Genomic DNA, 288358 nt, shown 5'->3' with positions numbered 1-288358 from the left:
TTTGTTCACAGTGGCGAAATTTAATAGGTCTGGGACGGGTAACTCGAGTACTCGGATCGGGTGGGTCCTGAGTTAGAACCGGATACTCACAGGACTACCCGGACCCGTGGTTAGTCACGAGATATATTGTTTAATGACAAAAGCTCACTATAGCTCAGTGGTTACACTACAAGTCGCTAATGTTCGCATTTCTTTCTGACGATGCAAACATTCCTTTTGACTTGTATATGTTTGAGTAAAGATAATTCCTTAAGTTAACTTCAGTGAACGCATGATCTGATTGTTTGACACATGTATCTAAATAGTCTTAGCCAGGGCTGCGGTAAAACAATTACCAATCAGACATTTTGTTCCCAACTCTTGAGACGTGCAGTGGGTACCCTGGTAGGGACGGGTAATTGGGGGTACCCGGGTAGTAAATTTGGACTCGTCCCAGCATTAGGCGAAAACCTCACTCACTCCATTATATTTTACAGAATTGGACTTCAAGTGAGTGTAAGGTTGGACATGTTCACTGTACCTGTAAGAAAGTCGAACACTGTTATATCCATGAGATCCAGGAGCCGACGACCAGAGTTGTAGGGAGGGCGACTCCTCACCTTGTCGCACAAATCATCGTAAACTTCCCAGTATGCTTTGCGGTGCTTGCTGTACGACCGTTTCCATGGGTTCCGCCATGTTTTTCTTGGTGCTATTTTTTCTGGCGGAAGGAATGTTGCGAGCGACGCCTCCGAGGTGTCTGGGTTGCCGCAGATGGCGTGGGTCGTGTCACAGTAGTAGGAACACGTGCCGTGGAAACACACGTTGCCCGCTGAAACAGAGCCATTGGTAAAGTCACATCTCACATCACATCAGGAACATCTTTCTTGGGAACTATTTTCTTGGACCCAAAAGAATATTTATACAGTAAATTACGGTTATAACGAACACGCTTATAACGAACTGGCGGATATAACGAATAGGTTTTTAGTTCCCTGCCATTTGCTGTATATATGCTGTAAATATGCTTATAACGAATTACGGTTATAACGAACAAGAATTTGTGGTCTCTTTGAGTTCGCTATAACCGTAATTTACTGTAGTATTGTGATCCACATTCACAAGAAATATGGTGGAACTCGGATAAGTCGAAATGAATTGATGGACAGGTCAGTTTAAAACGTGTCACCGTGTCACCGTACCCAGATGGTATGGATCGTTACTCATGGTATCAATCACTGGTTTGTCTGGTCCAGAGTCGATTGTTGTTGAGTGTGGCGTTAAACAACTTGAATTGGAGAAAAAGACCAACAGAGACTTTCAACTTCCAATCAAGGTCACGATTACTGATAGGTGGGGACATGTGATAGTCACGTGAATAATGAAACTAGTTCCAATATGGATTCTTTGACATTGATTTCACTGTAACAATCCCGGGGGGGGGGGGGGGGGGGGGGGGGGTGGGGGTGGGGTGGGGGGGTGGAGGGGGGGCTGAAATTTAAGACGTTAGGTACTAGTCCACCATATAGTATCGCGTAACAAAGTATGTTGTCCGATGTGATGGTCACGTGAACTCGTCAGTCTGGCATGGGCTCCTTCCAAGGCTGGCGAGGGTGAGTTATGGGCCTGAGTGGCATTATTCCAACAAACTGATTACCGCATTACAAGAATCTCACCTGGGGAATAGAAGAAGGTCTTGACCAGTTTGTGGTCAGCGAAGCGTTTGATGTCGTGGGTCATGTTGATCTTGCGACCGGCCGTCGGGGGCACTCGGTGAAAACCTAGCAGCCTGAAGCGACACAATCATATTTTAAATGAGCCACTTCGATATCAAGTTCATGCACCTGTAATAAGAGGGTCATCACTTTTCTCGTGTACTTCAGTCAGTTGATTTATGTGTCACGTGGTTTTGGTTAATATTCTTTCACATGCATCAGTCGACTTGCCTGAAAAAACAGCTTTGTTTAATTTATTTTATTTACTTCTATACCTGTTTCTTGTGTCAAAGGACAAACAATTTATCTTGTCAACATTTGCTTTGGGCGATATACGTTATGTCAACAATATTATTAACGTTTCTCTGCCTTCCATGTATCCAGTAGGCGATTATTGCTGTTGGTATACAATTGTGGAATGCCTTATTTATGATTAACCCGCGAAGATTCGGGTCAGAATAGGTCTTCACCAACCCATGCTTTCCGTAAAAGGTGACTATGCTTGTCGTAAGAGGCGACTAACGGGATCGGGTGGTCAGGCTCGCTGACTTGGTTGATGCATGTCATCGATCCCATTGCGTGGATCGATGCTCATGATGTCAATCACTGGGTTGTCTGGTCCAGACTCGGTCATTTACAGACCGCCGTCATATAGCTCGAATATTGTTGAGTGCGGCGTTAAACAACAAACAAACAAACAAACAACAAACAAATATGATTAACCTTGCAGATGCAACTACGGAAATAGTGAGTTGGATTACAACACCGCCACATGTACACCTTGGGCGGTGAGGTGAAATGGGGTTTATGTGATTCCCACTCCGACATAGTGGACTCCGATCCCACCAGTCCTTGTTTATCCCCAGGCAGGGTAACAACAATAACCATAATTTATCGTCTTTTGTATGTATGATGGTGCTGGGGGTTGTACACGATCTTCCGCTCTCCAGGCAGACGCTCTACCACAAGAGGTGAGGTGAAATGGGGTTTTACGTCGCGCCCAAGATTATTGCACTTATATAGCGACGTGCATGTACGTGTGTGTGTTTGTGTGGCTGCTTGTACTAGTCCGGACTGATGCCGATTTATAGTGCTAGCTCATGCTAGATACCATGCCGCAGTTTAACATGAATACCCCACTCAGACACAGTATACTGACTCCGAGCCGACCAGTCCTTGTAGCCCCTTAATGCCGAGCGCCAGACAGGATAACAACAAGTACCATCTTTTAACGTCTTTTGGTATGACGCGGTCGGGGATCGACCAGTAGACCACGGAGGCGGTGCTCTACCACTAGACAACGGAGGCAGTTGTACAAGTAGTAGTGGTAGTAGAAGTGACTTAAAGTAACTTATATGTTGAATAGCTTTTCTGAAGAAGTAAAATTCGAGGACTCTGGAACTGTGAGAGGCTTCAGACTTGTGACTTTCCACTGACTTGTTGATAAACGACATAAATGTCACCTGACAAAAACAATCACCTTGGCGAACACTGCTTGTAACAAATTACAATTTTCATCAAATACTGAACTGGTTTAGGTGACAGGTCACGTGTTAAGTCTGGACCATTATGCTGTCACTACAAAATGAACTATTAGTTCACTCAGAGTTTATTAGTTTATGATGGCAATCTGTCAATCACGTTGTGGACACACCTGTCTAAATTGAAGGCAGCTATCTCAGCGTTATGGCGCTCAAAGTCCACAAAGTAGAAATGGTCCGGAGGCGTCTCATATGTCCGTGGAAACCTGCATGGGACAAAAGTCAGATGTTAGTTCAGCTATAGGGGCTTGGACACGAGTCTGTCCATTTGTGTTGAACATACGTCACACCGATTGTCCTGATTGTGTCCTGTGTATAGCCCATGGGTCACAAATCGGGCGAATGTTCAGCCAGCAGCGAAGGTGAGGTTAAATGGGGTTTAACGCCGCGTCCAAGATTATTGCCCTTTTATAGCGACGTACATGCACGTGCATGTGTGTATGGTTGCTTGTAACAGTCCGGACTAATGACGATTTTTAGTGCTAGCTCACTGAGATATCATGCCGCAGTTCAACATGAATACCCCACTCAGATACAGTATATTTCACATGAAAACCCCACTCAGACACAGTATTCTGACTCCCAGTCGACCAGTCCTTGTTTTATCCCCTTAATACCGAGCGCAAGACAGGGTAACAACAAGTGCCATCTTTTAACGTCTTTTGGTATGACGCGGACGGGGCTCGAATCCCGGTCATTCCCTCTCCGGGCGGACGCTCTATCACTAGGCCACGGAGGCGGTCCTCAGCCAGCAGTGAATACCCGGGGCACCTTGGCTTGTGTATACTCCCCAGGGAGATGAATTTAAAATGAGAGCATTGACCAGGGTAATAATATAATGTAGCTCTGTGAGCACGGCGCATTACAGTAGTAGTAGTAGTAGTAGTAGTAGTAGTAGTAGTAGTAGTAGTTCACCTCTCTGTGTAGACACAGTTAGGTGTCCGACTCATGGGTGATTGTTTGAGATTGATTGTACCGTAGAGATCTATATATTACGAAAATTATCCTGAACCTTCATGCAAAAGAAAGTATACACTTCCAAATTGGATTTGACTAAAATCTTTACAAACGCCGATACAATGTGAACGTAAGGTCCAAATCACACCTATGTACCCGTTTCAAGTAAATCGCCATCGAATTCCCATTTCTTATTTGTTTCATTTTTAACCATAACAAAACATGGGCGTATACTTTCTTTTACCCGGCGGTTTCTAAGATGAGATAGCGTCCCTGGTCCTGACAAAGTCCTTTTAAGCACTTTAGTCGTAAATTGCCACTCCGCTTGTCTCCAACTGGTGATAACTCGACATCGTTTCGAGATTTTGCTGTCACGTGATTGCTTGGTAACATATTACATTACTGGACTGAAAACACGTGAAGATCTGGGTTAGAACTGGTCTTCATCAACCCATGGTTGTCGTAAGAGGCGTGATCAAGATCGCTGACTTGGTTAATGCATGTCATCGTATCCCAATTGCGTAGATATCTGTATAGTATGTCAATCACTAGATTGTCTGGTCCAGACTCGATTAGTTACCGACCGCCGTCATATAGCTGGAATATTGCTGAGTGCGGCATAAAACAACAAACAATCAAACAAACTGTAAATGAGGTGGATGAGTTTGATTAAGTCTTCAGAACAAATAATTACAAGTATGTGAGGACTCTATATGAGGAAGAGTGTTTCAGATAGTGAAAATCTTATAAGGCGATTATTTAGCTAGACATTTTCCAAGCAACTTCTTATTTCAAACAACCCAGTCACTGTTCACAAAATTCGGAGGTTTTATCGACAAATTAGTCTTATTCATAAGCCTAAAGAGGTGTCGTACAATATCTGTCCATGTCGCGCACACAATTTCACTAATGGGATTTTATGGCGCTTCTATAGTTTTCTCTCTGCTCACCTTCTTGGTTTGAATAACGCCTGTCCCTCGTCAGAGTAGGTCATGATCAGCTTCAGCTGGGTGCCACCCTCCTTTTGCTCTGTGGAGGAGAAATGCACAATATACACACTGTATGAAATACAAATGTACTAGAAATAATATCAATATGTATTGTTTACACTAACGTACATGGAAGGTTTCATCTCAGTCATATGGGACCCGTGAAGATTCCGGGGTAGAATAGGTCTTCAGCAACCCATGCTTTCCGTAAAAGGTGACTATGCTTGTCGTAAAAGGCGACTAACGGGATCGGGTGGTCAGGCTCGCTAACCTGGTTGATGCATGTCATCGATCCCAATTGCGTGGATAGATGCTCATAATATCATTCACTGGATTGTCCAGACTCGATTATTTACAGACCGCCGTCATATAGCTGGAATATTGCTGAGTGCGGCGTTAAACAACAAACCAACCAACCAACCAACCAGTCAGTCATATGGACTGTGATTGAATTACTGACTATGGAGATTTCTCCGTCTTGTACGATGATCTCGTTATCTATTGCTACAAGTAATTATCCAAAGAGATAAGGACGTGCCTTGTTTCACACTGGCCCAGACTGAACAGGCTAGTCGTAGAAGCAATGGGTGTACCCACGAGGCGCCGTTTTATATTCATTCCATATTTTAAGTTGTTCATTATTGATGTTATTATATCAGTAACTGTTATTGCCGGGTAATTTCGAGTTGTTATTAATATTAATTAACAATAAATGTCACAAATATTTGTTTATTTAACAAACCCGATTATATGTTATATGGATAAAATTGGTGACTTAAATACATGTAATTTGCGATCTCTAAAATGCAATGGCTTCCATATTTTGTATTCGAATTTGTGCTGCCACGAATCAATATTGATTATTTAATAATGCCCGAAAGGGAATCATCCTTCCCTCGACAGTGTATCTGCGTGTAGTTGAACCTAGTCTGTCCTTGGACAGAAACCCTCTCTTGTTGGGACTCCTGGGAAATGAAACTGCCGGGCAAAAGAAAGTATACACCCATGTTTAATGATTGTATACAATGATACAAATCAGCGGTAATTATTCGATGGTGATGTGTTTGCTACTGGTATCTTAATTGCATTTTGGACCTTAAGTTTGCAGTGTTTCGGCGACTGTTTTCAGTCTAGTTACGTTTGTTATTTTTGGTCAAATCCAATCTTTAGGTGTATACTTCTTTTGTCCGACACTGTATGTGGAATGTATTCAATAATTCCCATAATAAAACCATCTTTTCCTCGACAGTGTGGCTGCGTTTAGTTGAACCTAGGTTGTCGTTAGACAGAATTTCCAGAGGAAATGGAATAGAATTCACCGATGGAAAGAATGGTTGAGCGTCGATCGTACCTCAAGGATGGTCAACAAAAAGATCAACCTCGGAAAGATGGATGTATACTGTTCAGTTTTGCCAGGCCATCGTCCAATTGCTCTCAGTTGGTTCATGTTGGAGCAGTCTAGTGCTCTTAATTCACGCTATTCAACACTTTTCCCTGTCTGGTCAACAAATGTTACCTCACTGTCCCTGTACGTGTGTCTGCACCCAGATGCACAAACTGTGTCAATCGGTGGACACATGTGTCAAGATTCTGTCTCGTCCGCTCTTTCGAGAAATGCAACAGAACGCACCTGCGCCAGTCCAGCCACTGAAGCCATGAAGTGCGTCTGTATTTTCTGCATCACGAACAACCAGATTGAGTACGAGAGTAGATCATTTATTTGAAGACGCTCTCATTTGAACAAAAAAAAGCCGTAAGATGGATCTTTGAAAGGATATAATTTGAGGAGAGGAATTAGCTCTCGGTCGAAATAGAAAGTGCGCAGCTGGTTCAGAAAACCAGTTATCTCTTTGAGGGGGCTCGGTTACCAGCACGGCGACCAGATGACGGCATAAACACGACGACAATACACCTGATAGGGGCAGTGTGCTGAAGTGGGGTTCAAGAGTTGGGATGCGGTTAAGTTGTTATTCATTTATTTTGTATTTATTTGTTCTTAACGTTAAGTTTATTAAAATTTTATTCTAATTCGTCCGACAAGCAGAATTGCAAAATGAAACTATTCAAGACCAAAAACACTTTCAAATGTCCCCCGAGATGACACTTTAGAAATAGTTAGATGACACATGGTAGCCTTACAATTTAAAAAATAAATTCTTTAATATGATACGACACTGAGTGCAAGGTACTGGTTTTCATAATAAAAGAACCTGCTTCAGACGCAACTGGTATTGTTAAGGCGACTGAACCATGCAACAGTCTCCCGCCTGGCGGCAGACAAGCTCGGGGCATCCTTCTATTTAAAAAGAGATGTCGCTACACAAAACCTGTCCGCCTTCATGCCTCAGACAGTTTCATGTAGCCGCGCAAGGTGCGGAGACCCTCTGTGCCAACATTCTCTCATGTTGCATTCAATGTAACACTTCAAAAGCGAAATCCTTGGACAAATGCTTTGAAGTTTGGCGTAGAATGTTTTCAACATTTTCGAGGCGTCTACTAGATTTATCTTCTCAAGAGCAATATTTAATAATCAAAAGCACATTATGTACAAATTCAAATTGAAACGTGGCGTTTAGAGATTCAACTGTGATCTTAGGCTTGGTTCGACACAAACGTTTTTCGCACATACTTTGAGTGAGTGAGTATGATTTTAAGCCGCTTTATACAGATTTAGAATAAGAACCGAACTTCTTTTCGAGACAAACGTGTTGCGAGAAAGAGAACCCTGTGTGAATAAAAATGTAAAGAGGTGCAATTATAATGTGAATTATGTTATTTCAACACAAATGGGTTTCGAGAAAAGAAAATGGTAAAATATAAAAATTGTCTTTTATATCTAATAGAAATGAGCCTCGACAACCTCATCCTGTTTTGGACATGCCAGACAAGGGACTCGCATCGGACCTTTTGGATACTTTCCTAGAAAGCCAGAGAGAGTATTATGCCATCAGATGTAGCAGAGGTCCTTCGTTACCTAGACACGTTACAAGAAAGTCGACATGATCCAGATCAAAGTGATGGAGAAAGATGTAGGAGGAGACACTTCGTGATGGCGACTCCCTATCATCCTAAGTTAAGTCATCAGTTAAGTGAACATTTCAGAAAAAAATCAAGTGCCGGATAAACATCTTATTCACACGAAGACCGCCTCCGTGGTCTTGTGGGAGAGCGTCCGCCCGGAGAGCGGAAGGTCCGGGGTTCGATCCCCGGCCGCGTCATACCAAAAGACGTTAAAAGATGGTACTTGTTGTTACCCTGTCTGGCGCTCGGCATTAAGGGGCTAAAACAAGGACTGGTCGGCTCGGAGTCAGTATACTGTGTCTGAGTGGGGTATTCATGTTAAACTGCGGCATGGTATCTCAGTGAGCTAGCACTATAAATCGGCATTAGTCCGGACTAGTACAAGCAGCCACACAAACACACACACGTACATGCACGTCGCTATATAAGTGCAATAATCTTGGACGCGACGTTAAACCCCATTTCACCTCAGCTTATTCACACGATGATGTCACCAGTTCATCTTTAGTCGTGACGATGATTAAGCAAGAAAACATAAGTCATATCAAAGTTATTCATTTCTTGAAAACCACAATTCTTTATTCATGCCAAGAGTAGATGGTCACAAAAACAAGTTCTGGCAACTTTACCACGTGACTTCATGTCGGGACGTTAAAATGTCACCAAGTTTATCAGCCTACAGATGTTCTTCAGAAAGTCTCGTAAGTCTCGCAAAGCCGAGCGTTGATATGTGACATATTTAGTTCCCCTATTTCTTATACGTGTCACCTAGGGAAGAAAACACAAGAAAAATGTGCATACTCGCGTTGTATAACTTTAACATCACGGACATGTGACGACGAAACGAGAATTCTGAAATATTATGAAAAAATGATTTATGAAGAAAGAAATATCCTAATGCTGCTGTGAAAAACATGAATCGTAGTACATGTATAAATGTGAATTAATAAAACAGGATATGAAACTACGACAGCCGGCTATGGCTGGAATAAAACAGATGTCACTCACTTCCGGTCTTACATAAGCAATATCCGGTCTCGTTCCTGTACCTGCTTGTGCTGTACAGTAATTGTTTTCAGATAATGGATTGAATATTCAAATACATGTGTTGCTGATGATAACAAGATTTGACATTTCAGATAGCGGCAATATACATATGACGTGGCAAAGTGAGGCGATATAGTTTCCGTTGCTATTGCCAACATAGGGTGAGTTGATTAAGTGACGGCTCTGTCGATGATTTATGAAATATTCATAACAACCAAGTTCGGAATCCATATCAGAATATTTATTACACCATGCGGATTTGTAAAGTAAGGATTTTGTCTGGATGTCCCTTATTTGCCAGTTGAATTGACTACACTTTTAACTAATGGTTCAGTCTTAGTACAGTATGAGTTGAGATGTCTGGGGATGGGGCGGATATTGGGTTCAGTCTTGGTATGGAGCGGAGATTGGGTTTAGTCTTGGTGTGGAGCGGAGATTGGGTTCAGTCTCGTATGGAGCGGAGATTAGGTTCAGTTTTGGTGACGGGCGGAGATTGGGTTCAGTCTTATATGGAGCGGAGACTGGTTTCAGTCTTGGTGTGAAGCAGAGATTGGGTGAATTGTGTACAGCCTTGGTATGAAGCGGAGATTGGGTTCAGTCTTGTATGGAGCGGAGATTGGGTTCAGTCTTGTATGGAGCGGAGATTGGATTCAGTCTTGTATGGAGCGGAGATTGGGTTCATTCTTGGTGTGGAGCGGAGATTGGGTTTAGTCTTGTATGGAGCGGAGATTGGATTCAGTCTTGTATGGAGCGGAGATTGGGTTCAGTCTTTGTGTGGAGCGGAGATTGGGTTTAGTCTTGTATGGAGCGGAGATTGGGTTCAGTCTTGTATGGAGTGGAGATTGGTTTCAGTCTTGGTGTGGAGCGGAGATTGGGTGAATTGTGTACAACCTGGGTATGAAGCGGAGATTGGGTTCAGTCTTGGTGTGGAGCGGAGATTGGGTTTAGTCTTGGTGTGGAGCGGAGATTTGGTTCAGTCTTGTATGGAGCGGAGGTTGGGTTCAGTCTTGGTGTGGAGCAGAGATTGGGTTCAGTCGTGGTGTGGAGCGGAGATTGCGTTCAGTTTTGTATGGAGCGGAGATTGGGTTCAGTCTTGTATGGAGCGGAGATTGGGTTCAGTCTTGTATGGAGCGGAGATTGGGTTCAGTCTTGGTGTGAAGCAGAGATTGGGTGAATTGTGTACAGTCTGGGTATGATTGGTTGGTTTGTTGTTTTACGCCGCAATCAGCAATATCTGGGTATGAAGCGGAGACTGGTTTCCGTCTTGGTGTGAAGCAGAGATTGGGTGAATTGTGTACAATCTGGGTATGGAGCGGAGATGCCATACAGAGTGGAGCCAGGACTAAATAGAAAGAGACTGGGAAAATAGAAAACGACTTGTTCATTGTTGCACTGCAAGTCGCGGCTTGTTCCCAGCCTGTTATGTGATAGAGTCAGCTGAAAGGAACGCAATAATGGACACTGCAACGCCAAGTCGTCGAAACGATAAAGTTAGATACAATCTGACATTTTCTAACAATGGAGGGACCGTCATTATTGTAGCTGGAGATGTTAAAGATGAGGTCACGGGATTGCATGAACTACAAGTGCGCATGTCAGAACTGATTATTTTAGAACGTGCCACAAAGAATCAAAAATGGCATGTCGCGGGAGCGCAGAATGTCAAATGACGTCATTCGGACGGTTCAAACTACGACAGGGTGGCGTTCATCTTATTTTTTTAGTGATGGCCCAAACATACGGAGATGGCGTTATCAAAAATTGGTCGACATTGAAATGAGGGTGAGCTTGAACAGTATTTAAGTGATATATCGGTGCGTGAGCTTCTAGCTGGAGAACACCAAACTTACCCAAAAGGAAAACAACGAGCATGAATGTAATACTGAGAGACAAGCGGACTCTACAGCGAATTTAACCGCCTTTCACCAATGGATCCCCCCTGCCCGGGAAAACATAAAAGAAATGAGACAACTTGAAACCTTATTCCATCGGAAGAGATTGAGATTTCTACTGAACTGCTTCATCGGTTTCATACGCATATGCCAGATTAACTAAAGCAATATTTAAGAATATGGTCCTTAACTTTTTAACCGTTCATAGTTACTGTGCTGGTACGAAGAAATGTCAGACCAACAGATGTAGATGTTTCCAGGCTAAGCTGCTTTGTAACTCAAGGTGCCACTCAAGTCTGACATGTGCCAACAAAAACTAAATTGTTCTTGTTTGTTAAGTGTATATCCTATGTTTGATGTAGCATTGTTTTAATTACAGTGAAGACTAATTGTTAAGTGAAAGGTATTTGTTATCATGTCAAATAAATTTGTCTTCTCATATTTATTTTTTTATCCAGTTTGACAATATAAGAGCCTCAAAAGTAATTTCAGGGAATATGTCTAAAAAAATTGATGTTAAATCAGGGAATATGTATAATACCTGAAAATTTTAGGGATTATTTATATTCCTTAAGTGAAGCGACATTAAATATATTCCCTGAACATTTCAGGGATTATACATATTCCCTGATTATACATATTCCCTGTAATATATATATTTACTAACAAAGGATTTGAAAAGATATCATACACAAACCATGTTTTTCCCTTAACATTTATTTAAAAAATAAGTTAAAGGAACCTCTGTGTCCCAGTTTATCCGTACGTATTATCAATATGTATTGCAACTTATTTTAAAACTATCAAACAGGCACATTAAATCGTAACCAAATTATTAATGCACTCATGTGTACCATTTGGAAACTTGGAGTAGCGATCTCATTTCTTGTTTAAAGTATGACAAGGGTTTCAACAATCAAATGTCAATCTAATTCAAATATAATGATCCTGACACAACAATTAGCTTGTCTGCAGAGGAAACGTTAAGTTCAAATGAATCGACCACACAACTAAAAATAACGCAGTTTTTAACTCCCCCCCAAGTTCTCCCCGTGGTGTGAGAAGGCAAACAAATCCCTTCATATTTGGAGGCAACAAAACGCAAACAAAATTCACGGAGTATGAAATTGGCGGCAGTTCGCTTCTTGCCACGTCACAAAGGATAACGTACTCCCTCGTAGTTGATTCTTTGCGACGTTTTCAATATTGCGTTTCCTTTCACGGGTTTACTATTTGCGCTTTCGCTATGGAAACACTTCCAGGAACTCTTTTGTTGTGGAGGCTGTCATTGCCTGGAGTATTGTACCTTAACATTTGTCTGGTACGTCTGTTGTTAGGTTTGCAACGGTTTACATGTCATGGATTAACTTGAGTAGCGATGTCTGGGTATTCATGTCCCCTCAAGTTTGTCTCATAATCACACGTTTCTCGTCAGATCAAACGAATTTGGGTGCAATTTTACCATCAAATTTACAAATTTAGGAAATAACATATCAACTGGAGACTGATTTGAGAAAATATTACTCTCATTAACACAGTTGTCGGCAGTTAGAAGATTTGCATTCGTGCCAAGTTTCGCCTCGGTGATAGAGACGCGGACTGGGTGAACTCAGGGAATGTCAATGACAAAATTGAAAATATCCCAAACAAAATATAATTCAGTTTCAAATAAAATAAACTAACTACACAATGGTATGCTTCCAGTACAAATACGAAGAAATAATGTCACAAAAATATCCATGACGTCTTTAAGTCTAAATATGGTCATAATGTGTTCTCTTTGAGTGACCACTCCCTAAAGTACCAATGTAAAAACAGAATACTTAAAAAAATGTTGGACATTTATAAAAAAAAAAAAATGCGTATAAAAATGCTTCCTCATCATCGCTCACGATGTACACTCAGTTTCAAATATCTTTTTTCTTTCTTCTATAATGTGTTCATTTACCAGACAAAATTGTCACAATTCATTTATTCACTGGTATTCATTTCTCAAATATATAAAACGTCAAGGCCAGAAAAAATCAGTCTTGATATTCTTCCTTAACAGATTCCATTGGTCAAAGAATCAAAATAGGAGTGAATATAATATGAATGGATCACTGAAAATTAGTGATGACAGCAGATGTTCGCGAAAAGGGTAAGCATGTCCTGCCTACCGGTCATTCATTGATCAGTTTTATACCTTTCTATATTATTTATTCATTCATCTCATCATTTAGCAAACTATTTATCTTTTAAATATGAATTAATTTATTTGCCAAATAATACCACATGCAACGTAATCAGTCAAACTGCATGAAAACATCAAGAAGGTAAAGGCCGTTTTCGCAACAATCTAAGCCACATGTTCAGCATGTGAGCCAGGTTCGTGAAACGGGATCCCTCTCTCCAACAGCATGGGCCAGTGTTCTTATCTCATTAAGAATAGACACATTCTCATACTCATGAACCCTCTCAGCCGCAGCAGGCCCGGGCTTTTCTGTTCCGATGCACTCCCGAACCAACCGCGGCACTACCCATTATCTCAGTGAGAATCACGAATACAGACACGTCCGGGGTACATATTAGAACATTGTTCGGGTTAGGAAAACATTATAGACAAGATCGCGGGGCTTGGTATACAAATAAACAGGAGCAGTGATCTGAGCCATGTTACAAATTTGAAAGGAGAATTTTCCGAATTCTGTTCGGGAGATTCGATTTGAGACAGTATAGGTTAAAGGCATGTCGCTTTGATGTCCTCTGGTGTTAGTTTTTGATGACTACATTCTGACCGAAATCTAAAGAAAAATCCGTTTTTATCCTTTCTGAAGGGCTATTGATGCAGTGTCTGTTTATTTGTTGTTTAACACCGTACTCAGAAATATTCAGAGTCGTATCGAAGCAAGATTCGCAGAGTGAGTGAGTGAGTTAATATCATTTTAAGCTGCGTCAGCATCTGTATTACTTCATAACGATGGCCTTTATTTGTTTATTTGTGGTTTAACGCCCCACAATATTGCCGCTACATGACAGCGAATTGTATATAATCGAGTCTGGACCAGTAAATCCAGTGACTGATATTATGAGCAACTGTATTATGATGCCGTCTGGTAACTATGACACACAATCAACCAATTCACCATGCATGACTATCCGATCTTCTTAAGATCAGGGTGCGGTACGGTAGCCTAGTGTGAAGCCTATTTCTGGTGTCCCCCGCCGTGATATTGCTGGAGTATTGCTAAAAGCGGCGTAAATCCACACTCACCCTTAAGAACAGCATAGGTTACTAGGAACGAATTTTAACCCGGAATCCTCACGAGGGATATGAAATGACGTAATATAGTGAGTGTGTGGATGAGTGAGTTTAACGCCGCTTTGAACAGTATTCCAGTCATATCATGACGTGATAGTGTCCAGTGTGGTTGGTCGTTAGTTATTAGGAAAGATTTTAGCCTTGGTGTTTCAAGTGATATCTCTATCACATAACAGTCTGTGTCAGGCGTAACGTATTTCAGAGGTCTTTAACTGGGTTCACTACACTCACCCTCTGTTGGCAACGTACCTGGTTTTGGTTTGTTGTGTAACGCCGCACTCAGCAATATTCCAGCTGTATGTCTGTAAATAATCGAGTCTGGACCATACAATCCAGTGATTTACAACATGAGCATCGATCCACGCAATTGGGATCGATGACATGCATCGACCAAGTCAGCGAACCTGACCACCCGATCCCGTTAGTCGCCTCTTACGACAAGCATAGTCGCCTTTTTCGGCAAGCATGGGTTGCTGAAGACCTATTCTGACCCGGATCTTTGCGGGTTAATCATAAATAAGGCATTCCACAATTGTATACCAACAGCAATAATCGCCTACTGGATAGTACAACTGTATCGGGTGTTTTATACTCATTTTAAATATGGTATGAAGTACCACTTTAAAACTAACGCCACATCGATAGCAACCATGTCGGGACCGGATCGCGATCCATATCTTGTAAGATCGCGATACGAAGGTGCAACCAGATTCGTGGGGATGCTATTTTGTAAGCGCGTTTTATAAGTGTAAACCTCAAATTGTTTTGTACGTGTTTCCATACGACAGTGTCCAATATGTAATCAGTATTTGTATCAGTCGTCAGTCTCCAACTATTTTTCCATACCTATCAACGTGCCATACTTTGATTGCACGCCTGTCCACACTCGATAGTCAGATCCATGTACGTTTTAGCTGTGACCGACAGTGTGAAGTTTAATCAACGACATCAGAGTACTTACCAACATCGACGACGGGGAGCGTGGCGAGGTCCTTGAGCAGGTCGTCAATGTAGTGGTCGTCCTGGCTGTAGAGACCGTACTGGTGTATCCCCATGTGGAAGCGCTCCCAGTTCGTCACTCTGGAGGGGAGAAACAACGTTTATAATAAAAGAGAAAACAGTTTGCATTTATGAGGAAGCGAGTGAGTGAGTAAGTTGAGCTTCATTGGGTTTGATGCTGCGTTATCTTTAATAATGTTTATGTGGTAGGGAAGCCCAAGGTACGAGCAACTTTGTTACAGAGCTGACATACCAAGAGTCATAATCTGTGAGAATCCAGAATTCAAACCCGTAATCCATGGATCCTGGCACATCTAAGAGACGCAACTCTGCACTTTAGACTTGGTGCCATCCCTGCCTCCAACGCCTCTCTGAACAAATTTTCAGTTCATAATCGGGGCCAATCTGGGATTCGAACCCACGACCAGTAGGATCCTGGTACTGCTAAGGGACGCAACTTTATGATTTATGAACCAATTTTAGTTTTTTACCATGCACCTATTATACGCAATAAAATAAAATATAACAAAGGTAAATCATATTCATTTATCAATAGTTAAATGTATTACATTTATTCGTGTTTGACGAGCATGGGGTCGGTTATCACTTTAAAAGTAAATGGCATTCATACGTGTTTTCATGGGCATGCAAAATAATGTATCGAGTCAATGGTGATACAAAAATCTTCTATCTGTCAATCGAGTCCATGTTAATGTAAGATGATCAATAGCATCTGCCACTCAAGTCAATGAAAATGAAAAATCATGCCACGCGAATCTGCCAATGATTATTCAAATAAATAAAAGCGACAAAGTCCTTTCCATATTCATAAGTAATATTCTTTGTACGATTCCGACCATACCATAAGCAGGTGTTTATGAATCACTATAAAATACCGATGATACCAGGTGAACATCTAACCCGTCACAAACACATGCAAAGGAAAGCCAATTGTTTATCTGAAGATCCTGTCCCACCGGGGCACCCACCACAAACACAGACACTGATTATTCAAAGGAAGTAATGGAATCTGCCACTAGATTAAATGATTATGCAACATATTTCCACAAATCTGCAACTCGAGCCAACAACTGTTCAAAGGAGTTAATCGAAATTTGCTAATAGAGTCAATGAAAACGCAAAACAATACCACTGCTACTCTATCTGCTACTCGAGTAATTGATAAACGAAATATAATGAATCGTATCTGCTACTCAAGTAATTGAAAAAATGAAATACAATGCATCGTATCTGCTACTCGAGTAATTGAAAAATGAAACACAATGCAACAAATCTGCTTCTCGAGAAATTGAAAAATGAAACACAATGCATCAAATCTGCTTCTCCAGTAATTGAAAAATATGAAATACATTGCATCGTATCTGCTACTCGAGTAATTGAAAAATGATATACAACGCATCGTATCAGCTACTCTCGTAATTGAAAAATGAAATACAATGCATCCAATGTATTACTCGAGTAACTGAAAAACGAAATACTGAGCATCGAATCTGCCAACAAGAAGTGCAGCGCTAGCTATGCATACTTAGGAACAGAATTTCACATCGCACCTGAACTGCCTCATCACACAGTATTGTCAGGTAACGTGTCAAGATGTGGCAACTCATGTTACAATAGTGTTTTGTAATACCACAAATCAGCATGTCGGAATGCACCATGATGTTATTTAGTCCTCACCCATATAAGAGACAAGACAAATACACAAATCACACTTCTACCACGAAGACTCAATAATCAAACCTTCCTTTGGCTAATTGGGTTGGTAAAGAACACAGTTCTCTTCGCCATTTCAACATGTGAAATGTCTATCTATTCCACATTTCAATCACTCAAATTCCCTGTCTTCTGCAAGCAGTCTTTTCTTGATACACCCCAAACGAACACGTTTACAAGGAGACGTCGGCGAAATTAGGGTACTTAAAAATCAGAGATGGAACATGTAAAGTATTAAACTGTTTTCGAGTCAATCTTCATCAAATACATTGCCGACATCTTTCTCGAAATGGCGACAAAATAAGCCTGAGCGGCAAGCTCGAGTTTTTGCCTGGTATCTGCGCATGGGATAGAATTAGGGTAATACGCCGAGAAGATGAAGCACATGAGAAGATAATTACACAGGAGCCTCCACCTGTTAATTACATCATTATATACAGGAATGATCCTCGCAGACGAAGAGATTCATATTCATTTCATCATATCTGCTCGCCATGCTCGGATAGCCCACAGAATGACGACCTACCAGACTGTAGGCTGCAGAGGTCGCCGTGACATGCCATCAGAAAACATGAGGGCGGCACCACCCAATGTGGGAGTCTTATCGAAGAAGTCATTAGGAGCACTCTAAATGATATTCCATGACTGTTTTATTTTGAGTGAAGGGTGGGGCGTGGCAGTGTGTGACGTGGGGGTGTTGGTGAGGGTGAGGGTTGGGCGTGGTAGTGTGTGACGTGGGGGTGTTGGTGAGGGTGAGGGTTGGGCGTGGCGGTGTGTGACGTGGGGGTGTTAGTGAGGGTGAGGGTTGGGCGTGGCAGTGTGTGACGTGGGGGTGTTGGTGAGGGTTGGGCGTGGCAGTGTGTGACGTGGGGGTGTTTGTGAGGGTGAGGGTGGGGCGTGGCAGTGTGTGAGGTGGGGGTGTTGGTGAGGGTGAGGGTTGGGCGTGGCAGTGTGTGACGTGGGGCTGTTAGTGAGGGTGAGGGTTGGGCGTGGCGGTGTGTGACGTGGGGGTGTTAGTGAGGGTGAGTGTTGGGCGTGGCAGTGTGTGACGTGGGGGTGTTGGTGAGGGTGAGGGTTGGGCGTGGCAGTGTGTGACGTGGGGGTGTTGGTGAGGGTGAGGGTTGGGCGTGGCAGTGTGTGGGGGTGAGGGTTTGGCGTGGCGGAGTTTGATGTTGGGGTGTTGGTGAGGGTGAAAATTGGGGTTGGCGGTGTGTTATGTGGGGTTGAGGGTGAGGGTTGGGCGTGGCGGTGTGCGACGTGGAGGATGAGGTTGAGGTGAGGGTGAGGTGAGGGTTGGGCGTGGCGGTGTGTGATGTTGGTGAGGCTTGGGGTTGGCGGTGTGTGATTGGGGTTGAGGGTGAGGGTTTAGCGTGGCGGTGTGCGATGTGGAGGAGGAGGTTGAGGTGGGGGTGTGATGCGTGAGACAGAGGAGAAGGGTGTGGACAGTGACTATATAGATACCGTGAAAAGGTTAAATCGCAATCAGCTAAACAGCACACCGATGTAGGCTACTGATAATATACCACCTCAGATGAAAGGGACGTTGAGTGACTACACTACGTTTGGCAACGTTTCAAATCCATAATGTTCGACAGACATAACCACTGGGGAAACGAATACTTCTACATACAACCACCTCATGCTACTGCCAATTGTCATATCTACTCAAAAGATGTTAAAGAACACACGATTCCTTCAAATTACAATTGTTAATTTGTCATGGTATCTTTAACTTCCTTTGAGTAGTATATATACAACTATGCATCCTTAAGACCATCAACTGAATGATATTATTTGAACAGAGTACTTACTATCGCACAACAAGGACGTTTTTCATATACTAATCACAAGAGACCTACATCAACATTTATTATTGTCATACATACCCCCCAAAAAATTGCTGAAAGCTGGTATAAAAATGCACCTTGATAGACATCTTATACTTTTTTCAACCTTTCCATTAATGTTCACTTTAAAAGATCCCAACCACGCCCGTTTCACATAATAACACCGTACTATAATAAAAAGTACAGTTTGATCTCGTGTTACTCAGGATACGCCCTTGCTTAATGCATAAATCGTCCCGTCTAAATACCCTACTGGTCCAGGAGACAGACAATAGTCTACCCCACTGCTACCCAAAACAAACACAACCTCATTGTATATTACCACAACGCAAACACACGAAGAACGTGTCCTTTTAAACAGGCTGTACTACACCCATACAACTGCACGGAGCGGTTTTCATTAAAACTATTATCAGATATAAATGGACAAAGATAGGCATCGCTTCACATTCAAGAAATTCTAAGACACGTTCTCCCCCTGTTTGTTAGTTTGGGAGCGCTGTGGCCTTAAAAGGAATAACTCATGTCTAAAACATGAAAAACAGTGACACAGCATATCACCTTGAGTTACTCCACGCTGACCCATTTTCACATGGGTCATTTCTCTCAGGAATATGTGTGTGGTGGCAGGGTAAACGTTGCACGTAGAAATTGTAAGTGATAAAAAAATATGAATACATGTATATATAAAAACAACAACTGAGAGTTCACTAAGGACTATCTACACGAGCAGAATATTAAAAAAACAAATATTAAGAATGGGATATGCGAAGAAAATAGAAGAAAATCTGGAATAACTATTAACATGACAGGGGAATATCAAAATATATATTGAACTTAGCGTGTTTAGTTCAAGGTCGTTTATCTCGTACTATACACAACGTGCCTCGTTATAACATCACAACCTTAGTACATGTCAAACCCGGTACATATACTGGTATATAACACGTCCTTCAATGCCAACTTGTGATACGTCCTTGATAGGAATTATCCATCTATTGCAAGGCAATAATTGACTTTATAAAACGACTTTAATATTGCATGTAATCAGCCTACCGTTAAAATTACAAATTAGCTGTAACAAAGCAAGGCTTTGACCCAACAAAATTAGACTGGTACAGACAGTACACATTTCTTACACACTAATGATTGGGAAACTCACATGACATAACTGGCAACAAACATGTGTGTGACATCTAATTCCAGGTCCATGATTGGATACGCCTTCGCAAGTTAGATACTTTGTGAAACCATTCGATATAGAAATCTATGTTTGTTTGTTGTAATTTAGTAGTCTGCGTATTCCCGGAACTTGCTAAATAGGTGACTATATTTTGATTATTCTCTGACGTTGACATTCTATATATTTGATAGAGCATGATATTGGTGATTGTGCAGTGCAGATTGTCTCTGGGCTGCTTTTTATCATATTTTTATTAAGATAATTCAACATTAAAGGTTTTTTTCACAGGAAAACTGTTCAAAGCGGCGCTAAATCCACTAACTCACAGTTCCACAAAAAGATCGAAGCGCTGCGACTGTTTTAAGTCTATGTTAAAGAATGGGGTGCCGTTTGGAACGGTACCCTCGTCTTGGAGCCTTTACCTTGCAGCCTTTATGGTTTAACCCGATGTTTTAGTGCTTATTTCCGTTAAAATGTGTTTGAATCCTTGGATGGGTTTAATTCATTCGTCTCTTTGTGGCCGTCGAACAAAGAAGGGAGACAGTGTCAGGGCTGTTTGATTCAACGATTAAGATTTCTAAAATCGATACCTTTCTGGCAAGTTAAATAAGTGCTCGCTGTATTCATTGTGTTTCTAAACCACGATAAAACACTCATCCTGGAGCCCATGAGACTAATTTATGCACTATCATTTCAGACATTATTAATTATATCAATAAATTAATAAATTCAACGTAAAACGACACAAGTTTAATTTTAAAATCCATACAACAATCGTCAGCACTGCAACTCAAACATGTTCTGCCCTACAGATCAGTTCACGAAGTCCTTCTGTAACAATGAAAGCAGCTAACAATACCCGATACTATTGTCAACATACAATGTCAGCCACGTTAAACTCCACCCATGTGTATCAAACATAATTGAACATATGGTTGGTGAAGATCACTGTGTGTGACTGGATTGTTGTCAACGAAGATTAACTGTTACCGGTTAATGAAAGCAGTCCATGAGTATATAGGATCCGTGTCCATAAATATTGACTAATACAAAACAGGGCCCGTGTCTACGAAGATTACCTGATACAAAACAGGGTCCGTGTCTACGAAGATTGCCTAATTTACAACAGGGCCCGTGTCTACGAAGATTGCCTAATTCATAACAAGGTCCATGTCTACGAAGATGGCCTAACAAAAAACAGGGTCCGTGTCTACGAAGATTGACTAATACAAAACAGGGTCCGTGTCTACGAAGATGGCCTAACACAAAGCAGGGTCCGTGTCTACGAAGATTGACTAATACAGAACAGGGATCGTGTCAAAGAAGATGGCCTTATACAAAACAAGGGTCGTATCATCGCCATAGGGCCCGTATTAACGAAGATGGCCAACTACAAAAGCTGCACAGGTGAAGTTTAAACTATCGTTCTGGCACAGGGAAAGCTCAGGCGATCGTTCTGGCACAGGAAAAGCTGCACAGGTAAAGCTCAAACGATCGTTCAAGCACAGCTAAACACACTTGATCGTTTTGACAGCGGTAAACAAATGAGATGGGAATAAAACAGGTAAAACCGGTTCTGAGTGGTTCCACAAAGTAATCTTAGCGTTATGTCAGCCGAAGGTCAGTGTCGAAATATGTAACTACGAAGCAGGATCTTAATCGGCAGCGGAATGAGGAAACGGACCGCATAGTTTGTTTGTTGTTCAACAACACTCAATACGCAATATTCGAGCTACATGATGGCGGCCTGCAATCATCGAGTCTGGACCAGACAATACAGTGATTGATACTGTGAAGAACGATCCACACCGTCAGGATACGATGACACGGAATCAGCCACGTCACCGAACCTGACCACCCGATCCATTTCACCGCCTCTTTCTACCAGCATAAGTTGTTGGGGACCTCGTCTAACCTGGAATCCCCACAGACTACTTAGGAAAAGGAATAGGCAGGAAATCATTGCCACAAGTTGCATTTCACCATCCCTACTTATATATATGACAACCGCCCCCCTCCCCCTCAAACAACAGAAACAAACAGCTCTGTCAAACGCCACCCCCACCCCCATCTAATTCGCTACCTAATCCACGCATCACCAGACACGCCGGAGATGGACTTAGACTAATCTGTAATTTGGATAGAAACAAACAACATCATTCAAGCTGAAAAGGAGCCCCAGTGAGATAGGAGATTCAGGCCTGAACCTGTGGAAAATCTAGACTTACATCATTTAGGACTATAACATTACAGTAAGGGCTGGGCAGAGGGAAATAATATGGTTTAAGAAACTGTGAGACAGACTACGGTTTCCACTGCTGTGAGTTATAAAACATGTACGACACTGCAGTTCGTGGAGAAAAACGATGCTGCAAAGTGGATTCCCTGTCTGATCCCCTCGTTTCACGCAGATTCAAACAATTATATCTTGGTCTCTGAACATGGTTTCACAAAGTGCATTCATTTTCCCAATCATCTGCTTCACGTATTGCCAAACTTAGTTTAGGATGTCATTGTTGCAGTCGCGAATAAAAACGTATACCTACTCAAAATAGTGGATGCGAGTTAGTTGGGTTTAACGCAGTTGGAAAAGTATTGCAGTTATATCACGGCGTGTCAGCTTAATGTGGGAGGAAAGCCCGAAGTGATGCAGTTCTCAGACGTTTACCACTTTAGTAAAATCCACGAGAACTGGCATGGTGCTAAAAATGTAGAAATCGTGATTCAAATCATTGGTTCCTGGTCCACGTAAGGGACGCAACTCTGATGTGCGAATTTCGGTTCCTTGGACGACTGGGGCAGCCATGCTCCCCATAGTCGATGTAGGTACAACTAGAAATATTCATAGTTTTGTTTCCATGTTAGCGTCCGGGAAAAGGGAATATTCTCCACTTTTTCATTTCAACAAATCTCACTGGTTTTTACTTTGTTTGTAATACATTATAGGATAGCCGAAACTTTGTTCGTTAGAAAACATTTGTGGACCAACACAGTTAAAAAAGACTACGACGTTTATCTAACGCAATCACTACAATAATGAAGTTAAAGAACACATTTTTCCATAGCAAGACATTACAGTAAACTACGTTTTAACGAATACGCTTATACCGAACTGACGGATATGACGAACTGTTTTAGGGTGCCTTCCATGTCCTGTTTATAGTATGTGCCTACAACGAACTCGATTATAACGAACTAACATTAATGGTCCCTTTTAGTTCGCTATAACCGTAGATTACTGTATATGTTTTAAGGAGGGGTGATATAAAGTGTGTACGTATGTAAGCTCACTCGTGTAAAAATAATAACCAGTTCACTGAGCAACCTCGACCCTTATCTAACGCAATGACTACAATAATGAACCTAAAGAACACATTTTTTCCACAAGACTACAGTTAATCTGTCATGGACACCCGGGCGTTCTGTAACTTATTATGAGTAGTAGATGAATTGCCGGGTAAATTTAAGTAAAGACTTGAAAAATAGATTTGACCAGCAAACTACAAACGTTATCAAAACTTTCAAAACAGTTGCCGAAACACTGCACAATTAAGGTCCAAAACACAACTGGGATACCCGTATCAAATACGTCACACTCAAGTAATAATTTTTTGTTCGTCTCGTTTTCAGTCACTATCAATAAATTACATCCCACGTTATGAGACAGATGTGTTTAATACAAAATAGACACGATATACCAGTACATTAATTAAGCACTATCCATATATGTACCCATAACGAAACATCTGATAAAGCAATTAATGACAACCTGTTGTTGCGCGTGAGTCAGTTTTATTGTTTGTGTATTTTTATGTTGGGAAATTACATCTAAATTGTGTTTTTGCAACAACAGACTGCATTCATGTTGCCTACGCGACATAATAAATGTGCATGAATATCACATAGACGTTTTGCTTCACGAGATTAATGTGTGTACTCTATTAGACAGAGGTGGGTTTCAGGGATTAGTCACTGATTATTCGATCAGGTGGAAAGATACACTCACGGAACGAATAATTCAAACACTATTCAATGAATAATACACGTTATACCGGACTGGATATTACATACTGATGGCAAAATGAATTTAATGTATTATACAGTTTGGGCTGTTACCTGTTTATTGTGAATATAGCTATATATTTCCCCATATTCGCTGAATAAATTATGAATTAATGTGGAGATTATGTGAAAAAGTAACTAATGTGGACGAAAGTTACAAATCTGTTGGATATTTCTTCTGTTGGCGGGCTCTTATTTCAAATAATAGGAATAGATCACTGGGGGCACCAGGTGCTCAGGAAAAGGGTGAGACATGACACTTAAATAGACACGCGTTATGGCAGAGATGTACAACAGTGTTACTGATGTTACATTTCGTACAGTTTTCACGATTACAAACAACCTGTAATCACAGAGGAGGCGACAAGCATTTGAATCTCACCAAAAATTACATTACAGTAAACTACGTTTATAACGAACACGCTTATACCGAACTGACGGATATAACGAACTGTGTGGGGGGCCCGTCCATTTCCTGTATATAGGCTGTATATGTGCCTATAACAAACTACGATTATAACGAACTAACATTAATGGTCCCTTTTAGTTCGTTATAACCGTAGATTACTGTATATGTTATAAGTGAGGTTGGTATAAAGTATGTACGTATGTAAGCTCACTCGTGTAAAAATAATAACCAGTTCACTGAGCAGCCTCGACCCTTGTTTAACGCCTACAGTGAGTGAGTGAGTGGGTGAGTGGGCGAGTGAGTGAGTATAGTTTTACGCCCCTTTAAGCAGTATTTCCGCAATATCACGGACACCAGAAATGTCAGGAGGTACTTACCGTACACTGATCTAAAGAGTGGCGAAGGGTGCTCACCCTCCTTTTCGAAGCACACAAAATATTTATTCGGACGTTTTATACGTGATCGTGTATATCAAGAATAAACGTATTACTAGAATATAAGTATCTCACTTAGTGACATGTTTTCAATAGAAATTTCACGACTACTCAATTGCCAAATCACAAAGATGCTCCCTCCTCTTCAACAACGCAGTATCCGCGCTTCCTTAAAGAGCTCTTAATACCCTTAGCCCCTTTTCACAGCTTCTGTGAACATTGATACTAAATTACTCAACTCTTGTTAAGGATAATCGTATTATTCCACGATACACAAAACTAATTAATCATATTTTTGGAAGCTATTGGGCCCGCTTCCAATCATAGTACAAATATACCCCATACTTAAGTTGGGTAGTATATTAACAAACTGCCAAACTTATCTTCCCGACAGAGGGCGTTGCGAGGTAGTGATAGACGCCGTTAGCTAACGATCTTGTAAAACACGTCCACTCTTTGAAGACGTGCCTTTGAACCTTGGATGACACATCAGCCTATAATAAATTACTTACATTAAGCTTCTTACTTGGACATGTAAGAATTGCAAGCGAAATCGTTCTAAAGGTCGGGTTTTTAAGTTGATTCGGTAAACAAGATGTGAGGAGGGATTGTAAATGATGAATATTAACCTCTGACCCTCGCATTTGCTTTTGGCATTTCTGGTCCAAACAAAAGCTAGACATGACTTAACATACGACCGTAATGACTTTGACCTTATTAAAACTGCGTTGCCGCCAACAGCTTTCTGCTAGTGGTATCCTGCATAAACACTCATTAATCGTTGTCGCTTTGGTGTTCCTAGTATTTGTTAAAAAATGACCTACATCCTTGTTTCTATTTGCCCAGTCCGCTTCCCCAACGCTTCTCTGTGCCCCATCGGGGTTATGTTTGCCCTGACGTCGACGCCGTGACGTCATACCCGCAGGGTCAACGTGACCGCGCCTATGTCAATTTGGTTCTTCGTGAAAATACCCGTATGTGTGTGTGTTGTTGTTTTTTTAGTGTGTTAGTGTTAGTGTATGTTAGTGTGTGTGTGTGTGTGTGTGTGTGTGTGTGTGTGTGTGTGTGTGTGTGTGTGTGTGTGTGTTAGTGTGTGTGCGTGTGTGTGTGTGTGTGTGATTATATATATTGTTATATCACGTTTGATTTTCAATTGAAAATAGGCGATCTTATATCCAAACATAAGCTGCACAGGCGCTTAGTCAGCACACAAAGAATACTTCTACAGGGTGTTTTTAATAAAAAAATAAAATGACTGACATTAAAAACAATATAATTCGCGAAATACACAACTGTAAACAGGTATCTTACACATCGTACCTTTGAAAATCAATAAATTTGCTTTTTAAGCACAGATGTAGATATCAAACATGGTAGGGGCTTTGTGGTGGCAAATTCATTTCTTACCCCAGTCTTCGTTGACCCAATATATTTGTACACAAAATTACCCAGCCAACAATTACCTTTTACAGTCTGTTGCAGGAATGAATGATTATTTAAAAGACAACAAATTTAACAACAAACTCGGTATACTTTCTTTTGCCCCTCAGTGGAAACCCCTTGTCCAATCATTGTCTCCAGCCCATACAAAAGACACGATTGACAATTCGAAGAACTGTCTGTATAGTACTCAAGGTAAATGTCGCAGATTAACTGTTAAATAGACAATATGAAAACATGGTTGACGATAAGTTGAAAATGAAGATAACATAATATATACGATGTCAATTGTAATGACTACATAACCATGACCAAGCGGTGTTTTATAATTATATATCACATGAGTCCATACTTCGCAGCCATTGTGATCATCCGATACCCCGCTCTTGGGTTTGGAAGACAGACTAGGATCTAGTCTATCCCGAAGCCCTTAGGCCTGGTTCAACAAAGCGATTGTTACAGCCTAGTTGAACATGAGCGCCAGCGCAGCATACCCAGTAGGCTAACATTTAGTCTCTGAAATCTTATAGTACACAATATCCTTTTTGACTCTAAAAATAAAAAAAATTCCCTATGTTGATGTCAGTGGAATAGAGCTAGCTTGAGCTGGCTAGACTTGCTTTTGTATGCGTTTCTAGATTATTATATTTTCATAAAATAAATCTATTCCACGGTCATGACCCAGGGAACCAGGCTGTATTACAACTGCCGTGACGCTATAATTTAGAGAAGGGAGTCTAAATAAAGATATATAGGCTTCATGATTATATATACAGTATGGTTGTTGTCGCAGTTTAACGCCAAGATCTTTTTTGAGTAGCGGGGCCGTGTGTTGAGAGTGTCATGCTTGTAACATGACGTATGATTTGATGCACTCGTTTTAACCCTTGCAGTCAATCCAGTTGTGTTCAGTCGCGCATGCATCCCGCTTCTGACGTTACCATTCAAGATCAAGTTGCCGCGAATACATTATCCGGTGTAGTCTGAAAAGGATTATTGCTTTTCAAAAGGGGACAGCATTACATTGCAGTGGATCTCGGGGGGAAAGGAAGAATTATTTTAATTCATTAAACAGTTGAATGTTATATTCAAGGCACGGTAGGACAGTGTATTTCGCGTCCGACGGAGCATGAATAGTATCGATAAACATAACGATCACTGAAGCCTCGTTTACTCGAAATACTAGGAATCCTGATAGATGTATCGAGATATCCGTAGTTCCATAGAAGCAGAGAGTCGATAGTTAATAATCTGACCCTTATACCGATAAGGAAAGTGTATGTAGCATGAAATTCAAAACACTTCGACTATGTATCAAGTAATCGCAATTCGATATAAGCGGAGTGTCTGTATTTAATCATTTCCCCTAATACCGATAAGGAAGATGCAAGTACCATAAAATTGTAATCTTAAATGATATACAGTAGACTACGGTTATAACGAACTCAAAGGGACCACTAATTTTAATTCGTTATAACCGTAGTTCGTTACAAGCATATGTACAACATCCATACAGAAAATGGACGGCACCAAGAAACAGTTCGTTATAAGCGTGTTCGTTATAAACGTAGTTTACTGTATAAACTGAGCGGAGTTCGAGTATACAGTGTATTTGAAACGGCCTCAGGTTAACGGTCATCCTCTTTTGTGATGGTGTTAATGAGAGTTTGACATTGTCATTGTGTTGGTTTAGATTATAAATGTTAGTTTATATGATTACAATAATTGTGTATGTATTTCGAAAAGTGTGGTCTTGGCTAATGAGACATAGCGATAAATAAATAAACACACTTGTCAGAACGTTTGAGAGTCTGTTTTGAACACTCAGTTCCACGTGCTACTCTTATCGAAGTCTGAACATGTACATATGTTTGACATGCAGAATTGTGACTGCTTCCGTGCATTGTCGGTTCAATGTCATCTTGAATTTCAACAATCAAATATGTTTGACATAAACATATAAAACTACAGCAACATCCGCTTCCTAAAGAAATTCTCTTCTCTTCAACAATACATCATGGCAGTCTCGCAGTGAATATCAAATTCTGTGAACATTCTGCGTTTGGTCACATTGAGAGGTCTTCTATGTTGCATAACAGTATTATCACACTTTAAACGGCAAAGTGTCAAGATTAACACATCCGCGAGATAATATAGTCCTGGTTTATCTATAGGTCAGGCGTGGTTGTAACAATCATTCCTTGTTTGGCGTTAATATCTAGGTCAGGGGTCAGTACCTAAAAAAATGTGTGTCATATAATCAAAAAGATAAGCATTCCCGAGACGATTTCGCTTCTCTCAAAAAGTTAACACAGAGTGACAGGCTGAAGGCTTTACCTTATTACATACACATTTCTCCTAAACTTCAAAGAAGCACGGGTGGAGATAAAGTCATGCGTTTCAGAAATCGATGGGCGTTGTGATGCTAATGGCATACAGTTGAATTACATCCAATTATACAAAACTGAGTGTTATTTGTAACGTCAGAGAGAATATAACAGGGTAAGGTCGACACCATTCGTCACCACTCGCCTCTTTCCGTAACCTGCAAGCTATTCGGCTTGTGCCGGAATAACACGAGTTGGTCACGAATGGGTCGACACAGGAAGGCTATTGTAAAGTACATACCCCCCACTGACAGTCCACTAAAACATCTGAGGTCTCTGAGGAGCACCCCTGAAGATCCAGGGTAGAATAGGTCTTCATCAACCCATGTTCGCCGTAAAAGGCGTCTAACGGGATCGGGTGGTCAGTCTCGCTGAATTGGTTGATGCATGTCATCGTATTCCAATTGCGTGGATCGATGCTCATGATATCAATCATTAGACTGTCTGGTCCAGACTAGATTATTTACAGACCGCCGTCATATAGCTGGAATATTGCTGAGTGCGGCCTTAAACAACAAAGAAACGAAAACACAAACACGTATCTGAGAGTCGTTTTTTAGCAGTGTATACGTCGTGGTTCTGCCAGCTAAATGAGTGGAGATAGATGCTAGGAGATAAGACGGAATGAAAGACGCTTGTATCTTTGTTACTCGGGGATACAATCATTCCTGATTTTAACACAGCTGAAAACAGCTCGCTTGTTACATTTCTCGTAACAATGACCTTGGTGGAGTTTTCAAAAATGATTTGCGTAACTGTAATAGAAGCAACGATTTTTTTAATGAGACTTTCTAATCCATATTGCTTTCTTTTCTATTTCATTTTTAATGTTACTTGTATATAATTGCATATTATCAAAGTAAGTATATTATCAATGTATTATTAGTAGCCGATTGTATGTCGGTGTCATTGTAACTTGAATGAATGTTGATATCACTATTAAGTCTTTGAAAGGCATTTAGAAGTGATACACATAAGGAAGAGAATTTATGGATACAAACGTCATTATTATGAGCTGGACATAATAAAGAAGGTGACATTCATAAATTCTCTTCCTGATATCACTATGAGTACCTCACTGTATTCAGTACTTGGGCCTTTTGGTACAAACGAAACACAGTTTAGATGCAAACAATATAAAAAACAACAACATTTCTTTGTGTTTTTTTAAACAAAAGCTGTTTTAAAATAATTGCATATTATCAAAGTAAGTATTTTATCAATGTATTACTAGTAGCCGATTCTATGTCGGTGTCATTGTAACTTGTACTTGAACGTACTTCAATCCGATTCTACTTGTGCCTGAACAGTCATCGATAACATTATCACCCGTACGTGAATATACGTCGATGACAATACCCGTACGTGAACATACGTCAGTGACATTACCAGCACGTGAACATACGTCGATGACAATACCCGTATGTGAATATACGTCGATGACAATACCCGTACGTGAACATACGTCAGTGACATTACCAGTACGTGAACATACGTCGATGACAATACCCGTACGTGAACATACGTCAGTGACATTACCAGTACGTGAACATACGTCGATGACAATACCCGTATGTGAACATACGTCAGTGACATTACCAGTACATGAACATACGTCGATGTCAATACCCGTACGTGAACATACGTCGATGAAAAACCCGTACGTGAATATACGTCGATGACAATACCCGTGCGTGAACGTACTTCAGTGACATTACCAGTACGTTAACATACGTTGATGACAATACCCGTACGTGAATATACGTCGATGACAATACCCGTACGTGAACATACCTCAGTGACATTACCAGTACGTGAACGTACGTCAGTGACATTACCAGTACGAGAATATACGTCGATGACATTACCCGTACGTGAACGTACGTCGATGACAATACCCGTACGTGAACATACGTCGATGACAATACCCGTACGAGAACATACGTCGATGACAATACCCTTACGTGAACATACGTCGATGACATTAGCCGTACGTGAACATACGTCGATGACATTACCCGTACGTGAACGTACGTCGATGACAATACCCGTACGTGAACGTACGTCGATGACATTACCCGTACGTGAACGTACATCGATGACATTACCCGTACGTGGAGCATACGTCGATGACATTACCCGTACGCGAATATCCCCATTCCTGTATATTGAATACATTAGGGTTTCAGATCAAAATTAGTGGTAGTGTATCGTGAAATGGTTGAAGTTCGAAATACTTTTTGGCCATTCGACAGTTTGCAGTATAACGAGAGATGCGTAGAATTGCACTGTAATGACGATTGTACACTTTGTGAGAGACTTATCCGTGATGACGAATGTATACAGACACCTGAAGATTCCGGGGTAGAATAGGTCTTCAGTAACCAATGCTTGTCGTAAAAGGCGACTATGCTTGTCGGGTGGGATCGGGTGGTCAGGCTCGCTGAATTGGTTGATACATGTCATAGACCCAAATTGCTTGGATCGATGCGCATGATGTCAATCACTGGATTGTCTGGTCCAGACTCGATTATTTTACAGACCGCCGTCATTTAGATGGAATATTGGTGAGTGCGGCGTTAAACAACAAACAAACCAAAACAAACCAAACCAACGATTGTATACTTTAAGCCTGAGGACGTTCAGTGTTTTGTTTGAAGCATTGAGTGATGTACTGTTAGTTAAACTATTCCATTTTGAGATCTGCAACAATCGGATCTATCCAGCATATCATCTCTTAACATATGTGGTGTGTTCGTCAATCCTGTAAAATTCATAAAAAGTCCTGTTTTATGTTTTTGCACAATATGCAGCTTTGATTGACAGCTGTTAGCACGTCTGGCAGTGTATCAGGTTTATGTTTTTTTTCAATTCATCGGGTACAGTGTACTTTTGGTATTTAAATGTAGTACCCGTGTCGCTGTGGATAGAGAACATCTGTTTCGAGGACACAGCCATGAAATATAGTGACACAGACATGAATTATAGTGACACAGAGGTGACAGTGACATTATATATTAGAGTATGCATTGGCTCTTAGTTGGCCGTTGGCCCCCGTGAAGATCCGGGTGAGAATTGGTCTTCAGCAGCCCATGCTTGGCGTGCGAGCCGACTAACTGGATCAATTGGTCAGGTTCGCTGAATTGGTTGATGATCGATGCTTATGATGTTAATCACTGGATTATGTGGTCCGGGCTCGATTATTTACAGACCGCCGTCACAAAGCCTGAATATTTCTCTCTCTGGCTTTTGATCAATTTATCAATTTCTTCAGTAACTTGACAACAAGGTTGGATACATCTCTCTCTCTCTCTCTCTCTCTCTCTCTCTCTCTCTCTCTCTCTCTCTCTCTCTCTCTCTCTCTCTCTCGTGGGCGTGACACAGTCTCGAGACTCCCTAAGCCGGACGTTGTCACAGTTAAGTTTGTGGTAATGTGTCCTGTCGTACTTAACACGTCACAAACAACCACGTGTACTCCCGAACGTGACACCTCAACCCGGGACAATGTCCGACAGTATTAACACGACCCAGAGGACCGGTACATGCTTGACAGTATCACGGCGACACAGCTAATCCCGGGCATGCTTGACAGTATCACGGCGACACAGGTGACCCCGGGACAATGTCCGACAGTATTAAGACGACCCAGTGGACCCGTACATGCTTGACAGTATCATGGCGACACAGGTGACCCCGGGCATGCTGGACAGTATCACGGCGACACATGGGTTCCCGAATTTGCTTGATAGTATCACAGCGACACCTTGGCTCCCGAATTTGCTTGATGGTATCACGGCGACAAATGGCTTCCCTATTGGGCTTGACAGTATTAATGGGATCCCGTACATGTCTGACAGATTCGCGAGCGAAACATATGACCGCGTAGACGATTGACAGCATCAATAGGGCCCGTACATGCTTGACAGAATGACGGCGACATAAGTGACGCCTTGCTTGACTGACAGGATCATGCGACACCTGGGATCCCTAATGCTTGTCATATTTTTGGAGGTCCCTCACCGTGTACATTGTTTTCATGACATTTCCGAAAGAACAAGCAGCAAAAGCACTATATATTTCTTATTATACAAGGTCCATTTTTCCCGGACCCTCCCCAAATATGTGCATAAATACCTTCCCCTGATTCCCTATGACCCACCCACCCCTATTATAAATTGCCAGACCCTTACCTGCTAGTAAGCATTGTCCTTCATGTCTTCATTTTATTAAGGATTGGTCTCATTGAAAAGAACTTATGGTCACATTCATCAAATCTGTTTGCGTCCCATCTCATGTGGGGCGGTCGGGTAGCCTAGTAGTTAAAGCGTTCGCTCGTCACGCTGAAGACCCGGGTTCGATTCTCGACATGGGTACAGTATGTGAGCCCATTTCCGGTGTCCCCCGCCGTGATATCCCTGATTTTTTTCTAAAAGCGGCGTAAAACCATACTCACTCACTCCCATCTCATGTGAACAGATGTGGAACACGTTATGCCGTACTTTGATATCAATCAACTATTGTGCTTTAAAGCAGTCCATACATACATTCATATTGTCATAGATATTTTATTAAGTATGTTATTTACTTATGCAGCACTGGCTACATTTAATACGAGTGATATCCCGTCTCATCTATTCTATAACAGCGTTTATGAAAATTCACGGTACGTGGCGATGGAAATGAGTATGATCATGTTTGAATAATAAATGTATGAAAAGGGTGCGTTCGTTCGTTTGATGAGCTTGCCTGTATGTTCTCCGGTTTTCGATACGCTCAATAGGTATGTACGTAAGGATGTACGGTCGTATTTAGCGTCACACAGAACGATAGACATACATAAGTCGTTTATCGCGGATGCATTGCATGAAAATGTTTCATTCGACGTGCACATGGATACCACTTCCCTTTAAACTGGTTATTAACCAAAAAGTGAAAATGGCAAATGCATCGTCAGCATCAACAAGACTGTTCCATAACTGGCCATTGCGAGGTAACATTCAGTGAAGCGACCAAATTACCTTCAAGCTCCTTAAATTATTCAGGTGAAATATACGACCCATTTAGTTGCCAGAATAATGTGTGAAGTGTATGGATGCAATGTGTGGAAAAGGATTAATGAACTAAAAAACGAGTTTACAGAGGGTATCTTTAAAGCTGATACAAAATATCTGATGTACCGGCGTCGAAAAATATATGAATAATTTTCCAATTTTCTCAGAAATAAATAAATAATATACAATTATACACAGCCACCACATAAGTGTCGTTACATTGGCCATCTGCTGTTTAAATGGGATACAAGCTGGCAGTGTACCGTTTGTCGGGGTAACATAATGGTCTTATTACCAAGTTTACGTAAGCTGTTGTGTTAGAGTATTATTTAAAATTATTTTAAACTATTAAGTATTATTGTTTCTATCCCTACATCGTTTTAGAATTTATCATAAAACATAATACAGAAACAAGTCATTTGGTTATGTGTGCTTAACTTTTGAAATTGTCCAAATGTTATTTAGCGTTTTAATTCCTCACAATACTATGGGGCATTTCTTTAACATGGCTGATACCGACTTGACGCTTTTCATCGGTGCAGTCTCGTAGTTTGACATCACTGGTACTGCAGAGAAGACAGCTCAATGGAACCGCCTATAGTTATTTTACATGGACATATGACATATACACGAGCTTCAAATAACAAAAGGATATTGAGATTTCTCATTCACTTACCCCTTGTAATTCTTGTAAACAGGTAGACCAAATCCTTTCCTCCTCGAGCTTTTCCGGTACATCCGCAAAAACTTAAAATATGGGACTTCATCGTGTGTAGAAAAGGGGAAGCTTTCGTTGTTTATTCTATTCAGAACACGTAGAAAATTATCCAGTTGTTGGTCGGAATAATTAGATTTGAACGTCCTTGGGTTCGAACTGACATTGTTGTTTTCTTGCACATGTTTTAAAGGTTTCTCTGGATCTCGCTCGTTTGCCTTCTGTTGGGGCATATAGTTGAGTCTATAGGGTTCGTGGTCGCCCACCCCAACACCCTCCCCCTCCGGACTAGTGTCACTGGTATAGTTGCTCTTGTTCAGTCTTTTCCGCCATGCAGGCAGGTGGGCCAAACCGGCAGAGTCCCCGAAGTCCTGTACGGGGTGGGGATGACTGCCCCCACCCCCCTCCGCGAGGGTGGCAGTGTTGGATAGTCTCAAAACAATCAAAGTGTTGAGACAGAGTACAAATGTACAGATGACACACACTATAACAGAAAGTTTCCGTCTACAACGAGGCATTGCTTGCTTCACATATCAACTCATGATGAATGGCTCTCTCCGTCTGTCTATATACCGACTCCACACCAGCAGTGGAGTGCAGCTAAACTCCTCACACCGCCACACTTCACACCGGACTGACAAGCACGGCGTATTCTCCGCTCAGGGTCAACCTACCAGAGTCACTCGAGTGGAGCTTCTCTACTCGCCTCAGTGGCTTGCTCTCTCTCTCATCAGGGTAACCGCTCGGCTCGCAGCGCTCCCAGAACTTCTCTGGATGTTGATCTGTGAAGGAAAAACGAAAGAGCGTGTTTGAAGACTTACTAGGTCAGTAGCTATGGTTAATGTTTACACAGTTAGCCGACCCCGCGAGCAAGCCTCACTGATAAATACAGACAACCAAGAGATAAACCGGTTTGTGTCAAACAACATCATATAATGCAAGATTAGGCCACTTGGGGGGATATAAAACATTTTTTGCACATTTAAGGTTCTACTTAAACTTATAACCGAGGAGAAACGTATTTGCTAGTTCGACAAGGAAGAACATAAACTACACCCACTTGAACCTGGGGTTGATTTGTAATGACATTTGAAACTCGAGTATCCCTTTGAAATACACAGCCGCATATTGCGTTTGTTTGATGGATTTATCAGTAAAGCCCATTCATAAATAAGTGTAATCAGGCGTATTTTTAGTTCACTAGAGTGTGAATATATATACATTGTAAATCATTATGTGTATACCAGCAAAAAACGTTTAGAAAGAAACCACGTGGTTTCTCGAAACGCTTTCACGGGAAATTCCGCGATCTCTTGGTACACAACAAATTTCAAATGATTACACTTTTACTTTCAACAACTGATTTGATTCTGACTTGGGTAAACTGATCCAAATATCCACCCTCCGGACTACAGGCGGGGGACTGATTAAAGTTAAGAGCTGATTTGGATTATTATTATTTTTATCTAAGTCAGTTAGGCCAGGAGTGACCTCTGATCGCTCTATTGATAAGGTATAATTACCACGTGAACCAGGGAATGTTTTAATGAAATGCGTGATGTATGATTTAGAATACAAGCAACAATATTTTCTCCTGCACTACAATTATTTTTTATGTATTTGTATTAAAATGTTTGGGGATTTTTTTTAATATGAATTATACAAACAAACTGGAATGCATCATAATAAACGTCTATTTACTCAAGTAAAACAGACACAACAGCTAAACAATGGAACGCTGTTGAAAGGTAATTTTAATTCTCTGTTTCTACAATGGTAAAAATAACATTGTTTGCCCTTTCAATATCCCTAGGCTTCAGTTCACGCTCAATATTTACTCAATTGGCTGGACATTGTTTATGTTTGATTGAATTTAGCATCTTGCGGATTGACGCAGGTTTTTTTATGAATTCAGAATCAAAAGAAAAATCATTTCAACAAGAAAACCTCATCGCCGTCATTACAACGCTAGAAAACAAAACTGTGTGATCTAGGATTTATGTATACGTAACACAGTTCGTGTTAATATTGGCTGACATGTTAATAGGTGAAATGATCTAAATTTATATACATAAAGGATCGTGTTTGTACCTCAACATTATTACCTTATGTCAAAACAATGACTATTCTTGGCCATTTACTTGCTGTGGTTTACAGCTATACAGTCGAAAAAAGTTAATTTTTAAAAAATTTAAAAATTAATTTTAACATACACACCCCATCCCGCTGGATCCTCATATGAAATCGCAAGTCCAATTTGAACAGATAAAATAACCCAATTAACCCATATACTGATGGGTTCAATACCTGTTACGTTGTTATAGACCTACCGATTATGTTCAAACTCGCACCCGGGTGAAGGTAGGCTTAGACAGTCCCGAAAACATTTGTGAATTTCAAAGATTACGAAGATTTAAATTACCTGTTATTACTTTCATATACACGAGGATATCTAATGGTCGTTGTTATACCCAAATACAAATTGGTATATCAAGGCAAGCCGATTTCTTCTTCATCATCCAAGATTCGTAAGTTAACGCAGGAAAACATCCGATTGTATATCCATATCGCTATATACATGCATCACGTTACATATCCACATCGCTATATACATACATTACGTGACACATTTCAGTGTACATAAATGGCTTCTCCACTCTAGTAACTACATCCTAATCCACCCAACTGTATAAACACTGTCTCATACCTGTAAATATGCGCGTCAGCCATACACTGTACATCACTTGTTTGATACACCGAACCGTCGCTCCTAATTGTAATACAGAACTTGTTCATCCATATGTCTCATCCTTACTTAATTCAGTGATCACACGAAATATTTCGATTGTTTCATTTCCGAGCTCACACGGTGTTTGAATACGGGGTAATGGCGGTCGCGAACTGCAGTTCAAAATATCTTCTTACAAATCGACAAATTTCAACAAAAACACGACTTGGAGGAAAAAACCCAGACGAAATAAAATTATATGGAGGATTTCAGCGGAGTCGTTCAAACTGCGCGAAGCATGACTGTCTGCATCGGTCGACCTTTCAGCCTGGTGGCCGAGCAACGAGAAGACGTGGGATAATTTTGTCGAGGGTCTGGAGTGAAAAGAACACTCACAATGGTTATTTAAGCGTTGATTATGGAAACTTTATGCTCGAGTGCCCCCCTAGAAAGAATCCGAGGAGAATTTTCAAAAGATACGAATTGACAAACTAATTACACTCAGCCGCCATCCAATCAGAAGCCGGATTAAGTCTGAAATCTGAATTCACGCCGTCTTTGTGCACGCTCTTCCTTTGGAATCGGAGGCTGCATCTTGGTCGGGATTCAGCTCAAACAGAAAGCAATTTCTGCCAGGTCGTGGTTTTAATTAACATCAGCTTGTACATCATGCCTGTCTAATACCAGATTTGAAAGAAATTACTACCATGTCAGTTCTTTAGCAAGGGGGGTAACCGGAGATCGGCTGTAACCTGATCTCCACGTAATCAGAGTAATCGCAGTGAAGGAGGTCGAAGTTGTGAGAGCTACTCCAACATCAAAAGAGTTATCTCCCATGATTCAGGCCTTCCCAAGCACTCTTTTACCCGCATAACCCGTCCTTTTAACCCGTCCTTCCTTTACGTACAACCTATCGAATATTTTTTTAAATATTAATATACTGTATACACTTATTGTAGATAGCGCCACACTCGAATGAACTCTTAATGGTAGACACACAAGATGTAGGTCACTAACGCAGGTGAGTAGGTGGTCTTCGTCGAGATGATTTAATTAAATATTAATGTGAACAGACGACACAGACGCTTAATTAGGGACCAATCATTTAATATTCGGGGGGTACTCCGCCAGAATGTCAAATGAACATGCTGTCGCCAACATTCCCGAATCAATAGGTGACCGTCTCCGTGGTCTAGTGGATAGAGTGTCTGCCAGGAGAGCGCAAGGTCGGTGCACCGTTCCTTTGGCCGCGTAATAACAATCTGAAGACGTTATATGACACTTGTTCTTATACTTAGTCTGAGTGGGGGTCCATATTTAAACCAGGGCACACTATTTCAGTGGGCTAGCACTATAAACCCGGTATAAGTCCGTACTACTAGTACAAGCGCGCGCGCACACACACACACACACACGCACGCACGCACGCGCGCGTCGTTATACAAGTGAAATAACCTCTCTCAGTACAATCCTCTTCTCCCCTTTGATTCCCAAGAATCTCAGGACGCGACAACCTATGTCCACTTGATGTAGTTATGCTACAAAACTGGTGTTCAATCACAAGTGTAACACACTTACAAAATTAAGACAAACACACTCTTGAACACTTACGCTTCTTAAAAAACCATAAACCACTTCCCTCAGAGTATAACAGATCAATACAATCTACACTAGCTATACTTGAGATATTTAATGTAATATTGAGTATGTGAATTAATTAGTCTCGTGCTGCAGTTACAGCAGCAGCCTAGTTGAGCGTGTAACGATTGATCTAGACTTGCACAAGTCTTTAAGGAAATGATTATTACTTTCAATCTTAATTCCTAGATTATACAAATAACAACAACACGTTTCCCTAATAATAGACTAGCGTACTGTCGGCGTATCTATTATTAGGATATAAATATAATACATCCATGGATTATCAGTCGGTACAGCCTTGGTGCAAGGATTGATGATGGTACTATCGATGCCAAGGCAAAATGTCAGTGGTTGAGATCGATGCCACACTACACTATCGATAGTTTCGGTAGACGCTAGACGATTTAATACTGACGACTATATTTGAAGTGGAGTGCGTGTGCTTATTCTGTCCGGAAACTCCAAAGAATTCAATATAATAATTCACTAGTACTGTTGTTGTTTTTTAAATTGAATTTACGTATTTGTCAAATAACAGTTACATGTAACACGTACTTGTAAACAGATACATCGATTCATAAAGATTCAAATTTGGCGTTAACGGAAATTGGTGCCAGGGACCAACCAAACATTGTCAGTCAATTCTTGAAGGTGGCACCATGGGACTAATGCAACTTGCTTCTCCCTGTATCATCTTATAATGCTTCTCACCTTTACAATGAACAGACCACCATAGGTAAAGCCATGCCACCAAGGCTTTTTATGTATTAATTGCAAACCATTGAATTATATCCATTGACACAATAATTGTAAAATCATTTTCCAAAATTAATAATCATCGGATGGGGATAAATATCTGGAAAAGTGGTATACTTAATAAACCAAAGCCTTACTCACCCAACACCAACGGCAGCTCGTTCAGAATAAATAACAGTATATAGTTGTGTCTTATAGATTGGTTCCAAGAGTAATTCCCCATAGTGGAACTCAACGGTTCAATACCCTGATCCAGGAAGTGAATGGAATCGATAATGGTATTGTCATAGCTATGGTGCATTCGCGTATCTCTGTTCTGTTCCGCTGGCGGAACAATGGAATCCTACAAGATATCGGGAGAATCTGCAAACTGTCTCAGATTAACAATAATGTGGCAGAGAAACAAAATTTCCGGGTTTTCAGAAACTGTAGATGAGAAATGACGTCACGCGGGTATAACAAAACAGTGGTTGTTTGTTCGCAGTTGTGCATCAATATAAGAATTTGTGTCGATTTGCAAGTTAGTTTGAATAGTCTAGGCTAGGAGGTCGAAATACCAGTGGTGGCTTCATCGACAACGACGCGAGGAGCCATTCGTGCTTTAGTATTTTATTGTGTGAACTATGCTGGCTGCTTGGTTATATCACGATAGACCTGTAATTCATTTGAGGGAGACCAAGAGGAAATTAGTACTGCGACAAGTGTTCATGTCCTTGGATCAGTTTGTCAATATCATCAGTAACTTAATAGCAAGGGTGGATACATTTCGCTTTGCAATTTCTCTCTCTCTCTCTCTCTCTCTCTCTCTTTATATTACAAGTATGTGATCATCTAAATTATCTAAAAAAACTTTTATGAAACGCACGTGCAGCACGCTGTCTCACGAAATGTACTTTCAACACTGCACTTATCGTAAGACAAATATGTACATCACGTGATCAAACAACGCGCTCTGATTGAACAAGATCTTGAGTTGTCCTCTTGACAACGATTACGGTTGTTTAATCAGAAGAACAATAATCATACAGAATTGCACCCCAGGGCTTGGTATTAAATCAGTTGACTTGGTAAAACCTTGAACTAAACATCTGTTTTAAAACTAGATACCGGTCTTTGAGAAATAACCAAAATGCTTCATCAAAGAAATATCCCGAAGTTTTAAAAACTAAACACTTCGCAACTACACACTCCTATATCAATACATGCTCCGGGCACAGCAGTGTGAGAGGTAATTTTCAACACGACCATCTGTTCGTCTTAGGGTGGGAGCTCAGAAACAACTGTGACGCGCGTGCATGTCAAAGTGGCCAGGAGAAACAAACAAACCCTCAAGCTCCGCGCACCGACAGGTGGGTCTGCTTGTGTATTTATCTAGGCAAACAGGGATTCGAATACACGTGTAGTGAGCTCTTAAGTAACCAAACGGACGCCATTGTGTGTAGGACCGAGTATGGCAAAGCAGCCTAACGGGAGTGCACATATAGGTAAGCTTACTCACTGCATTGCAGCGTTATTTGAAGAAACAACTACATTGCCAAGTACAAACTGGGGGATTATGTCGTATCTTTCTTATAAAGGGGAGATTAGCACAGTGTCCAAAACCAACAGCGTTTGAGGAATCACGAGATAGACTGGTTTCAGTCCCGGTTAAGATGAGGTGAGGTGAATTTGGGTTTAAACGTCGCGTCCAAGATTATTGCATTTACATAGCGACGTGCATGCACGTGTGTGTGGTTGCTTTTACTTGTCCGGACTGATGCTGTTTTATAGTGCTAGCTCACGAATACCCTACTCAGACACAGTATTCTGACTCCGAGCCGACCAGTCCTTGTTTTAACCCCTTAATGCCGAGTGCCAGAGAACAAGTGCCATCTTTTAACGTCTTTTGGTATGACGCGGCCGGGGATCGAACCCCGGACCTTCCGCTCTCCGGGCGGACGCTCTACCACTAGACCAAGTCGGTCCCGTTTAGGGGCGGTGGGGTAGCTTAGTAGTGAAAGCGTTCGCTCGCCGCGCCAAAGACCCGGGTTCGATTCCTAACATAAGTACAATGTGTGAAGCCTATTTCTTGTGTCCCCCCACCGTGATATTACCGGAATATTGCTAAAGGCGGCGTAAAACCATACTCATTCGCTCACACACTCACTCAGTCCAGGCCAACTAACAAAGTGTTAGCATTGTTACTTCAGATGGGTTATGACGGTGGGTTAGTCAGTGAACGAGGTTTTACCAACAGTCCAGTCATATTATGATGATGAATGCACGCATGCAGTCGTGGTTTTCACGTCACTCAAATACATACACAGCCGCTGACCAGATTTATTGGCGAGTCAGGAAGCCTTATTCCCTTCTCAACGTAAATATGTTGTTTCATCCTTATGGTCGTGATATTATAACGTTAATTCTTGCAAAACCTCAGTACTTCGTTGAGTAGGTTTGTGAACCAAACCTCTTACGACCTCATTGGGATTACGAGTTAAAACTGCGACTATGCTTGTCGTAAGAGGCGACTGACGGCATCGACTGACGGCACTTGGTTGATGTCATTGATCCCAATTGTGTAGATCGATGCTCATAGTGTCAATCACTGGATTGGTTGGTCCAGACTCGATTATTACGGACCGCCGTGATATAGCTGGAATATTGCTGAGTGCGGCGTTAAACAACAAAGCATCGACCAACCAACGAGTTAAAACTATGCTTGTCGTAAGAGGCGATTTAGTGGATCGGGTGGTCATGCGCGGTGACTTGGTTGAAAGCGTGTCGTCGTACCCCGACGGCGTGGACCGTTGCTCATAATATCAGTCACTGAATTGTCTTCCGATTGCATTACAACTGTCGACATAAAACTGTAATATTGCCGAGTGCAGCGGTAAACAACAAACAAACTCAGTGGTTTGCGTGTAATTTAACGAACCATATCAGATGATTATGAACGAAGGTAGACTCGCCCAGTCTAGACAACGAGATGTCGCTTGATGTGAAGCATACAAGACTGAAGCCTTTTGTTAAAAGATAACTCTTTACCTCGGAGCTGATTAGCCGGATACCCCCCAAACTCCTGGCAACTAATCACATTGTTTTCTTTGCTCAACAGGCTGATTTTCGCGCAAGTAAGAAATATCATTATCTGCAACAACAGGTTACGTTTGCTTTTGAATTACACAGCATTAGATTTAATCGAAAAACAAACACGGGAACTGACTTGGGTGATTGAGGTCTTTTCTAATCTGTGTTTTACTGGGCGTGTCGAGGACTCACGGCTGAGAGGGGCTGTCTGTGATGCCAACAGGGGAAATTCTCTGCCTCATTACCATGTACTTACATAGTAGGTATAAGATTGAGTTGTCGGCTGTGCTGATGGCGTTATAGGCTGCCGCGCTAAGATAAGAACACTGGTCTCTCTTGGCGGTAGAACACTTCGTAAATTGTCAGTTTATCGCGGAGGAATATGGTAATTACCCCACGAGATGTATATACAATGCACTAGGAAGTCTCCACGACGCCTGTTGCAAATCCTAGAGTATCTAGTGTATTATATTTCCATTCATACCCATCCAATACCCGTTCATCGCTAAAGCTTCTTTTCGGAAGTGACGTCACTATCTCCATCTCTAATCACCAACTTCGCACAGAATTTCTCTCGCTCATGACCTTGAAATCCACAACCAATCAAAATTACTCTTCAGAACGAGAGTATACACACTTAGAATCGCAGCCTAGTCCGAGCGAATCCTCGATATGTTTAGTCAAATCAGAATAAAAGAGCCGTTTGCTGGAAAAGATGTTTTTCTGAGTTACCAAATGGTAGAAGAAGTTATTTTGCAACCAGGCATCCCCAGTTGATGTCGGGATTTGGTGGTCAGGCTCGCTGACTTGGCTGAGGTACCATAACCCAGGGCCCACTTGCACAAAGCAATCTTAGCGCTAAGATGATCGTAACTCCCATACTTTAACATAGGCTTACAATAGTCGTAGCGCTAAGATCGCTTTGTGCAAGTGGGCCCAGGTGTGTAGATCGATGTTTTATGTGCACTGTAAAAGGAGTCCCAGTGAGATGGGAGGTTCAGAACCCGAGATTGATGTTAATGATATAGTCGAATGTTTATACAAGCCCATAAAAATCAGATTTTAGTGCTCGCTACCGCTACACAAAGGTTTGAGGACATACCATTACAGGTCGCTTCAGAATGTGCTTTCAATAGAACGTCGCTTACGAGATCGCGAAAGTGAATGTCTGAATGCGTTTTTTGATCATGTGACCTCGAAAAGGTTAACACGGGACATTCCGAACGACAATTACGATGAACATCTGAAACGGAAGAGACTTTTCATAGCCTGTCGGAAGTTACTGCCATAAAATTTCGGCCTTCAGGACTTTTTTTTTACCTTTCTGTAAAGACAAGGGCGAGTCGGGTAGGAACCAGTGACCGGTGGTAGCCATGGTATAAAGAGCTCCACGACCGGGTTATCGATGTGAGGAGCTTGACGGAACAAGCTAAGACCCAGACTGGGTACCAGACTATGAAGCGAACCCCCCAGCGAGATCGACTGTTAAGAGAGGAAATGCGGTATAAACCAGCTTTTCAAAGCAACCCAAAACAGTAGTCAACCCAAATCACTTCTTGGGTCAGCTGTCACGTTCGCGGCGAACGTTTGTTTACATCTGTTTTTAGCCGCACAATAAACAATGTTGACATCGTGCAGGTCAATAGCGGGTATTATTGTCAAGGTTTTTACGGTTGAACTGGTTCTGGCATTTCAGATCGCACTGATGGGGATTTCGGTAACAGCCTTAAGTGCGCAGTTTATTTATCAAGACGCATGTGTCGGTACAAAACAATACTTGTTGCTTTGATCTTGTTAAAAGTTGGGTCAATATATTTGTTTGTCCAATGCTATAAAACATACGTCGATAACCTCAGTTAGACCAATATGATTTTACTCCTGTGTAATCAGGGTTTATGTTTTCCCGATACCTGCGTTTTATGTTTAAGGGCAAACAATGTCTTATCACCAGGTTTGAGATTGATACAAACACAAAAATCGACAAATATTTATTGATTTTGGTAATAGTGGCGTCTAACTAATGGTAGCTCCAAAACATAATATATTATACCTTTTTCATGTACAACATATACGTGAAATTCGCTATGTGATATAATCAGGGAGCATTACATAGACTTCTCATTTAATAGGACCGTGTCCCTGGCCGCTTCATACTAAAAGACGTTAAAAGCTGGTACTTGTTGTTACCCCGCCTGACGCTCGCCATTAATAAGGGGCTAAAACAAGAACAAGGACTCTGAGTCAGTATACTGTGTCTGAGTTGGGTATTCATGTTAAATTGCGGCATGGTATCTCCGTGGGCTGGCACTATAAAATCGGCATCAGTCCGGGCAAGTATATACAAGCAGACACACACACGTGCATGCACGTCGCTTATGAGTGCAATAATATTGGACGCGATCCAAAAATTTATTATAATCCCCATTTCACCTCACCCCACCCCACCTTAATAATAGAAACTTGTAGGGCGTCAGTGGGCAGCCACAATGCATATACGTACAACTTGTTTACCTCCAATGTTAATTCCAATGTACGGTGGGTTGCGAGACGATCCATTCAGGTCATGAAGAATAAACATAGAATAACTGCATTCAGCTCCGTGGGCGGGAGGGTCCATTGAGGTAAATAACACACCTGTGCTAAATTTCAGGTGAGAAGAACGCTAGTTTACCTGATTAGTTCTCGGTGGCAGAAGGTTGTGTTTATTTGCTCCAATTCGCTTCCTACATAGTAAATGTGAAAACTGATGCGAGACGAAATTCTTTTCGTGGACATCGAGTTCCGCTGTGAGCGCTGATAATAGAATTTGGCCGTGGCATCTTGGTCCCCTCTGGTAGTAGGTTTAGAAATGATGCTTTCGTTATAATAATGGATCTGAACATTTGAATGCCTGCGTAACGCGGCACGCATGCCCTAAGGAGACTGGTTATGTTAGTCAATCATTTTGTTCACATTTGTCGGACAATGTGTTTCATGAATTATAGATTAGTTCCTTTGTTGATGAATCAGCAAGCCCTTTTCATTATGATAGTTGAGTTTCGATATGATCGGCGAATGTGCTTGTGTAATAGGTTCGGATCGGTTAATCCTACGCGCATCTCAACTAGTAGGAAACATCAATACCGCACGTTACCCACGAACACATAGTTATGACCGCTTCTTCTGCAGAGTCCACACATGGTGTACTAAATTATTCAACTTCTGCATTACTCAACGTCAGTATGAATTCTTTGTTCATGTGCATATGCGTAAGGGCATTCTGCATACGCTTGAGCGTCCATGTTGCGGTTGTACGGAGTAACAAGGTAGGTGGGTGGGTTTGGCTTAACATAGAGTTGAACAGTATTTTAGTGTTATATGACGGCGTGTCAGCTTGATGTGGGAGGAAGGTCTGTAATGGTGAAGGTTGTAGACGTTTACCTCTCTAGTTTGTTGTTTAACGCCGCACTCAGCAATATTCCAGCTATATGACTGGGGTCTGTAAATAATCGAGTCTGGACCACGCAATCCAGTGATTGACATCATGAGCATCGGCCCACGTAATTGGGACACGATGACATGCATCAACCAAGTCAGCGAGCCTGACCACCCGATCCCGTTGGTCACCTCTTACGGCAATCATGGGTTGCTGAAGACCTATGCTAATCCGGATCTTCACGGAGATTACTACTTCAGTGAAACCCACAAACAAGCACATGGTGCTGACAAACCAAGGATCATAATCTGAGATTCGGACAAGGATTTTAGTATTCTGGCATGCCCGATGGTGGATTACAATTTTATATTTTAGTTGTTGCTGAGTATTCAGGTGGAACGAACTATGGTCGTGTGCACTATGGATTGAATTAAAGGTGTTATCGGTAGGAATAGAACCCATGTGTGCCCGTTTTAAGCTGACACACAGAAAACCGAACTTAACCCCTTTTGTATCAAGACTTCCCAACCCTGCCTCAACTACAATCACAACACGAATATATGACGTATAACCAGAATTGTCGCCTTAAAGTAAATCAATTTTCAAAGTTCTAGGAATGATGTCATGTAATTGTTGTCAGTCACTGTCCACTAGAGCTTACATTGTTTTGTTTAACACCACCCCCATAATGACACACCACACCAGGCAATCCAGCAATTCAGAAATGATGACACGTGAAAATGACACACACACACACACACACACACACCCCACACCCCACCCGCTCCGTTTACTCGCCTCTTGCTACAATGCTTATGTTGCTGTGACCTATATCTTTACCCGGAGCCACTTATACAGCAAGTCGTGCCATCCCAGCCTGCCTAATGTTCTAAAGGCGCCGCCTACGAAGTGCAGAGTTGCGTCACTTTGTCTTGCCAGGATGCGTACCGGTTTGTTCGAATCCTAGATTCCTCTCGGTTATAATCCTTAGCCTGTCAGCACCTTGGCCTCGCGTCGCTTCAAGATGTCCCGCCACATTAAGCTGTCACGCTGTGATATAACGGTAATACTGCACAAAGCGGAGTTTAAACCCAACTCACTTACTCACTCACACACAGGTGATCGTTCATGCCACTGCTATACTGTGTAGTACTCTTTACACGTGACCTGGTGGTTCATATGTCGAGAGTTCTGAATCAAAAACTATATTTATTCCGTTCCTTCTGTTGGTTGGTGTGGTATTAAACTGCCGGGCAAAAGAAAGTTTTCACCCGTGTTTAATGGCGGCAAACGTGAAACAAACAAGAAATGGTTATTCGTTGGAGATGTATTTGATACGGGTAGCATAATTGTGTTTTGGATCTTCAGTTTACAGTGTTTCGGCGACTGTTTTCAGCCCAGTTACTGTTCGATAACGTTTGTTATTAATTGGTCAAATCTAATTTTCAAGTGTATACCTGCTTTTGCCCGGCAGTTTAGTTCACCGTCTAGTTCCTATGGGGTCAGTAGATCAAATTGCCCCTTACTGGTTCCAATCACATTATTTTCTCTGTGTACCGATCAATAGTCAAACAGTAACAGTGTTTGCAAAGCAATGAATTGCAATGTTTTTCGAGTACTCGTGGCGAAAATCGATTAGAAAACATAACGTTTGGTGTTATTGTCACACACAAACAAGAACACAGAACCAAGATGGCGTGTCAACTGGTGGCGTTGGTCAGTTGTAAACTTTTCCAAGGGCGTGTGTTCAGAGAAACTTCTCTCATAAGGCCGTCGCTCGTATAATATAGTACATATATTACGATGACATTTTTACTTCCGCTGACGCAGCGATTTAAGAAGTATTTACATGAACTCGATACTTGAATGATAAAAATCAGTTACGCTGCAGTATAGACTATTACTTGAGTTATGTTGCATAAAAAAATGTCAAAAGGTCAATGTCATTCGGTCTTCAGAAGGTCTCGCTGTATTTGTGGTCACGGGTGGCACTGTCGGTCAAAGGTGCCGGGATTCCTTGCGTCGTGGGTTCGAATCCCGTGTTTCTAGATTTGTCAGCATCATGCCCATGCTCGTGGGTCTAACCAAGGTGGTTCACGTCTAAGACCTGCATTGCTTTGGCGTTGGCGAAACCAACGATCAAACTATAATGAGATTATGGTGTCAACAGACCAGAGGACTTTACTCAGGGACACGATTGATCCTTGCACGGCTAGAAGTTGTCAAAGATTTTGATTTTCATTAATACGCCATTACCGAGACGATTGATACAATGTTCCGGACATAACCCCCACATAAGTAACATTTCTATCAATTTTGAATTTGTTTTAATTCTTTTACATTGTCACCTTTAAACGTGTCGGTAAGATAAATTCGTTGTAGCAGGATCACTCGGGGTACATGGGGTTTTATGCGTCCCGCGTTAGGTTTTATACCAAGAGCCGGAGGCGAATGACGCATAAAAAACATATGTAGCCCGAGTGATCCTGTATTGCTCGTGGCGGGGTATAAGAGATTTATTTCCCCGCTGAGAAATTTATTACCCTCCAAGGCGGGTTACACAGTATTTTATCAAGATCATGTGGACTAATCAGATCTCATCATTCTGGTATGATAATAAATATTTATCATGAACGGCCATTCTACGACAAACAAACAATCCGTTATCTTCCTACGTATTATATTATGTGGCCCCTGGCCAAGTTTATTGTCACCAGACAGGTGACTGAAATTGGAGATTTAGATATGCTTAAATATCTTGATCTGAGTCACACAAACCCACGCATGTATTTTCAGTCAGGGACAAAACATGTCACGATCATCTCTATGTTAGGGCTACACTATGTCACGGTTGACAAGGTCACACCCGCGAAGATCCGGGTCAGAATAGGTCTTCAGCAACTCATTCCGTAAGAGCCGACTATGCTTGTTGTAGGAGGCGACTACTGGGATCGGGTGGTCAGGATCGAAGACTTGGTTGATGCATGTCATCGTATCCCAATTGCGTGGATCGATGCTCATGATGTCAATCACTGGATTGTCTGGTCCAGACTCGATTACTACAGACCGCCGCCATATAGTGGGAATATTGTTGAGTGCGGCGTTAAACAACAAACAGCAAACAATAAACAGTTGTCAAAACAGTCTGAAGAATCCTATCTTCGCCGTCCTTGTTTCTTTAATGACGTTATTTCTATTCAAAATAAAACTGATACGTGTAGCTGCGAAACGTTAGGTTTCTCATTCGTGAAGTTTGTAGACAATCAATCATCGGCAAAACTCCCTAGTCACAACAAGGCCCGACCCCGTCCCGTAGGTTTTATCACATTCATCTGTAGACAGGAACCCAGTCTTGCCCAAGGCCGTTAAAAAACTTCGCAGACCGTGCCCAGGTAAACACAGAGCTAGTTTTAGTTCATCATGTCGATTAGATGCTTTGGAATCTGGTCTGAATCAGCTATACCGATAACAGACACATTGCAGATTTAATTTGAGTTGTGCCGTCTGTCCGCATGCTGATGTGGCGTCAACAGACACACTGCACATGCCACTAATCCGTCCCTAATGGTCTGGTTAGTGCACTCATTTGCGCTCGGTGGTCAGAAGCCATTGAAAATATCATTGGTTAGATGACTTGTGTTATTTGTGGCGACCACATGTTGATATCTTGGAAAGGTATGGGAAAGTGAATTAATGGTAACTAGAATGCATTTATATCTTTTTATACCCAATAAACTTGGCAGCTTGCTTTTAATTGCAGCTGCGCGAGGCCTAAATGAACATTAGCCACAAAACTGTACCCACACAAAGAACTCTAAGTGGATAACTATGTTTAAATTCAAAGTGAATGAAGGAAAAGGGTAGGGTTTAAGGTAGTCCAGCCGTTTGACGAAGGTGTTAATGTGGAAAGAAAACCTCCGATAAGCTATGTAGGTCTTAAACGTTTACCACTTTGGTGAAAAAGCGAGAGCGGGAATTACCGACAGAGCAAAGATCATGATCAAGGCAATTCTAGGGCGCAAACCACGTTCATAGGACTCTGGCACTTTAAAGTGATGCAACTACATCGAGTTATCCGTACTTCGAGACAAACAATGTGAACCACCAGAATTGCATCATAGTGAAGAGAAGTGGAGTTGATAGGACTCTTGAGTTACTTTGATTCATTTGCCCTGTCTCTGGTATGTGATACATCACCCACCCTGACACATTGATCTTGTGTTAACGGTGCCATAGGTGACTTGATTGCTGATTATCGTACCCCGAAGGCATGGGTCGTTGTCAAAATATCAATCACTGGTTTGTCTGATCCAGACGATTATTTTTCAGGACGCCGTCATGTAGCTGGAAAATTGCCGAGTGCGTCGTAAAACAAGAAACATGCTTAGCAAATATGTCCGTATTCATCGTCATTTCTATATACTGGAGAACTAGGCGTTGACTGTTTAGTTATCAGTATCTTGATATAGAGGTACCAAAAACTTCACCAAGGAGTTGTAGTCCCAGCCTCTCTCAATCTGGGCACCCTATTTAGGATTCCACAGGAAGGTCCACAGTAAACCCATGTTTGTCGACACGAAAGAGTCAGCTAAGGTATCGCTCGGGTTGTTGTGCAACGGCTCAATCGTTGCTCATGTTGTCACCCATCAGTCCAGATTCGATATTTTTCACCCGCTGTATTTACGTCAAACAGATGGAATTCCGAAGGCGACGGAAAACGCCCAGTCACTTTTTCACGTTTCCGTCATTTCAACACCCGTGAAGATCCGGGATAGAATAGGTCTTCAGCAACCCATGCTTGCTATTAAAGGTGACTACGCTTGTCGTAAAGGCGACTAACGGGATTGGGTGGTCAGGCCTGCTGACTTGGTTGATCAATGTGTGTCATCAAACTAGTGAAGACCCGGGATAAATAGAATAGGTCTTCAGCAACCCATGCTTGCCGTAAAAGGCGACTAACGGGATCGGGTTGTCAGGCTCGCTGACTTGGTTGATGCATTTTATCGTATCGCAAATTAGGGGTAGATCAACGCTCATGATGTCAATCACTGGCTTATCTGGTCCAGACTCGATTATTTACAGACCGCCAGGAAATAGCTGGGATATTGCTGAGTGCGGCGTTTAACAATTCACTAACGTAATTCCAATGTTACCTCGACTTTGTTTTTCAGGCATCGGAATTCAATTACATTTGAATTTAAAAGAATGTCCTATACTATTACTTGTGACAGGCAGTGAAATCGGCGTATCACCTTAACTGGCGTCAATAAAATTAGCTCAGTAACATAAAAACTGACCACGCAAATATATTGTTCATTTCCGTGTCAACCGATTTTTAATCCCCGACCACTTGAACAAAAAATCTGATTCATTAGAATCACGTGAGAGTTTGCCGTGTCAACATTTGTCAACCCGGAATTTATGCTCATCAGCTCGCCTAAAGTGATGTTGGAGTTTGAACTTCATTGGTGTGAGGAGTTTACATAACTGGCTGAACCGATTGCCATGTTAGCGACACAGCAAGGATAAATAACAGAATGTATTCTTCAACCGTTAAGTTTCCCGGGTCAACGACATCCAGACAAACAACAATTTGCCACTTTATGTTCACGACTAATACGTCTTTTTTCCAAGAAGGATGGATCTGAGGGGAAAGCATGACTCCACTGTTTGAAAGTGGGAGGTTTCCAAGGTTGGGGCCATCGGCGAAAACAACTCGTAAATAAAAGTTCATTACTTTAAATTGTTTAAATATTTCCAGAACATTTGGATTTTTATTCTGATTGATTAAAATTGCAATTTTGCAAACAGAAACGGTTGTTTCAAAACACAGTTTGGTGTATTTAGGTCACTCCGTGTTGGGAATATTTGTCCGTATCTGATTTCGGGTTTTTATTCAGCTTGTTTTGTTGAAGTTATATTGCCACATTTCCTTCCATATCTTATTTTAAGCAGGACCAGGGAAATTAAATATGTGACGAATACGTGTCAGGTGTAGGGGAGTTCATTTTGAGTAAAACATTCAATAAACACTCGCCGGTGAACATTCATCATCATATTTGCGCTTTGATTTCAAAAGCTTGCAAATGGCTTTCATATTCCATTTATGGGATCATACATTCATTATTTGGTTTTGATGAATTACAATAGTATACGAGGTTAATGAATTCGATATTTAACTCTACTGATATGACACTTTCGTCCGAGTCTGCCTGCTGGCACTTCGGTTTTCAGAGTAAGATCATAAGAGCATTAAGAAGTGACATAACCGATAGAGTATTTGGTTTTTCTTGTCTAATAATTGGTTTACTTATTTGGTGTCTTATGAAAGTTGATATTTTCAGAGGGGCGGTCGGGTAGCCCAGTGGTTTAAGCGTTCGCTCGTCACCTCGAAGACCCGGGTTCGATTCCCGACACGGGTACAATGCGTGAAGCCAATTTCTGGTGTCTCCCGCCGTGATATTGCTGGAATATTGCTTAACGGCGTAAAATCATACTCACTTACTCACTGATATTTTCAGGGACTGGGACACTCAAAAAATCAATTTTCATCATTCGATGAACATGCTTTTTGACAAGACAACCTTTATGCAACCACGTGATACGGGTGCCCAGTTATCTAACAAGCGGCAATTCGCTGTACAGAGTTGCTTCCCAGTCTGTCTCGCTGTCCCTGAGCCTGATTATTTTCCCTTCATCCCAGCCCTGACTGTAATTTCAAATTCATTGTTCAAATAGGCGTTAAATCAGCTACGTGGCAGTATTGAATGACGTCATGCTCTAAACAAACTAGTATATGTTATAGAGACAAACTTTCACTGAGATGATAAACGGTAGACCCAGCACAGCATATTGTAATAATGTCCACATTAATTCTACCTTTACGATGTCCTAACAGCATTGCGACCCATAAATACGCACACTTGTTTGTGTAAGAACTGAGTGTTATTTACTTACTCTTTATGTGAAAGTGGTTATAGGAATGTTATGACAAACATTAGTTGATTTAATAATCTCCAAGTACAGAATGTACAAAACAAAAGAAAGCACTTTCCGTAAAATTCCATTCAATCATTAGATTTGTTACATCAAAACGTCAACACCAGAAAATAATCAGTCCCTATTTCTCCTGAAACAGATTCCATGGGGCACAAAAGACAAATTAGTGATGAAGAATGAATTGATCTCTATAACCAGAGTGGAGATAATGTCACGAATATCATGCATATTATACATCGACACTTCCTTGACTCAATATCGAGTTTAAGACGATGTAACATTTTGGTCTAGCAGAACTATTCTCCCCTAATTGGTCTAATATCGGCAGTCTCGTTGTCTCGAACTGCGGATAGCCCGAAATATGTTCGATGATCCACGCGACGTCGACTAATGGCCCTACTCTAAATCCAACAAGGAAGACACCGCTGGGCTGATAACAGCGACATTAAATGTTACGATTGTCTGCGATTATGCCTGCGTTCATTCTAAATCCTCGGAGCTTATATATGCTGAGTTGGTGCCCTGTTTTCCGAGGATGGCCTATGTTAAAGTCACACATGCAAGAGCTCCGACAGTCTCACCAAGACGGCTCTGTAGGGTCTGTTCCTGGCCTGCTGTTGCGGTATAACGAGGCACCGCTGAGTATAAACGGTATCATTATGCAATCAAATTGTGCCGAGGTTCCCATGGACAGGCAAGGACGTGTCATAGCGGATGTAACAGTGGGGGTAATTTAATTTTAAAATTACACTCAAAGGTTGACCTTAGCTATACGGTTGCTTTGTGCAGTTGACCCTTGCTTATCATGTATTGTAACTTTTTCATCCCGTTGCAAGTTGCAAATAATGAGGTCATGTCATAAATTTGATTTTCATAATTTTATAAATTACCGATCTTTATTGCCATGGAAATAGAACTCTACGTTAGGTGCAAAACAGTCCTAAGACATGATTTCACTTGCATGCTCGATTATCAAGTGTAATATGTCTCTATCCTCTGGTATATGATATATACGGTATCATAATTCGGAGGTAATTTTCATGAATCCTGGCGTGTCAGTGTTTGTGGAAACACAAAGGAACGTTTACCACTTCGGTGAAACCCACCAGCGCAGGTATATTAAACCTGTCCACATAACGATCTTGGCCATGCCGAAACTGTGCGACAGCCTCGAGAGCCCGAAAGTCAGTTGGTCATCTTCCCGAGGCAAGGGGTTTAACGGCCGAAGACACACCAATAGACGTTATAAGATGTTACTTGTTGTCTCTCTCTCTCTCTCCCCTCCCCCTCCCCCTGGCACTGGCACTGAAAAACGGCAGTTGTCTCGACAAGGGCAGGCAGGCACGCACGCACACACGCACACACACACGTGCATGCACGTCTCCATGTAAGTGCAATAATCTCGAACGCGACATCAAACCCCATCACCTCACCGCCTAAACTGTGACAATTTTGGACAGCTGGTCCAACTCTGTCCACGGGTTCTAAAGCGACATTGCAGCCAGCATTCAACCTCATCTCAACTCGAGTGCATGCTTGTTACCGCGTCAGCTCAGGCAGCTTTAATTGTTGTCAATTTAAGTTGAAATACGAGATTTATCGTGTAATAAATTCACAATAACGCCCTTGAACATTACCTAAAACCAACAGAGCAGCGTGATCTTTGCCTCGAGACTGGGTTTATGCCTGTGCCGCGATGCGTGGATAACTTGGTCTAAAACAGGATAAAGCGCTCGCTCGTCTCTCTGAAGGCCTGGGTTCCATCCTCTTAATAGGTACAATGCACGGATCCCTGATGATGTTACCCGGTCGTGTGAATGCTGGGATACTTTTATACGCGACGTAAAACTTCATTCACTCACTATGTCTTGTAATGATTACTTCACTCGCTATGTATTTTACTGATTACTTCACTCACTCACTATGTCTTTTACTGATTACTTCACCTTCTCACTTTGTCTTTTACTGATTACATCACTCACTTTGTCTTTTACTGATTACTTCACTCACTTTGTCTTTTACTGATTACATCACTCACTATGTCTTTTACTGATTACTTCACCCACTCACTTTGTCTTTTACTGATTACTTCACTCACTTTGTCTTTTACTGATTACTTCACTCACTCACTTTGTCATTTACTGATTACTTCACTCACTTTGTCTTTTACTGATTACTTCATTCACTCACTATGTCTTTTACTGATTACTTCACTCACTATGTCTTTTACTCATTACTTCACTCACTATGTATTTTACTGATTACTTCACTCACTCACTATGTCTTTTACTCATTACTTCACCCACTCACTTTGTCTTTTACTCATTACTTCACTCACTTTGTTTTTAACTGATTACTTCACTCACTATTCCTTTTACTGATTACTTCACCCACTCACTTTGTCTTTTACTGATTACTTCACTCACTATGTATTTTACTGATTACTTCACTCACCCACTTTGTCTTTTACTGATTACTTCACCCACTCACTTTGTCTTTTACTGATTACTTCATTCACTCACTATGTCTTTTACTGATTACTTCACCCACTCACTTTGTCTTTTACTGATTACTTCACCCACTCACTTTGTCTGTTACTGATTACTTCACCCACTCACTTTGTCTTTTACTGATTACTTCACTCTCTATGTCTTTTACTGATTACTTCACCCACTCACTTTGTCTTTTACGGATTACTTCACTCACTATGTCTTTTACTGATTAATTCACTCACTCACTTTGTCTATTACTGATTAATTCACTCACTTTGTCTTTTACTGATTACTTCACTCTCTATGTCTTTTACTGATTACTTCACCCACTCACTTTGTCTTTTACGGATTACTTCACTCACTATGTCTTTTACTGATTAATTCACTCACTCACTTTGTCTATTACTGATTAATTCACTCACTTTGTCTTTTACTAACTACTTCACCCACTCACTTTGTCTTTTACTGATTACTTCACCCACTGTCTTTTACTGATAACTTCGCCCACTTTGTCTTTTACTGATTACATCACTCACTTTTTCCTTTTTTCTGATTACTTCACTCACTCACTATGTCTTTTACTGATTACTTCACTCACTCACTTTGTCTTTTACTGATTACTTCACCCACTCACTTTGTCTTTTACTGATTACTTCATTCACTGTCTTTTACTGATTACTACACCCACTCACTTTGTCTTTTACTGATTACTTCACTCACTCACTTTGTCTTTTACTGATTACTTCACCCACTCACTTTGTCTTTTACTGATTACTTCACCCACTCACTTTGTCTTTTACTGATTACTTCATTCACTATGTCTTTTACTGATTACTTCACCCACTCACTTTGTCTTTTACTGATTACTTTACTCACTATGTCTTTTACGGATTACTTCACTCACTTTGTCTTTTACTGATTACTTCACTCACTCACTTTGTCAATTACTGATTACTTCACTCACTTTGTCTTTTACTGATTACTACACCCACTCACTATGTCTTTTACTGATTACTTCACTCACTATGTCTTTTACTGATTACTTCACTCACTTTGTCTTTTACTGATTACTTCACTCACTTTGTCTTCTACTGATTACTTCACTCTCTATGTCTTTTACTGATTACTTCACTCACTTTGTCTTTTACTGAATACTTCACACACTATGTCTTTTACTGATTACTTCAATCACTGTGTATTTTATTTTCAATATTTAGGCGTAACAAACTTTCTTATAGTTCCATATAGAAATGAGCAGCTCAATCCGAAATTAAATCTGTTTCTATTACCACGTAAAGGGATAAATCTACATGACGTGATGGTAAGATAATATTTATAGCAGGAAATCAACTTTAAACTACTCAAGGACCACCCGAATGTTTCATATTACTTTAGTTAATCGTTCTCGCCATGACAGATTAGTTTTAGTAATATAAAATAATCGGGTTGTACTTTTTACAGCGTTTTTTTAGCTGTATATTTCCATACGATGATATGAGACATATCCAAACATAATAACGACGCCTTCAGAAATTAGTTATAACATTCGTCTGAGAAATTCTATTTTAAATGTGCACAGACAAAAGTATGATAGAAACATTGTGTATGAAAGATACCATTCCAGTATTGGAATCCCAAGATGAATTAGTTTTACTCATATATGAAACCAGATGACAAAATCTTCAAACATTATTAACATTTATGAAAATCCTTAGCTAAATATATGTCTCATTTGAAACAATAACAGATAGAATCCCGTTATTATCAAAGCCTTCAAGTAAATCCCCGTCCCAATCAACTGACGTGATAATATGATGTACATGTATTCTTGAACATAGCTTGGCCACAGTTGAACCAGGAAAGAATGACACCTATTGCCAAAGTAAGCAAAAGAATGACACATTTAGCCAAAGAAAGCACTCACCAGATAGTATGATATGCCAGCACTGAACGTTATGCTTTCAAGGTAAGGCAGATGTATCTGGAACTTCTGTCGCATTGCAGCTTCTGCAGTGACGACGTGCAGCGTTAAGCAAGGTGTGTATGGACCCCCCGCAGAGACTGCCAGACAGGTGTGAGGCCAGGTAGAGAGCCTGCATTGATAGAAGGAGGGGCAGGAATACCTGGCCGCCGCGTTCTCCAGGCGTAACGTCCACGTCGGTCTGCCACGTCGATGTACTGTTGTTAATTTTTATGTGGGCGGTCCGTGGACGGTGTGCACATTATGAGAATTGTTGTCTCTCGTGAACAAATGTACCTGGACCAAATGAATCGGCGGTTGGATTTATATTGTTTGTATATCAGTTAGAATGTTACACATTTATGGGGTTGTCAAGAAACGACGTTAGCATGTAACAGTCGCTGTTGATGTGTAACCGACGCGGAAATGAACTGATAAGTGTCGTTTTTGAATCGGAATAGAGAACAGAGAATACAATCTGATAATCATCTGTTTGCATGATAACCATGATAATATTGCATTCTTCTAATACAGAAACTTTACAGGCATTTATCATATAGGCAATTAGCATCATCTGTCTTGCACGTCGTCACGTCGTAAAACCCGTGTACAAACAAGTGAAGCCCCTTTCTTGTGTCCCCCGCCCCACCCCATAACCCGTTCGTGAAATTGCTTGACTATTGCTAGAAGCAGCGAAAAAACATACCAACTTACTTAACATAAATGTATTTGATTATTATGTACTGCAACAAGTATTTTATATTGACACCAGTTAAAACTGTAGAACTAGACACATCCTTCGCATCTTTAAAATTAAAAATTAAAATTGCCACCGTCGTTGATTGAAACACGACTACGAATATAACATTGTCAACAACCGTGGGTGACAGCTACGATGAATACGATGGCAATAATCACCACGATCATTGCTAAATATGACGATTACACAATAGTTGGTTAACATGGCAATAACACTTTCATTGCATAATTGGTTAACATGACAGTGGTATTGTCAATGCTTAACGTCACGATGACATCGCCGTCATCGATGTTTAAGCAGAACGTCGCCAAACGTGGTAGATTCAGTGGTACGAACATACATGTTCCCCAACAACTTACGTATGATAGAGTGAGTACGGTTATAAGATGCTTTTAGCAATATTCGGTGACACCAAGAACCTTCTTTACACATATGGGAATTGAACCGAGGGCTTCGGCGCAGCGAGCAAACGCGTGACCACTAGGCTACAGCGCAGGATGACAAACGCCTTAGGCGCACTCGGGACATAAGGCTCGTTAATGTCTCCCACATGTTACGCAAGTGTTCACACGCTAGGCTCGTTCATAACAGTAATCACACAAACTAATATTTGCGTTTTGAGCTACAAAGTTAAAAGCTACAAAAATGTCTTGGAACGAAAATAAGTCCGGTAATTCCGAGATTCCGGAAGCTTAAATTGCTTCGAGCGCCCGACTTACGTTTTGGCGAAAAAGAGCGTTTGAAAGTTTAGTGGTTTTTTTCGTTTAAAATGATGGGGTGCCTATTTAGTGATTTTCACTTGTAGCAAACAGCTGTTTGAATGTGTGAACAAGACACTAGATAATGCGGTCTTGAAAGGCGAAGCTGTACTCCTGATGCAGTGCTGTTTGTGGGTTTGGTGGAAGAATGAGAGTAAATGTTAAGCGTTGAAATATATGACGTATTACAAGTTTCCTGTGATGCACGTTTATTTTTGTTGAGTGCCTGTTCGTTTTTATTTCTTGTTATTTTCCATTCCATGACTTGGTTTGTTATTTTGTCATTTTAAGTTTTTAATCCTTAATTGTTGTTTGTGTATTTGTTTGCAATGGAACTGGAATGGTTTGTGTTTTGTTGTGAGGAAAAGAGATGAGTTAGCTTACAAACCGCTGAGAATGACCGTTGAGTGTTTGACAGTAAATCCAGCTTACCTACACATGCTTACTGCTTGATCTATTTTGATGTTGCCTTTGTCGAGTTTTCACAACCAGTTTATGTATTAGTTTGGTAGAAAATTAGGGTCTATAGTATAAGAGTACTCAATTGTTGTTTTATGGTTTTGGCATATTTACAAGTGTTGAAAGAAAGTGAAAATGGGGTTATACATTATTAAGGCCTACGGAAGAACATGCTCTTTGTTAAGTTATAGCCGTGTTCAAATTCGTGAAGACTTTGAGCGAAAAGAGCGGTCGTACTTGATGCTTTGCCATTAAATGCTATCCAAACATAAACATAGGCGAAGAGAGAATGGAAATGCCAATAAACAGGTCTATAACAGCAAGACAAAAAAACCTAAAGAGCGCATCCTCCATGAAAACCATCTCCAACCCGTCGCCAGAGGAACATGCTTGGTTTTCACTGTTAGCATCAGTAATCTGCTGATGCGTTTGAGATGGAGTTTAGTTCCCGCATCTTTCTGCTGCAGCGTCCTTAGACCGAGAAGACTGGGACACCCAGACGCTGGATATTGACATTGAGAGATAGGCGCTATTGACAACCCAAATATTAGCCACTGAGTTGCGTCAAAACACCCACGTCGTCAACACCATCTTGAATTTGGCACATTACTTGACCACCTCATCCAAGGTCACACAAGGTCACGTCGACCGGAAAAGAAAAAGCAAATAGTTGCGAGGAATAGAGCATCACGGCAAATTAGCACGGTGCGCCGACTCCAATGACTTGCTAATATGTGGAAATTGCCAAGTCCCAAACATCGCGTGAGAAACTGAGTTAGCGGGGGAAAAAACTTTTAAGAGCGGAAACTTGTTTTACAGGAGTAACTAACGAATGCATGGTAGATGCAAACAACTTACATCGGTTAATTACTGTTGCTGTGGCTGTTTGAATCACAAGAGTGCATTTCTCGGTGATCCTTTCATCAGCCCATGTTTTATACAACAAGGGCACTCTGACCAGGTGGGGTATCTCACTGCAGTGGTGCATTACTTGCCCGCATGCTCGCACTCAATGCACGTCATTAAACTAATAATTGAAATCATGGTTCGTTTCCGATCTCCCAGGACAGTTTTGATGCATGTTTTATATTTACACGTGGCGTCGTGACTCGACGGCAGCGGAGGAAGTGTGTTGGAAAACGTTAACATCGATATGCATACGATACGGCAACAGCCTTATCATGTTAATTAATCCGAACTGAACTCCTTCCACGACGACACGATAAGATGTGCCTTGCTATGCTGTCAACGTTCGCAAAAAGAGAAGACGCTGCATTACCATGAGTGGGGTATTCTATTACGATGTAACTGACACAGCGTCCTCGATGTCGTTGACCGACATGCTGTATCCACAACTGAAGTTAGCTAACAAGCCAACTGACCACACACAATTCTATAAAAATGTTCTATTTCTAACAGGTCTGAGAATCAATTTGTTTGGGTTTTTTCCGCTCTTTAGCACTATTCCTGTAACCATGGTAAAATGGTATCTTGACTATGGAATATAAGCATTTATTGTAATCAAAACCAGATGGAAAAAAATTGTCAGGTTTGCCTGGATATATGAAATTGCCACTGTATTTTTATATTTACTTATTTTATTCTAAAAAGAGATAAATCCATTTGTGTAATAAAACTATTTTAAATACTATGTTACTGTTGCAATACAAGATGTCATTTAATATCAATATGGGGCCTAGCACATTGTAATCGTGTAAAGAATCGAACCCGGGCCTTCGTTGTGAAGAACGAACGCTTTATAACGGCTTATTGTACGTCACCATACCCTGACGTCGATGAGCGTTGTTCTCACCATGAACTACCGGTCACTCTAGGCCAGTCTCGACTATTTGTGTGAAAAAAATATATTCCCCAACTCATTCACTCGTTTCACTATCTGGACGACCGCCTCCGTGGTCTAGTGGTAGAGCGTCCGCCCGGGGAGCGGAAGGTCCGGGGTTCGATCCCCGGCCGCGTCATACCAAAAGACGTTGAAAAATGGTACTTGTTGTTACCCTGACTGGCGCTCGGCATTAGGTCCAACAACAAGGACTGGCTACAGCCTATCCAAAACATGAAAATAACCGCCTAGCATCTACCCAATATCCCTTATCAATCCCAATCAATACCAATAGCAACCACAAGCCCACACGTTGATACAGAACCATTCCAGCACCAAACCAAAAACCAATATGATTTGGGGTTTTTCCAAACGCTAACCCCCAACTGCAACTAAGCGACTACCTAAACAAAATAACTAAATCCAAGCCCAATCTATTGACATATTCATACTCTGTCCCTCGCTTGCTTAATAACAACACCCTTAGCCGTTATGAACATATTACATAATCTGCAAACACTCGATTCACGATACATAAACGTGATATCTGGTTTTACAGTTTTAAATCAAATATAAACAAGCTAATAAAATCTTTAAAATGGTGTACTTACGGTTCACGCAAACATTCGTAAATTTTGATGATGGGAGATATCATCAAATAAACTTTGAGAGGAAAACGCGATTTGACGTGGCGTGGAGAGATGTGCAGCTATAAATCCTTGAAGCGCCCTTGATGGCGGTGTCGCAACCACGAAAACATTGAGAAATGCAAGAATTTAGGTCAGGAAATATCAACAAGACTTGAAGTTACAGTGTAGAAAAGACTGGGCCCAGTTGCCACCCACCTCCTAATGGGATTACCATCGCGCCATCGTCATATCAAGTGACACTATGGACGGTGAGGGAATTTCTTGTCAAGCATCAGATTTCGCTACATTTGTCAACAATTGGTTCATTTGTCAGCAGCGGCATTTCAGTATTCTAGACATGGCCTTTGCTTAGTTATGATTTATTCCATGTGGGACAAATTATTACAATACTTCGCTTTCAACCTTTATCCCACCCCTTTCTGTATGCACCCATCCCATTCCAATCGTAAGTTCATTCCCCCATCTTACCAAATTCTTTGGGAAGAGAATAGCCAGTTCTTCTCCTTGGCCCTGCACCCGTACCCCTAGACTGTGTCCCACACCCTGGAGAATAAATTAAAATTGGATCCAGCTCAAGTCTAGAATGATTTGGCAAGTCTAGATTGCCTCAGTTTGAAAATAAGCATTGTTCTTGGCTTCGTTTTGGATTTTCTTTTTTTCTGTAGATATATATTTTTAAATACGATAACTTTATTTCTGGGACTACATGTTACTATTGTTAGTCTCCCCTACCCCGACTACTGAAAACCTCTCTCCGAAAAACATCTGAGCCCTCTACAGTAACAGCCGTCAATCCGACGCTCGATCCAACGTATACATTTCTGGTGTCTTAATTCTCTCTTATCCACCCATTCTGCTCCCTGGTGTCTGCCCCTCCCTCCTGCACCCCCCGTGCACACATCTCTCCATGCAGTGTTCCGCATGATGTCCCTGGTGATTCCAAGATGGATTTAACCAGTTCTTCGTCTGTCGCAGACTAGGGCATGACGGGAGATTTCGGCAAAAACACCCTCCAGTATCAAATCCTTTGTAACGCTTGGCATATTGTAAAGCCGAAACCCGTATCAGTTGACAATATTCCACATTTTCACATATCATTATTTTCTAACGCACATGTTGCAATACGGCTTAGCGTCAGAACATGCTCGCGTCACCGTTAAGATTAGGTTGTGGTTTGGGAAGATTGTGCGTTGTGTGTGTGTGTGTGATGGGGTGGGGGGGGGGGGGGGGGGGGGGGTGGCAGAGGTTGGGGCACATTTCTCAACTTCACAAAACAAAACAAGGGTTGCAATAAAGAAAAGATATTTAGCACTCATTCTCATCACTCCTCCAACGCGCTTGTGCAAATGTCACTTCCGGTAGCAGCCTGCATTTATAATAAAAAGAAAGAAAGTTGAGTCAACTTGTTTCTGTGATTAAAAGGACAGTTTTCATCCGCATGAGGTATAAATCCACAGTCAAAGAGACTTTTGGAAATAGTAAAATTATTTATTACGGAACATTAATAATAGATTGATGCAACGGATTTATTTGCACGTCACGGACTCCATTATACGTGGACTTCAGCACGTAAGAATGGCCGACACTGCATCATTAAATTTAACGTGTGTGCATCCTATGATTTATTTGCTGCACCGGACAAGATTCTGATGTAACGCGCGAAATCAGCGTCGTGCACGTAATGTGTATTGTGCAAGTGCAAGTGCTTTGAATTCATTATATGGCATAAAAAACCCGCATTCCAGGCACAGCACTCACAGCGTGAGAAGCAAGTAGGCGAGAGGAACTCCAGAGAATACTCCAGGATTTTGTTGGCAAAATATCCTTCTGATCCTAGATTAATGTTTTAGTATCTATACGTTCCATTTTTTAAGGATTCTCTATATAGACCATTCTCATGGATCATTGAACTGCTGCTTAATGCTATAGGGAACCTTACAGATAATATGGAACCGGAATGTCCTGACGCAAGGCTGTTTACCCGATCTGGATACTTAAGAGTGTTCCTTTCTGCTAAATCACACAAGCATGTAACTGGAGAATGATTATTGTACATTGTTGCACCGGCGTTGCAAGCCTGGCTGTGAGCTGTGTATCTGACCCTGTTACAACGACGCTAAAGTAGACAATTTACTACTTGCAGTACGTCAACATCAACAGCAGGTCTAATTCCGACTTCATTGTTATTGCGACATCCCGAAAACTAAAACCCTCGTCTGATATGCTGAGCCATATGGCCGCATATTTGCCCGCTGTTTTACGGCAGAAAGGCATTGATGATATTTGATGTTTAGATGATATGTTATCAGAGAAAACACAAATATCTAGATATGGTGGGGCTCGGATGTTTACTATTGTGTTTATGTCTGTTTGACAGCCGGGTGATGGGGGGTTGGCAAACTCCACTGCAGCTCGTTCAGCTGTTGGCGACAATCAAGTGCCCCCGGATCCATGTCTGTTGAAACACATGGACCTGCGCTCCCCCTAGGAAGGAGCCTGTCTAAGGTTAGGAACACACATTTTACTGTAATAAAAGATCAAGAGCGTCCAAGTGCTCCCTCTGGATATTGAACTTGAACTCTATAAGGCGTAAAGACTATACGAGGCCCCCGTCAGGCTAGAACCGGAGAGGCAGTCGATCCACACGTGTGGGTACTGTACAAACGTGCACCCTGGGGTAAAGAAAAACACGACTTGCTGTAACAAAACAGAACCGAAACGTGGCAAGGTTCTGAAGAAAATGGGCCACGGATGTACGAGTCGTGAAAGGCGCCGGAATTGGCTGTATGCTGAGTTGCGTCCCTTAGGCGACAGAAACGTATGAATTTGGATCCGAATCCCGATTCGCCCTGATTATGCTTCTAGGTTTGTAAATCATCATAGTTAGGATAAGATTTATGGATGAACAACTTCTTTATTACAAATAGGAGCGATGCAAGCAGGTTAGAACCTACACCGAAACGACGCCCCTAATTGTATTAAAGAAGTTGTTCATCCATAAATCTTATCCTAACTTTATCTGAGGTAGGTGAGAGTGAGAGAGAGAGGTATGTGTGGTGGGGGGGTGGGGTGGGGGGTGGGGTGGGGGTGGGTTGGGGTTGCAGGTGTGATGACACTTCCTAAACTAAGTGAGTGATCGCGACACCTTTACATACGCCGTGACGTAAGTAGATATATGCGTCAAAATTTCATGACACGGACTGGAGAAAGCCTGTGCTAAGTTGGAGATAAAAGAGTGTGTGTGTGTGTGTGTGTGTGTGTGTGTGTGTGTGTGTGTGATGATACTTCCGTTATGATCGCGGCCGCTACGAAGAACAGGAAGATCTCATCTAAGCACGTACTTTGCCACAATGGTTCGGCTTCACACAGCGATCGTAAATCTACCACTGTCATCAATCAGTTTTACAAACACTTACGCTGGTCACAGTGCTAAACCCGCTTTGTAAAACGAGGTTTCATGAACATGCGTTTTCGTCCTTGCAACTTTATGGACGATGTTCAGTAATAAAATCACTGCACCGAAACGCTCCACGGTAATTTGGTTGACATATGTCATGCTCCCACCATATTCATTGACGGAATGTTCATTTTATGGACTCAACGACCATGATCGTGTTCCCATTCCAATTAGAATACAGTGCACTGTAACGCATTCGCGGTTACTGAGGCAGAGTTTATTTCCAATACATCCATTGACCGAGGTGCTCTATCCTTTTTACGTCCCCAAGAACAAAGACGTGTTTCCCGACCAGCATTAAAACAGAGCACCGTAACGCAACTTGTCTATTGTACATGTATTGTACAGAGAAGCTCCCCACAGCTTCAGTGTCACAGACACACACATACGGGGGGATTTACGAGCTGCTAAGATGACTTGATGTGCGCACAGCATCTGTTTTATTACTTTGTCTTGAGAGTTTGTCTTTAGGGGTTGAAATAATTGATCCAAAACGCTGATTTAGTGCCACCGTAGAACCATAAAAGACAGAAACGAGAGGTAGCGAGGTTTTTGTACGGCTCGGAGGAAAATGGTTCACGGAGGAATTGGTAACTTCACAGACAGATATGCATTGCCTCAGGCCACTTTGTTTCATCAATAATACATTTCCACCTTTGTTTCGTGGATTTTCAAATGAAATAAAAAATATTTGACGTCAACAATATTTGAAAACCATTTCTCGTCAGTGCATTGTGAAATGGTTCGCTGGGGGTTTAGTAAGGTTCAACGCGGCTAGAACGGTTTTTCGGGTATCACGGCGTGACAATTATGTTCCATGTTTTTGGTTTAAAACAAAATTAATCCAATTGTCCGTCAGCACCAATCAGATCTTTTACTCCGATAAGTTTGCGTCAGGCGAATGTTGACGCCGGATCTAAACTAAAGATGCGTGGGCTCTTGAGCCAATCAGATGGCAGCTTTCTAAAAAGGTTCGGTTTCATTTCTTTACCACCTTCATTCGAAAGTTTCGGTTTGTACAAATTAAAACCCACAAATATTCCTTCGATGGTGCTCCCTATTGGGTGAGAGATGCCATGACGTAAGAAGAGACATAATGTACGAAACATACCCAACCAGATACAATGGCCCAGCTTAATCATCTACATTCGGAAATAGTCGTTTTAGTTCGTTTTCGAGACACAGAAATCAGATATGCTGGTCCGAATGCTTTTCGCACGCGTGTCGAGAATTGAGAAGCCTCGATGTTGATTGGCTGATTAGTGAGAGGTATTGCATCGAAGTAACAGATTTGATTTAAGCACGGACCTATATAACAAGTCCGTGATTTAAGTGATCAGCACCGGAATCATGCTCATTGATGCCACAAAGTAGACCAGCTCAATCAGCTCACGGAGGATTGTGAAAAACGGCTGATGGGGCGTAAGACAAGACTAATTCACTAATTCACTCATTTGAGCGGCATGACGGGCAGATAGTACTGACACTTGAAAGTGACGGCAAACCCTAAATTTACCCCTTGACATCACGGACACAGTTGGTTGGTTGGTTCGTTGTTTAACGCCCCACTCAGCAATATTCCAGCTATATGACGGCAGTCTGTAAATAATCGAGTCTGGACCAGACAATCCAGTGATTGAAATGATGAGCATCGATCCACGCAATTGGGATAGATGACATGTATGAACCAAGTCAGCGAGCCTGACCACCCGATCCCGCAAGGCGCCTTTTACGACAAGCATAGTCACCTTTTACGGCAAGCATGGGTTGCTGAAGACCTATTCTGCCCCGGAATCTTCACAGAAAGATTTATCACACAATATAATACGTAGTGCATGTGTGTGCGTGCGTGTTTGTATGAGTGTTTATGTGTGTGGAGGTGTTTATGTGTGTCTGTAAGTGTGTGAATGTATGTGCGTCAATCTGTGTGTAAGTGTGTGTGTATATCTGTGTGAGACTTTCTCTGTGTCTGTGAATGTATGTGCGTTAATCTGTGTGTGTGTGTGTAAGTATGAGTGTTTATGTGTGTCTGTGGTTGTATGTTTGTCTGTCTGTCTGTGGGCTTTTTATGTGTATGTGAGTGTGTGTGAGTTAGTATTTATATGTGCCAGTGTGTATGTAAGTGCATGTGTGTCTTTATGTGAATGTATGTGTGTCTGCATGTGAATGCGTGTCTGTGTGTGTGTGTGTGGGGGGGGGGGGGGGGGGGGGGGGGGGGGGGGGGGGTGGGGGGGTGTATGTGAGTGTGTGAATGTATGTGTGTCGGTCTGTGCGTGAGAGAGTGTGGGTGTTCATGTGTGTGTGTGTACTGTGTGTGTTATATTAATGAGTGCTTCACATTTCTCCACGTTCTGATCCGTATCCTCCTTTGTATCTACGCGTCAAGGGTCTGATGAATATAATTTGACTCTGATATAGACATAATGGATAACCCCAATGGTAAACCAATCTAATAGAACAAAATAAAACTGGTTTAATCCGACCAGGATTACCAAGTGTTATTTTTAATTCAACATGTGTCAAATTACACTCACTGATTGACACCAGTAAAATAACGATAATTCTGGAATGCCCTTCGGGAGAGTTGTAAGCCGTGAAATGAAATTTTGCTTTAATTTTCTTTCAGTTTGAATCTAAAAAAATATTTCAATTAGTTCCCGAGAGGCAGTGCCATCATGATCACATTGATTGAAAAAATAGCTTTTGCTCACGTAGCCAAATTTTCCTTAGCCCAACAAGACTATTTTTGGGGTGTTGTATTTCATTCGCGTTACTCGTACCGTATTAACAGTAAAACCCAGTTTGTAGTCCCCACACGATATAGGAGAATATATGCATTCGTTTAATCAAAATACCACGCCAGCCAATATTCCACAGTCTTAAAACCGGCAATATGACTAAGTGACATTGTAGAGTGAATGAGTATGGTTTTACGCCACTTAAAGCAATATTCCAACAATATCACGACGGGGGACACCAGAAATGGGCTTTACACATTGTACTCATGTGGGGAAAGCGAACCCGGATCTTCGGCGTGACAAGCGAACGCTTTAACCACTAGGCTACCCAAGTGACATTTTCAACAGCTTGCCCATCACATGTTTGATAAAAAAAAAAAAACATATGTGCAGAAACATGGCACTGAAAGAAAATAGACGTTGAAATCCAGTCAACTCAGTCTTCATGAAATTAGCATTAGAAAAAAAATCAGATCAGACAAAATTATAATAAATGTTTCATAGACTTTACGAAAATGTTACTTGTAACATCATAAAAAAGCCAGGAAAACAGTTCTAAGGTTATTGAGTGGAGTTTCGTCTCAACAGTTATACAAAAGATTATGTTTAGTGAAGCCCTGTTTAGTCGGAAGTTTAAAATGTGTCGTTTTTTTATGGCCCGACATGATCTTGCGGCCTAAAACAACAAACAAACACATAAACATGATGACGCTGGAACGCTATGTAGGCGTCGAACACTACTCATTCGCATCTCGTTTTAATAGAAGTCATCCAGAGTACACTTCCTTTCCCAACCATGTTGGTTGTCAGTTTCTCAAAGCTGAATTTACAAAACAGAGTGCTGTCCCATAATATTGGTAACGGCAAAAACTGCGGTAAAGATTATCAGAAAAAGGAATTTCCATAATAATTGAAGAACGTGTATCTGTAGGCTGTGAGGTCTGTGCGCGGTGTCAGATGGGTGTAGATGGGCCCCGATACCGGCCTAGCGGTCAATACAATAGCTAGGTGCGTTCACTTAACCCCGCTATCTCTCCTAAAACTAATGGAAGGAAATACGACCCGAGTTTAGAGCAAATGGCCCCTGGAAGATGCATTTGTTGTTTAAACACGATGTTTGCAATTACATGATGGTGTCAGAGTGACTGACAGGTGATAACGAGGCGGGCTGGGTGACGGATGATTGCGGAGTGGGGGGTGGGAAATATATTTGGGGGAGAGGGGAAGCTGATGGTTGGGGGCAAGGTCGAGTATAAAGAAATACTGAGGTGAATAGATAAATGGTGAGAAAGAAGGGTGCGATTTTTTTGGTGGGTTATTATTTTTTTCATTTATATTTTAATATGTATATTATTCTATACTTGTCGTCTTTTATAAAAAAAAGACATTACCATTATATGTTATTCCAGACTCTAATCAGTCACCTTGTAAATCAGCTGTTTTCCACATGTTTCCTGACAGCGTGAGGGTTGCACCGCCTGGGGTGACACTCTGTCTTTTTGTATCAGGGATCCTGAACATAAATATATAATTGAAAAAAACAGTTTCTATTATTATTTATTTTTCTACCATTATTTTGTAGTCATTGATTTATTGATTCATTCGGGGGGGTTTCTGATTTCGTGGTTGTTTTTATAAACTAAAAAAATGGGAGGGGGAAGCTGGCGAGGTTGTTTTAGGTTTTGTTTTCGGGATTGGGATGGGGTAGGGTTGGGGATGAGAGTCACAAAGATGAAGTAGACAGATAAGTGAAGAATGTCAGATATAACTCGAGTATGACGGGTCAGGTGCGTGGGAAGAGTGATACATTAACGGCGAATGTGCGGATTGACGTCACGTAATGACGTAATCGTCGCGGAGATTATAGGTAGAGATGCTAACGCAAGCATGCGTGAATTTAATAGCAGTGACGCAGTAGACATAACGCCATTCAGCAGTATGTCAGTCTCGTCCCAGCAGTGAGTGGAATGCCCTGGAGAGGATTGGACAACGCAAGTAGGGGTTTCTCGAGGTGAAAACATCCTGCTGTTACATTTACCCTTCACAATTAGAACGACAGGACAACGTATGTAGGGCGTGCCGCAAACCATCCGCATCTATTGCTCTTACATTTACCTCCCCCTGACACCATCACGACGATGGGTTATTGCATCTAACGCCGGTATGGACCATTCCGTGAGCCATCAATCACCAACAGCCACATTCTTGTGTATACTAAGACTTTCACACTTAAATGCGCATCACATTTCATAATTAAAAGCAGAAGACATTTCGGTGGAATTATGCTGGTTTTACGACGTCACCTGCGCTCCCGGGACGATAAATGTCTCAAGTTATGCGCTACGACCGAGACTTGGCACATTTTGCCTCGAGGCTCTTTCCGAGGAGTAATTTGTTAAACAAATAAACACAACAAACAAACCTAGTGTTTTCTTTTCATCTACAAGCTTAAAAACCACAAACAACGTATTTCAGATAAAGAGCCTCCTAAGCGTTGGACACCCACGGCTGTTTTTCTAAGAAAGTACTCGTTCCTTAATTGGGAGATTTTTCTCATCGTTGGAAAATCAAAAACACACATCTCTGTCTTTTGTCCTGTTTTCTTTCGTTTTGTTAATTTTGAAAATGATTTGTAGATTCGATTGTGTTAAAATAATATCTACGCCCTGTTTAATCACAAAGAAAATGGGGGTGGGGGTGAGTAGGTCTACCCCCTGAAGATTTTAATTGATAGAACGCTCTAGGGATGTAATTTCTCCCCATCCTCGATTATCCAGTGTATTTTATCTCCATTTTATCATGATAAATACCCTGGACCCATTCGATATTGTTTTTCGTTTTGAGCCGATCTGAATGGCAAGGCGCCATCCAATTAAATAACTCTAATGAACGTGAGATATTCTGTGCAACGTTACTGACGAGAAATAAAAATAGTGACACTTGTCCGAAAAGGGTTCAGGGTGTTCATCATAAAGAATGGAGATATAAGATTCTGGGTAATCGAGGATGATTTCTCCCAAATGATTCCTTTCTGAAATCAGTTGAAAATGTTATGGACTAAGAGGTGAAACATTTTATTTCTAGGGAGGGGAGAGGGTGGAGGGAGGTGAAAAAAATACAGCTCATAATTTTGTGTAAATAAAAAACTCAGCCTCCATCTACTTGAAAAAAAACCTGTTCATCTTCAAAACAAAGTCTCGACCGCAATATGGTCATCCTCATCAACATGGAGTATTTCGTGAGCAAAGCCACAATCTTTGACATCGAGACATGGGCATGACACACTGTGCCTGTAACACTTATCTATTAATAATCGTTTCAAATCTTCCATTTCAACATGACATATGATGCAAGGCTATGTTGATGCATCTTTGGAAAAGGTTTTTGATTCCACTTGTCCCGCTGTGATATGACTGAAACAGTTGTTGACTCGGATGTGAAATTCCCATTAAGCATTATTTACCCTTACTTGGAAAAAAACACAGCATAAACATACTTGTATTGTCAAAAGACATGAAACATATGTCAACATCACTACAAGTTATGCCATGAATGAGAGCAAAAAGGAATGTTGTGTCCACAGTTTGGAGGATGGGGTCAGTTGTTCAGTATCTATCAGCCATCAAGACTGAAATCAGAACATGAAACTCCTTTATTCCTTCAAAATGTACAAGTCAGTTTTGTGTGCTGACCAGGGGAATCAATGCACGCCCCGACTCGAACATGAGAAGAAGAAGTAATACGTCTGACCACAAGAAATGGGATTCAATAACTGATCCTTGTTATAAGGGCGACCTGGTCGTGCTCTAATTTGACGGTCAAGGTGATACCACAAGAGTTCTATAGGTGATAAGTCTAGTGATTGAGCTGATCAAGGCAATACGTTGTATGGGGCCTTGTGTTGTCTTGTTGAAAAGGGATCTGTCCTGTTCTGTTGCAAGAACGATAGTACAACAGGAGAGAGAAAGGGAGAGAGAGAGAGATTGGCAAATGTAATGCTAATGATGGACTAATGATGCCACATTGACTTGGCTACAGATGCCACCTTGACAGGGCTAATGATGCCACATTGACTTGGCTACAGATGCCACCTTGACAGGGCTAATGATGCCACATTGGCTTGGCTACAGATGCCACCTTGACAGGGCTAATGATGCCACATTGACAGGGCTACAGATGCCACCTTGACAGGGCTAATGATGCCACATTGACAGGGCTACAGATGCCACCTTGACAGGGCTAATGATGCCACATTGACAGGGCTACAGATGCCACCTTGACAGGGCTAATGATGCCACATTGACAGGGCTACAGATGCCACAATGACAGGGCTAATGATGCCGCATTGGCAGGAATACAGATGCTGCCACTTCCAAACGGTTCTGAATGCAACGATGTTCTCCTTGTCAGAGGTTGACACAAGTTTTTTCATCTGCCAGGAAATGTTTGAATCTGCTCTCCTCCTCTGAACATGACCCTTTGCCAGTTTCTATTCTACCATCGTTGCAGTGTCAGCGTCACGTCTGGTTACCTTTCTTCGTCAGTTTTCATCAAAGTTATGTTATTTATGTCCATCATCCACAATCTTAGTAATTGAAGGGGCGGTCGGGTAGCCCAGTGGTTAAAGCGTTTGCTCGTCACACCGAAGACCCGGTTCGATTCCCGACATGGGTACAATTTGTGAAGCCCATTTCTTGTGTCCCCCGCTGTGATATTACTGGAATATTGCTAAAGCGGAAGTAAAAACCATACTCACTCATTCTTAGTAATTGAAAAATACATTCCCCGAGCAGTGTAAAATATCAAGAAGACCAGTTTTCTGCCAATCTGAAGGAAAATGCACTCTGGGCTTTTGCTACACATGGTGTTGTTAAAAATGATACTGCTATTTTCGCTGTACTGTTTTAGTGAACATTGAGAAAATGTTTACATTTCCTCCATATGTGAATATGAAATGTGAAAAATAAAAACCCCAAAGCTATTCCATGAAGAAAACATTTTTCCACCTATGAAGAAAAAACATGACTCTACCCAAACATCTCCACCAGCGCCCCCCCCCCCCCCCCCCCCCCCCCCCCTTAATATCAAATGGTACGCCCCTAAGTATACAGAAAAGAGTGTGATGCAGTATCATTTAGACAACTTTGATACCCCGTTTGAAATACATCTCCACTGCATAACCATGTCTTGTTTGTCAAACATGGTTGAATACCTTCTTTTGGAAAATAACAAACGGGCCCAGAGAATTTCTTCATTCTCAGAAAGAAAGATTAAATCTAGACTTTGCCAAAGTTTTGTAGTAAAGCTTGGGGCTTTCAGATATTTTTGTTTTATAAAGTCTTTATGAGAGACTAGATCTTCATGTTCTCTCGTCACAAGATTTAACAGCAGAATCTAATGGTAAAATGGTGACTTCAGCCAGATCTGCCACGTGGTCGTTGTAATAATGAAGTATCTGAACCTATCAAATGCATTAGGAAAACCTCTACATGGAATCTTGTTTCGATAAATCGTCGTCGTGAACAACGTATCCAATCTCATCGTCCCGTTATTTCGTAAATCTATACTAAAACCTACACGTTATGCCAATTTCAGATAGGCATCTATCATGGAATCCAGCAATAATTTCCTATCCACTTCACCCAAACCTTCAATGACAACCGGTTTTTTTTCCATGTCATCCAACCACATTAAAAAACCGGTTTAAAAAACCAGAATAGGAATAGAGATACCTTACACCCACCTGAACAGTTCTCAGAAACCAGACACATAAACCGGAATCCGTTCTATTTGAACGAAAAGTGTCTTTTTCATTAGGGGATAATACAGGTCTCTCCCAGTCTCTGTTGCAATAATGACTTAATGGCACACCGTTCCATCAACGTCCGGACCACCTAACCATATGTCACTCTGAGACATTTACCAGACATTTAATACAGCTAAATACGGATCGTTCGAAATTATCTTTCAATGTTGAGGTGAGTGCAAGAGTTGCAGGTGATCCTTCGCTCGTTTGAATGGCAGGTGGCACCGTGCAATCGAAGACTCAATCAAACCTAGGGGAAAGGGCGAAACATTACAGCGACATGTGCTTGGATCAGTGATAGATACGGCGGAGTAGCGCACGTAGTGACGACAGGCAACGCTAGAAACCTTGGAGATTTCATACTCACCCCCATGCTATGCTATAAAGTGTATCATATAATACCATGTATGGTTGCAAATCAGCTCTTTCAACTGTTTGTTTGTAGCTTGTTTCTCGCGGTGGTGAGTGCCACGAAGTTATTACTGACCCATTAGTGTCCAGTATCATGTTTTAGTTTGTAGAAATCATATGTGATGTGTTCACTGGGGAGGAATGTGAAGATAAATAAAACATTCATCCTTTCAACATCATCTGGCGTCTGGAGAGGTAGCCTAGTTGTAAAGGTACATCCTCGTCACATCGAAAGTCCGGGTTCAATTCCAGACATTCTATTGTTGAAATTTTCCTTAAAAGGAACACTAGGCTGTTGCTCACCAGGATAGACTGGCTTATTCGTGGTTTATTTGAAACTTGACATCAGCCGGAAGTGAGTCATAGTAACCTGACTGGTTTCCCGTGTTGACCGGTGCGCACCCTGGATGCTATAACCATGATACAACATAGCCACTCCGGGTGATGTTTGTTTTCACGTAATGCCGGGGCGTGCTTGATCAAAGAATTGGTGCAAAGTATTGAGGCATCGCCGTAAAAGCCCCAACCTAGTGCGACTTTAAACAGTCAAAAACTTCACCCATTGAGGTATTCGAGCTCTTTTCTGTTCAACGTCGACTTGGAATAGAGCTACAGAGTATATACCTTATGCCAGCCTTGAAATGTGTCGAAATTCCATTAACCTCGACATGATCACTCACTCACTCACTCACTCACTGTCGGAGTAGATTAACATGAAGCTAAACAGCCTGGCAAAAAAACACACCAAAAAACACACCCATGTCTGATGGTGCCTAAAATTGAAACAAACAAGAAATGTTTTTTTTACTTGTGATGTATTTGCTGCGGGTATGAGAGACGATATTGCATGCATCATATTTAATGAGTATCTCCCATAGACGACTGTTTTCAGCCGAGTAACGTCTGTAATTTGGGGTCAAATCAAATTTTCAAGTTACGGTTAACCCTTTCTTTTGGCCGGCAGTTCATGCACCCCATGTATTGAACACATGACAATAGTTTGGATGTCAGTACGTCTTACCGACCTAACCCGTGAAAATCCGGGGTAGAATGGGTCTTCACCAACCCACGCTTGTCGTAACAGTCGACTAACGGGATCGGGTGGTCAGGCTCGCTGACTTGGTTGATGCATATCATCGTATCCCAATTGTGTGGATCGATGCTCATGGTGGCAATCACTGATGAGCGATCACGTTAACCACTAGACGAACCACCGCTCGACTATAAACTCTATAGTGAAAACTTAGTGTTCCATTCATATAACTTCCAACTTTCATTGTCATTTGCTCTCTGTTGAATATGTAGAGGGGAATGTCCGAGTAACTCTCCATTCCTTAAAAATAATGGAGCAGAGGCCCCGCAAGAAGCGTGTTCAATCTTTCATGTCAAGGTATTTGTGGGGGTGGCCTGACAGGTTATCGATAAAAATAAATTGTCCCGGAAATTTGAAATATCATTTGGACGGTCCCTTAGAAGTGACCTTATCAACAGAGAATTATATAGCGTGAAAACCGTTTCTGACCCTTCGATTGCATAACCAGTTTGGCGTTACGAATAAGCATACAGACTCACTCACTCACTCACTCGACCATCGGATCAATCGCTGACCTACAGATCCGTACCCCGTCCCAACCAGACGACCCCACTGCACCCCTCCCCCTCTCCCCTCTTTCCGGCTGCTCTGCCCCTCGTCATCATAACAGAGTACTTAAAGCCTATGACATCACACATCTGTTCACCACCTTGTAAATCCGACCATATACTGAATAGGATTAAATGAAGGCTATGCCTATTTACATCCGTGGAACTTTCGACTTTCACAAACAGACTGAATACCCATAAAGGAAATGCGTTATCCCTCTGAGAAATTCTCTTGAAAAGTTATACAGGAATAAAGCGGGTATTTTAATACCTGTCTAATGCAAGTTAAAAACACTCGCTTAACAAGGCGTCAAATTTAAGCCGTCTTCACAAGCCGCTGTCAAATTCTTCCCCGCCTTTTTACCATTTTATCTCCGCCTTTTTTCGTGTAAGAATTGCAAAACTGTAGTTCAAAAACATACAGCAAATGCCATGGGGTTGACGATGATGTAGGCGAGGATGTAGGGCAACCCGGGATAGAGAAAGAAAATCAAGCATTGCTGCCAAGACCGTTTAGATATATTTCCTTCACACACGTGAGAGCAATGCTGTAAATGAAGGTCTTCGAGCAGACATACTACTCAAAAGAAGTTAAAGAGCATCAGAGTCTTTCATGTGGTTATAAATTAATCATCCATGCCATAGGCAGCTTAAATATAGCCATAAGAAAGAGACCCGTGAGGATCCGGGGTAGGATAGGTTTTCAGCAACCCATATTTGCCGTAAAAGGCGACTATGCTTGTCGTGAGAGGCGACTAACAGGATCGGGTGGTCAGGCTCGCTGACTTGCTTGAAAGTTGATACATGTCATCGTATCCCAATTGCGTGGATCGATGCTCATGATGTCAATCACTGGATTGTCTGGTCCAGACTCGATTATTTACAGACTGCCATCATGTTGCCGGAATACTACTGAGTGCGGCGTTAAACAACAAACAAACAAAACAAACATATGAAAGAATCGGGTGTTCTTACTGTCTTCTTTGTAGTATAATATATGAGTAGTACATATGCACAATCTTGGTTTCGTGTTACGATATATTTCTTTATCGGGAAATAATGACAGTGATATCATTTCAAATCGAATACTCATTTCTCGATTGTTGGTTGGTTGGTTGTTTTGTTGTTTAACGCCGCACTCGTATTCCAGCTATATGACGGCGATCTGTAAATAATCGAGATTGGACCAGACAATACAGTGATTGACATCATGAGCATCGATCCACACTTATGGAATACGATGACATGCATCAACCAAATCAGCGAGCCTGACCACCCGATCCCGTTAGTCGCCTCTTACGACAAGCATAGTCGCCTTTTACCTCAAGCATGGGTTGCTGAAGACCTATTCTACCCCAGCTCTTCGCGGGTCACTCGATAGTACGCCTATCTCGAAGCAACATGTGGACCCAATTCTGGTTCATCAATTTTGCCTAATCTGGTATTCCGGGACAGAGGTTTCCCGTACCCCGTGCTCGTACGACTCGAATATGACGGGATCGATGCTACATGGACGGGTGACTACATGGCATGACCAACCATCAGTGACCTGGTCCACTGTCTAACACCTGACTATAATGGGGATCAGTGGTCATAACGGCTTGTGTGTATCAATAATACATGGACGGGTGACCACAAGGTAGGACCGACAATCAGTGACCGGTCGACTGCGCAAGACCGACTAGCAGCTATTAGCGGATCGACTGCGTGTTAATTCCGAATGACATCTCTGTAGCTACGGTCTCGATCCTGTGAATCTGCATACCGCGTCTTGTGTCGGTGATTACGTCTGCGTATGAGTTACGAATGTGCTTGAACGCGTATACGTTTAACAAAACAACCATTCGTTGGGGCACATATTGCTTCAATATGTGAATAAACCATGTTCATCACCATATAACATCATTCCCTTCCAGGCAATGTAGGGTTACGCGCCTGCTCATTATGAAGTGAAGACGGCGTAATATTGATAGGCCAATAAAAGTTGTACGAAAATGCATTTTTATTAGAAGTTATGAAACTCAACTGTCGTTTCCAAGCCATTACACCCAGTGAGAGTAATAAACACCAAGTTTCAATTCACACACTCGCGAAATTATGAGGATATTTCCTAGTTTCTGCAATATTCAGGTAACAGACATGACGTCTACCAAACTACCAAACGTATCTTTGAAAGTAGCCCGTGTGTGGGCCTGTGCGTATCTCGGCCATAAAGCATTCCGCGAAAACAAATAGGTCCATTTGTGGCTGCTTGAATGAGATGCTTGCAGCAGATGTGTTAAGATGAACAGCAATAACTAATCTCACCAGAGAGCATACACAGTATGGAAGAATCAGTAAAAACATTACCTTAATTCAACAGAGCCTCGCTTTGATTGACCTCATCGTTTTCCCACACTGCGTCAGGGTACAAACATGGTTTCTGGCGGTGCGTCGAAACATGTTTGGTTTTTTTCAAAGCAGATACTGCATGGCTTGAGAATGGGTAGTTCTCGCTTCGTATCCTGCTGTTTGTGTGATTGACAAACGGGAGAAAAATGCAAAGCGTTAAAATTCCTGTTGAAGGTTTTCTCAGGTTAAGGGAGTCACGTGACCATGTACCCGTCATGTACTGATCACTCAAACGGCAGATTGGGTTACAGCAACCGGTCGCAGGGGGTTAACCCTTTACCCCAGTCAGGTGATATTGTTCACAATACTGCCCGTTACCTGTCGGACAGGGGTCGGTAATATAACGGGAAGCAATAACCGGACGTTGCCGCGTAAGATGCTTCATTCACAGCCTATACCTAACGCACAGGCGTTGATGAACGAGATACATGCGCAGAGGTGCAGAGGTTTCGCCGAGCTGCCAGCGCATATATTGATATTTCGTGGACTCATTTGTCGTCCACTTTGATAAATGAATATGAGGGTGGCCTTTGACATGCATGCATCGAAGACTGGTCACGTGACCCCTCAGTTACCGTGGGTAAATTAGGAATAACATTGACATGGCTGTGAAGATTGTTGGATGGGCGACGCCAGATGTGTTGGTCATTGACGAGATGTCAGCCAGCATGAAGAATGGCGGGTTTTCGAAAGAGTGATCACTTAGGAAAGTGGGGATTTTATCTCTTTTATAAAGATTCCATCATTATCACAGCCGTGGCCACCAAATATGGGCTTCTTGCAATGTACCCGTAGGGATCGAACATGGTCGTCGGCGACGTTTTAAACGCTTCAATTGATGGGACGACGTTAACAAATAATTAACTTATTCTATGTGGTATGGATGTTTCAGAACATCCTGTATCCAGCCAACAATGGGTGTTTGTCAAATAATTTTGAAGATATTTTTTTTCCCATCATTTTCTGGTACATATATTTTCTTTTCTAAAGCAAATCTCCACTAAATGGAATTTATATCAAGTTGCTACATATAAATAACCTGCCGGGCAAAAGAAAGTATAAACTAGAAAATCTGATTTGACCAAAACATTGCAAACGTTATCAACACGTTACTATAGGCTGAAAACAGTTGTCGAAACACGGCAATATCAAGGTCCAAAATATAACTGTATCCTGTATCAAATACATCACCATGGAATAATCGTTTCTGTGTGTCGCCATCAAACATGGGTGTATACTTTCTCTTGCCCGGTAGTCCATGATAAACAAACCGTTTATATATACACTTAACATCAACATCATAGTAGTCCACGTGATCATTCTCTTTGCAATCTGTTTCGACAAGCCCTTCAGACCCAGTTAACGGATGCAGCAATATATTAAGAGGAAGCAAATTGATATATTGATATTAACATTGCAATCAGTCATAGACATGCGTTATTTAGTAGTGTACTGGAGGACGACAATCGATTTAAAGGTTGGTTAGCTAAATACTAAAAGTCGGATTTAAATCGTTCATTAGAGGTTAGGAGTCGGTGGGATAGCCTAATGGTTAAAATGCTCGTCATGCTGAAGTCGCTGGTTCGAATCCCAGGTACAATGGGCATAGTGTGTAAAACCCATCGCTTGTGTTCCCCGTCGGAAATTACTCTTATATTACTTAAAGCGGCGTAAAGTCATACTCACTCACCGTACTGGTTGACGAACAGATCGTAAACAAGACACCGCTGTTACGAAAAATGTTTTTTGAATTACTACTTCTTTCTAAAACCGCTTAGTGTCCATGCCTGGTCGTAAAGAGTCTATATTTCATGCCCATGAGTTCAGTGGGGTATCGGTTAATAAATGTATATCAGCTCACTGCACTGAAGTCCCAAGTCAATTAGATCCTACTAAAATCTTTATGGCGTCTGGATTATTCATCACGGGCAGCAGATGAAACCGACGTTCGGAACAGTTTGGTACTAAATATCTAACTTTAGACCTTCTTATCTGTCCACTATAATTATGAAAATTTGCTTATATGCTGAAACTGTTACTAGGTGTTCCAGATCATTACACGGAATAATTAGAAAAGCCTGATTTAAGGGGATAAGTGTATTATAAATATTGTTCAGCGTTGTCAGCATTGCTTTTAGGTGACGGTGATTTATAACGGCGTTCGGCTCGTCTCAATCCCATACGTCCCATCTGTCACCTCGGCAAGTGTGGAATAGCTTTTGTGCACGTGACTGTCACCTGACACAACACAAGCTGGAGACAGTCGTGACCCTTTACAAATGTCAGTGACTGTTTTCTTCAAACCACTGTGTATTGTTTACTTTATATCTGTTACAAAGCATATATAACCTCTTTTCAAAACCGGACTGCCTCCTAGAGCGTCCACCCGGAGAAAGAAAGGTCCGGGGTTCGATCCCCGGCCGCGTACTACTAAAAAACGTTAAAAGATGGTACTTGTTGTGACCCTGCCTGGTTCTTGGCATAAAGGGGCTATAATAAGGACTGGCAGGCTCGGAGTCAGTATACTTTGTCTGAGTGGGGTTATCATGTTAAACTGCGGCATGGTATCTCAGTGGGCTGGCACTATAAATCGGCATCGGTCCAGATTAGTACAAGCAGCCACACACACAATTCGATGAATTGCATGCACGTCGCTATATACATGTAAGTGCAATAATCTTGGACGTTAACTCCCATTTCACCTCACCTCACCTCACCTCACCGCGTGTTATACGAACTTGATACCACGATATTTTGAGTTTCATGGATTTCCATGGAAATCAAGCAATGACACTAATTCATTGCTGCCGTAGGTGGGATATCCCGAGTTGAGCAGAGTGGGTGTTTTTTCATGCCTAGGTCAGGAATGCTGTAACTAAACTACTCAACTTTTGATAGAGACAATAAGATATGACATCTATGTAAATATTCTCTTGACAGATAATGATAATCAGTTTTGTGTACTATGGAAAGATAAAAAAAAATATCCCTATCAAAAGTTGTATATATCACGGCGGCCTGTAAATAATTGCGTCTGGATCTGTCAAACCAGTGGTTGATACCCGGGTACAACTCACAATAAGCCAGGTCATACGTTGTAACCCAGATCCTCATTGTAGTCGACTGTTTCGATAAACACGGGATACTGGAGGTCTCTTCTGCTCTGGGATCCCCGCGGACGGGCCGACACCGAAGTGGCCGCCTGCAGACAACCGTTGATATATTTGAGGTCAGTTAATGACAACGCAGACATGAACCTACACGCAAACCAGTCGACCTAAGGGACGTATTTCTTGTAGGGTAATGGAAACCATCGAGCAATACTCATAGGCTAGAAGACTTGGAAGAAACACGTGACCTATATAAACGTCACAGTGGAATTCCCTTTGTGCAATGTAATAACATGCATCTGTAAATATCATTTACCACATTGAAAATATCAAAAGTAATCTAAAACATTTGTCTTCGATTAGTATGCCTAAATATTACAGTACCTAAATTTAAATTATTAATAGTCTGCATACAAAGAATTAAAGTTCAACTTTTTGTCAATTGCATAGAACCGAAAGCGTCTGTTTCCAAAATAGATATTTGTGAAAATGTGTTTCTTTTTCCTGGCATACGGATTCCGAGTACATAGGTCTAGAAAATAGGTCTTTAGCCACCTTTGCTTGTCGTAAGGGGCGACTATTATTTACAGACAACCATCATATTGCTGGAATATGGCCGAATGTGGCTTAAACCAACCAAACAAATGGTATCTTCGGTGTCTCCCGAATGCATGTAAACTTCCGGAAACATTTAATATTTAAGCCTTATTTTCTTATGACACTTTGTCATGGATTTTTGGTTTGCCCACCGCTCGTTTCAGACACTGTTAGATTTATTAAATATATTCATACATAATCTGTTTATCCACAGATGGTTTTGAGGCATAACGGATACTAGACGGGAATCTTTCTCGGCATGATCGTGCAATCAGAGCAAGATGTTAATACATGTATTATCTAAACGTAGCACTGTTCCAAAACCCCGCAAAAGCTCCCGGACCCAATCACTCAATATTCTTTATGGTAATCCAAGATGTATTACTGTAACTGATCATGTTTCTAAATCACCAGCCTCGGTACATCAAAGGCAGTATGAGATATGGATTTGTTGATACTTATGCGAAATGGAAAATCTGTAAGTATAGATATAGGCAAGGCGATTACAGATGAGTTCTATTTTGCTTCCTCTGTGTAGTGATACCTAGTTGCATTCATAAAATAACGGGATCTCTCAGACAGTTGTTGGATTTAGGAGCGTGAGACGATCCAAATTGGTCTTCACGGGAAAGAGGACATTGAAAAATACTGACAACATTTTGATAATGTTGGATCTTCTTGAAGACGTTATCGAAGCCGATGCACAAAATTATTGTTATATATCATCATGTGTAATATCAGTGATATACTCCATGACATATAAAATAGATACATCTCCAGTGAGGTACAACCACGTGGGAGACTTCCGGGTTACAATAGACCCCCAGCAACGTATGCTGGTTAACAGACAACCACGTGATCTGGTGGTCAGGCTCAGTGACTTGGTTGTTGCGTGTCTGGTCCAGACTCGATTATTAAAGGGCCGCCGTCATATACCTGGGATATTACTGGTATGGTGTTTAACAAACAAAACTAATAACCATTCAGTAAACTGCGGATATAACGACGTAAGTTTCAGGATAATATCGTAACATTTCGAACCAAATTCACAACGAACGACTCGGATGTGCCCCTACTTTTAAAAAGTGAGCGAATATGGTCTTACGCCCCGATTATCAATATTTAAGCAATATCGCAGCAGGGGACACAGAAATGGGCTTCACACATCGTACCCATGTGGGATATCGAACGTGGACCTTTGGTGTATTGAACAAACGCTTTACCTACCGCCGGTACAGTAAAGGTGACGTGTGGTGAAATAGGGGTTAACGTCGCGTCAAAGATTATCATTCCCCGCCCAACAAAGTTGGCGGGGAATATAGAAACGGGCTCCGTCTGTCCGTCCGTCCGTCCGTCCGTCCGTCACGTTTCGTTTCCGGAGCGTAACTCAGAAACCGTTCAATATTTGTTCATGAAACTTTGCAGGTCTGTCAAGTACATGCTGAACTGGTGCCTTTTGCCATTTAGAAATTTTATAATTTTTTATTTTTTATGTTTCCATGGCAACAAGATGGACTAAGGTTCCAAACTCTTCTTTTTTTTTACAATTTCCAGGACAAGTTCCACCTCGGTAAAAAAAGGTTAGGGTTTGTTTAGATTTAATTATGTCATAAATTCTGCAACAGGGGCGGGGGATATAGCCACGTAAGTGGCAAACTCTTGTTGCACTTGTATTGCGACGTGTGCATGTGTGGTTGCTTGTACTAGTCCGGACTAATGTCGATTTTATAGTGCTAGCCCACTGCTGCAGTTTAACAAGAATACACACTCAGATACAGTATACAGACTACGAGCCGACCAATCCTTGTTTAAGCCCATTAATGCCGAACGCTAGGAACGGTAACAACAAGTACCATCTGTTAACATCGTTTGGCATGACGCGGCTGGGATAGAACCACAGACCATAGACCACTAGATGTAACAAGGGGTAATAAGAATAAGAGTGTGTACATCATCATCACTGTTTATAGATGGACCATGGACGTATGTTTTGTATGGGCCGTGCTACATGTACATGGACCTGTCTTTGCACGATAGGGGCGGTCGGGTAGCCTAGTGCCAAAATTAACATCAGAGGAGTAGTTTGTTATAACTCAATTTACAGAATAAATTTAAAAATATAGTTTTCTGTCCAAAATATCTTTTCGCAGTGTAGAAATGACTTTATGTCTTTGCATTCTCATTTAAGGACGGGGCGGTCGGGAAGCCTAGTGGTTAAAGAGTTCGCTCGTCAGGCCGAAGACCCGGGTTCGATTCCCGACATGGGTACAATGTGTGAAACCCATTTCTGTAGTCCCCCGTCGTGATATTGCTGGAATATTGCTAAAAGCGGCGTAAAACCATATTCACTCATCCCTTTGCACGATAGTGTTCGTAAACTACAGGTCAGAGCATCCTCTCACTATTTCAGTTTAACTACACCTTCATATTGTATTATTTAGATTTTGTAATCAGCGTTAAATAACGGTATCTGGAACAACCCACAATAATGAATATGGTTTTATGCCGCTTTTAGCAATATTACAGCAATATCACGGCAGGGGACATCAGAAATGGGCTTCACGCGCTGTACACATTTGGTGAATCGAACCCGGGTCTTCGGCGTGTCGAGCGAACGCTTTAACCACTAGGCTACCCCACCGCCCCCTTGAAATGTATAACACCCCGAATCAACTGTGTAAAATTCGGATACTTATTCAACCTTAAATAAGTAAATTACATTTTACGTTCTACAGCTTTAACTAAAGGTTTACTAAAGGTTATACATAAAATACGACCTTATTATTCCGAGGGAAATTGATGTCCATCATTATATTCTCAGATGCAAAAAATAACAACATAATAATCAATTTCTGTTGTAACAATAGCCATTAGTCGTCGAACTGTTGCCCAATATTACAAAATATAACAAAAATGACTTTTAGGGCGAATTATTCCAAACATCGACTGTTCCTTAGATTGTATTCATCGATAACCTAACGCCAGGGTCAAAGTCAACAGTCTTTGAAGGTCATGTGAGAGGTGTCTGTTGTCATTAAACAGAGTTGTATTTAGGCCTAGGCAACAACGGGAGTTCTCTCGAACTATGTGAACCCCTCACGCTAGTTAATTAAATTCACTACCATGTTTGGACAGTATCGCTACAAATAGACCACGTGAAATCGACTCCCCTTTGTATACCTTGATTTAAGTCCTTTTAAAACGTGTTTAAAGAACCTTGAGAAAGTACATCTTTTTTTCGTGTTTTTTATCTTGAGAACTATTTACCTGAAGGGTAAAGTTAGAAACGATTTTGACATGTCGATTAAACAGTCCAGGATAAGAAAAAGTCACAATACATAAACATAATAACAGGAATGGCTCGTGTTGATAAACTTTTTCGTTGGCTCAAAATCGGTAGGGAAAAGAATTTATCGATTGGTAAGATTCGAGGTTTGTTCAAAACTGAACACACGTCTTGATAGAACGTCGCCCTTAGACCAGTCGTGATGTTCTTGATTTATTTACACAATAAATAAATGTATACAACATGTCTATCGTAATATTTCTCAGATGTCAACAATTCCATACTTTAAAACTTCTAATTGTAAATTACACCAAAAGTCGACCTAAACGGTTCTGTATATTTAACAACCGCATAGTGTCTGCAATTTTGAAGCACGTGCGACATGGGGAAATGTTATTACTTTAGTTTTATGAGCGAATGCACCAGATATACCAAGGCTGCTACCCCGAGGAGAGTCGACGTAAGCAGACACGAGGGCTGTTATGTCAATGACGCTGAAGGAATAAAAACAACTTATTTTACCTTCACTATGGTTGTTCCGTAGTCGACCACCTCCACTGTCACGCGTTGTTACCGTGCAGTTACGTCGTAGATGAGTGCGTTGCTCTGGATATATCAAAGACAAATGTCACTTCACATTTCCCGATACATTAACCCACATCGTTTTGCCACAATGGATTTTCAAAATGTAGGATGATTTTAATGAAAATACCGCCTTCAAACATTGATAGTACGCATTGTCCTAAATACATCGATTTGACATTTTTTTTGCTTCAGCCTCAATCAATGTCCTCGTTATCCATGATTTCCAGAATCGGATACAATTTTGTTGGATATCAACGCCATGATTTGAGTCGTTAAGACTGCACTATTATCAAGTAGAGTTGCCTTGCAGCGCACGTTTTTCTGAGAGCTCCTTCGGGTGACACACCTTGGTTTAACTGCTCAAGAACTAATTATCTGCTAAGCTCACGTCCCAAGCCGATGCTGAAAACGTCCCTCGCAACAAGAGCGCAGCGTTCCTCATCGTAACCACTATATTGTGACGGGCAATGTTTGCCGATAGAGCATATAGACTCGGAGTGAAGCCTTGATTCTGCTACGACGGCAGCTACAGGCTACGCGGCATTGTTGATACGACATCGACCGCATATGAAGCCAGCATTCTGAATTCAGTTTTACCTGAGCGTTTTGTTGGGACAGGAAAACACCTTGATGTGGCCGCTGATTGGCACAGACAACTCTCTGCATCTCGTGTTTGCACTGTACAAGCAAACACGACGGGTCTCTTAAATCACTAATAATATAGCTTACATGAAAGTGATTGAGGGTTTGTATTAACGGTTTGAAAGAAGCGGAAACATGCTGGTCTTATTGATCATCTGTCACTATTTCATCATACGACAAATATAACTCTCGTTTCTCGATGGTTCTCGGCGGATATTAATCGTTATACATCATGGGTCGTAATGTACGTGGATCTTGTCCAGTGGTGTTTTTTTTTTCAAAGAACATTTAAAATATTTCTCGTTTAGAGAACAGATGTTAATAAGGTTGGGTTTTTTTAGAATAGTGATCTCCGTATTCGGAAAAAGGGTTGTATAACTTGGTCTGACAGAATAACAAGAATATTTAGGGTTTGTTGTTCAACGCCGCACTCAGCAATATTCAAGCTACATGGCGAGAGTCTGTATACTAAATAGCAGAGCTTGGACCCCAAAACACAGTCATCGGTAATCGACCAGGCCACTGAGCTTGACCACCCGATTCATTTGGTCGCCTCTTACAACCAGCATAGGTTGCTGGGGATCTGGGCCTAGATTTTCGAAACGATCTTAGCCCTAAGATTATCGTAAAGTTTTCGTAAGGAAATCGTAGGCTATCGTAGCATATTTTCGAAACTATCGTAGCCCTAAGATATCTTAACCCTCATGGTGCCTGGACGTCAGTCAGACTTCAAACCGCTCAGTGCCGCACTGTGCTGACGTCGCGGTTACAAAAACGTATACATTGTATCAAAAGTGTTGCAACGTCTTTATTTCTTCACACAGTGTAACCAAATTGTATAACATGCAACTCGAATTGATTGTCTTTCCACCAGTATCTAAAGTCACCAAATCCAAAAGATCTATGCACTGCCCAGCCATCGATAAAAGTGCTGGTATTATAAGTTTCCTACTTATCCACATTAATCGTAATATGGACGCACCCGAATATGGCAAGCAAAGTCAAGTAAGCGCCCTTGTTTGAAATCTAAATGACCAATAATTCATATCATTGGCAAGTACATGTCCTAACAGTGATAGACATATGATATTTATGTTGAAGTACACATTCACTGAGAATTTTCCGTGAGTTATATTTACCGATAAAAAATCCCGATGAAATTGTGCGTGTTTTTGACGTCAAAACAAAATTGACGGAAGTGGTCGTAATTAATTCATACGCAGACTGTTTCAAAGATTATGTCACAAAACGAATGACAGTTAGGAATGTATATCTTGAAGAAATCCCGGTTACGTCCATGTATGTTTCAGTGACTGTGCTCTTTTATTAGTTATAAAAACTACTTCGGGTAACTGACATCGTACATTTTCAAAGGACAAAATGTGAAAGATCGCTAAACAGCCCTAACAATATTCAAATTGACATCGCTCAATATCGGGCATCATTATTATTTCTTAATAATTAACAAGATTATACTAACGTTACACCACCCAAGAGTAAGTACATGTAGATTCAATCAAAATTGTTGAAACGTTTTCATGGGCAGCAAATCTATTCAACAAAACTATTTTCGATCACTCGCAACTCGGGCGCCATATATCATTGTTTCACTATGGCCACCAGAAAACATACATCCTCGTATCAGCTCGTATTTCGCACTTGGCTGCCTAACTTTGACCTTTGCTCAAAATATACTTGTATGGCCAGTCCATGAAATACCACTTTTTCTTTCATTTATTCATTTGATTTATAAATACGACTTTAGAAGTGTATTTACACCTAGCCAGGTATATATGTACATGTACATTTAACCCTCATGGTGCCTGGACGTTAGTCAGCCTGCAAACCGCTGTGCCGCACTATGCTGACGTCGCGCTTACAAAAACGTGTACATTGTATCAAAAGTGTTGCAACGTCTTTATTTCTTCACACAATGTAACCAAATTGTATAACATGCAACTCGAGTTGATTGCCTTTCCAACAGTATCTAAAGTCACCAAATCCAAAAGATCTATGCACTGCCCAGCCATCGATAAAAGTGCTGGTATTATAAGTTTCCTACTTTTCCACATTAATCGTAATATGGACGCTCCCGAATATGGCAAGCAAAGTCAAGTAAGCGCCCTTGTTTGAAATCTAAATGACCAATAATTCATATCATTGGCAAGTACATGTCCTAACAGTGATAGACATATGATATTTATGTTGAAGTACACATTCACTGAGAATTTTCCGTGAGTTATATTTACCGATAAAAAATCCCGATGAAATTGTGCGTGTTTTTGACGTCAAAACAAAATTGACGGAAGTGGTCGTGATTAATTCATACGCAGACTGTTTCAAAGATTATGTCACAAAACGAATGACAGTTTGGAATGTATATCGTGAAGAAATCCCAGTTACGTCCATGTATGTTTCAATGACCGTGCTCTTTTATTAGCGATAAAATCAACTTCCGGGTAATTGACATCGTACATTTTCAAAGGACAAAATGTGAAAGATCGCTAAACAGCCCTGACAATACTCAAATTGACATCGCTCAATATCGGGCATCATTGTTATTTCTTAATAATTAACAAGATTATACTAACGTAATACCACCCAAGAGTAAGTACATGTAGATTCAATCAAAATTGTTGAAACGTTTTCATGGGCAGCAAATCTATTCAACAAACCTATTTTCGATCACTCGCAACTCGGGCGCCATATGTCATTGTTTCACTATGAACACCAGAAAACATACATCCTCGTATCAGCTCGTATTTCGCACTTGGCTGCCTAACTTAGACCTTTGCTCAAAATATACTTGTATGGCCAGTCCATGAAATACCACTTTTTGTTTCATTTATTCATTTGATTTATAAATACGACTTTAGAAGTGTATTTACACCTATAGCTAGGTATGTACATGTACATTAAAGGACATACGTGATAGTTTATTTCCACTAGTTTCCCATTCCATCCCATTCTACTGAAGGAAAAGTTTGAAATAGATAATGATCGTAGGTCAATGAAAGTAATGGAATTATTTGTCATAAAAGGAAAAATATATTCTTGGTATTGAACTCCGAAAATTTAACCAGCAAAATCTTACATAAAAATGGTTTATTATGTCTTTCCTTTTTTTTTTTAATTTTGGCCTAGCTAAACAACAGCTTGGAGGGAAGATATACAAATTAAAATGGTGAAAAAAAACCACAAGAATGTATTGATTTTGCTCTTAGACAAATATTTATTTAAAAAGAAAATCTATTTCATACCTAGGATAAAAAACAAAGTAGAATCTAATTACTACTATATGTCACTGGTCGAAGTATTTGGTAATTTAGATAATGCAGAGTGAAAAAAGACATACATATAACTATATAAAACATCAAAACGAAGTCACATATTTACAATAAAAACTTTTTGTCTTTCAGAAATTGATTATCTATATATTGTGAGAAGATCTATAATTACTTTTACTGTTTATGTTATAAATTGAACCATTCGAAATTCCAATAGATGAAGCTAAAATGTTAAAAATCTAGGTTGTTTAATATTGGATCCATTTTGACAGCTTTCCCGCTGTACTCAACTAAATGCACATTATATTTTTGGAATATCAAGCATTCAAACAGATATGAAAAGCACATGTCAACATACCAAAATTAGAAAACTGCACCAAATATTCTAACACTGTTCGTCAAATGATATGCGGTTTTAATTCACTCGGTCGCCGTAGACATTTTCCAATCGTGATGTACTAGATATGCTTTCTGGTTCAGTCAAAGAGAATATTGTTATTTGAAAAATGAAACCACGTGTATCCATTATACTACATCAACATTAGATCAGCTGTTTCATGTGACGTCATCCACGTCACAACACGCGAGGTCAAATCACGCGCAATTCACAGTGGCGGGAAATCACCGACCGTCTATTAGCCTATTTGAATAAAATTGCAGATTGTAACGAAATAAAATTAATTTTAATCATTGCTGACATTTCCGATGACATATCAAATAAGAGTTGAAGACTTGCAATAGATTATCATACGTTAATCGAGAGTACAGTGTACATAAATAATTTGTAAATCTAATATTAATTTTTGATCTAATATCCATGGCAGAATGTTTGAAAACGAGCTAAAATATATTCCATTTTCTGAAGAGATTAGTAATGTGTATATGATGATATATATGCATACACAATTGGTTATCAATTATCTTCTACAATCACAGCATGTACCATGTACATTAGACATGGAAAATACTATTTCAGCAAACCAATCACAGCGCCATTATCACAGTTTCAATGAAAGGAAAAACAAATCGAAATCGAACTTTACAACACATCGTATCCATAAGCGGTTAACCCAAATGCTAAAAGGTATTGCTGGCATCATTGTAGAAGTTATGTTGATGTTTTCAGTAGTTGCATTATGTTTGTATCGCGTGTACCATCGACAGAAACGAGGGCCGAGCTACCACATGTGGAACCGACCTTGACACAACTTGTTTACAATATGGCGTCGACTCACGTTAGATGTCGTGGCCACACTTCTGAAATCTCCATTTGCGACAAAATGTGAAACAGTTAGGGCAAGTTACTCAGCTAGTTTGAGCAATCACACATGACTCTTAGTCATTTCATATGAAAAAAGTAGCAGTTAGTTGTCTGAACGGGCGAGTATGTAGGACAACCGGTAAACACAAGAAATCGCGGCACTGCTATGATGCGAACGAGTACTGTTCATCACTTCGGGCTTGGCCATTCAATGTTTAGGTTTTGATCATGAACCTCCTGCCCATAAATATACACTATACCAACTTAATATTAACGATTATAGCTATCTTTCCGTATCTTTGATTTGAATATTTTCTGTAAATCAGCATCATATACAAAAAGACACAATCTGCACTGTCGGTTTGTATGTAGCGCCGTGCTAAATCGCCATGACACACAGTCGATAAACATATGCAATACTTGAACAAAAAAACTTCCGTGGCCGACTAAACGTTAGTACTCTTACGCCAATAACTGTACAGTGGGGACTAGTAAATCTTTCTGACCAGTCCGATCAGATTTCTTTTTCAAATTGGCTGTCTGATATAATAATAGTTACGTGTATGTGACAACGGTGCATAATACAAAATTGCCTTCATTCGCATGAAGTTCAACATGGCAGAAAAAGATCGAGAAGCGCGGTAACCACATTACTAATCTCGCCATATTTCGAAATCCGTAGCACTGCATAAAATATGAGTTACACGATATTAAAGTTGAGATGATTAGGATGATGATGGTTATAAATTCATTCAATGATCGGCACAAATGTAATGGAAATATACACTGTCGTTTTCTCATGTGTACCGACCATTCCGCCATTACCGATAGTCGATAAAAATATACAAAACGTGTAAATAAACTTGTTCATAAAGGAGTGAACAGAATTGTATTTACGTGAATAAGTATACAGTTTGGAAAAATATGTCTTTCTGACCACTCAGGTCATATTTGTTCTTATGAACAACGATTTTATCTGAAAATATTTACGTGTATGTGACATTGGTGCATTATCAAAATTCGCCGTCGTTCGCTTGGTGTTCAAACATGGCAGAAAAAGGCCGAGAAGAGCGGTAGCCACTTTACTAATCTCGCCATATTTCGCAATCCGTAGCATTGTATAAAGTATGAGTTACACGATGTTAAAGCTAAGATGATTGGGGTAATGATGGTTATAGTTTTGACTTTCCGCACTCCGTGTTAAATATCAAAATTCACAGTTTAAAAAGGGCATTTTCTCGGGACCATATATGGTCCCCTGGCACTAGGCGGTTGTGAAAAGTGAGGGACCATGTATGGTCCCGTGGCACCAAGAGGGTTAAGATTGTCGTAGATCTAAGATAGCCCCATACCTGTCGTAAGTTTATTTTATCTTCATCCAAGATGGCGGCATACTTTTCCATAGATATTATGCCAAACAATTAGTCTGCTTTACGTTCAAACATGGACATTTCACTTTGTAATACTGAGTGATTCAAATTGACACTTCGAAAGCACGAAGAAAGCATCGAGGATTTCAAGTCAAAAATGTTCTTAATCGCGACAGCGATCCACATAAGTGTGGAGTCGATAGCTTACAATATATTTCTATCCGAGTCCATGCTGAAGAAGTGTGAAACAACATACCTTTTCGATAATTTGGAAAGGACAAAAACGGAAGGTGTCGGCAGGCTACAGTAATGACTGTGACCTCATTGATCAAGCTCCTCACAGCGATAGTACGTTCCCGGAGCTCTCTATACTATCGCTGCCACCAGTCAAAACTCCCAACTGTGAATATGTGGCCACAACCATGTTTGGAGTTGAACTCGCAACCGAATGACAATGACTTGTTTACAAAGAAAGTGACGACTGTCGTGTCGCCGAATACACTTATCGCTGCTAAATTACTTTCTTCGTTTGTCAATTTGAATTTCTATTTCATTAAAACTATCATGTTATTGATATAGTAAGAATGTAAGGGAGAAGTTGGTTTATTTTCCGTTAGTCTGCAATCTCGAACCAATCTGATTATACAAACAACAAAGTAAATTCATCTGGAAAACATGGTCAGTTGTAAACCTTTTCAAAATGAAATATGATGGCATTCCCAGGGATATAAACAAAAGTATCAACGTTACTACTTGAGGTGTTAGAGGGCAAATTTCAAGATTCTTGTAATGGCCGCGCCCACACTGGTGGCAGCGATGTTACTGAGAGTGTAACGAAGGTGTCACGCGCTGGAAAGGAGCTTGCTCATTGATAACTCAGGGGGAGCTAATCTTAGTTCAAACTCTAGTTGAGAGTGGTTTCCCTTTGTATTCGCCCGGACACCTTGCTCAATGTTACAGTTTTCATGAAGCGCAGAGTTCCGCTGTTATATTTTCTGGATCGCCTTTGTGTCAATGCTTTAGTCTTTATTTTCACATTTAATTTTTTTTATTTCAATCTACATAGGTAAAAAAAACCATAAAGGTTTCGCATAAGTTTTTACATTTAAAATCGTGTTGGGCGGGTGGTTTTAATAATTGAATTGTAACTATACAGTGTAGTATTTATTGACTTAACAAGGAAATACATGTGATCAAATATTTGTTTTCAATATCCTTTTTTCTTTCTTGCAAAAGTAATTGTAATTTGTTTCGTTTTAAATTCAATACCTATGTTATCTATATCATCTTGAAAGACAAATATTTGAAAATAAAATGATTAAAAACTGTCTGTTGAACAATTGTATTCTTTAAAAACATTGATTAACGGCATATAGATGTATTCAATTAAATATAACAATTTACTGAAATTTTGACAGTAAAAGTTCAGCACAGATTTTCGTATCGACAAATCAAATAAAAAATGTGTTCCCATGCTCGTTCTGGTTCTCGTCAAAATGTAGCATGGTTTGCAAATTCCAATATATGTTCGCAGAAAAAAAAGTTTATTGAATGAAATTTACTGATCAATATAAAATACACATTTTCAACACAATAATCTTTGCATTCAATAAACCGGTTTTAAAATATTTTGGTGTTTTTAATATTTAAGTCTACATTTCCGTTTTATGTATAAAAAATATATAGATATACTTGAGACCATTCAAACAATAAAATGGACAACGGACAAATACTAGTAAATGATCCTCAGCAATGCTGTCAGACAAGCCAAACATTGAACTACGTTCTGGAATAGATTTGACACATTACAAAGTATTTCGCTCCTTAGTCAGATTTCAATGAAATCAGACAAATCAGTTTATTAGCTCTACTTAATTTAAAAGGATAGAAAATGACTATATTATATGTATGTTTACGTTAACTTGTGGCGTGTTCCATGAGACAACATAACTTGACAATTCCGAAATTATCTCTCTTTGCGAACGAAAATTAGTGTCACTTTTAAATTTTGAAAAGAATTATGGATCTAGATAGATAAAAAATAATTTCATCATCTAAATACTTATAGCTTGATATTGTATTTAAGTCCTTGGTTAATTCATGAAATATATTGGATACATAAATAACAAAACAAACTTAACCAGCTTAGATTGTCATAAAATCTTGCTTGTCGGTGCGCTGCTTCCTGAACAATTTTTGTTTTGAGTGTTTCCACGTATAATGTTGGTGTTTACACTAATATAAACTTGATTTTTGACATAAACACAAACATATACAGTATACATCACTTAACATCCGACTTGAATACGCATGTTAAATGCTGATCGCATATGCTGTTCGATCAAAGGTCTCGTCATTGTAAGGGAAAATAGTGAAGTATCTTTTGGCACATTATTTCCATTCTAATAGCTAAAGTGTGTTAACACTATACTTATTGATTATAACATTTTTTGGCTTTGAAAAATGCTATTGCATGGCACACGAATGATTTTTGTGTTCGGTTATAGTCATGGCATCTTTTATCATAGGAACAACACGTCTACATGTAGGACATATGTAGGATTGTACAGAATTTCACTCAAATATGTGCATGTTAAACAATGTGATCATGAATTCTGTGTCACTTATCTATGTTGTTGTTATTGTCAGCAGCTAGGAAATCCCCGTGACGTCATTTGGAAACACCCCGCTTTTCTATCTCCAACACAAATGAGTTCTCTGTCAGAGTTACGATTGGTATCGTAGCTCTGAGCGATCTGCGACAGGTTTACGATAGTTTCGAAAATCTAACTTATCCTAGCCTTGAGATATCTTATCTTTAAACGTAAGTTGTTAAGATTTATCTTAGCTAAGATCGTTTCGAAAATCTAGGCCCTGGAATCTCCTGGAAATCCCACGGCGTAAGATCGCCTCCGTGGTCTAGTGGTAGAGCGTCCGCCCGGAGAGCGGAAGGTCCGGGGTTCGATCCCCGGACGCGTCATTCCAAAAGAGGTTAAAAGATGGAACTTGTTGTTACCCTGCCTGGCGCTCGGCATTAAGATGCTAAAACAAGGACTGGTCGGCCCGGAGCCAGTATACTGTGTCTGAGTGGGTCATTCATGGTCATACGGCATGGTATATCAGTGCACTATAAATCGACATCAGTGCATGCATCAGTGCACTATAAATCGACATCAGTGCACGTGCATGCACGTCGCTATATAAGTGCAATAATCTTGGACGCGACGTTAAACCCGATTTCACCTCACCCCAATAAATATAACAAGGAGCATGAACTGATGGGTACAACGGGACATTGTACCCAGACAGCGTAGATCGTTGCTCTTGCTATCAACCACCCGTTTGTAATTTTTCTGTCTTGTGTAAAACAACGTTCGGAACACACCTGAACACTGAAATATCGCGATGAATGTGATAATGCATATACAACACGCATATTATAAATAAATATAAGAAAAATATCCCTTTCCTGGGTCAATGTGCACTGAACCATATCATATATACAGGTTTCTGGGTCACAGGTTGGAAAGTATTTTCGTCTGATCACCTTCTTGCTAAGACCGCAAACCGCCAAGGACAGAGAGCGTGGCATTTATTGTCGGTCACGGCTGGGTCAAGCTCGGGGCGAGGAATAAGGCCAAACCAGCCAGTCTGCCTCCTAAAGCACATCCGTCATTGTCGATAATCCATTATGTCTTCACTGTTTGGACACTATTATGTCGTTTACAGTTTCATGTTTTAAAGCAATATTCTGTTGCCCCGAACTGACTTCATCTGTGATTGAGTGGAAGTCGAGGAATGACTTTGAATATGTATGCATTGTCATCCGAGGTTAAGCCGCCGTGAAATCCTCTTAATCTGGAAACCCTTTGGACGATTGTTCATATGAACCTCTACACATGTAAAGCAATATACACCAGCCCTGTGAAGAACCAGGTTAAAATTGGTATTCAGCAACCTGCTGGTTGTAAGAGGCGGCTGAATGGATCAGATAGTCAAAAATACCTTTATAACAATGATTCGTTAAATTTGACGATTTCAGAGGAAACGGAACTGTCCGGAGTAACGGGATTTCACTGTACTTAAGGTACCGTCCAGATAAACGGGAGTTCATTGTACTTCAGGTACCGTCCACATTAACGGGGGTTAACTGTACTTCAGGTGCCGTCAAGTGGTTAAAGCGTTCGCTCGTCACGCCGAAGACCCGGGTTCGATTCCCGACATGGGTACAATGTGTGAAGCCCATTTCTGGTGTTCCCAAGAGTGATATTGCTGGAATATTGCTAAAAGCGGCGTAAAATCAAACTCACTCACACTCACACAGGTACCGTCCAGATAAACGGGGGTTCATCGTACTTCAGGTACCGTCCAGATTAACGGGAGTTCACCTTACTTCAGGTACCGTCCAGATTATAGGGGGCTCACTGTACTTCAGGTACTGTCCAGATAAACGGGGGTTCACTGTACTTCGGGTACCGTCCAGATTAACGGGAGTTCACCTTACTTCAGGTACCGTCCAGATTATAGGGGGCTCACTGTACTTCAGGTACTGTCCAGATAAACGGGGGTTCACTGTACTTCGGGTACCGTCCAGATTAACAGGGTTCCACTGTACTTCAGCTGTGTCATAGCGGCCAATACTGATAGAAACCCCCATGGTTTAAAATTAGTCCCAAATACACCTATACTTGTCGTTCGAGGCGACTACATGGATCAGGTGGTCAGACCCGATGGTTCGGTTGTTGCGTGTCATCGTACCCCGACAACATGGGACGTTAATTGCTCACATATATAGTTAATGGTGTGCTGGCCCAGACGCCATTGTTTACAGACCGCCGTCATATAGCTGGAATACTGCTGGGTGCGGCGTCAAACAACAAACAAACAAACACTTCTTTCGACTCCTTGAGACACTGAAGACAGAGCTCCGTACAGGGATGAAGGCAATCACCACAACGAACTAAGAGTTTAAAAAACATCATTGTGCCAAGCTACAGAATTTTTGCACTTTTTATTTTCACAGATTTTCGAAAATATATTTTAGTCCATTTAAGCACGGTGTAGATAATGTTTTTACCCAAACACACTATGCGCTCCTTGAATACACTTTGTCAACAAAGGCGGGATGGCGAGGTGATCGACAGCAAAGCTCAAATGACACTGCCGATATTGACAAATGTTGAAACGTGTTGAAAAAATAACACTGTCAATGGCGCAATGTTTGCTGAAGGATATTTCATGTTTGACGCTATACCACATGCGGATGGTTCAATACATATGTTTAATAAAACAGCGGTTTTGTTTGGCTTTGATCATAGCAAGAAAATTCAAATTTCATGTCGATTGTGTCACTTGTGTGAGGCCTTGGTAGAAATTGGTAGCAAAATGTAATATTACAGCGCGAAGTCCAACTTCAACATCCGCACGCCCTTGGATTATGTACAGGACTTTTTTTAGATTTCACAAAATATCTTCTTTATTTTGAAATGCTGATATTGATTTTAAGGCTAATCAACGATGGTGAGACACTGGCTCACGGCGGATTGAGATTTCATGATAATGACATAACTATTACATCAAATTTAAATTGGAAAATGCATAATCAGCTTCCGCATCTTGAAGTCTAAGCAGGAGAAGCATGTGAGTGGCGAACATTTATATCAAGAAAAGTTAGTGAGCCTACTGGGACAACCCATAATATCTTTGTTTCAATAGCGAAAATTGTACATATTTTTAATTTCCGTTGAAATATCGTCCATGTGTTTTGTTTGTTTCTTGTTAAACGCCGCACTCAGCAATATTACGGCTATAATGACGGTGGTCTGTATATGATCGAGTCTGGACCAGACAATCCAGTGATTGACATCATGAGCATCGATCCACGCAATTGGGATACCATGACATGCATCAACTAAGTCAGCGTGCCTGACCCCCCGATCCCGTTAGACAAGCTTAGTTGCATTTTACGGCAAGCATGGGTTGCTGAGGACCTATTCTACCCCGGATCTTCACAGGTCTCTTCTATTTGTACCAGCAAGCAGGGAATCTATCGCACAGACCGCCCGGTAAATATCTGTGTTTGAAATCGCGAAACCCAAACAAAAAATTACCTCTTCAAAACATGTCCAATAAAACATCATAAAGCAACATGACATGTGATACCAAATTTATATCTTCTGCACTGCAACATATTTTGAAATGATCATAAGCAATGTAATAATCAACTACTCCCTGCCAGCTGCAGGCGTAAAGAAACGCCGATAACACGTGATTACCGTGGCGGGAAAACACGCACAATCATCTGCAGGAGGTTACTGGCGGTGCTTGAACACTTGTGTGTGAAATATCATTTATCATTTTACATTACATGGAAATAAGAGCCAATCGCAAAAAGTAAGAATTTAGACCTACAGAAATACTCATTCCGGTTACCTTCCCGACAGAGAAAATTGGCTTCGTAAATGTTTACCCATCACAGGATGCGATAAGTTCATAACGAAACTTCAGATTTAACTAATACGCGTTAATATGCGTTGGGCATAGAGAGGGATAAGGGCGGGAGGGGTCCTGCTTTATCCTGGGGCCCACCATGGATGCCAAGTTAAATCAAGAAGAAATTAATATTCACGAACCAGCATTCCGTCCCTTTTGACAAGAAAATGGTTCCTTTATTCCGAACATGTTGAAACTATTCGTTAATAAGCTTCGTTTGTGAAGAGAAATTCCCCGACATTTTATCTTTGGAATGCACTGCACGTAGGAACATCGGAAAGAAATACATTTTACCAGACTGAGTGCATAATTAGTTGGAAGGAAAGTTCTTTTTATATGTAAATGTAAACATAGTTCATAGTTCTTTTCCTAGTTACTATATAAGCTATGCTCTCGGGTGCAGTTTGGTGTCATTCCGTTATACCTACATCCCTGACTGATGTTTAACTAGAAAACCGTGTGAGTCATCTTTAATCTCTGAGTACCCTTTATCTTTCGGATATAGTGTGCTGTCACTCATGCTCTTTAACAATAAGAGACTTTACAAAGAAAACGTATATATACTTACGTGGGAAAATAAGGGAACGTACATGTATATTGTTGTTGTGTGCATTGCCAATTATCCTGGGCCATTCTCGGGATCATCCTGAAAAACTGGTTCTGCTGTTGATTCGCGTAGCAATCTTAGCGCTATTAACCAACAGGCCACGGCCAAAAATGTAGCACAAATGTGTACTATGACTGTTTTAGGTGCGCGTGCGTACTGTCCTTAAATGAGTGAGTGAGTATGGTTTTACGCCGCTATTAGCAATATTCCAGCAATATCACGGCGGGGGACATCAGAAATGGGCTTCACACATTGTACCCATGTCGGGAATCTCAACCCGGGTCTTCGGCCTGACGAGCGAAGTCTTTAACCACGAGGCTACCCGACCGCCCCGTCCTTAAATGAGAATGCAAAGTCATTTCTACACTTCTAAAAGATATTTTGGACAGAAAACTATATTTTTAAATTTATTTATTAATTGAGTTATAAAAAACTATTCTTCTGATGTTAATTTTGGCAGATTAATTTCACTTCACATTAAAAACTTCAGTAGTCTGATGTTTGTTCTCATTCGATAATGAGGACCTTCATTGGTCATACGCTATGTTTACGAGGAGAAATCGCCTGTCTACTCGTTTAGGAAGACAGGAACCCAGTCAATCAACCTGTCAAACACATGGCTTCTTTACAATATCTTAGTATATATTCACTATTGTATTTAATAATATTATTTCTTTATAATTTCAAACTTTAAAGTTTACACTGTTTCTTTCATGCTGATTGGCTGAAGGGATAGTCATGTGATCTGATATTTGGAGTTCACACACCTGCGAACGGAGAGAAAAGTTCACACGATGCGAACAATTTTTTGTGAAATTGATCGTGTGAACTTTTGCCGGAAGTATTTTCCGGGGTTTCCCCGAATTCTCTCAAGCTCGGAGGTTCACACAGTTTAACCAGCGCTTTTCAATCGTTCACACTTCAATGAACCCATCAAAACTGACGTTCAATTCTTAAAACATCACTGAGATGTTGCGAGTGCAACGGGCCACTTTGGTTGGTACTACCTGTATAAGCATCAGTTTCGAATGATGTTTCGTTATACATTGAATGGCGAATCTGGTATCCCCGTATAACGCTGAGTATTAAGAATCACATTCGTAAATCCTCGCGCCTTTCCGTGTCGGTATTGGTCCGTGCCCGGTCGACTAATGCATTGCAGCTGTGTGAAGTTGAAGGAAGTGTTTGAGAAGTTTTAAAGATACTTCAGAATTCGCTTTGATGTAATATTGATTAAGAGTGCTGTACAAGTGTCCATATTTACAGATGTTACGAGGCAGAAATCAAATATGTGATGTCGGACCTTTTATCTTTATACAGTGTCGCTTCCCAGATCGATAACACGTCTCCAAGGTCGGCTTTGATTTTGACGTCATTGATTCTGGGTGAAGTGTTCCGGTTTGGTTAATTTAGATGAGTGTCTGTAGGGTGTGTGTTTGGTGTGTGTGTGTGTGTGTGTGTGTGTGTGTGTGTGTGTGTGTGTTTTATCAAGTGTCAGCTTAATGGAGCTGGTCCCAAAATCATTACATAGTAAACAATGATTAGAGCGATCAGCAAATCCTGGCGTATTGGGGTAATATCGACGAACATGAAATGTGTGTTATGGCATAACCATCACGTTCCTTGTCCCACATCAGACAAGGGCTACCACATATGAATTTGGAGCTACCTCCCTTGGCCGTTCCAGGATCCGTTGAATCGCATTAAAGATTGAACTTTGGTTTGTGTGGTGTGCTGTGTGTTTGTGCGTCTGTCAGTTTGTATTAGTCAGGACTAATGCAGCTTTTATTGTGTTACCCACTGAGTCACGATGTATGTATACCTCAATCAGACACATCATACTGTGAGTGAGTTAAAATTCAATCAGCATTCTTTCAGCCATATAGCTACCGCAGCATACTGGCTACGAGTGGACCGGTCATTGCATTATCTCCTTAATACCAGAGACCATATATCGGTATATGGTCTCTGTAAATACTAAGCACCAGGCAAGGTAACAACAAGTACATATTTTAACATCTTCCCGAGGCAAGGAAGTTAACTTACTCTATTACTCTAAAATCCCAGCTTCCACCCTTGCAGAACTTGGCTGGAATTTCTGAGTTATATTTTGGCAGGACTAACGAGTTTGTGTAGTCCAACAGAAATCGCATAACGAAATCGACATCCGGTTCGTCAACAACATGGCGACTGTTGTGCACATTTTGGTCGATTGCAGGATTTGCAAAGTATATGTACCGTCAACTGGGTGTCGACAGATATCTCCAAATTGGTTCATGTTTTTAAATCAAGGTGATCGAGTGATTTCACTCACTTCGAGAGGTAAGACCCGTTTTATTACAATATAGGTCTTGAAGATCAGACCCGACATAGCTTGTTAAAGCCACTGGCGGCGCTACGGTCGAGCCACGAAATTCCAGCTTAGTTCCGCAAGTGTGGAAACTGGACTTTTATGGTCTGGAAGATGTCCTTTAACGTCGTTTAGTTTGGCGCGGCCGGGGATCAAACCGCCGACATTCCGCTCTCCGGGCAGACACTGTCTACTGCACCAAGGATGCAGTCTGGACACAACATGGGACCCATATGTGCCCGCATATTAATTATGAATATACTGGAGTTTAATTTCAGGCTATTTAACATCCCGTTTACTCTTTGCCAAGCTGACACACAATATGGTGTTTGTAAACATGTCAACGGGGTTGCTGCAGTTATGATACACGATAAACATTAGAGATTATATGATCAGTTTAAGAGTAGTGATGTTAGTCAGCTCTAGTTGAAAGGGACACCCAACAGAGTTTTACCTGCGAGCTAAATGGGGTGCCTTACGCTTCATTAGTGTTCGTTTGGGCGTTACACCACCTGCGTCTGGAAATAAAGAGAAAGTTATCACGAAATGTTGTGTCTATCTTCTGAAACAAATTAACTGACCCAGTGAACCAGGGCACTGAAATCGACACGAAAACGTCTCGGTAAGTAAGGCTTTAGATTTGAGTAAGTGAGTAAGTTTGAATTAACGCCGCCTAGAGCAGTATGTCAGTTATTATCACAGCGTGTCAGACTGATGTGGGAGTACAGTAAACTACGGTTGAAAGGAACACGCTTATAACGAACTGATGGATATAACGAACTTACGTCTTTGGTCCCGACTATTTGCTGTAGTTATGCTGTATATATGCTTATAACGAACTACGGTCATAACTAACTAAAATTAGTAGTCCCTTTGAGTTCGTTAAAACCGTAGTTTACTGTTTACAGGAAGGGATGCCATACGGGCATGTTGCTGACGAACCTAGAAACACTCACGATCGGGATTTGTATCCATTATCACACGCCTAAGGGACATAACTCTGCTCTGCGAAATGTGGCGCATATGACTACAGGAGCCGTTCAGATTAGAACTAGGTGGCAGGTTATATGTTTGTATGACTACTAGACAAAACTCAGTTAGTTGCCCTTTAGACAAATGTCCCCTGCGCCAAAAATTGTTTACCCAGCCCTGACCTGCATACACCACCTTTGGCAACACGTTTCATCATAACGCATCCAATGGTTCGTTATTCCAGATAGTTCCCTATCACGCCCAAGGCCTATGTTTTATTCCCCACACGATACAGTTTCTGAAGCCCATTTCTGCTGTCCCCCGCCGGGATATTGCTAGAATAATGCTAAAAGTGGCGTGAACCCATATCACTGGCGTAACTAAGTCACTTAATCTAGATAACTTTTTATCCTCTCTGTTCCCTCTGGCACTTTACCGTCCAGGTCAATATAGTTGTGTCGTGTTTCCTCAAGCAGATATTGTTGTTTTTTGTCCGGATTGATAGGGTTTACCTGTTTATTCCAAAAGAGTCTGGTATGAAACTTAGCAAGCCTTTGTTCCCATTTCCTTTGGATTAGCATACTTCAATAATCCAGTTTTTTAAAACCAGGATTTAAAGGGCTCTTTGTCCACGAAAAGACATCTTCCCGAGGCAAGGAAACTGGACTTTTATAGTCAGTTCACTCCCTTGACTCGGGAAGATGACCAACAGAACTAGCTGATCACACTGCGGGATCCTCTCTGTCCTCTGTGTAAGAACTGGTCATCAGCAACCCGTGCTTGTCGTAAAGGCGACTAACGGGATCGGGTGGTCAGGCCTGCTGACTTGGTTGATCAATGTGTGTCATCAAACCAGTGAAGACCCGGGGTAAATAGAGTAGGTCTTCAGCAACCCATGCTTGCTATTAAAGGCGACTACGCTTGTCGTATGAGGCGACTAACGGGATCGGGTGGTCAGGCCCGCTGACTTGGTTGATGCATGTCATCTTATCCCAATTGTGTGGATCGATACTCATATCAATCACTGGATTGTCTGGTCCAGACTCGATTATTTACAGACCGCCGTAATAGAGTTGGAATATTGCTGCGTTAAACAACAAACAATCAGATCGATGCACATGATGTCAATCACTGGATTGAGTGGTACTGACTCGATTATTTACAGACAGTCACATAGCTAGACATCGCTGAGTGCGGTGTTTACAGCAAACAAATAAAAAACACTCTCCTCCGCGGCAATGAACGGGGTCATATTCAACATTGCGCATCTAAGTCAGCAGGAGTATGTAAAGTCTGTAATACCCATGTCAACTTGTGTAACAAGTGTTTCTGCACAGTTAAACATACGAGTTACTTGAGCAGACTTGGCAACCTCGTTCCGGTCACTTGGCAAGCAATGAGAGACACCATTGTAATCAACACGCTAAATGTAGCTGGCATGCACACTTGATTTCACCACAACAAGCAGCAGACAGGATGTGCTGAGACATGGCCTCTGCGCTCCGTCTGCTGGAAGTCGGAATTGACGAAAAAACTTGCGCCAGTTTCTTGTGTGTCAGATATCGACCTCAGTAGCAACAAATCCGAGCCGCCATAACTACCATACAAATAAACGACTTTGACAAGTTACTGCAAACAGTTAAATCATCTCGCTTTCCTCCTCTTGTTTGGAAAGTAGAGAATTTCACGTCAAAAATGTAGCAATGAACTTGAAATCTGGAACGGCATGCATGCGTGGTATGTTTATCATAAAAAGGGAGGTAACTGCTAAAGGTCATGTTGCTTCCCACGACGACAGAAACGGGGATTTTTTTCCCCCCTTGCGTTAGGTGAATTCGCTAGCGAGTCTAAAATCGCTATGGGGTTTCTGTTTGGAGCAAATTCCATCCCAAAGTGCAAATTGACATTTTAGTCAATAACCACCTTATATATGCGTCATATATGGAGGCTAGGGGTGATTTCACATTCATGTATCAGCGCGGCTTGCACAAGCAGTTGGATCGATATAAAGATCTATTAAGCCCTAAATCATTATTAAGGTAAATACCACATCGTAATATGTGTTCAAAAAGAAATAAAGTATTCGAGAAAATGTGTATTTCTGTAATGCACTGGCAAGTTCTCAGAATATGTCTCAAGGTTAACCCTTAATCAATACGTCACTGGTCTTGTTGTTATCGTTATGCAGCTTTATCTTTTGTTTCGTGATTAAAATAATCATCAAAGTCATCGTTATTGCCATAGCCTGAATCAATTGTCAATGAGTGAATGGTGATTTACGCCGCAATACAATATTTATCAAGATCACGTCGTCCTGTTAAGAAACGAATCTGGATGAGAAACACAAGGAGTGAGAGTGAAAGGATCCACGCCGTCGGGGTTTTCCGTGTCCCATAAACAGGCACCGCCCAGGCGGCACAATGTGTCCCCCCGAGCCGTTCATCAAGGATGAGGTGAGGTGAGGTGAGGTGAAATGGAGTTTAACATCGCGTTCAAGGTCCAAGACAACTTAAGATACGTGCATGATCATGTGGTGTGTGTGTGTGTGTGTGTGTGTGTGTGTGTGTGTGTGTGTGTGTGTGTGTGTGTGCGTACAAGTCCGGACTAATGTCGGTTTTAGAGTGCTCGCCCACAAGGAAATCATACCGCGGCTTAACATGTAAACCCCATTCAGACACAGTAAACTAACTCCAATCCGATCACTCCCTGTTTCTTTCCCCCCTGAATGCCGAGTGTCAGGCAGGGCAAGAACAAGTACCATCTTTTAACGACTGTTGGTATGACGCGGCCGGGGATCGAACCACTCGACCTTACGCTCTGTCCACCAGACCACGGATGCCGTTATGCATGAGGTACAGGGGACATTATGGAATGCTTCCGTAAGATAAATTCAACCTTAAGAAGAACACTTGTTAGAGTTTTCTTGTTTAATGTATGTTTTTCCCGGTGTCAAATGATGCTGATAATAACAATAATTGTTTTACGTTACGTTACGGTACAGTCTCGTGAGTGAGGGAAGTAAGTGACTCTTATGCATTATTCCAGGCATATGACGGACGAGGACTACCAGAATTGGCTTTACACATTGTATACCCATGTGAGTGAGCTGTTTTTACGCCGTGGCTAGCAGTATTACAGCAACATCACGGCAGGGGACACCAGAAATGGGCTTCACATACTAGAGAGAGAACCACACACACACACACACACACACACACACACTGACGTGACAACCCAAAACATTTGTAATAACTCAAACGATCACGGATTTCACGTCACAAGCGGAGCAAGGTACACAAGTGACTGGATCAGGATATATGTTTTCCTCACAGGAAAAAGGATGACTTCATACCGTCACAAATGAAGTTTAACCTTTAACATCGTACACGAAATATGTTATGAGAACAGCTCTAAATCATGTTAATGTACTGCTCCTGAATCAACCTCGAGGGTCTATGCTAAATATACCGGACAACTAAAAAACGCATATGCTACTGTTACCAACATGACGCATTGCCGTGGTTGTATTGCAAAACGGTGTTGAGGCGTGGCAGACATGAACATGAGAATACTGTGTGCCAAGGCCACATGAGTACTTAAAACCAAAGTTTGAAAACTTATTCTTAGTTTTAGAGTTGATAAACCAAATAAATATATCTAATCTGTCTTTGAAGTAGCACGCGTAACCATGGGCAACTCTTTGAGGGACCAATAGAACGTGTGATTTCTTTATTTGACGGCTCTTTCGCAAATGTTACTTCATCTCAAATACGTCAAGATTAATGTTTTGCCACCTTATTGCTGAATTTGCTAAGGCGTAAGAGTCTGAAAAGGAATAACAAATACGTTTCACGATCGTGTGATGTTTTATAAATCTATTTTGGTATAAGTCTTAATAACGAACGCATTTGGGCACCCGCTTTGTTTGTGATGCTTGTTCTGCATTGGTACTGTCAGCACAGTGGTCTAAGTCCTGGGTTCGCTTGGCTTGAGTTGCAATCTCATGTTCGACTCCATCGTAATCCTATGTTGGTCACCATACGCATGATCTCCGATCAGCGTTGACTTTCAAAGTTAAGCTGCATGTGATGTGACGGGAGTTGTTCAAAGCGGTATAAAACTCACCTCACTTACTCTGTTTTGTGCCATTCGCTCCATTTACATACACCTCAGGGCAAAAGAAAGTATACTCTTGAAAATTGAATTTGGCAAAAAATGTACAATGGTTATCCAACCATTACTAGGCTGAAAACAGTCGCGGAAACACTGCCTACTTAAGGTCCAAAACACAGCTATGATATATACCCTTATCAAATACATCGCTATCGAATAGCCATTTCTTGTTTGTTTCATTGTCAGCCACCATGCATGTAGTATCATGTAGAATGTAGTATCAGTACATATATACTTCAGTCCAATTTAGAAGTCTGTACACTGAATTATTTATACCGACATCTTCTCTGGACACAATAGAGTTAATGTGTTGCAAACGTATTTGAGTTTATAAGTGCACACAGGAATAGCACGTCTTATTTTAATACAGAAATATATAATAATTTGAAACCCGGAAATATTGGTAATACATTTATATGAGAAATGAGGGGGGGGGGGGGGGGAGCTCCCCACACCAGACCACATAATAACGTGCAGCATTTGCTAGTGACGCCGAAGACCCAGGTTCGATTCCCGGCATGGGCACAATGTATGAAACCCATTTCTAGTGTCCCCCGTCGTGATATTGCTGGAATGTTGCTAAAAACGCCGTAAAACTATACTCACTCATGCTCTTTTGTGCTCTTACCACGGACATGTATTTTGCCTGGTTTATATACAAGAAGGACAGATAAGAAACTATATGTGTCTGTTATTACTGGGTTTTATGGCCAAACACAATGTCTTTTTAAGCATAGACGATTGGGGTTTAATTTTGTAAATTAATAAAGGATACTTTCTTTCTTACTTTCTTTCACCACCTTCCCATAAACAGATATTTTTTTGTATTATTGCTTTTTCTTGATGGAAAATGGGAAGGAAAGTTTTTGAAATTTACTGCAAACTTATCACACAACCTATATTCTCCTGGTATTTTCTGTAATAACTGTCATGGTGTATTGAAAATGAGATTTAAAAAAGTGGGTTTTTTTATAATCGTGAAAAGCCACAACCCGCCCAAGGCAACATTAAAATTTGTTTGGTAACCATGTCACGCGCTATGACACAAACAACAAAAGCGTGCTTCACGAAGACCACGTGCAAGTATATATAGCTGTCAACGTGCCAAGAAAATATGCATCATATCGGTTGTGACAGGTGGGGAGATTGTTCTGCGGTAATTGTCACGGGATTTTGTTGCACTTAAATGGACAACGCCGACCACCCAATTTCCTTGATTAATGTGAGCCTAGGATTATCATTAAGGCTTTGTGGGGGCGGGCTTGTGGGAAAACGAATTCAGACACGGAAATGACGCACAAAATAATCTGAATATGGGTGGGGGATTTAATTGCATCCTAAAAAACAATCCATAATGTTGACTCAGCATGGTCCGCTGCCATGATTGCTGCCATCGTACCCCGTTGGTGACAATATCAATCACTGGGTTTTCTGGTCCAGGCTGGGACCCGTTAATCCGGACGATTTCACCTGGACTGGCAGTTCCGGGACTGACGGGGTTTCATTGTTTATCGAAATAATGCATATTCACGTAAACTGTCAAGCAAATGAAAGTATACACTTGAAAAATACCTGCTTCACTTTGCTTATTACTGTGAAATTGCGACCACCCTGTTCCTTGAGGCGCCGTGTGCACGTCACCTGTTGTGAGATACTCAGTGGTGTGATTCATGCACTATCACCTGTTAAACATGGGTGTATATTGTCTTTTGCCCGGCAGCCAATATTATAATGGAGAGGTTTTTTCTGTGGATGTTATATTATTTAGGTATAAGGGGCGGTCGGGTAGTCTAGTGGTTAAAGCGTTCGCTCATCACGCTGAATACCGGGTTCGATTCCCTACATGGGAACAATGTGTGAAACACATGCTGGTGTTTTAGTCGTGAAATTGTTGAAGTACTGCTGAAAACTGAGTCAAACAATACTCACGCACTATTTAGGAATTAGTTTAATTAGAAAACAATAGGTCTTCATCAGTCAGATTTCAAGTGAATGTCAATGCAGGCTGTATCCACCTAGTTCTTGGTCCCGACTTCTCAGTTGCGTGGGAAAATGGCTATTAACGAGGCCAGTTCGCGATTACACATATACTCGTCAAGAAAATTAGACAACGCTGATGTACGCATTTTAAATAATAGGCTCACGACTGTCTGGGAAAAACACCCCCAGAACATGTTACTCTGTTGCACATACCGTATTTCCTCTATTAGATGCCGGCCTCTACTAGAAGCCGGGTCAATTGTTCAGTGCAAAAAATAGAAGCCGGGCCTCAAATAGACGCCGGGTCGATCAATTGATACAATGGGGCTATTAATAGAAGAGGGGCCTCCAATGGACGCCGGGCCTCTAAATTGACGCCGGGTCAAAGGCTTGTCCGAAATAAATAGAAGCTTGGGCGTCTATTAGAGGAAATACGGTATATACGTAACAATCATCCCACGACCATATAGGTTTATACATTACATTCAGAAAATTACAGATGGGGAAACTATCATCATCATCACTGCAACAGAAACAAAAACTGAAATCATAGCAATCAGTTGAAAAAACTAATGGCATACATTAAATAGCACTTTAATTAGATTCGTCTGGAATATGCTATGGTGAAGTATAAGAGTGGTGCGTTGAGGAACTAGGTCCACAGAAAATAGTCTGCTAACATAATTAAGAGTTCAGTTAGTTTCACTTTCATAGATGCTTTTTTTAAAGCCGATGATCTGGATAAAAGAAGTAAATGAATAAAACTAAAACGGCTCAGGGTAATTTGAAGAATTCCCCAATGCTATCTAAATTCTTGTCAGAAAGAATTGGGTCCATGTTCAGTTAAAGAGAAAGCCAATAAATTCTGCGTTAGACTGCCATTTAGTCCAATAAATAAAGTTCTCTTGCTTTAAGATCTGTATCTTGTATCTACTAATTATAACATAAAATCCAAATGGAGCCTATAAGAGTCCTTAATAATGCGCATACATGTACTGACATAGATTCCACGAAATAAAGTTATGTGTAAGGTTTGGTATAAAATAATTCCATACTCGAACATAAAGAATTCCTAAATTTCTTATTTCATACCAAGAGCTAAATTGAGGATAGGAACTAGGCTGCTTGAGCTAAAAGTGAGTGAAAGGGTTAATGGCCGCTTGTACAGTACTCCATTTATATCACTGCATGGGTGTGATTGTTTAATAAAAGACAAATCTGCTGTAGAAAACACGTAAAAGAAACTCAAAATTGCGTATAGCCATCCCTCTGAGCGTTCCAAGACCGCCTCCTTGATCTTGTGGATAGGACGTCCTCTCCTGGAGAGCGGAAGGTCGTTGGTCCGATCTCCAGTCGCGTCATACCAAAATAGTTGAAAGATGGTACTTGCTCTAACAAGTACTACGTCTGCATGGCGCTCGGCATTAAGGTTTGTTTGTTTGTTTCTTTTTAACGCCGCAATAGTACAGCTATATGTCGACGGTCGGTAAATAATCGAGTCTGGACCAGACAACCCAGTGTTTGATATCATGATCATCGATTCACGCATTTAGTATACGATGACGTGCATGAACCAAGTCAGCGAGCCTGACCACCCGATCCCATTAGTCGCCTCTTACGACAAACATGGATTGTTGAAGACCCATTCTAACCCGGATCTTCACGGGTCGGCATTAAGGGCATAAACAAAGACGGTCAGGTCGGAGCAAGTATAATGTGTCTGAGTGGGGTATTCATGTCCAACTGCGGCATGATATCTCGGTGGGCTAGAAATATTTAACCGGCATGGATGGTGACCTAGTCCCAGAAATCAAACACACCTGCATGCACGTCTCTATACAAGTGCAATAATCTTGAACGCGACGTTAAATCCCATTTCACCTCACCTCACCTAAATGTGTTCCCAAACGAGAATCGGGAGGTTACAATTTTGGACCTTGCTGATTTTGTGTCACTGTGACCCGGCGGTATATGGATGAGCTCATGCTATCAGCCACTGGCTGGCTGGTTCAGGTGTCTTTTACCGGCTGCTGTGATATTACCGTCACTCACCTGACACTTTCCTGTATGATGAAAACACATCACCAACCGATCTAACTATATTTTCAAAACTGGTAATAATAATATTTCATTGTCTGTCTGTTTATCTGACTACCTGTCTATCTGACCAGTGAAGATTCCGGGGTAGAATAGGTCTTCAGCAACCCATGCTTGCCGTAAAAGGTGACTATGCTTGTCGTAAAAGGCGAATAACGGGATCGGGTGGTCAGGCTCGCTGACTTGGTTGATACATGTCATCGATCCCAATTGCGTGGCTCGATGCTCATGATATCAATCACTGGATTGTCTGGTCCAGACTCGATTATTTACAGACCGCCGTCATATAGCTGGAATATTGCTGAGTGCGGCGTTAAACAACAAACAAGCAAGCAAACAAGTTTAGACAAACATTATCCACTCGCCTGAATTAAGGATGCCTTTGAACAAGGCTTGGGGCAAATAACATTTCAAGCAAGTCAACCAAATAGTGTTTGTCTGCTAGCTCTCTTTAGTCCACCCCCACCACCCCTCCCCCAAAAGTGTTATTTAACCCAGAAGTGAACGATAAACCATTGATTACACAGCGACAATGTCTCCGTATCACTGTTACAACAATGTCTACACCACCCGTCATACAGGCGCAGGTGGCTTCGGGCGAATATTTTCGCCGGTGACGATGTGAAACAAGCCAGTGAAACAACATGTCTGTATAAACGTGGTTGTTTATTGTTATTTAATCTGCACATGAAATCAGTCTGGCTTGAAAGCTTTGTATTGTCATCTGCCGGAAACGAAACTGTGTGAGTTACATTGGCTGAAACGTGACGTCAAGTCCCGACGTTACGACGCGAGAAACGACGATATTTAACTGACACTAGAATGAACAAAGTCACTGAAGATTAAGTTAATTAGGGTTGTCTGACTGACATCATAACTGCACTGTATTAAACGTGTTGTTTTCCTCAAAGGGTTGGTGTGGTAGCCGGGTGGTTAAAGCGTTCCTCGTCACGCAAAAGGCCCGGGTTCGATTCCCCATATAGGTTAGTGTGAAGCCTTACTGGAGAGCCCCGCCGTGATGTGGCTGGAATATTGTTAAAACGGCATGAAACCATAATCTCTACGTCAGCCCATGTACACGTCTGGTCCTAATGTAGCAATTGGGGCGGTCGGGTAGCCTGGTGGTTAAAGCGTTCGCTCGTCAGGCCGAAGACCCGGGTTCGAATCCCGACATGGGTACAATGTGTGAAGTCCTTTTCTGGTGTCCCCCGCCATGATATTGCTGGAATATTGCTAAAAGCGGCGTAAAACATACACACACTAATGTAGCCATTGAAATGTTGATCTTCGACCAAATGAGTAAGTGAATGAGTGACTGGGTATTGTTTTACGCCGCTTTTAGCAATATTACAGTAATATCATGGCGAGGGACACCAGAAAATGGGCGTTACATATTGAACCCACTCGGGGAATCGAACCCGGGTCTTCGGCGTTACGAGAGAACTCTTCAACCACTAGACTACGCCTCCGCCCCTTCTGAATACTCCGACCACTGCATATGACGGTATTTGACATTGTACTCAGAAATATGACTCACTCACCCCACCCCATAGTATCAATCACTGGTTTGTCTGATCCAGGCTCGACTACTTACAGACCGATGTGATATAGCTGGAATAATGATGAGAACGGCATCAACAAAAACGAACAAACAAAAAGGACTTTCACACTGAACATCTATTATGGAAAGAGTGTGTGTGTGTATCAATACCTTACTCTCCATATGTGTCACGATTCCACGTAAATGTTGGTCCTCGTCGATCCACCAAACCCTGCAATATGTAACCGTCCCCATGGACGAATGTCGATTGAAGCGGTTGACTGTAAATGTTGGACAGATAGATATGTTGTTCAATGCAAATGAGAGGATGGATGGAAAAGGATAAACATACATGGCGTTCGAAAGAATTAAAAAACCATCAAAAAACTTTATTTATTGAAACAATCAAGTACTGCCCTTGAACTGAACAAAGGAATTACACGTCTTCAGTCTGTACACCAACAGTTTCTCTTCTTGTAGGAAACTCGGAAATTGATCTTGGAAGGCAGTCAACAAAATAGAGTATTTTCACAAATCTGAATAGAGGGTTTATCAAGTGGGCACGTCATTCTGTCGACGGCATCGCAAGACCACGTATAATATGTATACTCAGCGTCATTAATGAGGGGTCACGCAGATAATAAGAGATACAAACATTAAAAAACGTCGCATTTTCAACTTCCAAGAGTGCAGTTCAGTTGCATCTAGAATGAACCATATTTATTGCACGTGCATGGTTGCGCCCAGGCTCTTGTTTAGGGTGGGAGTTTTCCATCACAATTGACCTACACAAGTCATAGTTATGAAGAGCTGTCCATTTTTCAAGTTTCACAAAAGAATCTAATCAGTGTGACATTGACATAAACAACATATCCGTCAACTCTTAATCACATTGTCAACCAAATCAGACCTATCGACGCTTGTCGGCCTATGTGCATGCTCGACCACCCACATACCTAGGTGACCCTTTAATAATGATGCTGAGTATATGTGTGCATGTTCTCATGAAGATATCTCCAAAGGTTCTTGTCATCCTCCAACATAACATTTCCATTCTAAATATGTATCATAATTGAATGCAGACAAAATAAAACACTGGATAGTCGAGGATTGGTGATTCTATCGCCGACACTCTTTTCGTAATTGTCTCTATCGAAACACCCCAATGGTGTACTAAAATGCACTGCTGCACGGTCAACTCGTGTACCAAGAATCACGACGATATATCGGGTAAAACATTTGACGCAGTAGTGACAAAAATTATGTCCGATGCAATTCCCTATTTTGGTTTGTACCATATGTTCCCGAATTTGTCTGGCGAATTTACATGCGTTTGTGTCGGGCCTCAACGGTGAGGTAGGATACGTTCACCTTTTCGCGAACGCCTGGTATCATCACTATTTGATTCAAAGTGATTCATTAACACAGGATTGTGATACGCTCGGAAACATATACAGTCGACTCTGATTTTAACAGAGATTGCCTTTGGCTATGGAAAGGGTTTTGTCGCTTGTAATTAAATAATTGTCGTAATCAAGTCATCCAACGTGTATATTCAGGACACATGCATACAACTTGACCGTGGATTGTTTACATTCTTTTCAATGGTAATTTCGTTCCCGACTTAATTTTATTAACAGTGAATGTTGACCAAACAAGCATTGCATCTTCTAAATGCTGCGTGTAGTACTGCAGAAAATAAACTAAAACAAACAGAAAACCGAATGTTTTCCAAGGGTAACGAGAAACAAGAATATGATTTAAATAGCCTTACTTTTTGTATATTTGTCGACAAGCACTGTTTTCACTACATATTCCTGTTAAGCTAAATAGCAGCACGGGTATTATGGAAAACCACTACTGCTTCCAAATTAAGCCACAAACAGTTACGTAAGGGCAATCACGCCATTAATCAATCTGGTACTGTAATTCGAAAACCGGACCAAAATGAGTTTTCCTCATTTAATGAGTAAGCAGGTCAGAAGATATTCGTTACGCCATTTGCGTTGCCGGCTCGGGTGTCTGGAGAGTACCCAGCAACCCATACGCCTCGGCGCACGTTACGTAATGCAAGTTCCGGTCGTACGCTGGGGGAGCAGACGATACAATTCGAAGCTTCCTACATCAAAGGTTGGCATGCAGATCGCCTTAAAACACCCTTGTAATTACGTGCACTGGTTCAGAAAAGACGACAACAATTACATCGATTTAAGAGAGCACTGCCGGAGCTGTCTACACGCAACAGCCCGCATTGAACCAAGGTATATCCGAGATATTTCGGGACAACGAACAGCAGACCATTTAATGCATCTGGCATATATCGAGTGGCACAGATTAGTGTTTCAAGATCTGATGCTTCTAATGACGTTCAAAATGAAGTAGTCTGCATTGTCCTCATGTTACGGATATAAAATTTGAAGATTTGTAAAAGTGCTTTTAACGCTATCTAAAGTGAATAATTTCAAGTAATTGTGCCAGATTTAGAATACAAGAAAGTCGATATCAATTCTGGGTTGTCCTGGGTTGCTTGAATCAGTCAGTGCATGTCCATCTCAAGGTGAAGTTGTGCCGTCTGGTAATGGGTTATGCATAGTTTAATTTCAGTTATTAGTCTTCAAAGTTGGGACAAGATATAATTAAGTATTCATGAACATTTATGTTGTTAGGTTTCTCTAGAAACACCAATAAAAAAACATACAGTTCAGGCACATTTATCAAGATGTACTTGGTAATCACAAGCCATCAGCTTTTGCTAATTTGCTTAAAATCTAATCAGACATTTCCTACAGCCTTGTGTCACCTCCAACAGATGCTGAGCTTCAGTTATCATTCCTTGTGATGGCAGCTTCCTTCAAAGGAAACATCAAAGGCAATGTCATGTCCACTTCACAAAAAAGACAAAACACTTTGCATTTTTTTGCAATTTTATCCTACAGAATCACAGCTGGTGTGCATGGAACCTGCATATCTGTTACAATGAATCAGCACAGCAGCAATTGGCATCACGACATGGTGAATGTGTTTTATCATAGTTTTATCAAAGGATAGTTCACTTGGTTGAATGCCTCATGCTATTAAAATCCTTATAGTATAAGGGTAACACTATTTATCATTTGCAGAAGCCTGAGGTCTTCCATTAACTGCCCGACGAAGGAGTGCAGTTGAAAAGGCTGAGGGCTTCTGAAAATGATAATGCCCTGAAAAATAGTGTTACTGTTATTATTGCTAAAATGGATGGAATTTGTCATCAAATAAAAGGAAACAACAATATCGGTTTGGAAACAATCAACACAATGTCACTGACCCACTTTTACAAACATGGAAACGTCATAGAACAAACCAGATGACATCACTATTAAACGTGATATCACTACCCCTACGCTATGACGTCACCTAACAACGGGCGTGATATTGGCCCCTCGTCAAGTAATATGAGGGCATTATCAAGTTACAATGGCCCGTCGATTTCTGATAACATGCGGGCGGTTTAATGATAATTCTATCCATTTTTGCTATAATCACCATCATTCAATATAAAAGAGATGTTGGCAAGTTGCAAGCAAAGTCATGCAGAGGTATGTAAAGAGAGGGTCAAGATGAGGGTGAATATTTATCCAGTGTATCAAGTACAAGTCAAACCATATTGCTTACACCGTCAATAGTAATCAGTGGATTAAAAAGAGACAAGGTTTTAATTTTAGACAGACATTTTTATTGTGGGTGGTCTTGCACCGGAATGATACCTTTAACCTCTATATATGGTCATATTGACCGTTGGCCAAACAATGGATACTTGTGTTTCTGGTAACCTAGCCTTCTCAGCCATTACTTATGACCCTGAAATGTTCTATTTGTAACTATCATACATTATGAGGTATCCACGGAGTTTTGAGGATCAAAATTCAAAATCCAAGGATAGAAAAGGATGTCCACCAACACCCCAAACCATCTTTTGAATTTATTTTGTAGTCACTGAACTCAGCAAAAATCATATTACTATTTGCTAACCTACCAACCCATATCTGTTAGGAGCGGCTCCCTTATCCAGGTTAATGTTGTTTGTTTGTTTGTTGTTTAATGCCACACTCTGCAATATTCCAGCTACATGAGGGCAGTTATATATTTTATGTGTGCCTATCAGAAGTACAGAGTAAATAATTCTGTAAATTATAATTAAACAGTGTGATGCTCAGAATATTTCAAAAAGATTTACTTTGAATTCTTTTACTAAATACTTGCTTTTTTCATTTACTTGACCATGAGAAAACATATGTCTTTTTGAATATGATTCTTGGTATATTGGCTCAGAAAAATAGTGAAAAGTTACAAATACAACAACTTCGATGAGGAGTTAGCGTACTTAATTTAATGTGATATATTTAATTAGAATCATAATGTTTTAATGTATATTAATACTTCTAAATGAATATGTAACATAATGAAATATTTAAATGGAAAAAAATATTTCCAAAGACATAAAACAATTGATGTCATTCTTGTGTTTAGTATTACTATAATCTATAATACAGAACACACTACATGAGATAGAAAGAACACAATCTTGCTCCCATGGAAACATAACTATGGCAACACTTACGGTTTACAGATTCTACTGATGAGCCAAAATCCACAATCATCAAACAAAATGAAAATAGTTTGTTTACCCCGGTATTTATATTTTGAAATACAAAAGCTAGTTACAGAATTACCAAGAATCTGTAAACCACAAAATGTAGTAAGTGTGGCCTCAGTAACATAAAATACACACAAAACCAGTCACAAGTAATTACTGTTAAAAATATTGTCATTACAAAAAAAAGAGTAGATAAATATGTAGTGAATTACCCCACAATGAGAGCCTTTCACATGATGCATTTAGTACATAAATACAGGTATAGTATATAACACTTAGTGTCCAACCATTTTGTTTTTGTTTGTCCTATAATGATGCACTCAGCTATATGACGGTGGTCTGTAATCTCGCTGAACCCAACAATCCAGTGATTGACGTCATCAGCATTGACTCCTCAAATGGGATACAACCAGGCAGTCACACATCCCATAAAGTAGACAGAAACCTATAGGAGCCATGTTTGATCAGACCATACATTGCCATCAATGATACAAGTATTTGGTACCTGGCATGTGACGGTATGAAAAGGGACCCGTATTATAGCCAGGGTGGAAAACCTCATGTTTTTCCCCAGCTGTTTCGGGTTTATATGGAGATGTCAACCAGCATATAAAAGTCAGCTCGGCACTGATGTTTGACGGGGGCGCGGGTGGCCCAGTCGTCTAAGGCACCGCGATTCGCTGTGCAGAGTTTCGTCCCTTGGGCACGCCAGAAACCTATGATTGTGGGTTCGAATCCCGGTTCGCCCCAATTATGTTTCTAGGTTTGTCAGCACCATACCCGTGCTCGTGGGTTTCACCGAAGTGGTAAACGTCTGAAACCTGCATCACTTCGGGCTTTCCTCCCACATTAAGCTGACACGCCGCGATATGACTGGAATACTGTTAAAAGCGGCGTTAAACCCAACTCACTCACTGATGTTTGACAGTGAATGTTCGCGTCTCGTGATATAACTATTACCTCAGCAATGATTGTAGCACTCTCGACATGATACTTAATTAGAAAATGTGTTAAGACCAGTCACTGATTGTGTGGAATCATTATCCTTAATCAAGTATACTACTCAAAAGAGGTTAAGGATCACCCGATTCTTTCATAATGGTAAAGTTAATGTCATTACATGAGAGATTAACTATAGTTATATGAAAGAATCAGGTGATCCTTAACTTCTTTTGAGTAGTATATATTAATGTTGTTCATTTTGCACAGATGAGGGGATTGTATCTTACCATCTCCTCCCCACAAATAACAGTGTGGTTCTACCTGAATGAAGACTAATACATGTACACTGAAACCATGTGGATAGACAATTTATACTTCTGTTCAATATATGGTTAAACCTCTCGATGAAGTCATACTTGTTAAAATGTTGATATTATCATGGTGGGAAAATATGGCACTCACCCACTCACTCAAAATAATCAAAATGTATACTTTAGGTGAGTAGAAATTTCATTTCTTGAAAGTGTGCCTGTGTTTACCGGTAGTTGTTTTCTCTGTTACAGAATTACACAATGATCATCCACAGAAGTGATGTTCCCCAAATGATGATCAGCTCCCTGATGCAACGGTCAGTGGTAAGTCCATACTTGATTTAGACAGACGAAATAATTTTGTTATTCAAAATACTCAAGTCTTTTATCATCAATATGGAACCAATGATATTTTTTTTCATCAACAGCCTCACAAGATCCTTAATTTTTCAAATCATTGCATAAGCAGTTTATTGAAAACATATAATTTGGAGGAAAAGACACAATTAACAACAGATAATATGATTTGTTTGGGACAAACGAATTATGACAAATTCCCAACAGTATTGCTTAATCAATTTGTGCACATGAGTCAATGTTGCCCAAACTCTCTTGCCATCATTCTATTTGGAATTTAGTGTTAGTATGGACTATTACAAGCTGAGCATACCAGACAAACCAAAATTTTACTAGATACCAGCTTCAGATTAGAATCTGAAGTAACAGACTGTTTAGTACAATCCTAAGTGTCTGATCCAACTAGCTGGCTGGTGTAAGACATAGGATGGAGAGTGAGAAACCTTGCAAGCCATCCCTTCAAGCCTCTCGCAGGTGTCACACTGTTGCATATCACCAGGCCATTGCTGTCGGTATACACAACAGATTGTGTCCAAAACACTGATGATTGTTTCTTTTTTGCCTCCATATTACAAAATCTGACAAAAGCGTGTACCGGGTATAAAAAATAAGAGCTTCCTAAGCTCCTTAAATATTTAACAGACAGGAGTCACCATCAATCACTTTCCACAATTTGGTTCTATTTTAAGAATTAAACCTAGTGGTTCTGACCAAGCACACTTACCATTGTGCTATCCCTAATATTGAGATCAATGATACAGACTGGTTCAAAGTCCTGCATGTCTGACTAGCAGAAAGAATAAGCAGAGTTTTGGGGACAAACATTCAAAGCAACATTCACATACATGTCCTGGCATTAGTTACATATCACAGTTTAATGAAAAGCACAATTTAATTAAATAATTATTCACTGGGCACATTAAACAACAGGCTATTTGGCACACAGATCTTGACTGTGCACAAACACAAACATGCAGTGTTCATATAATTAGCACACACATTTGTTTACAAAGATCAAAAAGAAATTATGAGGATAAAAAAAAAAATCAAGGACAATATAACTTTGTAGTCTATTTTCATTCTTAAACAGGTCAAGGCTATGACACTTGAAAAAACAATATTTAAGCAACCTAGAAGTAATCACTCCTTCGGTGGAAAGTAGTGAAGATATGGTTCTAAATGTGAATTCATTTTTACCCTAGGGCTGTCACCAGTATGGTGTGCCTCTCAATAATCTATCATACACAAAATGAGAGCATTAAACCACCATGTTACACCTTGATTTTGTTCGTAATTGATAATAAGCCAAACCTAAATATCTGAGACTTGTAATTTCAAACATCAGTACAATCTGGACCTGGTTCATTATGCTCATATTAGCCTTTAATATGAATCAAAAGTGGGAGCTTAAAAACGTTTTTGCATATCCTTACAGATATCCTTTTGATCCATCGTGGAATGCCGCCAACAATTTATTCCATGTTTGACGGCACAAGTTGTAAAACATGGCGGGCATGACACAACGGAGATAATCTCACAGTGCCTCAGGGAATGTGCAACCTGATACCTCTGTCGCTGCCGATAATGTTAACACATTTGCCAAACTTAAATCTGATTCATGATAAAAGTGTCCAGTAACTTGAATTGCTCATTTTTGTTTCATCACAAAAAATATAAAGAAATACCAGGTACACAAAATATGAATGTTTAAAGAGATACCAGTCTCTTAATCAACAGCCCTGTTACCTCTAAACGAGAACTTCAATGCTACAAGTTTTATCACTGTTTATCACAGAGCGGTAGAAGTTAAAGGAAAATATTTAGTAGTAAATACAACCAGTATCTGGCAGTAACAGACAAGCTTCACGTTTTTTCTTCCGATGTCTTGCATCTCGACAACTTCCTCTCTTTTTACCACTCACACGTTCCCACCTTGACTCCCCTCTGGTTTTCCTGGGGGCTGAAAAACAAAAGATGGGGATGAAGATAAAGTAGATATCAATTAAAATGTGCCCCACTGGTACAATGACAGAGCAAGCAGATAGAGTGACCATTATGGAGTCTACATGGAGTCCGGCATCACTGGAGTCGGCCAATCAGAGGTCTTGGGACAGTTATGATATGGCACTATCACAATGGGCCCCGCCCTTGCAAGTGAAGAAAGTGTCAGAATGAAAATGTTTTGGAATGGAGTAATATCAGGTGGGGACAAAAGCAGCCCCGATCTGTTGACTTAGTCCCCTGCCAGGCCCACCAGTGTAAGTGGATACAGATAATAGATGATAGTAAAATATTTTCTGGTATGTCTGAAGGATGTTTTGACCAGATGGTGTTTGTGTAGTCGGTACACTTGTCAGTCACACTTGTAGCGATGGGGCCCGGGCCTCATTAGAAATATATAAGCTGTGGAAGTTTGTGCAAAATTTGCTTAAATTGATTTACTTTACTTCTGCTGTGTCTTGGGTGGTTTCGTGAAAATATTGTAGATGCCACGTCAAGTCCTAACTCGTTCACTCATTCTGTCTGTATCTGTACATGCATTTGAATCCCTGAAAGGATGAATCTAGGCATGCTCAGATGTCTACAACAAATATCTGTAAAAATTCTCAAATATGGAATCAACATTCGCAATATAGCTTACATAATAACAACTTTTATTACTTGCCCGTGAAAATCACCCGTTTAATAAACATACAGCTGAATTACACATTGTTTAATACCAAAACGCGTGCTTATGTACTCTCGGAACACGTTTCACGAACAAATATTGAAAATTCTCAACATCTCTTGGCTTATTCAACGACATTGTGTGTGGAGATGATAGATCACTGGGAGGAGCTTATGCACACTCGATGACCCCAGCAACTTTGTTGCTAGGCTGACGTCACATGGCATTGTTTCGCTGATGGATCTTGCAACAAAATTCCACAAATTACGTCATCGGGTATTGTGACGTGATTGTAAACTTTGAGGTGCAAGGCCCCGTTCCACAAGGTGATCGTACTGTAGCGCAACGACAGTCGTTAGTCTAAGTTAAATTATGTGAGTTGCGATAGCCTTAGCGCTACGATAATTTTGTGGGACGGACGCCTGAATTCTAAAGGTGGACCATTGTATGATATTAAATTCGTACGTTTCAACTTTTGACGTGTTTGAAGTATTATTCTGTTTAACTCAGTTGGATTATGCCATGGATCGTGTAGGTGTCAGCCTATTTACACTCAACAATATAATTCTAAAAACATTATAAATGACAAGTAATAAATAAAATACTGAACTCGCTCCAGTGTAAAACCAATTTTATGAAACTCGTGAATGGTTCTGGTATCTGACTCCCTTTCACTCGTCAAATACCAGAACCATTCACTCGTTTCCTAGAATTGGTATTACACGGGAGCTCGTTTAGTATTCTCTATGTCTTGTAGTTTTTTCATGGTGTCCTGCATTTCACTGATGACAGGTTCAGCACGGTTAGTACCTAGTAGCGTGTTATATCAATGCTAAACTAACTCAGGAAATGGGGCTTCATGAAAATTCCCAAATGTGGACAAAGTAATACTCTTTCCCTTTAATTTGCCTGTTAACGGCACTTAGTTGAAAATTCTGGATAAATCCCTGGTATTCAGCTGGGGAAATGTTCTGTGATCATCCCCAACTCAGACCAACTGTATACAAAGCTGCCCAAGACTGAGGAGTCTTCATCTGTGTATGTTGCTGAACATCTGTCTCTATCTGTGATTGTCTCCATCTTTGTCTCAGTTTAATGTCTCCATTTGCAATTCTGTATCTCTCCAACAGTGAGTGTTTGGGAGTTTGATTGTCTCTGTCTGTGTTTGTGAGTCTGATTGTCACTGTCTGTGTTTGTGAGTCTGATTGTGTCTGTCTGTGTTTGTGAGTCTGATTGTCACTGTCTGTGTTTGTGAGTCAGGTTGTCTCTGTGTTTGAGAGTCTGGTTGTCTGTGTCTGTGAGTCTGATCGTCTTTCTTCATACTGAGTCAATGATTGCCTCTGTCTGCATTTGTGAGTCTGATTGTCTCTGTATGTGTTTGAGAGTCAGGTTGTCTCTGTCCGTGTTTATGAGGCTGGTTGTCTCTGCATTTGTGAGTCTGATTGACACTGTCTGTGTTTGTGAGTCAGGTTGTCTCTGCCGCTGTTTGTGAGTCTGATTGTCTCTGTCTGCATTTGTGAGTCTGATTGTCTCTGTCTGTTTGTGAGTCTGGTTGTCTGTGTCTGTGAGTATGATCGTCTGTCTTCATACTGAGTCTGTGATTGTCTCTGTCTGCATTTGTGGGTCTGATTGACACTGTCTGTGTTTGTGAGTCTGGATGTGTCTGTGTTTGTGAGTCTGGTTGTCTCTGCCTCTGTTTGTGAGTCTGATTGTCTCTGCCTGCATATTGAGTCATTGATTGCCTCTGTCTGTGTTTGTGAGTCTGACTGTTGCTGCCTATGTTTGTGAGTCGGATTGTCTCTATCTGTATTTGTGAGCCAGTAACTGTGAGTCAGTGATTGCCTCCGTATTTGTGAGTCAGTGATCGTCTTTGTCTGTGTTTGTGAATCAGTGATTGCCTTTGTATTTGTGAGTCAGTGATCGTCTTTGTCTCTATTTGTGAGTCATTGATTGTCTCTGTATTTGTGAGTCAGTGATTGTCTCTGTCTGCATTTGTGAGTCAATGATTTTTCTGTGTTTTTGACTGTCTATATCTGTGTTTTTGACTCTGTGACTGTCTACATTTGACATCGTGACAGTGTGACTGTGTTTGTCGATATCAATAATATGTGTCTGATTAATTTCTGGATCTGTCAATTTGTACAAAAGTTCGAGAGCGTCTTTCTGTTCCTGTGACTGTCAGAGACAATCTACAGGTCATCTGTAGACTGTTGAAACTGACAACATGAACTCAACACGCAGCAAAGTAACTATATCACTGACAAGTTAAAGACAAGTTCAGAGAAAAAAACTGTTAATCCTTATCATTTAATAGCTCTGACATATAAAATGTACATTTATAGCCAATTTACACACCTCAGATAAAATTCTATACAGTTTTTGAATTCTGACGTTGATACACGTGAGGCCGTAAAGTAATAAATTCACTAATCTGTTTACACTATCTCAAATAACATGGTTAGACTCAGGTGCACTTCCTACCAACTTTCTGCCTAATATAAAGGCAGCAGACCTGTGATGTTTTTTCCTGAGACATATTTCCCATAAATTAAGCACTAACCGTGTGCTATATCAATCCATAATGTACTAGTCTGACAGTCCCAGCGACGGAGGAGGAGCCGGATTTACGATCATTTAACTCCCAGCAACTGTCCAGCAATCTAGGAGGGGGAGCTTATCACTAGAAAAACATTCCAACTAGGTATCGCTATCACACTGGAGAAAAGACCACGGGAATCATGGGTAGTGCACCCCTATCCACACAAAAACAAACAGGTGCATCGCTAAATCCCACCATTAAAACCTCCTTCCCTGAACAGAGAAAAATGAAACTCTACATCTCCACCAAGGAAAAAAATTCCCCTTTCGTAATTACTTTACCATCAATGTTTGTAGCCAGACTCCAAACGATACATTTCACCAATGAAATCGAGCAAAAAACTACAACTTCTGACATCCAACTGCCAATCAAGTCAGTCGAGAAAGGGAAACCAAATCTGGCCCAAGTTTGGACAGCTCATAGAAAAAACCTCATGCCATGACAATATGGAACAAAAAATATTTCTGCTTCTTCCCGAAAGTTGTACCTCTGTATAAAAGTGCAGGAAGCCATTATCTTGAGTACCCATGTAATCAGGGTAATAAGATAATCAACTCCAGGAACATTACATGATTACATAACCAAGAACAGGGCCATTATACTGTCTCCCTCGGTTCGAATGTATTGGACTAATATAGCTGCGAGGGAATAGCCTATGGTTTTTATTTCTTTAAAGTGCTTAAATATCTTCTCTGGTTCAGAGTACAAAATGAAAATTAAAAGTCCTTCCCTTATATTGTTAATGACCTAAGTTTAATGGAAAACGTACCTGGGGTTCCCAAACTAAGAATGTAACAGAGATGCCGGTATTGCTAAACTATACTGATAACAGACTCATTACATGGAACCATTTCTGTTGATTATACCTGTAAAGTTATATCATTGGGTGTGTCTTGACCGAATCACCGGTAGATTCCAAGAAAACATGTGTACAGCTGATTGCTGTTTCCGGCTTAGTTTACGAGAAATACACAAGGTAATCTTAATCCCTGGATGTAAAACAATGCCTAGCAGAACAAAAAGTACAATTTAAACGGTAAATAAACATGTCTGGTGATTTTTTATCTCAAATTTCGAATTTGTACTGACCAAGTTTCTCAACACCTGTTCTTTTACCGGAATTTGCTGAAGGGGTAGATCTACGGTGTAATTTATTTCTGCGCTTGACATTTGATTTTTTTTCTCCAAAATACTGAATCGACTAGAGGGGGGTGCACATTATACATGGGTGCACACTATACTCAAGAAAATACGGTAAGATAATACAGAATGAACCGAGATGTAGGCTAGGGTCTCAATGTTCACTTTAGCCAAACCCTTGTCCTACAGAATTTCAAAGGAGATAAAACTGGGATGCATTATTTCACCCAATTTACTGAAAGTCCCAAAATGTTTCTCCTTTACTTTCCTTCCTTTTTTATAACAATTACAAAAAAGCCATTGAAATTGCCAAAATATTTTCATCCGCTACACAAAGTCAAGGCTGGTTGTTCATTCATTCACATAAAAAAGAAATTCTGTGTACATTTCAGAAATGTTACTCCCAAGAGACAATCACCAACTTGATAGTTCAGTTTACATTTGCATGTTGTCAGGGCTTGATAAATGTATTTTTCATGTATGGCTGCCATTGGAAAATCATAGCTCCCACCAACATTTGCTAAATGCTGAAAAACACAAGTTTGAAAGAATCTAAGGACATTTTCACATGTTACTATTTCAATTATTTCCCAAAATTCTGTCTTTTCAATCTGCTAAATGTAAACAAAATAAGGACACATTTCATGTCTTCCCATGCACGCTTAACTTCCTTGATCATAAAATAACTGACACTGAATAATGCTTATTTGAATTTGTCTACTGGGCCGTTGTATTTGCTGAACTCTTGACATCCCCCTGTCATTTACGACTAAACAATAATGACACGCAATGTCAATTTCATACTTCATGCATGCTTCTCAAGATATGATATTTACATTATTGAATCAATAAATTGTTTGGCAATCGAGTTCAGCAGACTGCCATACTTGAGCGCAATATCACTTATAATGTTTATATTTTTCAAAAGTTGATAACCATGACACATTCATCTTTGCCCCCTCAGCAAGACCACTATTGATAACCTACTACAATTATATCATGTCCCCAATTATTATTAACAAAAATCAATAACATTATTATTGCAGCTTCGATGCAACAATGCAAAAAGTATAAATAACAATTTGGATTAATCAAACATAATATTTTCATTTTCTTGATAATTACATTTATTCATAGGAATTACAGCCGAGTGGCTTTTCAGAAACATTAATGCATGTATTATTAATAATGAATTCTATTCACTACTGATAGTTCTAGTTGTGAGTCATATCCAAAAATACTAAAAGGGGAATTTTTTCAATTGTGGGCGTGCTTGATTAGACAATTTCAGAAATATTTTTGGCCATTATTATTAGAAGAAGCACAAAGAATGTGAAAGGGGGCACTGAAATCTGGCTACACAGAGAGTGTTCTTGCAGACTCAGAACAAGGTCTGTTCAATGGGACCAACCACTTCATATTCTGGGAAGGTAAGAGGGGCGGAAATCTTTTCTAAGAATTGTTCCAGGAAAAAAATAACGGCTGTCAAGGTTTACCCAAAAAATTAATTGTTTGCAGGCTTGGGTTATCCTGAATATAATTGTGTTGTGAAAATTAATTCAATTGTTCATGAGCTTCTTTTCACAGACAAAAGATTTGTACTGTCTAAAATTCAGATTAGGTCTTAAAGAAATTGTCCAGTCTTAATATCTCCAGGTCATGCCCTGATAAGTTAGCCCAGCCTCTTCATATCTCCAAGTCATGCCCTGATAAGTTAACCCAGCCTCTTCATATCTCCAGGTCATGCCCTGATAAGTTAGCCCATCCTCTTCATATCTCCAAGTCATGCCCTGATAAGTTAACCCAGACTCTTCATATCTCCAAGTCATGCCCTGATAAGTTAGCCCAGCCTCTTCATATCTCCAAGTCATGCCCTGATAAGTTAGCCCAGCCTCTTCATATCTCCAAGTCATGCCCTGATAAGTTAGCTCAGCCTCTTCATACCTCCAAGTCATGCCCTGATAAGTTAGCCCAGACTCTTCATATCTCCAAGTCATGCCCTGATAAGTTAGCCCAGCCTCTTCATATCTCCAAGTCATGCCCTGATAAGTTAGCCCAGCCTCTTCATATCTCCAGGTCATGCCCTGATAAGTTAGCCCAGCCTCTTCATATCTCCAAGTCATGCCCTGATAAGTTAACCCAGCCTCTTCATATCTCCAGGTCATGCCCTGATAAGTAAGCCCAGCCTCTTCATATCTCCAAGTCATGCCCTGATAAGTTAACCCAGCCTCTTCATATCTCCAAGTCATGCCCTGATAAGTTAGCCCAGACTCTTCATATCTCCAGGTCATGCCCTGATAAGTTAGCCCAGCCTCTTCATATCTCCAAGTCATGCCCTGATAAGTTAGCCCAGCCTCTTCAACCCTCCATGTCATGCCCTGATAAGTTAGCCCAGCCTCTTAATATCTCCAAGTCATGTCCTGATACGATAGACCAGCCTCTTCACACATCTCCAGGTCACACCCTGACAAGTTAGCCCAGCCTCTTAATCATGTTAATATGTCCAGGTCATGCCCTGATAAGATAGACCAACCTCTTAATCATGTTAATATCTCCAGGTCATGCCCTGATAAGATAGACCAGCCTTTTCACACATCTCCAGGTCACACCCTGACAAGTTAGCCCAGCCTCTTAATCATGTTAATATCTCCAGGTCATGCCCTGATAAGACAGACCAGCCTCTTCACACATCTCTAGGTCGCACCCTGACAAGTTAGCCCAGCCTCTTAATCATGTTAATATCTCCAGGTCATGTCCTGATAAGATAGACCAGTCTCTTCACACATCTCTAGGTCACACCTTGACAAGTTAGCCCAGCCTCTTAATCATGTTAATATCTCCAGGTCATGTCCTGATAAGATAGACCAGCCTCTTCACATCTCCAGGTCACATCCTGACAAGTTAGCCCAGCCTCTTAATCATGTTAATATCTCCAGGTCATGCCCTGATAAGATAGACCAGCCTCTTCACACATCTCCAGGGCACATCCTGACAAGGTAGCCCAGCCTCTGAATCATGTTAATATCTCCAGGTCATGCCCTGATCAGATAGACCAGTCTCTTCACACATCTCTAGGTCATGTCCTGATAAGTTAGCCCAGCCTCTTAATCATGTTAATATCTCCAGGTCATGTCCTGATAAGATAGACCAGTCTCTTCACACATCTCTAGGTCACACCTTGACAAGTTAGCCCAGCCTCTTAATCATGTTAATATCTCCAGGTCATGTCCTGATAAGATAGACCAGCCTCTTCACATCTCCAGGTCACATCCTGACAAGTTAGCCCAGCCTCTTAATCATGTTAATATCTCCAGGTCATGCCCTGATAAGATAGACCAGCCTCTTCACACATCTCCAGGGCACATCCTGACAAGGTAGCCCAGCCTCTGAATCATGTTAATATCTCCAGGTCATGCCCTGATCAGATAGACCAGTCTCTTCACACATCTCTAGGTCATGTCCTGATAAGTTAGCCCAGCCTCTTAATCATGTTAATATCTCCAGGTCATGCCCTGATAAGATGGCCCAGTCAGCTCATTTAGGTTCAGGTCACACCCTCATAACTCAGATCTGTCAATTTGCTAATAACCCCGGACTTGAAGCAGCTAACATGATGAGAGATCAAACATGTTTATCAACAAACAAAAACATCACACAATTCTTAGTCACCCTTCAAGTACTGATTGGGAGAAATGTGGCAACAACTCATAAAGTAAACTTTACTTCCAGGTTAAAACTTGTACATGGCCACAGTGATGAAGCTAGTTACCAAAGATTCTATGTGTTCCGTATCATAACTCAAGCACACAACTCATAAACTGACATTCTTGAGATACTTGGAACCCAATAATATTCAGAAAATGCATGCCTGTTTTTATTAACAAACCATAATAAATGGCCATTTCTCACCACAAATATTACCAAAGGCTTTTCCTTTCATGTTCTCAAATTAACTCATCTTAGAGAACACTCTTGCACATGTGTTGGTCCAAAAAATAAGTATTTGAGTAATGTCGCCAACACATGAGGTGTTAAAAAAAAATGCAAAGAAAAACACACACAAAATTGAAATAGAAAAAAATCGGGAGAGCTACCATGTCTCTCACATGTCTTGAAATTTCATCTCCAACCTGGGTGAATACCAAACCAGCCATTGTCACCCTTTCCAACAGATCATGTTCCAAAATAATTTATTCCTGAAATGTGCTCAAGTCTGGCACTTCAATCAGTGGAAATAACATGAAACTAAGGAATAATTTCTGTGCTAAAAAGCAACCACACAAACTCAAAACAGCAAATGCCATATGTTTCATTCCCGACCGAGGGAAACATTTGAGCTTCTTCACAAAATGTTTTCCTAGTTGTCTGAGCTTATTCGTGAAAAGATGAACTGGTACTATGCAAAACACTTCACCAGATAAATAAACATGACAGCTTTATGATTTGGTATAACTAAATTATGACAGATGCATTCCCTGTGAAAGCCATTACAGTGATGTATGCATGAATGAGACCTGATTTCCCCTTCTCTGTCATCAGAGAACAAAAGCATGGAACTGCTGGGAAAACGAGATACCATAATACACTGAAACTCCATTTTCACATGGAAAACCAAAGTGATTCCAAAAAGCTGTTCCCTGTAAACTACTGCACAAGATATCATATTGAGATATCTGTCACTGAATGGAACTGATGGAAAATCAGGACTGCTATTTCTCTGTGTATTCAGAAAACAGCAACACAAAATGACCTTTACTTTCTATTAGTCATAAAATGATAACATGCTATGAAATGCATCAAATCATCCAGTTTAACTTTCTCCTTATAACTTACCAGGATACCTGAACAAAAAAACAACATATTTTGGCTCAAGGTACAAAAACGTAAGATTTGGATGATCAAGGCCTGTCTTAACCATCATAAACCCATGAGACATATTTCAAACAAATTGAGATACTAGTTTCTGATTCAACCTCATTTCCAAGGTTTGCAAATTTTCACATAGCTGATGCAGCTTACAGGAAACTCATCGCATCTAAATCTGTTGGATTGTTACCTCCACAACATGGTATGGATTTTTATTCACAAATTGCTCTTGGCACTACAATTGTTATTCTATGAGTCACAGCAGTAACAACACCAAGATGATAAATGAACCAGTACCTGATTTGGTACATTAAGAACCCAGTGATAATACAAATTTGGGTAAGACAAATATTTATGAATAGATTGCAAGTACTGGTACTAAAATGTGCGGGGCTTGTGTTACATAATTGTGCTAAACGATGTCACTTACATAGTATCTTAGTCGACAGTTATTTTTGTGTTAATCATTTAATAAGCCGTCTGTGAAGTTATCATTGTTGACATAGTTATTTATAAGAATTGACTTCAATATATTTTTGTGTCTACGGAGTTATAAACTTAAAAAGCAGTGTGCACATTTTGCGTGAAGTAAGCTGTGTATTCACAGTGTGCACATCCGTTTTTACGTTTATAGCTGCAAAATTTATTGAAGTAAATTTGAAAAAAGGGACTACATACTCTAATTCATTTTAATACGATAAGCAATAAAAGAAATTAAAACTATCATGAGTATCGAATTCTGATATATATTTTGTATACCGGTGGGAGTGCTTTTTTCAAGCAGAACTCTTAATATGTTGAAGATGGTATGCTTCTTAAGCAGGTCTTGTAAACTGTTTTTACTTATTTCATCCCTTGGGCACTACACTTGTCTGACTGCATCCAATCCAATTCCTAAACTGCTCTCATAACAGTTTTTTCCACATCGACGGAGCCTACAGCCCAGTGTTAGAATGGTTGATGGTTGATTTCATATCCCACAATTAGCATATAAAATCATATTTTCTCGAAGGCAGGTATTATGTCCACATGACAAGGTTTAATCATTAAGTAATTTTCTGGATGCTGTCAGATCTTTGACAGAAATATGGATTGAATGAATCTTGGAATATGAAAGCAAAGAGTTCAAACTGAAACAGAATAAACTTTTTTTTTCCAGTTAATATGGTGCACAAAATAATGACCCCAATATTCACATATTGGAGTTTATGGATTTTTCTGCAGCTACTAGCAATATCATATATATTTGTAAAGGCTGAGGCAATATTCGATGAAATATGCAAAACTTGTAATAGAAAGAAACCACACACCATCTCAAGCAGACAATGATCATGAGACAGTCCACAGTATATTCCAAACTCTGCATAAAAGTATATATATTCACTTGTCACTGGCATGTAACTGTTTCACATTATCAGTGACCAACTATATAGGAATTCTGAGTAGAGGCCGACCATTTGATATTTTTAAAAAAAAGAAAGAAAAAAATTGTCTCTGAAAAAAATAATTATGCAAAATCACCCACTCTCCACCCAGAAAATCAAATGGTTGGTCTCTAAGAAAGGTATTGGAAGCTGGGTATTGGAAGTCTAGTTGTGGAAGTTGTGAGTCATCCCATCCAAAGTTTTAACCCCTGTTCAATACCCAAAAAATGTTAGTCCAGGTTGTACTATCATATTGTGGGAAAACTACTGGAAGCTGCTTATAAGGCCCCCCGATAGTTTTATGTTTCTGGTCTTTTGGTTCTGCCAAAAATAATGGGCCGAAGCGGCTTTTATCAAAATGCCGTTTTCCCAACTATACATAAAAGTTAAGTAGAATGATGTCTAAACTGCACTTGACAAGCCAAAAGGCCTTATCATCTCCCCACCCCCATCAACACACACAACACACACAGACACGCCATGCATCATGTGCAATGTGTGTTTTCATTTGGTGGAAAGCAGGTAAGAGTTAACTGTCCTTGGTTAAAAATCCAGAAAATGAAAAAAAACAACTGGGAAGAGGAGTCGGTAACCGTGCACACTCACTACACTGTTTCATCTTAACAGCATAAGTTCATGTTAAGGTCAGCAATGAAAAGACATGGTTTATAAAACCAGGGCCTGAAGACGAGTCTGGTCCACAAAGCAAGTTTAGCACTATGGCTGTCAGAAACTCCCATTCTTTAACATAGCCTTATGATAGCACCAGATCCTTTAGTTAAAAGGATCCCAGATCAAGTTTGGTGGCTCTGTCAGTGGAAGAGGTCAAGATGACATGAATCTTACAGCAACAACATTATTGGTATCTCCATCACATGACCCTACCTTTTTTATGATTGGTCTTGCGATGTTCAAGTGATCACACAATGTGTTTCTGATTGGTCGAATCTCCTCCACTGGATTGTCCCTGTAACATAATACAGTACATCAAAATACATCAAACATATTGACACAAAATTGTAAATTTAAGTTTTCATGTTTGTTTGTTGTTTAATGTTGCAATATTCCAGCTGAATGATGGCGGTTTGTAAATAATCAAGTCTGGACCAGACAATCCAATAATTGACATCATTAGCATCGATCAACACAATTGGGATACGATGACATCCATCAACCAAGTCAGCGAACCTGACCATCCGACCCCATTTGTTTGCTCTTTCGACAAGCATAGTTGCCTTTTACGGCAAGCATGGGTTGCTGAAGACCTTTTCTACCCTGGACCTTCAATGGTGCAATCAAAGAAGGATCATTGGTGAGTGAGTTGGGTTTAACACTGCTTTGAATGGTATTGCAGTCATATCTCCACATGCCAGCATAACCTTAGAGGAAAACCCAAGTGGTGACTTTTACCACTTTGAGACATGATCAGGGCGAACCATCTCAAAAAAATTTGCTTTACAAATGTAACAACAGAAAAGATAAGCAAGTCAATGACTTATTTATGAAACACATTACAGCAAGTCCTAGACTGACATGGTTTTCATCACAGTTGATACATTAGAATAAGGTGCTGAAGACATTCACTTCACAAAGTAGGTTCATTCAATACAGGAGCAACTTTTATATCAGTCGCCGACATGGCTGAAATGTTTCTATGTATAGAGCCAATGACTGAGTAGGTGGGAAAGTGAGATTTGGTTATTTCAATCAATCTTTCGGTTTTATTTTGCACAGCATGGGGGAAAAGTTTAACAAAAGGGATGCATATTGGCAGTTGAAATTGTATTGCAATATATTGTGATGCGAAGTGGCCATACTGGATACATATCAGAGACAAGATTACTGTTCTATGGCAGGAATTCTAATTCTGAACTTTCGTTGAAAGTGTTTGTTTATTTCAATTACGTAAATATAATTTAAAATGGGGTGGTGCTTTCAGATGCTGTCTTATTCCTTTTTTTCACCTTGTTGGCATTTTACATTCTATGGGAGTAATTGGAGCAGCTTAACATTGTTGCAGTTGTTCGTTGCCATTCTGTACCGACAGCATGCATGAAGACATCACACACTTGCCACAGCTTAGCAGCTGATGTCACTGCTAGATAGTGTATGTTACAGTTCCTGTGGTCAATAGGGAAGGTGTATATTCATAAAGATGTTATCCTTGAAATAAACATAGTCGTATTAAAAATGGTTCAGGAAGATGGTATAGTTGTATACTCCCCAGGGAGCAGAGAATGGATATCAAGTGCACACTGATGCATTGGCCGGGGTAATAATAATGTTCTGTTTGTTTGTTGTTTAAGGCCGCACTTATCAATATTCCAGCTATATGACAGAGGTCTGTAAATAATCGAGTCTGGACCAGACAATCCAGTGGTCGATGTCATGAGCATCGATCCACGCAATTGGGATACGATGACATGCATGAACCAAGACAGCGAGTCTGACCACCTGATCTCGTTAGTCACCTCTTAAGACAAGAATAGTTGCCTTTTACGGCAAGAATGGGTTGCTGAAGGCCTATTCTACCCTGGATCTTCAAGGGTATAATTATAACGTAACGCCATAAGCATTCGCTTGGTGAATGGAGTATGGTGCATTAAAAATTTCCTTAATATTGATATGCAACGTGTAAGATATAACATATTGCAATTAACTGATGCATCGATAGATCGTCACATCCCTAGTGATGGGCAACAATGTCGAACTGATTGATCGAATGAATTGGAGCGAGCCATTCCAGGTATGATTTAACATCAGTACATCCCACTTGTAACCCAGTTAAAATTCATTAGATGTTACATGTACTCAAAGATAATCCATATAGCCACTCAACTGACTCAAGTTCTGATTCATCCTTCAACCTCTTCATAAACACTTATTGATCAGCAATAACTCAACATGACTCACATCAATATAAACTTAGACAAGCAGTTCTAGAACCCAAATTTACATTCACATTTTCCAGAAATTCTCCAATTCTGACATACTTTCAAAACAATGTCTGGGGAAATTTTACTATAACAGCGTCCAACAAGAGTTTAACAATTTGCTCTCCAGCAGTTTAACAAAATATGTAAAGGTTTAACAAATATCTATACATAGTACAGTGTCGCCATCTGCACTACCTATAGACATGGCCATTGTCTGCAGAAGAGTGCAGGACCATGTTGATGTAGAACCTTGACCAATATTGACAGTAGAGACAGGTGTGGATATCCTACACACACATACACAGACAAACGCAAAAGATTCCTGACAGCAAGTCACACATTACAAGCAGATTTAAGTGTGTGCTTAAGAAATTCCTGTCGTCTTAGATTACCCTGATCATCGATTAGCGCACACACATGACATTGTTGAAGATTTCTAGGTGTATTTATGTACAGGAGTCCTATGAATAAACATGCATCTTCCTCCTGCTTCATGTTATGTTAAGAACACATGGTTGAGAGAGGTTGGAATCACTCACTACCATCAGGACACTCGCACCGTAAGGCTACTATCAACATTGATGAACTGGGCCCACTTGCACAAAGCGATCTTAGCGCTAAGACTATCGTAAGCCTATGTAAAAGTATGGTTGAATCACTCACTACCATCAGGACACTCACACCGTAATGCTACTATCAACATTGATGAACTTGGCCCACTTGCACAAAGCGATCTTAGCGCTAAGACTATCGTAAGCCTATGTAAAAGTATGGTTGAATCACTCACTACCATCAGGACACTCACACAGTAATGCTACTATCAACATTGATGAACTGGGCCCACTTGCACAAAGCGATCTTAGCACTAAGACTATCGTAAGCTTATGTAAAAGTATGGGAGTTACGATCATCTTAGCGCTAAGGTCGCCTTGTACAAGTGGGCCCTGGACTTTACCATGGACTCATCATGTGTATGTTTTCACAGACCTGTACGGAAGGCCGACTCAAACACCGGTAACTCCATGGCTTAAAGGGACTTCCAGCATGTCAATTTGACAATTTTACTTTGTTAAGATTTCACACAAAGTGGAGCAATTATATGCCATACTCCTGTTAGTGAGGTGGTTTAATACCAGTCAACATTACAGTAAACTACGGTCGTAGGTCAAAGGGGCCACCAAATTTATAGAGTTCATTACAATTGTAGTTTGTTATAAGCACATTTACACCACATATACAGCAAAAGGACTGGACCCTAAAACAGTACTTACCGTATATCGCTGTGTATAAGGCAAGTTTTTCGTACCTAGAATGAGGGGGTTAAGAGGGGGAGTCGTCTTATACACGGAGTCGAAGATCTCACGTTTTTTTCCAGGTGTTTTATTTTCAGCTTCCACGGGCGATGTCAACCAGCGTTCGATAGCCAGCCCAGCATTTGACAATAAAACTTCGCATTTCTTCGCACTTCATATATCTGTCAGTTCATTATAAGCGTGTTCGTTATGAACCTAGTTTACTGTATTTCACTTGAACGTAACATGGCAGATTTATGTAGGGGGAAGCCGACGGCGACGCAGCTCGTAGAAATTACACACTTTGGTGAAACCAGGAATGGGTCTGACAGACCAAGGACGATAATTGGGGCGAACCTGGGATTTGAACCTATAACCAGCTGGTCCTGGCATGCCTAGGTGATACAGGTGTGTACAGTGACACCTTAGACCACTTGGCCATGCACGCATTACCAGAGCAGATAGAGCCAAAGGTGAGTTGGGTTCAACACCAAGCTGAAAGTATTGCTCTCTGGAACACACGGCTTTGAATTGGGTCTTCAGCAACCCAACTGCGAAGATCGATGCTCATGATGTCAATCACCAGATTGTCTTGTCCAGACTTGATTATTTAAAGGTTGCCTTCATACAGCTGAATTATTGAAGAGTTAAACAAACAAATTGAAGAGTATTGCAGTTTTATGATGGTGCATAATCATTCTTTGACAGACAGGTAAAAAAAAGTGGCGCACGTAGTCCGTGTTTAACTTCACTGAAACCCACAAGCACTGCTACAGTGCTGAGAAACAAAGACAACAGTCAGCTTTCAAGCGGGTCACATAAAGCTTGTAGAGAACCAAACTACTTGCAAGTCACAACAATATCACTACCTTCACCTTCCAATAATCATTCATGATGAATACACAATTTCTGGTTTCAATAACTGTACATCCATTTTAAATTACGGGTCCACAGTGCCAGATATTTTAATAATTCCATCCCAAACAAACATATTCATACTAGTCTTATCTTACAATATGGAACAATAAGTTGTTGTGCTACCCATCCTTTACCTAACATCACAGTTTTCCGTCTTTCTTTCCACACAGCAGTCCTTGCCTACAACCATCATCTGTCTATCTAAAGTATAGGAGCTAATGACTGTCAGTGCAAATATCACTTAGTCAAACAAGGCCCTCAGGCCAGTGTTATGTGACAGTTTGAATCTGTCATCAATTGTCCCCTTGTCATGCAATCAACACCTAATTGGCCTTCGTACACAAACAAATAAAGAATATTACCTCATCTTTATTCTGACTGAGAAATCAATGTTGCTGAACCCAGAGACACAGTAGTAACATATACCTGACCCTGACCCCAACCCTGACCTAGACCCTGAAACGCAACACACCTTTCAACATGTTCAGTACAACCAATAAGTGAAACGATGTAGTCGACATTTCAATCAAACCACAAAAGTGTTTCCATATTTTCAGAAAACTAGACATGATATCAGCTACTGTAAAAGTAGAGTAAGTGAGTAAGTTAGGTTTTCACCGCGTTTAACAATATTCCAGCAATGTCACGGCAAGGGACACTAGAAATGAGCTTCACACATTGTACCCATGTAGGGAATCAAACACGGGTAGTGTGCTGAGCGAACGCTTCAACAACTAAGCTACCCTGCTGCCCCCTGTAAAAGTACAACTAATGACAATAATAACATCATGTGTAATTGCGATATGTACTGAGACGATGTCAGGCTTTTCACGAGGATGCAAGTCCATTGGTGGACCCTTGCCAAGCCAGACAGACAATGTTTGCTAGGGAAGTTTATGCTTAAAGAGGATAGTTCAATGTTTAGACAGGATACTGGATTTTTTTAACAGTACACATAAATACTCTACACATCGATAATGTGCCGATCCCATCTTTTTTCTCACAGATGTACTCAATGTTCATGACAAAACAAAGCACACATGAAAAGATAACCAAACAGAGCATAACATTACTCTAGTTCTCCTAACGTAGTTACAGGATTATAAAAACAAAAAACAATCAGGACTTTCTGTATAACAATAGTTTTTAGTTTCAAGAGAGCTTAAGGTAGTATCATCTTACGTAAATGTAACAAGTAATTTTAAACCCATCCACCTGAATTCTTTTACAAATTCTCTAATCTTGAAAAATTTTTAAGTGTGTCTTGACAAAGTGAATTTAGTCGTTTTAAATTACAAAGTAAACTCCGCTTTGAAACAAGATGATTTATAAAGTTCAGGGTTTATATTTCTAGTTGTGTATACATTAAGTTGATGTATTAACCTAGATCTATTGGAAAGCTGTTATTTGGTGATGATATGGTTTTATTGGATATTATGCTTATAGGATTACAGTAGAGGGAGCATCCATTTTCTGTATAATGTGAAAATTGGAAATTTAAAATTAGTGTTTTTCAAATAGCTGACTAGCTTAGGAAGTATGAAGAGTTCACTTTGAATGATGATGGATTGAGGGAGTGAGTGAGTATGGTTTTACACGGCTTTTAGCAATATGACGGCAGGGGACACCAGAAATGGGCTTCACACATTGTACCCATGTTGGGAATCGAATCCGGGCCTTCGGCGTGACGAGCGAACACTTTAACCACTAGGCTACCCGACTGCCCCGAAAGATGATGGAATGGAACTAGTTTCAAGATATGAGTACTTAGCCATGACCCTTTCCTGTTGAGGGTCATGGTGTGTCTCTCAACAGACATGGAAAGTTGGATGTCTTCTGAAATCCTCAAATTCAATGTTTAGCTTCAAGAATTTGAAATTTTGATGCATGGGACAAAAGTTCGGGGATTTCATCCCTCAGCTTAAATTGTAACTGTTTATAAGTTTTGTAAAGGATTTCTCTGTTGTCCCCATAAGCACACCAAATATAGAGGCATGTTATGGACTTGATCTTCATTCTTTCAATAAAGGGGGCACGGGTAGCCCAGTGCCGCAATTCGCTATACAGAGTTGCATCCCTTGGGCACGACAGAAACCCATGATCATGGGTTCTAATCCCTGTTCGGCCCGATGTTGTTTCTAGGTTTGTCAGCACCATACCTGTACTTGTGGGTTATAACAGAAACAAACGTATGTTTTCCATGTATATCTAAAATGATATTTGTTATTAATTGTCCGGTGAATTAAACAATTTAAATTGGAACGATTCATAATTCATCATATTATGAATACGTAACAACTTGTAATGTGTGTGAAAAGTCGTACTGAAATAAGTTATTTGAAGGGGGCGTGGCCTAAATGCAAATGTCCGATTGGGATTTTAAATTTTCCGGACCCCTGGGTTTCACCGAAGTGGTAAATGTCCAACACCTGCATCACTTCAGGCTTTCCACCCACATAAAGCTGTCACTCCGTGATATAACAAGAATATTGTTGAAAGTGGTATTAAACCCAACTCACTCACACACTCTTTCAAAATATTAAATTAATGAAATATTGGATAAGGTTGTTGGTGCAAGAAGACAATCAGATCTTGGGAAAAGAATATTCATAAAAGCATAACTTAGTTGAAAGGGAACCAAGTGTTAGATACTACAGTTAGAATTTGGTTCAGTACAAACAAATTTCCTAGGAATCATCATCATATTGACTATAAGTGTTCATAGCTGATTGTGTAAAAAAAGGTTCTCTGTCAATAAATTTTAATGATTCATTATATCTAAATATGATTACACATTATTAATATTCTGTTTCAGGAATATATTTCAAAACAAGATAAAAACACATACGTTAACAAGTAAGTTATAGATAATACACAGAGAAGTGGACACTGATGAAAAATGATCATCAGTAGGCACAAAGAACTGATGAGGAAACCTAAATATATTCCCAAAACTATAATTTGTGGAATCTTAGAAAATTGCCAAATACAGTACTTTTAACACACAATACAGCGACAGAAACTAACAGTTTTAGCCTACTAGTCCTTATAATGATCACATATAGCAAAAAACTTCAAAAGGGCAAAGTTCTACTAGTCCTTATGATACCTTAACTATTGGGCAGTTTGGCAAGGACTATATAGGACTAGTGCCAATTTCTAACAGCAATATCAACAATACTGCAAGTATCTATGATCAAACCTGCTCAGACTTTTATTAACACATGGTAGTCCCGTTACACATTTCTGCTTCTCAGTTTCATTTGAGAAGCCCCTGATGTCCTAAATCTCTTTACTTCTCATTTTAATAACGATTCCCACTCTCTTCTGAAGTCTTTCTGGCCACAGCTGTTCAGGGCGACCAACTGACCACTCAAGCATGAAGCACTAACTAGCATCTGACTACCCTAATTGAGAGCTAATTAAGTAATTAGATGCTGCTAACTTTAGATGAATTTTCCACTCACATGTGCTGCATGTGGTATCATTTCTTGAGTATTTATACAGATATATTTAGAAACATCATTTGCATCTTTTGCTGCTGTGGCAAAGGGACGATATTACTCATATCAGTGCACTTAGTTTCAGTACTCAGCATTATCATCTTTCCGACTTGCTGATTGATCAGTTGTTTCAATGGTTCAATTGTTTTCATTGTTTGCGACAAGCTGATGATTGAAGGTGATATTCTCGATTGTTCATGACATCCCACATGCTTTCAAGTGACATCGTTGTTACAATGAGCTGAGCTGACGTCTCCACTTGACATAAAGAAACTATGGGTAGCATGAAGAATGACCTACTTGTAACTTTGAATTATGCATTATCTGTGCCTTGGGAATTAATGTTGAATGCTAATAACTTACAATATTTATTCACACACCTCTTTGGTTATTCTCCAAATGCATTTTTTAAAATTCGAGTAGGTTTCATTCGTAACAGAGTTGGTTGTGAAGTTGGCTGAGCTGATCAATGGCCCTTGCATTGTCTGAGCAGGTCAGATGGGAGGCCCTTCAATGGCTGATCCATGGCAGCATGAGATTTCCATCACTATCACCAGACCTTGTATTGTGTCTGAGTAGGTCAGATGGGAGGCCCTTCAATGGCTGATCCATGGCAGCATGAGATTTCCATCACTATCGCCAGGTCTTGTATTGTGTCTGAGAAGGTCAGATGGGAGACCCTTCAATGGCTGATCCATGGCAGCATGAGATTTCCATCACTATCGCCAGGTCTTGCATTTGTCTGAGCAGGTCAGATGGGAGGCCCTTCTATGGCTGATCCATGGCAGTATGAGATTTCCATCACTATCACCAGGTCTTGCATTGTGTCTTAGCAGGTCAGATGGGAGGCCCTTCTATGGCTGATCCATGGCAACATGAGATTTCCATCACTGTCACCAGCCCTTGCATTGTCTGAGCAGGTCAGTACAGGAATCTATAAATGCTAAAAGACACCTCAAGACTATTTCACTTTCTGAGTTATGATCTCGAAACAAAACATGACAGACAGATACAGTTTCTTTGCATAACAATGTACAACCCTTGCCAATTTCATTGTGGCGGGGAGTAATGAAAATAAATGCCCATTAATAAAGCACCGACTCCACATCCCCGAGGGACATATTGCTGCGTATAACCTCATATTACCCTAATAAACAGATCCACAAGCACAGCGATTACTTGATGCCACAGTGCAATGTACCATTTGATTTGATTTATTTTCTTATAGGTATTGGCCGTATGTTAGCCACACATTATGAAGAAATCATAATTTGCAAGCCAGACCAGAATTATTTCCTAACACAGTCATACAAATATCTTAATACACTGTTATACTTCTTAATTATTCTATATAACTAAATAACTCTCGTACCATGTGTAAAATCATGAGCAGGGTTCACTCAAGGAATTTTCTCACATGGGCCCTTTATGTGAAAATTATATATATATTCCAGAGGTACACCCACACATGCCTACACAGCACAATGTTAAAATCCACATTGTATTTGAAAATGTGGCCCTTTTATTCAAATTTAGGGGCTAAAATCACAAGGCCCCACCCTAGAATTATCCCTGCATGAGCATATTTGATTAAATTCTCTTCCCTAACATAATTTCTTGATTGACACAGATCCCAAAGGTGACTAGGTTTGAGCAAACTGGCATCCAGACAACATACTTGGATTCAAGTCATTCTGAACACACCTGTTTGTCTCTGATATCAAATTGTAGGATGAACATGAATCTAACACTTCATGATTACTCTTAAAAAATATTAAAGTTTTAAACAAGGCACAAGTTACAACTGCTACATCTTTACTGGAAGTGGTCCTGGCCTAGAAACATATAGTCACCCTTGAATAACACAGTAGGTTTAGGGAGTGGTGATTTGATCAACAGAACATGGGAAACAAAAGTTTAAGATTTTACATTTTAGTAAATTGGAATCCATGAGTGTCATTCTCAGTGTCAGATAGCTCCAGTAAATCCTGCAGTAGGGAGGCCTAAAGATAATAGGACTGTTTATCTGCTTTGGCTGGCCTACTTGTTAAAGTTGTCACACTTTAGATTTACGTTTGATTCCCATTAGGGTGTACAATCTGTGAAGCTCATTCTTGGTGACCCTACTGTGACACTGGTGGCGTCATTCAGACTAACATCTAGTCTCTGAAATGAACATATTTTACAGATAAAAACAGTTGTTAATTATTGTTATAATATAGCAAAAAGGATCCCAGGGACTCTCTTCATTTTCAGATGCTGCAGTAATCTAGACTTGCCAAATATTATAGATTTGCATGGGCTGTATTGGACATATTTGTTTCAGGGTCTGTATGACACACTACTAGAAGTGGTCCTTGCTGTGAAGCACATTGTCACCCTTAAAACTGCCTGGCTCTCCAGCAGATACTGTAGAAAGAGTGCATAAACCACGCTCACTCAAGTAAACACTGTCGTCTGCAACACTTCTCAAAAGGAATGCTTGAAGTATCTGCAGTGTAACGTAACAACAGTGAATGAGTCTTCCCACAAATAAATCAGCCAGAGGCATCTCACAATGATGGTGCAGAGCGCTTGTCAGGGTCAGACAACCGACAAAGACAATGTTCTGAAGCTTGGTCTGAACGGCGCATTGATCACTTGAAAGCTAATTACAGTGCACGTAGATACTCGGTAAATATATATTCAAGTGAGTGGATCTATTCTGGGTACTTGATAGATCAATCAAGTCATTCTCTAATTGTTTTCCCTAGACTCCCCAATTTTCAGGCTGCTCATATTCTCCCTGCAGTGTTCTATTGTACTGTAAACAACGACCACAAGTCTTAAATAACTAGCTTCATTTGTATGTAAACAATATGTCATGTTCCCCTTCCTATCTTTTACCTGATGAAGGGGCAAGAAGTTGCCCTGAAATGTTGTGTATGTATAATAAAGATTGGTTGGTTGGTTGGTTTACGCTGCACACAGCAATATTCCAGCTTTATGTCGGCGGTCTTTAAATAATCGAGTCTGGACCAGACAGTCCAGTGATTGATGTCATGAGCATCGATCCATGCATTTGGGATCGATGACATGCATCAACCAAGTCAGCGAGCCTGACCTGTAATAAAGAAGTTGTTATCCATATAATAAAGAAGTTGTTATCCATATAATAAAGAACTTGTTATCCATGACACTCCTTGTCTAATGTACCAAAGTGGCAAAAACTACTGACAGTACCATGCTGGTGATAAAACCAAGACGTTTGTTCATGTGCAGAAAACCTAGAACAACATACTTCCATGTTGTGAAGATGTGGATTAGTCACTACATCACACACACAAACAGCTCTCAAACACCTAGACTAACATATTGTCTATGAAATCTTTTACTACACAATAGATTTACCTCCTCTAAAATTAAAACAAATAATTTTCCTTTGTGTGATAGACATTACTTAGAAATTGATGGATGACAAAGTAGACACAATTTATGGATAACAACTTCTTTAATACTGTAAAGGCAACGTTTCGGTATAGATCCTTATACCGTTGTCAAGGAAGACTTGTTTTGTTTTCATAAAATAAATATATATTCCACAGTCGTGGTGCAGACTAACAAACACACTCCATGGTCTTGTAAAAGGAGAGTATGAAGGAAGAGCAGAAGGTCGGTGTTCAGTGCCTTGGAAGTCTCAGACAAAAAAGATGTTAAAAGATGGTACATGGTGTTACCTTGCCTGGCTCTCAGCATTTAGGGAGATAAAGCAAGGACTGCTCAGCTCGGAGTACGAATAATGTGTCTCAGTAGGGGATCCATGTTAAACTGTGACATGGTATCTCAGTGGGATAGAACCGTAAAACAGGCAAATGTCAGGACTAGTACAAGCAGCCACACACACATGTGCATGCACGTCGCTATACAAGTGAAATAATCTTAACGCAACATTAGACCCCATTTCACCTAACCTCTCAGGAACAAGCAAGTATCTGCTTGGTTAGGGTTATCGCAACTCAAAGATAACATCATTTTCTCCCGTCTTTAGAAAGAAAAGCTGTTATTTGAGTAAGAAATGAAAACAGGTTAATTTCAAAGTCTAAAGACACATCTACACGGGAATCATGGTTCACCATTGAATATCAGCTAGAGGTAGGACTACAGTGATACACTTTGTTGCAATGTGACATGAGTGAGGCTGTGATATGATGCAGGGAAACTCGACACTGTCTTATCAAGGAGCCGAAATCCATCACTAAAGGGAAGGACTAAAGACCCAAACAAAACATTCTTATTAAATCTGAGTGATTTGAAACAACCTGGGAACGCTTCTGCATTGTCATACTGTCAGAAAAGGGTATTATATATTAATATAAGCACAAGTAAATGGGTATGAAGAATAATGTAAAAGACCTTTTGGCAACAATATGCCAATATACAAAGCCAGTTATTTATTGACGTAAATTTTGGTAAAAGTATATTTACTTCTTGTATCATTTGGTATCGACACCTAGCCTCACTATGCTAGGGCATAACATATTACAAGGATCTGAACCTTTGCGAGTAAGATATTTTTACAGTGATATATATTCTTCCAACTAACTCTCCCATCAACTGCCAAATTCCATGCAGAAAATGAACTGCAGGGTTAGAAATAAACTCAAGAGCCTCACTAGCCCGGGTAAGGATAAAATGCCATTGTAATGTTAAAAACAATGGGGAAACTTGGAAAATTGCACTAGCCTAGAGGAATTTGTACTAGCCTAGGGCTAGTGGGATAGTGTTAATTCATAACCCTGAACTGCATTACCGATGTCGTTTTTTTAGTTTTGTTTGTTTAACACCGTACTCAGCAATATTCCAGCCATTTGATGGCAGTCTGTAAATAATCAAGTCTAGACCAGACAATCCAGTAATTGACATCATGAGAACTGATCCACACAGTTGGGATATGATGACATGCATCAACAAAGTATGTGAGTCTGACCACCTGATCCTGTTAGTGACCTCTTACGACAAGCAAAGTCACTTTTTTACGTCACCATGGCTTCCTGAAGACCTCTTCTACCCCGGATCTTCACGGGTCTACTGATGTCCTCAAAGCACTGTTTGCATGATGATAATGTTTGAAGGGAACCAATGTGGACAAATTATATCCATTCAGTCCAATTCATTATCCATACTGGAAAACACATGAACGACAACCACTAACTTAAAACTCATTTTCAGTGAATTCATAAATTTTATTAATTTCCACATTTCATAAAACCATGACCTCTATCATTAACCTTCAAGTTTTACAAACACAAAAAGGAAATCAGTTATGCCATATAACACTGAAATTCAGAGATGTCCCAGAAAGAATGCTACAGCATGCTTATTGATTAAAGTGACTGCAGAAGAGTCGACCTGATACCACAGAAATAGGGAATGGAGAACTTGCAATGAGGAAGGCAATATAATCATGTAATCATAAACATGAATCATGGCTGACATTTACACAATATTGGATCAAAGACATGGAAAGTAGATAATTGTTTCTTGTTTTGCAGTCATATGAAACAAAGAGATAATACCCTGAAAAAAGATGAGCGTATTTACAAAGATCAATCATGATTGGTCCGATTCATTCATGTCATCAGGTCTATTAGAAGAGAGTGTAGCGTGTTCAGTCAATCCACACCAAATAACCTCTATGTTCTTACCTTCAGTAAAAAATAAGTAACATTGTCTTAAAAAGCCGAAATGGTTGCAATGCAAATAGCATCAGAGGAATGGTTTCATATTCATTGGAAAAGGTTATCCACTGATGAATTTCTTCAGGAATAAGATCAAAGAACATTTTTAGTTCACACTTAAAAAAAGAAGAAGAAGGAAATATGAAAAATGATCCTAAGTTGAACAGGTGTTTTGTTAATCAATGTAATCATCATAAGAACACTAAGCTTAATTTTTTATATTTTCTAAATCCATCGTATCAATGCAATGATAAGTCAACAGATGGAAGTTGAATGATGGTTTTAACTTCTGGTTCTTTCTTTAAAAAAATTCAACTTTAAACAAGCCAAGAATTTTCTGGATCTATTTTCAACATCAAAGATTACCTTTCAAGCATTGTTTACTTGAGTGTCACATCTCCAGTGCTCAATAAACACATCCACAAAAAACATTTCTACCAACATTTCAGTCAACAGAATGAAGAAACAAAAGCACTGAGATGACTCTACTTGACTCGAAACAGTTCAATAAACAGTTCAATAAACAGTTCAATAAACAGGTGATCATCTGATCATTAAGATATGAGATATTGATCAGAATCATGACTGATGACAAACACAATCTAACTACCGTATTTACCCTAATCAAAGGTCAGCTTGATTTGGTTGGTTGGCTGGTTTGTTGTTTAACGCCACACTCAGCAATATTGCAGCTATATGATGGCGGTCTGTAAATAATTGAGTCTGGACCAGACAATCCAGTGATTGATATCATGAGCATCAATCCACGCAATTGGGATCGATGACATGTATGAACCAAGTCAGCATAGTCACCTTTTATGGCAAGCATTGGTTGCTGAAGACCTATTCTACCCTGGAATCTTCAAGTACACCTTGTGTACTTGATGAGGCAGTTGCACGCTCCTGTTCTGATTGTCTGTGTTTGTCATGAAGAATAAATATCAATGAAAATCTTGACTTGGGTAACAGACACATTCTAAGTACCATATCTGACATGATTACTGTTGTCACAGCACTCCTTGTTTAGAGAGAGTGAGTGAGTGAGTGAGTGAGCGAGCTAGTAGAGTGTGGGTGGGTTGGGAGGGAGGGAACGAGCGAGGCAGTCTTTCACTTAAACTTAGGCGACTAACAGGATCTGGCCTAGGTGGTCAGGCTCGCTGACGTGGTTGATGCATGTCATTACATCCCAAATGCGTGGATCAATGCTCATGACACCAATCACTGGATTGTCTGTTCCAGACAGACAGACAATACAAAAACAAACAAAAACTTAAACAGAGGTATACCAGTAAGTGAGTTGGGTTTAACGCCCCTCAACAAAGTATTTCAGCTACATCCAGGTGTTCAGTCCATTGTAGGATAACAGTCCGAAGTGACACAGGTCATCAGTATTCCACGTCTGTCACAACCCAGGAGCACAGGCATGCGGCTGACAATCCTGTGGTAGTGAACTGCTACGATAAACCTTCAGTTTACATAATCTAACTGCTTGGAGGCAAGTTTGCAATCTCATTAAAATCTGATCTTTTATTCCGATAGATCCCTGTGGCAAGATCAGAGGACACGTCCATAGAAGACCAAGTAAGGTGGACCCTGGCTGCCCCATCTAAATGAAGGATGTGTGGGTTCTTGTACCAAAAGGCATGATCACATGTCTGTTTCTAAACGGATTTCAATCTTAGCATAAGATAAACACCTCAGAGCATAAATACATCCTCGATAGTACACCCTTTTGGGTGTTGATACCATTGCACTCAGAAATGAGTGAGTGAGTTGGGTTTAACGCCGCTTTTAACAGCATTCCAGTTATATCACGGCGTGTGGGAGGAAAGCCCGAAGTGATGCAGGTCTCAAATGTTTACCACTTCGGTGAAACCCACGAGCACGGGTATGGTGCTGACAAACCTAGAAACATAATCGGGGAGAACCGGATTCGAACCCACAATCTTAGGTTTCTGGCGTGTCCAAGGGATGCAATTCTGCACAGCGAATCGCGTTGCCTTAGACGACTAAGCCACCCGTGCCCCCCACTCAGAAATGTCAGGATGCATAAATATGTACACAAAATAATAGAGAGGCTCTATGTTTTTGCTTTCAGAATTCCCTGACCATATTCTTATTTGTTATACAGAAACAAGTTATGCTTGTTTGAATGCTGAGCTCACTTGTACCAGGAATTCAGAACCACAACACTGATTGGCTGAGTGGACAGTTCATCTGATACAACCACATATGTTATTCAGTACATGCTGTTTTTCCCACCACTAAGCCTCCTATTGTAACTGACCTTGTAAACAAGGTAAACATACATCCATTCGTTAGTGATTACAAAAAAATGTTTTCCACTTAAAATGAATACTGAACCATTAGTCGAAAGCCACTGCTTTGAAGAACACATTAAATGAACCAAATGGTAAACTGTGTAGCATTGCATTGGAAACGATACAAGCCATGGTATTGTCATGATTACAAGACACATTGCTATTGGGAATTTTTATGGCATTAGGCATTTTGGGATTACAAGAATTCAATTAAATCAATGTTTGTACAGTATTATTATTGAGTTTTGAGTGTATGAAAAAACTAAAATATGCAGCTGGTCAGATGATTGGTTGGTTGGTTGTTTAACGCTGCGCTCAGCAATATTTCAGCTTCATGACGGCGGTCTGTAAAACAATCAAGTCTGGACCAGACAATACAGTGATTGGTATCATGAGCATCGATTCATGAAAGTTGGATCGATGACCGTGCATCAACCATGTCAGCAAGCCTGACCACCCGATCCCGTTAGTCGTCTCTTACAACAAGCATAGTCACCTTTTACCGCAAGCATGGGTTGCTGAAGATCTGTTCTACCCTGGATCTTCACGGGGAATGAGGTACTACACTAAGGTCACCAGCTAACAAACAATATGTCCCATTATAAATATACATAGTGATGGCAAGCAACTCACTAAAGACATGTTCACATATTTGATCAGTGATTACGTGAAATAAACTTGGATATAAAGTTGACACAGACAGTGGTGATAAGATTTGTATGTTTGTTTGTTGTTTAAGGCCGCACTCAGCAATATTCCAGCTATATGCACCAACCAGGTCAGCAAGTCTGACCACCCGATCCCCTTAGTCCCCTCTTACGACAAGCATATTGTGAGTGAGTGAGTGAGTGAGTGAGTGAGTGAGTGAGTGAGTGAGTTTAATGCCATATTATTTCATCTTTATAACAGTATGTCAGCAGTTATATCTTGGTGAAACAGGCAAGTTCAGGCATGTTGCTGTCAAAAGTATCAACACAGGGACAGATCTAGGATTCAACCAAACCATGGCATGGCTCGAGGACTAACTGCACAGCAAATTGCAGTGCATCACCTGTGCCCTTCCAAATATCACAACAGTTTCATAGACTCAAGTGTTTGCATAAACAGATTGGCAACAAGCTGGCTTTGACTAGCAATGTTAATTTGGTAACATAGACATCCTTCAAGCTATGTCCCAATATTGAGAATAATAAAAACATGGAACAATGGAGGGTAACACAATAAAGGCGACAAGTCAATCTGATGTTTGACTCCACAAGTACAGGACAAATATTCCGTTTCATTTATAGAACAGAGTTAACAAAGAAATGTCACAATCCATGTTTGCTCCGTGTTTAATGAAACTGCTGCTCACAGTGTCCTGACGTCATCAGAAACTTATAGTCTCAGATTGTGTTGACATTGCAGGAAATGACAAACAAGGGTAAACAAGAACACTGAACTGAAGTGATACAGACTTGCAAAAAATGGGTAATTATTGTTTCGCAAGAAATCAATTTACTGAACAAGGAGCTGTGTCCTTAAGATACCAGTCTTAAAAGGTTTCCATGATGCTTAGCAGACTTGATACTGTTAAACATAATTCAGGACATGTGTTTGTTTGTTGTTTTATACCACAGCGGCCTGTAAATAATCAAGTCTGGGCAATTACAACCAGTAGTTGATATCACAAACAATGTCCCACAGCGCCAACCCGCGATGACAAGCAATCAACCAAGTCAGAGATTCTGACCAATGATGACCACCTGATCAAAGGAGGAAGATGTGTTATCTGTGTCCCTTTAAAATGTCAAATTTTAAAGTTGCAAAAAACTTGAAATATTGGTTTGAGGTGGTGAGGTGAAATTGGGTATAACCTCGCATCTAAGATTATTGCACTTGTAAAGTGACATGCATGCACGTACATGTGTGTGTGTGGCTGCTTGTTCTGGTCCGGAATGATGCTGATTTATAGTGCTAGCACACTGAGATACCATGCCGCAGTTTAACATGAATACCCCACTCAGACACAGTATACTGACTCCGAGCCAACCAGTCCTTGTTTTAGCCCTTTAATGCCGAGCACCAGACAGGGTCACAACAAGTACCATCTTTCAATGTCTTTTGGAATGACGCGGCCAGTGATAGAACACGTAACCTTCCGCTCTACTACCAGACCATGGAGTTGGTCGAAATATTGGTATGATTTGTTAGTTTGTTTGTTGTTTAACGCCGCACTCAGCAATATTCCAGTTATATCACAGCGGTATGTCAATAATCGAGTCTGGACCAGACAATCTAATGATGGACATCATGAGCATCGATCGAAGGCAATTGGGATACGATGACATGCATCAACCAAGTCAGCAAGCCTGACCACCTGATCCCGTTAGTCACCTCTTACGACAAGCAGAGTTGCCTTTTACGGCAAGCATGGGTTGCTGAAGACCTATTCTACCCTGGAACTCAAATTGGTATGAAAATATTCACACATGATCAAAAGTTTAACAGCTAGCCTTTATTATAAATTGTCCTTGTGTCGCCTCCTACAACAAGAATTAGAGTACTGGTTCTTGCCATGGTGAGAAATACAACCTAATTCTATTGCTAGGTAGTCTTGATGAGGTGAGGTGAAATTGGGTTTAACATCGCGTACAAGATTATTGCACTTATATAGCGACGTGCATGTACGTGTATGTGTGTGTTTGCACTAGTCAGGACTGATGCCGATTTAAAGTGCTAGCCCACTGAGATACCATGCCACAGTTTTAACATGAATACCCCACTCAGACACAGCATACTGACTCCAAGCCGACCAGTCCTTGTTTTAGCCCCTTAATGCCGAGCGCCAGACAGGTAAGAACAAGTGCCATCTTTTAACGTCTTTTGGTATGATGTGGCCGGGGCTCGAACCCCGGACCTTCCGCTCTCCGGGCAGACGCTCTACCACTAGACCACGGAGGCGGTCGTTTCTCATAAGACTATTAAGAGGTCGGTGTGACAAGTCGATACTATACTATGACCTCCAGCTATCTCAAAATAAATCCAGCTAGCAATACTAACAATCACATGGGATTAATTATGGAATATTCATGAGTAAACTTTCACTACGTTAAGGACTCATCTGTCACAACCATTTGATGAATGACATGACACTATTCATTATTGCTCTCTGGAGTACAAAAAGGTATTCCATTTTTACAGTAAGTGAATTCCCTTCACTGTCATGATACTTCTCAATAGTAGGATTCTATGCAAATGTGCTGTCACAGTTACGTGGAACCTCACATCAGCATGTACAATTATGTGCCTTTGAACTCGCCACTAGAACCAGCTGTTAGCTGAGAGAGGACATGTACATATCCTTCGTACAACTTGTCGCAGACCACCTGCTACCCCTTTCTTTACAATGGTACGTGCCAGTGGTAGACCTCATACACAGTCATACAGGGTTAATTGTCAACTCCTTGCTAACCAGTTATAATTAATATTTTTTTAGTTTAGCTTGTGATGGGCAGGTAGGATGACAAATGCAGCACGCAACCAGATGACTTATTAGCAAAACCATACAGCCCTGCTATCAAAATTTAACGATGATTACTAATTGTAATGTTATATCATAAATGTTCAATCCCAATCATCACAGATATTGTTAGCTGCCTCAATTTTTGCTTGGCATTTCAGAATAGGCTATTCTGGCGTTTACGTTTCTACACTTCATTTGTAGGTATACTTTCACATCAGCCTGAAGCTCTGATCTGAACCTCACTACACAGGAGACAATTCTCAATAAAGGACACTTATAGTGCCTAGATCTAGAATGGAAATAAGCATTAGATTTATTGAAACAGATATATTACCGGTAACATGAAAAGGATTGGCCTCAAGATATCACAATGTGGAGTGCCCTCTCCATAGATATACACACAAGTATGTTTATTAGCATTAGATTTTGTGCTCTGGATCACACCCTTAAGGCAAAAGGAATAATCTAAAACAAAGAAATTAAAATATTCAAAATTTCTTTGCAGAAGTGAACCAGAGACTTATCAAAGATTCCAAACCAATTGCCTTTGGCAGACAAATGTGGGACAATTTTGTACAAAATTGGGATTTTCTTAAAAAGTCCAAATTTAAAAAAATTCAGCTTTTTGATATTTCAAACATTGCAAAAGTGTAAAACAAAATATTAATGCCTGTCTTTGTTTATTGGTACTATTTTATGAGTGAAACGCAAAGCTGTAACGTTTATTGAAAACTTTTGATTCAGACCTGGGGTCGGATGTCGTCTTCTGAGCAGGTCCAGATAAAGTCAGGTGCACACATGGAAGCTTTGTGGGTGTTTATTTTGTTTGTTATTTTCAGATAAATGCACATAGATGCTGAGCCTTAGAGGTCTGGGTCACCTGGCATATGAGGATTATTAATCTTAAGTCTATGAGTTTCAGTCTTCTGTTACAACCTCTGGTGGTGGTTCAGCAGCTTGTACAATGTATACCATACATACTGCAGTTGTGTTTAACTTAACCACTTTGAGTTTGACAAGATACAGTTTGATTGTTTTTGTGTAATGCCACACTCAGCAATATTCTAGCTATATGACGGTGGCTTATAACTTTTGTTTTTGCTTGTTGTTTAACGCCGTAGTCAGAAATATTCCAGCTATACGAAGGCAGTCAGTACATAATCAAATATGGACCAGACAATCCAGTGATTGACATCATGAACATTGATCCACGCAAATTGATATGATGATATGCATCAACCAAGTCAGCGAGCCTGACCACCTGACCCCGTTAGTCGCCTTTTACAGCAAGCATGGGTTGCTGAAGACCAATACTAACCCGGTTGAAACTAATTGAGTCAATACCAACAATCCAGAGATCGATATTTTCAGCGACATCCTCACCATCAGGCTACAATGACACACTATCAATCACATCACTGAGTCTGACCACCCAATCCATTTGGTCACCTCTTACAACCAGCAGAGGTGGCTGGGGACCTATTCCCTACAAGGGGCAACCAGAAATAGCCCAGAGAGGCTCAATATACCCAATAAAAAGGCTTCATGTTCAGTCTTGAGCCTGCTAAGTGCACAAGTCCTCCAACTTCAGGAGAGACTCTTGTCTTATATTCATAATCTACAGACATCACTGAAGGCTAGTTCTAAGAATAAATGGAAATATTTTAAAGGCACTTCACCTAGTCTTACACTCTCTGTACAAAAGTCTTACTTCCAACACAGAAAAATCTTTTGTATATTTCTAGTTGGTTTATGGATTTCATCTCAAAATATATTAGCAAAAATGAAATAAAAAACAACAACACATTTGCAAAAAGATTATGATGTAAAATGTAATGAAAAAGATTTGATGCTAGAGGAGTTACACCTCTTCTCAAATCGTTGAAATATTCACTGAAATTTGGTAACAGATTCATTTAGTGGTAGTTAAAATTTTGTCTTGGTAGATCCAATAAAGAAGTATGGCAACAAAATGCTCAACTGCAGAAATTGTGGCTGCTATTATTGTAACTGGAGTAGGTTCAGCATTAAAATAAAAGCTTTTATATAAATATAATACACCAAACTTGCTGAACTGTTGCCATGCCTATTGTATTCATAGGCAAGAAACAAAATGATAATGACATGAGGCAATGACAGCCTTTAATCATCAGTGACAACAAATACATAGTAGGCATTAACATAAGCAATAAATATATTGAATTGTTAATCCTATTCTTTTAGTAGTTGGATGGTCCCACACCTCTCATCTTCCTGAAGCAATGGGGCTAACTGACTGTAAAAGTCCAGTTTCCACCCTTGCTGAACTACGCTGGAGTTGGCATGATCGTAGCGCCACCACTGGCTATTACGAGTTATGTCCCATCTATGTCCCTCCTATTGACCAATCAGATTCCACCTCTAATATCACTTGTATGTTCTTCAAACAAAATGGTGATGCCCAGTCATTATAAGCCTATCACGGTTATCACATTGTTTTGGACTGTAGTTGTGTTTTTTTTATAATAACTTCTTGGGAGGTTTTACTTTTTCTTAGTAAGACCTGATAAGTTGAGTAGCAGATGAAGTTTGGACTTCGTGTTTCAAACGTCCAGTGTTCTAAAAATTTAACACTTGAAACAAAAAAATTGAACAATTAAATTGAAAAATTTTGATTATGGATGATGGGAAAGGAACCTGCATCCTCACATATCATATTAAGTTTTGTGACCCACTGTTTTCTCACTGAGCAAACAGGGCAGGTGATGAAAGGTTGTTCAATCTTACATGTCATGGCTTCAGTTTGTGTTCATGCTGCACATGGTCTTTCTCTCTTTCATTGAATTCTTTTTATACAGAGACATACAGTATTATTTCACTATATGGTATTCTGATGTTTCTTTACATTTTTCTGTTATTTCTTGGATTTACACGGTTTGACTAAACACTCAGTGCATCAAATAACTTGAGCACCTTGATAAACAACATGAAACAATTTGGAAACTATCTATTGTCGCCCAGTTGACAGTACACATGCTCTAAAAACTACAATTGACGGAAATCTGCACGGCAGTCGCCATGTTGTTTATGACCTGAATGTCAATTTCGTTACACGACTTTGACTGAACTATGCATAGACTTGTTACTCCAAAATGTTACTCCATAATACCAGCCTAGTTCAGCAAGGGTGGAAATTGGATTTTTATAGTCAGTTAACTCCCTTGCCTCGGGAAACTTCACACCTCTCTCCCTGAAGATCTGACAAAGCCTCCTTTTGGGTCAGGTAAACTATCTAATCAGCAAATCAGAGGCAAGTGTTCTAAATTCTTGCTTGGTATGAGCATCATATCTCATTTCTGTATCCAGAAACGAATCATGAAAGGGTAGTTCTGAATGGAAAATGATAAAGAACTGATATTTTATAAACACTGGAATTTCTGACTGCCATGGCATGTACTCCCACAATAGTGTACTAATGAGGACATATTTGGGTTCTGTGTGGGTTTTATTTTGTTGAGATTGAAATCAAGGTGTAATGAAATAAAATGAAACTGAATCATTTTAGAAAAATGACATCTGTTAAACTCAAGTACCCCCACATCCTTCATTTAGATCGGACAGTTTGCTCAGGTTTCAACTCCCACAACCTCCTGTGAAGGGTCCGTCATATCTCCACAGCCAGGTGTCAGGTTGGAGTACAAGATAGTCTGTCAACAGTTACCTCCCTTTCATGTGTAATCATAATATGTTAACATTAAGTGTGTTCAAATTTCACCTGCACAAGGATGTGACTATAAAAACATCCACAGATCTCAGTGTAAACAATTTGCAATCTTAATATATCATTATATCAGTACATTTTCAAATATTTCAACCGCATCCTGCAAAAACAGTGAAGTAAAATCATGTGGCATTTTTGTTAAGGCATTCTGCTAAAAAAGACAAAAGACTTCTGAAAGATTGATTGAACAAAGTTAAACAAATCCACTGTATATAAGACAAGAGTGCTCTGAAAGCACAACATCCCCCGCATGAGTTTTCTTATTAAGTTTATATTTTCTTTGTATTTTATGAAATAACAACAGTAGATGGCACTGCATTTGAAACAAATTGTGCAGAACATTTTGTTGGGAGTAATCCAGTCTGAATGCTGATGCCATAAGGATGTAGCTCACCCACAAAACCTTATACAAGGAAACTAACTATAGTTATAGTTATAGTTAGATATTGTGATATTCTCTGGAAACTGGAGGAGGAGTAGATTTCATGAAGCTCCGTAAAACGGGGACAGTAACTCCCAAAAATTTGTCAAAATTTGTCGAAATAAAACGGGACTGCGATATGCGATATGCGACATCTTGTGTGTAGAGCGTCAGGGATATTCTCTAAAAGCTGGAGGAGGAGTTGATTTCACAAACTTAGTACCTCTCTCACAATTAGGCAAATGAAGCTCCGTAAAACAGGGGCAGTAACTCTGTCAAACTTTGTTGAAATGAAACGGGACTGCGATATGCATATCATCAACATGTCGACATCTTGTGTGTAGAGTGTCAGGATATATTCTCTAAAAGCTGGAGGAGGAGTTGATTTCACAAGCTTAGTACCCTCTCTCACAATTAGGCAAATGAAACTCCGTAAAACAGGGGCAGTAACTCTGTCAAAATTTGTCAAAATGAAATGGGACTGCGATATGCATATCATCAACATGTCGACATCTTGTGTGTAGAGCGTCAGGGATATTCTCTAAAAGCTGGAGGAGGAGTTGATTTCACAAACTTAGTACCTCTCTCACAATTAGGCAAATGAAAGTCTGTAAAACAGGGGCAGTAACTCTGTCAAAATTTGTCGAAATGAAACGGGACTGCGATATGCGTATCATCAACATGTCAACATCTTGTGTGTAGAGTGTCAGGGATATTCTCTGGAAACTGTAGGAGGATTTGTTTTCACAAGCTTAGTACCCTCTGTGGGACGGACAGACGGACGGACGGACTGCGCCCGGACATAATCCCCCTTCGGCCATTCTGGCCCGGCAGGGGATAAAAACTTAAACATATCCTCATGCATGGGATGAGAAAATGGCTGTTAGCATGAGCATCTACCCATGGCTGTCACTGTATGATCACAAAAATACAAAACCTGTGGGGGTTCCAGGGTAGAAAAGGTCCCCAGCAACCTACGCTGGTCATAAGAGGTGATGATATGGATCATGTGGTCAGACTTGATGACTTGGTTGATAGTGGGCCATAATACCTAGATGGCATCGATCAATACTCAATATATCAATCACTGGATTGTCAGGTCCAGATTAGATTATTTTTTGGCCGCCATCACAGAACTCAATTTTTGCTGAGTGCGAAACAAAATAAGCAAAACCACCATACTAAAGTAACAACTGACAGCTGTCCTCTGAGTGTCTGTGCTCTGCACTAGTTTGTCTCAGGGACCTGTTCTCAGCTGACAACCCTCTCAAGCTCTGTAACAATACTGTTTGTTATATGTGACCCACCAGGAGAAAGGGGACCTTATGGGTGCTAGGATACAACAGTGCTATGACAGCAGAAAGACATTTGATGTCAGCTTACTTCAATGAAGACCGCCGTGTGGACTGTACAAAAATATTTTTCTCTCATTAGCTTGTAATGTTATAAAAACATTATTTCAAAACCTTTCAGCATATATGTCTACTTTTCAATTCATCAACATTACGTCTAAAAATTGCAATTATTACAAAAACAGTTATAAGTCGGAAAATGCGTAAAAATGTTTACGTCATGTATCTCTGAAATAAATATGAATTGAAGCTTGAGAATTGTATTTTTGTGTTCCAAAGATATTGTAGTATTAAAAATATGATGTGAAGGGAAAAAAAATGTGATGTTTCACCCATAACGTCCCTTATCTCCTGGTGGGTTACGTATAATGCTAATAAACTCACCAGTTTGTATCACTAAGGATAGCAAGAGCCTCATCCAAGCTTTCCTCTGGCACAATGTCGTCATATGTGACTAACGCCTCGTACATCTTGTTGGCTGTCGACTTCCGTACCTGGGTCACAGAGATATAGAGAGGATGATCAGCTCAAGATGCAGACATGGAACTGAGGGCATTCATTGAGATAGATATTGAAAACAAGATGCTTCCGGTGCAGTCAAGGAAATGTTTTCTCATAATGAATCCTATTATTCAACAGAAGGGTAAATGGTCGTAGACCAGCTTTAAGTAACATTCCAGCAACATTATCACAGGACACAAATAATAAGCTTCATACATTGCATCCATATGGATGGAGAACCAATCCTTGGTCTTCAGCATGACAAGCTAACACCTTTACCACGATACTATCCCACCATCCCAGAAGTACCAGGGGGTCACAACTTGACCCCAAACCTTTTGAGATCACCCCCCACCCCATGATACTTACCCTCGGGTATCTGTGACAAAGGAGCATGACAAGATTTAGCAGCACATTTTTCCGGGTGTTTCCTGGGAATTCCAGAAGCCCACAGTACCTGCAGTGGGAGGAACACGAGCCTATATTAGTTGAGTGAGTGAGTATGGTTTTACACCGCCTTTAACACTATTCCAGCAATATCACGGCGGGGGACACCAGAAATGGGCTTCACACATTGTACCCATGTTGGGAATCGAACCTGGGTCTTCGGCGTGACGACCTAACGCTTTAACCACTAGGCTACACGATCACCCTTATATTAGTGGTGACTTACAGGGTGGTAGATAGGAAACATGGCAGCAAGCAGTAAAATACAAGCTCAGTGGAGATGGCATCTTATGTAAAGGTACTGTTATCACAAAAGGTGGCATGTGGTCCTATGCAAAGCTGACAGGTCACATGCAGGTGAAGTTCAGCAAAGCTGGTGATGAAGAGTGGGTTGATAGGTGGATTGTACCAAGGAAGCAGGACCCCTGAGAGTTCATAGGGCATAAAAGTGATTTTGTTGGAAGCAATGGCTGCCCCTTCAGATGAGTGAGTAAGTGGGGTTTATTGTGACCTTAAAAATGGTTTGAGTCATACGCTGGCTGTCATCTCCATGTGGAAGGAAAGCCCAGGGTGACATGGGATGAGTGAGTGAGTTAATATTTAACGTCACATCGGCAATATTTCAGCCATATTGTGACGAGACATGGGAGGAAGACATGGTGAACCCTGGGCAGGGTATGGCACTGACAGACTAAGGACCACACTCAGGACATATCTGGGATTTGAACCTGCTGATCCTAACAAGGCTAAGGTAGTCAAAGAAGATTGTGACACAGTTAACAACAGAGCTCCTGCCTCCATGAAATGTTTTCAAACTGGTAACTTACACATCAGCCCCTGCCATCAACTTGTTGGGGTCTCCGCTGCGAGCTAATTCTTTTTTCACCAGCTCTGTCATGTCAGAAGGGAACGGGTGTCTAAAGAGAGATGAAACAATATTAATCTAGTTGGTGCTAACCCAATTATCCAGGGTATATCTCCTTCCCCATATGATAACTACGCTGGACCATTCACCTCAATAGCGTCATGTTGGAATTGTCTATTTTTAGCGCTATGATAGTGAATGGGTCCATGGAAGAGATATTAAACACTCCATTATCGAGGATGTGGATGATTTTGTTTGTTTGTTGTTTAATGCCGCACTCCACAATATTCCAGCTATATGACGGCAGTCTGTAAAAAATCGAGTCTGGACCAAACAACCCAGTAAATAATATCATGAGCACTGATCCTTGAATTGGAATCGATGACATTCATCAACCAAGTCAGCGAGCGTGACCACCAGATCCCGTTAGTCGACTCTTACGACAAGCATAGTCGCCTTTTACGGCAAGCATGGGTTGCTGAAGACCTATTCTACCCCGGGTCTTCATGGGTCAGGATGAGGATGAGTAAAGGTCTTGAAGGCTCCCTAGTTTAGGAGTTTGGGTATTCACATTCACATTGTAATTGTAAACCTGAAGGTCACGATTGCTCCTGGTTGATTCCCATGCATGTCAGGAATGTTTTGTTTTATCAATGAGGGTCTAAACTCACCACAACATTCAATGGCTCTCTGACCACCACCAGTAATACAAGGCAGGTGATTACCCAAAAGTGATTGGTTTTACTTTTTTCTATCGAAACAGAAAGATTCTATACTGACCCCTCTGTCTTTGTGAAGGAGGAGAAACAGCCCTTGGACAGCATCTGGTCAATCATCTTCAGCAGCGGCACGGACACTCTGAAGGTAAAATTCATGCATTATTATAAGGGTAACGCTATTTTTCAGGGCATTATCATTTGCAGAAGCTCGTGGTCTTCTATTAACTGCTCGACGAAGGAGGGCGGTTGAAAAGACCCTTATTATAGCTAAAATGGATGGAATTTGCTATAAGATAAAAAGAAACAACATTATCAGTTTGGAAACATTTACTGCAATCAACACGAATGTCACTGACCCACTTTTAAAAATATGGAAACGTCAGAGAACAAACCAGATGACGTCACTATTGAATGTGACATCACTACCCCTAGCAACGGGTGTGATAATGGCCCGTCGTCCAGCAATACACTGGCCCACTCATTTCTGATAACATGCGGGCGGTTTAATGATAATTCTATCCATTTTTGCTATAATATGAATTATTTTACTTCTTAGGGGAAGTTAAAAGATTTCCATCAATTATGTGTCACCATCCATTTCATTCTCACATTTTGTGGACAAAGAGAGGGTATTTTATAGAGGTCAGTTGAAGCCTTCCATCATATTGATACAATCTTAGATTAAAATTGAAAAGCGGTACTGTTTCGAGCAAGTGACTTTGCATTTAAAACTGCTTTATTTCAGTTATACCACAGCATGTCAGGCTTATTGAAAGCCCACAGTAACATAAGTCCAGTATTTTCACCATTTTACTGAAACCCATGAGAATGGGGCTGGTGCTGACACTGCACTCCTACACATATTCAATGTACCTGTCCACTTTCTGGAAGTCCTTGAAGATCTGCACGACAGTCTGCACAAACTTCTCCATTTGTTCGCCCTCGTAGTTGTGACCCCTCAGATAGTTGTACATGGAGCTGCTGGAGTGCTTCACCTTCAACACAGACACAGAGACACACAGTCAGTCTGACAGTGTCACAGTTGTATGACAGTGTCTCCCCTGTATGACAGTGTCACAGCTGTATGACAGTGTCAGAGTTGTATGACAGTGTCACAGTTGTATGACAAGTGTCAGAGTTGTATGACCGAGTCTCAGTTGTATGACAGTGTCTCAGTTGTATGACAGTGTCAGAGTTGTATGACAGTGTCAGAGTTGTATGACCGAGTCACAGTTATATGACAGTGTCACAGTTGAATGAAAGTGTCAGAGTTGTATGACAGTGTCACAGTTGTATGACAGTGTCTCAGTTGTATGACAGTGTCAGAGTTGTATGACAGTGTCACAGTTGTATGACAGTGTCTCAGTTGTATGACCGAGTCTCAGTTGTATGACAGTGTCGCAGTTGTATGACCGAGTCTCAGTTGTGTGACAGCTGTATGACTGAGTCTCAGTTGTATGACAGTGTCACAGCTGTATGACAGTGTCTCAGTTGTATGACCGAGTCTCAGTTGTATGACAGTGTCGCAGTTGTATGACCGAGTCTCAGTTGTGTGACAGTGTCACAGCTGTATGACTGAGTCTCAGTTGTATGACAGTGTCACAGCTGTATGACCGAGTCTCAGTTGTATGACAGTGTCACAGTTGTATGACAGTGTCAGAGTTGTATGAAAGTGTCACAGCTGCATGACCAAGTCTCAGCTGTATGACCGAGTCTCAGTTGTACGACAGTGTCTTAGTTGTATGACACTGTCAGAGTTGTGTTGTGAGAGACAGTGTCTCAGCTTAATGTGGGAGGAATCTCCTAGGTCACTTGTGCTGTGAAACCAATGATGAAAATTAGGACAAATCTTGGTTTCAAATCTCACAGCAGCAGATCCTGGCATGACTAAGAGATGCATGGCAAATTGTGGCACCTTGGCCTCCATGCTCTACACACATCCCAGAACAATAGTGAATGAGTCAGTGAGTGGGTGAGTATGTTTTATGTTTGAGTATGTACAATGCTTAAATTTAACCAGAAACCAACAGTTGTAAAGCTATTGTTGTAACTTATAATGTTTGTCATCTTGAACCACTTCTAAGATATTACAATCGGACCCAGCAAAACACTCAGTCCACCAACACTGCATTACCAGGAGCTACCAAAGACTCTGTGAGTCCACCCACGCTGACAGCCATCCTAAGTAACACTGTAGCACCAGGACCTACCAAAGACTCTGTGAGTCCACCCACGCTGACAGCCATCCTAAGTAACACTGTAGCACCAGGACCTACCAAAGACTCTGTGAGTCCACCCACGCTGACAGCAACCCCACTACCACACTGTAGCACCAGGAGCTACCAAAGACTCTGTGAGTCCGCCCAGACTGACAGCCATCCTCAGTAACACTGTAGCACCAGGACCTACCAAAGACTCTGTGAGTCCACCCACGCTGACAGCAACCCCACTACCACACTGTAGCACCAGGAGCTACCAAAGACTGTGAGTCCGCCCAGACTGACAGCCATCCCCAGTAACACTGTAGCACCAGGACCTACCAAAGACTCTGTGAGTCCACCCACGCTGACAGCCATCCCCAGTAATACTGTAGCACCAGGACCTACCAAAGACTCTGTGAGTCCACCCACGCTGACAGCCATCCCCAGTAACACTGTAGCACCAGGACCTACCAAAGACTCTGTGAGTCCACCCACGCTGACAGCAACCCCACTATCACACTGTAGCACCAGGACCTACCAAAGACTGTGAGTCCGCCCAGACTGACAGCCATCCTCAGTAACACTGTAGCACCAGGACCTACCAAAGACTGTGAGTCCGCCCAGACTGACAGCCATCCCCAGTAACACACTGTAGCACCAGGACCTACCAAAGACTCTGTGAGTCCACCCACGCTGACAGCCATCCCCAGTAACACACTGTAGCGGTATTTTGGTTGGTCGAGCAGCTGTACAAATCTGGGAAATGTCTCAAAAGGGGATGCCCAGTTGACAAAACTTCCGAACCTGAATAGGAGACAGGAGACAAGCATGTGTGAATAATATAAGTTGTAGCAGTATCACTCAGAGTAGCAGTATCACTCATGTGGTTTTATGCATGCAGTGTAAGGTTTTATACCACTTGCCAGACACGAGTGGGATAAAACGTAACGAGGGACACATAAGTACCACATGTACCCCGAGTGATACTGCTACAACAAATGTATCTTACCGACATGTTTTAATCTGCCATTTAAAACAAATTCAAAATCAATAGAAAACAGCTGTTCAGTTGAGCTGAAGTTAACCTATACTATGTCATTTGACTTTCATTGACTCGGAAAAAGTGTACAGCCTTTTGCTTCGAAGTGGGATACAAAGAACTTATTCTCCTGCTGAGTAATCCACGTGCAGCCTGTCTTCTTCGTGGCCGGATATAAGGCATTTATTCTACGTCTCAGAAACATATTGCCCTCCCAAGCCGAGCCATAGTATTTCATCAAGATCACATGACCCAATCAGATCTCAGCTTTCTGACATGGAGGTACGATAATATAGATTGTAAATGGAGCTCTGTACAGTAGTCTGCAATATTTCGCTTAATTTCCACCGTTTTTGCATTTCCTGTAGGTCCAGTGACCAGAGGGTGTTGCTAACAACCAGTTTGTTTCTCATGACAGGTAAATTTGGGCTGGTCAGTTTATCATTTCGTTTTGCTAATCACATCAGTCCAGCACAAGCCTGACCACCCCCTCCTCAAATATAGTTGTTTCTTACAACCAACATGAGGTACTGGGAATCCCTTCTGACCCTGGAATCCGAACAGGGTGGTTAAACTACAGGCCAAATACAATCTAAATGTGAAATATACTACTCAAAGAAGTTAAAGAACACCAATTCTTTCGTATTACTATAGTTAATCTGTTATGCCATGTTCTTTAACTTGTTTTGAGTCGAACAATTTTGATAAATCTATACCTACTGACGATTTTCTTCATCTGTGAGCATTTTACCCCACACAAGTTTCATCTGATTCCCCATCACTTTTTGATAGTCTGTATTAGCCATTCTGTACAGGAATAGAGGAATAGTTGTACATGGGAATAATTCACGCTCCTGGGCCCCGTTCCACAAAGCGATCTTAGCGCGACGATTGTCGTAAGTCAGTGTTAAAGAATGGGAGTTATGATCGACTTAGCGCTAAGATCACTTTGTGGAATGTGACCCTGGTCATCTCCTTATCATTACTCATCATAAAATCTAGCTATCTGATTGGACAGCCACAGTCGTACAAACTTGTAGAAGTATGGACATGATGACAATATTAGACTGATGTTGCTCATCACAATTGCCTCGGAGTGCACTCTGAGGCACCAAACTCACAGTCCACTGGCAGGTAAAAGAAGAAGCTAATGTGTCACAAATATATATATTACACTGAGAACAAGCAATAATATATTTGTTACTTGTGACAACAGCTGAATGTACAGGATGTCATGAGCTGAACGTTGGGTACACTAGAACTGAGTATTGCCTGAGACTGACGGACTGACGATACCACTGGTATCACAATACACCTAAACAAATTGCAAAGAAAGTATGAAATCACTGAAGCACAATTCTACAACCTCTTGCTGCACCCATTTCTCAGCCTTTTGAGGACTTTTAAAACCCTAAATTTCTCCAAGCTGAAGATTTGAAGCAGTGGGTGTGTCCATTTTTACCTGTTCTCCTCGTGTTCCGTCATGCTTAAAGGTGACAGTGTGCTACCTTCTCTGTTGCTGTCAACAGCATATCACAACACAACCTCACACCTCGTCTGCACTAAAGTATCGATGACATCGTGGGTTATCAGTGAATCGCTACAGCCCTAGTGTACATTCCCCAAGCTGCAGTTTCATGAAGTAAAAGGCCAAGATTACAGCTCTTAAAATCTCCTAACTCTATTGACACATATAACTCATGATCTCCACAATCCATGCTCCAAGGACACTTAAATGCCAAATATGTGTGTCATCTTAAATTTACATTGAGTGAGTGAGTATTCCAGTATTCCAGTTATATCACGGAGTGTCAGCTTAATGAAACCCACGAGCACAGGTATGGTGCTGACAAACCTAGAAACGAATGGAGCGAACCGGGATTCGAACCCACAGTCATAGGTTTCAGGTGTGCCAAAGGGACGCATCTGTGCACAGCAAATTGCGGCATCTTAGATGACTGAGGTACCCATGCTCCCCAAAATAACATTTAGACATGTTATCAAAGGTGATAATGTCGAAGTGTTCGCTGATTATTACATTGTACAATTTACCTACAAAACAAGCTAATACCAGTTCAACAATAAACAAAATGAAATGTCAACATATATAAACTTTTTCTGTCTGAGGATTACCTTTCAAAGATTGTATTCGAACCTAACAATCCTGTCACTTAACAATTCAGCAGCTGCTTTGGTACATGGGCACAATGGCACCGATCCTATTCATTTGAACTAAGATAGAGTGAGCACTTCTTGGCAAATACTTTCTCTACTATTAGTGTAGGCAATTTACGCAAAGTTTGGACACCAGGCTTACATTCATAACTCCATAAACGCAAAAACATTTTGAAGTCAAATTTACAAATCGATATGTCACTTTACCCCGATAGATATGTTGCCATATTGATTTGTTTGATGATACTATTGTCAGGGATGAGAATTGATATTTTCTTTTTCAGCTGAAAAGTGAGTGAAGAAAGTGTCTTAACACTTATGTTTAAAAGTAATAAACAGAATCTTTCAGACACAAAAATAAATACTCATCACCAATGCAATGAATTACTTACTGAAATATATTATCCAGGCTCTCTTTGTGGGGAATGTGAGGTAGGGGCGGTCTGAAAGAGAGATTGCAAATATACAAAACCCATGTAGTCTCTGGTATAAGCTCCAACATTCATACAGTTTGTCCTCACTCTATGAAGGTTCATACTCCAATGAACTCACACAAAGTGAAAGTCAATTCTTAAATAGATAATTTGAAAATATTGCTTATGGACACAACACGGAAAAAAGTACACCCTGATGGCTCAATTTGATAGTTTTTAAAGCTATCCTTTACACAAACATATTCTGACAAAGAGACAAAGAGCAAGTGAACAAGGTCGTCATCAGAAACATGACAGCTGAGTTAGTCTTGAATGAGACGAAGAGAGTCTGAACAATAGGACAAACACGTACTTGTGACACAGCAGATCGATGAACGCGGAGCCAGCCACTGCTCTGGTTCTGTCAATCTTCTCACAGGCTTGCTGAATGAGACAGCAGAACACCCTCTCACATCTGGAAACATGGAACATATGGCTGTCAGTTTAGTATATAAAGTCTGGGTATAGTTTGAATTTGTATCAAATGGTAATGAGTTAGTGAGTTGAGTTCGTTCTGAACAGTTTTCCAGTTAGATCACAGCAAGTCAGCTTATTGTGGAAGAAAAGCCTGAAGTGATGCAGGCCTCAGACGATTACCACTTTGGTGAATGAGCATGATGTATAGTGCTGACAAACCTGGAAACAATCAGGGCAAACCAGGATTCGAACCAACGATCATAGATTTCTGGTGTGCCCAAGGGATGCAACTCTGCACAGCAAATTGTGGCACCTTAGACCACTGGACCACACATTCCCCCTGTGTTTGCTGTGAAACAGTGCACTCAGAAATATTCCAGCAACATGACGGAGGGTTGGGGGGTGGGAGTAGTGGACCCAACCCCTAACCAGCAATGGACATGTCTTTTCACAAGGAGCTTGTCCTCTGATGCTGTGTGCCTGATGCGGGTAGGGAAGGGCCATTGATACTTATTCCATGATATAAATTCAATACTGATAGAACCAAATATATCCCCTACTCTAGCCACATACAAAGCATGACAGTAGGATTACGTACACATCTGGAGTGATGAGCTGTGGGTCCTCCTTGACTGACAGGGACATGAGGACCACCAGTCCCATCATACTGGCCTCTCGTACCCTGGGGACACAAAACAACATCTACACAGCAAACTGCTTAACGGCTTTGAAGGCAGTCATCCATTTTAAGTATCTGTAGTTTCTAATATCCGCATTTACCCTGCTGGGGTTTATCCTGTACTTAAACAAAACTGTCTATATCCCATTGCAGTACCACTAGTGTACACTGGGACTTGCCTACCAGGATCCGACATCTCCCCTGGAGTCGAGTGTGTAGTCCTTCATGGCGGCCAGCAGGGCGTCAAACACTGTACAGATGTTGTCAGCACAGATACAGGAGCCTGGGGACCCAGTCAGGGTCACGCCCACTGTCTTCACAATGCTGAAACCAGGGAGGATCACATCATTAACTTTTATACCATAGGTTGAAATATTTCAGCATTTCTCCATATGAAGCAGCGTGTGAGAGTGAAATCAGGCAGCAGCAGTTGCTGAAGGGCAAATACAGCGATCAATTCCATCGGATTATAACGTTACAGGCTGTCCTTTAAGAAGTGTCACAAATCCTACCGTTCAATAGTACTTGGTCCTCTCTACAAAAAGATCTTAACACCAGGACTGACATAAGTCTATATTATAATATTGTCCAGTACCCTATTATAGAACAACACCTATTTTCGAACAGCCATATTCATTGTGATTTGTCATGTCTTAAAGAGAGGTATGATGCCATATTTCATATTTTGTGAATAGGTTTCAAAGTTTCAAAAACTTTCTGAGTTTTAATGCTGACATGCCAGAATTGTGTTGAGAACTGTGCGCCAACATGGCTGTTCATTTATGGAAAGCCTGCTAAAGTACCAAACCAATCAGGTGTTCAGAAATAGGTGAAGTCACTCGAGTGCAACGGAAATTTACAGACAAGGCAATGGAGGACATGGCTCTTATCGAGGATTTTTATCTTTCAGCAAGAATGTGAATTCTATTGTTGAAAACATTACCTACTGGTATGAAGCAGAGTTTTGATTCACTCATCCATCGACATATCAGCAATGCCATCTTAAATGTTTGAATAGGATACATTAACCATCTATTCACAGTATGCTAACTGAAGCATATTGCAGAAGGACATAAGGGTAGATAACTTGGCAACACTAAAAATAGCACAATTATGGCCTCTTTTGGGGGTGAAATTGCTTATGAAATGAGAGCTTGACAGTACCCATAGTAGACTGCCAAAAACTTCAGAGTCTGCCAGACCCAATTTGTCTCTTGGCATCATTATCAGCAGATTGTAGTATCAATGTATGGACCTTTATCAGGAATGTACAAAACTACACAGACTTATACAGACTGTGACTAGGGACCTTTATCAGGAATGTACAAAACTACACAGACTTATACAGACTGTGACTAGGGACCTTTATCAGGAATGTACAAAACTAAACAGACTTATACAGACTGTGACTTGAGATAAGTGGCTAAAGTTGCATGCTGCTGTCGTGTCACTGACCTAGTGATGGCCTTCACAGCATCTCTGCGTGCCTCGGCCATGTGGACCGACTTCTCCTTGATGGTGGACGCATGCACCAACCCCATGAGGACTTCCATCAGCTTCCCCTCCAGCATGAACTGGGGGAAGCCCCCTAGTGCTAGACTGTGTCCCATCCTGCAAACACAAGCCTCTTGTACTTCCGCAGTGTCAGCTGACATGCACAAATAACTCATTTCATGTCGCCCATCTATAAAGGCATAGCTGCCTTCTCAAATCTGTTCACTATAACAGTTTTCAATCACATTAAAATCAGATATTAGTTCTCGCTACTGCTAAATAAAACCTGACTACATCCATTACGAACAAGTCAGAAAGATCATTCATCAACCCAATCAGAGCATCGCTTACCAGGTCCGGAAAGTGACCGTCAGAATGTGTTCTCTAATCATGTAACCTCAAAGAGGTTAACACAAGAGTCATCAGGAGAAGACATATCCCCCCGGTCTGGTGCAATTCGGAAATGGAGTTTGGCTACTAATACCCCACTATTGCTTCACTGACATTGAAGAAGAAAATAGAGCTGTTAAGTATTTTTCCAAATCCCAAATCAGCAAAAGCAACCTGTTCACCATAGACTGATCTATGGAGAAAGTTTCAACAAGAAATATTTAACGGTTTTGAAATTCTGCTCCAGAAATTAAGTCCAAATTGATTCCATGGCTACAGGATCTGTTTGATATATCTCCCAAAACTTGTTGATAGATATTGAACATTTCTTAAGTTGTACTCCAGGACCGAAATCTACCCCCTTATGAGACAGATTGTTTCCATGGAAATCGAGAAAAGCAAAACTGCCAAAAATCTGTAAATAGTTAGTGAGTGAGTTTGATTTTAGGCCGCTTTTAGCAATATTCCAGCAATATCACAGCGGGGAACACCAGGGCTTCACACATTGTACCCATGTCGGGAATCGAACCAGGATTTTGGGCTTGACAAGTGAACGCTCTAACCACTAGGCTACCCAACTGTCCCTCTGTAAATAGCAAAAGGCACCACTTCAGGATCTGTTCGATGTATCTGCCCATTTTTGTTGAAAAATATTGAATGTTTTTCGAGTTGTGCTCCGGTAATGAAATGATTACAGATGGACAGATAGAAGAGGCATCGAAAATATCCCCCCGCATTGTGTGCCAGAGGCAGAACAATGTATTCCGAACGACACTTACGGGTTGTACATCTGATTGCATCAAGATCAAATTTTTTAATCATGAACCCTGTCAAAATATTTTTCAAAGCATAGTCTGCAATTGAAGTCACTAGTTTTGAACTACTGCAATCAAGCTTGAGAAAGCTGCTTTCTGATTGGCTAATGTTGACCTCCAGTGTTTTGTGGTAGCAGGCACTAAGATCTGATTTTAATGAGCTTGTAACAGTTTTAGGTAGCTTTCATTGTGGACTTAAAAAAGAAGAAATAAACTAGGTTTTTTGACTACCTGGATATTTCAATTGATGATTTCAGCTCTTTCAAGTACTTCTCCACAACAGCATCTGAAAATATCATATATTTTGCTTTATAGATGGCAGTGGAATGGAAAGACAGGAGATTATTGCAGAAGCTCCGTTGACCTTTGATCATTGCAGCTAGTAAGGAACGGTATGTCAAAACATTCCAAAAGACAATCAGCTGAGCTGAGGTTATAGCTGGTTTGAAGAGTATTTCAGTTATACCACAGCATGTCAGTTTAATATGTGTCACATACAGATAAACACTGCTTGTCTGGAAACCCTGCTTTCCTGAGATTGCTGTTTGACATGTGTACCTATACACAAGGGAAACTACTCCATGTCAAGGATTTGCTGACCTGAAAAATTGTTAATCTGGAGAATTTCCCTGGGAACAATATAGTCTGGCTAAACAAGGTTTTTGTAACAATTCTGGGGACAGACATCACAATAACTCAGACCAGTACTCAAAGACTTCAATTTAGGGACCTCACAACTTTCACGAAATAAAAGCACAAAGTCACATTATTAGATGATGCCAACCCCAAATTGAGGGAATTTAGAAATATCTGGCAGAATTGAGATCTGAAATTAGTACTAAACTTTCTAAAGTAATTAGTACTTGCATCAGCATCATGTGATTTTGTCTTACAAAATCGTAATAGATTTCACTTCAACATATAATCCACTGAAGATATCTCCATTCCATTATGATAAAAGTATAAACTCAGGACCCATTTGCCACAAAGGTTTGTTTTTGGATGGAATGTCACTTCTCAGACTCTCTTAGACTAACTTAGCAAGACTTTTTCTCACTCATGAATGTAATGAGTGAGTGAGTTAGTGAGTGTGTATGTTTTACGCCGCTTTTAGTAATATTCCAGCAAAACACAGCGGGGGACACCAGAAATGGGCTTCACACATTGTACCCATGTCGGGAATCGAACCCGGGTCTTCGGCGTGACGAGCGAACGCTTTAACCACTACGCTACCCGACCGCCCCCATGAATGTAATGAGATCAGACAGATATCATTACCATCATATCAACTGAACTGGATCTCAAAATGAAGTTTTTGCAGAGAATGGGAGCAAAGTATATAACATAATTGAATAGAGACATGGTACCTGATTAATAGAGGTTCATATTGTCAGGATCTGTTGACCATATGATAATTTTAGTGCCAAAATCCTACTGGATGTCATCTTTGCCTACCTCGTCTCTTGGTGTCCAGCTTGCCTTCAGCATCTCGGCAGTACTCTGTGTAAAAAGCTGGGGCTGCCTCAATGGAAGCTTGCTGTGAGAGTACACAAACATGCACACATGAAAATCTCATCTCTCCCTAAATCAATAAATACTTGATAACACAAAAAGTATTCATCATCAATTATTCTAAATATGTAAATATTAATTTTCAGCAAATATGAGTCATGTATTCCTTAACTGACCTGGATTTCAGGCTCGACGTGAAAGAGACAGTCGTCTAGGATTTCTTGCCATATATCTGGAAAGAGACAAACGTCATCGATATTCTTCTGCCACTGTGCAGACTCATTGTAAATCTCAAACAGGGAAATACCATGTCAAACAATTAATCCAGACAGTTTCACTGGGAATAGTACAATCCATATTAATGTGGTCTCACTGTAGATTATAGGCATGGAACCAGTAAGTTTGATGCATTATAATGACTACTCTCATATCTTCAGACTAAAGTGTTTGTGGTACACCATGAATTATAATCTTGACATACATAAACATAAAAACAATAGACAAGGGTAACAGTACCGATTATTGGTTCTCCGTGATATGGCATCTTGGATTCTGAGAGCTTCTGGATGAGATGGCAGACTGCGCAACAATGCACGGTGTGAGAAATAGCCAATAAGACAGTACATTTCACAATATATTTCTTTATCATTTTCATTACAAGTTATGTCACTGTTTTACCTTTCCTTCTCAGGTAACAACTTTTGAAAAATTGTTGTGTGCACTTTACTGAAAGCCGCACTCAGCAGTATTCCAGTTATTTGATGTTGATTACTACATAACCAAGTCTGGACCAGACAATTCAGTGATTGACATCATGAGCATCGATCCACGCAATTGGAATACGATGACATGCATCAACCAAGTCAGCAAGCAAACCACCCAATCGCGATAGTTGCCTCTTACGACAAGCATAGTTCTCCTCTTACGGCAAGCATGGGTTGCTGAAGACATTCTAACCTGGATCTTCATGGGTAGTGTGCACTTTGAAAAACTGTGATACACTAGAGTGCATTAACAACGTATGACTTTGTCAGTAAAAAAAATGTCTGTTGACATCCATGTTATTACACTGCTGCACAAATTTCGTTATTAAGGCTTTACTTCATTCATTTATCTGACATGTTACTATGGTAACTGACCTGCTTTCCTCATGAGTTCACCTCCCAGACCCCGGAACAGTTGGGAATCTTGCAGCTGGAAACCGAAATACAATCCACTCTCAATCAGTTCAATAGACCAAGCAGAGAGTGTCAGTCCAGAAATCTACTTATTCAACTTCTGTGATTCCTACCTCATATTCACATATCATGCCATATAAACACATAGATACAAAGCCATAGGGAACATATAGGTGTTTAATAACTGCCTATGCCATTGAACTGATCAATCAATACATTATTCATGAATTAATATATATTGTATATCGTTGAAAATCTGATGTCAGAGGCCGTGAACAGCAATTTATTCTGCATAGGTAAATGATCAATGTGGTTACTAAAAGTAGTTCAGGAGACCCTGCAAATGTAGGATTCCTGAAATGTCTCCTTAAACAATTCCATGGATGTCTGCTGGTAAGCATTCGAATCACTCTGAAATTTCTAACTCAAGCTATCGTAAGCGAGTGAGTTTGGTTTTACGACGCTTTTAGCAATATTCCAGCAATATCAAGGCGGGAGACACCTGAAATGGCCTTCACACATTGTACCCATGTCAGGAATTGAACTCAGCTCTTCGGCGTGATGAGCGAACGCTTTAACCACGAGGCACACTGACATATAGAAATAAGGATATTTTCTGATAGATGGATGTTTTATCAATATGTGGTTACAATATGTAAAAAAGTTAAATACTATTAATTATACTTCTATGCCACACTGTTACCATGGTGAGTAGTTTCTTTCTATGCCTCTATCATAAACTGAAGCAAAATGTGAATTTGTCATGGTAGTCGACAAGAGCACCCAACACATTAAAATGCACATGAATCCCTTCTTTCCATTTGGACAGTCAAATAAAAGAGTAAGGATTTTAGAAATAGATATCCTAAAAAGTTCAATAATCTGAATAGATCAGTGGATATTCTTAACATCCTTTATAGAAAACAGCTGATGAAGAGACCAAGTGACAACAACCATACCTTTTTGGCGATACTACGCAGGCCTTCTGTAGATGCTGCATCTATCAAGTCTGATACACACCTGTGAAACAAGCCACACTTCCAATGTCAATACTCAAACCAAAGAGTATATAAATACAGCTATATCACGAACAGGCTACATGTACAGAGATGGTGAGGTGGGGTGAAATGAAGTTTAACGTGAGAGGCTTTTATTGGACACAAAAAATAAAATAGAATGATTTGCACTGCGGGTCCCAAGGGATGTAAAACAGCATGGCTGTTGGAATAATTGAAACATATTCAGCTGCTACCGTGGTAGCATGTACCTGTACATAAATTTTAAGTCTACATCTGCTTCTCTGAATCAATCTGTTCCCATGTCTGGAACCCTAAATAGCATGACTGAAAGAACAGCCCCAGTAAATCCAGTTTACCAACAATAGTGATGCTCTTCATTTTCAGAGTGAGTGTATATGGTTTTACGTCACTTTTAGCAATATTACCGAAATATCACGGCGGGGGACACCAGAAATGGGCTTCACACATTGTACCCATCATTTTCAGAGTAAAAATACAATGACTAGAGCAGTTATTATTGACTTGAACGGTAAACCCCCTGAAAGCTGATTTTGTCAGATGGAAACTAGGAAACCTGTTCACCCCCATTCCCACCCTACCCTCAGACTTAAGGAATTAGGATTTTTATCTGACATCAAACTTTTGCACTGCTACCTAAAGCTATTACCCAACAGCCAAGATCAATAGATGAGTGAGTGAGTGAGTTTGGTTTAACGCCGCTTTTAACAGTATTCCAGTTATATCACGGCGTGTCAGCTTAATGTGGGAGGAAAGCCCGAAGTGATGCAGGTCTCAGACGTTTACCACTTCGGTGAAACCCACGAGCACGGGTATGGTGCTGACAAACCTAGGAATATAATCGGGGAGAACCGGATTCGAACCCACAATCATAGGTTTCTGGCGTGTCCAAGGGACGCAATTCTGCACAGCGAATCGCATTGCCCTAGACGACTAAGCCACCCGTGCCCCCCACTCAGAAATGACAGGATGCATAAATATGTACACAAAATAATAGAGAGGCTCTATGTTTTTGCTTTCAGAATTCCCTGACCATATTCTTATTTGTTATACAGGCGAACCGGGATTCGAACCGACAGTCATACGTTTCTGGCATGCCAAAGGGACGCAACTCTGCACAGGTAATCACGGCGCCTTAGACGAATGGGCCAGCCGTGCCCCCAGATCAATAGATGAAGGAAACGGAATCGTCTGACATGGATGATAACAATGTGTAAAAGTTTTGTTTGTTTATTGTTTATCGTCCACTCAGCAACATTTCAGCTATATGATGGGGACATGTAAATCCAGTGATTGATATGGTGAAGAATAATCCACACAGTTGGGGTACGATGACATGCTATCAACCAAGTCACCAAGTTTGACCCTGATTAGACTGGTCGCCTCTTACGACAGCAAATGCTGGAAATTGTAGATCCCAATATCACTTACAATGAACACTGTCTTGTGGAAGAGTTCAACTGATGTGTGTGTTGCCTGACAACCACAATATGTCACTGAAGGCTAGGTAGGGACACAACAAAAGAAAACACTCACTTCCCCTGTGTTTGTGCAATCTTTGAAAGGGCATGCGTCACTTCCGCCGCAGCCAGGATGGCTCCATGTCTTTGATGCAAATCTATTCCAGTTGCATTCTCTATCAAGGCAGGTAGAACTGGAGAGAGAACATTACTATTACGTGACTGTTTCACATTCTACTACACATACAAGTCACATCTCTTCACATATGATATACCGTATTCGATGTAATAAGCGCCCAGGGCGCTCTCAAAATTAGGAATAGGGGGCTCTTATTAGAATATTATTAGAGTTGAAAGATAAATTTTGTGGTTTAAGCTGACAACCTGAAATGTTTATGTACGACAGATATATTTTTCCAGAAATAAATTGCCCATATTTAAGGGTGCATATAACACACAAGTGTGTATCATACGCAAATAAATAAGTCTTGTGTACATTGATCAGTTGGAAGGGGTGTTTATTGGGATTGTTCACTTGCCAATATATTAACAAATATCGCCCTGGGCGCTTTTTGGAGCGGGGTGCTTATTACATGGAGATGTTCAGACATCTGGCAATCAAACACACTGACCTGTCTTGGCCACATACTCTGGTTCTTTTGCTGTGAGGTTGTGTAAGGATTTGGACGCCAGCTCTCGTATAGCACTGAAAAACACCACCACAATAGTCGTACAGACGTACAGTCCAATGACAGGCTAAACAAACATGATGATCTTGTACTTGAGTATAAACCATTGACCACATGGTGGCTGACAGCATAGAGATGTACAGTCCAATGACAGGCTAAACAAACATGATGATCTTGTACTTGAGTATAAACCATTGACCACATGGTGGCTGACAGCATAGAGACGTACAGTCCAATGACAGGCTAAACAAACATGATGATCTTGTACTTGAGTATAAACCATTGACCACATGGTGGCTGACAGCATAGAGACGTACAGTCCAATGACAGGCTAAACAAACATGATGATCTTGTACTTGAGTATAAACCATTGACCACATGGTGGCTGACAGCATAGAGACGTACAGTCCAATGACAGGCTAAACAAACATGATGATCTTGTACTTGAGTATAAACCATTGACCACATGGTGGCTGACAGCATAGAGACGTACAGTCCAATGACAGGCTAAACAAACATGATGATCTTGTACTTGAGTATAAACCATTGACCACATGGTGGCTGACAGCATAGAGACGTACAGTCCAATGACAGGCTAAGCAAACATGATGATCTTGTACTTGAGTATAAACCATTGACCACATGGTGGCTGACAGCATAGAGACGTACAGTCCAATGACAGGCTAAGCAAACATGATAATCTTGTACTTGAGTATAAACCACTGACCACATGGAGGCTGACAGCATAGAGACATACAGTCCAATGACAGGCTAAACAAACATGATGATCTTGTACTTGAGTATAAACCACTGACCACATGGTGGCTGACAGCATAGAGACGTACAGTCCAATGACAGGCTAAACAAACATGATGATCTTGTACTTGAGTATAAACCATTGACCACATGGTGGCTGACAGCATAGAGACGTACAGTCCAATGACAGGCTAAACAAACATGATGATCTTGTACTTGAGTATAAACCACTGACCACATGGTGGCTGACAGCATAGAGACGTACAGTCCAATGACAGGCTAAACAAACATGATGATCTTGTACTTGAGTATAAACCATTGACCACATGGTGGCTGACAGCATAGAGACGTACAGTCCAATGACAGGCTAAACAAACATGATGATCTTGTACTTGAGTATAAACCACTGACCACATGGAGGCTGACAGCATAGAGACGTACAGTCCAATGACAGGCTAAGCAAACATGATGATCTTGTACTTGAGTATAAACCACTGACCACATGGTGGCTGACAGCATAGAGACGTACAGTCCAATGACAGGCTAAACAAACATGATGATCTTGTACTTGAGTATAAACCATTGACCACATGGTGGCTGACAGCATAGAGACGTACAGTCCAATGACAGGCTAAACAAACATGATGAGCAATAACATGATGATCTTGTACTTGAGTATAAACCATTGACCACATGGTGGCTGACAGCATAGAGACGTACAGTCCAATGACAGGCTAAACAAACATGATGATCTTGTACTTGAGTATAAACCACTGACCACATGGTGGCTGACAGCATAGAGACGTACAGTCCAATGACAGGCTAAACAAACATGATGATCTTGTACTTGAGTATAAACCATTGACCACATGGTGGCTGACAGCATAGAGACGTACAGTCCAATGACAGGCTAAACAAACATGATGATCTTGTACTTGAGTATAAACCACTGACCACATGGTGGCTGACAGCATAGAGACGTACAGTCCAATGACAGGCTAAACAAACATGATGATCTTGTACTTGAGTATAAACCACTGACCACATGGAGGCTGACAGCATAGAGACGTACAGTCCAATGACAGGCTAAGCAAACATGATGATCTTGTACTTGAGTATAAACCACTGACCACATGGTGGCTGACAGCATAGAGACGTACAGTCCAATGACAGGCTAAACAAACATGATGATCTTGTACTTGAGTATAAACCATTGACCACATGGTGGCTGACAGCATAGAGACGTACAGTCCAATGACAGGCTAAACAAACATGATGAGCAATAACATGATGATCTTGTACTTGAGTATAAACCATTGACCACATGGTGGCTGACAGCATAGAGACGTACAGTCCAATGACAGGCTAAACAAACATGATGATCTTGTACTTGAGTATAAACCATTGACCACATGGTGGCTGACAGCATAGAGACGTACAGTCCAATGACAGGCTAAACAAACATGATGATCTTGTACTTGAGTATAAACCACTGACCACATGGTGGCTGACAGCATAGAGACGTACAGTCCAATGACAGGCTAAACAAACATGATGATCTTGTACTTGAGTATAAACCACTGACCACATGGTGGCTGACAGCATAGAGACGTACAGTCCAATGACAGGCTAAACAAACATGATGATCTTGTACTTGAGTATAAACCATTGACCACATGGTGGCTGACAGCATAGCGACGTACAGTCCAATGACAGGCTAAACAAACATGATGAGCAATAACATGATGATCTTGTACTTGAGTATAAACCACTGACCACATGGTGGCTGACAGCATAGAGACGTACAGTCCAATGACAGGCTAAACAAACATGATGATCTTGTACTTGAGTATAAACCATTGACCACATGGTGGCTGACAGCATAGAGACGTACAGTCCAATGACAGGCTAAACAAACATGATGATCTTGTACTTGAGTATAAACCATTGACCACATGGTGGCTGACAGCATAGAGACGTACAGTCCAATGACAGGCTAAGCAAACATGATGATCTTGTACTTGAGTATAAACCACTGACCACATGGTGGCTGACAGCATAGAGACGTACAGTCCAATGACAGGCTAAACAAACATGATGATCTTGTACTTGAGTATAAACCACTGACCACATGGTGGCTGACAGCATAGAGACGTACAGTCCAATGACAGGCTAAACAAACATGATGATCTTGTACTTGAGTATAAACCACTGACCACATGGTGGCTGACAGCATAGAGACGTACAGTCCAATGACAGGCTAAACAAACATGATGAGCAATAACATGATGATCTTGTACTTGAGTATAAACCATTGACCACATGGTGGCTGACAGCATGGACATGAGTCTGCCTTGTTTGTATACATGTCCAGTACTCATTATCTCAACATATGTAACAACAATTTCCTATCTCAAATATAATTTTAGAATTGAAATTGTTAGTGTTTACTTGTCCCAGTGTGCAGACTTGACTTGCGCCAGGTGGTCTATCATTGATTTGCTGTACTCCTTGAACTGTGCAATGTACACGCTGGGGGAAAGAAAAAATGTACTCAGTAAAGTGAAAAAATATCATTTATACATATCCTGACTCATACTAATTGCTTATCTCTTCTTATCCCACCATCCGCTTGGAATATCATTTCTGACATTTACGGTGCATGGTCATGTGCATGGAGGGATTATTTCTTTCTGTTTTTCACCCCCATTTTCTAAAACTGAAATATTGAATCTGCATATCTAAATTCATAATGACTTCACAAATGAAAAATCAGACCCGATCTTTATTCATTGACATTGCAACAATAATATCTGTACAGCCCATAACAGAGTCTTGTTATCAAAGCTGATTCCAAGATGTCCTTGCATTGGGACACTTTAATACGTGTATTCACAATACTTTTCTACTTCAATCACATAAACTGTAATGGGAGTGTCCACTACTTGTCCCCAGTCTAGGCTAATCAATGTCACGTTTCAGATTTAGTTCAGGAACTCGTAAAAACGCTATTGTCACTTTTAAATGTTTGACAACAGCAAAGGTATTCACAATGAAACCTCATCAAGCCGAGATGGTATCCTTCCCAGTGAAACAGTCTGGACTAAGGAATGATGGGTACAGACTACAGAGCAAAGTTTCTTCAGTCATACAGTGAAACCTCATTAATCTGGACAGGTGCTGTTTCCGGAGAAGTCGTCCTGATAAAAAGCTTCCAGATTAATTCTGATTAACGAAGCATTGTAATGTCCTATTATGCAAAAGGACATTAACAATGATAACAGGGTCCAGACTAATAGTGTTTGACTGTACATAGATATCGTCATCAAGATCATCTTGGAGGTGGGGCTTCCAGACTAACAGGGTCCAGACTAATAGGGTTGACTGTACATGTATATAGGGTATTGTCATCAAGACCACCTGGCAGGTAAGGCTTCCAGACTAACAGGGTCCAGACTAATAGGGTTGACTGTACATGTATATAGGGTATTGTCATCAAGCCCACCTGCAGGTAAGGCTTCCAGACTAACAGGGTCCAGACTAATAGGGTTGACTGTACATGTATATAGGGTATTGTCATCAAGACCACCTGCAGGTAAGGCTTCCAGACTAACAGGGTCCAGAATGATGAGGTTTCATTGAACTGGTTGTGAAGTGCATTTCCTTCATACCTGAGTTCTTGGTAGCAGTAGGTTCTCATGCCAACAGTGAAGTAGTCAGCGGCTGTCAGGATGTCAATACCATGGGGAAATGTGCCCTGCAATACACATTGTAGCGAGTGAGTGAGGCGGACTCAACACACCTCATAATGATATCACTTATCACTCTGTGTCAACTAAATCAGTGGAAAACCCAAGCCCAGATGATCTTAACCGTGATCAGCAATTCTGAGTATGACTCACTGAGGCATCTCCCACCAGTGTTATTTATCAGTTGTGTTACGGACTAATGATATGGTACATTTGTAGAATTTTCCAATTCGGAATATTCTATAAGTAATAAGTTACCACTGTTATACCGAGGCTGTTGTCTCCCACAACTGCTGCTATAGCGAAATCTACCACAGAGATCTCAATCACCTCATGCAGCACGTGCGTAGCCACCTAGCTGCCATGTGAGACCCTTCACTCTTGTCTCTGGCGAGAGCAAGTGCTCGGGGGACGGACGGACGGGCAGTAGCCCAGTGGTAATGTATTACTTATAGAATATTCCGAATAGGAAAATTCTACAAATTACATTAAGTAATACGTTACCACTGTTATACCAAGGCTGACTACCACAGTAGGCGGTGGGGAGCACCTACAACCTGAAACCTGACTGCTAGCGTTTTTTTCCGACCAGCGGAAGTAAACAACAAGGCGTAAGCACTCGATGCACATGCTCCTAGCTAGGCGTTACCCTATAGGAATACCAAAGCACTGTCAAGCGCATACCGTAAGGCTCAATCGTCATTGCCAAACGATTGGTGACTCCAAACGGCCCCACTGGATAGGTATTTCATCGCCGCAGCGGATGAGAACGTAGTATCCGTGTGAGCTAAATCTTAGATTAGGTTAATCAGTCGAAAAGAGGGAAATTAATTTCATTCAGACCGTATATCCCCGAGCAAGCCTACTTAAAGTATGCATTAGGCGCATGACCTAATTCCAGTATTCGTAAGCATGTATCACAAGGTTGGAATACACGACAGACAATTAAATACATAATTGTCAAAATACAAATAAGGACACAAAAAAAGCCACCTCACCTGTGGTGTGAGTGCGCTGGTTTGGGCGCCCCCACTCCTGTACCCACGGCGGTGGGAACATTGGAGACGACCCAGATTGACCACCGTGCAAGGTCCGACGCCTGTGGAGTTTGGAACTGCGCTGGACACACCCCCTTAGATGAGCGGCCCAAGACGGTGCACCCCCTCCACGTCTTCAACAGAAACCTTTCTGAGGTAATGATTGGCTAAAACCGAGTCAGAACGCCAGTAACAACCTCGTAATATTCTGTGAACAGAGATATTCGAGCGTAGGGAAAATGTTGCCGCTAGCGCCCTGATCTTGTGCGGGTTTGACCCTGCTACCGGTAACCCCCGAGACCAGTATGCCAGATTGATGACAGAACGAAGCCATAATACATTGAGTTGCGAGTTATGTCAGCAGTGCGATTAGGGTTACACGATATGAACAGATGGCCAAGCCCTTGTCTGCGATCATTCGAAGCCTTAAGATAATACTTAAGGGCCCTAACCGGACACAGCGATCTGTCCTCAGTATCAGCAGGAGGTAAGATTTCTTTGAGTGATCTTAAAGTGAATTCTCTCTCCGTTTGACCAAATTCTTGGCGACGAAGCCCATGAGCAGGCCCAGGCGGACCGCTCCTTCGTTGCCCCTATCGAATATACTTTAGCGACATCGAGTGCCAAAGGGGGAGTACAACCCACTCGTAGTGCCTGCCTTGAAAGACAAACCTGAGATACTTGTGATGGTCCGAGTGAATCGGAACATGCAGATAAGCATCCTTCAGGTCGATCGAAGCGAGCCAGTCGGCCGGCCTGATCAGAGCTTTCAGGTCTGCCAAGGTCAACATTCTGAACTTGGGCGGCTTGTGCAGGTAAAACTCGTTGAACGATTTTGGCACTGTCCTTCTTGGGAACGAGAAATATCCTGGAGTAAAATCCCGGTGTTATTTCTGGTAGAGCTAACTCCCGTACTGCCCTCTTCTCCACCAACCTGCCGATAGCATCGGCAAGGAAGGGAAGATCGGTTTCCGAATAGAAACGGGGCAACGGTGAGCGGCGGATTCGCTTTGAGATCTAGCCGATAGCCGTACCAGATCATGTTGACCACCCACGGGTCGTCGAACACTTGTTCCCAATTCTCCCAGTAAGTCTGGAGTCTGGCTCCCACTGGGGAAGGAGAGGGGGGCCTGACAGGCTGCGGCAGGCGCAACTGTCCAGGGCCAAGTGACTCGGGTTCACCTATGGGCCAACCGAAGTTGGTGCTGTCGGCATACGAACCCCTCCAATGAGAGTCACCTGGAGGAGCCCTTGCCGTCCTTAGATGACTTGGGCTTCCCCCAGTTCCCCTTCTTCCCGCGAAAGGGCTGCTGATTGCCCTTACTGGAGCCCTCGGGGTGGGGGTTCTTCCCAGGGGAAGAAGAACCCGACCCCTTAAACCTACCAGCCGCAGCATCTTGGGGCGCGCTCCGCTTAGGAGCGGCACATTGGCGCCTATGCAGGGACCCCACAAGATCAAGTGTGTGCCGAGAGGCCTCAGCAGACACAGCAGCCTGTTGTTCCTTCAGAACCCCAGGGATCTTGTTATTGAAAAGGGTCCGCGCAGACCAAGGCTGCGAAAGGAGCACTTCCTGGTTGGCAGCGTCCAACCCCGAGGCGGCAAGATACGATTGGCGCCTGAGAAAATGGCACGTGACAGAAATAAGGGCCGAAGCCCCGGCAACGTACTCCAGGGAAGCATTTAAACCGAGCAAGCAGTTGTAAATGCGCTGGTCGCAGTCCGTGGGAGAACCTTCGACCAGACTGGCCGCTGCAGCCAAGTAAGTGTCTCCGTGAGACATGGCAAGCATGGAGTGCCGAGCGAGGGTGTCCAGCTGCTGCAAGATAGCTTGCGTTACCGTAGCAGCCGGTTGGGCACGGACACCCAACCGCTCAACATGGGCCTGCGCGGTAGGACCAGCCTCAGGAAAGGCAAGGTCATGTACCAGGAATGAACCCTTTCTCCACAACGGTGGAGGCAACGGGAGACCCCGACCGGAGGCCGCCGCCAAGGCGTGCTCCAAAGAAGGCTTGATCCCGTGCAGCGATGCGGGGAAAGCCTTGTCGGAAGACTCATCGTATACCTCGGAGGAACCCACAGAGCCGTGGATTCCCCGCGGTACCGGCAGGGGTTTGGGCATGGCCTCAAAGAGGTCATAAACCATGGCCACACGGTCCTTAACCGATAGCGGGAGCAACGGTTCGGGGAAAGGAACGGTGACCACGGGAGCCGCCGCCGTACCGATGGACCCCGCATCCGAACCCGCGGCCACCGAAGAGGCCGGGGACAGAACACAGGGGCCTATCCTGAGATAAGGCCGCCAGCTTGGAGTCCACAAGTTTAGAAAGCAATGCAGCGACAGAATCCCCGGACAGCCCGAGGGCCGCCAAGGGATCCACTGCAGCCTCGGAGGTGGTACCCGCAAAAAGCAAAACATGGTTACAACACATTCACCACAAATATTCATAAACGAGCATTTTCACAAGAAAAATAAACGAGCACTGTGAAAATAGAACATACACATAGAACATATAGAGAAATAAGTGATGTGAACCCCCAAAGCATACTAGAACAGGGGAACGTAAGACACAACGTGCATACAAGAACCCCGGAAGTATATAGAAAGAGGGTGGGAAAATTATATCCAAGCGTAGCTACCGCAAATGCCCCGTAAAAGCACAGTTTATTAGTGAGAATAAACCATAATAAATATCACCGAATGGTCGAGGAAACAGGAACGCTTCAGCAGTCTTAAGAAACACGTCTTGCTAGAGCAAGCGAAGGAGACAAGAGTGAAGGGTGTCACATGGCAGCTGGGTGGCTACGCACGTGCTGCATGAGGTAATTGATATCTGTGGTATATTTCGCTATAGCAAGAGTTGTGGGAGACAACAGCCTCAGTATAACAGTGGTAAAGTATTACTTAATGTAATGTTACCATGCATTATTAGAGAAAAGAATTATTAAGATGTATATCTATAACAGCAGGTTTGAAATGTTGCAAATTCAAGGTCTTTTCAAGACAGGTTATTGATATTTAATGCCTTTTCATGGCAGTTTAAAAATTACCATCTTTTCTGGATTTTACTGCCAAATGCAAGCCTGTGTGACAAACAACACAACAGTCATCAGAAGATGACAAATGCCCCCTGCCCCCACAATAGCAAAAAACACTTCAGCCCCTGGATAATACATGTACCAAGTTTGGATGAAAATTTGTTCATGGTTTTCAAGTTATGCTCCAGAAACAAAATACAGACTGACAAACGGGCAGACAGACAGACCAGATGATGAGTATATCCCCCTGCATTACATGCTTGGGAGATAAAGATGTAACCTAATCCACAAACACTCCACCAACCTGACGTCCGACATTTTCCTGGAACGCAGCGGATGCTGCTCTTCGGACATTAACCTCCCGATCAAACACAGACGCCACCAACAAACCACTGGAAGAAAGCTTACACATATTAAGAAACAGCTTTGAAGACTGTAAGTGCCAATAACCGTTTGTTTGTTTGTTTGTTTGTTTGTTTTTGTTTTTGTTTTTGTTTTTGTTTTTGTTTTTTTGTTTGTTTGTTTGCTGTTTACATCACACTCAGCAATATTCCGGTTATATGACGGTGGTCTGTAAATATACGAGTCTGGCCCAGGCAATCCAATGGCATCATGAGCATCGATCTACACAATTGGGATACGATGACATGCACCCCAAAGTTAGCGAGTCTGACCACCCGATCCTGTTAGTCGCTTCTTACAAGCATAGTCGCCTCTTATGAAAGTATAGGTTCCTGAAGACCAATTCTAACCCGATCGTCTCAGGTTCCCAAGAATCAGTTAAATAAATATTGAAATAGTAGTAACCAAGACTAACACACAGTCCAGAGGGAATGAGTTGGTTCAACACCACTAGGGATGGTACTTCATGTATTCCAGTTATGTCACAGTGTGTCAACAAATGTGGAGGGAGAGGCCAATAGACGCAGGTTGTAGATGGTTACAACTCTTGTGAAAACTTTGCCTTACTTGTTTGTTGTTTTATGCCACGCTCAGAAATATATATATATATATATATATATATATATATATATATATATATATATATATATATATATATATATGCACTGGACCACACAATCCAGTGATCGCTTTAGTGACCAATGAAGCATGCTGTTGAGGTCCAATGACCAAGTCACCGTCCTATCCATTTGGTCACCTGTTATGATCAGCATAGTTGCTGGGAACCTGTTCTAACCTGGAATCCCCAAGGGCTAAAAGCCTTGGTAATAAGGCTTGGTATGGTGCTGACAGACCAAGGGTGATAATAAGGTCAAAATTTGATTTTAATTAAGCAAAGGTCTTACATCATCGTCACTCTCTACCTCACAGACATATAAAATATATTTGAAAATGATTCTTACTTTGCTATTTTGTTGACATATGGACTGATTTCCTTAGGATCGTAAGCCCTAGCGAATGCCCAGTTGACATAGCAGGCAGCATCACGAACATGTGCTCCCACTGAGAAGTTCCCACGCCGCTCATCATAGGCTAGAGCTCTCAGCACAACAGGTACCACTGAAAACGAGGTAGTAAATGTAGTTACTGTGGTATTCAAGTCCTCATTCTCTAATTCCGTCAAGAAAAGCAAATATAACCAAGAATGGCAGAAAAGTTCTAAGCCTAACAAACAAATCCACCAATTGTGAAAGTGTTTTTAATTATTATTTTCAACATTATCCCCATGCTTTTCAATACATTTCTAATATCAACAGTGTAGCTTTTCAATTCCAGTCAGGAAGATTTTTTCTGAGGCCACCCTGAAAATCCCATTCACGGCAGCTTTGAGGTCATCGTTGTCATCATAGCGCTTTCCAGAAGGTGTTCCTTCAGTTTAGGAAACCGGTGGAAATCACTTGGTGCCAGGTCTGGCAAGTATGGAGAGTGATGAAGCACTTCGAACCCACATTGTCACGTAGCAGCCTTTGCAAGTCGTGAGGTGTGAGAAGAGGCATTGTCATGAAGGTGTAAAACTCCAGCAGTCAGCATTCCCTGTCGCTTTTCTTTGATAGAATCTCTCAGGCAATAAAGCAAATCAGCATAGTAGGCGCTGGTAATCATCTTTTGACTTTCTAAGTATTCAACATGGATCACACCCTTTCTTAACTGATCTTGAAGATTTGAATTTCTTTGGTGACGGAGAAACGGAATGGTGACATTCCATGGATTGACATTTTGACTCGAATCATAGTTGTAGACCCATGTTTCATCACTCGTTACTGATCTCTTTTTGAATTTGACGAAATCCTCCTCAATTAGCTCTAAATTTTCTCTGGCAATGTCAGTTCTTTTTTGCTTAAGATCAGAATTCAGAAACTGTGGCACCCAACGAGCAGATATCCTATTCACCTATAAATGTTTCGTGAATAATAGTTTCATTAGATCCATGGCTTAGACATGTGTCTTCCTCAAGTTCAGCAATGGTAATACATCTATCTGACAGTATAAGTTTTTCTATATCCTTGATTGAATCTTCATTGATGGAAGAGACCAAGGGTCATCATCAAGGCTTGTTCTCCCAGCCTTAAATATAGCTGCCCAATGTTTAACAGTGGAATAGCTAGGGCACTTATCCCCATACACTTGTGGCATGCTATCATGAATTTCTTCGGGAGTACTTTTCTCTGAAGTAAAACATTTGATGACTGCTCGGTATTTGTTCTTTACCATTTCTGTGTCCATTTGAACTCCTATCACAATCAACTGGTTGTCACTAATATAGAAACAGTATCGACAGACCAAATACACTTGCACTGAACTACTCAAACAATGTACTACATTGACTAGTTCACTTTGCTATGGCCCATAGTTGAAAGTTAGTCAGGCTTAAAGCTTTTTGACCAGCCCTCGTATGTATCAGATGCAGAAATGTGCTACCATGTTTTCCCACGGCACTAATACTAGCAGTGCTGAGTGTGTTTACTGACCGTCAGGGAGTCTCTGGGGCACCAGGAGCCCTCTCCGCCCCAACTCAGCCAGTGCCAAACAACCTGAAACACAGTCACAGCAGAGTGTTGATGTAACCACCCTCATATGTCCATTCTCTTAACATGCAGAGTACTTTGATCCTTGCAAATACAGTCAAACACTGTTATCTCAAGCTCTTGGGGACCAGATGTACAGTTTGACATATCCGGGGTTTCGACACAATCGACCCGATCTTACTACACTCGACCTTGCCATCATACAACATTTCAAACATAACACACCGTACATGTTCGGTAAATAACATTAAAATAGAAAATGAAGCATTTGTGATATCTACATTTATGCATATATGTGCATTTTTTTAAAATTATACAAACATAGGTTGTGATTTACAAACATTTTGAGTTTGATTTATCAGGTAAGTTCAAAGTTATCTTAAACTCTTTGGACAATATACTGAGTTACAGACAACCGGGAATTTGACTATTCGGCACATCCAGGTTAAAATAATGTTGAATATAGTAAGAGTTTGCTGGGAGCGGATTCAGAGTTCAACACAAGCAGGGATTTGACACATCTGTGTTCAAGACAACGGTGTTAGACTGCACAAGAACAAATGAATCAACAACTCATTAACAAAATGGACATAGTTATGATTTGAGGACAATGGAGTGTTTGAAAAATAGGTGAAAGTTTAAAGGGCCATCCAAATCTCCACAAAGACAAAACAAGAGTCATAAGATGCTATTAACCATACTACTGGCAATATGTGAGGGTCCTCTGACACAGTCCCCCCCTACTTCATTTCTCCCACCGTTATAAATAATGTTGAAAATTAGGAGAGAAAAATTGTAAGTATTTCCATGTGAGTGCTCAGCACATAGTTTTCATAGTTTCAGTATATAACTTGTCACCCAAGACAAAGACTTGCTGAGAAACTGTACATAAAATATCACAAAAAAAGAGAAGAAGAATTTTTTAAAGTAAAAATGTTATATATACCTATCCTGACTCAAACTAATTTGCTTATCTCTTATTCCCGAAATGTAGTGGAAACTTCCTGTGCTGTTATCCCGGAAGAGAAAACATCTCACCCAAACACACCCCTCTCAAGTGCAGGTGCACTGGGACCGTGTGACCGTGTGACTCATCACTCTCTTATTTTTGTGCCAGCTAGTTGAAAATGTTCTTTCTGTGCTAATAATCAGTAACATCCTTATCAAAATTGCCTTTCTTGATTAGGTTTTTTGTTCGGATTATCTTTTTAAGACATTCCCTCATCATATTCAATGATCATTTTTTTATTTTGGCAGAAGATTTTTCCTTTTTGCATTCTTTGAAATTCTTCCTGTTTTTATCATAAAAACATGTACTACGTGTAGGTTACATATCTCCCTGATTCCGATGATATTTTCTGGTGTTCATGACATTTCTATTTGACAAATGAAAAGATAGAGGTCTCAGGCTAACCATCAGCAAAGACTACTGGTTCTCCATGGTTCTCCATGGCGGCCCTACCTCCATGCCAGGCTCCATCCGTTTCCTGCAGACTGAACAGCTCCAACACAGATCCCACCACCTCATCAGCAAGCTCTTTCGGTAAACGCCCTGTCACTCGCCCAATACTAGAAATGCAAAAAAAGATTTGCAGGACAATAACATTTTCATCCAGGCTTAAAAATTCTAAACGGTTTATTGGACCAAGAAGAAATTAAAGATCACATTTAAAGTAGGCTCAAAAAAAATATGTTCCATTCAGCATGATTCTATAAATTAATTTGTCCCTTTCAAACCAACAAAAATCATACAACTCAACTGAGGTGTGAGTTGTGTTACTGCTGTCATGCCATGAGTGAGTGAGTGAGTGAGTGCGTTGGGTTTAACGCCGCTTATAGCAGTATTCCAGTTACATCACGGCGTGTCAGCTTAATGTGGGAGGAAAGCCCGAAGTGATGCAGGTCTCAGACGTTTACCACTTTGGTGAAACCCATGAGCACGGGTATGGTGCTGACAAACCTAGAAACATAATTGGGGCAAACCAGGATTCGAACCCACAATCATAGGTTTCTGGCATGCCCAAGGGACGCAACTCCGCACAGCAAATCGCGGCGCCTTAGACGACTGGGCCACCCGTGCCCCCTGTCATGCCATGACAGAACAACTATAGCAATATGATAGAATCAGGTGTCCTTAACTTCTTTTGAGAAGCATATGATAACCGTTAACATAATTATCACATAATTTTACAGAGGAAATGTTCTCCATATATTTACAAATGTGATTGAATAAAAATGAACCAATTAAGATTTCTTTATCAATATGTCATTAGGAATAATTCCATGTGTTACGGAGTGTTTAGTAAATGGTTGGTTGGTTGGTTTGTTGTTTAACGCTGCACTCAGCAATATTCCAGCTATATGACGGCGGTCTGTAAAATAATCGAGTCTGGACCAGACAATCTAGTGATTGACATCATGAGCATCGATCCACGGAATTGGGATCGATAACATGTATCAACCAAGTCAGCTAGCCTGACCACCCGATCCCGTGAGTCGCCTTTTACGACAAGCATATTCGCCTTTTACGGCAAGTATGGGTTGCTGAAGACCTATTCTACCCCGGAATCTTCATGGGTCGTTTAGTAAATGGAACATACTTACCCTTTAGCTGCTGACCACCTCACGATCGTGTCCTTGTCCCGCAGACCACCCAACAGTTGCTCTGAAACATCAATACAACACTGAAGATGCAGTAACATACTAAGTCGGACCGGACATTTTTGTCTTGATTTATGGAAGTCCTCATTTTAGTAATAGCAGATCTTAGTGACAAATTGTTTGTTGCATCCATTCAGTCAGTCACAGTTATCACGGATCACACAGGATTGCAGTGGGGTGTGACCTATGATTTACAGTCGTGAATATAGTGATGTATGAGATGTGATGGGGTGAGGTGTTTTTTGAAGCTGGAAACTTTGTTCTAGGACGTTTTCACACCAGCATCAAAGAAGTATGAGAAATGCATAGTGTGAGACAGGAAAAGTTAAAAAATAATAAAAATAAACATTTCATACAGATATGAGAAAGAACATTAACAATGCCAATTGGAATACTACCTATGACATCTTCAATTTCTTCAGGCACCTCAATATCGTCATCATTATCTTGATCAAGTTTGTTCTCAGTGTTACTGGATTGTTTTGTTTGTTTCAGGTTCTCTGTCAGCGACCTGCTGCCTCTCTGATATCTGAAATCCATCAGTGACACGACTGAAGTGATGCACCAGTCAGGACATCAAGCACATAACTAAACATCAGAAATCACAAACACAAACAAGTCAACATACAATAACAGCATTCAGCGGTCATAATAAATGTAACAAAAATAGTGTGAATATCACATACTTAGTGCAAATATATTTGTGTTTGCCAAGAGTGAATGTGGAGTCTAAAAATGTATTTCCAAGGGGCAATGTAACCTCCAAGGTCCTAACCATCATGTTGTCTGTTGTGTGATACTGCACTCAATATTCCTGCTGTAAGACGATCTGTACATAATTGAATCTGGGTCAGACAATCCAGTGACTGATGTTATCATCAATGTCCTACACCCTCAGGGTAAGATGACACGCAATAAACCAGAAGTGAGTGAGTGAGTGAGTGAGTTGGGTTTAACTCCGCTTTTAACAGTATTCCAGTTATATCGCGGCGTGTCAGCTTAATGTGGGAGGAAATCCCGAAGTGATGCAGGTCTCAGACGTTTACCACATCAGTGAAACCCACGAGCATGGCGAACCAGGATTCGAACCCACAATCATAGGTTTCTAACATGCCCAAGGGACTCAACTCTGCACAGCAAATCGCGATACCTCAGATGACTGGGCCACTTGTGCCCTCCAATCAACCAGGACATCAAGTCTCACCACCGATCCATGAAGTCTCCTTTTACACCAAGTATAGGTTGCCCGGAATCCCCACAGGGTTCTCACTTTCAAAGTATACCCAAGTAAATTCAAAGAATACGCAAGTAATTTTGGTGTTTTCAGATAACCAGTGCTGGAAATGTAGGCCTACCTCCACGCAGCGACTCTGTTCTTGAGGAAAGTAAGCCCAAGTCTCTGTATCAGCTTAACGGTGAGCTTCCGCAGAATGGTGTTCCCGCTTTCCATTATGTTACTCTCTCTGACGTTCGTCAACACAGTAGGAGCTGGAATTTTATAGAAAATGAGTAAGACTCCAATACAAATTGCTGCAGCTCTATGGAACATCCATTGCCTGTGGCATCTTTCACAATACGTACAATATGTGGCATGTCTACAAAAACAATGAGTCATGAAAAAGTTTGTAAAAATATCGGCATCTTAATCCAATTTACAAAATTAACCCTAAGCATAATAAAGGTGACAGTAAATGGGAAAACAAGAAATACAACAGCTAGTATCCCTTGATGAAATTACAATTCATCAACAAGATGTGTACAATGTATCAAATCAGAAATTGAGGTTTCATAATTCACAATGATATCTGTTGCCTTTTACATAAACCCAAAAAATTCTAAAGTATTGTTTTAGTCAAAACACTAAGACTGTAATATTAACTTTTCAGGGCGTAAAGGATTTGACAAGCTGAAAGTTGTACAAGGCTATATAGCTTGAACACCTACATAGGGAATCAGAGTATTCCCCATATTTATATACTTATCCTGACACCACAGTATGCAATATGCCTTCTTGGAGATGCGACTAGTTGTTGGGCATAAACGACGGGACCCATCAAGAGATTGCTAGAGCGTGCAGTTCACTGACACGTGCCATGGTGGTCAACATGGTCAACACCAGTAGAAAAGCAGTTTTCTGAAAATTTCAGCCGCTGATCAGCCTCATGGTAACCCTGTAGTATAGCTACGAGTTCCAGGCAGTGGAGTCTATCGGGAGGCGCCAAAGACCGAGTTAATCGCTGAGGTGTAACTGACAATGGTGCTCTCCGACAAATGTTTCATCTCTCGTAAATTTACTAAGATAAACAGATCAGCAAAACCCAAAATACAATCGTAAACTGGGTGCGTAGCAAAAAGATGTCTGTCCAATATGGGCGATGAAGGAAAAGATGACGAGTTTTACAGGAGCATTTTGGGAGCTAGGTGGTCGAAGGGTGTGTTCAGGTGGTTGGTTGCTCTACATTTTTCTACACTGTGATATGAGAAGTAAGAAGGAATATTGCATATTGTTTTGGAGGGATGAGTTACAAAATAGATGTATTTTTCTCAATACCCACCATATTGAAGCAGATCCTCCCTCTTGCTCTGTTTGAAGAGCAGTGCCATTGTCATCAACACACCAGACAACAGGTTCGTGCCCATCATTGTCTTACCTGAAACATGACAAAGTCACAATCACTTTGACAAGTTAATTGTTCCTTCAGAAATGATTATAAATCTTATCAAGAATGCGGGGATCTTTTGGGTTAATAAATCGAAATAATTTCCAAGTCTCTCATAAAATAATTTCAAGTCAGAAAAAAATCATTACTTTTTTTCTTGAAAATCCCATTGGTAATTTTTTTATATCTAAAAATAATGTTATACACCTAGCTTTATTATTCCAAAGTGCCTGCTATCAGTGAGACACTTATGCTGCTTTCAGTGAGACACTTATGCTGCTTTCAGTGAGACACTTACGCTGCCTTCAGTGAGACACTTACGCTGCTATTAGTGAGACACTTACGCTGCTATCAGTGAGACACTTACGCTGCTTTTAGTGAGACGCTTACGCTGCAATCAGTGAGACACTTACCCTGCCTTCAGTGAGACACTTACGCTGCTATCAGTGAGACATTTACGCTGCTATCAGTGAGACACTTACGATCAGCTGTATGGAGAATCTGAATACACCAGTCAAGAAACCCGGGTAGTTTGTGCTTGACAACATCTGGTCGGGTCACTTACGCTGCTATCAGTGAGACATTTACGCTGCTATCAGTGAGACACTTACGATCAGCTGTATGGAGAATCTGAATACACCAGTCCAGAAACCCAGGTAGTTTGTGCTTGACAACATCTGGTCGGGTCATGAAGCGCGATATGAGGAACGCTGCTGCATCCCGACTCTTGCCGCTGACACTCAGGTATGTCTGTAACATGATCTCCACAACTTAAAGCCTACTCATGTAATAAATATGGAGGGTATAGTCAAGGGGAGACAATCATAAAAAGGTACGAGTCATGACTGATTGTCTCCCCATAACCACAACAGTTGCAGTACATGTACTGAATGATGCAGGGTTCAAATGTATCATAGGTCCGCTAGAATGGGACTAGTAATATTCAGGAAGGACTAGTAACATTTCCCTGTTGACTGCTACTTTACCATTAGGTAGATAGCAACAGTTGAACTCTGTGGCAGATCAATTTTGCCGAATAGTGAAAATAGAATATGATTCTAACCCTGTGATGGTGAACACCAAAATAACATCATTTTCTACATTATGACTTCATGCAACAAGGTTATGGAGAAGTCATGGCATATTTACGGAAAATTATTCACATTCAATTTTTTCATTAGCAGCGAATGGTCTGTCATGAATGGGGAATTTATTTACTTATGCTTGTCAGGATATGCAATACATTATCTTTGCTGATATGATTCCTGGCTGCATTCCATCACATTAACAACGGATACACTTGACAAAGTTGACACAATTTATGGATAACAACTTCTATAATATGCTATATAGCAACATTTCGGTATAGATCCTCATATCTTTATATCATTATACTGTTGTCAAGCAAGTTTCTGTACCATAAGGTTCTATGAAAAGTTGTTATCAATAAAGTATGTCTACTATGTGATACGTTAACTTCTGAGAAATGTCTAAATATAAATTACCACAGCTCACTTTGAAGTGTGCTGTCCCAGTACTCTGACCAACAACAGCAGACATCCTTGAACACCCACCTTGCCAACTTCAATGATTCGATCCATGACCGGTTGCTTTTTCTCTCCGGCTTCAGTTTTCATGCTGCCATCAAGACGTACCATGTCAAACGGGATCATACACACCATTGCCAGCCACAACACCAGGATGTAGCGAGACTCCCAGTTCTGTAAGTCACAGAGGAGACCAGAACATCATGCACGATCATGGGGAGACTAAGGGAGATTAATGGGAAAGTAGGGGCGGTCGGGTAGCCTAGTGGTTAAAGCGTTCGCTCGTCACGCCGAAGACCCGGGTTCGAATCCCGACATGGGTACAATGTGTGGAGCCCATTTCTGGTGTCCCCCGCCGTGATATTGCTGGAATATTGCTAAAAGCGGCGTAAAACCGAACTCACTCACTAATGGGCAAGTAAACTATTGTCTCATTTGTCCATTTTCACAGTTAACAGTTCCATTTACATAATTCACAGTCAAACTAGATGTGAAACAGCAATGTGATAATCGCTTGCTGGTTTTTCGTTGGCAAGAAGTTGTCTCTTCTCCTTCTCATGGGCATCATCTAGGTTTCGATACTTCTTGTTCTTGGATAGCATCAAACAACCTGGATTGTGATTGCAGAATTATCCTGCTCAGCCTGCAGTATCTCAATGAATTTGTGCAGATTTGGATGTGACCCCTTGAGAGGATTTGCTGCATTGTCCCACTGCTCAGAGACATATAATTGTGTTTCATGACAAACTCATCTTTTGTGTTAATGATGGTTGGGCATCCTCTTTTGGAGTGAGTGAGTATGGTTTTACACCGCTTTTAGCAATATTCCAGCAATATCACCGCGGGAGACACCAGAAATGGGCTTCACACATTATACCCATGTGGGGAATCGAACCCGGGCCTTCGGCGTGACGAGCAAACGCTTTAACCACTAGACTACCCCACCGCCCCTCCTCTTTTGGAACATTTCCAATGAATGGAAGTTTGACGTCTCGTCTTAATCATGACCTTGTATCCGGCAAGGACCAAGTGCAGATCGCTCTTAGAATTGACATATAGTTTAAACGTTTTCACTCAGTACACTGTATGTGAATATAGTTCACCAAATAGTTGTGTTGTTATATTTTGTGAGATTGTTGTGTCATATGTGAGATTCCCCCCTTAACACCCTATAGTGTTACCAAGCACCATGCTCTAGTGTACCCATTACAATAGGTGCTGGACAAATTGGAAGACCCTCCAAAAGCCACCAGGCAGACTGGTCATCGGCTCCATCGTTAAAATTGCGCAGCACGTCAAACACTGGTAAACATGGGGGACGATTTTGCCTGACGTTTATGGTATTTCCCTTTTCCAAATTTAATTGTGGTCAACCATTTGTAGTAAAATCTGAAAAGTTGCTATGCTGACTTTACTTGCCCTTTAAAGGAGATTAACCATGATATGCTAAGGATTCTCATCATTTTATATTTTTCTACGTCCACTCTACATGCTACAGTTAACATGGTTAATCTAGTCATTAAAAGCAAAAACATTTTTAATGTACACGCAGACAGCCTGTATTCAAAATATTTGCTGGTTTGGGCAAGAAAACATTAAATTTAATTTCAACCAAAAAGATATTGCTTAACATCACTGAAGGGAACTTTTGGACTTGTTCTTGCATCACTTCTCAAAGACCTTTTTAACAGGCTGAATAGGTACCAAAATAAACATTATATGACTTATTTGCTGTGAAGTGCATACAGCACATTTTGGACATCAACAAAGACTAAATTTCTTTCAAGATAACTCCATGTCTCACCTTAAAGTCGTGGGGGTCCTGTTGTTTTAATAGTGCCAACACTGGTTCAACATCAACAACTTCATGGGGCAGGAGGCGGACAACAATCTTAAACCCTCGCATCTGAAACACAATTCGCATGTTAAACTATCATCCACTGACACATAACAGTACATCTAGTCCCGCTGTAAGAAGGGGCCTTCCAATAAATCATGTCATACAATTATTTCATAGGGGTTGAAAAGTCTGTCGTTCTACATTTGTAGAAGTGGTGAGTGAATAAGTTGGGATTAGAGCCACTTTGAAAAATACTTCAGTCACATCAAAGCATGATCATGTTAGTGTGGGAGAAAAGCCCAAATTGATGCTTTCCACTTTGGGGGTGACAAAACAATGATCACACTGGAGACAATGCTTGGATTAAAACCAATGAACATCAGCCTCTGACAGTCAGGGGACACAACTCTTCTAAGTAGGTTGTGGGTTTCACCTCTGCCTCACCCCGTGCTTTCCTCCCCCCTCCAGTTGACATGCCATGACATAACAGAAATACTGTTCAAAGCAGCGTTACAACTCACTATTAGTTTCTTACACTAAACATCCTCAGGCGGTGTCCCAAGAACAAATTCATGACTTTGGGAAACACTGCATTTACTAATCACTGTGGTGGTAGGAAACTGAATCTGAAATTCCCAGGAGGAACACAGGGTTTGTTGTACCTTAGTGATGAGATAGATATACTTGAAGGCCAGGTGGACAACAGGGACAGGGGTGTCCGGGTTCCTTGCTTGGTTCAACAGCTGCAGCAGGAGTGACTCTGAGAATGATACACATGATGAGGGAGTGATTATGGTTTAACGCCGCTTTTGGCAATATTCCAGCAATATCACGATGGGGAACACGAGAAATGGGCTTCACACATTGTACCCATATCGGGTCGGGTATCGAACCCAGGTCATAGGCATGACGAGCGAACGCTTTAACCACTAGGCTCCCCGGCCATCCCCACATAATGAGGATGTTAACTTGGTTAAGGGGGTGATCAGGGTGTGATTTGTACTGTATCTTTTAGCATGTGATTTGTAGCACCTTCAAAATCTTTTGTGGTCACATTCAATACGATTTTGCACTAGAGCGGGTGGGGCAATACTCGGACAGTGGCAGTACCCGGAAACCCAGCAAATTAACACGTGTACACAATAAACAAAAGTACTGATGGGCATAATTTTCACGCAGGCTTCTTCCTCTTCCTCCCTGACGTCAGAAAAGATTCGTCTGCTACTGGTAACACTCACGATAAAAGCTCGTGTGCATGTTTTCCCACGTGACCATGTCGCCCACGCATTTTGTTGCGTTTTGGCAATGCATTGTAGTTTCTGATCATAAGGTTATAGATTCCTCACGACTAGTTTCTGGTCTGCTTTTTCTGTTTTTGGCGACTTCTTGTGAATCGACCGTGCCAACATGGAAACGTTTGGCGCGAAAATTCTAAAAATAACCTAATTAAGCTGTGTCCGACTACTACCTCGGAGAAATTACGTGGGAAGGCAGTACTCGGACAGTCGACAAATAAAATTTGGAAATACATATCAGAATTTTTTAAAATAAAAATAATTGAAAAAAAGCTATTAAGAAAATGCAAAATGAAAAAATAGGTTTTTTTCGATCGCCAGTGACATACTTTAAGAGGGTTCTGATTGGGGATGGGGTGGGATGGTGCACGTGACTTTGTCTTTGGGGGTGTTATTCAGGGGGTTAATACGTACAGTATGTCAGTTGCATGCTTTTAGTGTAAACATTCTGTAACTGTCAATCTCATAAAAAGACGTTATCTCAGTGTCGTTTATCAGTCATATTTTACTTTTGCGATGAAACTGAACGTTTTTTACGTGTCACCCATCAGTACCCTCATTCATTCTAATCTGATAACAGAAGTTATTACGTATCAGTAACATTCCCGTTATTCTTCAGTATATGGATATGATAGTTCCATTGACTAGTTCTAATTATATTGTAGGACCGTCTGTGTAGATTTGCTAAAATGAGCGTTCGAGGAGGAAAGCCTGCCTATTCAATTGAAAACTTAAAGCGGGCTATGGATGCTGTTAACGCCAAGCAGATGTCTGCACGCAAAGCTGCCGTCGCTTTTGGTATACCAAAAAGTACTCTGCATGACAAACTCTCAAATAAAGTACCTCTTGTTTACCGCAAAGGTCCTTCACCCATCTTATCAAAAGACGAGGAAAGACATCTTTCAGATTGGGCTATACACATGTCGAGTATAGGGTACGGCCGGACAAGGGACGAACTGTTAGACACGGTCCAGAAAATAATCAAATTAGATGGTAGGGAGAATCCTTTTACTGATGACAGACCTGGTAGGGATTGGTTTAGGGCTTTCTTAAAACGAAACCCTACAATATCAGTAAGAACACCAACACAACTTTCAAAAGAACGTGCTATGGTATCACAACAAAAAATTGCTGATTGGTTTGATACCTTCACAACCTACATCGCTGACAAAACTGATTCAGACATCTTGCATGACCCATCAAGGCTGTATAATGCTGATGAGTCGGGTTTCCCCATGTGTCCAAAGAGTGGTAGGGTTCTGGCCGAACGAGGATCCCAGACAGTTTATAACTTCTCGGCCTCAGACAAGAGCCAGATAACAGTTCTTGCTTGTGCAAGTGCTTCAGGTGACTACACTCCCCCCATGATCGTCTTTCCCGGCAGCAGGTTCAAATACAACCCCCTAGATGGTTTTGAGGAGGCGGTTCTAGGGCGAACCGAGAATGGCTGGATGGACGCAGAACTATTTGTTTCTTGGCTTAAAACTTGTTTCATTCCCCATGTCGATAAACAGGCAATCAAGAAACCAATAATTCTGTTTCTGGACGGTCATTCAACGCACCTTACCCTTGAAGCGTGCACTGTTTGTGTGGAGAACAACATCGTCCTGTACTGTCTCCCATCACACGCATCACATGTTATACAGCCATTGGACCTGAGCTTGTTCAGTCCACTCAAACATGCATGGCGCCAATCTGTCCGAGATTTTCAGATTTCAAACATCGGCGAATGTGTTAGGAAATGTACCTTTGCCAGTGTATTTAAAACTGCTTGGGTAAGGGCAGCTACAACAGAAAATGCGAAGAGGGGTTTCCTCGAATCAGGGCTGTTTCCGCTCAATCCTGGTAAGGTTACCGATAATCAGAAATTAAAACCCAGCACCATCTTTGAACCATGCAAACCAGTCCTTCAGTCAACCCCTGTAACCCCATCCACAGTCAGAACATTCACATTTGCACCCCCAGCAGACACCCCATCCCAACCTTCCGCTACACTAACATCACCAGAATATGCTTCCTCACCAGCCGTACAAACAACTCTGCCATCACCCCATACAGACCCTCATGCACCAGTACAATCACAAACTGCACATAGCACAACACCCCAAACAGACACTTCACACCTCGTCTTACATTCTACATCAGCCACAGCCCACACATCTTCCAGTGACGCATTTGACAAATATTTAGTTCTCCCTAAAGTACGGAGCCGTACCCAAAAGTATAAACCTACAGTGTTACCCAAATCTGCCTCAGGAGAAGACATCAGGGAACTTCTCCTTGAAAAGAAGAGAAAGGCAGAGGAAGAGAAACAGATGAAAGAAAGCAGAAAGCGAATGAGAGAGGAAATAAAGCTTAAACGAGAAGAAGAGAAAGCAGCCCGGAAAGCCCTAAGGGAAAAAGAACGGGAAGAGAAGCGTGTGCAAAAGAGAAAGCAAGAAGACGAGAAAAAGGCATACAAACTCTTAAAACAAATAGAAAAGAAAAGCAAAGCAACACTAGACAGTGACGAAGATCTCTCTGAATCCGAGATTCCCTACATGGATGACGACGAATACGACGACGACATCGATTTTTCCGATGATTCCCTCCGGGATTTTTGTCACCTTTGTTTGGGTCGGGATTTGGCGGCAAATGATGACTGGGTGGGGTGTCTTAATTGTACCAAATGGTTCCACAAGAATTGCCTGGGATACCAGACATTAACACATCAACAACTCGCCGACCTTCCCTTCACGTGTGACACTTGTAGCTGAGAGGGAAAAAACCCGTTTCCCTGCAATGTGAATGTTATTGTTGGCACAGTTTGCTTTTTTGAAAGAAGTGAAATCAGTGTTCATTTCACATTAAAATGTACAAAAAATGAACATATTTTTCATATTTTAACAGAAAAATGGAATATCCCTTTGACGCCCTTTTCCACGAGATTCATGCATACTCTGGACCACCAGGGTGGGGTATAGACACCAATGCTGTCAGCTATCACCATAGCACGAAACCCATCGCAATATTTTCGTCAATAACTGGGTAATATTAAACCTGAAACTATATTCATTTGATGTACTGGTTTATTTCTATGAGTATAAGTTTTTGGGAAATATATGACAACTATGAAGTACCAGGTTAATGATAGACTTTGCACCTAATTAACAACGGAAGATTATTTAGCGAATGTTGCCACTTCTCATATTATATTTTCTTTCTTCATAGGTACCATGTGTATCATGTGAAGCCGTTACCATTTATGGCACTGAAGATGAATCAGGAACCAGAAAACATATATGACGTAAACGCTCTCAAAATTAGTATTCCCGATGAAGCTGACATACATTTTCGTAGTTTAGATCTGGAAGTCCGGCCCCCACCCAATAGACAGGTTTTACGGGACATAGCTGGCCGCGTCGTCGGCAGAGTTCCCTTACAGTTGTCAGGAGTACTCACTCCTCTGATGATGGAAGATTGCGTTTTAAATGTGACACCGTTCTTTACTGGTAGAATTACTCACAGCGGGCCTGTTAGGGGTGGGGGCCCAAAACTAGACTGTTTTTATTTATTGCGTATCAAGCCACAACGTCGTACTTTATTCAAAATAATAGAAAGACTGAATGAAACAGGATTCGATGGTGACAGCGTTTGGGTTTAGTGACTGAGAAGAAACCTAATGTCAGTATAAAAACAACACATGTATCTGTGTACAGTGATGCCAAAATGAGAAGATAAGCCAATGAAGTTGTATTTATGTTGCTATTATTTTGATGTTCTCATTGACAGAGTAAAAAAAAAACACAATTGTAATTATGTTATATTCGGTTAAGACATTTTTTAAAAATTCTTAAAGTGTCCGGGTACTGCCGCAAGGGTGTCCGACTTCAACCGCAGGCGTCAGATTACTACCGAAGTAGTCGTCGAGTAAATATCATAAGAATTTGCTGAAACAAGCGCACGAACACAACCACTACCGAGTATAATCACCACAGCAGTTACCTTCCTTCACATATACGATGAAAGAAAGTCAATAGGTACTTTGGTTCAACTTGCATGCCGTTAGGAACGTTAAGTGTCCGAGTACTGCCCCACCCGCTCTATTTTAGTTGGAAACACGTCCAAATGGATTCTTCATGTCACAATGAAATTGCTGGAACTCAGCTAATATCCATTTAAAAGAAATTATTACATTTCATATCAAATGAAAAACATTTATGATTGAAAAAAAGCAATGAAAGAAATACATTTTTGCCACACGTTACCCATCTTCCCGAGGCAAGAGGGTTAACTGACTTCAAAAGTCCAGTTTCCACCCTTGCCGAACTAGGCTGGGATTTTTGGCTCAATCATAGCGCAACCACCAATCTAAACCTCTCCTCAGGACCAATCCGATTCCACCTGTCGTATCACTTGCATTTGTTTCAAACGAAATGGCGGCGCCCAGTCAAGACAATCTGATCAATAATGAAGATCTATATTGTTATAAAACAGGTTTTACATCACGAAGTGCATCAAGTCATGTGAGCACCTTGATTAAAATCATGAAATGATTTGAAAAATATCTGTTGACGAGTTGGCGGTGCACATGCTTTGCAAATCCTGCAATCGGCTGAACTCTGCACGACAGTTTACAAACTGGTTTTCGATTTCGTTGCGCAATTTGATTGGACTATGCACAGACTCGTTAGTACAGCCACAATAGCCCCATAATACCAGCCTAGTTCGGCAAGGGTGGAAACTGGACTTTAATAGTCAGTTTACTCTCTTGCCTCGGGAAGATGTACATTACCAGGTATTTATGTTTTCATAATGCAGTGAAGACAATTGTGCTTATAGGTTACCATGGTTACTTATTATTTACACTGGAACAGTATTCACATCACCATGATCATGATAAATCTTGTTGGCTTATTAACATGATCAACCAATCAGGTTAGTGTTCAACAAACTTATATGCTGAAATCATAAATTATGTTTACCAAGATGAGGATCAATCAAATGAGGTTGTTCTTGGTAGGAATCGATGATACCTGAAATAGAAAGTGCTTAAAATAGATTTGATTAACATACATGCAGACTTGCAAGAAGCAATCAGAATATTTCAAAATAGGTAAAAGAAAACATGGATTTATGCTCAGTCATTGAGCCCGGTGAGCCCTTGTCTTACATGCATACCTTAATAGCACTAAATCCACATAACATACTTGGTAAGAAGCTCAATTTGTCATATATCTATTTCATTACAAAACAGGCACTATATGGCTGCAATATCATCTATGCAATGCTATGTGACATAATATTTTAACTAGCTCTCGCTAGTAACTAAGAGAGAGAGAGTTGTCTGGTTCCTGCTAATGGCTAGCAAGCAGTTATCACCGAGGACCAATTATCGCCAATCCCCATTATAGTGCGAACATAATTGCATCTTGTTTAATTTTTTTACATGTGTTTCTCATCTCCAACCTAAACCAGCAACAGAGCAGTCAGGCAAACTTTAAAAAACAAAACAAAAGAACCCTGCTTTTAATTAATTGTGTAAGTTATTTTATGAAATTGTTAAAGGTTAGAACACTTCGTAACAGTCCTTCAAATAATTAAAGACACAGACAGAGTCGCTTTGTTTTGGAAGCATTTTTTTTTAAAATATAGCTTAAGAGAGATCAAGCTGACCTGGGTTTTTTAGTGTGCAATTGTTGAAGTATTTTTTTTAACACATCTGGGCATAAATTACCACAGTGGCAGGAAGGAAAATTAGAGATAAGAAAGGTTTTTATTATTTGACGTTGGAACGAAAATTAAAGGCAGGCCGGAGATGGGAATCACAGGACAAAATACAGACAGTCTGATCACAAGACATGTGCACATCATGATGGTAATAACTGGTACAGTTAGTTAGTCAATGGGAAAATTCAATTCCCACTTTTTTTATTCCTTCTTCTATTATAACAGAAAACTACTCAATTTTGTTTTCATGGACAGAAATAAGCATATTTGATCAAAATTTCACAAAAATCAAAGTTATTGGTACAGTCAACTTTATACATGGAATATTTCAGAAATAACATGAAAAAATGGCAATAATTGGTGGGAGGCCATGTATGCCTTATGGGGTAGAAATTAACCAAGAACATCTACTAGCCCTCAAAACATTTAAAATTCTACAAGCTCTTAGAGTACCTTTAACATTAACAAAGCTGGTCAGGGCTAGCGGGCTGGTGCTAACATCTATCCCTGCCTCATGCTGGGATGGGTAACTCAAGTAGTTGGGACAGGTGGGCCCTTAGCAGGACCCGAGTACCCACCCTGGAACCATAGCTAGTCAGATGATACATTGTTTAATGACACTAATATTAAAAATCCAAGTTTACACTTTAAGTTGCTAATATAGCAGGGCGTGGAGTCATCCCACAGATGACATCCTTACCTTGTCAGCTTGCTGACTGGGTTAACCTCTTTGGTCATGTGGACAAGGCGTCTGATCTCAGTCAGAAGGTCCGTGGTTCGAATCCCATCATGGGACTTGGAAAATTTATGGCCGCAACATTGGCGCCCAACCTGGGGCTGAGCACGTTCATATTAAATTTGAGCAAAATAAGCCTCAGTACCCTACTATGCGGCCCGGGACGTGCCTTCTGTTGATAGGGGAGTATGTAGCAGGGCGTGGAGTCATCCCACAGATGACATCCTTACCTTGTCAAGGACAAGGTGTCCGACCACTGATCAGAAGGTCCGTGGTTCGAATCCCATCACAGGACTCAGAAGTTTTATGGCCGCTACACACAGATTTGTTCTGAGTTAATATATGTTTGAGTAACTTCAGTGTGCTCATGATCAGATAGTTTTATAGGTGTATCTAAATATATTTTTGCTAGAGCTCTGGTAAAACAATTCACCCAACTCTTAAGACCTACAGCGGGTACTCGGGTAGTAAATTTGGACTCGTCCAGCCCGCGGCACCCCCTTCAAGGCTACAGCTGGCTGTCAGAACTAATTACTGGCATAAGCTGTGGCTGGTCTCACCATAAACATTTCTTGATAAAATTGTGGTGTTAAACTGAAGATTTACGTGTGACAGGGTACAACTTCATTAATTGCAAACATTTGGATATGTTCCCTGACTGAAATATTGCAAATTAGAGTTTGTTATACCTTGATAGGATGTAGGAGTCAGTACAGTACTTGCACAAGTTTAATATCCACATCGCTTATGTTGTTGGCTCTGTTTTGGTTTGAGAATTGAATCGGGCATGGGACGTCATACTTGGAAATTATATGATACATTATTTAAACACATGCAGAACCGTCGACCCACTGTCCCTTAAGTGACAATTCATTATATGGCACATAGCATTGCTGCCAAGGAAATCACTGCTGAAAGACTTCCGTCCACCCCCACCCCCTCCATCCTCCAAAAGTTATAGGTCCCATGCATTGCTGCTCAGTCCTATAATTATATAATCTTTTGAGAGGGGATACGGGCCGATGTCATACCATGTCATACCATCATTGCAACTTGTTACAGGCCACACTGTCTGAAAGCTATACATCAAGTCTAAATGTAGAAAATGACTCATGAACCGAGCAAGTCTAAAGTTTACAAAACCACGTTGACAACTCACAAGTAAATCGTTCACATGACATTTCTAAACTTCTAAGGTCATCATAAACATCCTTCAACCCATCGATAAGTGACCGAATTTCTTCGATCTCCTTGAACTCTTCATGATATGCTTTTTGCTCATCGCCTTCAGCATCTTCGACTTCCATGACACTCGGACTTTCTGTAGCAGCCGCCATATTTGTAAACTCTCGCTGCTGAAACGAGATGTGTGAGATTTGGGATTTGTTTTAAATAAACTTATTCAAAAGATCCTTTACGTCCCGTTATAATACGTAACAACAAAACAATAGGCATTTGTATGATTAAAGTTTATTTTTATTAAGTATTTTCTTAAATAGAATGTAAAAATATTCCATATGTTCGAATCAAAAACGAAATTCAGTTATGTAATTATCATACATCAACTTATGATTGCCTCTGGTATATCACGATTTGGCATTTGTTATCCTAATAAGATTTTGAATTACAGCATATATATATTGTGTTATTAAAAGTCATTGTTCGTAAAAAGAGAAAACGCCTACATTTTGATTAACCATACGGAAATAAGAACGGTAACTCTGACTCCGACAACAAGTGAAAATATTAGATGCGAAGTATATACGGTAATGATATTGATGTTAAACAAACACAAAGGTGGCAGGATCAGTTATTAATCAATGTCAATAGAAGCATCGATTATCTTAAGGGATTTGTTTATACGAAAGCAAAATAGATAGCCACGATAGAATATCTGATGAAGATATCACTGTCAAACATGCCCGAAAAACAATTATGGAAAGTGTTCCTACCATCCGGCATGTTGACTTGTCCCAGTGGCTATATATACGGATCTGTACTTGAAAGAACTCAGACAGTATGCATTCAGAAAATCAGTGAGAGTGAAAATGACAGCCAAAACAGTTCAGTGGTTGGAATTTGGAGGTCTTGTAAAGAAAAGAAGACTTCAGAAAGTTTAGAGGAGATAAAAACCATTTCTCACGGCGATATCTTTATTAAATTGTGTATATCTGAATTTGGTTCCATTTCTTGCAGCTTGCAAAACCTTGCAAAAAAGCATCTGGAATCAAAATGTCACTGCATTTTATATGATCCTTGTGATTTGCTCTCCTCATACATTCTTACAAATAGATCTTTCATCAGTCAAACAACAACTTTCAATACGAGCAATGAGGTGGTGTCATCCTGTGAAAACATATCGTCACTTGTGTCATCACTATTAACATTTTCCAACATACCAGGAGAGAACTATGAAGCAAAGGGAAGAAAAGAGGTGAAAGAAATCTCAAGGATTTCCACACGAGGAATCTTTTATCCATTCTGCCAACTTATGATATGCCCATTCATCTCAATTTTCCTTCTGTTTGGAAAAATATTTGACAACAGGTAAGACTTCTTTCAGTGGCATTTGGAAGTTGGTGTGATGAAGTAAGACAAGTTCTATAAGTGCTTGAAAAAGGCGTTAGGATCTACACCGAAACATCACACTAATTGTAATAAAGAAGTTGATCATCCATAGAACTTGTCTTACTTTAACAGGTAAGACACAAAGATAAAAATGTCTGAGGTAGTATGTGATGACAATGGGGTAATTGGCATTAGTTGTAAGAAATTAAAAAATTATGTAAGGATTTTGCCAGCATATTTATTTTCTTAGTCATACTGTTTTCAAGACATTTTCTTTTTCATGGCTTTTTTGTTTATTAAAAAATTATTTTTTTTTGTTAACCCCACCATCCCCTATCAAAAACTTCTGTATGTCAGCAATTTCCCTCACAAAATCAATTATCAGCTGTTCATTGTCGCTTTGACATTTGAGTGTTGCATTTACTGCCTACAACAACAAAAAATAATAATTATCTCCCTTTAAAACCTAGTTTCGATACCTGCTGCGCAAATGCACTTCCTGTTTATTATGTAAGAGACAGTTGCCAAGTATGTTGTCTATTTATCATGTTAATGATACGAGCGACACATATTTCATTGTTATGACTTAGATCGTGCGAGAGATGAAAACACATTTCGAATTTATCTTGATTATTTTATTGAAAACAATTCAAGATGAATTGATACAATTGAAATATATGTACTCACCTGGCAGGATGAACTTTTCTTCAATTCTTTCTCAACATTGCACATGCTGCTACTTGCCACTACAAGTGGATGGATGGATTTTTCGAGCCCTAAAGTATTCTGCAATTTTCACTATGTTGGCTTGAAATACTAATGATTACACCTTTGCATTGCTTATCATATCGTGTACTTGTCATACTGCATCTATTAAGGAAATGCTGTATGTTTTTCATTACTCAGTTATGTATATTAAAGTAAGAAGCTATTGTTACTCAAGTTATTGCCGGTAGGGACTTTGTCAGAATCATAATAACATTTAAACACTTTATCTTTCTCAACACGCTCAAAGATGTTTTGCTTTTCAGATGCACAAAGAGCAGCTTGGCAAAGACCTGTCTAGATGGACCCACACTGACTCGCCACATTCGATACAAATGTAGTTTCTTGAGAAGAAGTTGTACTCAAAAAAATGATTCTCCACTAAATAGGCTAAAGTAAGTACTGTAGCATCACACCGACCAGTAGTGTGTCACATGAGGATTCAGGGCAGAAGAGACCCCAATACGACATATGCTACTCAGCTTTTGATAGGGATATTCTGAGTGTACAGGCAGGGACTGAATGTGTCTGATTGTTGGGAGATGTTGTCCTACAAATAGCACTCAATATTGCCATGGAGCTGACTCATTATTAAGTGAATTTGTGATACATTGCTGTAATTTGTGTAAATTACCATTTTTCACAGAAAGAAATGTAAACATTAATCCCCCACCCCCAAATGGACCTACCTACACTATTTCTAGATGGGCAGAAATAGAAAATATTTTTTGCCTTAAATGGCGATTTGGTATGAAGTGTTCTGTGGATGCAGTTCTTCTTTAACCTGATAAAAACTGATTTATTTCTTCAAGGTTTTTGGATTCCTGTGGCCGGCAGCTGATTGATACAGCACTAGGTATATGTGTGATGGTTGTCATGGTGAATGCCACACTCGCAGATACTGCTGCCACCAGCATCATGGACTGGGCCGATGTGAGAAGTTATTGATTTTCTATTTCATTTTGCATTCTTTTAGTTGTTAATTTTGTGGCTTAACCACATCAACAGATATTGCGAACACCAAAGGTTTTGAATCATTTTTAATGATTCTATTAAGAAAACCATTGTCATTACTATTAAGCCTTAAAATTTGCAGTTCAGCCTTGAAAAGGTCTTAAGTTTGAATATGCTTTGAAAATGTTTTATATGTTTGATCAAACCTGAATTTTAAAACTACAGTGAACCCTCGATATACCGCTGTCATCGGGGTCCAAGAAACTGACCCCGCGGTGTAGGAAAGAGCGGTGTACAGATATTCCTTGCTGAGGTTCACATTACGTAATGATGGTGGTGAATGGAACAGTGGCGCAATTATTTCACAGTGGCATGGGACATGAACGTAATGAACAATGAACGTAATTGTTTTACAAATACACACACGTGTAAATCGACTTGGAATTAAATTTCATCAGTTTATTTGTAACTTTATTTGCTTTTTTTAACGCGCGTTAACGCGCTTTAACACGCTTTTAGGGGAAAATTCTTCATGTATTTTTGGGAGCCATGGTTTACCCCGCGGTGCATCCGGAGTAGCGGTACATCGAGGAGCGTTAAGTCGAGGGTTCACTGTATGTATGGTTAACTCTATTTTTAAATAAATGATTTCAACTGGAAATTTTACTTTAAATTGTATATTTATATACCGGGAAACTTATCCTATCTTACACTATCCATTTCTCCTTCTCCTTTCGATCTTGGCGTGGAAATGCCTTAGATGAAGTGTCCAGCTTCATAAAAATATTACACCCAAACACATCCCAGCATCACCATGGTCACCATCCAAACAAATGTGTCACACATTGTAATCCTGGGAACTTTGTTCTAGAGCGCTTCCACACCAAGATCGGAAAAAAGGAGCAAATGTCATTGTATAAGACAGGATAAGTTTATTTTTTTTATGTCCCTTGTAATTCATGGTCATATTGCAAACGAATATTGAAACACTGGTGAGTGGCCTTGACTATTTTTATAGTTCACTTGGATGTACAAATGGAGCCATTTTGACATTGACATATGTTATACAGAATGTGGCCAGTTCTCTGACTCGGCTGATCAACTGGATGATGGGGGCACCTGCCGGTCTGAAGCTCAACACTCAGCTCACACACTTCCTGGGACACTTCTTCCTCTACCACATCTACCTGTGGACAGGTGAGCCTAGCTGTCTCTACCAGGGGTGTCTGTAGATGGCCCCTACCCTACTGACACAGTACTTTTCAGGGCATGTCTCCACCGTACCCTACACTGACTGGGAGTGTATCATACACAGTAGTTTTCAGGGCATGTCTCCACCGTACCCGACACTGACTGGGAGTGTATCATACACAGTAGTTTTCAGGGCATGTCTCCACCATGCCCTACACTGACTGGGAGTGTATCATACACAGTAGTTTTCAGGGCATGTCTCCACCGTACCCTACACTGACTGGGAGTGTATCATACACAGTAGTTTTCAGGGCATGTCTCCACCATGCCCTACACAGACTGGGAGTGTATCATACACAGTAGTTTTCAGGGCATGTCTCCACCGTGTCCTACACTGACTGGGAGTGTATCATACACAGTAGTTTTCAGGGCATGTCTCCACCGTACCCTACACTGACTGGGAGTGTATCATACACAGTAGTTTTCAGGGCATGTCTCCACCATGCCCTACACAGACTGGGAGTGTATCATACACAGTAGTTTTCAGGGCATGTCTCCACCATGCCCTACACAGACTGGGAGTGTATCATACACAGTAGTTTTCAGGGCATGTCTCCACCGTGTCCTACACAGACTGGGAGTGTATCATACACAGTAGTTTTCAGGGCAAGCCTCCACCATGTCCTACACTGACTGGGAGTGTATCATACACAGTAGTTTTCAGGGCATGTCTCCACCGTGCCCTACACTGACTGGGAGTGTATCATACACAGTAGTTTTCAGGGCATGTCTCCACCGTACCCTACACTGACTGGGAGTGTATCATACACAGTAGTTTTCAGGGCATGTCTCCACCATGCCCTACACAGACTGGGAGTGTATCATACACAGTAGTTTTCAGGGCATGTCTCCACCGTGTCCTACACTGACTGGGAGTGTATCATACACAGTAGTTTTCAGGGCATGTCTCCACCGTACCCTACACTGACTGGGAGTGTATCATACACAGTAGTTTTCAGGGCATGTCTCCACCATGCCCTACACAGACTGGGAGTGTATCATACACAGTAGTTTTCAGGGCATGTCTCCACCGTGTCCTACACAGACTGGGAGTGTATCATACACAGTAGTTTTCAGGGCAAGCCTCCACCATGTCCTACACTGACTGGGAGTGTATCATACACAGTAGTTTTCAGGGCATGTCTCCACCGTGCCCTACACAGACTGGGAGTGTATCATACACAGTAGTTTTCAGGGCATGTCTCCACCGTACCCTACACAGACTGGGAGTGTATCATACACAGTAGTTTTCAGGGCATGTCTCCACCGTACCCTACACTGACTGGGAGTGTATCATACACAGTAGTTTTCAGGGCATGTCTCCACCGTACCCTACACTGACTGGGAGTGTATCATACACAGTAGTTTTCAGGGCATGTCTCCACCGTACCCTACACTGACTGGGAGTGTATCATACACAGTAGTTTTCAGGGTATGTCTCCACCGTGCCCTACACTGACTGGGAGTGTATCATACACAGTAGTTTTCAGGGCATGTCTCCACCGTACCCGACACTGACTGGGAGTGTATCATACACAGTAGTTTTCAGGGTATGTCTCCACCGTGCCCTACACAGACTGGGAGTGTATCATACACAGTAGTTTTCAGGGCATGTCTCCACTATGTCCTACACTGACTGGGAGTGTATCATACACAGTAGTTTTCAGGGCATGTCTCCACCGTGCCCTACACAGACTGGGAGTGTATCATACACAGTAGTTTTCAGGGCATGTCTCCACCGTGCCCTACACAGACTGGGAGTGTATCATACACAGTAGTTTTCAGGGCATGTCTCCACCGTGCCCTACACAGACTGGGAGTGTATCATACACAGTAGTTTTCAGGGCATGTCTCCACCATGCCCTACACTGACTGGGAGTGTATCATACACAGTAGTTTTCAGGGCATGTCTCCACCGTGCCCTACACAGACTGGGAGTGTATCATATACAGTAGTTTTCAGGGCATGTCTCCACCGTACCCGACACTGACTGGGAGTGTATCATACACAGTAGTTTTCAGGGCATGTCTCCACCGTGTCCTACACTGACTGGGAGTGTATCATACACAGTAGTTTTCAGGGCATGTCTCCACCGTGCCCTACACTGACTGGGAGTGTATCATACACAGTAGTTTTCAGGGCATGTCTCCACCGTGTCCTACACTGACTGGGAGTGTATCATACACAGTAGTTTTCAGGGCAAGCCTCCACCATGTCCTACATTGACTGGGAGTGTATCATACACAGTAGTTTTCAGGGCATGTCTCCACCGTGCCCTACACTGACTGGGAGTGTATCATACACAGTAGTTTTCAGGGCATGTCTCCACCGTGTCCTACACAGACTGGGAGTGTATCATATACAGTAGTTTTCAGGGCATGTCTCCACCATGTCCTACACTGACTGGGAGTGTATCATACACAGTAGTTTTCAGGGCATGTCTCCACCGTGTCCTACACTGACTGGGAGTGTATCATACACAGTAGTTTTCAGGGCATGTCTCCACCGTGTCCTACACTGACTGGGAGTGTATCATACACAGTAGTTTTCAGGGCATGTCTCCACCGTGTCCTACACAGACCAGTATATACCTGACTGTATGTTTCAGGCTACCTGTCCCTACTACGACCCGTCCTGGGGGTGCTGCTTCGGGGTAGCAGTGTGTTGGGGGTGATTGGGGCGTCGGCCCAGCTGTGTCTAGTCCAGGACGTCATCTCCATGATGACAGTACACATCTACTGCTTCTATGTGTACGCAGCAAGGTAAGGCAGGTTTTTTCACGTTTAATGCTTTACAAATCTGTTTTTCTTTCCACTGAGTGTTTTATTGATTTCCTTAATAACGCTACAATGCTACCTTAGGGGTCCATATAATTGATGAGCGTTATAGTCGTAGGGGGTAGATGACAAACACACCAATACACACTTCGCCTACCTAACACGATATATGCCGCACGTTGCATATCAGAGTGTGAATTTCTTTTCTTTAATACAACTTCAAATATGTTGATGCAATGGATGGAAGAAATTGTATCTGAAATTATTATTGTGTCAGAAATAATATGTTCTAATATCATATTATTTTAGTTGCAGCTTTTACAACATATATTTAATATTATGAGAACCATAAACGTAGCACTTTGGTACAGCTGATCGCTATTGGCGGATATATTTTAAGTGTGTTTATCTGATCATCGTTGCTGTGATTTTTGGGAGCCATGCATTTCCACACGCTATAACTGCATTAGCACTATATTGAAGGGCTCAATAGAGAGGGAACACCGTATTTGAGACATTATTTACATGTTCTCATCATGCTTATAATGTAATGGAGACTGCTCCAGTCTAGATATTACAGTGTCTCAAGAGAGTGAGTGTGTGTGGTTTTTACTCTCGGCAGTATTCCATCATGACAGGGGACAACAGAAATGGGCTGCACACAATTTACCCATGTGAGGAATAGAACATAGGACTTGAGCAGGATACAAGAGAACTGATAGCCTTGGAATACTAAAGTTAGTGTAGAAGTTCTAATTGTCTTTCCCCCTCATTCAGGTTATACAGTCTGCAAGTATATGCCCTGGCATCACTGTGGCGACTGTTTCGAGGCAAGAAATGGAATGTGCTGCGTCATCGAGTGGACTCGGCCGTGTACGACATCGATCAGCTGTTTGTGGGGACCCTCTTCTTTACCATCCTTCTCTTCCTCCTGCCCACTACCCTGCTGTACTATGTCTTCTTCCTTGCGGTGAGAAGAAGTCCACATTGTTGTCATGTGGGGTCATGTGTACTTGTCATGCCTGTTATGGCCACTCTGCTGACAATGCCATTTCGGCCTTCAGTGGCACTACTCAGCCATTTAGTCATGTAGCCATGTTTGTTTGTTGTTTACTGCTGCATTCAGCAATATTCCAGCTATATGACGGGGGTCAGTAAATAATCAAGTCTGGGCCAGATAATCCAGTGATTATCATCATGAGAATCGATCCGTGCAGTTGGAATACGATGACAAGTCAGCGAGCCTGACCACCCGATCCCGTTAGTCAGTGCAAAAACGCGGCTCAAGGGGTGCATTCGGGTGAGCTGTTTTTTTCTGTTCTCTGGAAACACAGTTCAGGAAGTTTCCACTGCCTTCCGGAAAAGAGAGAGATGAGCAATAAGTATGTGTCAGTGGATAAGTATAAGTGATATTTTGACATATTTCTGCAGATATATTTTTGAAGTCTTATACATGTATTTGTTACATTATTTACACTGTGTTGGCAGCTGCGTGCAGTGGTGCTGGTGACGGAGGGGCTGCTGACGTTGTGTGTGTGGGTCATCAACCACCTCCCTGTCTACTCCATCACCATGTGGCTGCTGGGGTCCAACACAGTGGCAGGTCAGTCCCTTCTCCCCCTTCAGGCTCTCACTGTTGTAGCTCTCGCTGGTGTAGTCCACTCACGACTTCACAAGAATAATGAAGGCCTCAATGCACCAGGTCCTAGTCCACTCCTGACTTCACTAGAATACTGAAGAACTCAATGCACCAGGTCCTGACAAAGTCATTCTTTATTTATCATCATTTGATTTTCCTGATAACTTGGTTGGTTGGTTTGATGTTTAACGCCGCACTCAGCAATATGCCAGCTATATGACGGCGGTCTGTAAATAATCGAGTCTGGACCAGACAATCCAGTGATTGATATCATGAGCATTGATCCACGCAATTGGGATCGATGACATGCATCAACCAAGTCAGCGAGCCTGACCACCCGATTCCGTTAGTCGACTTTTACGGCAAGCATGGGTTGCTGAAGACCTATTCTACCCCGGATCTTCATGGGTCTCCTGATAACTAATATTGTTTTGTTGAATATATGGATAACTAGTAAGGCTGGGACGAGTCCAAATTTACTACCCGACCCTACCCAGGTACCCACTGTAGGTCTCAAGAGTGTACAAAATGTCTAATTGGGAATTGTTTTACTGAAGCCCTGGCAAAAACTATTTAGATACATGTGTAATGATCGGATCATGCGTACAGTGATGTTGACTGAAGCTTTATGTTTACTCAGACATATACAAGTCAAAAGGAATGTGTGCATCATCAGAAAGAAATGTGAACATTAGCGACTTGTGGTGTAACCACTGAGCTGTAGTGAGTTTTTGTCATTGGAAAATATATCATGTGACTAACCACGGTTCCGGGTAGTCCTGTGGGTACCCGGGTCCTACTCAGGACCGACCCGAATACCTGAGTTACCTGTCCCAGCCCTAATAACTAGATACATTTTCAACCACTATTCCACCAGATCTGGGTACACACATGAGGGTCCAAAGGGAAGGGGTGAAGAAGCTGCAGAAACACCTCTGTTTTCAGCATTTTGTGTGTCATCCTATAGGTGTCAGTCCCTCTATGTCTTTTTTTGTTCACCCTGTGTCTTGGGTAGTGTACACTGTACACCCCTTTTTCAAACTACTGTATCTAGATTTGAATGAACCAAAACAGGCGGTCTAACCCCTGAAATCTACCCCTTCTAGACTAGACTATTTGATTGTTTACCAGACCAAAAACTGTTGTAGGAACAATGTGGTTCTGATTGTTACAACCTGGCTGCAGGTAATCTCAGCAAAATACACATGACTGTCCCTGATTGCTATGTACAGTATCTGTTGTTTAATGATTATTTGTTTAATTGTTCACTTCTTGAGCCACTCCCTCTCGCTGTCTGTTGCTAGGTGATGTACGGTTCTCCGTGGTGCCAGATTCCTTCACTGAGACCTCCCTTGTGCTAACAATGCAGGTATATATATCATCGTAATGTCAATAGTGGCTATCACAGTGTTCCTATGTTTCTACACTGAGACCTCCCTTGTGCTAACAATGCAGGTAAACCATATCACCGGGGTGTCAGTAGTGGCTATCACGGTGTACCTATGTTTCTACACTGAGACCTCCCTTGTGCTAACAATGCAGGTATATATATCTTCGTAATGTCAGTAGTGGCTATCACGGTGTACCTATGTTTCTACACTGAGACCTCCCTTGTGCTAACAATGCAGGTATATATATCATCGTAATGTCAGTAGTGGCTATCACGGTGTACCTATGTTCCTTCACTGAGACCTCCCTTGTGCTAACAATGCAGGTATATATTTCATCGTAATGTCAGTAGTGGCTATCACGGTGTACCTATGTTCCTACACTGAGACCTCCCTTGTGCTAACAATGCAGGTCTATATTTCATTGTAATGTCAATAGTGGCTATCAGTGATCTGATTGTTTAGCTGCATGTTGATTCATGTCTGAAACTGAATCTTCTGCTTATGAAAAACACTGAACAAGCACTAAACAAGAAAAAATACACTTGTTCAGAAACTGCAAGAAAACAATTTCTATTTTCCCTCCATCATAACTGAAATCACCCCGTAACCCGTAACTGACATAATCCTAGTTACAGCACACATTCCTGTATCATAATGAGAAAGAACAAAGGATATCTGTATTCAGCAAACGTTCGAAATGAACCATTAGTTCATTGAAACGGAAACTTTAACAAAGGGAGGTAACTTTGGCATTTCACATGCAACCAGCTAGTAACAATATGGTGAAGATGATTTGCCTTTCAAGCTATTTGCTCAGATATGACAATTGCCTTCAAATACAGTTTTGATTTCTGTACATACCTTTGTTTAATGTAGATCAGAAATTATTTAGACTTTGAAGAAATGAAATGGAAGATATATAACTCGTTGTAAACGTTCAATCAAATATCCCTAGACATACAAGGTTGATCACATGAAACTCTGGATGCAGGATGAGTATCTGATACTTGGATATCACTCTACACCTGAGAACAAAGAATTATCCCTGCTTTGTTGCAGCCCTCCCATCTGCCTCTCTGTGAACTCCTGAAGTCGGTCAAGGTGACGCCGACACACACGCAACCCTCGGACTCCTTGGCAACGCTACTGCACAAAGTGATCAAAGGTCAGCTGATATACCCCTGGATAGATGAAAAGAGCAGCAGTGACAAGAAGAATGTCTAGTCTACCACAGTATGAGGCTGGGGTATGGTATCGACATTATGGAGGCAGTGCCTTTTAAATTCAAAGTGCATGATCAGATTTATGATTCTTTCCATGGACTAGGGAAATTTTTCCTATTCTTGTTGAAAATTATTTGTTTTTGGAAAATGTTAATGACTACAAATCTTATTCACACCTTCCATATATATTCATGTCCTCCATGAAGTCAATGTAACGTATGTAATTCTGCCCGAAGCTCACTACAGTGAGACCTAGTTCCCTACTCAAGATTTAGAGAATAGCCTATGAGCAACTCAGAGTTACAAATTTGATGTTCCAAGGCAGTTTATTTTATTATATAAGTTTTAATATTTATTAACGAGGGACAGATAATCCGTAATTCAGAGTTGTTGAGTTGCCAGTTACAAGTAGTTTTTCTAGATATTACCCATAGTTATTTTTCTGACAAAATGTTCAAGTAAAGAACTGAGTTTCCTGATCTCAAATTGAGACATTATTTCAGTTACTGTATTGTTGGAATGATATCACATAATTCATCGTCATGAACAACGGATGATATCATCTTAGATTATTGATGATAATGCATTTATTACTTGTCCGTGAAGAGATCACCTGTTTATTAAACATACAGCTGTATTACACATTGTGTAATACCAAAACGCGTGCTTATGTACTGTCGGAACAAGTTTCATGAACAAATATTGAAAGCTCTCAACATCCCTTGGCTAATTCAACGACATTGTGTGTGGAGATCACTTAGAGGAGCTTATGCACATTCGATGACCCCAGCAACCTTGTTAGGCTGACTGTTTCGCCCATGGATCTTGCAACAAAATTCAACAAATTATGTCATCGGGTATTGTGACGTGATTGTAACTTTGTGGTTCAGAGCCCCGTTCCACAAGCAGATCGTACTGTAACGCAACGTCAGTCGTAAGTCTATATTAACGTATGTGAGTTGCGATGAAACCTTAGCACTACGATAACTTTGTGGAACGGACGCCTGAATTATAAAGGTGGACCGTTGTATGGTATTAAATTAATAGGTTTTAACGTTTGACGTGTTTGAAGTATTATTCTGTTAAACTCAATTGGATATTATGCCGTGGATCGTGTAGGTGTCAGCCTATTCACACTCGACAGTGTAATTCTAAAAACGTTATAAATGCAAGTAATAAATAAAATACTAAACTCACTACCGTGTAAAACCAATGAAACTTATGAATAGATGTGATATTTGACTAGCTTTCACTGGTCAGATATGACAACTATTCACTCGTCTCATAACATTGGTATTACACGGGAGCTCGTTTAGTATTCTATACTTATGTGACATCCCGTTGACATGGGCCTCTTTGAAAACAATGGTACTATTGTTATAATGCTCAGGAAGTGTTGCTGAAAATAATTCTATATCTTATAGGATTTCTTCTTTCATGCATATAATTTTGCTCAGGGCAGGCTTGAAATTGTCGGGTTTCAGAATTAGCTTTACAATATTTAAAAAACTACAAAAGTGAAAAAATATAAAATCTTGGAAATCTGCATAGAAGTTAGATAAATGGAACATCAGGTCACTGGGCTTAAACAGCACAAGGTTTAAACATGACAGGTGTTTATTACCGGTATCAGGAGCAATAATCAAGTGGAATATTGTGTAGACAGAAAATCACACAAAGACATCGATGTAAATCAAGGTGAAGATGAAGTTTTTTTATGGTGCAGTACAGTATTATAGTTTGACCATCTCAGGAAGCTTAGAGAAGTGCCTTTCTTACCGCAGACAGTGAGGTGATACCCGGCATCACTAAAACATTCACTTTCCTGTCAACACACCATTGTGGCTTATGCAAGTTATAGATGTACTATGTCAATGTATGTCATGGCAGTTATAGCTCAACCTTCCAACCTGACCTAGGTCGCCTTCTACCAGACTGGTCAGCATATGTCTGGATGGCTTGTCAGATTGTGTGACTGTGATGTGTCTGTTGTTTGCCCTTGACGTGTGTATCGTGTGTCTTGAGTATCTGCTTTGTGTCTGCCATTTGTCTTCTTGAGTCTGTATTTTCTGTGATGTGTCTGTCGCTCATCTTTTTCATATTGCCGTTTACATGTGAGTGTGTGTGTGTGTGTGATGGATGTCTGGCGCATGTTTCAATGGTTTGTCTGCCATTCATCTTTAGTATGTACCTGTGATGTGTTTTCTGCATGTGAAGGATGTCTGACTATCATACCGTATTCAACGTAATAAGCGCCCCGCTCTAATAAGCCCCCACGGTGATATTTGCTAATAATAATTCCTAGTGAACGATCCCAATTAGCACCCCTTCGGGTTGATCAATGTACACAAGACTTACTTATTCGTGTATAATACACACTCGTGTGTTATATGCACCCTTAATTATGGGCAATTAAATTCTGGAAAATATATCTATCGTGTATGATACGCACATACTTTTCTTTTGTATCATTTGAGGCTGTCAGCATAAACTAAGAAATTTAAGAGCATCAACTCTTTTTTTTCTCACCAAAATTATATTCAAATAAGAGCCCCCTATTTTTAATTTTGAGAGCGCCCCGGGCGCTTATTATGTCAAATACAGTATGTGCCCATGGTACGCAGTGGAGATTAGCATGTGCCAGGTGTGTTTGTGAACTGTGATTAAACTATTGATGCTAACAAAAGTCAATGTTTTAAAGCCGGTGGCAATGCAAACAAGAACAAATGATGTATACTGACAAATATTCAAGGGAAGAATTACTTGTGATGTAATATTACTAGAATTTCTTTCGATCTGATCAAAACAGTTTGTTGATGTTTCATATGGAGATGCTATCAATGTGTTTTACAGAGACATGCAATGTAATTGTTATGCATTCCTGAGTGGTGGTAAATATATCTGTATGTCTCAGTATGAAGAAAAGCTTTGACCTAACGGTGAAGAAGCATCAAGTCATTTTGTTGTGATCTTTACATTTATATTAGCTGACCAGGAGAAACGATCTCAGTGAGCTTATGTCATGACACACTGTCATCATCTGTCCATCCGTGGTCGGTCTGTTAACTTTTAATTTCTTCTCGTTCGAAATCCTGTTTCATCCAGATTTTTTTTCTAGGTTTCTCAGCATCATGCTCTTGGGTTTCACCAAAGTGGTAAACGTCTGAGACCTGAATCACTGTTGGCTTTCCTCCCACATTAACCTGACATGCTGTGATATAACTGGAATACTGTTCAAAGTGGCATTAAATCCAACTCACTCACTCTTCTCAGAACCGATTAAAGAGATGAGTCTGAAACTACACTACAATATGCTGCAATAGGGATCCGATATATCTTTAGATTAGGCTTAAAAAACTAAAAGAATTGGTTCTTGGACAATGGCTTTTGAAAATATAGTGCGGGCGGTGTGTTTTGGGGGGGTGAATAGGGTGGGTGGGGGAGTGGGATCAATAACCAAATAAACAGTTGTGTACAATCCACCTGGGAAACGGCCTTCCTACATAAATCGAATACAATGTTTGACTGCCGTTGTACTTCAAGTGTGTGCATAATACAAGCATACAATGAGCTTTGATTTTTTTTCACAACCCGAAGACGTTATTGTGAACACCAGAAGAAGCATGTAAACAACTCCGTAATGAAGTACGCACGTTAGTTCTATCTGACTATACAAGTGTTTATTGTGTATCTAGACTTACTTTTGTAGTCCATCATGTTATTTTTATCCAATCTTTCAATTTTGTTTACATTAGTTTCGGCGAAATCGTGTATATACTGATCGGCAAATGACATCAGATGATCAACTTACTATGAACAAGCTCGCCTTGAAACTAACAGTAATCATTAGAGATACAAAGTCTTCGGTCTTCCTGTAACTATATTGAAATGTCTTTTCAGTTATGATGTTGGCCATAGCAATCATCTGTTCACACATTCTCCCCTATCTATGGGTGATTTTTGTTTAAAAAACACTTAATGTCCAATTTCATTAAAATCAGATCTTAGTTCTCGCTATCTTGATTAGCGGCAATGAGAACTTAGATCTGATTTTAATGAGATTGGACATGTGTGAACAGATGATTGCTTATTTTACGAGAAAAATACACATGTAAGCTTAGTCTCAGCGGATAAAACATTGTCCAGCACACAGAACACAAATACCATTGAATTTGTAAATCATCCTGTCTTGTGCTGTTTTATCGTAAATTTCATGTTTACATTGATGAAACATGCAAACGGCAAAATGAGCACACAAAATTCCTATTACCCCCACGACCATACCACCAGATTGCAGGAAGGCAGTGAGCATGTAAAGGGGAGTAACTTCATGCTATATTGGATCACATTGTTTAAAAGCATTTCACTGCCGGGGTCATGTGTTAGAGACGAGGAATATTTAAGCATTTTTATTTTGTTTTGAAAATGGAAATAAAAACGAAATGTACAGCGGACTTTAAGATGATGGAGGCGGTGCCTGAGAACCAAGACTACTATTTCTTTTAAGCCTTAAGAATAAATCTTTTCTTCTGATGACATAACTGAAGCTGTTGAAAGCCACTCACTCCACCTAAATATTTTAAGAAATCCATGCTGATGATATTATCTTTACATGTTGTAAATCAGTGAAATACGTACGACACATAGTTATTCATGCATGTTATTTTCCAATACTAGTAGTCTTTCTATTGATTTTGATGTTTCGTCTTCAGTTTTCATAGAGTCAAGTTTTTATGATGAAGTATTTATCGGAGATATTCCCTTTATCACAAAGTAATCAAAATATACGGTTGATCACAACCCAGGCCTTGACTATGGATGATTAAAGTGACATCCCCCCAAATTGAAAATACATTATATACTGATATGTGTTATGCTTTCTGTGGAAATGTAGCCATCATTGAAAAAAATGATTGCTTTGATACAAACCCTGCCCACTTTGTTTGGGTGAGTGAGTGAGTGAGTTCGGTTTTACGCCGCTTTTAGCAATATTCCAGCAATATCACGGCGGGGGACACCAGAAATGGGTTTCACACATTGTACCCATGTCGGGAATTGAACCCGGGTCTTCGGCGTGACGAGCTAACACTTTAACCACTAGGCTACCTGACTTTGTTTGGGGGTGAGTGCATGTGTGAGGCAGGGCAGAGTTGATGGCTTGTTGTGGCAGTGGGTAGCCTGTCACCCCTAGGGTTAGTTCCACTGAATGAAGCCTCCTCAGAGTGCCCTTGTGGTCTAGTGGATAGAGCATCTGCCCAGATAGCGGTGGTTCTATCCCTAGTCATGTCATACCAAAAGATGGGAAAAGATGGTACTTGTTGTTACCCTGCCTGATGCTTGGCATTAAGGGCATAAAACAAGAACTGGCTGGCTCGGGAGTCTGTATACTGTGTCTGAGTGGGGAATCCATGTTAAAACTGCAGCATGGTATCTCAGTGGGAAAGCATTATGAAACCGGGATAAGTCAAAACTAGTACAAGCAGATAGACACATGCACACCAAAACAATCATGCATGTATGCATGCAAGTCACTATATAAGTGCAATAATCTTGAACGCGACATAAAACCTGAATTCACCTGACCTCACGTCATTGAATATCTCCACATGACTCCACAGTCCAGTGTCTGACAAAGCCTTGCCTTGGTGGGATCAACCAGAGAAATGATTAATCAAAGAAATAAAAAAATACGAGGGTTTTAATGCCTTAGTCACCATTCATGCATACCTTGAAACAAATTTGATTTTTATTGTTGATGAAGCAAAATATCTATCCTTGTTTTATGAGTGCTTTTTACATATATATTTACACATATGTTTATCACAATAAACTGCACTACCTTGTCAATTCACTGTTTTGTTTTGTTTTCTTTCGAGTGAGTGAGTTTGGTTTTACGCTGGTTTTAGCAATATTCCAGCAAAATCATGGTGGGGGACACCAGAAATGGGCTTCACACATTGTACCCATGTCGGGAATCGAACCCTGGTCTTCGGTGTAACAGTGAACGCTTTAACCACTGGGCTACCAGACCAGCCCCTTTCTTTCAAGTAGTCTGATAGCCAGAAAAGTAAATTCAGACCTCATGGTGTCAGGTCTCTGGTTTATCAGGAGTAGTGCTGTGGGCAAAGGCGCCTTGTTACAATCAGTCTGCAAACTTGTTTTATCATCCGGTACTGGCTGCCACAGGAGAGATAACATGCGTTGGATCAAGGATATATCTCCTGGGGTGAAAAGGCATCTTAATGCTTTGCAGACCATTGTTAAGTCCTTGGTTACAATGATGTCGCTGATAGTACAGCCATCACGTGTAGGTTCATAGGCGAATCTCATAATATAAAAAAAAAACAGTGTAAGAGTAGACCCTTGAAGACCCGGGGTAGAATAGGTCTTCAGCAACCCATGCTTGCCGTAAATGGCGACTATGCGTATCGTAAGAGGCGACTAACGGGATCGGGTGGTCAGGCCCGCTGACTTGGTTGATGCATGTCATCGTATCTCAATTACATAGATCGATGGTCGTGATATAAATCACTGGATTATTTGGTACAGACTTGATTGTTCACAGATAACCGTCATATAGCTGGAATATTGCAGAGTGCGGCGTTAAACAAGACACAGTGTATGAGTCGAGAACAAAAAAAGTCGCAACTCTTGGGCACAGAAAAACGTCTGCAGCGTTCGTAAAATCAACAATTCAAGCACTTGAATGCTCTGCAAGTCGAAGGACAAAAAGTTTCTCGGCATTCAAACCGAAGGCCAAAATTACCCAAGTGTGCAGACACATATTACACACCAACAAGTTATATTGCAATAAGGATAATTTGATATACGGTATGTACTGAACTGAAACGTGTGTAGATCTTTTCGGAACTTCTCGGATCGTGGACACGAGTGGTCTACAATGCCACAGTTCTACAGAGTTATATCCCTTAGTCATATCAGGATCCGCTGGTCATGATTTGGACTCCTGGATCCTTGTCCAGTGGTAACATCTACCATCTGCACCAATAGGCGTTCCTCCCTCGTAATCTGAGACCCCGTAATATAACTGAACTACTTTTGAAAGCGGCATTAAACAAAACCCAGCCTCATTATCAAATCAAGCGTCCGTCCATCCACAGACAAACAATGTATAACAGTTACAGGCCAACGGGCCATAATACATTAAATGTTGCATGATAAATCACCAATGCTTTCTTATACCAAATTATGAAGGACAAGATTATCACGTGTTTACATTAGCTGGGTGAATTGTTTTAGAGATGGATATTCAGTGTAAGATGGCGAGAGATACTTTCTTTTTATAGTGGCATCAACGTATCACCCCATTAAAGACTATTTCCTATTTTTACCATTTCGGCTGGAATACTTTTAACCTTTACTCGCTCCTAAAGTTGAAGTGTGTGTGTGTGGAGGGGGGGGGGGGGGGGGGGGGGTCGCTATCATAATGTGGTAAAGTGAGAACTATGCTCTGCGGCCTGTGTCAGGTTGTTTTTCAACTTTACGTTGTAATGAAACGTGTGAAACTAACACATGCACACCTACATTGTTATTAACTGCGGGACCCGTGAAGATCCGGTGAAGAATAGGTCTTCAGCAACCCATGCTTGCCGTAAAAGGCGACTGTGCTTGTCGAAAGAGTCGACTAACGGGATCGGGTGGTCAGGCTCGCTGACTTGGTTGATGCATGTCATCGTATTCGAGTTACGTGGATCGATGCGCATGCTGTCAATCACTGGATTGTCTGGTCCAGACTCGATTATTTACATATCGCCGTCGTTTAGCTGGATTATTGCTGAGTGCGGCGTTAAACAACAAACAAACAAATATTAACTGCGGTAACGTATCTCTGCCCTGCTGTCTTCAAACGATTGTAGCGACAAGTCAGTATCAAACTCGTTTATTGTGAACAGCACAACTGCATTATTATTCGCCATACAATTTAAAAAACAGACAAACAACACAGGGTTTTGATGACTTGAATCGAGGATTGCCAGTTGACCCAAGCTAAGTGACATTGATAGAGTTCCGTGAATACATCATAAGCGATGTTTAGGGAAACCAGGTAATTATTACCATAGACATGCCTGTTTATCAGAGTTTATCAACTTATCATGAGTTCAGATTTGGTATTGGTATAAATAATTTTGCTTTGTTGTTTTATGACCGTGCACCTCCTGTGGGCGACCTGGCACGCCTGCGTGACCTCATTGCGTAGTTCCCCAAATCCAGCTGCACAGGTTTGAGGTTGCATATTAGACATAAATCTTGTGTCTTCAAGTCTTTGTAATTGGAAGAATATGAAGCCATAAAATCTTTAACGATAACAGCTTCTTTATTGTTTGTAGCTGTGTTAAAGGGCACTTTTTTGTTTTTCCCCTTCATCAGAAATTGTTACCAATAAGTTTCATTTCCTGTTGTGTCTTCAATTAAGCCATATTGAACCGTATCAAATCTACAGTACGTCATTTCGAAACAAAGTGGGTCCATCTTCCCGAAGTAAGCATGTATGACATTACCCTGAGCGATGAAACACAAACGGTGTCAAATACAACTCAAATGTATTCAAGAATTTTCATAATGATTTCCATGCATTCGAAACACGTCATTAACGGCACAAGCACCAAGGCGTCCTTACTTATTTTTGTGTTTCTCATCTCCAAGGTTTTCAAAGAGGGGCGGGAAAAGAAGACGTCTTTTGAATAATCTTCAGACGTCATGTCTGTCCTACTAGGTAACCTTATGTTTTATTGGATCTGGGTTTAAAATCAAATATGTAATCATCTGTAACTTGAATTAAAAATCCTCAAAACAGGGCTAACTAAAGTCCCTTGCACCTAATTGTCTGCACTCTACGTTAAGAGACATATTTACGTTTGGAATATGATACAACACCACTAAAATAGGTTGTTTTATATTTAAATAACCAAACAAGATGTGAAGAACATGATGCCAGTCATTCAGCCTTTTGTGGTCTTAATGTATGATGGGGTCAGTAGCGGTACAAGAGTTGATGAGGCACACAAAGACTTATTCAGTAAGAAAGTTAGAGCAATTGATTCCATTCTTCCTACATCGGCTGCTTTGTACCAACACGTTGAAGGAGTCGCATTTCAAGCTGGCCACTGATAGGGACGACGTCTGGAGGAGGATACAGACCTTCCCACACCAATGAGAGAGGATGGGTAATATCAGTAGCAGATGGCTGTGAGCCTTTGTGGATTACACTACCACAAGCTTCTAAGTCATGGCAAGATCTTCTGAGATGTAGGTGTAAGTCTGAGAGAGGGTGCAGAGCAAGGTGTGACTGTGTCGCGCCACATTTAGTCAGTACACATTTAAATACAAAGTTTGTTCTTTAAATATTCTGTTATTACCATATGAGTATGCAATATTGGTATAGTTAATAAGCTTTAATGATGTATGTCTTGAAGACATGACGATGAAGAAAGAAATGGATACTAGTTTTTTTCACACTTACGATTACCTAAATCAAAACAAATAGTATACTAAAATATCGTTATTTACTTTACAGATGTTGTGTGGGTGACTACATTCCAAAATGTTCACTTTTCATAATAAAATTAGGTTGTTGGTCATGTTCCTAAGTGATATGCTTGAACTTCCTCCATGGCGGCCATATTGGATTTTTAGGGGTGGCTCCCATATCTGAAAATATTTGGAAAATGTCATTACCTACAACTGTGACAAGTTTCAAGCTTTTATAACAAAGTGCACAATTTTTCCCGAAATGGCTTCCCACTGCCACTTATAAATGACATAAACAATATATGCATGAGATGCGATGGCAGCGTCTGAATATTTTCGAAGGAAAGATCATTTGACAATAGACATCAAGCCAAGGAACACTTCCAAGCCACCAATTTCAGCGATGAGATGATGTAAGCTAAATTCAGAGAAGCTCTCGTAAAATGTTCGCAATTTCCTCGCTTTTCTCTGAACCACGTTTGTATTTGAAACCAATCTTATTAAAATCAAATCGGCCGCTCGGATACGATGCCCTCTGCGTGACCATATTTCGCATTAATAACATTAAGATGGGATCCTGCACTGTACGAATCCATAAAGCCGTGTGTACAAAATTCTATTTCCACTTTTCGACAAAGCGTCTCGGAACGAGCCATTCGTCACCACTCGCCCCTTTCCTTAACCTGTCATTCGTGACCAACTCGTGTTATTCCGGGACGGAAAGTGGCGAGTGGTGACGAATGCCAGGGAACCAGGCTGGAAGACTTTGTCCCGGAATAACACGAGTTCGTCACGAATGGGACCGAGCATCTACGGACTGACCCGTGAAGATCCGGGTCAGAATAGGCCTTCAGCAACCCATGCCTGCGGTAAGAGGAGACAAGGCTTGTTGTAAGAGGTGCCTAACGGGATCGAGTGGTCAGGCTCTGTGGCTTGGCTGATGCATGTCATTGTTTCCCAATTACGTAGATCGATGCTCATGATGTCAATCACTGGATTGTCTAGTCCAGACTCGATTATTTACAGACAGCTGGAATATTGCTGAGTGCGGCGTTAAACAACAAACAAACAAATCACTTACCGATCGGGTCCAAGCGTTTGTTCTTCGAACTAGGGCTTTGGGGTAGCCTAGAGGTTAAATCATGTGCTCGCCACGCCGAAGACCTGGGTTCGATTCCCCACATGAGTACAATGTGTGAAGCCCATTTCTGGTGTCCCCCGCTATGACATTGCTGGAATATTGCTAAAAGTGGCGTGACGCCACGCTCACTAACTCATTATTCTTGTTTGCTGCTTCTGAACAACAAACAACAGGCACAGAACTGAATCATACTGAATCGTCCCAGTAATATCAGTCACTGACCGGTTTATTAACCACTCAAAGCTCATGATAAATCGTAGCTCCGCACAGTGTATATAGCTCCTGTCATTGACGAAAATTCGTATACTCTAACCCTGCCATGAGTTTTTGTTAATGGTGGCCTTTCAGTTATTGTTTCCGCATCACAATAACATGGCTGTGGTTTTCTACAAACAGTTTTCGAACAGGACCCAAGGTTTTATTTGAGCCCGATGAATGCATGGATGAAGTTATGGCTAGCCCGGTCCGTTTGATCTTTTCACCTCTTCCGTGGTTTAGTAGTAGAGCGTCTGCCCGGGGCTGAAGATCCGTGATTCGATACCCTGGCCGCGTCATACCAAAAGACGTTAAATTTGATTTGATTTGGTTGTTTTTTAACACCGCATTCATCAACATTCCAGCTATATGACGGCGGTCTGTTAATAATCGAGTCTTGACTAGACAATCCAATTATTGACATCATGAGCATCGATCCACGCAATTAAGGTACGATGGCATGCATCAACCAAGTCAGTGAGTGAGTGAGTGAGTTTGATTTTACGCCGCTTTTAGCAATAGTCCAGCAATATCACGGCGGGGGACACCAGAAATGGGCTTCACACGTTGTACCCATGTCAGGAATCGAACCTGGGTCTTCGGCGTGACGAGCGAACGCTTTAACCACTAGGCTACCCGACCGCCCCAAGTCAGTGAGTGACCACCCGATCCCGTTAGTCGCCCCTTACGACAAGCATAGTCGCCTTTTAGGGCAAGCATGGGTTGCTGAAGACCTATTCTACCCCGGATCTTCACGGGTCCAAAAGACGTTAAAAGATGGTACTTCTTGTTATCCTGGATCTCGGCATTAGCGGGATTAAACAAGGACTGATCGGCTCGGAGTCAGTATACTGTGTATGAGTGGGGTACCCATACTTGCTATCTCATTTGGCGAGCACCATAAAATCAGCATTAGACCGGACTTGTACCCATCACCTTGCATTTCTCTTACTTGCCAGGAACTGGGAGCCTTTTCTGCTTGTCGAGCCTCGTTATCTGGAATGAACACTTCAACTTTCAGTCGTCTTGTCGCCGCCGTTTTAATTAGCCCGGGTAATCATCACACGCCAATTAGCGTCAGCGACCCAACAAACTGAGCTCCGGACCAGGGAGGGACACTTGGGGGACCTCGTTGACAGCAAGGGGAAATCCCCTTGAATCCTCGCATTTGTTTGGATGATGCTTACTATAATCTTTCACCTTGCACATTCGTCTGCGTGTGTAAATGTGTTTGTACACTGATGTAGTTTATCACATATCATATACGTGTAAGTATTACTTTTGCAATAATGAAGTTCAGTTCATATAATCAAAACAGTAACGAACGTTATTCAGGAAAACTGCATATTAATTTATACAACAATTACTACTCCTTTCTTGTCATCCATGTTTAATGGTATAACCCTACACCTCTATTTGTCATTATTCACTTGATGCTCAGTTAATAACTCTAATACTGGTATAATTAGTGGAAAAGCCACTCAGATTACCCGACAAAAACTATGCAAAATAACTCAATAACGTTCATCCCTGCCTCTGAGGGTGTAAAGGATATAATGGCAATCAGTGGTTCGCATTTGACATTTCTGGTGTCTGGGGAAATTATTCAATATAAGATTGGGTCTGATATGTTGAATGTATGACATGTTATATGATATGCACGTGGCAGCGCAGCAAGAGCAATGGTCAGTTCAGCTGAGTTCGAAATACATCGATCAAGGATTAACCGATAAAACGTCGATTGATTAATCACTGTTATCTTGCACAATGAATATGTCAAAAATAAGTGGTTATATATGTAGGTTTACTAAAGCAGATGGAATACACCCATATCTGGGCGTGAAGTGGCTATGTAGTTATCACATGTGCTATCTCAACTGGCCAATGCGACATGACACCACCTGAGTGAAACACCTGAAACAAACTTACGTGATCAGTTGAGAGACGAACACGGGTTGTAATATCCCGAAAGGCTATATATAGTATAAAATATTAGATTGTTACAGAGACATGTGACATCGGACAAGTGTCTTTGATCAGCTTCTGATGTATGGGTTATTGTTCCTTTATGTGGATATTGACGGATACATCCTTGAACAAGGTACCCGCCTAATAGTATTCAATAACTTTCGTCGGTTGTAATTACGAAATTTGCATTTTGTGTTATGTAGATCGGTAGAAAATGTTCGTACGGCTCATTGCTATTTCCGGTTTAGTTTACGAGAAAATAAACATGGTAATTTATATTTCGTCACATAAAACAATGCCTAGCAGAACAGAAAATATAATTTATAATGTTAAACCATCATGTTTAGTGATTACTTATCTAAAACTTCACATTTTTATTGACCAAGGTTATCACGTGTTCGTTTACCTGTTCGTTGCAGGGATACTTTGTAGGTAGTCGGTTTTATTGTACATAATATGATATTGACCGATAGATTCACCCTTTCAAGTCGGGTATGCATTAATAAACAACAAAAACACATGTCATTTTGGTTGCAGCTCTTTACTGTATGTCCATTGTCATATTATAGGGGTTCTTATTCTTCTATCCTCCGATAGGTGTCGCCTCGCACAGCGCAACGAGACTAGCACCGAATACAAGTCTAACCAGTCGAAAATATAGTCTATAACAAGCAAACAAAAACTTCTTTCAAACTTGGTGTGTTGTTTCCCTATAAAACTCATCTAATTCATATTCAACTGTTTAAATATGGCTGCCGAAATTAGGCGGGACAGTGGTAGCGCTGAAGATGACCCTGGGTGTGCTCGTCTTAAACTCAAGTGAATACTGACACCAGATGAGAAGCCCAACTGAACATATCCAGAGACCTTTCGACCAACTATCAGCTGAATCGTCATTAATGTTTGATGCGAGTTGTAATCCAAGATGAGACCTGGGTCAGAGTCAAAACCTCAGGTTGTACGATGAAATGAAGTTCGTCTGTTCAAGATTCTATCACTTATATAGTCACGCAAATGCACGTGTGTGCGCGCGCGCATGCGTGTTTGTTGCTGCGTGTACAAGTCCGAACTTATGCTGATTTTAAAGTGGTAGCCCACTGAGAAACCAAGCTGCAGTTCAACAAGGAGATAATATTTTGGCACATAACACTTTCTCCGTGCCTGTTTTGTGTTATCTCCTTATTCGGAGCGCCAGGCAGGGTAACAACAAGTACCATCTCTTAACGTCTTTGGTATGAAGCGGCCACCGACCTTCAACTCTCCGGACAGAGCAAACCGTTGAAACACTTGGCAACCAAAGAAGAACGAGCTTGTGGCGTCTGTTAGCTAAGTAATGTCATCGGTTTTCTGTGACAGTAAGACGATAGTCGTGATTGACTATCTGCAACGAGGTCAGATTATCAGTGGGCAATACTATGCCACATAACTACTTCATATTCAGTGGAGAGCTATCAAGGAAAAACGTTCTGGAGGAAAGCTCCGTTCTGTTGGGCAGCTGCCTCAGGACAAGGCGTCAGTGTACACGTCACAGGTGGCAGTGGTTGCAGCTGCAGATGGTGGCTTTGTAATACTTCCCTATGTCCCTTGCCCGCCTGGTCTACCAGCACCTGACTTTCATCTCTTCTCTAAATGCAAATCAAACCTGGGTGGTAAAGTTTGTTCCCAGTAACGACGAGCTTTTTTTTGGGGGGGGGACTAAGATGAAGACTTCCAAAGGTCAGGGATAACAGGGAGCTGGAGCATATCTGGGCCAAGAATATTGAAGCCAAATGAGACCATATTTAAGAATGACAGTGATTCTGAACGAATTTCTATGAGGCCGCGAGCCTTTCTAAGCTTTCGCTGCGGTGCATGGAGCTTAGAAATGTGTACTTCTTTTACAGAATGAACTTCTCTCTGCGGTAACAAGTGATCGGATTGCTCTTCCATACTGATGGCATGTATCTTGTCAGGAAGTAGTTCCCCCGATTATGTGTCTAGGTTTGTCAGCGCCATGCCCGTGCTAGCGGAATTCACCAAAATAGTAAACGTCTGAAATTTGCATCACTTCGGGGTTTCCTCCAACATCAGGTTGACACGCCGTGTGATACAACTGTAATACTTTAAGCGGCGTTTAGCCTGACTCGCTATTATGAAGTATTTGTTGTTTGAACAACACAATATCTATCATATTATCATCTACATTTTGTTTTAAAGTTTGACATCATAATAATAAAGTTATAACAACAACAACTTGTAAGATATATACTATAAAAAAAATAGTTCCACTTTGAAGATACAGCAAACTTCGGAAACATCGATGCCGGATATTGCGAATGGTTGTGAAAAAAATTAATTTCGCAATATTCATAAACAATTTAGGCCATTTAAAACGGGCATGATGCTATAAATAGGTTTGTTATCATACAACCAACGCTTTCGGGCATAGGCAATGAAGAGGCAGCCATAACGGTCATGACACAGCTATATGGCAAGATATGGGAAGTGTATTACAGCCGAAAACAATATCCAGCTTCTGAAAGGTCTTTTTCTGGTCCATATTTGGACCAAAATAACAGCACTGGTAGACAGAAGTTCGGATATAGATTATCTAAACCTGTGGCCGAAACAGTTCTCGATGAAAACTCATTTTCTAATGTTGTACATTCCTGTAAATCTAAAGCTTTCAATTTGGTTATTCATGGCCCACCTCACTCAAAACAACCCAAGACAAAGTGCTCGTGTGTGAGTGAGCGGGGGACAATATTCCAGCAAAATCCAGGCGGGGGACACCAGAACGTGGCTTCAGCTGACGTGTTTTACGGCGTTAATTTGTCGTAAGAAGACTTAGTTAACCAACAACACGTCAGCTGATCCAGAGTAGCATTTACTTCTCAAAGCACATTGTAGGAACAGAGTTACTTCCCTTGTTACCGTACATAACATATGCACTCTTATCATAAATACGCCACAATTGTAACCATTTGTGAAATCGAACCTTAGTCTTCGTCGTGACGGGTGAACGCTTTAACCACAAGGCTCCCACACCGCCCTGTCCGTATGTAGCATTCATTAAATATAATGCTGGTTTCGTTTCCTTTCCCGTGATTGGATTTCAATAATTCAAGGGGAACTACTCTAAACTTGTTTGTTAAGTTTACTGAGCATGTCTGCAAGAATCTGTGTCGTGTAGACGTTGACAGTAGACGTGTCAAACACTTTAATATTCAGTACGAAGGTGTCGTGTATGCAGCAAGTCGTAGGTTCGTGCACAGTCAGTGAAACGTTCAGTGATAAATTGTACTGGGGGGCCCCATACCTGTAACCACGAGGAACCGGATCGGAATAGTTCCCCAGCACTCATACAAGAAACAAAGAGAACCTACAGTTTCCCAGGGGTAAATGTCGGGGTATTAAAATCTTGGATGAATGCATTTCAGACTATATCACTGTTAAATGAAGATAGTGCCGGGCGTTTGGCTACCAATTCTATCCTCGCTGATTTCGATTGCGAGGCGCCTTAAAATCTCTGTCATCTCAATATGAAACAGGTTGGTCGTACTTTACATGATGGCGATTCGAGTCTTTGAATCAGGTAAACCTTCTGCTAACTACGTTTTATTAATAATTACTTCTTTCTTGGATTATATTAAACTACTTTGATTAGAAAGACAAAATTTCAATTGCCCAAATGGCACAAAGTAGTGTTTAGACCATTGTACCTTTCCACAAAGTGATCTAACACAACTCCCACATATATACATACACTGTGGCATTCATTGTGTAAAAGGAACCATAGAAAATGGCATCAGCCTGCCTTTGAGATAACGACTATACGAGGTGCGTCGGTCAGTATACGTTTACGTCCAGATTTATTCGCTGCTGACCCCGAGTGCAAAATCCGATCCCGTCAGAAACGCTCGTTAAATCATCAGCAGCTGATGCCATTCGTGACCAACTCGTGTTATTCCGGAGCTCACAGGTTACGGAAAGAGGCGAGTGGTGACGAATGCACCTGATGCATGATTGATACGAACCAGCTTCATACCTACAGTAAATTCAACCGCCACACCCCTGCACTGATATATGGCATAACTTGTAAGTGATACGAGTTAAAATACAAGTTATCTAACGTTTGGCATTGACTGATGTCGGATACAGTATGTTTACAGAAATGAGTGAACATTAGATGACAGAAACTAATGATTCTGTACTGGTCTAAAGATTAGATATTGAGTATCGGACAATGGCCATGCACTGCACGTAATGGGGACTACCTTCAATATGTTCTCCGTTTTCTGTATGTTCACATAAACGAAAATAGACATTATTACTTACTGCTTTGGTCAAAGTGTCATGGCAGCAATCAACTTAGGATGTTATACGGCCATGTTTGCAAAAGTGACAGTAAGTTCGGGAATTTTCAAAATTCATAATATAAAACAATGTTTAAGAGCTCCAAAACGAAAAAAATAAATAAAAGTGCGTAAACTTGAACATATCATCCCTTTAATGGTCTCTATGTTCACATCTCTTTCATCAAATATATAGTTTGGTTTCCATGGCAACCATGTTTTTGATAGCTTTTTCTGTCATGTGGCTTGAATGCAATAGATTTCAACATCAGTTATAAGTCTTCCAGTATTTAGTTGTTAGCATCAACCACATTTTCTTAGTATAAAAACCATCAATTATGTAGAACCACACTAGATACAAGGCAAAGGTGACAACCTGTGAATCGTCACGACGAATACCTGGGCTCGAGACCCCTCATGGGTCCACTGAAGCTCATTTATGGTGCACCCTTTCTTGATATTGCTGAAATAAATTACTAAGATTTAAGTAAGATCATACTCTCATAAGCTGAACCCGTCTCCAAACTGTATTCATTGACAGACACACGGGAAAATGTGTAATGTATGCGTCATCGTTCATGTGCACTCTTATTTCAACCAAGCTCCTGTGTAACTTCATTCATTCCGGAGACTGTCACGCTCTGCATTAACCACACTGTGTTGCGTTGGATTGCGTTGTTGCTATCTGTTCTGAAGATTCTATTTTTATCCGACAGCCATGTTGGGATTTCCCTTTATACTTGCGTTCGCCATCTTCGCAGTGCTTGGTATTGAGGTATTCCCCTATCTAAAAGAAAACCTCCGGATTTGCTATGTCACCTTTATCGGCCCAGAAACAATACTTTCATCAGGACGGAATCTCTCTTTAGTGAGTGAGTGAGTGCATTTGGTTTAATGCTGCTTTGAACAGTACTTTAGTGTAAACACGACGTGTCATGTTATGCGGACGAAAAATCCAAAGTGATGCAGGTCGTTGGCATTATATCTTTGGTTTTGTTATATGCCACATCTGGATTTACCGTATCCCCTGTGCCGTTCCTCGTTTAGTCAAAGTTTTTCTATACGTCAGTGCTGGGATTACCGTATCCGTTCGTCGCTAACTATCATATCACTATTACTATGATATTAAACAAGGGACGGATGAAGGGACGCGGTAATCACAGCAACCGCCTGATACTGTTCCCACAAACATTCACCCACTTTTATCTCTACGTGTTGACAACAGAAGGACGTCCAAAGTAAATAAATCTTCGACACGAGCGATTTTGGTGAAATCGATGAGCAACGCGAGGTGCAGACAACCCAAGAATCACACGCATGTTGAATCTCATTGTCGCAGGATCGCCTTGTGTACACTTATGCTGATTGGATCGTTATCGGCTCTGGTGCCAAGCTATACAACTCAGGTAGTGCGGTCCATATATACGTGTATACCAGTGCGAACTCATCCCACCCAACGGAAAGTGTTTTTTACACAAATGGGTATCTATCTATAAAACAAGGTCTCGAGCATTAGGTCACGTGATTCACCCGCCGTTCTGGAAACGAAACGAAACTCGACAAAAATTGGGTTTACTTTGGATAACGTTGGATTTTCTTAGGAAACGTTCACTAAAAAATAAAATAGCTAACCCTATCCCAAACTCACAGCTAACCCCAGGGGTCGTAAAGGGATGCTAACGCGAGAGACAACGAGACTTTATTCTAGAGATACACATCTGTATCTAAACTTTCCTATCTGTATGTATCTTGAAGTACGTTACTGTATTACCTGTGCCGACAGCGACACGGCTGCTACAATCGATTCATTTCTAAAAATGTCCGAGCAGAATGGTCCATCTAAGGCGATCCTTTTCACTCAAACGCTCCTACATCATACAGTACGTGATCGTTAAGCCGTTCCCACGCGTATTTTGTGACGAGTTTGATCTTCACATGACGTTAGTGTTGTGGTAGTCCTGCACCATGACCGTGGAATATGTTTATTTCTATTGTTGGTGATTCACGCACAATTCTGATAACAATGCGTCTTGTTTGTTGTGTTATCTGGTATTAGTTGAGGTTGCAAAACGGTGGCTACATCCGCTTTCGGTATACAATATACAACGCACGCGCAGCATATGCCAGTATACGGGCAAATCAACAGCTATATTGTATGAACGACTAATATATCCTAAATGAAATTTCAAATATACGTTCTTGACTTCAAACTGTGCAAATCAGTTCAAAGACTAATTTCATGTATATTCGAGTTGTTATCACTCTTCTGTCGAAAGCATGCTTATTTCGAATACATTTCACCGACCTAAATACATCCTATATTGACAGGAGTCTATATGTCTTCGTTAGGCTTAATATCACATCATCAAAATATATAAGGGAAAACAGATTATTTAAACAGCCATTGTTGAGAATAAAAGGGTTTATACTTGAAAATGCGACCATGTGTGTGTCTACTGCATGTGAAACTTATGTTGTCCTGACAACAAAATTCCCATTAGACATGTTGAGCTGTGACGTCGGGTACCACGTGACCGAACATTGGGGTTGTCTCAAAACTGATTTTCTATTTTTAAGGGTGTGAAATTGATCTCGAAATTACCAATAATTGAACGACATGTGTACATATGTGGTCGAAATGGGCACATTATTTGAACAAGATTGGTGATTTTCGACGAACTAAGACCGTTGTTGTGTGAGGAAAATTTTCTCTGCTATTCCGGTTCAAACCGGTTCTAAAGTAGGTCACGTGCCCGTACCATCGTGAGCTTTGTTACCTCGCGCAGGAAAATAGCGTTTATTGTCTTTCTGGCAGAATTAGTGCACATATATATTTTTTATTATAATTTGTCATTCGTGATCAATGTTTTCAATCTCGTGTGGACAATCATACTCGGTCGCTCTCTCCCCACCAAGTGTCTGAGTCACATCAACATCCAAACATATTCGCGCAAAGCAGAGTTAATTACGATCACATAGATATGAATTACAAAAAAGTCAATATTTCTCTTATTTGAAGATGCCTGACCTTCCTCGATAGTCATATCTATCTAGACAGCGGTAACACACACTAGATTCTACTTACAACAGCATATCGCGACAGATTATTATTTATGCACATGACCTAGGTCACATGGGTAAACGGTCATTTCGGCGTTCTAATCAGAAATACGGCAACTATTGGTGAAAGTTTTCAATGTATCGTATTCCCAGATGCAAAAGCAACGTCTGTACCAAAGATCAGGCATACAGCGATGGTTGTTTGGGCTGGCTTTGTGAAACACTGTCGAAGTCTTCGTGTAGCATATGGCCTTGACCTTTACAGTCAATGCAGAATTATCGCACGAGTCTCCCCGCCTCAAAGACAAAACCGGTCAGAACTGAGGGAGGGGATGCGACTGATAATCAATAATCGTTTGAAATAACGCTTTGATGTATGTAGTTTTAAATCAATCATGATGTATAGTAGCTTGAATGAGTAGAGGAACAAGAAACGTGCTCGCAATTTAGCCCCCAATAGGGAATGTTGTTTATTCCCGCCATTGTCAGCGCACACCACACTGGTGGCTGGTTCAGGTTACCGTATAACCTCACATAATCTGTGTGTTTACATGTTTAGTTGCAGTTCAGCAACGCGTTTGAGGATGTTTTCCATTTTGAATAATAGATAATCTAGCGGAATGCATCCGGAGGATAGTAGCGGTCTATTCTGTTACAGATAGGTGTGGATAGTATGAATAACGATGGCAACCTTTCGCAGGAGGCGATCAAACAAGACACGCTTTGGCGGATAGGGTAACTGCTGTGTGCCCTGTGTGTGTTTGTAACATGTCAGACGAAACAAATCAATGTGTTAATAGTAGAATAATGTATAACCACATGAGGTAAAATCAATAATGTGTGATGCGGGTCTGTGTCTACAAAGACCGGCTTGATGGTTATGTGGCCGCGTTACTGTTTACAACAAGCAATCCTTACTCCAACAACACTGACATGCTTGTTTGCAACAACTGCGGTATATTTCGGTCACACAGTTGAACAACATCGGCGGATGCTGACGCTCTGTGTGTGTGTGTGTGTGTGTGTGTGTGTGTGTGGCTATAACTCCCCGTGTTTTTTTAAGTAAATGTTGCACCTAAAACAATACACACATTTCAATGATGTATTCGCCTATTCGGACTTCCCTACACGGCCCAGCCTTTCTTAATTCATCGCTTTGACCTTGAGTAAATAATCTAAGTACACGCCGCAAAGACGAGCCTGTTGTTGTGCCACGTGTCAGGTTATGAATATTCATTAATCAGCCATTGTCGCTCGTTTCCTCCCGGATCTCAAAGCGCATCAACCGGCGTCTCGCATTATATTTATGCCGTGTTTATGCTTGTTCCGTAATAGCAGGAACTGATTACAAAAGACTCTCTGATGATCAATGAAACATCTGGACTTCAAAATCAACTAAATATATACGTGGTTAGAATTTAGACTATAAGATTACTATTTGTCCATGTGACGCCGTATGTTTAAGACATTTATCGATAGTTTTATTATGAGAAATTACATTACAAAAAGCACCAAATATGTGTGAAATAACTCTAATACAAATTACAAATTTCAAAATCTGTGTGAAATAACTCAAATACAAATTACAAGTAGCAAAATCTGTGTAAAATAACTTGAATAAAAATTACGAATAGCACCAGCGTCTGTGAGAAGTAAATTACAATCGATCCAGAGATTCAACACGGCGCAAAGACATTTTGTAGCATACCTACCTATTGATGCAAGTACCTACACTGTCATAAAGCGCACACGTGTAAACCTGAAGATAAAACAAGTTGTAATTTGTATGTGGTACCTTCAGAATCAGAAATAATAATATGGTACATTTCAGTTTAAATATTTATGTAATATAAAAGTAGAAAACAAACACATTTTGAAACAAAACTAGTAATATTTTTTCACAAAAATAACTTACTGAAACATTTGTTATTGTTTTCAAAACAAAGTGTATTAATTTGACACAATCATAGTGGTATACATGACACTGTTGACTTTGCTGTATCTACAGTGGTAAAGTTATTAATTGTTTTTCATAATTCATCTTTTCAAATTAATAGCTACATTGTTGTTATATTTATTTAAAATAAACAAGATACATGGATACATGAAGATATTGTTACAATTGCAACCCACACGTTGTGAGTGCGTACCATGCCTCTCTGTGAGTCTTACCTCCCTAATGCTAACATGTTTACTCATGTACTCAGAAACCTCCAATATATTCACACTGTCCAAAACTGCTAATACCTCTCTACACGGAAACTGGGTTAACGTTTCTCGCATAGCGATAAGCTGAAAGCCTGTCCCCGAACCTCTCGTCAGGCAGATCTCGCTACACAGAAATGGGTCAATAGGTTTCCCGCACAGCGGAGGATTGCTGTAGGTCTGTAGGGCAAGTAATCAAGACTAGGACAGAGCGTGGTTCCCGCTGGGGATTGTGCTAGAATAACACAAACGTGTTTAGTGTAATAATTTATAGTTAGGCACGTTTTAAAATATATTTTCATATTTTTGTATGTATTTCGAATGCACGCATATCAATATACATGCATATGTTTTGTTTGCTTGTTGTTTAACGCCGTCCTCAGCAATAATCCAGCTATATGACGGTGGTCTGTGAATAATCGAGTCTGGACCAGACAATCCAGTGATTGACATCATGAGCATCGATCCACGCAATTGGGATACGATGACATGCATCAACAAAGTCAGAGAGCCTGACTACCCGATCCCCTTAGTCGCCTCTTACGACAGCCATGGGTTGCTGAAGACCTATTCTCTGCCCGGATCTTCATAGGTCCACCTCTAAAAAACAGGACCGCCTCCTGATCTAGATGTAGAACGTCCGCCCGGAGAGCCGAAGGTCCGGGATACGATCCCCGGCCGTGTCATACCTGTCTGGCGCTCGGCATTAAGGGGCTAAAACAAGGACTGGTCGGCCCGGAGTCAGTATACAATGTCTTAGTGGGGTATTCATGTTAAACTGCGGCACGGCTTCAGTGAGCTAGCATTATAAATCGGCATCAGTCCAGACTAGAACAAGCAGCCACACAAACACATACATGTGCATGCACGTTGCTATATAAGTGTAATAATCTTGGATGCGACGTAAAACCCAATTTCACCTCCTCACCTGAAGAAAAGAGTGCGGGCACCGAAAACCCGCACGACTGTGCACCCCAAAGCTACTATACAATGGAGATGATTTGTTTGTTGTTTGTTGCTTAACGCCGCACTCCGCACTATCCCAGCCACATTTTGTAATGAAGCTCTACAAAATATTCGTGTCTGGGCCAGACCATCCAGTGATTGTTATCATGAGCATCGAGACACACATTTGGGATACTATGACAAGTCACTAAGCCTGACCTCCCGATCGATTTACTCGCCTCTTATGACAAGCACAGGTTGGTGTGGGCGTTTACCCGGCATTCCCACACGAGGATGGAGAAGGATTGAGACAGGACGTCTAATTTGAATGCCACACATTATCGAAATTATTATACATGGACTATTTGAAGTATTCGCATAGTACACACATTGTAAATTACATCTTAACTAAAGCTGTGATTCCACTCAGCGATAGGGCCTCGTCAAGCAGGCATGCTGCCCATATAGATTAGGCTGTTGTCAATGTTTTATTACTATCGATCCCATAAATGACGACTATACCGAATACCTGATGTTTAGGTTCATACTTAATACGAAATTAAAAATGTAAGACTCAATTGTTCTGTGTACATACACATAAACCAAAATTGAAGAGCTTGACGTGAAAGCACGGGTCAAGGTCGTTGGGTATAAGCGGAATATTCCACAGCGGCTCTTTGTAACACGAGCTACCGTGTACAGCTCTATAATGAAAGTGCGACGCAGTCGGGATTCTTTGCCCGAGCCAGAGAGTCTGCTCCTCGTGTTTCCCGAAGGAAGCCGAACGCTCCTCCATGATCGTTGTGTAGTTATGTTTTTCTATATTGATTATGTTGTATATGTCGACAAATTGACAGTAAATACATACCTTTATCCTTGTCGCGTACATGACGCCGGGTAGTCAAACACCACGACGCACATCTCGATGTTTGAATAACCTTTCTGAAATCGTTTTTTTTAAAGGAATTGTAAATATAGTAGGTATAAGAAGTGAGATAGGTCGTTAATTGGGGATCGTGTGTACACTAACAAACTGATGATAACCAGCTGATAATCTACATCGTGTTGACCATCGCTGTCATTTAATTCTAACATTCCTCAGCCACATACATCCAAATGATTACTGATCTTTTTCGTTTCCATGGAGACGAGCACGTGGCTTATTGCCCATACACTTGTGTCAAAACAAATGAAATATGACCATGTTTGTTCTAAAAACGCCAACATAAATATCAGGGTATACGTATGTCATCACGACCTTCTTAAACATGTGCCTGGAATAGCATGTAAACAGACATCGAGATCCGTAATGTATTCGCCTGTGAAGTAATTAGACGAATACAGCTATTTGTTTTCACGGTCTAGTTCCCACGCCATGCAGGTTGGCTGGCACAGAGACACACAACGCGGTATTAGACGACTGTCTACACTCGGTAATTGTTACCTGTACTCGAACAGGACAGAGAGAAATCAAGGGATATAACGAACTCAAAAAGTCATTAGAGAAGAGTTTGTAACAATTCACACATATATGGGAAGACGTGCTTTCGCCATAACCGATATTATTTGACCTTACACATGAACGTCGGATTCTGATTGGCTGAGACCCATTCTATTATTTCCATTGTACCCCGCTCACATGAAGTGTGCATATCTTATGTTTCCCGCTCGAATTGCCGAACTGTTGGCATAACATTTGCAACATACGAACCGCAATTTTGTGTCTCGAAATATTAATGTAAGACGCCATTCTCCAGATATTTACGATATTTTCCGAATGAAATAGATCAGAGACCATATAGCGATATATGGTCTCTGAATAGTTCTAGGGGGGATAACCGCAAGTTTGTTTTCTGTCGTCTGCTACACATGCCTAACTGTGGTATACTTACCGTCTCCGACAAACGCATGCATAGGACATACCTACAATATAATTAGGGTGCCGCCTCCGTGGTCTTGTGGTAGAGCGTCCGCCCGGAGAGCGGAAGGTCCGGGGTTCGATCCCCGGCCGCGTCATACCAAAAGACGTTAAAAGACGGTACGTGTTGTTACCCTGTCTGCTCTACATTAAGGGGCTAAAACAAGGACTGGTCGGCTCGGAGTCAGTATACTGTGTCTGAGTGGGGTATTCATGTTAAACTGCGGGATGGTATCTCAGTGAGTTAGCACTATAAATCGGCATCAGTCCAGACTAGTACAAGCAGCCACACACACACACGTGCATGCACGTCGCTATATAAGTGCAATAATCTTGGACGCGACGGTAAACCCAATTTCACCTCACAATATAATTAGATGTGCGGCAAAATAAATTCGCTGCCCCCCGGTGCCTCCAGTGACATGGGTTGCTGTACGTTAGTTTCTGTTGCCAGAGTACATCAACCCATGTCCCTTCGACACCGTTCGACACCTTGTTGTGGCCAGATTAGCTGGCAGCCCAGTAGCCAAATGGATTGAATGATACGAGCTGATGGAACTGGTCACAATCGACATCGCCCGAAGTTGTGCAGCTATTTCCTCTACCGTTACACAGGAGCTGAGTCGTGCATTGCCGTTTACATTATAAAGCTTACATTAGCTCCGCGCTCCGAAGGAACGACTCTTGCACGGTCAAGCGGTACCCCGGGCTAGAATAGGTTCCCCAACACGTTATTGCTTCTCGTAAAAGGCGACCAAATAGGGACGTTGCTTATACCAACCACTGGTTTGCTTGGCCCAGATACGATTATCAACTGGCCGCCGTGATATAGCTGATAAATTGCTGATTATGACATTAAACAATATTCACTAACGTCTAAAGGGACTAAACGTGAAGTAGACTTCACGTGACAGCTCTTGGGTCAATCAAAGGAATTCCGTGTCTGCTTTCGACGAATAACTGTTCGGAGCTTGTGCAGAATCTCGGCCGAGACATTAGAGGATGAGGCTCCGTGGTCCTTACCCAGGCTTCCAAGCTTGCTTCACTAGCGTTATTGGGGTTCCCTAATTGAACTTATGACCTTGTACTGGTCCACATGTGGATCATCCTTGTTTAAACAAGCCAGATTCAGGCTTCGATAGTCAGTCGTAGGGTAGCATGGTGGCAGTGCTGTTTTAGCATATGTTTGTGTTCCAAACACACACACACGCACACACACACGCACGCACGCACGCACGCACGCACACACACACACACACACACGCACGCACGCACGCACGCACGCACACACACACACACACACACACACACACACACACACAATATGTGTATGTACATTTTATTGATCCTACCTCAGTGTCTATGTTAGAGTTAACAGACATACAAAAATATATATGAGATTCATGTTGTAATGTTTATTTTGCCATGACGCCGATACTATGTAGGTTAACGCCTGCGAGGATATAGTCAGCTATATGCTTTTAAATACCATGGCTATCCAGGATGTTACAAGTACTTTCACAACCATAACGTAATCTGCGGAAATGGTTCGCGATACACCGTGAAAACAATGCACTACAAGGAAACGTGGACTAAGAACGCTATTACGGATTCCGCGGAAACAGTCAGCTAACCATCACGTATAAAACGTGTAGCGGGGCGTGGAGTCGTCCGACAGATGCTGACTGGTTAACCTCTTTGGTCACGTGGACAAAAGCGTCCGACCTTGGATCAGAAGGCACGTGATTCGAATCCCATAACGGGACTTGGAAATGTTATGGCCGCTACAATGTTCAAGGCAACAAGGATGTATAACGTGTTTTCAAACTACTATTGGGTAAACCACGGAAATAGACACAACAGTACCGCATTGCACAACGAGGACTGATATAATTCATTCTACATCCTTCATATATATACTGTTACAATGTATGGTGTTGATTATATGTACCTATCATCCATACGCGATACAAGAGCTGAACAATTACGTGACATATGCCGATTATTAATTACGGATTGTGTATCCTGGGAGAATAACAACTATAAGTCACATAGTTTTCTCAAAATGTACATTACTGTTTTTTCGAAAATATAGAAATATTTGGGTTTGACGATCATATTAAGAGACATAATCTCAATCAATATATTATTGTGGAAGAAATAAAGGATATTTGAATTTTCTTGTCAAATAACATGTATATATTATCGAGCGGCGGAGCCATGAGTGAAATTGTCAACTTTTTCTGTTCACCATGCAGGGTCCCGTTTCACAAAGCGACCTCAGCACTAGGACTACTCTATGCCTGTGTTAAAGTTTCGGAGTTACGACCACCTCAGCGCTAAGATTGTTTTGTCGAACGGGCCCAGGTATGATAAACATGTTATTTGACAACAAACCCCTAATGTTAGGTACAGTACGCATTTTCTCACTGATTTTACATGTCTTCGTTTGAAAACCATTGTGTCAGTCTGGGACGTAGTAGTTAGGGCAAAACGTTTACACTTTCATATAAGTAAAGTATTTCATCTCTATGTATGTAATAGTTAAGAAATAAAGTTTGCTCTACCCCCATGCGTAGTGTAATTAAGTATAGTTTTGCCCTGAACTATTTAGAGGACGCTTGTATAATATTTGAACCCACAGAAAACCAAAGAATGACGATAGCTGTATAGCTTGGCCGACTTCGTCAGATCATCCCGTCTTGGTTGCTCATTCCATCGACTAGTTTATCCATTACCTTCATGACCGACGTGGTCGTCGACTACGGTCTCTCTTCATGCAGTTGAGGCACACGCTGTATCAACTACATAAAACTGATAGCTGAGTCCTTACACGCGCCAGAAGCGGGCCTTGTTACATCTAAAAATAAATTCATCATCTAAAGCGTCGTTATTCGTTGTGCAGAACTACGTCCCTTAGTCATGCCAGGATCTGCTGATACACCCTGATTATGTAACGGAAATAATTATCAAAGTGATGTTAACCAAGCTCAATGACGCACTCCGCCCGTGAAGCTCCAGGGTGGAATAGGTCTCCAGCAACCCATGCTTGACGTAAAAGCCGACTATGCTTGTCGTAAGAGGCGACAAAGGTGGTAAGGCTTGCTGACTTGGTTGATGCATGTCATGGATCCCAATTGCGTGGATCGATGCTCATGATGTCAATCACTGGATTGTCTGGGCCAGACTCGATTATTTACCGACTGCCGCCATATAGCTGGAATATTGCTGAGTGCGGCATTAAACAACAAACAAACAAATAAACAATGACTCACTCACCCATAAGAAATCTAAATGCATGGGCACGGGTTCACTGTGCTGAGAATGAAGCGATTGAGCAGTGAACGAACAAAGACTTGCAGAGAGTTAAGAGGTATTACGCAATGTTGCTTTCTCCGGAAAACATCCTTCTACCACAACCGCACTAGGAGGTTTTCCCTGGCTGTGGTGTATTGTTCTCCTTCACTGTGCCATGGTGAGATAGCCGAGTGGCGGGATCGCTTCCTCGGCACACATTGATCTTTATTTTCTGGAGAAATAGGTACAATTCAAAGCCATTCTTGGTGTCATCCGCCTTGACATTGCTGGCCTACTTCTCACATATCCTTCCCCCACTGCACAGTTACCGAGTTTGACTGTATTGTGTGTCGTCTGCAGTAGGAGACAGATGACCATGTATTTCCAGACTCGGCAAAAAGACATTTGAAACAGTCAGAACGCACTTTTGAAAGGTGCACATTGACTCATGAATGCATCAAGTCCACTGCTTGTAAATGTGCCCACTTCCCCTACAATATCATTAAAATCATATCTGTTTTCTCCTCTACGTGAAGATCTGAGGACGCCACAATACAGGAAGGCGCGTCAGGTGAACTTTCTTACCGGCCAGTCAGGTTCTAAATTCTCGGTTACGAGTACGCGAAGTATTCAGACAAGCACATCTGATTTCTGTTTCCCTAAATCGACCCTTCCCGAATGTACGTAACGAAGGCCGCGCCATATATTGATGAGGACATTTTATACACCCTGTCATTTCTGAGCCCCGTGGCCTCTATACACCAAACGTGGAGTCCATCATCGAAATCATATTCGTGTCCTTCCTGGTTATTCTTTGTTGTTGTTAAATTCGAAATCTCCGAATCGAGGTGGTAAAGAAAAGAAGCCAAATTATTTGAGACAGCTGATTACGTATGATTGGCTCAAGAAACCACCCGATCCGTCGATCCCGATAGAGAATAGCTCTTCAGCAACCCATGCTTGCCGTAAGAGGTGACTATGCTTGCTGTAAGAGGCGACTAACGGCATCGGGTGGTCAGACTCGCTGACTTGGTTGATGCATGTCATCATATCCCAGTTGCCTAAATCGATGCTCATAATGCCAATCATTAGACTGTCTGGTCCAGACTCGATTATTCAAAGCCCGCCGTCATGTAGCTGGAAAATTGCTGAGAGCGGCAAACGGCAACAAACAAATAAGAACCGACTCACCCTTCCATAATATTGGGCGGTCAAAGGTCGCCCGGGGATCACCTGACGCGACCTTCTATTGTGTTCTCTTAAAGGAAAGAGGTATCGAAGGAAAAGGTCCGATTAATGAGACTAACTTCTCATATAAACTGATGGGATGAACGAAGGCATCAGCTATACATAGGCGAACGCGTGTGACAATCAGACCCTAGAGAATAAATTAAAAACGAATCCAAGTCAAAATCTAGAATGATTTGGCAAGTTTAGATTGCCTCAGTATACTGGGCTCCATTTGAGTCCTTTTTGTATTGGGTAGTTATATATTTTTAAATAAGACAACTTTATTTCTGGGACGAAATGTTAGTCTCGTGTGTGACGTGATATTCAGTGTATGGGCAGGGTTACAGAAGATGTTGGCCAATAAAATAAAACACCTAATAATAACACTTCAGTATGCGATCGTGCTGACCATCCAGCTTGTTGAATGGGCCGTCTATGAAGTGAGTATCGGGTGGCCAGAACGCCTGTCTTGGTCGATAGCATGTCGTCCTACACATGCGCGTGGATCGTTGTTCGGACACGAGCTCAGAATCATGCACACTCGATTATAAACAGGCAGCAATTACACATAACTGGAATATCTCTGTTTTACCCACTCACTCAAAACTAGTTCGAGGTCATAATTTATTGTAGGTATACCTCATTCACACAAAAGGCGTAACAGTATTCAAGCAGTCACACGCACGCACGCACGCACGCACGCACGCCACACGCACACCTCACGCACGCACACACACGCACGCACGCCACACACACTAATCTTGATCGTGACGTTAAATCCCATTTCACCTCACCTCATCTCCAAGTGGGACGTGCTATATTTGAGCAGGTTCAGAGTTACATTATATTTACAAACAATATATCATTAACTAGCTTGTGTCATACATTTAAGGAACTACAAACACACTCGCACTACAGTCACGTGTCACACTGAACACCCGATGACATACACATGCAGCAAAAGAACTCTACATGTAGAGTTGATTAGCCGAGATGATCTAAACGAGCACAACGATGGCTGACACTGAAGACTTCATCGAACGTTGAAAATATGACGGAAAGTGGCGAAGTTTGCCGAACGCTGTGTATCTCGATAATTGTTTTCGATGCGTGTGCGTACTACATCGGCGATCAGCGTGAAACTAAACCGACACCACTGTGTGAATGTTTAAACCTGTGTTCCCGCAACACAGGAAGTCAAGCGTGACGGACACAACACAGGATATCACTTAGGTGTCTGCTGGTGTTAATCTGACATCACCGCGCAACTTTTTCTACGGGTGTGTGAGTTAAAATTTAACGTCGCATCGGCATTATTTCAGCCATATAGCGACGAGTTTGTACGGGAATGTACTAACGATATAATGTTGTCTACAGGAAAAATAAATTATTTCTCTACAAATATAAACCTTGAAACGTAAATTCTCCCTATCTAACACACAGGGACGGTTCACCACCCCTTGTATTTGCGACTTAAAAAGTAGTTTCGTGTTTTCAAAATCTTACAAAATATAAACAAAAGTATCTAAAAATAGTTGGGCTCACGAAAATTCTTCATAATACATTTAGATATGATTATATACAACTTTAACAAAAATATTCTTGTAAACTACGAGACCGCCGTTGGAAGCGAAAGAATACACGCTGGTCAAGTAACAAAAATGGCACTTTACAAAACTAGAGAGTGAGTATCGTTTTACGCCGCCTTCAGCAATATTCCAGCAATATCACGGCGGGGGAACCAGAAATGGGCTTTACAAATTGTACCCATGTGGGAAATCGAACCCGGGTCTCCGACGCTTTAACAACTAGGCTACCCCACCACCCATTTGCGAAACGAACAGTCTCGACTGACGAGTTAAATGAGACTTTTACAGTTTATAACGAAACATTTTCGAGAGAATAACAAACGGCAGGAAGTGATGTTGACTCCAGAAATGACCATCTGTCATTATTTTGCTTTGTAAATGTGGAACTAACGTAAAACGGACGTCAACAGTTTGGATACGGCTTGACACTTACGATAAAGGGAGACAATTTTAGGGGAAGTAACTCCTATATGGCAATAGTTCCGTCAAAGTGTTATGTTCACTGCAATGAAAATATCCCTTTTCTCATCTCCAGTCTTTCACATTGAAGTATAAAATAAATTTACACTGAAAAAGTGCGAGAATGACAGGTGAATTCGCTAGTGTATTTCCGCTTGACATTTAATACTAATAGTCATATGAAAAAATCGGATGTTCCCTAACTTCTTTGGAGCTATATGTTACACACAGTGAATCAATTCCCATCGTCGACAAAGTCGAATAGGAGTAGTGTCGCAACGTCTTTAAACTTTGATGTCACTGCATAACAAACCTCGTTCCATGGTGCCATAGTACTGTATGATGTCATTTAAAATGATGCTGCACGGTTAGAAATAAGCTGGGCTCCGTCTCTCATATCGCTTGGCGCATGTTGACGACGCGCAGAGGGAGACGGGAACCAGCTTAGGTTAGAAACTGAGTGAATAACGTAAATGCACATGATTTATATTTTGCGAAGCAATTCGTAAACTAACATATTGATATTATGATGTTTTCTTATACATGCAGATGGATGTTTATCTATTGGAGTTTAAATTTCTAAAAACGTAAATGCTATTAATCAATCTCATGTTCGGTTATTTCCGCCAAGCCTGGTTATGCCAGCGCCCTCTGTTGGCAGATTGGACTATTAAGTATACTTTTATACGAAACTTCCACGGTGAATTGTTTCCTTATACATTCCGCTGTTGAAACGTTTGGCGCGGTAGTTAACAAATGTGCTTAGTGCAATAAAACTACCTTGTTCGGGGTTGACTTTTCATATTCATATTTTTTTGTATGGAAGTACTCATGCATTACCTCTTCAAACCGTATATAACGAATCCGGATGTATCAGCAAAATATGCAGGACTTGTATAAGATTTTATAAATGTCATTGTATGCGTTATGTATATTCGTCCCCATGCAACTGTTAAATCCGAACTATAATATATTTAATTGATAAAAAAAACATACTCAGATGCATAATTAGGATGTAGAGTATGTCTGTGAACAGTACCCCAGCTAGCACACTCCGTTGTCACAACGTTGTGGTAAGTTTGTGGATAGGTAACGTCGTGATAACGTCTTCACAACGATATTATTACGTTGCTGTGTAACATTATTTCACAAAGTAATAATTACAATATGAATTTGTTACACACATTTGGGCAATTCTGACTGGTCGAGAGCACCGGAAACCTTGCATTGATATTCAATAAATGCACAAACACCTGCATTTATACATCATAAACGCACGTTTTACAGGAAGTGGCAGAACTTCTTTCCAAATGACGTAGGCCTTGCCTGCAGACCTTACGTCTATAAATAGCTTGTTGTTGGGAATTCCCTTCCGGTATGCCGATCGATTTTCAAGCGACTCGTTCAAGATCCATATATTTTATTAAAATAATTGGACGAAAATGTTAAAAAATAAAGACAAAAACACTTTTTGACTTTTTGTCTTTTATTTAATTATTACAACATCAAACAATTGCCTGCCTTCCACATTCACGAGACACACCCCGCTCACATGGGTAAATTATGGCTCCTCGCCTTTAAAACTTGGACAAAGAGACTATGCTTTTGATTCCGACAAGAAACTGGAAGAAATTTTAGTGGAATTACTGAAAGCTAATGATGAGGAAAATCGGCATAATGAAGGTAAAACAAACTTGTTAACATTGCCAAACCTGAACTTTTCTGTTTTGATAACGAAAATATCTTGGTGTGTAGAATGTAAAAAAAATAATCTAGACCTCAAGAAATATGACATACATAACTTAAATTTTAAATAATTTTCTAACCAATTATGACTAAATTAATTACGAGAAATATAATGATCAGTCATTCGAATCCTGTAGATATGCCTATGAATGACCAAAACGCCAAATACGAGGGTTGTGTGAGTGAAAATAGTGACTTTGACGAAGGTGATGATTAAATTGAAAACAGTAATAGCAATTTTAAGTTTAAATTGAAGTAAATATAATTTAAACAGACTGTAGTTTTGAATAGCAAAATTTATGTTCCAAAGGCGAGCTTGAAACTTGACAGTTTCAAAAATAAATGCTGAGCAAGAAATGGCCGAAATTGAACAACACGCTTAAAGTGAATCAACCAGATGAAATACTAGATGATGGTATTTATATTTTGAAGGCATTAATTCATCCTTAATCTGATAGATTTCTACCTGTCATGAAATAGCAGATAATTGAACACAACATACATAGGCTTGATACTAATAAGATTAATATCCTCAACGTTTTCTCAACCTTCACTTTGTGGACCTACCATCAGATTAGAAGTATATTTTCAAACTTTATAAACACTCAGCGGTGTTCAGATAACTGACTTGCATCTTGCAAAGTTTATCTTACTTTTATAGCTCGGTGCATTGAAAGTGGCAGGCCGAAACCGAAACACCCCTGAAACCCTTGCCCATGTACGCGGACGCCACTGCAATAACAGTCGTAAAAAGGCCTTCACAGAAAACCTTGCGAATGAATAGCACAAGTCTATTCATATAAGGACAGCCCTAAACAGAAAGCTAAACTACATTTGTAGAAATGTTGATATTGTTAGAAATAAAACTTTTGAGTTTTCAAATAAGCTTCTGTGTAAAAAGCTTAAATTAATGGCCAAATCCGGGCGGTCCTGTCCTACTCAACACAAAAAGATAATTGAAAATGGAGATCTAGAAAGAATAAATGCCTACCTTGCATTTTACAACTCCTGACAATGTAGAAATCCTGATGTACAGGGTGTGGTTCCATCTTGCCATCGATCGTGTTTCACCACCAACTAACACACTCAACACAATTTTTCTTCTGATGACTCCGGCCTGGAATGGCTTGAAACTCAGCAGAAAAATATCCAGGGTGGGTTGAGGGATATTGAACTTACTTCTTAGAAAAGAATGTATGCAGCTGTTTGAGAGTTTTGTCCTGTCGAATCATCAAATTCCTTCCTATCTAACTGTCATCCAGACCCATGAAGATCCGGGGTAGAATAGGTCTTCAGCAACCCATACTTGCCGTAAATGGCGACTATGCTTGTCGTAAGAGGCGACTAACGGGGTCGGGCGGTCAGGCTCGCTGATTTGGTTGATGCATGTCATGGATCCCATTTGCGTGGATTGATGCTCATGGTGTCAATCACTGGATTGTCTGGTCCAGACTCGATTATTTACACATAGCTGGAATATTGCTGAGTGCGGCGTTAAACAACAAACAAACACTATCATCCAGATGCAACATTTTTGTTCTGTAGACCCAAACACTCGACACATGTCGAGTATACCCGCCGTCACATTTTCCAAATCCAGACTAACACTTTTGGCCCCTCTCCAATAGCATAATCAATTTTAAGGCTTCTCAATCACTTTCAAAATGTCAGTTATCAATTTACATCAACCAAGCTTGAAATTACGACGTCAGCTGCTGCTGCTGTTGTTGTTGTTGCTGCTGCTGCTGCTGCTGCTGCAATGCTCGCTGTCAATGCCATGTTGGTATGACGTCATTAATATTGTCCCTTCCGAAAACAAATAGTTTTGAAGTTTTTCTCGTTCAGGTATAACATCGGTGAAAGAAAAACATGTTCACAAACGATATAGTATATGGGTATCCATTCAATAAAACTGTTATATCTTGCAAAACACTTGTTTGTTATTTGTATAACGTGGCGATTAAGTTGTATTCATGTATTATTGCGTGTTACGACATGATAACATTTGTCAACAAACCTGATAAAGAGGGTGATATATATCAGATAAGGGTAGATTTTGTAATTATGAGAACTGGTTTTTTTATGTTCTGTGCATGCATCGAAGTATAACGGTCACTACGCGATTCAATACAATCTGTGACTGTTGTACTTCGATGCATGCACAAAAATGAAAAACAATTCTTCAATAACAACGTTGCACATTTACGTTGTGAAAACGTTGCGGCGTCATACAGTTTGCTTCACGATAGTCATAAGAATAGGTGAGGTGGGGGGAAACTGGGTTTGGGATCCAAGATTATTGTACTTGTATAGTGACGTGCATGCACGTGTGTGTGTATGTGTGTGTGTGTGTGTGTGTGTGTGTGTGTGTGCTAATCTGGACTGATGTCGATTTCACTGAGATGCCATGCCGCAGTTTAACATGAATACCCCACCCAGACACAGTATACTGACTCCGAGCCGACCAGTCCTTGTTTTGGCCCCTTAATGCCGAGCGCCAGACAGGGTAACAACAAGTACCATCTTTTAACGAATTTGGAATGACGCGGCCGGGGACCGAATCCCGGGCGCTCTGCCACTAGACCATGGGGCGGTCTCATAAGAATATCAAAATCAACTTGATTTTGTCAGAAAAAAACAACATGCATTAATTTCCTTTTCATTCGGCATTAGGATTTTCATTTCTTAAATATACTATAATAACTGAACGTAATTGCCTCATTCTGTAACAATGAACGTGATACGTTAATGTGTTTTATATTTAAATACGAAATCAATCTGTAGACACAATGTTGTACTCATGTATTCTTGCGTGTGTTACGAAATGGCAAAATTTGTCAACAAACCTGATAAAGAGGGTAAATGTATCAGATAAGGGTACACTTTGTAATTATAAGAAACTAAATAGATACTAAAATAGCTGAACGTAAATGCCTCACTGTAACAATGAACGTATTACGTTAATGTGTATTATATTTATATACGAAGTCAATCTGTAGACAGAATGTTTAATGATAGTAAAGCGGACATATGAGTAAGATAAACTCCACATAACAGAGCAATCGCAGTCAAACGTTTGGGCGCGCAGTTTTGCGCGGGCGTGAGAGAGACCATTCTCGCGAGATTTTGTGTTGAGCAAAATCACTTTACAATTTCATCATGCCATTGCATTTTTATTGCCAAAGGGTCTGATTGAAAGCTGCTCTGCATCTCTCGATTTAATTATTTTATGTACGTGTTTTTGATAGATAAATTGTTTTCAGTCTCTTACATCTCAGAGCTGGAGAATACATGAAACCAGAGACCATAAAATAATTTATTTTTTTCTATTTTATGGTCTCGGATAAAACAAAATGGCGAGTTAAATGGCGGAGTGTTGTGTCAGCGCTGTCTTGTTGTTTTCAGTAACATAACTACATTATCTGATAGCCCCGTGAAGATCCTGGTTAGAATAGGTCTTCAGCAACCCATGCTTGCCGTAAAAGGCGACTATTCTTGTCGTAAGAGGGGTCTGGCGGGGTCGGGTGGTCAGGCTCGATGACTTGGTTTGATGCATGTCATCGATCCCACGAGCGTGGATCGATCCTCATGATGTCAGTCACTGGAATGTCTGGTCCAGACTCGATTATTTACAGACCGCCGTCATATAGCTGGAATATTGCTGAGTGCGGCGTTAAACAACAAACCAACCAACTAACCAACATTATCTGATAACATAACTGCATATTTATATTCAAAACGAGTGGTTTAAGAATATGTTTGGATGTATTTAGGTCATACAAAACTCGCATCACAGTTCCATACGATAATAGCATGTGTAATATATGACAGAAATTGATAAATATGTTTCCTGGGTAAACTAAACTAACTAATATCATCGACCCTGGCGTTGATCGTCCATGTTTGTGCATGCATGGCGTGACCCGTTCCCTTAACGAATCGTGCTGTGAACGCGAGAATTCCTGTATGGCGCACACATTTGTCAGTATATACTATCGATTCCCTTAAACATTGACATGCACAATATTTAACTTATGCCTGTTTTTGGAACTGTTTCCACCGTTTAAAACTTGCAAAACCATAATGGGGATCTTGTTACGGTGTTAGAGCGCATGCATTCTGGGGTTTTTAGTCACGTGGGCAGTGTTCCAACTGACCATTTTAGTGTTCCTAAAATGTATCACTGCAAACAGTCTGAACGTTAGCGACCCGAGAACCAAGGCTAGACTAACATCTAGTCTCTGAAATGAACATATCGTACAGAAAATAAAGTTGTTAAATTATCTTTAAAAAAATTAATAAAAAGGAGCCCAGAGACTCTGAATTTTCAGGTACTGCAGAAATCTAGGCTTGCCAAACATTAAAGACTTGCATGGGCTGTATTTGATATATTTGTATCAGGGTCTGTTAGACAGACTAAACCAAGCCAAGCATGCTTACATACATATGTCTTCTCTCACAGATATCGTAAATGCATCAGAAATAACAGTGAAAATGCAACCATTCAGAATTATCGATCCTGTATTAGTTCTGACGAATCTGAAACTTAAAAGCCGAAGAATTCATAAATATAGTAAAAGACGTTTGCTGAAAGTTGTTACAGTTACAAGTGCAAATTGTTATTTATTGTGTATTTAGTAATAAAATACCATATTTATCTCAAAATAGATTGCAAGTGCATTGAACACGCCCACTAACGGAATACTGTTTCCCGATTGGCTGATGATAGTCTGGGCGGGCCTTGTGTTGCATTATTGCGTCACTGTTTTCATATAATTTCCTACATTGATTTTATCAATGATGAAATAAGCAGTCTGTGAAGTTATTATTGACTCTTTTATTTATAACAATTGATTTGTGCGTTTATACGCGGATCTACACAGAGGTGTGTTTCCATAGCAACATGTCATCTGGTGGAGGAAAGAGTTACATTCAGGGTTTCATATTTCACTGTCTCCCCAGGCAGGCAGCCCCTCTCCACGCTCCCCTGACCCCCCCCCCCCCCCCCCCCCCCCCCCCCGCTGTCCGGGAGTGTACACTGTTCTGACACTGACACTAGTGACCTAGGGCTGGGACGGGTAACTCGGGTACCCGGGTCGGGTGGGTACTGAGTAGGACGCGGATACCCACAGGACTACCCAGACCCGAGGTTAGTCATGTGATAGATAGTTTAATGGCAAAAACCATCTAGAACTCTATGGTTACCCTACAAGTCACTAATGTTCGCATTTCTTTCTGACTATGCACCCATTCCTTCTGACTTTTCACATGGTTGAATAAAGATATAACTTAAGTCAACGTCAGTGTATGATACATGTATCTAAATACGTTTTGCAAGTGTTGTGGTAAAGAAATTCCCAATCGGCATTTTGTATCTCTTGAGACCTACAGTGGGTACCCGGGTAGTATAAGGGTAACGCTATTTTTCAGGGCATTATCATTTGCAGAAGCCCGAGGTCTTCCATTAACTGCCCGACGAAGGAGGGCAGTTGAAAAGACCGAGGGCTTCTGCAAATGATAATGCCCTGAAAAATAGCGTTACCGTTATTATAGCTAAAATGGATGGAATTTGTTATCAAATAAAAAGAAACAACAATGTCTATTTTGCAACATTTACTGCAATCAACACGAATGTCACTGACCCACTTTTACAAATATGGAAACGTCATAGAATAAACCAGATGACGTCACTATTGAACGTTACGTCACCTATCCCTATCCTATGACGTCACCTAACAACGGGCGTGATAATGGCCCGTCGTCAAGTAATATGAGGGCATTATCAAGTTACAGTGGCCCGCTCATTTCTGATAACATGCGGGCGTTTTTATGATAATTCTATCCATTTTAGCTATAATGTCGGGTAATATGGGAGTGGGTACCCGGGTAGTAAATGTGGACTCGTCCCAGCCCTTGACACTAGAATATTTAATTCTAACTTTGTTGTCATGCAATTTAGTTCAATTCAATTCCTAAAATCTGTATTTCCCTAGCTGTGTCCCCGAACAAACTCTTTATTTACTTAGCACCATCAAACTATGTATTTATTTTAACACAAAACAAACTGGGTCCCCGAAAGAGGCGACCACATGGATAGGGCTGTAAGGCTTGGTGACTTGGTTGTTCGCTGTCATCGTACCCCGACGGCGTAGGTCGTTCTTCACAATATCAATCACAGGTCTCTTTGGCCTTGACTCGATTATTTACAGGCCGCGGGCATATAGCTTGAATATTGCTAAGCGCGGCGTTGAACAACAAACAACACTACAATGTGGGTGTAGGCAATCAACAAGATTGAGCGGTGCGTCACTTGAACCAACGCGCGGTCCGCGGGATGACGAGCAGCTCATTAGAGAGGTTCACAAGCAGCTCCTCCGCAGGATGATCATCTCTAACACCGTTGTCAAGCGTCTACACCTTATATAGCATCTTGAATGCCCCGCCAGGAACAGCGTCCATTGATCCAATAAAATACATGGTCGATAAAGACAAATGTTGTTCAATCTACATATATAAAGAATCAACAAAGTTCACATTCCATGCTAGGTCACTGTGACCTAACCAAGACCTTTATATAGACTCCCTGCTTTGAGATCATATTTCTGCAGTGGCGCACTAAAGGCTCACTGGCCAAATCGTGTTTCAAAAAAGTTTAGATGATTTTGTTCGACGAACAACCGTTACTCTTGAGGGCGGTCGGGTAGCCTCGTGGTTAAAGCGTTAGCTCGTCATGCCGAAGACCCGGGTTCGATTCTCGACATGGGTACAATGTGTGAAGCCCGTTTCTGGTGTCCCCCGCCGTGATATTGCTGGAATATTGCTAAAAGCGGCGTAAAACCTCACTCACGTTACTCTTGGAGACTGAATACCAACGAGACATTGCACGAATAGGCGTTCTCCCTCATTGCGTGTCGATATCATTGGCAAGGACAACTCAAGTTTAGTGCTGATCACATGGAGTAGGTTGTAATTCAATTACGTTTATTTTTTAAACTGCCGATCATTGACATGGTAACTCAAATAGACATTAGAAATTAACTTGTGATAAAAAAATATTTCATCAGTAATCATTTAATAGTTTCCACTTTCGACAATAAAATGTTGCTTAACGCCGCTGTAAACACAGTAATCTCTAAATAATAGAGTGGCAAACAAACCAGTGGTTGATGTTTTGACGTTATGACTTGCTCTTAAGTCTAGGAATAGTCGCGTTTAAAAGGCTGAAATGTGAACCAAAATCTCATTAGTAATTACTCGTCGCCCGCCAATAAGTGATTTGCCCGATTTTGCGCAGCAAGCAAGCGCTCAAAACCTTTTGGTTGTTTCGAGGCCCTCGGAATATTTTGCACAAGTAATCGCAGTTTACTGCAGTATCGTATTTACTAGCACAATTTATCCTCATGTTTGGTGCTGAATAAAACATAAACAAAATCCTCATTTTAAATAGACAAGTGTTGCTGGGGTGGGTTTTTTTTATCGAAATTCCTAATTATCAGAAAATGCAATTTGTGGAATTTCAAACATGACATTGTACCTTTAACATTATTAGGAATTATGTTTTTTTGTGTCTTCCATTCTTCAACGATCAATTTCACTTTATGTTTAATATACTTTTACTTCACAGTTAATAGTAAATGATAACTTATTTAATACAAATTTGAAATATATTCAACTTTATAAAGCCAGTAGAATCTACCTTTGTTGTAAAGCCAAGCAGACTTGATTGACGAGGACGCAAATAGACCTGAGTGCTGTAGGTTCGAATGTGTCAGTGTCAGGCAGTTCCTCACTGTAGAGGTAGTGCCATCCTTGAAAAATAGTTGAATAGAGAACATTGTGCTTTTAGTTTCTGTTACACTTTCGCGTAGTTATGCGCCATGACTGATAAGAAAGGGGGATAATACAAAAGGACAAGGGAGATAACTCTACTCGAATACTCATCATACTCGACTAGTTCTCAAATACCCGGTTTTGTTTGTTTGTTTGTTGTTCAACACCGCAAAAGACAATGTTCCAGTTATATGACGGCGGTCTTCTCCTAATCGAGTCTGGACCAGACAATCCAGTCATTGACATCATGAACATAGATCCACACAATTGGAATTGATGACATGCATCAACCAAGTCAGTGAATGACCACCCGATCCCGTTAGTCGCCTCTTACGACAAGCATAGTCGCCTTTAACGGAAAGAATGGGTCGTTGAAGACCTATTCTACCCCGAATGTTCACGGGCCCAACTACCCGGTAACCGTTACTATACCTCAACACTGTACTTATCTCCCTGCACTAGTTGTTTTATATCGACCAATCTTACGATAGATGATCACCCTAATCGTCCCGTGAACATGGTGAAGATCTCGGTTAGAAAGGTTCTTCAGCAACCAATGCTTTCCGTAAGAGGCGACTACGCATGCATAAGTCTCGACTAACGGCCAAGCTCGCCGACTTGGTTGATGCATGTTATTATATCCCAATTACGTGGATCGATGCTCATGACATCAATCGCTGGATTGTCTGGTCCAAACTCGATTATATACAGACCGCCGTCATATAGCTGGAATATTGCCGAGTGCAACGTTAAACAACGAACAAACATACAGGATTCGTCCCATTTCCTGAAGACATTAATCATAATGTCGAGACTTTCAATAAAGACTGACACCAGACCATCTAGGCAAGCGTCCCTGTAATTTCCTTTATGACTTTTAAAGTGCCCGACGGCGGAAAGATGCAAGTTCGTTCACACATCCTCGATTTTCCAGCGTATAATATATCTATTCTATTATAATAAATACACTGGTTTCCTTCGCCACAACAGCTTTGATCGGTGTATCGGTTTGAATGACATGAAAAAATAGTTCTTATATGATTCAAAACATGCACGGACATCACGGGTGGTCGAGTCGTCTTGTTGCTTAGGGTCTCCAGTTGGGACGCCGTCTTTGTAGCATGAGGATTCACCTCCCCTTAATACTCGAGAAAACATTTTTCCCAGCAGAAAGTATACAGCTCTGACACTCGAGTAAACATATCGAGGGTACGCTCATAGGAAGCCGTAAAAACCTGGGACCAGAAGACCCATTTTGATTGCTTGTGGATTTCCACCTCACTGGTGTGAGAAATCCTTTGATAAAATGGGTGATACGAGAATGGCGAGTGGGTAGTAATAGACGAGAGGTAGTACACTGGATAACCGAGGATGAGTTTCAAAGTCAGAACATTTAATCAGTACGTATCTATCTAAATAAACACGTATGTCGATACATAGGAAATGACAAACACCAAAATATAACAAAAATAAAAAGTGCGTTACAACACATTTATTCGTGATGGAACGATATGTCCAGACGTGTCATGAACATCTCAACTACGCAAGTTTGGATAAGATAATAAGGTACATAATTTTTCCTGTGAACGTAAATATTCGACAACGTGTATCAGCATGTTCTGAACATATCTACACGACCTCAGCGCGACCTTGACTTTACTAAACACCCACGACCTCGCGCAGCAGCCGTGACTTGCACCGACTGGTGACGCGTCACGGCTGGGAGAAAGACAATCCGGATCACGCGACTATTTCCCGTGGCGCGATCCGGAAGCAACCAATCAGGTTCTTGCCTGTATCCTGGCCCATCAAAACCTTTGCCCGAACACAAACGGTCCATGAGACCACGTATTTATTTAAATAGACATTTTTTAAAGAAAAAAACCACGTAAATAGTTATGGAATATGCTCGCAGGTTATAAAGAAACTATACAACCAAGAAAAATGTCATTCTCTACCTTAAGTCTAGCAAGAAATAAACTAGGCAATTATTTGACTGCCCTGTGATTACTGAATGGCGGATACTTGGTGCATGGGGCGGTGTAGCTTTGTGACGTACCGGTGTCAAACTGTGTATCCTGTACATATACTGGAAGACATCGATTTCCTACTGGATGTTAGAAAAAGAAATATTTTTTTCGAAACGGGCAAATCGTGTGGCCTTTAATGTCAGAAGTATATATAAATTTGACATACAATACATTCGCGTACAATAAATACTCTCGCATCCGAAGTGTGGAACTTTATGTTGATACAGATGCTGTGATACGCGTTTAAACAGTCAAATAGACAGGTTTCAAATTCAGAAGTTAAGTTTTTTTGTGACAAGGTTTGCTAATTTTGGGCCCTACCAACGGTGTTTGGGGCGACGCCTTATCCATAATAGTAACAAATCGATTGAGAACCACGACGTCAGTGACAGTGCCCGGAGGAAGGGCTCTTCTCCAGACTTAAACAAAATGATAATTACAATATGACCATCATAGGAATAATGGCGACGTTACACACAATTACGAACGACTTCAAACCGAGATCGCCTTTTCCATTACAGTTTGAGCAAACAGACAACGAACAAAGTTTGAGATATACTTTGGTGAAAAGAGACTTTAGTAATATTTACAGAAAGACAAACTTTTAGAAATGTGTTGTATTCTTTCATAACATCACCTAATTAGTAGCATATCCAGAAATAACACGGTTACGTTTTCAGTTGTATTCCGAACTACTGTAGCAGCCATGTTTACTCTTTCATAACACACATTTAGTAGCTTACCCAGAAATAATATGGTTGTTTTCAGTTCTATCTTGAACCACTGTACTCGTATAATGGGAGAAAATATAGTCTACAAAGACAGCTGTACCAAGTTCTTCTATATACTTAATCGATAAAATAAAACGTGATATGGCCCTACATATATTTAATGAAGTGTTACTTAAGATGAAGAATGTTACAGAATGTCACGTGAATAACTACGACAGCAAATGAACTCTTATTGATTTTACTGCCGTAGAAATATCACATTTCGGTAAAGAATACTCATAAAGTCAATGACCTGATTCCATTTTGAGTATAGTGGAATAAGTATATTTATTAGAACTATAAATGAGTTCATAAAAACATTACTCCGTTTGAATAATTTATCACGGAAAGCACTAGCATATAACCACAAACCACATTTGCAAATATAATATTTACAAATATCATTTGCACCATTTACATAGATAAATATGCAATAATGGCTTCTGGGGTGAATTTATCTTCCCCGCCACAACGCATGCAGAAAAGGAAAAGGCCGTTTGATTACAGTCTGAGCGGTGCGTAATGGCTCACAAGCGTGACCCATTTACCGCTGACATCTGCATGGATCTACCAATCCGGCATTTTCAAGCGAATTTGGAGTCTAAATATAGCTCACCAGTGCGAGTTGGAAAGGACGATGGGTCTTGCCGGTGATCGGCGTTATGATGTAATTCTTTAGCGTTTATGGTCATACCGCTAAGTTCTCAAAAAGATGTTATTGAAGTAAGTTGTCTGCCCACGTCAAGGTGACCAGCGTTTCTCATAGTCAGATAATTTATCGATCGTGGCCAGAGCAGCCAATGAGGGACGACGGGATATGCAGCCTGTTGTATCAACGGCCCCGGCGCCAACCCGGGTCACAGAATATACTCATGCCATGCACGGCGGAGAGAAACCCTCTTGCTACGGAGATAAAGAGGACATTTCACTGTTTTGCTGCGGCTGTAGAAATGAATAATATGTTGCATGGTATGAATTGCTCGATTAATTATTTTCCCTTTAGGACGTCGTTAGGTCTATTAGCAATGGGCTCTGGGCTAAAATTTTGCAGATACTTGTAGAAGTAAATGATGAACATTTTCATGCACACACGTGTGGTTTGTACTTCGATAGACAAACTGTGATGAAACAATTTTTCCTTAAGTTGAATGTTAATTATGTAATAATGCCAACATTACGCTGAAATGAAATATATTGTAAACACAATTAACCCCTTACCGTACTTTGGATGCAAAAATATGAATTCACACAACTGTATGAAGGTCATTGAGTGCAAAAATGGCTCACGATAATATCAGGTGTACGTGCGAATTGTGTCGTCATCACAGTCGAACGAAAGTATCACTCTGACGTCACACTGATACTTTCGTTCAACCAATAACATTCCACCCTAATTTGCATAATTCGTCTCACGCATGCGCGATGTGTCTGAATAATGCTGCCATGTTGTGTCTGATCCAAGAGAGGTGGCCAGGGTACACGTCCATAAAATGCTCAAAAACTTTTGCCGTTGTCACAGTAAGTATTCTCATTCACCAGCACACAGCGCAGTGCATTTCTTCCACAGCAGACTCAGTCACGAGTTCCCAACAAGGCTCACTGTTCCGGCCTCACTTTTTGAATCCTCGCCGTGTTGGAAGTATTGACGCGGACAACATCGTCGACAAAGACGTATCATGTCGTCATCGTCATATCGAGTATGTCCTGATACTAAGTGAGGTGATACAACGTAGTGAATTCATAATCTTGACGGGATACACATCGATTTCAACACAGAAGAGTAATCAACGTTCCAACACTCATCTCAGCCATGTTCTCGCCTGCCCTCTGTTGTTGGGAGACGATCCCTGTAACACCGGTCACGTGATGGACGATACTATCTCAGGGGCCCAAAAGGGGTTGATGGTTGTTTATCGCTCTTGTTACCACGTTAAGGACGAGTAACCTTATTGATAATCCCTGCCGCTTATGTGAAACTGAAACTAGTGTATTTTGATAGGCTTAATGATAAAGCATGTACTGGGAGTTTTAAATTACAGTATGTGGTTGGTCCACTCTAAACGCGTTTGGTTGCGTCAGTTTGGATGCGAGAAATCTCAAACGTTATGTCATATTATACTGTCACAAAGTGACGTTTGTTGTTGATTTTACGTGATGACCTTGCTTCCTAATAGACTAGAACGTTCAACTCTCTTTAGTCTTATGAGTAATTGATTATGGCTTTTCTACAACATGCATTGCATTAGGAATATGAGACTTGTGGCAAACGATACCCCCCGCTTCCGTTATTGCAATGTGTCTTCTGTGTTATTTGAAGTGTGTCTGATGTGTTGTTTGCCTTCACCGGTGTCGACGCATTAGTTTACAAGTTTCTTACGAAGGCAAGCGTCGCTTTGTGTGAATTTGAGTTCGTTAATGTTTTGTATTGCTTGATTGATACATGTACGTTTTATATTTACGAACTCGATGTCAGAAGTATGATATAATGTGGATATTTATTTGGTTGGGTTTTTTTCTGAGGGTATTTCATGGTTATGAAACTAATCTGAAAATTCAATTCCACTATTTTATGCAAATAGATTAATATATATTATATATTCTTTTCTAATAATGTGCTTGATTTTGTTTTAAATATGTTCATACAAATTTGCATAAAAGATATAACATTGTAGTCCGACATAGTTTTTGTGTCAGTAAACAGCGTGTTGATTAATATCGATTATACTATACCATTTAATGTATTTTGATGATTTGTCGTCACCAGATTTAGATCTTTTTGCTACAGTATTGCTGACCTCAAGTGACCCTTATAAATGAACAACCCCGCGAGGGCCTCTCGTCTCGATTAAGATGCCCGGATGAACGTTTCACCAAGGACAGACTTCTACGATAAATGTTGGGAAGAAATTACATGCATTATCTCATACATATATTTTGGTATGGTATTGGTAAGAGAAACAATATGCTTGAGACAGACAATAGGTTTGTCTTCGATCGAACATATATGCTGACATATAATGTCTATTAAATATCAGTTAATGGTATGTATACAAATGTGGAAGAGGTTGGAAGCAGGGTTGTTTCGTCATAACGTCATACCCTACATTATCGTTACTGTAAATAGGTTGAGTGGGAATGTTACTCAATCTGCACCATTAAATTAATTAAGGACGTGTTTATGTAAGCCACGCCCATGTAATACGCCGGGATCACTTTTTGAAAAAAAGTTGTCTTTTTATTACCAGCTGTTTGAATGCATTGGGTAATATTTGAACTTTCCCCCGATACAATGTCTAAGCAGTCATATTTACGCCTAGAAATATACTCCCGAAATAGATTTCGATCGATCGTGTTTTAGTCTGGTGACATTGTCATCCCTACCCTAGAGACCTTATTAGTCGTTTGGAAAATACTCCCGAGTAACTCTGTTTTCGCTGAGAGAAATGTATCGACATCGAACGGAAACCATCTACCGCCTATCCACCCACCCAAGTTAGGGCCGCCCGGCCTACATTCGCCAGCAACGCGAGGATACTCGGCCTTCCTTTGTCTGCATGGCCGCCCCGCTGCGAGCAAAATAGTCGCAACAAACTTTGAGAAAACCCCATTCGGTACCACGCGCTGGCAGCTGATTGGCCAATCGATATTCGACATGACGTCATGCGACCTCAAGGTAGCACACTTCTACAATATTACATATTATCCGTTTCTGAAATTATGTTTAATTAATTAAAAATACCGTTTATGCATCATGTACTGATATCAGGACACGTGACGTGGCATGTAAAATCTCACTCGTCAGTTTCAGGTACATGAGAACTAAGAAATATAATGTTGTATGGGGGCGAGCAGGGCATTTAGGCATTTATTGCTGGATGTATATGATACTCTGCGGAGTCATGTTTTATATTCCAAATTAAAATTCACACAGAAGCATGTGCGGTTCCCTTACCGGTATCGTTATGAGGTCAGGTCAGGGCGTATTGTTCGTGAATATACGGAGTACTGATAGCAAGCGGTCTGAGTGCTGTACACACAAAATATGCTTGATTTTCGACAAAATAAGGGTTTGAAATCCCCCGGCATCGACTTGCATGGTTATAGTTTAGCGTTCATAATATTGTAAAGGGTCTGTGGTTAATCACCAAATTTAGTTTGAAACGACCCCTCCTTCGATAAGTGGGATCGTCCACTAACGATGTTGCTATAACAACCTGGCGTTGGGCCAATTCAATGACCTTTGTAAAGCGTTCGTTCGGCGTCTCGCGGTATACGACGACGATTGCAGAATACGAAGCTGGGCTCGCTATTACCGCATTTCTTGTATACAATTTGACGAAGAGGTCATTTATTGGAGTTTGCTGCAGTCAATGGAGATTTGTGAAAATTCAATAGTTAACGAACAAATCGAAATCGATATGAGTGGATTATTGGTAAAACTGGATTCGTGCCATTTCATTGTCAAAGGGTCGATTGGTAAAAGTAGCTGTGTAGATTGATCATTAATGGCTAAGGGCGTTACGCAGAGGGTGCACATACATGTTGGGCGGTCGCCACAAGGAAGCTTTTCAACTGATTATTAGCTTTGAGAACCATCATGATGTACTGGACTTGTTTTCTCATTTTCTTTCAGTGTTTGAATGAGCCCAATCTCAGCATGTAATGTAAAAGAACAGCGTATACCGTATTTCCTATACAAATATACAGATGCGCTTGAATTATATACGAGGTTAAATTTGTTTTGTAGATGTGACTCTTGGTGAATCGCGCCTTCCCAAAATAGTGACATAACATTCGACCGGCGTCAGTGGGTTTGTAAGATGAGACGTTCCACACCACGAAATGCTGACGATTAACCCTCAACGACACACCCCATCCTCTTTCCAGACCGTGCTATGGTAGGAATATTGCACTCCTGAGACGTTAAATGATATTCGCAGTTTCCTTTCGCGCAGGTCTTCACATATTCAATCTATGGGGGTTGCGACGTGTCACCGTGCATGCTATTGTTTCGAACGTCTCTCGAAGAAGATAGATAGATACCACGTTAACTTGTCTGTAAACCGGAGACTGTATTTACTTGACATTGTTATGGGCAATTATTTCTCTGTATGTAAACAATCTGTCCTGACTTGAAAACGAAGCGAATTTTATGAGACGGTGTGTTGCTGTTTGTTGCACGTATTTGACAAACGGAATATCATATCATATATTTGGTCTTGTTGACTTTAATGCATATTATTTGTACTACATATTAATCGCAACCGTGCATGGGATTCCGGGGTAGAATTGGCCCCCTAAACAGGCTCTTTTAAGAGTCGACTATACTGGATCGCTGACTTGGTTTTCGTGGTCCTCTGCTCATAGCATCAACCAGTATTTTGTGCCGGGACTATTATTTACAGGTCATCGTGATGTAGCTGGAATATTGTGGACTGCGGCAGCAAAGGGGGAAAAACACGTAAATATCGTATCGACAAGAGAAGCAACGTGTATCGTATTGCTAGACCGAAACAATGCTAGCACTGGATTTTCAGTGTTGAAAAATGGGCGGTGTTATGATTTGGCTTCAGGTGTCATCGTTGTGCGCAAAGTCGATATTGTGCAACATGGGCCTTATAGTGGAATATGTATCAAGTACAGAATCTTCTACGGACAACAAACATGTTCGTTCACTACATAACTCAAGCGCGTTGACTTTCTGTCGGATTGTTTTGTTTGCTTTTATACGTGTAGTGTTGTAATATCTCAATGGATTAATAAGAAACTGTATCGTAGAAGTTCGAGTTCTATAAGGTTAATACAGGACATCTGCGAAGGTAGTTCAAACAACCAGTTTGGAATTTGATGGGAAGTACTTCCGGTCCGTGTTACTCCAGAGGACTGGGCACGTGTGACTTCCGGAACAAAAAAACAATAACGATTGAGTGCACATATACATGAATACGAATGCTACCATCTTTCTGAGACATGGGCGTTAAATGACTATAGAAGTCCAGTTTCCACCCTTGCCGAACTAGGCTCGATCGTAGCGCCACCAGTGACTAATACGAGTGCCCTTTCTGTGTCCCTACAACTGACCAATCAGATTCCACCTCTCGTATCACTTGCATTTGGTTCAAGCAAAATGGCGGCACCCTGTCAAGACGATTTGATCTATAATCAAGATCTATATTATAATAAAACGGGTATTACTTCGCGAATTACATCAAATCACTTGAGCACCTTGATTAAAAACATGAAAAGATTTGCAAAATATCTGTCGACACCCATTTGACGAAACACATGTTTTGCAAATCCCGCAGTCGACCGAAATCTGCACGTTGCAATTCATGTTGTCACGCGATTTTGATTGGACTATGGACAGACTCGCTAATCCAGCCAAAATGTAACTCCTAAATTCCAACCTAGTTCGGCAAGGGTGGAAACCGGACTTTTATGGTCAGGTAACGCCCTTGCCTCGGGAAGATGTATTGCTACCGCCACAAAGACGATTGTTAATGCATTGCGTTCTGGTTACCGGGAAGGTTTATGTGCGTTCTGTAATGTCTCAGAACTCACTTTTCACACGAACAGGTATTGGAATACCGCGTCCAAGCTCATTGAAGAGTGAGAAATCTCAAAATGTCGACCATTTGTGAGCACGTGCAAACTATTTCACAAGCTGCGTTCACGGCGGTCATATGCTGGTATACGATTCAACAATTTTAGAAATGGGAATAAGCAAATGCACGTTTCTTCTGGCGTCAAACCATTTTGATTTTGATTTTTTTTTTATTGTGTAACTGACAAAAACTGTGAGCTATATTTGGCTAATATAAGTTGAAAGATTCACTAACCCGGTAACACTGTCACAAACAGCCTCTTTAGAATGTGATCTATACTGCACAACTGTCACCGTAGTGAGAGACAACTGATTGCGTTTCAATCGTTTCATACAAGCTGTTCAATATTTCTTCATGAAACGTATGCTCATGAGCCATGCGCTGAACAGGTGCATCTTGCTATTTTATTTTTTATTTGTTTTGTTGTCAAGGTAGCAAATTGGACTTGGCTTCAAATGAAGGCGACTCAAACTGAAAAGGCGACTATGCTTGTCGTAAGAGGCGACTAACGGGATCGGGTGGTCAGGCTCGCTGACTTGGTCGATTCATGTCATCGATCCCGATTGCGTGGCTCGATGCTCATGATATCAATCACTGGATTGTCTGGTCCAGACTCGATTATTTACAGACCGCCGACATATAGCTGGAATAATGCCGAGTAAAACAACAATAAAACCAAATTCAAATTCAATTTCCAGAGCTTAATAAGTCATAAACAGTTCAATATGTCTTTCTGAAACTTTGTATCCACACCAGGTGTGATGCACTGGTGCCTCAGCATGTTGTATGTTGTACTAGGAGACTAAATAGATCCGGTGTTCACTCTAAGTAATTACTGAATTGTCTGGTCCAGGCTCGGATTATTACGAGGCCGCCGTAATATTGCTTAATGCTGTGTTAATTATTTCGAAAGGACGACGGATGTAGATGACTTCGTCGTCGTTTTGTTTATGGACGACCGTTTGCAGGTTGATGTTAGTGAATATATTCCCTGGATGATCTGTTCTAATTAAGGTCAGTCCACGTGACAGTTAAATAAAAACCTTTTGATTGATTGAGAGATGTACATGTCATTTTACGCCACAGTAAATGCGATATTCCTACTGTGTATAAGCTCGACCTGAAATCAACAAGATTACCCACAATCGTCCCGTTCACACAACATTCGCCGGCTATTGCAAAGGGCACACATATCATGATGGGGCACTGCGGGTATATTCTGCCATTGTATCCCCTGGTGATAAGGATGTACCAATAGTTGCGGACTTTAACATTTGGACATTGCGGACTTGGCTTGTGTCATCTGCCCTCAGGATCAATGTAACCTCAAAGCAAATTAAAAAATATAAGGTATTGAGAATGTTTTTAATATTAAATGACTCATTTCATACCACGAGAGGTATCTAAAGAAAAAATACTGATATTTTCAAATATAACATATAAGCGAAAGGAAATAGGGATATAAATTTATTTCCTGGGCGGAAGTTGACAAATGAAAGCAAAAGGACACGCCAGGGAAAGGGACGGATGTTGATGACTTTGGGTTCTTGTTCTTGCTAAGGCGGAGATAAAATAATAAGCTATGGAAGTTGAGTCTGAACGCGTTGGGTTGCCTGCAGGAATGCACTTCTCAGTAGACAACGGGTCTAAACTTATTGGGTTGTCCTTCCACGCCGAGACACTGTTTAAAACGCGTTCAATCACAACTCAGTCTTTCATCTCAAGCCCAAGGTTCTCCCGTCTATTTTATTGAAAGATAAAGCTTTAAAAGAAACGGTGTCAGATCCCCATTCAATATTTAGGCGGTGATAACGTACAGTAGTCTCACTTAATTCGCAAGCACATCAAGACATTTTCATTTTATTCTTACGTTAAATGGCCGATGTTTGCTGGCCCATGTAAGCTCCTTACAGCGATAGCCCTTGTTTCGCGGAGCTCTCCATACCATCGAGATGTTATCAACGGAGGTGTCACGCGCTGGAAAGGAGCTTGCGGCCCACGGTGTCCAGGCGAAATGAACGCATCGGCCACTTCCCCTGAAAAATTCGGGTTACGGAAAGGGACGAGGTTGGCCGATTGGCAGTAATGGGTGAAGCCCTTCCGTTGTCGCTTGAGGAAAAGGGGAGGAGTTTTTGTTCTGTATCCAAAACCGCTATGTACAGTGATATTGTATATGTGTCCGTCCATATTATTTTTCCCATCGACCCGGCTTGCGTTCATTGTGGATAAACGTAGGGCGCCCACTGCGGGGCGGTGAGAGAGGGAGCCTGACAACATTGTTTAGTACAGCGTTGTCTTCATCGTACTCGTTTAACAAATATAGATACGGTTTGGGATGAAAACGTCGATGAGGTTGAAACCTGACGCCGTTTAACATAAGACCATGAAGAAGCCGCACTGAGCATGATTCCTCAACAGGGTCAAACCAAAGACGTCTTTGATCTCATTCTAAACAGAGTTTCAATGACTAAAGCTGAACCTTAGAGCTACAGTACGATACAAGATAATATGCATACTTTTAGCTAGGAATTCCATGTGCATTACACAAATTCCATAACATGCTATATCAACAAGGAACAGAAACATTGCATCATTTTTTTTATCACATATGCAGCTGTTTATCAAGGTAACTCCTCGAAATAAATTGGGGTAAATTCAAACAAAAACAACTTACTTTCAAACTGACCCCGATTTGTGATGGTAAACTTGGTATTTGAAAATGATGTGAACTTGGCAAGGATGAAAGCCTAATAGTTAATCTTTCATGGTCTAAATTTGTTTTTTGTTGTTTAACTGTGCAGCTATATGGCGGCAGTCTGTAAATAATACACTCATTAATATGCAATCAATAGGATATTATCAAATAACAAGAAAAAAACAGGTAATATAAATGAACATGTAATATTGGGAAAATGCGCAAAAATATTTCTAACTGATTGTAAAGGATGATTGATTGTTAAAAAAAACGAAAGATTGATGATGAAGTCGCAACTGATTCGCTCCACAAATATATCAAGCCCCCTCCCAACAAGAATATGTTTTCCATGCATTTCAGTTAGGGGGCTGTTTGTAATTGATTTAATATATTTAACACCTATGATTTAAAAAGTAAGTTCAACTTCACCATGTAAAGTCAGTTGTTTAGATATATTTGTCTTTTGTTTACTCAGTTAGTTAGCATTTGTTGAGAGGTTGTATGAACAGAGTAATACTTTTACCTAAGATTTCCACCTACAGGGAGGGGTATGCGATATTGTTGTGATGTGCCGACAATGGCTAGACTAGCTGCAGATATGTTTGAGTAAGGTCAGTGTGATGAAAATGAAAGATCAAAGATTATTTAGTGTGTCTCTTTTTTTATCAGGTGTAGAATGTCAACCAAAGAACCTCAATCACAAGTCTTCAAGCACAGTGTGAAAGGTATGTACTGTTTAAGATGAATAAAACTTTGGTTTATTAGTCATATTGCCTCGCCAAGCGAAACGAGTTGATTGGTGCTATCTTGCTACTGTCAGATGATATCAAGCCCCTTCATTCGTCAAGTTAAAAATGGATGCACAGCATGTTCGGTGGTGGGGTAGCCGAATTGTTAAAGCATCTGCTGGTCATGCTGAAGACACGGTTTCAATTCCCCACATGGGTACAATGTGTGAAGCCCATTTTTGGTGTCCCTCCACCATGATATTGTTTGAATATTGCTAAAAGCGGCGTAAAAACGTACTCATTCTCTCACTCACAACATGATCAGTCACATGACATTACACATAGGATATAAACAAACACCAGCCGATACATCATCTAAGTTTTAAGGTGTTTTTATCACTTGATGAATATCTAATCTCGTGTAGGTCTGTTCCTAAAAAAACTTCAGCTGCAAATGGCTAACACTTTGATGTCTTCAGTGGGCTTTGAAGCGTCTACCTTGATTATGTCATTAAGCGTGTGGTTACACATTGTATAGGGCCTCGAAAAGAGGTGAGGCTTGAAAACGTGACATAGGGATATACACACAGAACTTTGTGCTTCAATAAATGAGGTTAGACGTTTTTACATTAAATTATGTTTTATTAAACATATCTAGCCTTTTAGTTAGACTTACTCTGACCCGTTTCACCAGGGGTTATAGTACAGCCTATTGACTCGACCAAGTACCCTGATGCTGCTCATAATATCAACCACTGGTTTGTTGACCAAGGCTCTTTTGTTTCCTGCCTGTTATATGATTTGGCTGGAATACTGCTGATAGCGACCTTAAACACATTCACTCATTCACAAAACTGGGATGTAAATTGTAATTATGATTCTTTTAATCACTTACCGTAATCGACGTAATAAGCGCCCAGGGCGCTCTCAAAATTAGAAATAGGGGGCTCTTTTTAGAATATTATTTTTGTGAAAAAAAACCAGTTGAAATGAGTTGAAAGATACATTTCGCGGTTTATACTGACAGCCTGAAATGTTTATGTACGACAGATATATTTTTCTGGAATTGAATTGCCCATAATTAAGGGTGCATTTTACACACGAGTGCGTATTGTACTCGAATTAATAAATCTTGTGAACATTGATCAATCGGAAGGGGTGCTAATTGGGATTGCTCACTAGCCAATATATTAGCAAATATCGCCGTGGGCGCTTATTAGAGCGGGGCGCTTATTACGTCGAATACGGTAAGCATAAACTGGGTTCAGAACCCATTAGTCAGAATATAATTCTTGGGCCAACATCAAAATTGTCTTCAAAATACCCTTTCTCTACATGTTTGATTTGGAAGTGAGATGATTTTTTTATATTAACTAATTGCAGGTGATTCCATAAAGATAACCACTGCCAGAAAATCCACTGCTAAATTGGGACAAGGCTGGTCACTACCTAAGCTTGGCATAACCAAATCAGAAGGTGACAGTGGGATTGGTTCATCTGATTCTTCAGACTCAATGAGTGATGTGAAGGACAGTTTTCAGGAGGCAATAATGAACCTCAAGGCTTTGAATGGGGAAGGGGACAGTGCCAAGACTGAGTCTGCTTTGGAAAGTGATGCTGTTACAGAGAAGTCTGGGAACTGCAATGGCAAATCTATACTGAAAACAGTAGATATAGATGATCAAGCAAATGGTGATGCCAAGACTGTAGCTTCTCCTGGAGTAGACTCTAAGCCAAGTGACAATGGACATGAAACTCCAAGTATACAGTCAGCTAATGATAGTAAGGATGGCGAGGAACAAGAAGAATCCATGGAAGTAACGGATGAAGTAGCAGATGAAGTAACTGAACAATGTGAAGAAGCTGCCGAAGTGCAGTCTGATGAACCTTCCAAAGTTCAGTCTGAAGAACCATTGGAAGCTCTGTGTGAGAAACCATTGGAAATTCAGTCTGAAGAACCATTGGAAGCTCGGTCTGAAGAACAATCTGAGATTCAGTCTGAAGAACCATCAGAGATTCAGTCTGAAGAACCGTCAGAGGTTCATTCAGAAGCTCCTTCCGAGATTCAATCTGAAGAACCTTCTGAAGTACAATCGGAAGAACCGTCAGAAGTTCAGTCTGAAATACAATCAGATGTTCAGTCTGAAATGCAGTCTGGTGCACCATCAGAGATACAATCAGAAGAAATTTCTCAAGATGCTGATAGGGAGATATCTGTAGAACCAGAAGTATCTACCTCTGATAAAATTGAAATAATTGACAGTGACAATGAAGACACAAATGAAACTTCCAAAACACCAAATAGCTGTGATGATGATGAAGTGATGCTGCTGTCGGAAAGGGAGACTCTAACAGAAAAGGATGAAAAGTCTCAGGATTCTGAGCTTGGGGATCATCCTTTGACAATTGGTGATAAGGTCAGAAACTCAGTGAGAGATATCATGTCCAAACTTAAACAGGGTAATGAATTGAATAAACTATTGGTGAAGCCCAAACACGAAGAGAGTATGGATGTTGAACTAACAACTGGTTCTTCAGAAAAGACCTCTGAAAAGAGCAAGCTCCTGCCACCATCTCCCAGAAAGGGCAACTTGTTTGAGAATCTAACTGGGATAGGAGCTGGGAGTTCATCCAAGAAAACAGAGGGTAAGAAACTTATCATTATTGTTTGTTTGACTATGGCCCATTGATAACGGTTATATGTTCTGTTGGATGTCAGAAATATAATATGTAGCAATTGTCTCCACTAAAACCCTGAAAATGTAGGCTGGGCAGATGTTTTATCAATCATCTTACATATTATTCAGTCGCAGTTAGGGATGACTTTCAAGTCTGTTAAAAACGTAATGATGATTCTTTCGCAATAGTTGTAGCAGTATTACAATTGTATTGCAAAGTTTCACCAGTATCTGTACTCAGTGTTTAAAATAGACATCGGCCCATAAGGCTTATAGTTTTAAATTTCAGCAGGCCCTTACAGCCTGCAGTTACTTTAAGTTGTAAACATGGTAAATAAATCATAACACTGAGATTGCTTGGGGAAACAGGGTCCAGTTTCAATGTACTCCTCTCGTTAACTCTTTCAACACCGCAGGCCGGTATACCCACACTGTAGTTACAATACAGTTTCAAGAACTATTAATATATTCAAGAACCTAACTGTCATATCATTCATGTTTTAAATCAATCACTTTTCACAATGTTTGAAAATACGTATTTCCTTTCAATTTATCAATTGATTGTAAGTTATTAACTATTTCCTGCAATATTATTCGACAAAAAATCTGTTAAACATGTCAAAGAGCAATATAAGATTTTTCAAGTAAATCTGTAATCATGGTAATAAGTTAAATAAAGTAATAAAATTTACAAACAAATTTTTAAAAAAAATTGTCAAACATACATCTAAGTCAAATGACATCTCAGCATTTGTCAACTCGATTTTTAGGCTCGGACACAATGTTTAATACCAAAACACATGCAAGAGAAATCTTTGTCACAGGTCGTAACCTATAACGATATGTCCATGAAGTTCACAATTTTATCCTTAAAACGTTCAAAATAGCACAATGTAACTATAAGTCTTTAGTCTAAATCTGAAATATATCATACTCAAGGACGGTATTCATTGCTGTAATTTGATTGGCTGCCTTATGTCACATGCATGAATTTGACCATTTACGATCCTTATATTAGATTATGACAAATTGTCATGAGAAACCTGTTTCTATCCAATAATAACGCATGTTACAACTACAAAAATACTCCTTTCGCTTCGTTTGTGCTTAATCTGGACATTATAAATGTTTTAGCTTAATTTTTTTCTATTAAAAACAAATTAATTAAGTTATAAATGCACTATTTAAATAATTTGATAAACATAACTTTCTTATTTATAATGAATAGGATTAAACCTTTGAACATGTTGAAATCGATGCTCGTGATGTCAATCACTGGATTGTGTGGTCCAGACTCAATTATTTGCAGACCACCGTCAAATAGCTGGAATATTGTCGAGCATGGGGGTTAAACAACAAACAAACTAACAAACCTGCAACATGCTATCACAATAAGCATCTTTGTCCTACTCATGCTCTCAACCACTGGTTTGTCTGGTCTAGATTTGATCATGTATTTATAGGCTGTAGTAACAACGCGAAAATAACACTTACTCATCGACTCGACATAGGGCAGATATTTTCGGCAATCTCATATAAATCAGAACTTAGTTCTCGCTACCGCTAAACAAAGATCTGAGGACATCCCATTACGGGTCTCGTCAGACCGACCTTGCGCAAACTTTGACCGACCAATGGAATGACCGATCAGAGACCAGCTTTCTCTTGCTTTACGGCACAAATTTCAAATTGGCGAATACGCTTCGAAACATATTTTGACAAATTCTTGATTACAAATTTGAAACCTGAACAAAAAAACCATTCTGGAATGACTAATAGATGGTCTAGAATGTAAGGATTCAGTCGTTAAACCCGTAACTATCGTTCGGAATACCCCATGTTAAAGTTTTCGAGATTGCATGATTAGAAATCACATGCCGACAGTCACTTTCATAATCTGGTAAGCGACGCGCTGATTGGTCGTTCTGAGGTGACCCCTAATGGGATGTCTTCAGATCTTTATTTAGCGTTAGCGAGAACTAGGATCTGATTTGAATGAGATTGATATTTTGGGCCGAGTGTAAGACATGTCTTTGAATCTTGATGGTATGTCCCAGTTGAAATCGTCTTTTATTTTGAGCAGGTAAAAGTGCTAATGACAAACAAGATGGAAATAGCGTAGCAAAGAACTCATCAGAACAATTAGGTTCACAAGAAAGTGATGTAGAATTAATTGATGATGACTTTGACAAGAAAGATGATGATATTATTCTATGTGATGATGAGGAACCAATGTTGAAATCAAACTCAGGTAACTCAAATGTAACTCAGGGTACAGACGAAATTAAGAGTGAATCTGATTCTAAGGAAACAACCACAACAGAGACCAAGACTGAGTGTAGATCTAGTGAAAATGATAAGCCTTCTGAACAAATGGTGAAGAAAGAAGTCAAATCAGAGAGGAAGGTGGAAAATGAAGATGAAATCAAACCGATGGAGATCGAAGAGGATAGCGAAGTCAAAGATGAGGTGAAAATGGTCAAACATGAAGATTCTGCTGAAGCCGCTCCTGCCTCTAGAACTGATCGTAAGAGATCTCAGGAAGATCAGTCCTCGGAGTCTGGGATTCCACCCAAGAGGTCAAGACTAGACATGGTTATTGGAAAGTTGGGATCACAAATTGGAATTTCTCCTGATACCATCAAATCTGATACCTCGGATGAAGATTCCCACCCTGGGAGTGAGATGAGTGAGAAGTCAGAGGATGCCTTGTCTTCTGTGAGTGATGAGGATGATGACAAGACATCTCAGTCAAGCACGAAGACCATTCGACTCTCAGGAAAGGTATGTTGCATAAACAAAGTTGAAGATATTGAAGATTTGCCTGAGTGTAAGGAATGCATGTGCAGGTACTTACAGCTCACTTTGTTATGATACACCATTTATCAATTGTACCGACGTTAATAGTTAAGTTGTTAACAAATGAAATGGGTTTGAAAATAGGGTTGTTTTAGACTAATTGTGCTTTTCTTATGACATGTTTATTCAATGAAAAAAATTGTAAGATCTCAGGTAAAACATATAAATTTCATATGTTTGAGCGTGAATGTAATATTTTAGCGTTTTTTTCTTTATCTCCACCAGATGTCTGTCTGGTTCTTTTAACAGTTTCATTTAATTTTCAATATTACATTGATTTTATTCTGTCCTTCCACACACAGACCATATTAGACAGAGAATTTACATCAAAAGCCATTCAAACCCTCCTAGCAACCACACTGTCCTTACCTTGATAAAGCGAAAAATATCACTGCATAAAACCTTTCACTTTCTGCGAACATGTGAACATGTATGACTTTGTAATTTGTAACACTCAAAATAAGTCTTAACCCAGCTATTAATACAATATTTAGTGTTGAAATACTATATTTATCTGAAAAGATGAAATCAATATTTTCACAGAGTGAAAAAAGACTTTATGCTTGAGCTCGAAAACACTACCGTGTTAGACTTAAATCTGTAAACAATCTGGCTTTTCTTGTGAAAAATAAATAGAGGTTATCACGCGAGTGTGTTTGGGGATGGTAAATATCCGGCATTAGGAATAAACATTGTATTTAGCGAGCCTTGGCGAGCTAAATACATAGTGTTTATTCCTAATACAGGATATTTACCATCCCCAAACACACTCGCGTGATAACCTCTTTATCATATAATGTCATTCTTTAATTCTGTGCTTCAAAATCGCTTTCCCTCTCTCACAAACATTACCGAAACATTGCGAGTTTTCCTGGAATGCGCGCATTAATATTTATTACGTCACAGGGTAAGAGATGTGTCAGTCGGACAGTGACAGTAGCCAATATAGTTCCAACTGAAATCTGTTTCTTATACAGTGGCGAAGCAACATATTCGTAAAATAACAGTTGTTTTTAATTGCCTTTCGCGGCAATCCATCGGTCTATCCGCTAGAGTAACTGCCCTTTGTCAAAGGGAAGCTACTCTAACCCTAGTATATGAGACGTCAGGGCCACGGTCAGACATTGTTGACAGTCGGTCTGTCCTGTCATTACGTTAAGAAGTGTAGTCAGATGTACACACAGCGACAAAACGAAACAAGTAACAATTCAAACATAGTTCGGCCCAATCCAACTTTTTTAATATGTGGAGAAGGTTTTAAGCCGCAGAGGTCTACAAGCACTGATCCCGCTTGGCTAGGCCTCGTGCCCTCGCAAAATTGTTTCAAAATGTATATCTCCAAAGTTGCCAAAACTTATAAAATGCCTTAGCTACGTCACAGTTAGACACTGATTCTCAGTATATTAGACTGTTCTTTTGATAATGATAGCAATTATCCCTGTAGTTTATCCAGATTGCCCATGGTTAATTCTGACTCGATCGCCGAATGACGAGGGCGACGCCATGTTTGTTTACAAACAGTGAAAGTAGTCCTACTTGACCTTTGATATTTGCATCTCTATCCGCTTATGACCCCAACGGATATCGTTTTTATCCGTTGGCTTTATCCTGCCGAGAAACCTACCCATTATATGATAAACATGCATATCTGCTCTTGTGAGCTGATAACGTTGACACCTTCACTCTTGGCTGTGCAAACATTCAGCTGAAGCAGATCGCTCAATGAGATAAACATGTTGTTTGATGCAACTCGCCGAAATGTATACTCTTTCTATTGTATGACCTTGACCTTATCAGAAGTTGGAACTAAGTACAGTGTTTATGTTATAGATGATGTCACCAACCAAAATGTTTATTTTCCAGGAATTAGAAGCTCTTGTAAGAAGTAAAGTCTCTGCCTACCTCAAAGCTCATCGTGACAGCAAAATGGAGTCTCTCAAGTCCAAGATAGTGGATCTGCAGATGGCCAATGAATCATGGAGAACTCAGGCCAAAGAACTGCAGAAGAAGGTCCTGGATCTCACTGTGTTACAGCAGAGGCTAGAGAAAAGAAAAGCTGCCACTGCTGCACTCAGGGTAAGCATGTTGGACTTACAATAAACTATGTTTATATCAAACATGCTTATAATGAACTGATGGATATAACAAACTTATTTTTTTATCCCAGCCATTTGCTGTATATATGCCGTATACAGTCAAGTCCCGTTAATCTGACATTGTTGGTTGCATAATATTATGTCGGATTAACATTTGTGATCTAAAATTGTACAACTATACAATAAATAACGATTCAAACATGTTGTTATGAAAAAAAGGAAAAAGGAAATATTCATATTGTTGTGTTACATTGTTAGCGGAATATGTTTTCTAATCAATACATTACACTCAGTTGGAAATAAGATTTTGGTCACCTCTCAGCTATTTCTTTGTATATCATTGTGTAATGTTCTATAGCGGTACACTGAGTATGACTTTTTATTATGAATTATTTGTAATTTAATCTCTTATCATTATGTTGCAAGCATTTAGATAATCAGATGATATACAGAGCCTCATGACTTTAAACATATGTTCATATACTATTAGGCGCTAGAAGGGTAATGTGTAATAAGTTTCATTATAAGATAATATTTTTATCCTGATGCATCAGTATTTTAAGAGTAATACTGATCAAGTATTGATACAGTATTACTGCTATTTTCACAAAGGGCGGTCGGGTAGCCTAGTGGCTAAAGCGTGGGTACAATATGGGTACAATATGTGAAGCCCATTTCTGGTGTCCCCTGCCATGTTATTGGTGGAATATTGCTAAAAGCGGTGTAAAACCATACGCACTCACTCACTATTTGCACATGTATCAATCAGGCTTTGAACTCTGATAATATTGCCTTCAAACTGGATGCATGTGTAACAGTGTTGATTCATATGTTATACCTTAAATCTACTGATAGGAATATTAAGATATGAGATGGGAATTACTGATTAATACAAGATTACTCAAGGAGGATAATTACATTAATCAGTAATGCCCTATGTTGCTGCATTGTATACCTATGATTTCCTTTTCTTTCAGCAAATAACCACTCGCAGTGTGGCTGTGCAGGCAGATGACACCAAGGTAAGAGACAGATGGTTACTTGTCATGCTTATAAAGAATAATCAGTGAAAGCCAGCTGTCATCATTGAAAAACTTGCACTGTTCTTCTGGGTATAGGTGATATATATTTGCTAAGAACATGGAATAGGTGAAACATCTATGATGGATTTACCTGTGAGGATTTTATTTACTTTTTAATATATTTGTGATAAATTAAACCATTATCCCTTGATTTGATTATGTGTAAATTCGTTATTGTACATTTATTAAGTAATTGCTTAAAAACATAGACCTGAGCAATCCAGTTTTCAAGTTTAGGTCTTTCGTTTTAACACTAACTTGAAAGGCCAGTCTTCTGTCATTTTCTGTCCAGGACAATGTTTATAGAAGCCCCATAATAGAGTAAAATTCTAGAAGAGTCAAAAAGGTTGTTTCACACAACTCAGTATCAGCTTTGAAGCGAACAGTCAAGTGAAAACACTTTAAGGGAAGGAAGTTAACATATTTGTGCTTATCTCACAGGAAAAGCAGGCTTCGCGGTCTGAGACTCAGGTATATTTTGAGTGTGGGTCTTGAACTGTAGGTTTTGTGTTAGATTTGCTGTTGAACTCATTCACATCCCGTCCCTGCCCTTCACCACTAAACACACCTCCTTGCATGATGCCTTGTTTTACTTGAATTTTCAAATACATTCTGACTTGTCAAGCAATGCCCGATAGATGTTATGTCTGAATTGTATGTTGTCTTGAAAACAGTTGTCTGTTATTCAGATTTATATAGAACTAGCTTCTAGAATTGTTTGGACAGGTGTTTGTGATTTAGAAGTTAAATGAAAACAAAACAAAACTAAATGAATGTAGTCAAGGGTTAGAGATTCCATGTACAGTAGATCTGTTCACAAGTATTGAAGAGTTAGCTCCCTTGGGTTGTCATCTCTGCATGGCTGAGATTTGGCTGTAGTGTATGAGGTTGATACAGGATTCATTTAAAGACAGTGATTCCTTCAGCCATTTTTTCACTCTATTAAATGCCTTTGACATGTTTCACAATTCCCCCACTATTTTTCACAACTATTGTAAACTAACAATGTTTCCTTCTGGAATTTTGGGAATAAATCCGACTAAAATTAACACAAACATTTTGAAACAGATGTACTGATGAATAGTAAAGAAATTATAGTGAGTAGGTTGAAGTATTTTAATTAAATACATTCAACAAATGCTTGTATGCTCTGGCCTAAGTAATAATAACATAATATTACTGACTGCATTTTTATTTCCCTACCACAACATGCACAAAGTGGGAGGAGATGTAGGAATGGGTGCTCCCCGTCCGTCCTTCCATTCATCATGTTTTTTTTCAGAGCATAACTCGAGACCATTCATCTTTTCTTGACTAAACTTTGCACAGATATTAGTCTAGCCATGAACTGGTTCTGTTTGCTATTAAGGAATTTTGGATTTGTTTTCATCAGTTTTCATGACAACAAATTCCAATCCATCATGAATCTTTTATATTTCCTCACTAATCAATCAAGTGGTCAACTGCTTTTTATCTTCTATTTTTTTTCCTTCTAATTCCATCAAGAGGAAATAGAGAATCCCTGTGTATCTAATGATAATCGCTGTGCCCAGTGTTCTTTTCAAAGTAACACCACCCTACTTAGATAGCCAAAGGTTTTTATTAAGTGTAATTTTGGAACACTCTTTGGAACAAGTCCTAGGCACCTTTGAGGTCAGGGACTTGAGTCATGCCCTCACCATTGGTGGACGATATGGGTATTTCATGCTTTTTTCAATTTTCCCAAATGCTCCATCTTTGAAATATTGTTTTTAAAACAGGATACAACTACAAAATACTTACAAAAGTAGCTATTAAGTTCTTTAAATTATAATTGATGAAATGCATGTATGTAGTCTGTGGCGCTGCAATCTTCGTTTACTTCAACCAACTTGAGCTAACTTTTTGCGAAAAGTGTTCTTGCCAACTAACTGTTATATGATCATTGTTTACTTTGTTTCCAGACAAATTTTGCGACTGGTTTGGCAGTGAAGCAGCCTAAAACGCCCCCTAAAGCAGCAGCACCAGCAACCAGTACCAGTTTCTCTATGCCAATATTCTCCAGCAACACTGCAGCTGCTCCTGTCAGTTCCACCAGCGTTGCCGGAGGTGTCTTGATATCAGGCAGCAAAATAGCCCCTGCTGCATCTATCACTGCCTCTACAGTCAATAGGAGTAGTGTCTCACAGGTATGTTCATTTTCATATATTTGGCCTATAGTACAATGTATATACAATGCCAAGTAATAGACAAATGTTACATACATTGTTTTCTGTACAGTCGTGATTATAGATTATACCTTGAGCAACACTGTTTCTGATTATCAGTATAATTAACAAAACTTTGATTTGGTTTTCCAAGAAGCTACAATTGAAAGCTAGGGAACTCGGAGTTTGTCTGCAGGAATTGGTCATATGTGAATTAATATGCATGATTTCCCTTATTAATGAGGAATTTCATGTTTCTAGAAACTGATCATTTCCACTTTTAGATTTTACATGTCATGTTGTAAAAATTGGAATTCTATGTGTTAAACCAAGTGTTGATGTCCTCATTTCAGTTGCTGTCGGCCACTGCTGTTCTACAGACCACGCCATCAACATCAACTACCCTCATAGGTGGCCACCCTCCACTAGGTACCTTGACCGGAGTCCGACCTCAGCTTGCCCAGCACCTGAGCACTGCCCTCCCCACAGCCCTCCCCACATCACTCACAACAGTGCGCAGTCTCCTAGACAACACCAAGACCATCGACACCACCAGCAAGTTACAAACCGTTTCAGGCCAGCCCATCTCAGGCTCCAATGTTATAGTTGTGAGCTCTCCCAATCTTGCTGGTCAGGTTGGGGCTAAGGGGATTGTGAATGTTCCCAAGGTAATTGACCTGACATCCGATGATGATAATGCTAAAGGTCCAGCAACTGCAACTCAACCTGCACGAACAATGACAGTGATGCCAGGGACAGCAGTTTCTGCTCTTCGTCCGGGTCTTGTACAGCAGCAAGTGATCAGGGGTGTCAACCCGCTCACTTTACAACAGTCGCTCACTAGTGGAACATCTATTCTACTTAGCTCACCAGGACTTGTCAATGCAGGTCCCCAGAGTTTAACACGTCCTGGAGGGACATTCCAAATCGTGACTGTAGCATCAGGGTCCAATCTGCGGCCAGGAACATTGCTGACTGTTGTCCCTGCTTCTAGCCATGTTAACACACAACAAACTCAAATACGCACAACTGTTCCCACTGTACTCCCTGTGGCTAAGTCAGCAGGGGCTCCGGTGGGACAGACTATGCCTCAGTTACGTCCAGGTACAAGTTTAAGTCAAATCAGTGTCTCAACTCCTGTTCGACCAGCCACATCATTACAGACAGTAACAGCCAGACCACCACCACCTCTACAGACAGCACCTTCATCTACTCCAGTGTCAACAGTGAGTGGACATTTATTATGAGCACATGGTCGCAGTCTGTGCCAAAAACGCCTGCTAGCCCGAACTTGGTTCTTAGCATCATATTAAGTCAATTTTAGTGTTGTTATATGGACTAATATTTCTGAGCCTACTGAACCTACTATTTCTAGACTCTGGCTAGTTGCTAAAGGGACAGACTGTGGCCGTGTGTCATTAAAATTGTAGTTTGACGATATTCAAAATGAGGTTAAGAATGAAGCTGCTCTCCACAATTTGTAAAACATACTTGCTTGAGAAATTTTTATTTCAACCTTATGTAAACAATATTTATCAACAAAGTGAGTGAAGACTGAATAATTTATGATTTAATGATTTAAAGTATACTCTGCACAAAAAGAAAAGCAAAAGTAGTAAAATCGTTAATATCTGAGTTTGCGATTGTCATACAAAATTAATCATGTTCATACCTAAAATGAATTCGTCATTTCTGATGGTTGTGAATTTGTGTGGAAAAAATGAGGAACTGCAGAAATTTGATGAAAAAATGGAAAAATCGCAAAAACACAACCACAAGAGAGCCTGGCGCCAAAACACCCAAAAATGACATGACACGTGCAACATCACTTGTTGGGCTATAAAAACTTGGGGGCTTCATTTGCATGCCATCATAATCTTACAGCAAGTAAACAATGAAAAGATACCACGACTGACGGAAGCCCAAGGCAATTACGCCATTGGCCAACTGCAATCAGGAGAATCATCATCAGCTGCTTTTTCCACGAAGCACCAAGCACCATTACAAGACAGTGGCACCGTTATCAGACACACGGGACAACATGTAACCTTCCCAGGTCCGTCTATCCTTTATCACGACTGGAGCACAGGACAGATCCGTGTGATGACAGTGAGGAACCGTTTACTTGCTGAAGGTATTCACAGTAGACAGCCGGTATGAGGGGTCATTTTGAAGAAACTGCATCGTCGGCTGCAACATCAATGGTGTCAAGGTCATAGTATGGCCATAAGAGACGTCGTGTTTACATAGGTTGCAGGGGAGGTTATGCCCGAAACTGTATACAAGAAATGGACAGATTTGGTGGTAGTCACGTGATCATGTGGGCTGCCATCTCCTTCACAGGTAGAACAGACATGGTGTAAGTTCAAGGAAATTTATCGGCATAACGTTACACAGATGTGATACTTTGGCCACACGTGCTTCCCATTATGCAACGAACGAACATCATTTTCCAACAAGACAATGCCTGGCAGGACTGACAGCCTTTGTGAGTAATCATTGTATCCAAGTCCTGGCCCTCCAGATTTAAACCCAATCGAACATTTATAGGATGTACTTGCGAGCATGTCAGCAACAACCCCAGAACTTCCTACAGTTGCCACAAGCACTGCAGGTAGAGTGGGTGAACATCCCCCAGGCCACAATTCAGGATTTGATTGCTTCCATGGGACTACAATGGCAGTCAATTTTGGACTCTGATGGTGGCCATACATGATATTGAACACAGATGACCTTCACCTTGAAAATCTACTGTTTCATGTGGAACCTGGGTCAATGAGAATGATGTGTGCACATCTTGAACAATTGATTACCATCTATTGATTATTTATATGATATATAAAATATACATCTAAATTCACTTTTGCGTTTCTTTTTTTGCAGAGTATATATAAAGTCGTATGATGATGAGTGTTATTGATGGTATTGAATTTGAGTATTTTTTAATAACCAACTATTTTTCTGTGACAGCCCATCACTCTGGCTCCTGCCCCTGCCCCTACTCCAGCCCCTGCCCCATCACCTGTACCCACTCAGAAACACCCAGCACCGCTCCCTGCCAAACCTACTAATCAAGTCAGCAGGGGGATCAAGGGAGTCCTACCTCCAAAACCAGGTCTCAAAATTTCAAGAGTCAGTCAAGGTATGTATATTATACCAATCAAACAATTTATTACTTTATGGTACCAATGTAGATGTTGGAATGACTAACAGAAGCTGAACAAGGACATTTCGATAAAATTATGTCTAATAATTGTAGTAGATGTCTCCTTGTGGGGATTCCAGGTTGGAATAGTTCGCCAGCTACACATGCGTTGTTGTAAGAGACGTCTAATTGGATCGGATTGTCAGGCCCCGTTAATTGGTTCATTGTACCCCAATTACGTTGGATTTATATCAATCACTGGTTTTTCAAGACTGTTATTTCCAGGCCTTTATAAGCTGGAATATTGCTGTGTTAAAAACAAACAAATGAAAACAAGCTTTGTGTTGACTGCTAACTTGTCCGCATCTCCTCCCTTCTGTCCAGGTATTGTGTTGTCCTGGAACATGACACTACAGGACAACCATGCAGAGATAGCTTCTTACCAGCTCTTTGCATACCAGGAGAGCTCTGCTCCGCCAAGCACAACTTTGTGGAAGAAGGTAAGAATATGAACACACAATGCCATTTACAAAGTGGTCAAATGTAACAAATGTCATATTTGGGATAACACTTTCTTAGTCAAGTACAGATTCTAGTACCTTTTTGGGGTGAGTACCATCTCATCCCATGTTGTTCATATGAATCAGGACCCTGTTCCACTAGTGATATTATAGGACTGTTGTATACTACTCAACATGTGCTAAGGACCAAAGTAGTCATTTTTGGTCAAAGGTGTGGTCCTTAGGAAATGTTGAGTAGTATAGGTTAATGTATTGAAGTTACATTTATTGTCTTTTCCTCTATGTTTGCATTTTAAAATGGTGATTAAATAGGAGGGGAAATAGGTAGCATTTCTTTAGCTGGGGTATTGATAACAATGGTGTAAAACCAAATTCACTACTATTACTCCTCCTCTGTTACATTGATGTCCAAGGACATTTCAATATATCCGTTATATTAAAGAAATAAGATAGAAAGGGTTGTGAAGTTTTCAGATTTAGTTCCACAAAGCAGTTGATCAATATGGAACAGGACCTTGTCCTGGAAACTAAGCCAGAATAACAAGGATAAGTAATGTATTGTGCAAGAAGTGTACTGTACATAAATAGAGATTATTGTCCCAGTGTGTTTTTGTATTGTAAATGTATGTTAGAATACAAGTTGTATCATGCCAGCCTTTGGCAAGCATATTACATTGTCAGATTTATTGTTTTTATTAACGGGACACTCAACACTGTTGCAGCTGTATGACGACTATGTAAACACAGTACAACACTTCATTGATACAGCCCACAGTTGCAACTGCAGGAGTGTAGTGACATTGTCCTTGTGTTTCAGGTGGGTGATGTGAAGGCCCTGCCCCTACCCATGGCCTGTACACTCACCCAGTTCCAGGAAGGAAACAAGTATCACTTCGCAGTTCGTGCTGTTGACAATCACACCCGGCTGGGAGATTTCAGCGACCCCAGCACAATTCATCTTACACCAAAGTGATCCCATCATCACCATCTCATCAGCTAACATGGTGCAACTTGCAAACATGCTTGGACCCTTAGAAAAGATCTGATATCATTGAACGTGCTGGTCTTATTAATATAGGCTTTACTAAACTTACTTGACAAGGATTTGATTATCACGAAATAACAGGTTGCTTTGCTTCAAAAATAGCAACCCAGTCTAACACGAGGCACCATTGTTTATGATGCCACCGCCCAGCCTGTATGTAATACCAGGAAGTGTTTTCAAATTCTTCTAGATGCATATAGTGCATGTACAACCCAGTGCTCTTATAGTTGCTCTAAATTGATACAACTTTCTTTTAAAAAGGAAGACAAACTTGTGTGTAATATAGACCAAGTGTCTAAGTAATTCACTATAGTGGATTGTGTCAATCCTGAAAGAAATCTTGGATTGAAGTGTCTTTTAGGTTTCTTTATACATGTGTTGTGTATTTTCCAGTGGTTGCAAGGTGTTCATGTCATTGTTACACTTTTTCATTGGGCATTAATCATTGCAATTTTGTAACAAGATTGCATTTGGTCGTAGTATTTCTGTGATGATTCCAGTGATGGAAGTTTGTCCTAACAATTTCTACATAGCTAGGCAAGAGAAAATGATGGCATGGCTAGTTGTCACAAATAATTCCTTGCTAGTCAAATAAAGCGTCCAAAACATACATTAACGGATTAAATATCACAAGACATTGAAAATACTCCTAAATATTTCGAAAAAAGGCTTTTCAGTAGCTTCTAGATCACGTTACTTAACATTTATCCCAATTCTGTTTTGACAGTTAACAAGAAAAAAATGAAAAATATAATGAATAGGATTGAATATTTATTTTTTAAACTAATCCCAAACCCGATACCTGTCAAGCAAAAGTTTCAGCACGTTCAAACCATTGCTGTTGCTGGAAAAAGTATCTGTTTCGCTAGATACTTTTTACAAGGTTAACAGCTAAAGTGTCTTAGTATGTATTCGTCCTGTTATTGTTTTGTTGTAGATATTACCTACTCGAATACACTTGTCCTATTTATTATATTGCCAAAAGTTCAACATCAGTACAGGTTCGTGTAGTTTTTGATTTTTATAACAAATTGTTGATAAAATGCATAAAAATGTTTGATTTCGCTAATATTTGCGAAACAAACAAGTTACATTTGAATGAAAGAATCGTCTCTTTAACATAAGCTGTGTGTCATAAATGGCAGGGCTTTGTTTGTATTAACAAGTAAACGTTTTATTTCAATAAAGGCTGTGACAGCCTTTTGGATCCCAGCTTAATGTTGTGACAGGATGGAATAGCTGCCATCTTTGTTTCTTGTCTGTACATATGTATATACATTGTTGATTGGTCTGTACATGTATTGTCTTTTCATCACAAGAAATAAACATTTTTTTATGAGTATTTGGTGGTTTGTGTTGGTGATTGTCATGGGTGGGATTCCTGTCCAACAGCCTAGCTGAAGGACTTGGGAGTGCCCATGGTTTAACATTACATACTTTCACTATATATATATTACATGTTACGTAGTTTGGTTTTAAAAATTAAGGGGTAGGCCCATTGAAAATGCTGATTAAAGGTTACACAAAACGGCAGATTGTGGGTCATTGAATACACAGTAGGGGCGGTGGGGTTAGCCTAGTGAACCCAATTTTCCTACATGGAATGACATGTTAAAGACATTTACATAATATACTAACAAATCAAACGCAGGACCAGTTTTTTATGTTTGGGGTAGTTGCACACTTACTACAACACATAACATTTGAGTGATGCTATAATTGCAAAGACCACAGCGGACACCGAAAGTTATCATGGCGAGCTGTTATTGCGTGTTGGCGTCAAGTACCGAGGCTGATTCTAGGAACCTGTTAGGATCCGGGTTAGAATTGGTCTTCAGCAACCCATGCTTGTAAGAGGCGACTATCGGATCGTGTGGTCAGGCTATCGGACATTGTTGATGCTTTTCTTTTCCCAATTGCGTAGGTCGATGCGCATGACGTAAATAGCTGGATTGTCTGGGCCAGACTCGATATTATTTACAGACCGCCGTCATGTAGTTGAAATAATAACAAATCAAATCTAGGAATGCTGCTTTTTCACGTGATGTAAGCGTTCGTTTTGAAAGATTACCTTGGCAAAGGATGCGATGT

The 288358-nt window shown here is 40.7% G+C and overlaps 4 protein-coding genes across 8 annotated transcripts in view; 2 read left to right on the top strand and 2 right to left on the bottom strand.

The window, feature by feature from the left end:
- LOC139467402 (extracellular serine/threonine protein CG31145-like) overlaps nt 1–86688 on the bottom strand; it is a 91988-nt gene extending 5300 nt beyond the window's left edge. Inside the window, exons 1-7 of one of the 2 annotated variants that reach the window (XM_071248954.1) lie at nt 86190–86688; nt 34665–35485; nt 15404–15522; nt 5143–5221; nt 3349–3441; nt 1656–1768; nt 521–811 (exon numbers count right to left, since the gene is read on the bottom strand). In XM_071248954.1, coding sequence (XP_071105055.1) covers nt 521–811; nt 1656–1768; nt 3349–3441; nt 5143–5221; nt 15404–15522; nt 34665–35221 — 1252 coding nt within the window. In that variant the 5' untranslated portion in view covers nt 35222–35485; nt 86190–86688. Of the gene's footprint in view, nt 1–520; nt 812–1655; nt 1769–3348; nt 3442–5142; nt 5222–15403; nt 15523–34664; nt 35486–62191; nt 62305–86189 lie in introns of those variants that run through there. The other variant, XM_071248955.1, reaches the window with a different exon arrangement.
- Nucleotides 86689–118823: 32135 nt separating this feature from the next.
- Nucleotides 118824–205130, bottom strand: LOC139467401 (tubulin-specific chaperone D-like). The gene is made up of 38 exons (XM_071248953.1): nt 204953–205130; nt 202313–202363; nt 196716–196813; nt 196018–196119; nt 194241–194387; nt 193278–193416; nt 192562–192657; nt 191362–191494; nt 190405–190535; nt 189950–190010; nt 188808–188914; nt 187289–187351; nt 185723–185879; nt 184663–184750; nt 180207–180292; nt 178987–179067; nt 175723–175796; nt 175167–175284; nt 173553–173613; nt 172555–172609; nt 171932–171994; nt 171592–171647; nt 171359–171440; nt 170135–170189; nt 168660–168815; nt 167388–167528; nt 167124–167207; nt 166422–166523; nt 166028–166078; nt 164181–164267; nt 163090–163225; nt 161094–161215; nt 160282–160359; nt 159464–159553; nt 158559–158646; nt 158073–158182; nt 132849–132930; nt 118824–121226 (listed from the first exon to the last, which is right to left on the bottom strand). Exons 1-38 carry the CDS (start codon nt 205128–205130, stop codon nt 121185–121187), a joined length of 3651 nt encoding a protein of 1216 aa, XP_071105054.1. The 3' UTR covers nt 118824–121184.
- A 384-nt stretch (nt 205131–205514) lies between these two features.
- On the top strand, nt 205515–218353 carry LOC139468804 (phosphatidylinositol N-acetylglucosaminyltransferase subunit Q-like). Its single transcript, XM_071250941.1, has 9 exons — nt 205515–206340; nt 207393–207521; nt 207939–208059; nt 209151–209277; nt 211940–212093; nt 212886–213078; nt 213597–213711; nt 215052–215116; nt 216198–218353. The coding sequence occupies exons 1-9, from the start codon at nt 205691–205693 to the stop codon at nt 216360–216362; spliced, it is 1719 nt and encodes a 572-aa protein (XP_071107042.1). The 5' UTR covers nt 205515–205690; the 3' UTR covers nt 216363–218353.
- Nucleotides 218354–262054: 43701 nt separating this feature from the next.
- Nucleotides 262055–287609, top strand: LOC139467400 (activating transcription factor 7-interacting protein 1-like). 4 transcript variants are annotated; one of them, XM_071248949.1, is made up of 13 exons: nt 262055–262145; nt 265375–265525; nt 270597–270652; nt 272039–273301; nt 275417–276117; nt 278056–278268; nt 279266–279310; nt 279812–279841; nt 281314–281538; nt 281910–282782; nt 284527–284698; nt 285086–285201; nt 286040–287609. In XM_071248949.1, exons 2-13 carry the CDS (start codon nt 265470–265472, stop codon nt 286193–286195), a joined length of 3906 nt encoding a protein of 1301 aa, XP_071105050.1. In that variant the 5' UTR covers nt 262055–262145; nt 265375–265469; the 3' UTR covers nt 286196–287609. The 4 variants fall into 4 exon arrangements, with proteins under 4 accessions (XP_071105050.1, XP_071105053.1, XP_071105052.1 ...); XM_071248950.1 differs by lacking the exon at nt 262055–262145 and adding an exon at nt 265016–265060; XM_071248952.1 differs by lacking the exon at nt 265375–265525.
- The last annotated feature ends 749 nt before the right edge of the window (nt 287610–288358 follow it).

Source organism: Haliotis cracherodii, unplaced genomic scaffold (genome assembly GCF_022045235.1).
Source record: "Haliotis cracherodii isolate W230 unplaced genomic scaffold, xgHalCrac1.p SCAF_2, whole genome shotgun sequence".
Taxonomy (NCBI): Eukaryota; Metazoa; Mollusca; class Gastropoda; order Lepetellida; family Haliotidae; genus Haliotis; species Haliotis cracherodii.
The sequence above is the reverse complement of the archived record's forward strand: the minus strand, read 5'-3'. Positions and strand labels throughout refer to the sequence as shown.

Bases quoted from the DNA above. Each gene is read 5' to 3' on its own strand.
- LOC139467401 (XM_071248953.1), bottom strand. From the start codon at position 205,130: ATGGCGGCTGCTACAGAAAGTCCGAGTGTCATGGAAGTCGAAGATGCT. The intron at 193,417-194,240 runs GTGGGTGTTCAA...ATCATGTTACAG, and splicing joins GAATCATTGAAGTTGGCAAG to ACATACCTGAGTGTCAGCGG. The intron at 171,648-171,931 runs GTACTGTTACCC...GTCTCTTTCCAG, and splicing joins TCACGGAGAACCAATAATCG to ATATATGGCAAGAAATCCTA.
- LOC139468804 (XM_071250941.1), top strand. From the start codon at position 205,691: ATGAAGATATCACTGTCAAACATGCCCGAAAAACAATTATGGAAAGTG. The intron at 212,094-212,885 runs GTAAGGCAGGTT...CCCCTCATTCAG, and splicing joins TTCTATGTGTACGCAGCAAG to GTTATACAGTCTGCAAGTAT. The intron at 213,712-215,051 runs GTCAGTCCCTTC...GTCTGTTGCTAG, and splicing joins GGGGTCCAACACAGTGGCAG to GTGATGTACGGTTCTCCGTG.
- LOC139467400 (XM_071248949.1), top strand. From the start codon at position 265,470: ATGCTGACGATTAACCCTCAACGACACACCCCATCCTCTTTCCAGACC. The intron at 270,653-272,038 runs GTATGTACTGTT...AACTAATTGCAG, and splicing joins CTTCAAGCACAGTGTGAAAG to GTGATTCCATAAAGATAACC. The intron at 285,202-286,039 runs GTAAGAATATGA...CTTGTGTTTCAG, and splicing joins GCACAACTTTGTGGAAGAAG to GTGGGTGATGTGAAGGCCCT.